Genomic DNA, 288,358 nt, shown 5'->3' with positions numbered 1-288,358 from the left:
TGTGTGTGTGTGTGTGTATATAAATAACAAATATGGGAAATGAAACTAGACAGGTGTGTAGTTTTACAAATTTATTAAAATGTTTAATTTAGGTTCCAATACAATATAAACTGAGAAAGTCTAGTTGACTGAATTTAGCATTTGAGGTATACATGAGCAAGAGATTCTGCCAGTCCTGGTCAGATTACCGAGACTCTTTGTCTTTATTTGGCTCTGGGAGCCCCTGGCTCAGTTTGAATTGTTATGCTGATTGGATTAGGATTGGTAACACTCTCAGGCTAAGAGCAGGTTCCTAAACCTGTATACTTCATTTACATGCTTTGTTTTAGAGTGTCTCCCCCTCGATGTAACTCCTCGCCATTAAGCCATTAATCAGGCTGATTGGATTACCATCTATACATGACACCGTTATGCTGATGAGATTGTAAGGCCGTCTAATTTGATCCAATGGCGGCATTCAAATTAGCCGTGAAGGTCTCACGCGTGTTCCGTCTCTTCCCATGAGTAAAGGGATTTTCAATTAAATGCAATACATTTTATCTTATGTATTAACTCGTTTCATCTGACTCCATAAAATGAAAAAGTTTTTCAATGATATCTGTGCATCATTAAATATACGTTAATGTTTGACTATTCCTTTTAACTCCAATGGAAATGAAGTCAAAGTCTGTTAGAATAATCAAATATAACAATTTATTATGTCAGGTAAAAGTATTATGCCAATTTCATAATCAGTTCAAAGATCATCAATACAAAACATCAAATGCTTTAGGATAAGAGAAATAGATGCAAACCAAATATTTAAGAACTACATGAGCTAACCTCACGGGCTATCTGAAATACAGAAAAAGCCACGACTCCTTGCTGCATTCCATTAAATAGCCAGAACTTCTTTTCAATGGTAATTTGCATTCAGGTTACACCTTATTTTGGGGGTAGGGGAGAAAGGCCATTTGCCTAGAGTCTACCTTTCTTTTGTGTGTCATCTCTAAACTTCTAAAAAACCTTATTAGCTTTTGTTTTACCAATTTGGAAATGAGACATCTGTACCACTCACCCTGCAGTTTAAATTATACTAAACAAAATACTCAATGATAATCATTCACATTAAACCATATTCTTATGTGAGTTTTTATGCGTCACTGAGAGAGAATGAAATGTAGATGAGGTGAGACTTTTGTCTCCGGGGAAGAGGGGGGAAGCCAAATGTTAATTTCCAGCTTCAACCAGTTTTCTTCAGTCTTACAAGATAAGGGCTGGGGAATTTATGAGATGAATCCTGTGCTTCATTTACATGCTTTGTTTTAGAGTGTCTCCACCTTTGAGTGTGTGTGTGTGTGTGTATAAATAACAAATATGGGAAATGAAACTAGACAGGTGTCTAAACTCGAAACCAAAAACAGAGTTTGGTTACCTAGTAACAAGAGGGCTTGTCTATGAAGAACCAATCAAATTAAGTAATGTTTCATGTCATTTTTTGCCACCTACTTATTCTATAAAACGGTTGTATTTGTGTTTTACTGGTGGGATTCTCAATGGAATGTGTCTGAGATCCACCGGCCATGCTTATTGCTTCTTTTTGGGAGATTTCCTGAGAACTGCTCGGAAAGATCTCCCGGCCGTAATTAAAGCATAGAGGACATTTGCTGATGTCTGTCTGTTATTACTGCTGCGCAGCAGGTCAGTTTAGGGAAACAAGTAAGTTAGTTAGCAAGTAAGTTAGAGTATGTAGCACCCAGCCGACGTCGATGAGTAGGGGGCGCTAGGGTATAAGATTGGTAGGTAGTTAGGTTTAAGGAAAAAATCTACGACACCATACAAGTGGGCATAATATTCTAACTTTAATTATTATTCTAACTAAATTCACGGACACACTATGGTTCTGGTATATGGATATTAAACAGCTCACAGGTACAGACATATTGTAAAACACCCACACTGTCAGAGATCTGGTAAAAGATGAGATGAGTTCAGGCAAGGGTAGCCACTAGCCACATCCATTGTTTCCCCGCAGAATTGGGCAACTTTTAACTTTTACTTCTGTTGCCGCAGGTTATGCAATACTCGTGGTGTCTTTCTGTTAACCAAGCAGTTTCACTTGTAACCATGTCGTGGCAAGAGTACAACCCTCACTCTCACCAGTAAGAGATACAGAGGAGCGTGAAGGAAGGCACTGCTTCGATATATGGACCAGCAATCAAATCGCTCAAGAGACTGTGCCAGCAACAAGAAGAGTACAGTGACAACACTGGTTGCGTTGGAAACAGGTAAGATATATTTAGAGGAATAACAAGTGAATAAAATAAAGTATGTAGAAGACAATGAAATCAAATTATCACCACATTACATATAAGAAAATAAACCAGAAATTAATAAAGTCTTGTTCCAAAAATCTAAGTGTAACCCCTTTTTTCCTTTTATCTATTATAAAATTTATGTTCCCTATTTAGTTTAAATCTAATTAAACCTGATTAACTTTTAATTTAATATGATTATGAGATACAATTTTCTTATTTATTCAAATTATTCCTAATTTACCTATTTCATATAAAGAATCCCTTTCTCCCTTAATTTGATTTAAATATAGTTCCTCCAACTTTAACCTTTTAAATTACTCCTTGTTTTCATTCTCGTTTTCCAGAAATAGAAAAGATAAAACACTTAAACAATAAATCAAAAAAAAATAATCAATAAAGAAAATAAATTCACAATCAAATTAGTTCAATGATAATCAATAAAGAAAATAAATTCACAATCAAATTAGTTCAATGCTCACAGTAGGCTAAGTTAATCTCAATGGCCCTCATTTATCAAAAGTGCGTACACCAAATTTCCAGCGTACACCTGGCGTACACCCAAAACCACGGTGACTTTGAGATTTATCAATATGGACGTTGGCGTACGGCACGCTCAAATCCTACGCCAGCTCAGGAGGTGGTGTACGCACGTTTTGAGTTAGTGCGGAAATGCGCAGAAAAACAATTCCTAACACCACAAAATGCACTGACAAACTAAAAGATATGATATATTACCACTGTAAAAAACAACAACAACATAGTAATTATAAACCTCAGTGTTTATTTTTGTGCAACATGGACTTCAATGTTTAATTTGTGTGACTTTACCAAAGCATTTGATTTGTAAGCATATGTATTCCTTCAGTTGCGAGCCTGTGCGCTTTACCCTGACGTTTCATGGTTTGGCCCGGCAGGTGCGCACGGACGGGGTTCGGTAACGAAAGGCTTTCAATGACCAAAAAATAATTCAGGCTGACAAAATAATAAAAAATACATTCTTCTTCTTTTAAATAATAATAATAATACAAATAATAATAATGACATTCTTCTTCTAAATAACAAGCGTCATTAATAATACAAATCATACTAATAATAATAAGAATATTACAAATTGTCATGCAATTATTAATGTGAATGAATGGTACTCCACATCACATCATCATCATCACTATTGTACACCCCAATACATGTAACGTGATTCGAAATTGAATGCTAATTCAAAAGACGTGCTGTAAAATATTGCAGTGATAGGTCATTTCGGCTCCACGTCAGAGAAGTTTCTCTTCTTTGCCGTCTTCCGTGTGTCCATGGCGTAAAATGAGGGCGTGGGGGAAGCGGAGACTTGGGCGTGTTTAATGACGATCGTTTTCAGCCGCGGGATTTATCAAGGGCAGGTATTGCGTACACCTGGATTTCAAAGGTACGCACAGCTTCATAAATCAGGCGGTGAGAGGAGTGTAAGTATAATCTTACACCAATATATACGCCCGTTTCTACGCAAGAATGATAAATGAGGGCCAATGTGATTTGAGATTTTAGTTCTCAGTTCCAGTTCACTGTTCTTTCGCGAGATCCTTCTTCCGCAAATTCCGCTCTGCTTAACAGTTCAGTAGAAAAAACAACAACAAAAAAAACAACAACATGCATGTGCTCAGTCCAACAGAGCCCGTTCTCATCCCAAAGCGTACATATCCTACGCACATGGCACCCTTTAGCGTAAATATGAGACGCAGATATATATGGGGCAGAAGGCGCCTCCTAGTGGTCTAACCCTAACCCTACCCCAGACCTAAACCTACCCATACTCAGTGCGTGTTATATTGACGCTAAAGGGTGCCATGTGCGTAGGATATGTACGCTTTGGCAAAAGCGTCGGGACGCCTTGGGATGAGAACGCGTTGTCCTACCACACACCACACTGTTCACGCTTTGATTCACAGTTCGATCCTTATATGGGCATGGCTCGCCAGTTCCTGCTTCCAACAGTTTCTGACTCATTCTTTCGATGTAATTTCACTTACCAAGAGAACTCAAATCTCGATTAGAAAAGTTTAAGGCAAACTCTCCCAGCGTTAGGCTTGTATTCCCTGCAGGTTCAGTCTCACATTCACTCAAATCATGATCTATCACAATATTCAAATCTATTTTTATATTTCAAAATCTCTTTCTATTGTTTCTATGATAAAAACTACTAGTTTGTTCACTCTAATTCAACTTTTCGCTCCTCTTCCATGATCGCACTCGCTGCTGCTGCTTCCTCTTCTTCTTCTCTAGGATTAATGGCGGGTCGCAACCAGCTTTGTTCAGGTGCATACCACCACCTACTGTACCGAAGTGTGTAATTTCAAGGTTTTAGTACTTGGTATTTAATAATAAAAAAAAAATAAATAAAAAAAAAAAACTATATGAAACTGCTGCTTCCTCTCCAAGGAACATTGCATCATCTCCCTATTCTGCTGACTCCACTGAGGCGGGCTAACTCTCATTCGTCTATTTAGACCAATCATTGTCTTATTAGATTAAACCACTCTTTTCTTTTTTTTTTTTACTAAATTCTAATTTATGTATTCTTCTTATTTTTTTTCTCTTCACAGATATTTAATAAAATAACCGGTCATATGTTCATGAGTGTTAGTCTCTTTCTTTTCTTTACTTCAGCAAGATCTCTTTAGTGTGACCTGGGTTACACACTACTATCTGCTTTTGTTTTTACTTCTGTCATTAGTCAGTCAGTATGAAGCTCTGTCAACTTCCTCTTCTGCTCTGTGAGTATTTTTTTTCTCTGTGTGTATTCTTTCTCGGTATGTCAGTGGATTTCACATTACATTATATTTATTATGACAGACACCTTTATCCAACATGAAACTTCACTAAGGCGCGGGATTACAAAATTTCTTCCAGAATAAATGGACTGATGTCGGTTACATGTATGTCCTGTGTTTCCCCCTGCTTAGTGTTTTTGGTTTAGTCCTGTCAGTTTTCCCGCTCCTCGTTAGTGTTCAGTTCATTCACCTGTGTTTAGTTAATTTGCCAGCTGTGCTTTGTTTCCCTAATCCGTTCTCTGTGTATTTAAACTGTGTTCTCCCTCACTCCTTGTCTGTTCTCATTTATGTAAAGTGTGGTTCCTGAGTTCTTTGTAATAAATTCCTCTTCTCCTCTTGCTCCCTGGTTACCACGTAGGCCTACCATTACAATGTCATTTAGACGCAATGCAGCACTTAAATTTTTTTTTTTCTCATGTTGAAATTTTTAGCATCTTTTCAATGTTCAATTTATTTACTTTCAATTTGGTCCTGTGGTTGACAGTAATTGCAGATGCATTTATCTCGGCAGTGATGTCAACATTCAGTTGCTTATACATTGGTTAAAATGGTGCATTTTTTTTTTGCACTTTTTGGTAACGCTTTAGATTACAGCCCGGAAAGTACTGTGTAATTAAAGCAATTTTACAGCGTAACCTTCGGTAATTATAGTGTACCTACATTGTACTTACAATATAAGTATAAGAGAACAATATTTTAAGTTTGGGGAATAAAGGGGTAACAACCAGGAGAATTAAAAAAATATTTATACTGTAAGTATTAAGGGTAACTTATTCTACTATTATGATATAACAATCTTACATTTGGGATCAATTTAGCAAGAACATCTACTGCGTACCTTTTTGAAATAATGGTGAACCAGTACATACTGTATGGGCTTTATAAATGCATAGATGTACCCTGTAATTTTTAAAATGTAATCTTTTTAACAAAAGTGCACTGAAAACGAAAACTATTGCAACTTTTGCTTAAATATTGTGGAAAGATACTCTTGTTTCATGTAGCTTGTTACCCCCTTGTTCGATGTAGTTACAGGGTAAGTGTGACATTGCGGGCTGTAAATTAAAGTGGTGCTTTTTACCCCCTTGTTCCATGTAGTTACAGGGTAACAATAAAAATGTATACACACAATCTTATATCACTGACTCGGAAACCTTTATTTATTATAGAAGCACCACTTACCCTGTAACCACATGAAACAAGATATATTTCCCAGTATTTAAAAAAATTGCAATAGTCTTAGCTTTTCTTGCCTTGAAACATGTTAGCCCAACTTAAACATCTGCACTTTTACTATCATAAAATAAATAAATAAAAGTATAAATGCATAGGTATGTACCCTGTAATTTAAAAAAAGCCTATACAGTATGTATTGGTATACAATTATTACAAAAAGGTAAGCAATGTGTATGTTCTCGCTAAATTGCTCCCAAATGTAAGATTGTTGTATCATAATAGTAGAATAAGTTACCCTTAGTTCTATAATACTTACAGTATAAATATTTTTTTAATTCTCCTGGTTGTTACCCCTTTATTCCCCAAACTTTACATATTGTTCCCTTATAAGTATAATGCAAGTACTTTATAGGTACACTATAATTACTGAAAGTTACTCTGTAAATTCCTCTTAATTACACAGTACTTTCCGGGCTGTAATCTAAAGCGTTACCCACTTTTTTGAGAAGTTCCTTAAAACGTTATTCCTTTAAAAGAAATTTCTTTGTAAGAAATGGTGAGCAAATAAATCTATGTTGGCCTAAAACTAAAATGATTAAGACTGAAATAGTTACACTAAATTAAAAAGCCCAGCCTTGTAGTAAAATGCATAAGCACATTTTATAAATATATATATATATATATATAAAAAAAATAAAATAAAATATATATATATATATAAAAAAATATATATATATATATATATATATATAAATCTTTTTTTCTTTTTTTCCTTATCTTTAATGCACAAAACAAGGTACAGTGATATCAATAGACCTACTGTATAGATGAAATAATGTGTATGAAGAAAAACAACATGTAAAACATAACCAAGTTATCAACAGTTTTGCAATTTAGGTTTAATTCATAAAGTGCTAGATAAAGTTATGTTGTTTTATTGCATTAAGTGTTTGCACTTGATGTGAATGGGACACGGAGTTGTGTAAATAGGCATTAAGAGTGTTTCATTCCTCTGTTTGTGATCAGAATGTTGGCATGAAGTTCCCTAAACAGTTTTCTCTGCAATGGCAAAATATGTAAAAAAAAAAAAAAAAAAAAATCAACATCTGCACTCATACAGATAACTTTAGCTCTACAAAGTAGACAAACCTCACCAGAAATAAGTACATTTGAGTGTGTTTCACAAGCATAGGCACATAGGCTACAGTTATAAAATGTCTGATGTATATATAAAAAAGATCAGCACACACTGTAATAAGTTTATTTCTTTGTGTTTTTAGTGCTGATTTCAAACATCCACTCTGGACACACTGAAGGTGATTATATTTGATTTATATATTTCATCAACACTAACTGTTTCAAGCCAGCTGAAAAATATTAGTGTTACATTTGTAGGACTAAATACACAATTGCCTATTTAACAACGTTGCCTTTTTAACATCGTCAGTCTGTTATTCACAAATATTGTGTTTATTGCTGAGTCTTGAGATCGAACAGATGATTCCCGTTTCTGTCTAATGTGATAACTGTTTTTCACAACCACTGTCGTTTTTCATGCCCGCCCACTAGCGTTTTACAGCCTAACAAAGTTGACGTGTCATGAAAAAATTGTAAGTCACGATGCATGCATCTCTGTAACACTTTTTTTACTATAAAAAAAAGAAAAGGGTTTAGTTCTCATTGGTTTGGTGACTACGGAGCCCCCCTACCACTTTGTCAAAAAAATTAATTATAACTATCTTGTGTCCTCAAGATAGTAACTCGTGGCCTCAAGATAGTAACTTATGGCCTCAAGTTATACTATCTTGAGGCCACGAGATAGTTATAATTGATTTTTTTGACAAAGTGGGACTAGGGGGTGTCTGTTCAGTAGGTGACAGAAACACCTACTGGTCAGAAACAATAGTATGCTAGTTTATCTAACATCAACATTTTTTTTAACAAAAACTGCTGCAGCAACACCTAGGTGGAGAACAACACTAAAGTCTAACCTGGTTTAGCAACTATATTTTGCAATCAAGAAACCATATTCATACATTAAAAAACAGTACATTGTTTTCATTGTGAATTGTTATCGTTTTACAGAAATACCAAAACCCAAAGTGACCATTAAACCTGATCATCCTGTATTCAGAGGAGAGACAGTCACTCTCAGATGTGACATTTATGATGGAGTCCCTAGCTGGCGGTACAACTGGTATAAAGGACATTCATCCATGGTTTTCAGTGAACTACAGGAACACACGTTCAGGTCTGTTAATGAGTCTGACGCAGGAAAATACTCCTGTAATGGGACAGAGACTGAAGGATCACGCAGATCACAACGCAGCGATGAAGTTACACTGACAGTATCAGGTGAGTTTGAGCATATCTTCATAAACACTGTAGTGTTGATAAATGTTATATCATAGTTGATAAATGCTATAGCCCTTTAAAGGGGGTGTTACATGGGAAGGTGGGTGTGGTCGGTGTGAACCAGAGTGCAGGGGTTGCAGGAGTGTAATGCAAGAAGGAGAGCAATAAAAAACAAGGAACACGTTCGGCTAAATCTAGTCTGCATTGTGTCCGTTATTGATAAATCTACATGGTGTCAGAAGCGGTCGAACATGGCACAATGTTTCAGCCGTTTTGATCCGCTAATCTTCGACGATCACATTGCTGACAACTGGAGCAAATTCGAAAAAGAATGGAGCATATACTGCAATGCTGTATATCGAAAAAGATGCAGGCGTACACTCTGCTGAATTTAGCGGGCCCCGACGCGGTGGAGAAATCCGAGGCTTTCACGTTTGCAGAGGGAGAGAACAGAGAAGATCCCGACGTATTACTGAAAAAGTTTGCAGAACTCTGCTTGCCCACAAAGAACATTATAATGGACAGACAAGTCTTCAACACGACTAATCAAAAACCTGGTGAGTCCATTCAGTCGTATGTTTCTACCTTAAAGTTACTCGCAAAAAAATGCGACTTTGGAACTTTAAATGACGAGCTAATCCGTGACCGCAGTTTGCGGGATTGAAAGTGATGGCGTGCGGAAACAGCTGCTCCGCGAAAAAAATCTGACGTTGGACTCTGCAGTTAATATATGCCTGTTATATGAGCAATCTGAAAAGAGCACAAAAGAACTGAAACACGAGACTGAAGTTTGTGCAATACACGATCGCTGCATCAATTGCGACAGATATCACGTCCCTGATAAACTCAAGTGCTCTGCTTTTAATAAACAGTGCAACAACTGTGGAAAATGGAACCATTTTGCAAAATGCTGTAGATCAACTCCATCATACAAAACGGCACCACAGTCACAAACTCGTGACTACCATCCTAAACGAACTACTGCACAATTCAGAAACCATAAGCCTAATCGGGTGAATGAATTAGGCACGAATCTGGATGCCCCTGAGGACACTTTCTATTGTGAGACAGTGGATGATGTTTCGCAGAAAGGTTAAATATTCACAACAGCGCAACTGACACACGGATTTGGCAAATTGAAACTGAAGGTGGACACAGGTGCCAAATGCAACGTTATATCTGCCCACCAGTTACACCTCATCGCACCCTCAGCTCACATAAACACCACTGAAAAAGTTAATCTCGTTGCATATGGTGGGCAAACCATCAATACTGAGGACACAACGATGCTAGATTGTGAACAAGGCCAACTAAAATTCCATGTTGTAAATCGCAATGTGAGACCACTACTAGGATTGCAAGACAGTATAGCTATGGGTCGGATACAGTTAGGACCACATGTGCATGCAGTACAAAACCAAGAACCAGAGGTACAAGAGTTCAGTGATCTATTTGACACCACAGTGCTTGGCAAACTGCCTGTTGTTTATCACATGCGATTAGACATGTCAATAGCGCCCTCTGTCTGTGCACCTAAGAAAGTGCCCATAGCAATGAAGGGGAAAGTCATGGCAGAGCTTGAGAGAATGACTACATTGGGTGTAATCACCCCTGAAATCGACGCCACTGAATGGGTGTCTGCCATGGTTGCTGCCAAAAAGAAAGATGGCTCTGTAAGAATCTGCATAGATCCAGTGCATCTCAACAAGGCACTCTTAAGGCCCCACCATCCACTGAAAACCATTGAGCAGGTCATCGCTGACATGCCGGGTGCCAAGGTTTTCAGTATCCTCGACGCAAAATGTGGATTTTGGCAAATCCCCTTAGACGAGGCATCTTCGAAGCTGACCACATTCATGACGCCTTTTGGCAGGTACAGATTCCTGCGCATGCCTAACGGAATTTCCACTGGCAGTGAAGTGTTCCAGCGATCCATGGAGCAGCTTTTTGATGCACAACCATGTCAAATTGTGGTAGATGACATACTAGTCTGGGGCTGCACACTACAGGAACATGATGAGCGACTGAAACAGGTACTCCACAAAATCCGCAGCTGTAACATGAAATTGAACCCCGATAAGTGCAAATTTCATGTCACCTCAGTTTCTTATATAGGCCATCTCCTGACTGCTCATGGCGTCAAACCCGACGCCGACAAGACCACAGCTATCCGCCAAATGCCAAAACCTGAGGACAAACAGGCCTTACAACGGTTTCTTGGTATGACCAACTACTTATCAAAATTCATTCCACACTATAGTGACATTACAGCCCCTCTACGTGAACTGTTGAAGCAGGATGTGGAATGGTCGTGGCATGAGCTGCAGGATGCCGCTTTCCAAAAGCTGAAGCACGCTGTATCCAGTCCCCCAGTTCTGCAATACTTTGTTGTCACCAAACTTGTCATCCTTTCAGCTGACGCATCCCAACATGGACTGGGCGCTGTGTGTCTTCAGCAGGGCGCTCCTGTTGCATTTGGTTCACGCACCCTAACACCAACTGAATCTCGGTATGCCCAAATCGAGAAAGAAATGTTAGCATTTGCAACTAAGAAGTTTCATGACTTCATTTATGGCCGACCCGTCACCGTGGAAACAGATCACCAGCCTCTCATCACAATCTTAAAAAGGCCGCTACACAACGCCTCAGCACGTCTTCAAAGTATGATGCTCAAGCTCCAACGTTACAGTCTAAACGGGATCTACAAACGGGGCAAGGAACTCTTTGTCGCTGATGCCCTATGACGTGCTCATCTCCCCTCCACTGACCCTCCCCTTTCGGATGACCTGCTAGAGGTAATGACACTCCAAGTTCTCTCATCACAGCGGACAGAGGAACTCCGAACTGTTGTAAAATCTGATCCCACATGCTAAAGACTTGTTAACATGATTATGCATGGCTGGCCAAACTCCTTCAAAGACCTCTCACATGATCTCCGCCCATTCTTTTCCATGAGAGAGGAATTTGTTGTTGAAGATGGACTGATTTTTCGAGGACAGAGACTCCTGATACCACCATCGCTACAAAGTTACTATGTGACTCAGCTACATCAGGGCCATCCAGGTCTGGCGACCACAAAACGCAGGGCAAAAGAAACAATGTACTGGCCTACGATGTATGATGATATCGAGAGAGCAATCTCTCATTGTGCTCCTTGTAACGCCCTTAGACCCCATCAATCACATGAACCGATGCAACCACACAATGTTCCTGATCTTCCCTGGATGTTCACTGCGGCAGACGTATTTGAATGGCATGGAAAAATGCATTTGGTTCTAGTGGACTCATTCTCTGGTTGGTTTGAGCTTGACCATCTACCTGACATGAGAAGTGTCACTGTAATTGCGAAACTTAAGAGACACTTCGCCGTCCATGGCATTCCTCAGACGCTCATGACAGACAATGCACGGCAGTTTGTATGTGGCGAATTATCTGGTTTTGCACATGCATGGGACTTTGAGCACATTCGGAGTAGCCCATATTACCCACAATCCAACGGGCTTGCAGAACGTGCAGTGCGGTCCGCCAAGCATCTGCTTGAGAAATGCCATAGAGAGCTCAGTGACATTCAGGCTGCTCTACTCCACCTGCGTAACCTTTCAGGCGCTGACCTGCCATCACCTGCCCAACTGCTCCTCTCTAGACGGACGAGAACTTTTCTTCCTGAGCTGAAAGACAGACTGATGCCCTCTGTATGCAGCAACGTCCAGGCAGCTCTTACCAGAAGGAGAAAGGAAAGCAAAGCATACTATGACCGCAATGCCCATACCCTTCCACCCCTACAACGGGGTCAGACAGTAAGGATGCAGACGGCTCGCGGTTTCGACAAACTGGCAGGTTGTACAGGGCCATGCTGCTCAACCTAACAGCTATGTGGTGACCTCTCAGGGCAGACAATACGTAAGAAATCGACGTCTGCTTCTCGGTGTTCAAGAGCCTGCGCCCACTGATTGTTCAGAAGATGATTACAGGCCACTTCCACCAGTGTCGCCTCTTACAAACCTCTCGTCATCTACAGTGCTACCATCTCAGAGCGAAGCACCTGCCACTGATGTTGTCGCTGAAACTGCCCAACCTGTAGTGACTCGTTCAGGGAGAGTTAAGCCTAGTTCACACTACAGGATTATAAGCCCGATTTAAGCCCGATTTGCAAATCGTTGAGCTCGCCGACAGGTCAGGGTGTTATCGCGTGCAAATCGCGGGGGATTAGCGGACGATGGACGCTCGCCAATCTGTTAGTATGAAAGAGCCAACAACGCATCAAAGACGCTCGCTGACGCCTCGCAGACGCGTCGCCGAGCCCAGAAAAATATCTAGCATGCTAGATATCCAGAGCTGTCGCCCGACTCAACCTCAGTGAGCTACAGCCAATCAGAGCAAGGCATGGGTTGCTCCAATCAGAGCAAGGCATGGGTTTTCGTCTTCTTCGCTGGGTATTAGCGCGCGTGATGTTTCGCGTCATTTCCGGTTCGTTTTATCGCGTGATTTTTTGTGACAAAACGTGGTTTGTAGACAAGATTGAATCGTTGGGTGACAGAGTTGTTGTCAACTCGTGTAGTGCGTTACCTCCTGTTGCGGATCAATCACGTTGTGTCGTGTGGTGTGAACAGCTCAACAACTTGAACACTCCTGATTTCACAGAGAGCAAGTCATGTAGTGTGAACCGCACAGTTCAGCCCGACGTTTTAAAATCATGTAGTGTGAACTAGGGATGGGACGAAATATCGTTTGACAAAATATCGCGATACAAAACGTGACGAAACGCATCGAGGTCGAAAAAAAATGGATCGCGAAATAAAGATAGATGGCACTGCTGCATGATTTGCGTAGTATATAAATAATTTAGTGTATTATATGTGTGTGTGTATGTATATGGGGCAGACATACAGTCTATGGTGGCAGGCTGGCAGCACCATCTGCTGATCAAGCAGGGTAAAACTAAATGAAAAAAAAATTATATCCGTGGAACGGTGCGGTACGTCATCACGTCAAGACAGCGCATGTTGCAACAACAACACTGCAGTCTACAGCGAGCTAACAAATATTAGCATCAGTACCAACTGCCTTGCCCCCAAACAGCCGACCATGGAGTCAAATGTATATATATATACCGTAAAACTTCAAATAATAGCCCGGGCTTTTATTTTCCCAAATCGTCGAACTGCACCGGCTTGTATTCGAGACAGGCGTCTATATGAGACCGGCCTTTATAATTTAGTGTTGAGATGTTGTTCTTTGAGTCTAAGTAAGCCTAGAGTCTCTAATCTCTTAAAATCTCCAAATGCTCCACGTGAAACTGCGGTCTTCCGACCTTTTACTATCGTGTCAATTGATTTTGATTAATATGCGCGAGGGAGAGAGAGCAAGACAGCGCTCGTTTTGTTTGAAGACGTGACCCCTCATTTACACTGCACACGTCTGCGGCGCATTACGGCTGCGACACGGCTACCGAGCTGATCGCGGCCATTCTAGTCAATGCTTGTGTTTACACCGGCCGCAAAGCGGCGCGTTTCAGAAGCTGCTCTCCGCGCCGCTTCGCTAAATATAGGCGCCTAGTTTATTTTTGACGGACGCCGCGTCCAAGCCGCACCGTAAATACAAAATAAAAGTAAAAAAACACTGTCAATTTCATAATAAACACCCTGTGCAGAATCCCAATTGTATTGCACACCAATATATCCTTGGTAAAATCCAGAGACTGTAGGTAGACACACAAAAATCAAGAAAAACCACGCCGGACAGGCAAATCACGTGGTCTCGCGCATCCAGTCGCTTCGCGTCTGAAATGCTCCTGGTGTGAGTTGGCACTGTGTGAAGGACGGAATAAAACCGTAATGCGCCGCAGACGTATGCAGTGTAAATGAGGGGTGAGAGTGCGCGCGCGCGGCCGGGGCGCTCTCTCTCTCTCTCTCTCTCTAGCCTTGTTTATACTCGACGCGTCCGCAAGAGCGCGAAGGTGCGCGCGGCAAAAATGACGTCATTGCGGTGTGGGCGGTCGTGCGCGTTGGGTGCGCAAGACCCCATTTCGCCTGGCGGTGTGCACGGCACTTTTTGTAACATCGCGCGCGGCGCCGCATCCGAAGATGAACGACTTCGAGCCGAATCTGGCCGAACTGGTGCGTCTGCATCAGCATGTTTATGATCCTTCTATATACAGAGACATTTGCATTGATGGGCGACCATAAAAGCCTCTCATTTTGTGAATAGGAACACATTTGCATTAAGCACCCAGTTTGCACTTGTCTAAAGTAACTGCTTACTTTTACAAAATAAGCCTACAATAGCAGAAGTAAGCCCTGCTGATGAAATTAAGGTTTAAACACTCTTCAATAAGGCTTCAGTTGTTTAGTTTACATGCAGTGAAAGTACAATAAACCTACTGCATTTAATACTCTTTTTATTGAATAAACGGCAAACTACTTCTTCACTGCTGATTCCTGGTGGTTTAGAAGAGAATTACTCCGAGTCGCCCCCTGTCGTTTCACAGAATAGCACAACGGCGAGCGCGTCAAGTATAAACGCCTCGTCCGTTTGGAGAGGTGCGCGCGCAGTCAGCGGAGACTCGCGCTCTTGCGGACGCGTCGAGTATAAACAAGGCTTCTCTCTCTCTGCTCGTTATGCGCCCTGTCATTGTCAAGCGCAGCAGTCAATTTATTCTACATCACTCGCCGATCAAAAAAGGCTTTGCAGGGACACACATTTGCTTTGGCGGCCAAAGCAAATGAATAAGTTGATGTTATACAGTAATAGTTTTTTCTTTTTTTTTCTTTTATGATATCGTATCGTGACGTATCGTATCGTGACCCTGGCATATGGAGGTGCATCGTATCGTGAGTTTAAGTGTATCGTCCCATCCCTAGTGTGAACTAGGCTTTAGCCATCCTAACCCACGTTATCAGGATGTAACTGGTTAAATATGCCCGTCACATTTGTTACAGTGTTACATGTTATACTGCTTATTCACATGTTCAGTTGGTGAGTGTTAGCTTAAGGGAAGGGATGTAGTGTTGATAAATGTTATATCATAGTTAATAAATGCTATAGCCCTTTAAGGGTGGTGTTACATGGGAAGGTGGGTGTGGTCGGTGTGAACCAGAGTGCAGGGGTTGCACGAGTGTAATGCAAGAAGGAGAGCAATAAAAAACAAGGAACACGTTTGGCTAAATCTAGTCTGCATTGTGTCAGTTATTGATAAATCTACAAACATACACCAGTTTAACATGTTATTAATGAGCGATGTCTCGATTTCAGTTCCCAGAGCAGTTTTAAGTGTTTCTCCTCAGAAGTGGTTGACTGAAGGAGATCCAGTGACTCTGATCTGTGAGGTTAACGGCTCCGCTACAGGCTGGACATTCAGCTGGTTCACTAAAACTGTCTCAGGTCAGTTTTAATGTGCTTCATCTGATAACATCTAAATTAACTGGGTTTATTCAAGTCAATCAACCTGACTAAGGATTGCATCAATGACATTCTACCCCAAACTCTTGCAATTGGCTAATAGTGCCAGTGTTTACACTTCCCTTGGAAATCAACCTACAAATGACTTATATGCTAGGAGACAGAACTGTAACATTTACAGAAGTCGTCTCAGGTTACAAATGTAACCTTTGTTCCCTGAGAACAGGGAACGAGACAATACGTCATCGACGTTATGGGGAACGCCTCAGGCGTGACAGGTGTCTGAAATCACTATCAAATCACGTCAATCACATTGACCGGCGACAGCCCGTGAATCATTAGCGTGAATGATTAACGTGCGACCTGGAAGTATATAAGGGCGCCTTGCAAACATGACAAATCACCTTATCGTCTGAAGGGACTGTACGGCAGGCAAGCCCCGAGGCATGGCAGGGAGACGTATTGTCTCGTTCCCTGTTCTCAGGGAACAAAGGTTACATTTGTAACCTGAGACGTTCCCTTTCGAAGGGAACTCAACAATACGTCATCGACGTTATGGGGAACGATATACCCACGCCGCCATGCTGAGGGGAGTGCATGCCCTCAGGCAGTGACAACTGTCCGAACCAGCAAATTCAAATGAAATGCTAGAACCACTCACCCTCAGGTCACACTGGGCTGTCAGTGACAGCATTCCCTACGGTCATAGCCCAAGCTATAAGCCTAACAGGAAAACCTCCATAAACATAGTTAAATGAAAGCCTACCTGGGCCTGCTCAAAGGCCTAGGACCACAACTTCAATTAGAAGGGGCCCCTTCTAGGGAATGTGGCTAGGGAATCCGAAGGAACCCCAGCCAGTCACTATTCAGGGGAACGTACTCACCCCGATATGCCACCAGGACGGCCTGACCTGGCGTCAGATACATAGACACTTAGTCTGGCCACTTCCTGTCTGTCCGAAGACAGAGCCTCTGGAAAAAAGCCTTAAGTAAGGCATCCAACCCGAGGGACTGCGACGCTGGCAGTGAACCACTCGGCCCGGATCTCAGAGACGGGATATCCCGGAGAGTATGACTCAGCATAGTGCTTTATGACCCTTGCTAGCGAGGGGAGTTTCTCTACTCGATCCATGGATCAACCCAGTGTTTGCAAACACTGAGGAGGCCTGTGAAGGCCTAATGGCTGATCTAACCGGGAGGCCTCACGAGAGGCCTACGACCGTCTGACCAGACTCAGGAAGCCGCATGCTCATAGAGACCCTCAGTGAGGGGAGCACAAGGTCTGCCTGGTAGGCAAACCAGGCTGTAGGCAGGAAAGGTTCCAGGAGGGAACAAATAGCAGAGAATAAACACTTTAGCGAGCCAGGGCGCAAGCTCGCCCTCAGCAGCTGCCTATTAAGGCTAGCTGAAACTGATAGCAAGAGGCCACTAGCTTCATAAACCCAGCACCATTAGAGAAACATTACAGGGAGGCCCGGAGAGGCCTACTACCTGATAACCACAGTATGTGGGGAGCTCACCTTCAGGGAGGCCTGGTGAGGCCTGCTACCTTACAACCACAGTATGTGGGGAGCTCACCTTCAGGGAGGCCTGGTGAGGCCTGCTACCTTACAACCACAGTATGTGGGGAGCTCACCTTCAGGGAGGCCTGGTGAGGCCTACTACCTGATTGCTACAGTCTGTGGGAACTCACCTTCAGGGAGGCCTGGTAAGGCCTACTACCTGATAGCAACAGTATGTGGTCACCTACAGGGAGGCCTAGAGAGGCCTACTACCTGATAGCGATAGTACGTGGGGAACTCACCCTCAGGGAGGCCTGGTGAGGCCTGCTACCTGATAATCACAGCATGTGGGAACTCGTTTTCAGGGAGGCCTAGTGAGGCCTACTACCTGACAGCCATAATATCTGGGAGCTTTTTACTGCTACCCGATAGTAAGCCAGGCTAGCTGTCCAGTTGCCCGTCCTTGGGCTTGTCTCTTCAGGGAGGCCTGGTGAGGCCTACTCCTGATAACCATCTTAAGTGGGAATTCACCTTCAGGGAGGCCTGAGGGGCCTACCACCTGATAGCAACTGGTAGCTGAGTCCGGGTGACAGTTCCAAGGTGGCCTGCTAAGGCCAGTCAGCTGGGGACTCGCCTATCAGGGAGGCCTGGTTGGGCCTACTAGCTGACAGCAAGTCAATTCTGCTACAAAGGAACACTGTTGGGAACCATACCACACCAAGGAACTATTGGGCCCACCCACAGGAGGCCTAGTACGGCTAGCTACCTGTAGCAGCTATAAAGTATGTCCCACAATGTTGGGACTCACCTCAGAGGAAGCCTGTTTAAGGCCTACTACCCACCGGTGAGTCAACTGCCCGAACCACCAAAGCCAACCATTTCTCTCGAGAAGTGGCCTACAGCGCCCTTTTTCTTTTTAGCGAAAGACGGCCTAACCCTGCTCAAAAGGACTTATATACCACGGAGGCCTAACTGAGGCCTACCATGTCCTTATAAACCATCCTCTGCACCACGCTGCATTACTGTAGTCACCCTAGAATGCAAAGAAGGGGGCGGGCCTTGGCCTAACGACTCCCATGGGAGGAGGCTGATTATACAGGGATGCCAAAACCTACATTCACAAAGTGAAGGGTCAGAGGAAGAAATGCTAATTTTAGCAGAACGCCTCTAATATCCCTGGCACAGCCTAGGCCAGCTACAGAGGCGGCCCTGGTGAGGGCCAACCTGTAAGCATAGATCTATCTGAGGGCTCAGAGGAGCCACAGCCTACTAAAGAATATAGTCTGTATTATTCCATACAAAGGGCTGCAGAACGCTCAACCTAATGAAAACTCAACAGAGCTCAAGGGGCGAAATACTCAGAAAAGTCAAAACGGTCCCATGGGCCGGACATAAGATCTATCTGAAGCTCTAGCGTCAGTCAACACTCTAAGTAAACATTCTATCAGAGAGAGACCAACTACTCTACCCAGAGGTGGCTAGTAGCCCGAAGGCTAACATAGTTATCATTCTGGCCACCTAACGGGGAACTTCAGGGCCCTAATAATCCAATAAAGTTACCTTACCTTTATTACCTTGACATGACCCCATAACTCTTTATACAGGGAACGAGGTCTGTAAAGAGAAATATGTTATTTTTTATCACAAAAAATATACTCCTTGAAAAGACCAGCAGCTCACCTGCGGCGTGCAAAGTGAAAACTCACCAGACAGTTCTTCATGAACATGGGGTCTACCACCTTTACATACCTGAAAGAGGCACTCTCACTAACCAAGCCGAGGCGGGCCATCAGAACATTGTTCTAACCATGAGCCCAGCCTCAGGCCTGATGTAAGAAGCGCCTGGGGAGTTGGGGAAGAGAGGAAAAGGCAAAGATATAATCACGCCCTCAGGAAAGATGATCCAAGACCAACGCAACGTGCGTTTGTGCCGGATCACCTCCCTCAGATCCCTCTTCCCATCCACGCATACCCACGCTCTCCTATCCTCTCAACATCAGCGAGCTAGCCCGCTGATGTTGGTGGATACAGGCAGAGTATGGGTTCTTCCATGTCCTCTCGATCTCAGTATGAGATCGGGAAGAAATGAAAGGCTCACCTGAGCTGGTGGTTCTATGACCGGGGAAAAACCGCTCTCATCGCGAGCGATTTCTCCCCCAACGAGCAGCCACGGCAGCTGCAGCCTGCCCGCGGCGCGTTCTATAATACCAACCAGCTCAGCATACACGGGCCAGGGTGGCTGAGAAGATACAGGAAAATATTTGATTATTTCCACCCTCATCAGCCATCTCCTGTTTGTCCGGGAGAGCGCTTGCTGCCGGACTAAGTTTTCCCTTTTTTTTTTAAACTTCATCCAATTGCAGCTTCTCATCAGCCGCCGCATCGTCTGAGAGGATTACACCCCTCTCAAGGCGGTCGGCGAGCTTCAGCTGTGACATCCAGACTCTGAACCCTCTTCTCTCGAGGGACAGGCGCGATCACAATTTGTACAGGCAGTTCCCTCGAGAACCGCCTGTGCGCGTCTTCCTTCCCAGACAAAAAATGCACAGTTCACGTGTGTCACCCGGCTACAAATATCTTGGGCACGGGTCTGCACACTTCTGAAAGCATTTCATAATTACCTGATTTTCAAAGCAGTTACAGACAAAACAGTCCCTGAAGACGAAAAGATGATTTGTCATGTTTGCAAGGCGCCCTTATATACTTCCAGGTCGCACGTTAATCATTCACGCTAATGATTCACGGGCTGTCGCCGGTCAATGTGATTGACGTGATTTGATAGTGATTTCAGACACCTGTCACGCCTGAGGCGTTCCCCATAACGTCGATGACGTATTGTTGAGTTCCCTTCGAAAGGGAACATATTAGCTTTTAAAGGTCAGATTAGCTAGAAATTCAAATACATCTTTAAGATGACATCCTAACATTCTCACTTTATACAGGGAGCAGGAATGATTATGAGCTCCTCTCAGACAGCAGCAGAGGAGCTGGAGGAAAATACACGGTCAGTTCTGCTGCTCTAAAACACACTGGAGTTTATGTGTGCAGAGCAGAGAGAGATAAACCACCCACATACACAACCTACAGCAACACACAACCACTGTGGGTCACTGGTGAGTATTTGTCATTTTTGAAAAAGAGAGTTTTGAAGCTCAAATTGAACACTGTAACCAAATTATAGCTGTAATTGTCTTGTCAGGTGTTTCTCCTCCAGTGTCTCTGATCATCAGTCCCAGCAGAACTCAACACTTCAGTTCTGTCTCTCTTTCTCTGAGCTGTGAGGACCAGAGTAACTCTGATGGATGGACAGTGAGAAGATACACAGACAGCGGGCGGCTGGAAGATTGCTCATCATCAGTGTGGGGATCACAAACGGGATCTAAATGTACAATCAGAACCACTGACCCACTAGACACTGGAGTTTACTGGTGTCAGTCTGAATCTGGAGAGAACTATCACCATGTTAATATCACTATACACAGTGAGTCTTTATTTATGTATTTATTAATTTCACTGGTATGTTACAAACAATGCAAAAGCAGATTGGTGCAGGAAGCATTAGATCAGGGATCTTCAACCTTTTGAAGTTTTGTCTAAAATAACTATATGTAAAAATAACTGTGTGTGTGTGTATTGACGTAATTTATTACAATTAAATCTATTATAATAATAAATGTTGTTATACAGTCAATATTAGAGCTGATACTTTTTAGGCACCGACCAAATTGCCTCGATACCATCGAGTATCAAAAAATTTCTTGTCATTCTGTACCAAATTTCAATGCCTAAGGGGTAAGTCAGTGAGTCCATAAGCATGCAGCATGATTGGCTGTGACCAGAGCTGTTGTGAGGCATCAAGGAAAAACACTTTTTTACGCCGGTTACGCTCAGAGACGTGGCTCACACATGTGGCTGTAGTGTGTAAGCGTCCCAACCCCCATCGATGTAAAAGATGTGGAAAAGATCAAAAGTGTGGCTACATTTCACCGGACTCGATGCCAACAGCGCGCGGTGAAATATTTGCGACAAGATAATTGCTGCCAAGACCAACAACATGACAAATGAAGCACTTGACAGTGAACAGAATAAACTGAGAGCACAAAGTTGCTCTGTCTTCGACTACAAGTAGAACTGGAGCATGTCACAAATTAACCGAAACTCGGCATAAAGGCTACTTGCCTCACAGACAGGAGACATAGTTATAAAGCTTGAAATGTCTACTTTTAAATGAACCAATTTGAACGAAAACAAATACTCTCTGATTATGTAATCCAAATGAAAGGTGAATTTCTCTCTATAGGCATGCACGTTCACTATACTGCAGAGATGACGAGTCAGCAACGTCAACCTCATCTTTGCAGCCAACACTCACTACTTTATTAATAAACATTATTATTATTAAACAATTAAATGTCTCCTTGTCCTTGCTATATTTTCCTGACACATTCATAATCATTAGGCTACTTTTGCCAGTTCTTTGCGGCAAGCTTTCTGCGTGCACTATATACTCCACCCCCCAGTGGCCTATATGAGTCTTTGAGTCTGAAAAACGGAAAAAATAAACCAGTTTTTTAGATTTCATAAAATTGGTATCGAAAAAATGATTGTTCAGTCAAATTCAATTTTAGTCTAAATCAAATTTAGAGATGTTTAAATGGGGCTGATATGATCATATTTCTAGGATCTAGTAAGGGAGCTCCTAAATCCTGTGTGACATCTATCCAACAAAGCATTATGATAATCCAGTATTGAGGTCATGAGCTAATTAATTCGTTTTTCACCATTAGACAGCATATGTCATAGTTTGGCGAAAAAAAGACTGTTAACACTGTCAATAGGATTATCAAAAGAAACGTTGCTATCAAACATAACACCAAAGTTTTTAACTTTAGAAGACAATGTAACCATTTGGTCCAATAAATATATGAGGAAATGTGTCACTCGTCAGCAAAACAGTGAAAGCTTCCCAACACAGTCAGCTATTCTGATATTTGCAAATATTGCATGTCTCCTGTGTTTCTATAGTTGGTGTGATTCTGGAGAGTCCGGTTCATCCTGTGACTGAAGGAGATAATCTGACTCTACACTGTGTTTATCCATATGCAAGCCCACCAAAACTCAGAGCTGATTTCTATAAAGATGGATCACTCATCCAGAAACAAACTACAGAGATGATCATCCCTACTGTCTCAAAGTCTCATGAGGGTTTCTACTACTGCAAACACCCAGAGAGTGGAGAGTCTCCCAAGAGCTGGATCTCAGTCAGAGGTGAATCAGTGCATTTACATGATGCATAATGCTATTATTGTCAGGACCCGGTCACGAACTCAGGTCTCCGGTGTGAGAAACAGTCACTTAGCAAAACTGAGCCACTAGTTGTCAGCAGAACCCAGAAGATGAGGCAGACACAGCAGTACTAGAGACGGTGTTTTAATAATGTAAAAAGTAAAGATCTTCAGACAAAAAAAATATAAATCCACAATGTCAAAAGGTATTCCAAGAAAAAAAAAGGTAATCCACCAAGTCAAAGGGTAAATCCACAAGGTAAGAAGGTACAGCAGAAAAAAGCCTAAAAAAATAATCTCAGAAAATAAATGAGTACCACAAGAGAATCCAACTGGAGCCAAAAACGTTCACAACTTCACTGAGGCTGGGTGCTAACATTCAAACACAGAGCAAAGAAGTAAGGAAAACTAAGGGTTTAAATACATACAAGGGAAACGAGGCACATGGTGCAAACAATAACTGGATCAGACAAAAGGCACCATGGGGGCCTCTAGTGGTCAAAACCGGAAAAACAGCCGAATGCTGACAATTACAGTAGCTATAATGAGATTTTGGCAATATTGTGAATAAACTTTACCTCATGGACGCAATACTTCGATAAAACTGATGTGATTAAGCTCATAATCGTAGTAACCATATTCACATTAAACTATGCGGCGTATGAATTTTAAATTTAATGTGCGTAGATTAAAACAATGGCCAGTAACATGCACACTGTATGTCTGCATATCTGAGTGTGGTATAATAACAATACTTATTAGTGAATAATGAATCAGAATCAGAATAATGAAAATTGCATGTAAACTGGAGTGAAGAATTCTGCTCATGTCATGTAAATATCTTACCGCGATTAAGACCTTACTCTGATTATTAGAAATAATCACATTATTGGTGCACATGTAAACGTAGTCACTGAAACTGTGAGCTGATTTATTTCTTCAAATGCCCTCATTCAGATATAGCGCATGATAAAGTGTGTGTGTGTGTCTCTTTTTCAGGGTCTAAGATCTCTGTCCTCCACATACTCAGTTCTGTACTGGCAGCTTGTCCATATCTGCTAGTGACAGTCGTGCTGATTTACAAATGCTGCAGAATGAGAGGTAAAACATATGACTGATTTATTAGAAATCATAATCAACATTATATTTAATTGGCCAATTGTGACTGCTGTATTTTGCTTGCTCACTGGAGGTACTGTCTGTGACAATCACTATACAAATCTGTCCTTGAGCATACCTTTGCTAAGAAATGAATACAGTGAAAGATGATGGACAATCCTAGACTAAGTAAAAATGTTTTGTGTTTATTTAACAGTTATATCTGTTGAAGAAGAAGAAACTTCTATCTGATATTAAACCAAGAAAACTTCCATGCTTCCTGGAATCACTCAATATCTCATTCACAAGCTTGGGCAGAGCGTGCTTACTGTAAAGAAAACGCATTTTTAACTGTTCATGTTTCTTATTTAAAAATAAAGAACTAATGCTGATTAAAAAAAATAAAAAAATCTGGAGCTGTTTGTTGTTAATTCTTGCAATGTGTTACTTGTACAGTCAGATCAAAATAACTATAACCAATGTCATCTACATCAATTATTACAGTTAGCAAATGCAGATAAAAGGAATACTCTCACATTTTAATCAATTCCTGACCATGCATTTATTTCTATTCAAAGCCAATGACTTCACATGTGAATGTTTTTTTTTTTTTTTTTTTTTGGTTCTGAGCAGAACCTAAGGTTGTTCATTATGAACGCTTAAAGTATTGGCCCATGTGAAAGTAACCAGCACTCACTTTCACAGGCACTGGTCAAGATGTAGATAAAAGGACAGACAGCTATACACCACTTTGTCAGGGTCTCCTATATGTTCCACAGCCCTTCTTAAGGCTGATTTATACTTCTGCGTCGGACCTATACGCCGGAGCCTCTACGCTGTAGACTACGCTGTCAGGAACCGCTGGAAATAACAGGACCCAAGCGCAGAGATGAGCAGTGAATGGTGATTTATTGACAATAGGATGTGACAATGTGTAACAGTTGCACAGTCCAGAGACAGCCCACAACAGAGGTCCAGACAGGAGACCCGGGCACAGGATTGAGCAGCCCAGTAACCAGCAGTCAGTGCAGTCTCAGGATGGGCAGGACAGGACTCAACTCGAACACACAGACACATAATACAGGAGAGACAAGAGCAAAACACTAAAACATTAGAGAAGTACAAGGCATGGCAAACACTGTAGTTAAGTAACTGAAAAACTAAACTCTTACATATAAGAGAGGAAAACTAACAAATCACTAAAGTAAATAACTAAAGTAAAACTAGTCTACAACAGGAGAAAGCTAGGTATTAAATAAGTGAAAACCCAGGCTAAAACATAAATCAAAGAGAAAAGCAAAGTAACAAACTAACTCTATAAATCTAAGACAGAACCAATCAAAAACTAGAATAGCTCAAGTACAAGAAAGGGAAGTTAGTCTAAGATAACCCAAAGCAAAAGCTGCAAGGATACAAGCTACAGAGAGAGCTTTGGACAATCACACCTGGTTATGCCATGAGAAGGGTCTAGAATATGAACACAAAACAACGATCCAGCAAAGACAAGCAACAAGGAAGCACAATATAAAGGGAGTGGAGCAAACAAGGACCAGGTGAAGACAATTAGTGAATGACAACTAGACAAGGACTAAACGAGGGGGCGTGGTAAGTTGAAACTAGGAGGCAAGACAAAAGGAGCACATGGCCAACATAAACAAAGAGAAAGCCATGTGCTCAAGCACAAAACAAACATGGAAACATTAAACAAAGATACAAGAGACAAAGCTGCCAGGGCAGAACCCTGACAGTACCCTCCCCCCAACGGACGCCTCCAGGCATCCAACCTAGATAAGAGAGTCCAGGGAGGCACCGACACAGCAGGGGACCAAGGGGGTACCAAATGGGAGGGTAGAGGAATTGTCAGATTTGAGGGTCCACAGTGGCCAGAAAACACAGGTGAAGAGATGGGGAGGGTGGGGATGGGTCTAGGGGCATATCCCGGCATGGCAGAGACAAATGTAGTAGGCGTGGTGGAAAAGCCATGAAAGCCCGATCGTGCTGAAGGTGGAGCTACGGGTATCTGAGTGGTGCAGTATCTACCAGTGCCAGCCAACGGGATAGATGAGGGACAAAACTTTGGTGGTGGCAGGGCACCACCTCTGACTTGAGGAATATGATGAGCATGGGTAACTTTAGAGCTGGGGGGAAGCTCAGGAACTAACTCTTGACGGGAGAGGAACTTAGGGATGAATTCAGGAGCGATGACTGCACTGACAGGGAAGGTGAATTTCTCAATAACTGACTCTGGAATGCCCTCGGGAACATCAAAGGCAGGCTTGGAAGGCCCCTTCTGGGCTACTGAAGTGGATTCTGGAAGGCCCTTGGGTGCTGCATAATTATATTCAGGAGCGTCCTGAGGGAGTGACTCGGGAATGCCCTTAGGGGTTGCTGGAAGAGACTCAGGAACATCTTTGTGTGCTGCAGAATCAAATTCAGAAACGCAAGACAAAAGGAGCACATGGCCAACATAAACAAAGACATACGCGTTGGTTTTAATTTATACTTCTGCGTCGTTATCCGCGTTGATGCACGCAGAGGGAACATGTGAAACCCGAGGGAGCGGTTCAGACCAATCACAGCGCTTGCGTCCGCGTAGTTACATTTTTGGAGAGGTGCACGTCAGGGTACGCCGAAGGTTACACGCGCTACACACAGCCTACGACGTAGCTTCGGCGGGAGGTCGACGCAGAAGTATAAATTGGGCTTTACACCAAGGTTGTTACTGTGTGAAACCATAATAGATTTTCATTTAACTTTGGCTGCCATTTAACATTAAATGTTTAATTTCATGTGAGGTATGTTAGAGCACATGTTAAGTATGATCGAGTGACTCTGCTTCAACTAGGAGAACTGAGTTATAGAGGTCATTTTGAAACAAATGTTCTCAACTCCTTCTCGGAGCTACATCTCCATGCTGGAGTGACGCCAGGCCAGGCCACAACGGGGACTTTCTGGCACCGGGAGGCTGACACGGAAGCGTGGTAGTCGAGGAGGAGGGGGACAAAGACTCCGCCGACTGGTTAGCAAAGGCCGGCGTTATACTAAGCACAGTGTATAGGCCGGCGTTATACTAAGCACAGTGTACATTCCTCCTGCGGCTAACGAGTATAATGCACTTAAAGAACTGCACGATATGATCAGGAGGCACGAAAACTCATATCCAGATGCTGCTATAGTGATCTTAGGAGATTTTAATCATTGTGACCTCCGAAAAACTATTCCCAGATTTAATCAGTTTGTTAACTTATAGCACTTTGGATAAATGCTACAGCAATATTAGAAGTGCTTATACTGCGGTCTCCAAGCCGCATTTTGGGAAATGTGATCACCTTGCTATTCTGCTTCAGCCCATTTACATTAGGAGGCTTAAAGCAGACCCAGACACAGTTAAAACTGTGAATATGTGGACTGATAACACTTTGGTGGAACTGCAGGGCTGTTTGGAGGCCACAGATATGAACATTTTTAGGGAAGCCACAGACAATATCCATGAATATACAGATACTGTTAGCAGTTATATTGACTGGTGCACTTCCATTTGCATCCCCTCCAGAACTATTAGAGTTCTCCCTAATCAGAAGCCCTGGTTTAATGCGGATGTACGTATCAAAATTAGAAACCGGAGTACAGCCTTCAAATCAGGAGACACCATGGAGTATAAGCATGCCAGATATGAGCTCCAAAAATCCATCAGGGCCGCCAAGAGGGCATATACCAAGAGACTCGAGAACTGTTACAGGGAAAATAACACCAGAAGGATGTGGCAAGGAATCCAGTCAGTCACCAACTACAGGAAAGATGCAAAGAGAACTGTGATTCAAGATTCCTCTCTATTGGACAACCTTAAAAAGTTCTATGCCCGATTCGACCAAAACAACAGAGACACACCCTTAAAAGTCCCCTATAACTCAGAGGAGACTGTACTGCAGGTGACGCACTCACAGGTCCTTAAAGCTCTGAGAAAGGTGAACCCCTGTAAGGCTGTGGGACCTGATGGTGTGGCCCAGAGAGTCCTTAAAGTTTGTGCTGAACAGCTGGCGGAGGTGTACACGGACATTTTTAACACCTCTCTCCTCTAAGAAACAGTCCCACGTATTGTTAAGTCCTCCATTATAGTGCCGGTTCCGAAAATAACAAACACAATGACAATGAACGATTTTAGACCGGTGGCGCTCACATCGGTTGCCATGAAGTGTATGGAGAGGCTGGTCCTTCAACATATCAATTCTGTGGTTCCAGACACAGTAGACCCTCTTCAGTTTGCCTACCGCTCGAACAGGTCTGTGGATGATGCGGTGGCACTGACACTTCACTATATTTTGCAGCACCTGGACACTCATAATACATATGTACGGCTATTGTTTCTGGATTACAGCTCCGCCTTTAATACGATCCGGACGATGAAGCTGACCGGTAAGCTGATAGAACTGGGAGTACCAACGACCACTTGTAATTGGATAACAGATTTCCTCACAGACAGGCCACAGGTGGTGAGGATGGGAAAGAAGGTCTCAGCTGAGCTTACAGTGAGCACAGGAGCCCCACAGGGCTCAGCTGCACTAAAAACACTAAAAGACTAAAAATCTCAGAAAACCTCAGCTGGACTAAAAACACTGTGGCAACAGTGAAAAGAGCTCAGCAGAGGCTGCATTTCATCAGAGTTTTGAAGAAGGCCAGACTTCAATGTCAACCTCTAACCCATGTCTACAGAGGCCTTGTTGAAAGTATCCTCAGTAGTGGTATCACAGTGTGTATGGTAACACCACCCTGGCTGAGAGGAAATCACTGCAACGGGTCATTAAAACTGCAGAGAGGGTTATCGGCTCTAACCTCCCCTCCATGGATATTATATACACCCAGCGCTGTAGAAGGAAAGCAAAGAGCATCCTTAAGGACAAACACCACCCAGCTTATGCTTTGTTTAAATGGGTGGACACAGGCTATAACTTGAGATACCGCAGGCCTGTGAGCATTAGTACCCACAAGGCCCGTCTGTTTAACAGCTTCTTTCCAGCCACTGTTAGGCTAGTGGCACAGGACATTAAGGTGGGCAAAAAGTACCCTATTCCATGTTTTTAAACATTGTAATGATTACTGCAAGAGTATTTCATTCTATTTAGAGTATTTCTTTTGTACGTGCAATATTATTATTATTTATTATAATGTGTATCTATTTAAAGCTGCAGTCCGGAACTTTTCCTCTTTGTCGCCATCTCTCTGTTCGAAATCTGTAACTGCAGTGATTCGCGGAATTATTATCTTTACGTGGGTTGTAAATCGGCATGAAACAGCGCGGATGAACACAGTGCTTTGAGGCGAGTGCTGCTGTCAGTCACCGCGCTGTGTGGATACTGGCATACAGAATCACAGATTCACTTTTTCAAAGTTTGACCAACATAAGAATTTTCATAAGAAAATGTCTTCTGAACAAGTAAGTAAAATCCATTTTTGTTCTGACCAACTAAGAGGGAAAAAGCATTCGACATGATAAGCTTCGTTAGATTTAATCAACATGATTTACAGCAACCGTGCAAATTATAGCCTACTTTGTTCTCAAATTGTTCATGTTAACAACATCAGCATTGCGTGACTAATGTTAAATTTAATGTGTTTTATGGTTACCTGCGTAGTTCAGAATTCATATTCTCCATAATAGCAAAACGAGAAAGGCACAACAAAGGAAACTCCATAACTGTGTGAATTAAGAAAACGTACTGTTACACGATTGAACTATTGAAATGTCTTACTTGTTCAGCAGAAAAAAGCCGTCTCTTATTCCATTTTGAACCCCTTCAAAACACGGAGTTCACGCACTTTTCAAAAGCCCCGCCGATGTTTAAATCCTTGTGTTCGCATGAGACGGTTTCTTTCTCTTTCTCTAGCCACCTTAAATCCGAAGTACGAAGTCTTTTGGGTTTTATAACTGCTGAATCTCCAGTTGACACTGATGATTGTTGTTTGGATCTTTCTGGATGCCATAAGTTTAATTATGTAAAGTGCTGCGAGAAAAGCCTATACATCTAAACATCTCGTCACGCGCAGTATAGCTAGCCGAAACTCCTTTATGTGTACGGGTGTGACGTCATGACGCAAAGACATGCTCGAATTTCCCGCGGAAACCCACCAGTACCGATGGAATTAAAATCATTATTACAAGCTAACCGTTTTGAATCTAGCTATGGCAAGCAGATAGTTTTGACCACTGGCAGAATAAGTTTTTTTAATATAATTATTTTGGATTATTTTTAACTTAAAAAAGTTACGGACTGGAGCTATTTAAGAAAGGTTATTTATATACAGTTTTTGCATTTTTAAAATGTTTTGTTGCTCTCTGCTCTACCTTTAGATGTATATGTGTGTGTGTATGTGTGTGTATATGTATATATATATTTTTTTTAAATCTAAAACCTGACTCTGAGAAACGCACAAGAATTCCAATGTACCTGTCAGGATATAGGCAAGGAGACAGAGGTAAGTGAATCCAAACACAGCTTTATTCAAGGTGACAAGAGTGCAAGGTGAGTATTCAGTGAGTTCAAGTGCAGATTCGGTGAAGATCACTCGGTGCAGGGTGGGCAGCAGGTAAGCACAATCAGTTCAGGAATGTAGATACCAAGCAGATAGTCCATGAATTATAGTCTTTTCTTTTACAGATGCAGTCGATAGCAAGGAAGCTCGGAGGACACACTGGAGGTTCAGAAGAATGCAGGATCTCAGGCAATAGGATATTCGAACAGGAGTCCTGGAGACAACAGAACAATAACACAGAGGTTAGAGTTTCGTAGGTGAGTATACGTTACGTCTTAGTAACCTGGAAGCATCAGAGGCTCAGAAGACAATGGATAATGGTCTGTTCCTGTTGGAGGCTTGACACTGAACTGGGGCCATGGTGAGTGTTTTATAGTGCTTGTTGATGAGGCTGCTAATGGTGAACAGGTGTGTGTGATTAGTAATCCGGAGAGAGGGATCGTTGTGTGGTGGATGGAATCAAGCTTGATTGATCTCTGACATTACCCCCCCCTCCAGAGTCCGCGCCAGCGGACCATGGACCCCGACGTCGTGGGGGTCTGCCTCGAGTTCGTGGTGCCGGTTTCCCAGGATGCCGATCATGAAACTCGGTGAGCAGATTGGGATCGAGGATATCATTACGAGGTACCTAGCATCTCTCTTCCGGTCAGTAACCCTCCCAATCCACCAGGTATTCGAGTCGACCACCCGACGTCGGGAGTCCAATATCTATTTTACCGTGTAGATGGGCTCAGTTTCAATGGACGGTATCGGGGGGTTGTCTTCAGGGACAGGATCTGCAGAGGGAACGGGTACAGGTAAATTATGGGGTTTTAGAAGGGAGACGTGAAATGTGGGGTGGATGCGGTACTGAGCAGGAAGGCGAAGTTGGTAGGTGACTGGGTTGACTTGTCTTTCGACGGGGAATGGACCAATGTATTTTGGGCTCAGCTTACGACAATGGTCGTTTTAGATGGATGTCTCGGGTGGAAAGCCATACCAGTTCCCCAGATTGGTAATTGGGAGCCTGGCGGCGACGGGTATCTGCAAAGTGCTGCTGGCGATTTATAGCTTGCTGAAGGTGATGGTGTGCCTGATTCCATACCCTTTCACTGTCTTGGAACCATGTGATGACTGCGGGTACCTCTGATAGCTCACCGGACCAGGGGAATAGTTGTGGCTGGTAACCCAGAACACACTGAAATGGCGTTAGGTTTGTGGACGCCTGCCGGAGGGAGTTTTGGGCATACTCTGCTCAAATTAAGTATCGTCTCCAGATGTTCTGGTTTGGAATGGCAGAATGTACGAAGAAAACGGCTGACATCCTGGATTTTTCGTTCGTTTTGGCCATTTGACTGCGGGTGGTAACCTGAAGTTAAGCTTACTGTTACGTTAATTAGAGCAAAGAACGCTCGCCACACTCTGGAGATGAACTGGGGTCCTCTGTCAGACACGATATCCTCTGGAATGCTGAAATTACGAAAGATATGCTCCATTAGTGGGGCTGTTAACATGCTGTAATTATTTATGAATCTTCGGTAAAAGTTTGAGAAACCAGGAATCTTTGCAGCTCTTTTACTGACTGCAGAGTGGGCCAGGAGGTGATGGCTTTGGTCTTGCGGTCATCCATCTCAACTCCTAGTTCGCTGAGGCGGTAACCCAGAAACTCGACAGTGGTCTGATGGAACATTCATTTTTCTGCTTTCAAGAACAGAGAGAATTCCCGGAGCCGTTGGAGTACTAGAGAGACATGACGTTGGTGTTCTACTGGGTCTTTCGAGAAGATTAGAATGTCGTCGATGTAGACTAGCACAAAGCGATTCAGGAAGTCTCGGAGCACCTCGTCTATGAAACTCTGAAAGACGGAAGGAGCGTTTACCAGACCATACGGCATCACGAGGTATTCGTAGTGCCCTGCGGGGGTAATGAATGCTGTCTTCCACTCTACCCCATCTCGTATTCTGATTAGATTGTATGCGCTTCTCAAGTCAAGTTTGGTAAACATTCTGGCTTCCCGAAGTTGTTCGAGGGCGGATGGGACAAGAGGGAGTGGGTAACTGAATTTTACAGTGATCTTTTTGAGTGCTTTGTAATCTATGCATGGCCTTAATCCTCCATCTTTCTTGGAGACGAAAAAGAAGCTGGCAGCAGCAGGCGAGGTGGATTGTCTGATATACCCCTGGTGTAGGGCCTCCTCAATGTATTTTTGCATGGCTGTTTGTTCAGGAATGGACAAGGAGTAAACCCGACCCTTGAGAATGGGTTCCCCTGGAACCCAGTCAATGGCACAGTCCCATCGTCGGTGTGGTGGTAACCTGGAAGCTGCAACTGGATTGAACACATCTGCAAATGAAGAATAACCTGGAGGAATAGTCACTGACAGATTTTCTGTGGGGCTTTCGATGGAAGTTGAACTCACTGAAACCAGTTCTGGGGGCTCGGTGGATGATGGGACTGGGAGTGCAACGTCAGTCGAAGAGCAGTTGCAACCCCAGTTCAGAATCTTGCCAGATTTCCAATTAATGGTAGGTTGATGGCGGATGAGCCATGGACGACCGAGGATGATGTCAGTTTGGCTATTCTCGAGAATGAATGGTTCAAACAATTCTTGGTGAGTGTTCTCAACATAATGTAATGGGTGTTATCTGAGATGTTACGTACCCCTTGTTGGTAACTTCGCCAGTTACTGCATGGATGGAGTATGGTTTGGATGTGTTGGATCTCTGGAGCTTGAGTTTCTTGCAGAGACTTCTGGATATGAAATCGCCTCCCGACCCGGAGTCAACGATGGCCGCGACTGAAATGTGGAAATTCTGAGATTTCAGGGTTACTGATATCGTTAACGGGGTTGATACTAAAGGGTGGTTAAGAACTGAACTTACAAGTAGACGAGGAGGGCGTGATGGGCATGTACGGAGGAAATGGCCCTCAGTCCCACAATATAAGCATAATCGTTATTCTCGGTGGCGATTGCGCTCAGCTTGAGACAGTCGATGGCTTTCTACTTGCATTTTTTCCAACATCGGTTCTGAGTAGAATTCAGGTGGAACCTGATGAGGTATGGGGGCTGGTTGCTGAATGTCTAGATAACAGTTCTGGGATCTTTGATGCACTCGGAGAGCCTGCTGCATACATTTTTCTAGTCCTAGAGTATCATCGTAAATGGCGAGCTGGAGACGAAGCGTGGGGTTCAACCCTCTTCGGAAAACAGCAAGGAGAGCCTTTTCGTCCCACCCACTTGCTGATGCTAGAGTTCGGAATTCCAGGGAGTAATCAGAAACGGATCTTTTACCCTAACGCAACCGTAACAGCTGCTCGCTGACAGATGAATCTCCTGCCGGACGCCCAAACACTTCTTTGAAATGAGTAATGAAATTCTGTAATGAGGATGTGACCGAAGTCCCTTGAAGCCACAACGTCTCAGCCCACCTGAGCGCTGACCCGGATAACTGCTGAATGATAAAGGAGATTTGTGATCTTTCTGTTGGATATAATTGAGGCTGTTGTTCAAGGACGAGCGAGCATTGCAGCAAGAACCCGTTGCAATCTTCCGCCCGGCCTGAGAATGGCGCTAGTCGGGCGCTGGAGTTGGCGATGTAAACCAGTGTGGAAGCGGGGTTTGCGGAAGCGCCGTCTTCGGGCTGTGTAGAATCCATAGCGGTGTACGGTCAAGCCTTCTGTCAGGATATAGGCAAGGAGACAGAGGTAAGTGAATCCAATCACAGCTTTATTCAAGGTGACAAGAGTGCAAGGTGAGTATTCAGTGAGTTCAAGTGCAGATTCGGTGAAGATCACTGGGTGCAGGGCGGGCAGCAGGTAAGCACAATCAGTTCAGGAATGTAGATACCAAGCAGACAGTCCATGAATATTAGTCTTTTCTTTTACAGATGCGGTCGATAGCAAGCAAGCTCGGAGGACACACTGGAGGTTCAGAAGAATGCAGGATCTCAGGCAAAAGGATATTCGAACAGGAGTCTTGGAGACAACAGAACAATAACACAGAGGTTAGAGTTTCGCAGGTGAGTATACGTTACGTCTTAGTAACCTGGAAGCATCAGAGGCTCAGAAGTAGTGATGTGACATTTGAACCGAGGCGTTGGAGCTTGTGTCGAGAAAAAATGGGCGTGCCAGATGAAGCCGCGATTTGAGGCTTGTGTTGTTAACGTGAAAATCACGTGACTAATGACAAACGAGGCCTCGGTTTGTGTGAAAACGCAATCGGTTCAGTCTGAGTGTCGCTTCCGGATAAAGGGGGTTCGAAACTCGCGCCACCTTCAGGGTGTTGCAGGAGTAGTAGAAGCAGGTGTAGTAGTGTCAGAGAGTCAGAGAGTTAGAGAACTCTCATTGGCATTGTCGTTATTGTGTCATATGTGTTAGGGCTGTATATTATTACATTATATCAGGTTAGAATACTTATAGTATATTGTTATTAATAATTATAGTAGCTATATTATAGTCTTACGGACATCATAAGTCTGCTCAGGTCATTGGTTCAGAATTGATTCATTTGTCTGTTACTTCTTTGTACAGTAGCTAGGTGTCACTAGTGAGCAATGCTGAATGAAGCTTCGAGTAATGAACCTTTAGGTGAAGCAATGGGCTGCGAGGTCTCAGTGGATCAGGAAGCCTCATTTTGCCATCACTACTCAGAAGACAATGGATAATGGTCTGTTCCTGTTGGAGGCTTGACACTTAACTGGGGCCATGGTGAGTGTTTTATAGTGCTTGTTGATGAGGCTGCTGATGGTGAACAGGTCTGTGTGATTAGTAATCCGGAGAGAGTGATCGTTGTGTGGTGGATGGAATCAAGCTTGATTGATCTCTGACAGTACCTGTACTGAAACGTACCTGTGCAAATGGCAATACACATTTGAACTTGAACTTAATTTGACCAATTAAACTTGTGAGGTAACGCAGCGCTGTTTCACAGTTGTATCTATTTTACACTATCACACTAAACCGCATTTGAGTGTGTAGAAAGTTACAATGTTATTCTATGTGTTAGTTTGTTGGCTGAATGAGACTAGCAGTAAGCTAGATCAACATTAGAATAACATACTATTCTAACATCATATTCTAACATTTCATCATGTTAAGCGATATAACATTTACAGGGTTCTCAAGTCTCACGCATTGGCCGTGAGACACACGCAATTCAACCAGTTCACACGCTCACACGCCACACCGTGTATTTCTCACGCTGAAAAGGCAATGCCAACCAAGTTGTCCTGCAAGCTTTATATATAACGCTGTATACGAGGCGCATGCACACAAAGATAAGTTTCCTGCCGCCAGCGCGTCCGCATCTCGGCCAGATTGCGTTCGTTACTAGGCAACTTATAGACGCGCGAAGTCCGCGAACACACACGGAAGTTCGGCCACCGGCCGCGACATCGCGCGAACACACGTCGTGATGGTGAAAGTAAGTTGGAAGAAAGCTCGCCTAACATTTTTAGACTAGAAGTTCTAGAACATTTAATATATAGCCCATCGTATAGACCAATTTCCAGCCGACGTCACAGTTACGTCACGGCGCTAGCTGGTGGCAGAACAAAGTGAAAACTGGAGGCGGCAAATACAAACCAGCACAGATTCGGCTACAAAATAAGGATCTTAAATTATTCTTCTTATTATTAAATGTCATCTTGTTGTGTTGTTGGGTGCAAGAATCAATGAAAAATGAATATGCTTTATCTGCAATTTTTTATTTCTAGAAAATATTCACCTCATTAAAATTGCACCGTAATGTCACTCTTTACATTGTCGTCTTCATCGCGCTGGCTCGGCAGACCTGCGGATCGTACCACACAAGTCTTGTACTTGACCATTCAGCACATAGTTATAGGCATCTAAAGATTTATATGCCCTCTGTTTCTCTATCAGGTAGGTGTAGATGTCAGGCCACTCAACCGGAGGTAGCGTTAACGTTAATCCTGTCAGATCCTCAATCAATGAGTGTAAGGGTCGGCCAATCTGGTTCCGTCCGTTAAAATTAACTTTTGCAAATAACAATCGCGGTCCTGGACAGTGAGCGACCTTGCACATTAAGATAAAATCGGATTTTCTCCAGTCATTGTTAAAAACAAGCTAACAAAACTTGCAGACTTTACGTTAGTGAAGCGGCCAGAGGGATCGTTCTGCCACCACCTAAGCTCCGCCCACAGAAAAACGTCACCATGTTTACCAACTGAAAATTGGTCTATACTGATGCAGTCAAAAACTCTACAACTGCTTTGCAACCAGGCCAAAAGCTTTGGCTCAGTTTGGCTAAGGAAATGTTATTGGGTAACGTTATGGGAAGGAATGAAGATGTATTTCTTCAGTTTATTTTAAATTCTATATTATACTGTATTAATAGTATTTCTAGTTAGGCTACATTAAGGCTAAAGCAGAGTGCTCTTGGTAATATTGTATATCCTGTCAAAACATACATTAGCCTAATCATTGCCATTGCATTTGTATTTTTCAAGGATGTCAGGGAAAAATGCAAAAAATATTTGTTTTTCCAAACATTTTGGAGCAATTTGTTATATATTTGTAGCCTAATTTTGAAATATAACATTAAAGAGTAGGCCTATATTTGATGTGATGAATTGCTCTGTCATTTATCAGATTTACCAATTGTTATAATTTCAATTTTTGCTGGTTAATTATGAACAATGGGTAAAATTGGGGGCGGGGCTCCATTTAGGCTCCTCCCCTAACCGCATGTGATCTCACTCCAAGCTTTTGATAAAACTTGAGAACCCTGCATTTATATACATTTGCTCACCTGTCTAATACTACATGCAAGAGCGGCGTCTCTGTCAAGTCTAAGTTTGCCGCAAAGCTTTCGGCATCTCGAAAATGCCACGCTGATATTGATAATTATCAATTACATGTGAATGGTAACTCAAACTCAGAATTTTTCCTCTGTATTTAACCCAACCAAGTTAGTGCACACAGATTAGGAGCAGTGAGTTCTGTACACACACACACACACACACACACACTGCAAACCCTGGACACACACCTGGAGCAGTGGGCAGCTACTATATTATTTTTGTAATAAGCACCCTTTTTAAAAGCTTACTCTAAAGTGTACTTCTAAATCATAGTGTTCACACCATGTCAGAATTATAATTATTCATAATTTGAGTGTCCCTGTCCTTTTCGAAAATGCCCCTCTCAAACAAATATCAATTATAGTATTGTGGTCAATAAAACAAAATGCATTTGATTATAATTAACATGACAATGTGTACAAAACTAAAGTAGCCTAAATTCACATTTATTTTTACGTGTCTGTCATAATGAGGTGCCGTTGCCATAACTCGTTGCCATGGGTTTGGTCACTTGTGCGTGTCTTGCTCGAGCGGCAACCTTCCATAGACAGTAAAAGAAATGGACACAGCGACCCCATAGACTTCAACAGAGAAAAGTGAAGTCAATTAGAAGCACTCACGTCCTGATGGCTGAGCGCACTGCGCAGGCTCACACTGAGCTTGACGACGTAGATGTGACGTGAGCAACCTGTCTGACAGTTGTAAGTCTTCTAGTAGCTGTGCCAAGAGGAATCTGAATCATTCCCTTCCGAATCTTGCAGAGACAGAGAGCGTGAGTAGGAGCTGTCGATGAGCTAGCAGCAGGAGCAACTTTATGACTCTCTATGGGCTTCTCCCTTGACTTTATGCTTCTCATCCTGTCTATACGGTAATTTCTCTACTGTGCGACAGAGAGTCGCGTGGTTATGATGCAATCGTTAGCCTATTTTTGCAAAAACGGCTTCTACGGGGCCATAACGTAAGATACAAGGTAATGGAAGGTAAAGGTGTTTCTTTAGAAATAAATAATGGACAAATGGAGTATTTAAACACCTCAGATGTAAAGTTATTCGCTGTCAAAGTGACGCCAAAATGATTGGGAGTCAATGGAATGGGAGTCAATGGAATGCTAACACCAGGTGATGGCAGTGGCGGATTTAGCAAATTGGGGGCCCAAAGCGAAGATACGTATGAGGGCCCCCCCCATCCCATCTTTATGAGAACGGAAAAAAAATTACTGACTGAATGGTAGGAAAAGCTAATCTACGGGGAAGTAAAGGTTGGAGAGGAGAAAAAAAACCCTTCCCAACAGAGAATAAGGTTTCGGATAACACCTGTCTTTGCCAAAATGCCAGGAAACCCAGCACTGTTTATTCTTTTTTTAAGGTCAAATCAATATCAATATAACCAGCAAGACAAGTAGTTAGGGTAAACCCCCACAAACAGCCATATACTTAGCAAATATTGCCAAGATGAATAATTGACTTTGTATGAGTGAGTGAAGTTGCAATTGGCATTGCACATGAGATTGACATTTAAAACATTCTACAAACAAACGTTTTTATAGGTTTGTATTAATTTATATATTTTATAATGTAATAATTTCACAGTCAATCTACAAATGAATGTTGAGACAACATAAAGACAGTATATTTTAAATACTTGTTTACTGGTATCTTTTTATGAACGAAGGTCATTATCACTGATACTAATACAGCTAATGATGTCTGGATAAAACTGATTTTTTCCCCTAATTTTAAACATTAATTATAGCCAGCCATCCAACATTACAGTGTAATTGAAAGCCAAAAAATTTACATTTTGTTAGGCTTCAAAAAATATTTAACAACTTTTCATTTACGTGAACTTAAAACAATCCTCAGATAAACCCATAATAAATGTCATATTTACTTTTGCCCTTTCAGTATAACAGTATAACTTACACGTTATCCTCAACTAGCGTCACTTCACAGCTGCTGCTGAAGCGGCATGTATCCCCAACAGTAGGCGTAAAAAAGTGTGTCATTTTTGGCAGTGTTGCCAAATACATATCGGCGTCTTTTGTCTTTTTTTCTTTTATTTGAGCCGCTTGGGTAACTTCTTTTCATTTTCGCGTTTAGACTCGTCTTGCTTCGTTGTGTACTTCCCAGTCCTCCTGTCATGTTTATCTTTCGCGGTTTCGCGCCGCGCGCCGTTCGGACTAGTCCATTTTATTGCGAAAGTAGGGGGTGTTATGTGTAGGGACAGATAACCATGAACTGGACATTTTAACTACTACTTCAACATTTCAACGTATTTCTTAAGAATATTAATAACATTTACAATGCGTTTGAAGCGTTCATGATGATAAGGGGCTTTTTCTTTTCTTTTATATATATTTTTTTGAGGTTGGTTGGGGGGCCCCCCTACTACGACCGCTGGTAGGGGGCCCCAAGCAGCCGCCTACCTATGCCTCTATGTTAAGACCGCCACTGGGTGATGGCTTGATAACCAAAGGCTGCCCCCATGGGAGGTACGCTTTCCGGGTGCTGGATTACCCCCTTGCAACCTTCCAGTCTCTCTCGTGAAGCCAACACGGAAGTGACTTAAACTGCAGTTCATCGACTGGCAGCTAGAGACAGGCTCCAAAAGGGAGTCAATTCCATATATCCCCCATGTTAAAATGCCCAACTTTACAGCAGAAAAAAATATGTTAACAGCCTGGTACAAACATTGGTTTTGATCTATATAGCTAATTTTGCCCTTCATGACAACTGTGAGGGGGGTGATTTTTTTTAATAACTAATCCTTTTAAATTATATTAAGCCTTAAAGTTCTGCACAATTAAGGGCTTGGCCACTTGAGTGACAGGTGAATTGCCGCTGCTGTCACTACTAGCCGTTTGTCTGCTGTTAGCCGTCACGTCACCTCAGCTAATTCCACCTGCTGAACTTGCCATCTCTGCCGTATTTGTTCTTTTTTCGAGATTATTACAATTTAATGCACGCATTATAGGCCCACCTTAGCCGTTGGATTCCGTCGTTGTTTTCCTCTGTGAACATGCACTACTGGATGTCTGACAAGTTTTCAGATTTAAAAACGTCTATAAAGGCTACACTCGTTCTGCCGTACTGTTGCTCTCACGAAACAGATAGATTAGATATGCTTATTTAACTTTTTAGTGTTAAAAAAAACCTTGTGCACATTGTGAAATCCTGCAGGTGTCAGTGCTTTCTCCTTGAATGAGCACGGACTTCTAGCGTGTTTACTTGAACTTCTGAGGTACAGTAATATTGTTTGACCCATTTGAGAGGCGGCCAAAATCAGAATTTAAAATGGACTGAATAAAGCTCCAGGGCTGCCAACTCTCACGCATTCACCATGAGACTCACGCAATTGAGCCAATTCTCACGCTCTCACGCCACACCCCCGATTTCTCACGCTGAAGTGTCAACCCGGTCGGTCAAATGCCTGAAAGATAAGTTTATCTATAGATCTACCAGTTGAGCCATTCGTGATCGACTAGTTTTACCGCAAATTAGTTAAAATATCCTGTAATCTATAGCGAGCGAGCGTGCATGCGAGACAGATGTGTTGAGCTCCTAACGGCGTGCTCCTAATCGCGCACGCGCACACGACGGCAGAGTGGTAAACGAGCTTGCGTGTCTTTCGCAACACAACCCAGTGGACAGTTACACTGTATTGAGACAGTTGAGAAATAATAAAATTTTTACAGTTTTCAACAATAATTGTCATTGTTGAACCCTTGCTCTTATTATATTTCTGATTTCTCAGTTTTGTCATTATTTTAGCAAATCATTTATTTTATATGTTTTGAGACAGTTTGTTTTAAGAAGTTTTAAAGAGTTAGTAAAAGAGTAAAGTAAAAGTTAAAACTTTTTTATTTAAGTAGGCATCTATTTTTTATTAAGTAGGCCTATTTATTTTGTATTAATACATAACCTTACTGTATTCATTCATAATGTATAATTATTGCGTGACATTTGTGTCAATAATCGTCAAGCACAGGGGACTTCGCGTAGTGGGAGGGGCCCCCCAAATCAAATTCTGCTTAGGGCCCCCAAAAGGCTCGGACCGGCTCTGGAGACCAGACAGACAGTGTGAGTTTTTTGTGACAATTGTGAGGGAAATACACAATTTATTCCCATAAACTGTGTAGTCAGCCGTTCTCCCTCCCATCTGCACCGTGTGAATTGTGAACGCAGGCAGGTCAGTGAGTTACAGGGCGCTCCTTGTCTCCATCCAGTTTAGGCTGGTAATAGGCCTGTTATATAGTTTATATAGAATTAAGTTAGCAATAGCAGAGTTGTTTGTTTTGCAGCACTGAGCAGTTATTTTACATAACTTTATCATAAAAACAGTACAAAAGCATTTCCAGATGACAAATATGGACATGCCTAGTAGTTAATGTTAATTATTGTTTTCTAAGAACAGAATGTCAATTAAAATGTTAAATGTAAAATTAAATGTAATGTAAATCTCCCAAGAAATTCTGTACAGATACCAAATACTTTGACAATCAATATATACTTAATACACTTCTGCTAATGCAAGGATTTTGTGTTTGTATTTTTCCCCACACCAAGCCACGCCCCTCAATAAGCCCCTCCCCCATAACCCAAGCCCCGCCCCCCAAAATATCACTCTAAGCTGAACTCAAAAGTTGGCAGCCCTGAAGCTCTCTACGAACTTGACGTGTGATGACCAAGCGGCAACTTCCCCGTCTCTCTCTTGAAACCAACACGGAAGTGAATTAAACTGCAATTCATCGACTGGCCTCTTGAGGCTGGCAGCAAAAGTGAGTAAAATCTGCATCTCCCCCATGTTAAAATGCCCAACTTCAAAAATAAATAACATAAAAATATTTACAGCCTGGTGGCAAAAAGTGGTTTTGGTCTATATAGCTTTTGCCCTTCATGACGACTGTGAGGGGGGTGAATTTTTTTACAACCGTTTAAATTATATTAAGCCTTAACCCTCTGGGGTCTGAGGTGTTTTTGGGGCCCTTGAGATGGGGAAAAAAATTTCACCGCAATAAGGCCATTTAACACATACTGAATAGTTGTCCACAAGACTTTTGAGTTACTATTCTTGTAGGCTAGAATTTTTACTTCAAAATGTGAAAATCATTCTGACCACTCTTTCACAAACAACAATATAATGATTTAAATTTCTTACGTCAGTTTTTGGTCAGCACTGCTGTATGCGTGGGAGTGTGAATGGCCATGAATATTAATGTGATTTACACCTGGGTGGGAAGACAAGACACTCCCCCAATGGCCAATGGCCCAAGGTGCTGTGAGGCAGCCTGGACTAAGAATGATTCACTGATGAATAAAAAGTTAAAAAGAACAGCATTTATTCAAAATAGAAATCTTTCCTAAGAACGTAAAGACTTAAAGTCATTACTATCACTTAACACATCCTTTCAAAAAAACAAAAACATAAAAAGACCAAACTTGTTTTTTTTATATATATAAAAAAGTGGACTGCCTGTTGCTTGCCTGCTTGTTTGCCTTGGCTCTCTTCGGAACTGGTGGACGGAGGTGTTCATTGTCACATCTGTTATAAAAAAGAAAAAAAGCATGAGCATGCTGATAACACAATCAAATAAACTGTATTGTTTTTATTATCAATCACTAATGGATTTTTGTTGTTGTTGCAATTTCACACAAGAATAGGTAGCCTACATTATGACGATGTAAACACAATTAGGCTAAATTTCATTTGTAAAATATTACCTCTGTGCACTTACTCACTATGATTCTCGATCGCTGAGAACTCAACGACACCTGTGTGTCCCTCTGCGAGGTGCTGGCGAAAGAGAGCATGATGCAGACACATTCCTAAAAAAAAAAAACTGTTAGCATACATTATCCAAAGTAAACTGATGGACAATTAATGGGTATGGATGCACAATGTATGTATATATCTGTTGATGGGCCTTGGGACGGATAAATATCTGTTGATGGCCCATATAGACCGCACGCATTTAGTGATAGGACTACACGCAATGAACGGATCGTTCGCGAACGACACATCACTACATTTCAAACATTTACACCTGTATTCAGTTATTTACGCATGATATAGTGTCATAACCAAAACTGAACATTTAATTAGCCTATATAAAAAATATATTGTATTTAGACCTCTTTTACCGCAGCCTGAAATATATTTCTCGTTATATAACCTAAGCAGTTATTCGCAAACAAAATAGGCTACATTACGCATAAGGCACTATTTTAGCATAAGTAGTGTCATAGGCTAACCAAAACTCAACATTTTTATTTAAAAAATATATTGTATTTAGACAGTATCACATATTTTACCGAAGGCTGAAATATATTTCACTAAATCAATAGGCTATAGGCTACCTAAACATGCAGTTATTCGCAAACAAAATACATAACGCATAAGGCAGTATTTTAGCATGATAATCAGTGTCATAAGCTAATCAAAACTATATATTTAATATACAAATATGTTTAGAGAGTAATATCACATTTAAAAAGTTTACACGAGCGAATGTTAGGGATATTGTGAGGCAATCTTTTCTGTAAGATGTCAAAAGCTAGGCAAAATATAGTCTGAAAATTCATTTGAGCTCTATACGATCAGAAAAGAAATTATAAAACACTAAACAACTTACTCCGAACTTGTAGGCCTATCCTCGGCGCGGGATCAATTCGTTCTTCAAAATGCAGCCGTTCCTCGTCCGAGTTATAGGCTAATCTTCCTCTGAGGAAAAGTGAATTCTTCCTCGCTGTCCAGAATCATCTGAAGGGCCTCTTTGTCGGAGTACCGTGCCATCCTCAAAACGCAATGAATCTATCAGTGAAGAAACTTCGTGTTTTTATGCCATTGATCGCTGGGCGTGTGCTATGCATAAGGTTAGATCACCTATTTACCATGTGAAAAGCGCTAGGGGCGTGGAAGCCTCGGCTCATTAAAAATAATAACCTCTCCTTGGTTTCAAACGGATTACATAAACTGAAAATATTTCTTTATTTAATAAATTACTTCATTTAAAAGAAGAGAATACAAGCTTTAAAAAGACACATCTCTCGTGTCTCTGTAGCAAGTATTGACTTAGTTACAGTTCATTTTTCGGACGCGTTTCAGAATGGACTTCACTGACAGAGAGAACGCAGAACGCGCATCATGTTTATTTTTCTTTATTAGGCGAAAAGCACAACACTTTGTTTTTATTGTGAGGTTCCACAAAAAAATACAAACTTAACAGGATCGAATGATGTATAACACTTATATGTAAGATCAAAATCAAAAGAGTAATTTGAGTCTCTTTTGCACTGATAAGGAAAAAAGTGAGCTGGTATCGCCGGCGATACCGCCGACCCCAGAGAGTTAAAGTTCTGCATAATTAAGGGCGTGGCCACTTGAGTGACAGGTGGATTGCGGCTGCTGTCACTGCTAGCCGTTTGTCTGCTATCTGTTAATCTCCCTCAGCTAATTCCAGTAGCTGCTGTACTTGCCATCTCTGCCGTGTTTGTGCTTTTTTTCGGGATTATTTCATACAATTTAATACACGCATTATACCTTCGCCCCATAGACTGTAAAAAAAATATGGACGTAGTACCCGTGACATCACCCGTAGGTTTCTGAAGAGCGTTTTTGAAGCCTAAAGTGGGCGTCGCCGACCGTCACCATCTTGGCAGCGCGTCACCTCTCGTCACTCCCGGATAAAACAAAATGGGCAAAGAGGCGGGACGTGGGTGGAGCTGAGGTGCTAATGCTATATGCTACTGGCCTCGTGCTAAAGTTACAGCTGTTTGAAGAAGTAAAGCCAATAGTTAAAGTTAATGTTTTTGCCCTTCGAAATACTACAATAGTTAAAAGATGTAACTAAAAGTGAGACTATTTACTTTATTTTTTATCAACTTTATTAATCCCACAAGGGGCAATTAGTTAAGAGCAGCATGTATACAACAGTAGCTACATAACACAGATCACACACATTTCTCACAACATACAAGCAGTCAACTATGTGTATCGTGATGCATTATTATTCTGCTTGTTAAGATGTATTAACAACCAGACAGTAACTTACAATATTGCTCTGAGTTTGTGTGTGTGACAGTGATTCGTGCGCATACATGTCAGTCAGCATGGCATCACACTTCAAGTTCGTAAAGAGCTTTATTCAGTCCATTTTAAAATCTGATTTTGACCGCCTCTCAATTTCTCAGCTGGGTTAAACCAAAGATATTACCTCAGAAGTTCAAGTAAATTAGAAATCCGCCCTCATTTAAGTGTGTGCACACTGCATGGACGGAGAGAAAGCACTGACACCTGCAGGATTTCATCTGACGGTACTTTTTATTTTAAACTAAAAAGTTAAACAAGCATATCTGTTCCGTGAGAGAGCAACAGTACCGCATAACGAGTGTGGTCTCTATATCTACAGACGTTTTTAAATCTAAACTCCAAAAAAGCAATGAAATTGTCAGACATCCATTAGTGCATGCGAGGGATAACACAGCGCCGGTTGTTCTCTCCATACTCGACAACGACGGAATCCAACGGCGTGCATGGGTGAAGGTATAATATGTGTGTTAAATTGTATGAAATAATCCAGAAAAAGCACAAACACAGCTGAGGGTGCTGCTAACAAACAGCAGACAAACGACTAGCAGCGGCAATCCACCTGTCACTCAAGTGGCCACGTCCGTAATTATGCAGAACTGTAAGGCTTAATATCATTTAAACCATGGGCGTAGGTTTGGTCTCAGCTTTGGTGGGGACATCCCCCCCCCCCCCCGGGAATTATTTTGTTGTAAGATAAGTAACAGTGCTTTAATGGCGATTTCCTTTGTCATTTCAGACTGCTGGCAATACAGAATATCACATAAGTGAATCTACTTCATCTCATTATATTGTATCCTGACCCCGATACACCATCCTGTATACTGTCAATAAAGAGCAAAAATACACTCTCAAACAATAAAAACCTGAGACTGTGTAATGCTGAACAACCAAACATTTTATTTAACATAAATTATTATGTACATTAGTATTTACACTAACAAAAAATACTGTCACAAGGAAGTACTTTCAGAACTTGTGGAGCAAAACAAATCTAAATAAATAAATATAATAACCTTTTTCTATTATAAACACTTTTTACCCTCCAGTACCTCTAACAAATACTCATACTCACACTCACGTTAATACCTGGGTGATACACACGTGTGATCAGGGCCGCGTTAAGAGCTCACTGGGCCCCGGGGCTATGAGTTACTGCAGGGCCCCCCCACCACCACTTTAGGTCACCAACTACATGAGCTAAATGTTATATCATTATACGAGTCATTTTATCTATCTATGATATAGCCTACTTCACAGTCAAGTTATATTAATTTTAATATGATTTTTATTATTTAAAATTTAATGCCACTAAAATTTCATAATTCTTGAGACCAATTTCAATATCACAATAAATAATAGTAGTTTAAGAAAAGAATCTCAAGCTTACTGATGACAAGAGTCCCAGATAACAATAGAACAAAGGCACATAAGAAATCGACCTACTTGAAAAACTTAAAGCACTGAATATTATATTGTAAAAAGTAATCAAATATACAATACATAGTTTTCACTATAAATTCAACACTCATTTTTATTTATTTTACAAAAGTGATTCAGTCAAGAGCAGTAAATTACTTTCTTTCTTATGTTTGATTAACATTATTGACACAAATGGCGACAGCAGCTTTATTAGCAGCTACTGTCACTTTAAGACCTCAGGGTCGGAACTCAAGTGCGCTGCGGCTGTGCAAAACCGTCTCAAGTTCACCATGGTCTCAAAACGAGCATTTACTAAATGAATTCTCTCCCGCTGCTTACTGTGCCTGATCAGTTTAAAATAGTTTGTATCTAAACCACAATTAAAAACGCGTTTAAATTATTAACTTACATCATGATGGCGCAGCAAAATTAACATATTTCTACCGGATATATTATCGCCACGCCAGCCCTTTAGCCGAATATAGAGTTTGATCAAACACAAAAAGCAATATCCATCAAGTTAATAATCAAACTTACCGAAAATTGGTGGGGTCGATGATGTCTTAAGAATAGTCTAGATTCTAGAATGAAGTGAAGAGTGGAGGCGATTGATAGGTTGATGCGTAGGCTATATTTTAATCAGGCTCAGGCAGCCATCATCTGATAGGCCTACGTACAGCAGCAGGTCGATTGTTCACGCGTTAAATATAGAATAAATATATTTGATTGGTAGATCAAATTAAAACGTGACGTTTCAATTTACCATGCCCTGCTGCCCACGGGGGTTTGATTGACAGGCGAACTGGCCAATCATAACGCCGAATACGCAATTTTGTCCGACAACAAAGCTGTCAGTGGATTAACGTCGGTGGACTTGAACGTGAAAAACGGTATTGTTTAAATTACTTAAATGACAATATTTGAAAGTTGAGACTTTGTTTCATATCAACAGTCTGAGCCCTCTCTTGTATGTAGTCACTCAGTGTAAAGTTAGTCTTTGCCCCGCGATGTATTTTTCACTGCGTGAGAACATGATGTGCTTGACTCTTGAGAGCCGCCTGGCTTGTCACACAGTAACTAAAAAAGGCGGGTCTTTGCGAACGGTCACTATAATATTAATGATAATGATTCCATGATAATGCATGGAATATACGGCAAAGCCCCACTAAATAACAGGACCAATTTGTGGGGGGCGTGGTAAGGCTTTGGAAATCAGATTGCTAGTAGTAGTCAATCTGCACCACAGCCAATCACGGGCCCCCTCCTTGCTCGGGCCCCGGGGCTTTAGCCCCGCCTAGCCCTATTGTTAATGCGGCCGTGCGTGTGATACACACATATCATAGTATGCATTCAACACATCATGTTTATATTTCAAAGCAATTTAAATATGAATGGGACATGGTTTTGTGGATTAACAAATCCATTATTATTATTATCCATTATTACAGTATTCTATTAATACTAAAATTGTATCTTCTATTCTATATCAAATTCTATTGATATATTCTATTCTTAAAAAAAAGTACATTAGATTAAACTGGGAAGGGTCATAAAACTTGCATATTGTTATCCTAGGTTTACTGCTTCTATTGTTCTCAATTGTAAGTCGCTTTGGATAAAAAGTGTCTGCTAAATTAATGTAAATCTGTTGTGGTTTGATGCTGTCTTCCCTGCATACAAAATGGTTAATTAATTTTGTAGTCTATCCTGGCTAGCAAGTTTAACCCTCCTACCAGATATTGTTATTTGGATATTATCAATCAAATAATGATTCATTATATTTGAATAACCAACAGTGTTAACTTTTGCCTTTTTAACATTGCCAACATGTTTTTCCAGCACATGTGTCTAGCAAGTAGGCTACACTCACAATACATTACATAAACAGAATGTAGAAACGAAAAATGTCTCAGATGATCCACTGTTTATGACTGCAAGATTCTAAGTTAAGGTAGGCTAAAACATTCAGTGACTTAACGTAGCATTCTATCATGATCAGCGACTTCTATGAGTCTATCCGTGCTGCACACCCCTAATTAATGCTCCTAACCTTGAAAGATTGCAAAGATTGTAACCAGGATCACCAGTTAATACTATTTTCCACAGTAGAATCTGCATTTGAAAGCCTGGTCAGTCACTATTTGTGTGGCAAGTTATTTGTGCCTACTTACACTCTGCTTTATGAAAAAGCTTCGTATGTCCCCTTTCTTCTTCTTGGGTGACATAGCTGGTCTACAAAGTACAAAAAGGGACAAAAAAACGGAATATTAAAATGTTTTACTCTGGCCTTTGTATATGGCAGGCAGAGAGCCCTGGTAACTTACCGTCGGCGTCGTCACGCGCACACACACACACGCACACACCACCCGCTCGCTGCCAGTGAGTGCAAGCATAAAAAGTAGTCCCGGCCCGCGCGTGTAGCCTGCCTGTCAGATACCCCGCCGCCAATCAAATTACGGCGTATCTTGTACTGTCGTCGTCCTGGACGTTGGAATCGATCCAAATAGCAGCGCAAATATCAAAATAGCAGTTCAAAGGAGCTTGCTAAATATTGGTGGGGACAAATTTGTCATCTCAAAATATTGATTGGGACTAGCGTCCCCCCCTAAACCTACGCCCTTGATTTAAACGGATGAGTTGTAAAAAAATTCACCCCCCTCACAGTCGTCATGAAGGGCAAAATTAGCTATAGGCTATAGACCAAAGCAACTATTTGCCACCAGGCTGTAAACATGTTTTTTTCTGCTGTGAAGTAGACTGACTGACATGTGCGCATCACTGTCACACACACACACGCTCAGAGCAATATTGTAAGTTAGTGCATAATACATTTTTAACTAGCAGAATAAGCATCACGACACACATAGTCTCACTTTTAACGACTATTAATGTCATTTAACTATTATAGTATTTCGAAGGGCAAAAACATGAACTTTATTGGCTCTATTGAACTCTATTAGCTTTACATTATCAAGTCAGCCATAACGGCGGATTTGCCAGGCGCACGCCAGGAGCGGTTCACAGCCGAGAAGACCGACGTTCTCATCAGAGCCGTAAAAGACAGAGAAGTGACATTGTATGGGCATGGGAGAAGCCCATCCAAATTAGCTTTGGTTAAACAGGCGTATAATTATTTGGGTAAATGTGTAAGCTATATTATGCCTATTTTTTCTCATCTTCATGGACACCACAATGATTTCCCTCGAGTGGAATATTTTTCCTTGTAATTATGTTTGGTTTGCACAAATGGCAACTGCTGAGTCTGTGTAGATGAGAGAAGCAAAGTGTATGTGCGTTGTGCACTGTCAGGGACCAAAACAGGGAGGCAAGAGGACACAGGAGACTGTTTAAAAAAAAGGGGTTTTATTACCCAAAATATTGGAAAGTTACATGAGGACCAAATTTAATAACTAGGCCTTAAAAGAGGTCAACAAAAAAAGGTAACTAAATATAAGCTTAAATACATAAACTCGTAACACAAGGTTAACTGAACAAAAAACTGACCCCCCCTCCACAGACACAGAAGGGAGCTTATAACAGCTTAACCAAACCAAATAACATTAAAGGGGAAAAGAAACTAACACTTGAGAACTCAAGAGCTAACTAAGGACAAAATCCCCCCTGGCACATGGTGAGACATGGTATGGCCTAATGAGCTGACTCCCGGATATAGAGGGAATGCATTAACGTCACTTCCCCGCCGGAACACGCCCCCCTCATTGGGACTGAGTGGCAGAAGAGCTGCTGCGTGACTGGAGTTAATAGGGGAAACTGCGTTAACGCGAGTAAAACAAACTATTATCAGTTTAAACTAAAAGTTGGACTCGATATAGTGTTCCTTACAACTTATCAAAGATCCAGTGATCCATGGATATTGACACACAGCCAGGAATCGTGTTTCCTGACATTTATATGTGCCTGATTTCGACACCAGGGAAATAAATGAAGACAATTTGCCTGTAAACGTTTTATATAAATACAATATAGATAGGTCTAAATCCGAGTGATCACTTACATTAATGTTATACTGTATATCATCATATTGTCCAGCCCTAAAACTTGTATAGTTTTTTGTCAGTGTTTATTTAAAAACATCCAATTATGCAGAATATAGTCTGTTCTGTAGCTTTTTGCAGTCTGTAAAAATATACAGTACCTCAGTATTTCTGGTCAAATCTAGTTGTACAGTCAATCGCAAAGCTCTTTCCCGTTTTAGATGTGTTTTGTGTGATTTTCACGGCATTCACGCTGAAAACAAATGCTGCCGCTCAGTCTTTTTGCCACTTGTGGGCGTGACCGCATTCACTCCGGCCGACGGTGACGTCATGCGCATACCCTCTATAGGTCTCCTCAGCCCTTAGCCACTCCTTTTGCCCAAACAGGAAGGGACCGCCCCCCAACAGGTTCAGGTAACTCAACATAAAGGCGGTGTCCGAAATCTCCCACTACTCACTATATAGTGGACTATATAGTGAGCTCGCCATTTTGTAGTGCTGTCCGAATGTATAGTGATGATTATTATACCCTATATAGTCCACTCAATGTATCCCAGAATGCATTTTGAAAAGTAGTGTACAACCGATGGTCACTAACCCAAGCCCTACATACCATCATGCATTGCGCTGATCTGTAGCTGTACTTTTACTCAAGTAATAAAGCTGTGTACTCTGTCCGTCTCTGATAAAGACCTAGCATCATCTTCATCTTTAACTTACAATTTGACGACGTCTCGCTAGCGTAGCAAGAACAGCACGTCGTTTTCTGTGTCTAGAAATCCTGTTTCTTTTGCTAATCCGCAAAATCTTCTGAATCACGAGAACAAACAAACAAAAAAGATAAATATTGAGTGGCATCTCCACAGAGTCTAAAAGCTGTTTTATTATGAGCAAGATATTTGATAACGTACAGTGGGTACTCAACCAGAATGCCTATTACCGCCGCGAGTCGTGCCGCGGCAAATCCACCGCGGCAAAAATAAACTAGTCGCATTTCAAAGTTGTTCGCGAAATGACCGCCAGGTGGCGCAAAGGGGCATTTAACAAAACAGCCGCAATTGCCGCATTTTGAAACGTAAGTGCGGGGCTAATAAGTTGAAACTGCATGTTAAAGTAATAATTGTATTATTAATTAAAGACAGACAATTTGGTTAATGTTATTTAAACATACGATCATACAATTTATAGTATACATAGTAGGCTAGTAGCCTATAGGCCAGACGTTTATTTGTACGAACTATTATATATCTCTGTTTGTAGGCTGTTTATTAAAAAACACAGCACAAGGTCTTGAAAAAAAAACAAGAATGAGACTGATTGAATATGTAAAAAATAAAATAAAAATAAACAAACGAAACAGAATAGAACAAACTTTTAGAACAAAAAAAAAAATAAAAAAAAATAATTGAGCCTATAAAAGATTCGGTTAAATTTAAGAAAGCAAAACGTAATTAAGTAAAAGTACATTCTAAACAGAATATAACAAACTTTTAGAGCAGAACATTTTAGGCTATTAATCAAAAGTTAAAATAGGCCTATCTCGCAGTCAGTGAAATTAATTAGGTGCAATGTCACTAAACTATTGAGGAATGAGAGGAGTGAAGAGCGCTTCTCTCGTGTGCGCGCACACTGACTGCTGAACAACCGAACTTCTTGGTAATTCTCAGTGAGAAAAGTCGTGGTCGAGTGGTAGAAATTAGGTTACAATCATTTAGATGACACGGGTTCAAATCCCGAATAAATACGGTATTTATAAAATACAGTTTCCGTTTTACACAAATGAACAAATAGGCTATCATCCAACAGATTGACTGAATTTATATCAATCTGTATAATAATTCCAATCGTAATTTCAAAAGAAGTTCTGTTAAAAAAAAATAGAAAAAAAAACTTCATGGGATTTTATAGGCTAGTGGCTACAGAAAGAGGTTGTGTAACCGTGCGATTTGCTGGTGGGGGATTTCCCCCCTCCACACAGTAATCAAAGCCTAATTCACCAATAGACCATTTCAAATATTTTTTAAATATGCAACACGCACGTTTAAACAACAAACAATACAATCTGAACCGGCGCTTCTGCTCCTGTATTGAGAGATAACATGCAGCGCGTTTCAGTTACGACCCTGGTCCTAGTGGCCTTGGCTTAATACATTCACATCTTTTCAAAATGTCACAAAGCGTTTTGAGATGGTTTTGAACGAAATATTGAAGTTTATAATTAAGTGTTTTGGCACAGAGAGTGGCGCTACGCCTTATTCTAAAATCGGGTTTTATTCTGGCGTGTTGGATTAGGCCTAGAGGTCGACAAACGCGGCGGCGCTTACACTTGAATTTATTTTTTCTCATAACAGCTAAAAGAACTTAAAAGGCTAGCCTACTCCGTAATTTTCGGTCATACAGATAAAATATCATCTTTTAAAACTGTAAAAGGTCTACAATAGGCTAACGATAAAACGTTTTCTCGCTAATGTGACCGAACACACTGGACAAACAAACGTTTGGGCATTGCAGTGAGTAAATTCATGGCCGAGTGGTAGAACTTACGGTTCGATCATTAAGATGACAAGGGTTCAAATCTCGAACAAACTTGGACTTTTGTAAATTTTATATTAGCCTATTAATGCATTTTATATCCTATTATTAATGCAGAGAAATGTGTCTAGTTCTAAAACTCTTATATTTATAAAATAAAATTCCATGCATTTCCATTTTACACTGGAACAAATAGTATCCACCAGAATGACTTTACATCTGTATAATAATACCAGTCGTCATTTCAAAAGCAGTTCTGTAAAAAAAAAAAAAAAAAAAAAAAATATATATATATATATATATATATATATATATATATATATATAGCCTACTATAGGCCCTATATATATTTTGGATTCCCTACATGGAGTTTTAAAACATGGTTTTAAGCAAGGTTTGCCAGGGGGGACGGGGATTTCCTTCTGGTCTAAACATGCTTCTGCTGCAGATGGCGTATGTATGACACGCCAATTCGTATTTTCATTTTTGGCGTGCTATCAACACGCATAATCGCTTTTCAGCGTGTTTATCAACGCCTTTGACTTAACGTTATATTACTGTATTATGTATATATAAATATATGACCTACCCCAACCCCGTCCCTAAACCTACCCGTCACTGGGGTTAATACCATTTATGAGTCTTCTCCTACCATCCTAGGAAAAGAAATATCGCTCCACAGATGTAGATATAGATTTTGCTTCGTTTCGCTCGGACATTTAACGGCGTACACATACACGCGGAATCACTCGGACATTTAATGGCGTAGACATACACGCAAAAGATTTCGGCGTTGACATACACGCGGATACCTCAAAATGCGTATAGATAACACGCCACTTGAATTGAAAGTGGCGTGTATGTTTACGCAAAGTCATGATGTCATGTTGTCTGCTGAATTATTTTAATCCCCACACCGCCTCCCTCCTCAGTAATCAATGCTATAGGCTACTTCACCAATAGACCATAACAAATATATCAAATAAAGATATGCAACAGGCACGTTTAAACGACAAACAATAAAATCAAAACCAGCGTTTCAGTTACAGTCCGTTCGTGGTTCCAGTGGCCTTATGCACCACGTCTTTTCAAAATGTCACAAAGCGTTTTGAGATTTGAGAGTTTATAATTAAGTGTTTTGGCACACCCACACCAAGTGTCGCTATAAATTGTTCTAAAATCGGGTTTCTGACGTGTTGAATTAGTGTTCGACAAACGCGTCGGCGCTTTCACTTGGATTTATTTTTCTCATAACAGCTAAAATAAGTTAATAGGCTACTCCGTATTTTTGCCTACTAAATCGTTCAAAACTGTAAAGTTGTATTCATATTAGGCTAACAACAAAAATTTAGTTGTCGTCTCGTCTCTGTCTCCGGGAATTGCGCGTCACAAAAATGAACCGAAAGCCACTTGCCTCAGCTCAGTCACGATAAGAAATCGGCTATACTGCAGCGGTTTTCAATAGGTGAGGCGCGCCTCCCCTGGGGGGCGCCAAAGAGCCACAGGGGAGGCGCGACATGCGAAGAAAGATTAACATACATTGCTGCTAGGTAACTTCACACTGTTAACGTTAGCTAAATATTTATTGTAGAACATCCTGTGTAGCTTACTAAAAACATTCTGTGTAGGCCTACCATGAAAACGAATCCACTTTAAACCGCAGCATTTTTCTGTCAGTAATGTATGACAAGTGTTTCTTTATGCGTCTTTTCTTCTTAATAAAGACAAACACTCAAGACTATCTTGATTCTTCTTTAATGAACTCGGGAGTCGCGGGTAACTACACACATTTCACATGTCATTACTTCCCAGGTGTGTCCTCTCTTTTGTTCCCCACTCCAACAACATGTTCAACAATAGTTCCTATTGTTACATCCTTTCTTTTTTTTTTTTTTTTTTTTTTTTTTTAGCAATAAGAACTAACGTTCCCAACAAAACTCCTAATCAATTTCTGGTACAGTCAAGAACAATATACCATAACCTTATAACATATTTCCCATTGCACATATCACAACAGTTTTTTACATTTCTCTGTATACTTTTTTTTATTTTTATTTTTTTATGCGACATAGTCCTGTAAGTGTTGCGGTTTCTTTACTAAACGTCCTGCTTTTGTGACAACAGGTTCTGGAATGTCTGGCTGTGTATCGTGCTTTGCATCTGATTCTCCATATTGGTGGTGAGTTGTGAGTGAGTGTTAGCAGGTTTTTCGTTTTTTGTATTGTCAGGGTCAACAGTGTCTGTTTGGTTGGACTCTGTCGAGGTCACCGTGTGATCCCTTCGGAGATGTCTCCTGTTTCTCCTTATAACACCTCCTGAATCCAGCTGAACACTGTATGATCTCAAGTCGATGGGCTTCACCACTGTGCCCTTCCTCCAGATCTTATGGGGCTCAAATGGTTGTATTCTCACTGATTCCCCCTGTTTCAGTTTGTCTAAGTCTTTGGCTGATCTGTTATAGTATGTTTGTTGTCGTTGTTGGTTTGCTGTCAATTCCCTAAAGGAATTTTGAATCTTTGGTTGCAGGAGGCTGGTTTTCGTGGGTAGTAGTGTCTTAGTGCGACGGCTAAGCAGCCTCTGTGCTGGGCTGGCAGATAATCCATGTGTTGGTGTATTTCTGTGGTCCAGTATTGCTAAATATGGATCCTGTCTGGATATTTGTGCTTTGAACATCAGTCTCTTGGCCGTTTTTACTGCTGATTCCGCCTTGCCATTGCTCTGAGGATAGCCTGGTGATGAAGTCTTGTGCAGAAATTCCCAGTGATGACTAAACTTCTGGAACTCCTGTGATGAGAACTGCGGGCCATTGTCTGAGATGACTATGTCCGGAATACCCTGACGGGCGAAGTGACCTTTTAGCTTTCTGATGACAGTCGCTGACTTGGTGTCAGGCAGATAATCTATTTCCCAAAAGTTGGAAAAGTAGTCCACTGTTATTAGATAGTCCTTGTTGTCAAAAGTAAACAGGTCCACGCCTACCTTGGCCCAAGGTCTGTTCGGCATGTCATGTGGTCGCAGTGTCTCCTTTTGCTGGTTCCAGTCCACTGAGCGGCAGGTGTCACATTGCTGTATGTACGCTTTGATCTGCTCGTTCATACCTTGCCAGTACACACACTCTCTGGCTCTCCTCAGGCATCCTTCCACTCCTAAATGAGAGGAGTGTATACGCTGAGTTATTTCTCTCCACAGTTTCCGAGGGATAACAGCTCGTTCGCCTCTAAAAACGATTCCATCCTGGTAACTCAGCTCCCCTTGAAACAGGTCATAATGTCTTATTTCTTGTGGTGTCTCTGCTTTGTTCTTTGGCCAACCCTGCTGTATGGTTTTGATCAGTGTTTGTAAAGTTTTGTCCTCTTTTGTTGCAGAACGGATTAGACTAACCCTGTCCTCTGAGATTGGTAAGTGTTGCGCCAAGTTGATTGTCTCTAGCTCTGCTTCCACAGAACCAGTGGGTGCACTTTCTGGTAGATATGCTCTGCTTAGAGTGTCTGCTAGCCACATCTCTGGCCCTGGAACATACACAACATCTACATCATATTTTTGTAGTCTCAGCATCATTCTCTGAAGTCTTTTAGGCGCACTCAGTAGTGGCTTACGCTGGATATTTTCAATGGGTTTGTGATCACTTTGCGCTGTTACTTTCCGTCCGTATGTATAATGGTGAAACTTTTCCATCCCGAAGAGTAGAGCTAATAATTCTTTCTCTATCTGGGCGTAGCCACGTTCTGTTCGTGTCAGTGCTCTGCTTGTGAATGCTACTGGCTTACCTCCTTGCATTAGTGCAGCACCGAGACCTCCGTCAGAGGCATCACATTGGACGGTAAGTTCTTCATCAGGGTTGTAATACTTCAACACTGGAGCACTTGCAATTGTTTCTTTTATTTTACAGAATGCCTCTTCATGTTGTATGGTCCATCTCCATTCGCAGTCTTTGTGCGTCAGCTGTCTCAGGGTCTCGCATTGGTCTGAAAGATGTGCACAAAACTTTGAGAGGTAATTTACCATCCCTAACAGCCGCTGAACTCCTTTTACATCTGTTGGTTTCGGCATGTGTGTTATTGCTCTAACTTTGTCTGGGTCGATTTTCAATCCATCAGACGTCAGGCAGTGTCCGATGTAAGAGACTTCTCTTTGTCTCAATTTCAACTTGTCAGCATTTAGCTTGATACCTTTCACTCTGCATCGTGCAAGAAACGCTTTCAGCTTTTCATCATGGTCTCTCTCAGCTGCTTCTTGAGTCTCTCCTTGTCCTGTAATAAGCACATCATCAGCGATAATGTATATTCCTGGCAGGCCCTCTAATGCAAGTGTGAGCTTCCTCTGAAAGATCTCAGGGGCCGGACTTATGCCCATAGGCATCCGCAGCCAACGATACCTTCCGAACGGGGAAGCGAATGTGGTGAGAAAGCTGGACTCTTCCTCAAGCTGGACATGCCAAAACCCGCTTTTCACGTCGCAGACTGTAAACACTTTGGCTTTGGATAAGTCAGGGAGAATGTCATCGATAGTGGGTAGTGGGAAATGACTGCGCTTTAAAGCTTTGTTTAAAGGTTTTGGATCTATACATACTCTGAGTCTGCCGCTGGGCTTCTGCACGACCACCATACTACTGATCCAATTCGTGCTCCTCTCTACTGGTGCAATGATTCCTCTTTTCTGAAGATCTTGCAGCTCTTCCTTCAAAGGTTTCATCATGGCTACTGGAACTCTTCTTTTTGGTAGTTGTACAGGTTTTACAGTGTCGTCAATCTCAATTCTGTATTCTCCCTCCAGGCAGCCATCACCCTCGAATACATCAGCATAATCTGTCTTTATTTGTTGTAGTGACCACCGGCTGTTTGTAGGGTTTTCTGTGGTGACTATGCTGTCTGTTGCAAGAATGTTCTCGTAATGCACTTTAATTAGTTTCATAGCTTCACTTGCTCTTTTACAAATTAAAGGGACAGTACATTTGTTATCCACCACCTTGAAACTCCAGCCTGTACAGTTTGTGGTTTCTTGGGTTTCTTACTTTCAGTTTGCACTTTCCTAGCGGTGTCACTGTGCTTTGGTTGTACATCACTAGCACAGTCTTTGTATCCTCCAGTTTTATATCTGGGCTCAGTAGATTAATGGGAATTACATTACAGCTTGCCCCACAGTCAATCTGAAATTTCACTAGATCCTTTCCCAGAAACATCCCTGCATATAACTGTGCTTTCTTTACGTTGTCATTTTCTATTTTGTTTACAGTCTCTGAGTTTGCTACACCAACAGTAAGAATATCCTCATACTCACCACTGTCCTGTTCAGTTACCTTGTGTACTGATCTCTGGTTTGTTTGTCTCATCTGGGCTCTACATTTAACTGCGAAGTGATTTGCCTTACCACACTTTTTGCATTTTTTTCCAAAAGCTGGGCATTTCTGTTTATTCATTTCATGCTCTTTCCCACAGAATTTGCACGTAATCATCCTGTCGCGTTGATGTCGATCTTGACGCGCTCCTTGTCCGACGGCATGCACCTCTTCTACCGCTGCTCCCGCAATGGCTCTGCTGTTCTGTCGTGACAGCTCTGCTGCTCTGCATATATGTATGCACGTCTGCAGTGTTAAATCTTTCTCGCGAAGCAGCCTCTCTCTCAGTCCTGCGTTGTTAATTCCGCATACTATCCTGTCACGTATGAGCGAGTCTTTGATTTCTCCGAAATTGCATGTTTTCGCAAGCATTCGTAACTCCGTGACATAATTATCGATCGACTGGTCTGCTCCCTGGCTTTTTGTGAAGAATCTGTAACGCTCTACCGTCTCGTTTATACTGGGATTACAGTGTTCATCAAACTTAGCAAAAATATTCGTTACCGTTCTTGCGTCCGCGGCTACATCGCTCATCAGAGTTTCCAGCCGTTCTCAGCCGCTCTCACCGATGAGGTAGTTAAACAATTTGACTTTCATCTTTTCCTCCGCGTCCGACATTGTTAGCTCCAAGTAGAGATGAAACTGGTCCCTCCAGGATTTCCAGGACTTGGAAAGATTGTCGGTGTCCATGCATAACGGGGATGGGGGTTTCAGTCCGTCCATCGTGCAGCTCTGTTCAGACGCTCAGATCAGACGTTCTGATTCTCGACTTCTAATCTAGTAGTCTAGAAGTGCCCACGCTGCCACCATGTTTCTTTATGCGTCTTTTCTTCTTAATAAAGACAAACACTCAAGACTATCTTGATTCTTCTTTAATGAACTCGGGAGTCGCGGGTAACTACACACATTTCACATGTCATTACTTCCCAGGTGTGTCCTCTCTTTTGTTCCCCACTCCAACAACATGTTCAACAATAGTTCCTATTGTTACAACAAGTAGTGCTGTCAACGTTGACGCATGCGATTAATTTTTGCCCAGCTTCAACGTGTTAAAGTATTTAACGCAGCATTCGTTCTTTCTGTCATCCTTTAGCTAGGGTTATATGATCACGCTCTTATTCGCGCAAATGCTCTTAAACCATTCATGCGCGACAAGACAAAAGAGAACGCGCTGTCAGTGAATGTCCTCCTCTCACACACACACACACACACACACAAACACGACTCACAGAAAGACGCGCGCCAGTATCGAGTTCTCTTTCGCGCTTGAACGAACAATAACACACACATTTATGCCAAAATGTTCTCTTTGTCGAGTATCCTCACAATACCAGTCTTAAATTAATTAAATAAAATCTTAAATGGAAGTAAAAGTGAGAATGAGACGCGTGAGATCCTGTCTGCAGATCTTAAAGTGATAGGAGCCACAATTCTCTCTGTCAGTAAAGTTAAACAAAGAGCAAAGGGAACAGAGAAAATTACTCCCTGTTCTTGACTAAAGAACACTTGTAGCTTTAATAAGGATTAATCTATATTTCATTTATAATTTATGCAGTGCAGACTGTTTTATAACCTTATTCAATTTCTGTATATTTCATACCTGTTAGACAGGAAAGGCACAGGTAAATATGACATTTATTATGGGTTTAAGTGAGGATTGTTTTAAGTTAACTTAAATAAAAAAATGTTATATTTTTTGAAGCCTAATAAATGTTTAAAATTTGGGGAAAAATCATTTTCATGGAGACATCAGTAGCTATATTAATATCAGTGATACTGGCCTTCATTCATAAAAAGATGGCATTAACATACAGCCATAATACTTGAAAATAAATGGTTCCACTGAAGATAAGTCCGTCTGTGCAGTTTCAGCCATCGGGTGTCGTCAGCGTTGGCGCCGATTACACATGTTAAGCATGTTTTGTTAACTTGTGGTTAGGACTACTGATGTTCAATGTTCAATTTTAAAAGTAGCCTCAATTAGGTCTGCATGAAGTTGGAAATGATTTGCTGTTGCAAAGAATCGTTTATGAATGCACTTTTAAAAAGGTCGTGGAAATAAAATGTCTTCAAATACAATATTTTAAAATATTTAAAAAAAAAATCAAAATGTATCAGTTTTTATTGAAACTCATCATTGCCTGGAACACACAAAAGATGGCATTTACTGCAGAGGCGTGTGTGGGGGGGGCTCGGCTGTCCTTACCTACTGTAAGGGGAGGCTCATGTTCACCCAATTTGAAAACCCCTGGGCTATAGGCTATGTCTAAAGCATTTAAATGTCTAAATATTTAATAAATGTTTTCTGATTATGTACTCCATCTGAAACTGAGAGGTACAGAGCATCTACTTAAACATGTTTAGCTATGATGTGAGCCCTTCCCAATGAGGAAAGGACAAGACGGGGAAAACCTCGCTCTAATTAAATGTAGGCTAAATTGCCCTGAATTAAAATGTAAAAACAGATCAAATAATTTCTTTGTCGAAATGTTGCGATATTGTTTCATGTAAGTTCATAATTATTCTATAAATGTTATTTAGTTTAACAGCAGGACCACGAAGCACTGTGGTTCGAGATTTATTTGAATAAAAAAGAAAAAGAAAAACTTATTGAAATTGAACGAATTATTGAAATGATATATTTAGTAATAAAGTTTCATGACAGAAATATCACTACATGTAGCTTACATTATTTAATTCCTTCATTATCAACACTTTATAGAGCGGTTTAAGTGTGAATTGCGACTTCTCTAAGTCAGTCTCAGAGCCTGTGGGGGGTTTGGAGGTGTGATGCAGAGTCAGAGACAGTCGGATCCATTTGCAGTGGTTTATTCAGGATAGTCAAACAGGCAGGAATCAGAAAACAGCATAGACAATGTAGCAGGCAGTCCAAGAGCATAAACGATACCAGGCAGAGATCAGGGCAGGCGGCAATATCCAAAATCCAAACGAGAACAGGCAAAGGTCAAGGCAGGCAGCTGACAAGGAGACGGGAGTCGATAAACAGTCACAGGTCAATACACGGGGAATCAAAAGACAGTAGATAAACGCTTGGTAATGTTAGCCGGGGCAGAACAAGACTTCGCAAAGTGTGTGAGTCAGAAAGCTGTTTATATAGAGGAGAGAAGTGGGAACACCTGTGCAGATAATTAGACCTAGGTACGGGGCCTCTGGGAAATGCAGTTCAATACTCTGGTGAAGGTGTTCTAGGATGAGCGGAGAGAGCCACAGAGGTGCGATCTATGACAGAGCCCCCCTCCTGCGAGCGGCTCCGGAAGCGAGGACCAGTGCGGCGCGGAGGTCTTCCACGGGGTCTGGGGGCAGGTCTTGTGGGGTGGTTTTGATGAAACTCGGTGGTAAGTGCGGGATCCAGTATATCCTGTGATTTAACCCAGGATCTTTCTTCTGGACCATACCCCTCCCAGTCGATCAGGTACTGTAGCTCCCTGCCTCGGCGTCTTGAGTCGAGAATCTCCTTTACACGGTAAGCCTCCTCGCCCTCGATGATGATAGGAGGGGAGCTTGCCTCCGCAGCCTCGTCCTGGTCCCTCTCTCCACTCGGAACTCCGGCAGGTTTGAGCAATGAAACATGAAAAGTGGGAGATATGCGGTAAGTGGATGGCAATGCTAGACGGTATGAGACTGGTGTAATTTGTCTAAGAATCTTAAATGGACCCACGTACCTAGGACTTAGCTTCTTGCTGGGAAGACGAAGACGGAGGTCCCTGGATGACAGCCATACCCATTGTCCCGGAAGGTAGTTAGGTCCCCCTCTCCGGTGACGATCAGCCTGTTCTCTGACTCTGCGAACTGCTCGTTGAAGGTGTACGTGAGCATTATTCCAGGTCTCCTCACTTCTCTGTAGCCAAGCGTTAATGGCCGGGAGATCCGTGGGTTCTCCAGACCAGGGAAACAGAGGGGGTTGATAACCTAGCACACATTGGAAGGGGGTGAGGCCAGTAGAAGGTTTGCGCAATGAATTCTGGGCATACTCGGCCCACATGAGGAAACGGCTCCAATCCTGCTGATTTTGATGACAGTATGTACGTAGGAAGCGGGTGAGCTCCTGATTTAACCTCTCTACTTGCCCGTTGGACTGTGGGTGATAGCCAGACGTCAAACTGACATTAATGTTCAGCTGACCACATAACGCACGCCAAACCCGAGAGGTGAACTGGGGACCCCTATCTGATACGATATCCTCAGGTAATCCGTACAGTCTGAAAACCTGTTGCACTAAAGCCTCTGCTGTTTCTAAAGCTGTGGGTAGTTTGGCCAACGGAATGAATCTGCAAGCCTTCGAGAATCGATCAACCACGGTCAGAATTGTCGTATAATTCTGTGAGGGAGGTAGATCAGTTATAAAGTCAATAGCAATGTGCGACCATGGACGTTGTGGTACAGGAAGTGGTTGAAGTAATCCGGCCGGTCTCTGATGGGATGATTTGGAAATGTTACAAGTGGTGCACTGATGCACGAAGGTTATCACGTCGGCCTGAAGTGTCGACCACCAGAAACGATTCATTACAAGATGAGTAGTAGCTGTGATCCCAGGATGCCCTGCACTGGGAGTATTGTGCACCCATTGTAATACTCGTGTGCGTAGACAGGTAGGCACGTAGGTACGATCTGGAGGGCATTCAGGCGGTGATTGTTCCTCACTCTGTGCGGATGAAATTTCGGTCATTATGTCCCACTGTACCGGAGCAAGAATAAGTGTCGTAGGAAGTATAGGATCAGATGAAAGAGGGCTAGAGGAGCTGTCAAACTGACGAGACAAAGAGTCGGCCTTGCCATTCTTGGAGCCTGGGCGATAGGTTACCTTGAAATCAAATCTGGTGAAGAAGAGGGACCACCTGGCCTGTCTGGGGTTCAGTCTTTTGGCAGCCTTAATGTATTCTAAGTTACGGTGGTCAGTTAGTACCGTGAAGGGCAGATGAGCTCCCTCCAACCAATGCCGCCATTCTTCCAATGCTGCCTTCATTGCCAGAAGTTCCCTGTCACCTACATCATAGTTGCGTTCAGCTGGAGTAAGTTTGCGAGAATAATAGGCGCAGGGGAAAAGTTTCGCTGGATTACCATGCCGTTGTGACAATATAGCCCCGATTCCTGTATTGGAAGCGTCTACTTCCACAATAAACTCTCGTTCAGGATCTGGGTGGTGCAGAATGGGGGCTGTAGTGAATTTCTCCTTGAGCTGTTGAAATGCTGCAATACTCTTGGATGACCACTTTAACCGATGTCCTCCACCTTGAAGTAGGGATGTGAGAGGTGCTGCGGTGATGCTGAAGTTTCTAATGAACCGACGATAGAAGTTTGCAAAGCCCAAGAAACGTTGTAATTCTTTCACATTGGTGGGCTGTGGCCAATTTACAACTGCTCGTACCTTGCCGCTGTCCATGGTTACCCCCTCAGCACTGATGATGTAACCCAAGAAGGTAATCTGTGTTTGGTGAAACTCACACTTTTGTAGTTTGGCGTACAGTTGGTTCTCAATGAGGCGTTGCAGCACTGCTCTTACATCTCTCACGTGATCTTCAAAAGTCTCAGAATAGATAAGTATATCATCAATGTAGACGATGAGGTTCTGATTGAGCATGTCTCGGAAGACCTCGTTGACAAAGGACTGGAATACGGAAGGACTGTTGGCCAGCCCGAACGGCATAACGTAATATTCATAGTGCCCAGTAGTGGTTGAAAAAGCTGTTTTCCACTCGTCTCCCTCTCTGATCCGAATGAGATTATAGGCGTTTCGCAGATCCAACTTTGTGAAGTACTTTGCGGTACGTAGCTGTTCGAGGGCAGCTGGAACTAAAGGCAAAGGATAGCGAAACTTAACGGTGATCTCATTGAGGCTGCGGTAATCAATACAAGGACGCAATCCTCCATCCTTCTTTTTCACGAAGAAGAATCCGGCTGAAGCAGGTGAGGTGGATGGTTTTATGAATCCTCTGGAAAGCTGTTCCTCTACGTAAGTTTTCATGGCTTCGGATTCGGGCTTTGAGAGAGGAAAAATTCTTCCTCGTGTGGGAGTGGCTCCTGGGATGAGATCAATAGCACAATCATGGGATCGATGAGGAGGAAGTTGAGTGGCTCGGCTCTCACTGAAGGCTAGAGAAAGATCGTGATACTGAACAGGAATCTTCGGCAGATCGGGACTCTCAGAGTGAATGGAATTTGGAGTGATTTTGGTAAGAGAGTGCAGACATTCTTCTTGACAGGCTTTAGACCATTGGGTTATCTGCTTCTCGGTCCATGAAATTACGGGATTGTGCTTCTCCAGCCAGGGTAAACCAAGAATGATGGGGTGTCGTGGGGATTCAATCGTGAATAGTTGAATGAGTTCAGCATGAAGAGTACTGGTGTGTAAGATGACTTCTTGAGAGATGTATTGGATCTCTCCTGTTCCCAACGGGCGCCCGTCTAACGCTGCCACAGCCACCCGAGATTTACATGGAAGAAGAGAAAGATGATGAGTTCTCGCGAAAGACAGATCAATGAAATTACCTGCAGCTCCAGAGTCTATTAAAGCGGTGGTATTAACCGTCTCATTATCAAAACACATAGTAACATCAAGTTCAAAGGATTTTGAAGAACTGAAATGAGAACTCACCGCAGCAGAATCTCGGGAGATGGGTCGCTTAGGACAGGTTGCCCTCATGTGCCCGGATTGTCCACAGTACAAGCATAAGTGATTGCGTAATCTTCTCTCTCTCTCTTCGGGCGTTAGGCGAGTGTAGCCGATCTGCATGGGTTCGGTTTCTTGACTAACGGCTGGATATTCAGTGACTCTGTGCATCTGCGGAGCTCGCCGAGCTCGCATCAAATTGTCAAGACGAATGGACAGATCCATGAGCTGATTGAGTGATTTCCCCTCATCCCGACATGCCAATTCCCCCTGTAGATCAACATTGAGACCCTTGCGATAGAGTAATTTAAGCGGACCATCCTCCCAGCCAGTTTGTGCGGCTAGTGTGCGGAACGAGAGAGTGTAATCTGCAGCCGAAGATCCGCCCTGATGTAGCGAAAGCAGAAGTTCGCCCGGTTCCTTTCCACCGGTGGGATGTTCGAACACCTCTCTGAACTGTTGAAGGAAACTGGTATATGATGGAAATGATAGATGACCACCCTCCCAAAGTGCCGTTGCCCACTCCAGAGCTCTTCCGGTCAGCAGTGAGCAAATGAATGATACGCGACTCTCGTCAGTGCGGTAAAACTGTGGTTGTTGATTGATAAAGATTGAGCATTGCAACAGAAATCCTTTACATCTGGAGGGACATCCATCATATTTGTCTGGAAGGGATAGCCGAGGATTGTTGGATGGATTACTCACACTTGGAATAGGTGGATCCGAAGCTGCCGCGACAGTAGCTGGTGCAGCGGTACGTGCGGTGAGTGTCTGCATGGAACTCACAAGCTGTTCGGTAAGCGCAGTCAACTTGACGAGTTGTTGCTGGTGTGAAGCTAGAACAGACGCTTGAGATGTAACCTCAGACGTAAGACGATACATAGCTGCTGGATCCTGTGTTGGCGAAGTCTTCTGTGATGCAGAGTCAGAGACAGTCGGATCCATTTGCAGTGGTTTATTCAGGATAGTCAAACAGGCAGGAATCAGAAAACAGCATAGACAATGTAGCAGGCAGTCCAAGAGCATAAACGATACCAGGCAGAGATCAGGGCAGGCGGCAATATCCAAAATCCAAACGAGAACAGGCAAAGGTCAAGGCAGGCAGCAGACAAGGAGACGGGAGTCGATAAACAGTCACAGGTCAATACACGGGGAATCAAAAGACAGTAGATAAACGCTTGGTAATGTTAGCCGGGGCAGAACAAGACTTCGCAAAGTGTGTGAGTCAGAAAGCTGTTTATATAGAGGAGAGAAGTGGGAACACCTGTGCAGATAATTAGACCTAGGTACGGGGCCTCTGGGAAATGCAGTTCAATACTCTGGTGAAGGTGTTCTAGGATGAGCGGAGAGAGCCACAGAGGTGCGATCTATGACAGGAGGGACAGTGGTCGCAGTTAAGGCCAATTTATACTTCTGCGTCGAGTGTACGCCGTAGTGTACGGCGTACGCTACGCACGTAGGCGACGCCGTCATGAGCATTTATGAGCCATTCCACTGAAAGGGTGACATTTGCCTGTTGTAACTTTTAAAAATGTAACTAATTTTTTATCTTTTTTCAACACTGAATCTAATAATACACAAATTGCACTATTCAAAATGTATATTGGTCAATCTCAGGTAACTTTATTTAATTTTTTACAAGGTTTCAAAGTGGGAGATGGATGCATTTTTTTCAGTCCTGTTACCAAAAATCATGTGTCTTTTAAAAAGCATGTTTAAAAAAAATTCAACTAATTTCTTTGTTTTCCTCTCACAAAATTGTTCATTTTAAATAAATGGTAGGTTGCATGTTTAAATTATTGACATTTTTCACACAAAAAATCACTATATATGCACACAAGGTGTATAAAAAAAAAAAATGCAAAGCCATTTTTTAATTTTAAAGGAGACCCAAACCTTACATTTATAAATGTTTTTATTATGTAATTAATTAAACTATTGGATAAATGATCAGCATAACACAATTGAGAAAATCAGTGGTTTAACTTCATTTTTTAGAGAAAAAAAATTTAATAACAGGAATGAAAATTCCGTAACAGGAATGAACGTAACAGGAATGAACGTAACAGGAATATATCCGGACTGAGTGAGTGAGAGATTTCTGAAGGAATGTGCTGGTTTGTCAGCAAAGATGATGAAAAGAGAACAAAGGAGTGAAAGACAGAGAGAAAGAGAACGGAGATAGAGAGTGTGGCGGGTGTATCTCCTTCCCCATCAGCATGCCATGGTGAGTGTTTCTGGCTCCTGGGTCCTCTCCATCTTCATGTACAAAACAAAACATGTTCAGTTGCAAAAACTACATCCAACAGTGTTTTAGCTAGAATTGCACTAAATTAAAGATCACAAACTTGCCTGGCCCTTTCTAAAAAGTATTTAGTTTGGCCCAGACTTCGCTCTCGATTTCCATGTGACGACCTGTGACTGGCCTTGGGGGTGGGATAATACACACAATGTCCTCAAACAAGTACCAAAGGATGTCTTCACGGGCTGGCCAGAAAAAACGGTTCACCCCAATCTTTTGCATACAACGGACCTCAACATGTGTTTCACTTGTATCAGTGATGACACCAGGGTAAAGATCACCATCGTACTTCAGCACACACCATTTGCCAACAACCTCAAGACTTTGCCACTGAACTTCTGTCTCTGTGGGGGCCATGGGAGCTGTCTGCTGATTGCTAAACTTGAAATGCTTTGCATTCAAGCACCCACAGTTCAGATTTTGTGTTGTCGTGCACAAGCAGCTGACGTCCCTGTATATCAATTCTCCATGGGCTAGGGACACTACCTGATGGATCCTCATAATGGACGGAACTGGTGGCACATCATTGGGCATCTCTGAAACTGCACTATCAACTGCTTCCTCGCTGACAAAAAACAACTGGATTTTTGTGTTGGTCTCTTTCAACACAGCAAACAGCTCTGCAGCATCTGGAATATCTCTTCCTTGGCTGACTAGATTGTCAGCCCTCCTCTTCAGGGCCCCTCCCACACCATCCGGGGCACCCTTCCCGTGGCTCGCCTCGAAAAAGTTCCACGTCCCGGCAGTGAATCCCCGCTTGAACAGCTCAGTACAAAACAAGAATAAATTACCTCGCTGTTTGTACTGAGTGCAGGGGCCATCGCTGTAAAAATGGACAGTGGAGACCTCTGGATGTGCACTCTGCACATAATCAAGCACTGGTGACAAGTGTTGCCAGATTGCTGGTGGGCCCTTTATTCTTGAGGGTGACACTGTGCAGAAGGACATCGGGCGAGGGGTTGCATGCACATAAAGCACACCTGTGTGCAGCGTTGCCTGCTGATGTGATGCTCCGAAGTGGACTGCCTGTATTTCTGTGCTGTACTTGCAGAGGTAATTTTCTGAAAAGTCAACATGAATTAAGCATTCATGAACTTTTAGTTGTCTCAATGCCCTGTAGTGTTTGAACTGATTGTTGATGTTAAATGTGTGTCTTTTAAACCTGTGCAGCAGCAGGTTTAGCCGTTCCAGCAGTTCTTCTTGAGTGGCCTGGAACTCTCTTTTGATTGTGATTTTTGATGTTTTACCATTGGGGTCATTCTTGTGCTCCTTATCCACAACTACCCATTGGATATAACACACATTATTTTCTGAGTTGTACTCTGTAGAGACTGGGCAAGAGAGGTCCTTTCTCCATACATGCACTTTATATTTTCTGTCTGACATGAGATCTCTTTCACAAGGTCATCCAGATTGAGGGTGCTGATTACTTTCAGGTAGTGCAGCTTCTGGACAAGAAAACCCAGATTCTCATGCATCTTGCACATGCATGTGTCCCGATCACTCAGAGTCGGATGAACAACCCAAAAAGGTCTGAGCTTGCAGAAGAGTGAGTACGAGATGGAGCTTTGTTCTTCAGCTAAAAACTTTGTGTGGACATTTTTTATGGTATCCAAAAGGAACCGTTTTTGCTTTTTGTTTTTCTTCTGAGTGAGGGTCTGCCTCTTTCCTGTTGTGATGCGACTCACATCATCCCTTGAGTAAAAAGCCCTCACTCTGCTTATCAGAACATCTGCAACTCGTTTGTTTTGCTTCCGTTTGTAGGTGTAGTTAACCTTCAAATTTTTCTCATTTTTGCATCTTTTAGTTGAAAAGCCCAGTGAGTTCAGAGCAAACCGTTGGATTCTGTACTTTTTCAGAACTTTTCCTGTTATCACTTTTGAAATGATTTGCTTTTCCCTCTCCCCCCGTGCATTTTTGTACTTGTTTCGAATGTCCTCCACCAGAGCTTCATGAAACAAAAGAGTCCTCCGAATGGCCACACTTGGAAGCTGTCTCAACTGTTTTTTTACCTTTGTACGTGGAGATGCATTTTTTTTTTTAAAGCGCTGGAGTCTTTTCTTGTACTTTTGGGTTTTTTTGGTTTCTTTTTTCAACAGAACCTTTAGCTCTTGAATTTGCTTATGAAGCTTTTTTCGTGTTTTTCTGATTCTTCTCTGTCCTTGATTATGTTGCCTAAAAAACACATGCACCACAATAAATTACACATTGCAATAGTCAGGAAAATGTACTGTAACATTGTTAAATTTATCTCTATGATCTGATGGCTACATTCATACCTCCGGTTTCACAGACAAGGCTAGTCCCAGAATAAAATGCATGTTTGAGCTGTTTTAATTGAAAGCATATCTTAAAATATGTCAGTGTCATTGTTTTGTCTCAAGATGCACACCAGTTTTTTTCAAAGGCACATTTATAAAAGCTACTTAAATGACCTAATTGAACCAAGGCCTAATCCTGACTTAATCTAAGCCCTGTCTGTGAAACTGGGGCATCGTGTAATGTAATCATGTCTATTTTCATTAACCCTAACCCCTCTAGCACATTGTCTTTGGCACATGAGTGTTTCATGAAGTAGACCTGGAAGTGCTTGGTTGTGGATGTACAGCTTGCTCTGGTGATAACTGGGGGCTGTGTGGAGGGGTGACAAGGTGTTGGAGGGCTTCTTTCCTGTCCTTGATGCTATGATAATCCTCCCTCCACTTTCTGCGACGTCTGCCCTTTTCTCTCTGACTGAGGTCATTGATTAGTTTCTTCCTGCCTGACTCAAGGTCCTTCCTGTATTTTTCACCTTCCTTCTCTAAATATTTCTGTCTCCTCTCTGGGTCTGCATCGCGTCGGGCGCGATAGAGTCGCTGCCTTTCTGCAGCACTTAGTGGTGGATTGGCTCCCTGTAAGCATGGTATTCAAATTGTAAAACTTATACGTATACAACTTAAGTAACGGTAACTGTAAAAAAAAAAAAAAAATCAATTAAACTGTATTACATAAACTAATACTTACAATAATAAATCAATACATCGGAGGATGCTACTCACTCCTGTTACGGTTACTCAGTCCTGTTATGGTTTATATGAGTAACAGGACTGAATGTAACAGGACTGAGTTTTTAGCATAAAATTAGCAAACACATGAAATATAGCCACATAGCATTGGTGCTGCTAATAGCAGGATACTTAGCAAATTCTAGTGATTTGCCAAAAACTTGTAGCTTAAAAATAAATTAATAACATCGTACAAATAATTTAGGTAACAGGACAGTATGTTGAGATTGACCTTCTCAGAAATATCTGCAATGTCATCAAAAATACAGAAAATAAAATGAGAGGACTTACTTTTTGTCTTCCCATTGCCTTCAGAAGATCTAGATGATGCAACTTCCTGTTGAAAATGTGTCTTGTGGAATGTTCCAAGTTTTTTAGAGGGGGGGAATGTGTTAGCGTAACAGGACTGAGTGAAAACCCGGGGACATGACTAAAATGTTTATTTTATTTAAAATATTAGATAAAATATTGTTTTCTCAGGATTTTATTTTTAATAAAAGCATAGATTGGATATAACGTCACACAACAATGCAAAAGAAATAAGATTTCTGAAGGATTTTAATCATTATATTTCATGGTAAAATATAGACATAGAGAGTGGGGACATGCAACAAATGCAATATTTGTAGTGTTCTAGGTAGGTTTTATTAATGTTTTTAATTAACATTTTAAATTTGCATTTAGCTTAATGTGCAGGACACAAATTTGCTTAATAATAAAATGGATTTTAGAGTTAATTTTCGTGCATTTTTATAGATATAATGTCCTGGGGACATAAATGTCACCCATTCGGTGGAATGGCTCTTATACTTCTGCGTTTAGGTCTGCGTTGCTCTGCAGTACAGCGCCGAAACGCTAGTTGGCGGCGGAGGGTTTTAATGTTCCACTATGTTTAGATTCCTCGCGGCAAGAAGAAGAAGATTCCTCGCGGCTGTTTTGAGTTTAGGTTACTACAAGCAATGTCGACTGAAAGAGACCAGATCATGTTGGAGTTGGAGCTTATCGAGGTGGAAATGGTAATTTTTTTTTTTTTTTTTTAACAGTTTCGCTGTACTCAGAATTTAAAAATGGCGGGCGGTGCAGAAGAACACGCCGGAAATACATAGGAGGAAACGCGATGCTCCCAAGCCGACCAATCACAGATCTTGCGGTCCGCGTCGTCGCGACGTGTAGTTACATTTTTGAGGAGGTGCGCGTCAGGTTACGGCGAAGGGTACGGCGTATGGTACGCGTCTGTGCGTATGCTACGCCGTACCTACTGCGCGCACCCGACGCAGAAGTATAAATTGGCCTTTATCGTGCGCGCAGGACAAAAGGTGTTAACGTTCCTCTTTCATATGGAGATGTCGGATAGTCTGATGAGCAGGCAAAGGCTAAACTCTTTTAAGGATAAATCTCTCGATGTGTCCAAGGCCCTATATCTTATTAAATTATAAATAGGCCTATTGTAGTTTATTTTTTTTGTATTTAAAGTTTTTTGACACAAAATTTATATTAAAGTGTTCAATCCAGTTGTTTCTTCTGGTTTTGTAGAGTTTTAGAATGTTTGAGCAGTGTGTAGGCTGGCTATGCATGATTGTCAACAATCTGGCATTATCTAAACATGAACTGTCGACGAAACGTGTTCATGCCACAGCAGATACAGAGCTCATAATTCGCGATCAACCTCGTTTTATTGTAAGGTGAATTCAACAAGGCATGCTGTGTCTTTGAAGTAACAAAGGCTAAATAATTTGTTACAGTTTTTTTTTTTTTTTTGGAGGGAGGGAGACAAAATTAACTTGCCAAAAAGAGATCCAGTGCGAGAGGCAAAGAAAAACGCATGTTCTTAATGTAGCCTATGTCGTTTAGGACTATTATCGTTTAGTACTGTTTTAATTGTTTAATTTAGCTGCAATTTCTTTGGCAATACAGATTTAAAATGTTGCAAGAATAAGATTCTGTGTTTCTTATTTTGGATCGCAAAGGAAATAAACTCTGAAATCAATGCAACCCTGTTTAAATGAATAAACTGTCCCGACACTTTATTTAAACCTTGAAATGTGCGATGGGGTTTCAAACTTAATTAATTTTAGTGTTTTACATTTTCATTTGTTTTTATATTGAAAGCAATAGGCTATTTAGTTAGTCTGTCATTTTGTGCCAATTACAAAATCAGTCTTTTCTGATTTGTTCAATGTATGGATCTGTTTTGAAAAATTTCTTCCGTTGCTATGGCCGGGTATCAGTGTCATCTCAATTTCATGAATGATTCACAAAACAATAATTTGGCAGATTAAAGACGAGCTTCATTATTTTCATTTTCTGACGCGATCAGCTAATCTTCCCTCATCAGCTTTGTCGTGCAGCGGCTCTACTGGAATGTAGCAAATTCATGTTGTAATGTGCCATTAATAATATTAAACAAAACGGTTGACTTTAAATAAATAAACAGTTAATGAACTCGCTAATAAACAATTACCTATTTAAGCATCAAGAACGGTAACACATAAACGAAGTCGGCCATCTAGGCTATAGTGAGATTCGATCTCGTATCGCTTGAAGCTCCGTGAGGTTTATGTTGTTGCGTTAACCACTGAGCTACCGTCTGAACGGTAATAAACTTCGTCTTATGCTAAACCCTCATTTGGTGTAGCCTAATATGTTTCTGTTTCAATGTTTTATGTTGAAATGTTTTCACTATTTATTCAATTTAATTTCAGTATTGTGATTATGAATTCGTTTCTACAATGTTTCACTTGAATTAATCTGTTGCCAGCTTTTAATCGCTCTGAATGAGCCGCGGCGCGGCGGTAGATAACGCAATAGAGAGAATAAACTGACACTTTTCAAAGTCTGTGAGTGTAGCGCCTCTTAGCGGTAAAAGGCAGCAAATACACACCCGAATTTTACCGCCGCGGGAGCGGCGGCGGTAAAAGTATTATTCTGGTTGAGTAACCACTGTAGATCTGTTTTTTTTTTCCTAATGTCGACAGGCAAGAGAAAACGGTGTGGCGTGAAAATTAAAATATATGAAATATGTGTATTAATTTTTATTTATGTTTATAAGTTATAATCATGTGTGGAGTAACGTGTATTCAAATGTAAATATTCTAATCCAATCAGCAGGACTATTCAACGACTGGGACAGTGGCTCTGTGAGCCATTAGAACAAAGGGTGAGAGTTTCAGTAATCTGACTCATTTAACTTACAATAGAGAGCTCTGGACAGACAGGAAAAGGCAGGTTTGTGACATTTACCTTAGTTACAAAATTCACACTAATAAACTTCCTCAGTTTCTAAATTAAACATTTTAATAAATTTGTAATCCTACAAAACTAAAGAGATAAAATAATAAAACGGTAATCAAATGTTTGGAACTGAGGTGATATTACCCTGTGTGGCCGTAGCCATCACATGCACACACTACATTATGGCCAAGCATGCGCCCTTAAAATAGCATCTGAATAACGCGCCACTGACTTTAGACTAGGTTTGTCCTGGTCAGCGGCGGAATTGTTTTTTGGAACTGCAAAATAGCACCAGGGAACGTTTGCGCCGGAACATGCCTCCTCTTTTCGCTGAACTGCCCCGGGAGCGCAAGTTCATTCCCTAATTTACCGACGTGCGTCTGGAGGGAAAAGTCCGCTGTGCGTCGGGTCAAAATAGGAATGATACATGCGTCGGTGCACAAAGTCAATTGCGCTGGGTGCAAGATAGGGCCCTTGGTACTGCCAGTAGCATATTAGCTCCTTAGCCTCAATAGCTTGAGCAAACTAGATCACGTCGAGCTAGGCGGGCATGGTTTCAGCATCCAGGCTCCTCAGCTCCACACACGTCCCACCTCTTGGCCCAATTTCTGTTATCCGGGAATGCCGCACGGTGACGCTCTGCCAAGATGGCGACAGCTGGCTCCGCCCACTTTAGGCTTCAAAAATGCTCTTCAAAAACCTACGGGTGACGTCACGGACATTACGTCCATATTTTTTTTCAGTCTAGGGTCTTGCTTCAGACTTGACTGAAAGGGGTCAGTCTCCGTTTTCGAGGGTCTAAAACTCCGGATTAGTGTGGACGACAGGCGTAACCGTAGCAAAAGTTATGCATTTTAAAACGAAAATTCACTAGTGTTAACGTAGATATTCCACAGTCTGCTCGGGAACCGATGCTCTACTATGGCCTACTATGATATTAGACTACATAGCCTATAATAAAATATAATGAATTTCAAACCTGAACCAAACATATTTTTATTCAAAGATCAACAGACTGTCATTAGTCTTAAGTCTGCCACAAAAAACAACAACATTACAATCATGAACTCAAATGTCAAACTCAAATGTCATTGTGAAAAAACAAAACAATGACTGTTGTAACAGTGCGTAAATCAGACCTTTCAGGCTATAGCCTAACGCTAATAAGCCTTATGCCAAAAGTATTATTACGTCTAAATTGTCTAAATTGTCATTAAATAAGAAAACTAAATAATTGTGTAATTTGCTTTGCGTAACCCGACATCAGACATTAGGCATAAGTATTTTTTTGCACACAGTTCCTCGACCAATCAATCACTCCTTTACGACTGGCTGCCTGCACACCCAACCTCCACGGACAGTTCCCTTTCAAGGGAACTTCGAGCTGCGTCAAACGCTGTGGGAATGCCCCTGCGTTGTGCGTCATGAAGCACGTATGGAATCAGCCCAATGGAGAGACGGAACGTTATAGGCGGGTGACGTCATCGACCAGGAAACTATAAAGCACTCCAAAAACACAAGCGCATCAGCTTCTGTGCCTTCAGTCGCGCTATATGTGAATCTGTCTGAGTGTAAACACTGTGTCTGTCTTTAGTATTTGCTAGGCAGGAGTTATCACATTTACACACCACAAACAATTTTGTATGAGAGACTATGGCGAGCGAACGGCATTTAAGAAGTTTGTTCCTCCCTGCTCGCGCTATCTAACGGGCGGGGATACACACGTTCTTTGTGTTGTTTGTTTGGGAGTGGAGCATGCCCAGTCAGCTCTCGAGGGGGCTGGCTGCGAGCATTGCGAGCGTCTGCCTTTATGGACGCTCCGCTCCCGCCGGGCGCTCTTTGAGGAGAGTGCTCGGTGCGCGCTCCCCGCGGTTCGAGTCCCGCTTCTGCCGAGGCTGAGTGGCGACGCTTATCGTGGGGATCGCAAATGGATCTTTCAGCGGGGTTAGAGACGGGCTCTGCCTTAACTCTGCCTTTACCTGTTAGATCCAGTGTCTCAGCCCGGTTTGGAAGCACGCTCTGCGGTTTCTTCCGCCCGGGCTGAGGCACCAGTACTGCAACTATCTAACGTTAGTTATAAAAACTAGGAGATAAAAATAGCAGTATTGACGAGGGAGATGTGGAGGACTCACCACCTAACACTTCCGAAAGCGAAGAGCTCATGGAGGTTCTCACTCGAGCTGTATCAAAACTAAGCATTGAGTGGCCAGTGGCTAGGCAGGAGTCTGTTATTAAATCTTAAGTTAGATGAAAGATTTCTCCCTTCCCGTGTGCAACCTCCATGCCGGTGCTTGCCGTTTTTTCATGATCTCCATACTGAGGTGTCGAGATTATGGAGGAAGCAGGCTTCTGATATAATTTTAGCCCCCAATCATTCACATATTCAGATTTAGCGGGGGCTAGGTTTTTGAAAAGAAAAGACGGCGCTTTGCCGCGGGTAGAAGAGACGCTTGCGAGCTATCTCTCTTCCGAGGCTGCATTGTCATTTAAAGCACCGGCATTACCTTCCAAGCCATTATGAAATATTTCGGCTTTGTAAAGTGTATTTGGCGGCAGGTCAGGCTGCGTCGTGTCTGCATACAATGTCTATATTGCAGGCATACCAGGCTGATTTGCTAAAGGACGTGAGCGTGAGTGAGGAGGCAGTACTGACGTGGTTCGAGAACTGCGTCAGGCTGCCGATTTGTGGTAAAATGATTTTTTCCAACATGAAACAGAAAGAGAAAGCTTTCTTTTAGATGATCCTCTCTCCCCTGCGGGGTTATTCAGTGACTTAGTAAATACTGTCATTGATAATTTCAGGAAGAAAAGAAGCAGGCAGCAGCTTTTAAAAGGTTTCTTCCATTAAAAGTTCACGTCCACAGGGCTGCTGGGCGGGAGCAGCCCCGGCCGTCCACGAGCTCATCGCATAGGCGCAGCAAAGCAGAGTATCGCGTCTCGCGCTCCCCCTGCTGGACAGTGGGACCAGACGCGGCACTCTCAGCCAAAGCTTTTTGAAAAATAAATATAATATATATATATATATATATATATATAAAAGCAATAGAACTGTTTTGAGGACAGTTATATTGGCTATGCTGAGGGCGGTTCCCACCGAGGGAGAAAGGTGTTCACCTCTTTTTACGGTGCCCATTCTTCCTCGGTGCCCTCAGGGGCCCGTTCTGCCTACCCCGCCTTCATGCCGGGGCGCAGACGGTCCCGGCGAGCGCTTTCCCGAGGGACGCTCGCCTCCTCTGACACTGAGGGTGGTCCCCATCGAGGGAGAAAGGTGTTCACCTCTTTTTACGGTGCCCATTCTTCCTCGGTGCCCTCAGGGGCCCGTTCTGCCAACCCCGCCTTCATGCCGGGGCGCAGACGGTCCCGGCGAGCGCTTTCCCGAGGGACGCTCGCCGCCTCTGACACTGAGGGTGGTCCCCATCGAGGGAGAAAGGTGTTCACCTCTTTTTACGGTGCCCATTCTTCCTCGGTGCCCTCAGGGGCCCGTTCTGCCAACCCCGCCTTCATGCCGGGGCGTAGACAGTCCCAGCGAGTGCTTTCCCGAGGGACGCTCGCTCCCTCTGAGGAGGGTCTCAGAGCGGTCAAACCAGTTGTTCCCTGCTGGTGCGCCGTTACAGGGCGCTGTGTTTGCTGCTCAAATTACACCAGAGACCAGTCTCGAGAGACTGGTACCCTTAGTAGAATTTGTTTGGCAGAGTGGAAAAGCCTTCCAAGAATATCTCAGTGGGTCCTGCAGACAGTAGTAAGAGGTTATGCGATCCAATTTAGGTGTCGTCCACCGAAACTCAGAGGGGTTCTGCCCATAGTGTGGGCCCCGAGCAGGCTCTGGTAATGGAACAAGAGGTGAAAATGCTCCTTCAAAAGGGGGCTATAGAACGTGTTCCTCCTCCCAGTTTGGAGCTAGGTTATTACAGCCGATATTTCATCGTTCCAAAGTAGGATGGGGGGTTGCGTCCAATTTTAGATTTGCGCCTATAAAATCACTCGGTAGGGAAGCTCAATTCAAGATGCTCACTATCAAGCAGGTCATGTCACAAATCTGGTCCGAGGGCTGGTTTGTCACGATAGATCTAAAGGATGCTTACTTCCACATTTCCATACTTCCACAACACAGGAAGTTCCTGAGGTTTGACTTCGGGGGCGAGGCATTCCAATATAGGGTTCTTCCGTTCGGTCTAGCTATCTCCCCGTACTTTACGGAGCAGATGGCGGTTCGACATCGAGATGTCGTCCTCGCGCATATCAGGAAGTTGGGGTTGAGGCTGAACGCGAAGAAAAGTGTTTATCTCCTTCCCTGGAGACCACTTTTCTGGGCGTTGTTTGGGATTAGGTCACCCGCATCGCTTCGATTCTTCAGCCTTGAAACAGTAAAGCTAGGCCAGCTACTCACTGTAAAGCAGTTTCAGAAACTGTTGGGTTTGATGGCAGCAGTGTCCAATGTTATACCTTAGCCTGTTGTACACGAGACCGCTGCGGTGGTGGCTCAGGACCAGGGGGTTCTCCCCGAGGGAAAATCCGCTCCGCACGATCAAAGTCACGTGGCGCTGCCTTCGTGCTCTGGTCTTGTGGAAAGAAACTTGGTTCCTATCCAAAGATCCTGTGCTGGGGGCTCTTTGTCGTCGCGTAAAGCTAACGACGGATGCTTCCCTCACAGGGTGGGGGGCGGTCATGAGTGGTCGTCCAGCCCAAGGTCTGTGGCAAGACCATCATCTATCATGGCATATAAATTGTCTAGAGATGTTGGCAGTGTTTCAGGCAGTGTTGGCAGTGTTTCAGGTGTTTCAGGCTCTGAAAACACTGCCAACATAGTGTTGGCAGTGAAACACTGCCAACTTCTGCTAGGAAGTGTTTCAGGCTGTGTTCCAGAGTGTTTCAGGCTCTGAAACACTTCCTAGCAGACCTGAGAGGTCATCATGTGCTAGTTCAGTCAGACAACACGTCGGTGGTCTCTTATATAAATCGTCAGGGGGGCCTGCGGTCTCGCCGGCTTTACAAGTTGGCCCGTCAGGTCCTCCTGTGGTTCCTAGGGAAGTTACTATCACTGAGAGCAATGTATCTTCCTGGGTATTTGAATGTGGCAGCGGACTCTCTGTCGAGGCAGGGGCCGAGGCCGGGGGAATGGAGACTCCACCCCCAAGGTGGTGGAGCTCCTTTGGTCGAGTTTCGGTCGCGCCGAGGCGGACCTATTCGCTTCCAAGAAGATATCGCACTGTCGTCTGTGGTTCTCCATCAGTCATCCAGCCCCTCTGGGGTTGGACGCTATGGTGCAGCCATGGCCGAGGTCACGTCTGTACGCTTTTCCCCCGATTGCTCTGCTACCAGGAGTTCTGGAGAGGGTTCGCCGGGACGGGGTCAGCCTACTATTAGTAGCCCCATTCTGGCCGGCCCGATTATGGTTTGCGGACCTGGTTTCTCTCCTGGACGGCTCTCCGTCACTATACGTCACTATACTGGGGCGTTAGGATCCACCTCCTGCTAGCCTCACTAGACAACAGTAGACAACAAGGGTGTTTGTTTATCAATCCCATAATTCATAGTTCATTAGATTGTTATATGGGATTGTCTTCATGAGAAATATATGCAATGCTGTGAGAGCATTGAGAGAATTGAAGTATCATAATGAGGTATCATCCCATTATATTTTTCCTTTTGAAACAGACTATGATGTTGTGTAGGTTTTGAAACCCTTTTTGAGTAATATTTTTTTGGAATTTTGAAATATAATGTAAAAAGAAAGTAATTTCTGTTCCACAATTCCTGTGAAGCTGCAATATCAATCACCACATCACAGCAACACCAACACTAAACAAAAGGGTCTGGGCCATTACTCGTTGACTTGTCCAATTTATTAATCTAGCCCAAAGGAATAGAGCTAAAAGACATTGTTTAACTTTGGACAATGTCAGTGCAAGTTGACTTTAAATCTGTCACACAAACATTCAGGCACCTCTGGTATGAATACAGGCTAAAGGTTATTTCAGATAAAGCATTTTTAGGGAGGAACGAGAATTGTTAGCCCAAAACAATACCAAAAACATTTATGCATTAGAAACTGCATGGGTGATGAGACATCAATACTAAAAGCAGAACGCTCTTGAAGAACGTCACTCTAACAGGAAGTAACATGTACATTATTAACCAGCATATAGTTTCAGGGTTAATTCAGGGTTAACTAAGGATTTATTTATAAATAGTTTATAATAAATGTTTCAAAAACATAAGCCACATTTTGTCACGGTTTTGTGGTGGTTGAAGAAGGACTCAAAGGCAAAAAGCTCCAATTTGAACACTCGAACACTCACAGGTGCAGGCAGGCAGGATAACAGGGAAGAACACACACACAAAACACATCTAACTACGACTAGATACAACTAACTACTGACAAAGAGTGACTGAACTGAAGGGACTAAATAAAGACATTGATTAGTGAAGACAGGTGACACAGATGATAATGACGAAGAACAGGTGGGTGATTGAGGGAGTGAGTTCAGGTGTGGAGACAAGAAGGATTCTGGGTAGAGTAGTGCAGACGAAGACAGACAGGTGCAGACGAGGACTGTGACACATTTATTGAGACCATTATTTATATATATATATATATAAGCATTAATGTACATACGTCAGAAGAAAATTTTCTATATATAAAATACTGCTGTCAAACGATTAAAATATTTAATCGCGATTAATCGCATTAATGTCATAGTTAACTCGCAATTAATCGCAATTAATCGCACATTTTGTATCTATTCTAAATGTCTCTTGATTTCTTTTTGTCCCATTATTTTTTTCTCATTTTAACACTAGAAGTGCCAGAATTCCAAAACTACTAGAACTGCCACCAGGGGTCATTTTGACCGCTAGATTCCAAACAGTGTTAATTTCATTGACGAATAATTTTCGTCATTATTTTCGTCGACCACATTTTTTTCAAAGACGAAAACGAGACGTTAACTAAATAAAAACTAGTTTTAAATGACAAAAACTATGACGAAAGTCTATTGACATTTTCGCCAACGAATAAAAACTAGATATAGTGACGATTTGGGAAGCGATCCAGTCAGCAACAAAAGAAAAAGAGAAAAGCATTCACTGCTCGTTAATAGCTTTAATAAGTATTCATTATATTTAATTCATACAAATAAATATCTCTGCTGCTTGAAAGAATAAAGAATGATGTATGCAAGGAAAGAACGCATATATAATTCATTGAAAAGAAGACCTTTGTTATACTTCAGGAAAACTGTTTTTATTTAATTTTAAAGTTTTTTTTTTAAGTCACAGTAGTTAAAATATTTATCTGTATTGCATGTTCAAACTTTAAAATCATTAATTTTAACAGGTTAATAGATGTTTTCTCCGGGAGAATATGGGTTTGGAAATTTTAGAGAAATTCTAAATGAATGCATTACAATTTAAATATACCCATATTTTGGTCGACTAAATCTATAGATTTAGTCGACTAAAATCTTATTGTATTTCGCCGACTAAAACTAGACTAAAACTAAAACAATTCAGATGATTAAAATATGACTAAAGCTAAATGGCATTTTAGTCTAAGACTATGACTAAAACTAAATCAAAATTTGCTGTCAAAATTAACACTGGTTCCAAACTCTATATCTTTAATGATAAAAACCCAATTGAGAGATTAATGCATTTATTGTATTAGGATATATTTTAAAAACAAAACAAAGAAAACAACACCAAACTGTACATTTAAACAAGTTTAATTATACATTTATCAATAATAATATCATTAGTGACCTACCGTAATTATCGCATATTCAAAACAGATAGGCTATATTTCCATTTACATTCAACATAACTCAGAACAAGATAACAACTAAAAGTATTTTATTTAATTATAAAACATTTTATTTTAATATAATAACATAAAATAAATAATAGAAAAAGCGGGAAACGAGCTGATCTAAAACAAAACAAAGAAGAACTAAGAAGGAAGCGTAGAATACAGAAACATAAAAACACTAGCCTATTTTACAAATTGTTTGTTAATTATTTACATCAATATAGTGCTTGGCTATTTAAGCTTCACAGTCAAGGCAAGTGACCTCTATTCTCCTCGAACAATTTCCACACACGGGTTTGCGGCATTTGCAGCAGGTGTCGTAGGTTTTGTTTTGACCGCAGCTTCTCCGAACCTGGCACTGCCTCCCCTTTGGTGTCTGCTGCGGTGGTTGCTTCTGCTGCTGACTGGAACCTTGTGCCAACTGCCCAACTCTTTTCTCCTCCATGAACTGTGCTCTCAGCTCCTCTCCAAGTTGCTGCATGAACTTCCTCCGAGGTAATTTGCTGCTGGTGCACTCCTTGAAGAGGATGTGGGCATTGATCCCAGCTAGGTCGAGGATGTTATAAAATACAGCGACTGGCCATCTACGTGTACCGCCTTTCACCGAGTATGCCCTTGCCATCTGGTCTAGGACGTCCACACCGTACTTGGTGTTATTATAGTACGTCACCGACTCGGGCTTTGCCTTCGGCCCATCGGTGATGCCCACGCTTGTGTGCACAGAGCTCAAAATACACACATTCTTCCGCGGCTTTCCCTGGTAGATGGTGAGCGTTGCGTCAGCACATTTCAGCACCTTTGTTCAGCACCTTGTTCTTTCGCAGAAGGGGGCAACTCACGTTTCGTTTTCCCCACGGTGCCAACCAGGCTGGTCTTTGCCTGTAAGGCTCTGGCCAGTTTGAGAGACGTGAAGAAGTTATCCGTGGTGATATTTCTTCCTTTCCCAAGGAATGGATCCGCCAGCCTCAGCACCACACTCTCTTCCACAAGCTGACCTCTGCTCCGCGTCTCGTCCTTCCCCAGATACGGAGCCCCGTTCAGCATATATTTGGTTTGGACATCTGCAGCAAGCCAAAATTTGATGCCGAATTTATCAGGCTTATTCCCCATATACTGAATAAATTTGCACCGGGCCTTGGTGGGGAACAGCTGCTCATCAATTGTGATGTCGGCACCGGCCTTGTAGCAGGCTATGCTGTTCTGAACGAACTTGTTCCAAGTGGCCGACACCAGGGCAAACTATTCATCCTGCAGGCGCACACGTCGGGTCTCCTTTTCATCGAACCGCAGGAATCTCTGAAGCGATTTCTGGCCATGGTTTCCTTGAAAAATGGAAAGCCCCATTTTTCTGACCACAGGCTGTTTAACTCCATGTTTTTTGCACCTTGTGCGCCACAGATATATAGCAGGGCTATGAAGGCTTTTAATTCAGCCACTGTGAGGTCCCATGAGCTGTCACCACGATGCCGATGTGCCTCAGCCACAGTGCAGTCCCTGATATGCTTCAGCATGCCATCATCAAACACACACAAGAAGGCCGTGAGCGCATCTTCGATGTTGCGCTTGGCGTGCGCTGTGGGGCCAGCAGCTTCAGTCAGGACATTTTTGCTCTGCCTTCTACCTGGACGTTCAGTTGACTGAAGGACCGTCCACACCGTCCCATCCTTCCCCTTTTCCACAGCCGTCTCTGGCTGAGATGGCTCTAAGGGCGGGCTGAGCACAGTTGGCTCAAGAGCAGGTAGGGCTACAGGTCGGGAGGGCCTATAACAATAATAATAGCATAATAAAATAGCATAATAATAATAATATAATAATAATAATAATAATAATAGGATTAGCAGAACTAGTGAACAGCCCATGCAGCAAAACAAACAGCGCAGGACAGCGCAGGACAGGGCAGCGGAGCTCACCAGGATCATCCGACATGAACGGAACATCTGGATCCGCTGTGTCTGATGATAGCAGCCGCCTCTTTTTCCTTGATGTGGACTCTGAATCACTCTCTGATGAGGAGGAAATGTTTACTTGCACTCAGGGAACGTCGCTGTCACTTCCCACCTCCGATTGTTCCCCTGCATCCGAATCATCACTCGTCAAGTTCTGAAGCATCTCCAGGGCCATGGTTCGAGTCATGTTCCTCTTCATTCGCTCATTCATTTTAGACATTTTAGCCTAGCAATATATATAGCCTATAGATAACGTAAGTAATCTCTATAATATTATAGTCCGGTATAATGTAATGTATAATGTAGTCCGGTTTCATTAGCCTATTTCTGATCCACAACTAATGTAGCCTACTTTTTGTTTGTAGAAATTAGCATATAGGCAAACACCGCTACTGAGGTGAACGGGACCGCTACTGACCTTTCTGTTGACAGTTAGAGAGACAACGATCAACCGCGGGATATTTAACCAAAAAATACCGCGAAATTCAGTGCGGTCAATATGACCGTCTATGGCCGAAATAGGTAAATATGTTCATTTTTTGTTGTTGTCTTATGTGCAATTTAGCATTTTAAATGAAAATACAGACACTTTTAGGAAAAGTCAGGTACCAGCAGGATTTTATTCTTTTTTTCAACAAAGTTATTGCAGATATAAAATTCAAAACGGTCAAAATGACCGTTGTGGCCGTTCTAGTGTTAATGCTCTTATCAACATGGAAACAAAAATATATGATGTTAAGTGTGCAATATATTTACATTTATAACGTAATGTAAAATATATGACAAAATGTCATAAAATCTTTAGCTTGCTAAAGAAGGGTCGAAAATGTATTTTGATCATAGTAAGTCCTCTACCTTTTCCCCTATACACAACAGTAGGCTACCATATTTCACTACTGTATCATGACACACAGCTATAATAAATACTGTACTTACATTTAAATGACTGCAATGTAAAATGACAGTTGCTTTCCTATGACTATTAGGCCATATTAGGTGGCACGTACCTAACACTACGTGCAATTATTAGATTTATTGTTGTTTTATTGACATCTTTCCTGAAGTCATTTAAATATTGAAAATATGCACAATATTTATGATGCAAGTATAACAGTGACACTTCAACAGTGAAGTACACTTAAACAATAGATAGAACTCAGTGTCTAACACTGCACACACACTATTAAATAACTGTATTCAATTCTGAAAATATTATTCAAATGAAACCATTTGCAAACGTTAAAACATATGAACATATATGTTGTTAGTAAATATATTGACATACAAATATATTCACATATTTAACTAAAATATATTTATTGGGCCAATTTCAAATATTTGCATACCAAAAATATATTCTGAAAATATATTTCTTTTGTGTATGGGTATTGGCATCCATTTCGGCGTCTCGCGCTCGTCATCCACTCAAAACTTAACGTCAACCTACTATTTGGCCCAAAGTGTGCGGCGTCGTGCCTGTTGTTTTGTTTCCGCTCTAGCTAGATCCGCTTGCACTTTGGTCGAGGAAGCAACAAAACGTCCTCGCGCGGCACAAGCCATTGAAATGAATGGGTTTCATAGCGCAGCGCCGCGCATGCCGCGTCCTGTTGCAAATGCATGTGAAAAAAACGACAAAGTTTGCTAGGGCAAAAAGACTGCTAATCGCGCGATAAAAAAATTGACGCCGTTAAAATGGGTTTGCGTTAACGCCACTAATAACGCGTTTAACTGACAGCCCTAATATAAAACCTTAAAGATTTCTATCAGGCGCTTCATGGGGTTCCCAGCATAGGATAATTTTATGGACCGTAAAACTTCAAATAATAGCTCAGGCTTTTATTTTCCCAAATCGTCGAACTGCACCGGCTTGTATTTGAGACAGGCGTCTATATGAGACAGGCCTTTATAATTTAGCGTTAAGATGTTGTTCATTGAGTGTAGGCCTAGAGTCTCTAATCTCAAAAAATCTCCAAATGTTCCACGTGAAACTGCGGTCTTCCGACCTTTTACTATCGTGTCAATTGATGCAAGAGCTCGTGTTGTTTGAACACTGTTGTTTGAACACTCTGGAAATCCAGACCATGGTTTCCGGAACTGGTTCAGTTGTCAGACACGATCCCCTGGCCTGTTCCGATGAGGAAGGATCTCCTCACACAGGCCAACGGAACGATATGGCATCTCCGACTCGATTTATGGGCCCTCTATGGCCCCTAAACGGGTACCCGGGGACCTTTCTGACAGGGTCTTAAGCACGTCTACTCGGTGCCTTTATGCTTTAAAGTGGTCGGGTTTTTCCAGCTGGTGCTCGAAAAATCGTGTTGACCCAGAGTCATGTGAGGTTTCTGTGGTGCTCTCCTTCCTGCAGGAGCTACTGGACGCGGGCCGCACCCCGTCCACGCTCAAAGTGTACGTGGCAGCCATCGCAGCGCATCATGCTTTGGTGGCTGGCCAATCACTAGGGACGAACGACCTGGTGGTAAAGTTTCTGAAAGGTGCTAGGAGGATTACCCCTCCAGGCCCCCTTCGGTGCCGCCTTGGGACCTCTCCACGGTCCTTAGGGCCCTGAAGGGACCACCTTTTGAGCCGCTCCAGTCGGTTTATCTAAAACCACTCTCGCTAAAGACTGCTCTCCTGTTGGCATTGGCATCGATCAAGCGAGTGGGAGATCTGCAGGCCCTCTCAGTGAGTCCTGCATGTTTGGAGTTTGGAACGGATGACTCCAGAGTCATTCTCAAACCCAGGCATGGTTACGTACCCAAGGTGCTCTCAACACCGTTTAGAGCACAAGTTATTACGCTGTTAGCCCTTCCCCCTTCTGCCAAGGATGGGGAGGTTAATCTTCTCTACCCTGTCAGGGCGCTGAGAATCTATCTGGAGCATTCTGCGTCTTTTAGACAGTCAGAAGAGCTGTTTGTCTGCTTTGGTGGCCGATCTAAGGGTGATTTCGGTATGATTGAGACCTGACGGTGTCTGGTCTTGTCTTGATATAATTTTATATGCAATTTTGCTTTTCCTGTTCATTATTTAGAGTCATGTTTATTTCTGTTTAATTTTATTTCTCAATTTTTATAAATCCACCCACAATTCATACAGTACAACACATGTAATTGAGGTAAATGACGGTTAAAAGTCATTGAAAACATTTAAAAATCAAGTAAACATTTTAGGTGATTTAAACATTTTAGGTAAACTGATCCAAAATATTAGGTAAACTGAGCAAAATCTAGCTATTTCATGATTATTTTTATGAAATCAGCAAAAGCTAATGTCATTTTCCACAGTTCACACATTTCAGGGTCAACTTCCTGTTCGATACCTGCCCCGCCCACCTACAGGATGTCACACCAATAAGGCCATCCAATTTTAATTATGTGGTCTAGGCTAGGGCTCAGCAAAAAAATAAATATTTTCACCCATTAGGTGAGAAAATAAACTCTTTATAGTTATACTGTCCCATTCGACCGTATGTCCCAATCACCCTTAATTCACGCTATGTGTTATAGAATACTAAATAAAACAAACACACCCAAATGAAAGACTATGTTAGAGAAAGTAAGAAGCATATTATAGAAAAACTGTTTGAACATATTTGTTCCCTTTCGTTGTCACTCCGAGTTCCGTCGGATGACGACGAATGGGGTTTCGCTTAGAAAGCCAATCGACTTCGAGTACTACAAAACGAGCCAATGGCAAAGAAATGCCATGGGTCTGCGGAATTTGCATAGCGTAGCACCGCCCCACCTCGTGGGTATTTAAGGAGCTCGCTGGCAGCAAACCGGCATGTTTTCGCTTCGGAGCCAAGGTGATCCTTCGCTCCACAAGCCATTCCTGTACTGTCAGTTCTGCAGACGAGCGAGATTCTCTGGTGTTGGTGTGACGGCGATCTCCGGCGAGGACGCGCTTCCTTCTTTTCTGTCCGTGATTCGACAGCGAGTGTGTTTCTCCCCGGGCGCTTCAACACAGTCAGAGTTTCTTTTTCTCACAAAAGAGCTTGCACGCGGCACGTCTTTTTAAAGATGCCTCGCCCGTGCACTTCTGGTTGCGGTAGACTCGTTGATGACTCTGATGGGCACGAGTGGTGCATAGTGTGTTTGGGCGTTAATCACGCTAGAGCAGCACTCGTGGATGACTCATGTTCTCTCTGTGGGAACATGACCATCGCAGCATTACGATCAAGACTCGGTGATCTCGCAAGAGTGAGGGTCCCCTCATCCACACCCCGATCTACTGACTCTAGAAATAGAGCTAGTACTTCGGCTGGTGGCCAGGGTGATCTGAGGATGACGGTTTGGAACAAAGCGCCGACTATCAGTCCGTGCCCAGCCGCATCCTCTCCAGTGCTGCAACCCGTGAGTGTTCGGGGGATTCCGGCGGGATCATCTTCGGGTGTCCCGCGGGTTTCCTTTGACGCTCCAGAGGATGACGCGATGTCTATCGCAGCATCACAAGGTGGGTCTGAGTCTTCTGGAAGTGAAGACTCATCACAGCTGCCACCTTCGGGTGTGAATACAGTTGTGCTAGAGTCTGATCCAGAGATGACGGCCATGCTGTCTCGAGCCGCCGCGAGCATCGGGTTAGAGTGGAACCCTCCGCCCTGCCCCGAGCGCTCGCGGCTGGATGACTGGTATTTGGGTCAGGCTGCGGACCCCCGTCCGCGTCAGGCCCCGATACCTTTCTTCCCGGACGTGCATGATGAGATCTCGAAGTCCTGGAAGACTCCCATGTCTTCCCGTGACCGCTCGCTGATTTCATCCGCCTTTCCTCCCCTCGATGAGGCCGCTGCCCGTGGGTACACTGGGCTCCCCCCGGTTGAACGCTCTGTTGCGATGCAACTGTGTCCTCAGAGCGCTTCTTCTCGTGGTGAGCCTAAGCACCCATCCAAAGCCTGTATGTACTCGTCTGCGTTAGTGGCGAAGTCCTACAGAGCGGCGGGACAGGCAGCCGCCTCTTTGCATGCCATGGCCATTCTGCAGGTCTACCAGGCCCAGATGCTCAGGGACATGCACGAGGGCAGGACAGACCCGGGGCTCTTCAATGAGCTGCGCGCCGCCACCGACCTTGCTCTCCGAGCGACGAAGGTGACCGCACGCTCCCTGGGTTTGGTGATGTCCACAGCCGTGGTCCAGGAGAGACACCTCTGGCTTAATCTTGCTGATGTGGAGGATGCCGAGCGGTCCCGGCTGCTCGACACCCCCATATCGCAAGATGGCCTTTTCGGCGGTGCAGTCGAGGATTTTGCCCAACAGTTCTCGACTGCCCAGAAACAGACTGAGGCTATTAAGCACATTCTGCCCCGACGGCCCGCTGCTGCCTCCACTCAGCCGACCGGGCAGAATACTCAGTCTGTTTCCCGCCGAGGGCGCCCTCCTACGGCTCCCACCCCTCCCGCCCGGCCCAAGCAGCAGCCTTCACCCGGGCCCGGTCGCGGAGGAGGCCGTAGGAAGGCGCCCCAGCCCTCTCCAGTCCCGCCCCCCGCTAAATGCCGGGTCAAGCGGCGCTCCTGAGACGGGCTGCTCAGGGATGATGTACACTTCTCAGGAGGTGGTAGCAGGACCACTCCTTCCCCCGGTGGAGGGCCGGGGGAGAATCTTGAGAGAAGTGACACATTCATCCCTGAGCATACAGAGTTCTTGGACGACACGGTGCGCCGCCCCCGGGCCGTGCACCCCTCGTCCTCCTCTGTCCCAGAGCCGGATGACAGTGCGCGCCGTCCCCGGACCGTGCCGCTCTCATCCCCCTCTGTCGCCAGACCCCTGGCAGAGCAGACCCCCGTGGAACGTTCGTCCTTCCCTGGTCTCCTCTGTCAGGGCGCGGTTCATGACTGCACCCCCACATCGGGCCGCTACGCCGTCCACGTCTGGGTCAGTCATACCGCCTCGCTGCCCCACCGACGGGAAGTCTGTGGTTCGCATGACCCCGCTGGTTCAGTCCTTGGGAGCTTGGCTAGAGCTTCCCAACCTGTCCCGCTGGGTCGCACGAACGATCAGGCTCGGCTACGCGATTCAGTTCGCGCGGTCTCCTCCCCGCTTCAGGGGAGTCCGCTCCACTATGGTCGGTGGCAATGCCCCTATCATGAGAGCGGAGGTTGCTACCCTGCTGGCGAAGGGTGCGATCGAGACTGTCCCTCCAGCCGAAATGAGGTCCGGGTTTTACAGCCCCTACTTCATTGTCCCGAAGAAAACCGGTGGGTTACGGCCAATCCTGGACCTGCGCGTATTGAACCGCTCCCTTCACAGGCTGCCGTTCAAGATGCTCACCGCCAAACGCGTTTTCGAATGTGTGCGGCACCAGGATTGGTTTGCAGCGATCGACCTGAAGGACGCCTACTTTCATGTCTCCATTCTCCCTCGACACAGACCGTTCCTACGGTTTGCTTTCGAGGGACAGGCATATCAGTACGCAGTTCTCCCATTCGGGCTAGCCCTGTCCCCTCGCGTCTTCACGAAGGTCGTCGAGGCAGCCCTTGTTCCCCTCCGGGAACACGGGGTTCGCATTCTGAACTATCTCGACGACTGGCTGATTCTAGCTCACTCTCGAGATCAGCTTTGCGAACACAGGGATTTGGTACTCCGCCATGTAGCCCGTTTGGGCCTTCGGGTCAACTGGGAGAAGAGCAAACTTTGCCCCGTGCAGAGGATCTCTTTTCTCGGTATGGAGATCGACTCGGTCGCCATGTCCGCGCAGCTTACGAGCGAGCGCGCGCAGTCACTGCTGACTTGCCTGAGACAGTTCGAGGGCAAGAGTGCGGTTCCACTGAAACTTTTTCAGAGGCTCCTGGGGCATATGGCATCTGCAGCCGCGGCAACGCCGCTCGGATTGCTTCATATGAGACCGCTTCAGCTTTGGCTTCGCGACCGAGTCCCGAGGTGGGCATGGCAACACGGCACCCTCCGAGTACCAGTTACTCCGACCTGCCGTCAGACCTTCACCCCGTGGGGGAACCTCAGCTTTCTACGGGCAGGAGTGCCTCTGGAACGAGCTTCCCGGCATGTTGTTGTAACGACAGATGCCTCCACCACGGGCTGGGGTGCCATGTGCAATGGACGTGCTGCCGCGGGCTCCTGGACAGGACCCCACCGCTTATGGCACATCAATTGCCTCGAGTTGCTGGCTGTACAGCTCGCCCTGCGCCGCTTCCGAGCCGTGCTCTCGGGCCAGCATGTACTAGTCCGATCAGACAATACCGCGACCGTAGCGTACATCAACCGTCAAGGTGGTCTGCGCTCCCGCCGTATGTCGCAACTCGCCCGCCACCTCCTCTTATGGAGTCAGAAGCATCTGAGGTCGCTTCGAGCCATTTACATCCCTGGAGCCCTGAACTGTGCAGCCGACGAGCTGTCACGGCTTCAGCCCCTCCCCGGAGATTGGCGACTCCATCCCCAGACGGTTCAGCTGATTTGGGACCAGTTCGGGGACGCACAGATAGATCTGTTTGCCTCTCACGACTCGACCCATTGCGCCCAGTTTTATTCCCTGACCGAGGGCACGCTCGGCACGGATGCTCTGGCGCACAGCTGGCCGCGGGGCCGCAAATATGCGTTTCCCCCAGTGAGCCTTCTTGCGCAACTCCTGCGCAAGGTCAGGGAGGACGAGGAGCAGGTCACTCTGGTCGCGCCGTACTGGCCCACCCGGACCTGGTTCTCCGAACTTGTACTCCTCGCGACAGCACCTCCTTGGCCCATACCTCTGAGGAAGGACCTACTTTCTCAGGGACGGGGCACCCTATGGCACCCTCGTCCCGATCTTTGGAACCTCCACGTGTGGCTCCTGGACGGGACGAGGCAGGTTTGAGTACCCTGCCACCAGCGGTGGCGGCTACCATCACTTCCGCTAGAGCGTCGTCCACGAGACACCTCTATGCGTTGAAGTGGAACCTCTTCGTCAACTGGTGCTCTTCTCACCGAGAAGACCCCCGGAGATGTTCGATCAACGTCGTGCTTTCCTTCCTTCAAGAGGGGTTGGAGCGAAGGCTGTCTCCCTCCACCCTCAAGGTCTATGTCGCCGCTATTGCCGCACAGCATGATCTTATAGAAGGTAAGTCGGTGGGGAAGCATGACCTGAACGTCAGGTTCCTGAGAGGAGCGAGGAGACTGAATCCTCCTCGCCCTCCTCTCGTTCCCTCTTGGGACCTCGCAGTGGTCTTAACCGCCCTGCGTAGTGCTCCCTTTGAGCCTTTACAGTCAGTCGAGCTTAACTTCCTGTCAATGAAGACGGCGCTTCTGACTGCATTGGCCTCCATCAAGAGGGTAGGGGACCTGCACGCATTCTCCGTTGACGAAGCGTGCCTGGAATTCGGGCCGGCTTACTCTCACGTGATCCTGAGACCCCGGCCTGGATATGTGCCCAAGGTTCCTACCACTCCCTTCCGGGACCAGGTGGTGAACCTGCAAGCGCTGCCCCCGGAGGAGGCAGACCCAGCCTTGGCACTGCTCTGTCCAGTACGTGCTCTTCGCATCTATGTAGACAGAACGCAGTGTTTCAGGACCTCAGACCAGCTCTTTGTCTGTTATGGTGGGAAGCTGAAGGGAAAGGCTCTCTCCAAGCAAAGGTTGTCTCACTGGATAGTGGACGCCATTGCTTTGGCATACCAGCAGCAAGGTCGACCGTGCCCCCTTGGTGTGACTGCCCACTCCACCCGGAGTGTGGCATCCTCTTGGGCTCTAGCGCATGGCGCCTCGCTAACAGACATCTGCAGAGCTGCAGGCTGGGCGACACCTAATACATTCGCCAGATTCTACAATCTCCGAGTGGAGCCAGTGTCCTCTCATGTACTCGCTTCAACCAGCTAGTACCGGACCCGCTCAGGTGTCTTCGCTTGCTCGCCATTCCACTCCACGGACTGGATGCGTGCGATATTCTCCTCAGGTGAGCTTCTCCGAAAGCCCTGAGTTCCTCCTGCACTCCTGACGTCGGCGCCAGTGTCTCTTGCCTGCGCGTCGGCTAGGTGCCTCCCGTGTGCATGGTACCTCCCGGAGCTACCCCCACATGTGTATTCCCACTGTAAGCCTCTCTGAGCATGTGTCTTTCCCTTGGCAAGCCACCTTGCCACCCCTGGGGTTGAAATATTCCACCTGCGGCTGGACACCCCAGTGATTCCCCATATGCATCCCTCGGGTCATATGTGTATCCTTAAGTCCCCCCCTCTGGGTTGGCAGTAATTGCATACTTCCCTAAGATCTGGGATATGCTCCCCAGTGTACCTTGGTATTCCTGTGTTAAATAGGAGTCCTTCGTCCGTGCTAGTCTCACGACAGGGATCTCAGATTTACGCAGGGCACTGGAAGACAGCTGAGAAATGGCGTGATTAGACTGGTATCCCCATTCGTCGTCATCCGACGGAACTCGGAGTGACAACGAAAGGGAACGTCTCGGTTACGGATGTAACCCTCGTTCCCTGAGTAGGGAACGGAGACGTTCCGTCTGTCTGCCACTTCCGCTGTACCGCGGGGATCGCCTGAGCTCAGTCTTGGCTCCTCAGCGAAGAAAACATGCCGGTTTGCTGCCAGCGAGCTCCTTAAATACCCACGAGGTGGGGCGGTGCTACGCTATGCAAATTCCGCAGACCCATGGCATTTCTTTGCCATTGGCTCGTTTTGTAGTACTCGAAGTCGATTGGCTTTCTAAGCGAAACCCCATTCGTCGTCATCCGACGGAACGTCTCCGTTCCCTACTCAGGGAACGAGGGTTACATCCGTAACCGAGACGTTTCTGATTATAGATCCTGTGGCTTCCTTCACATCTGCAATCACATTCTTTATTAGATATTCATGTTCTCTTATGCTGGAGTATTTCCCAAGTGTGGGGTTGATTTATAAATACTGTTCCACCAAACATCCTCCCATGGGAATAAAGCATTTCTCAGCACTCATTCTCTTGCTGTCAGAGAAATCGACACACTACTGCTTAATCTACTGTGGGTGTATTTCTTTTAAATTTAGTTAAGAAAACTAAACAACCGAGAGAAATGTATGTCTACTACCTCAGATTTAACGTTTGATCTGTACATCAGCATCGGGGAATAACATTATAATCTCATTCACGGTAGTGAAAGCTACATGTACAAAAGTAACAGTGAAGACTTAACTGTAAACACAGCTTTTGTATCTTCATCAGCTTTTCCATATCTATATACTGGCCCTGATAATCATCACAAATATACCGTTTGCTCCATTTCTGTAAATCCGTTTATATGAATGAATGACTCTCTCACCCGTTGCTCTACAGTTTTCTTCTTCGTCAACAGCCGCTTGCACCCGCTGCTGGTGAGGTCGACTAACAGCTATGGAGATTATCAATCGGCAATCTACTGATATTCCTGTAGTTCCCGGATGTCAAATGTTGAATTTTCTGTCGAATTTGAACCACTGAATTTGTGGAAGCGAATTTGTAAAGCGACATAAAATAGACCGAAAATTGCCTGTTGAATAGTATAGGTTGTATTTTTAAACATATGAATATTTTGGAAGTGAAATCTGAAAGGTGAATAATGGATTATGGATTTTTTAATAATGAAAACGTGTGTGAAATGTTTTGAATTTAAATATTCACAGGTTAAATATACAACCATGTTAAATTTCAGCCCATAAAAATGCAAGCCCTAAAAATACAATGCATTAAAATGCAAGCAGAGTTAAAGCAATGCATATTTTTTCAAGTAGTGCAATTCAACAAGCTTTTTTGTTTCAAAAACATTTGTCATTATTTTACTTCCATAGAGTAACATCCTGTAGGTTAATTTGTAAATTATTATGTTGTATATGTATTTATATTTAACATACTGCACACAACATGATCCATTTGACACTTCTATATGGGCGTAAAAAGTGTGTCTTCTGGGTAACTAACCACAAGCTGGAAACACATGATCAGCAGTGAAAAAGTGGCTTATCACTCTGTGTTGGGTTTGAGTTCTGTGGGCTGTATGAGAAAGTTCATTTATCAAAAAATTTTCAAAACAACGTGACTTGTTATCTATTCATCATCAGGATAGAGATATCTCTCCAAAATCAATTTTGAAATATGATGTAAAAATAAAACCATTTCTGTCCCACAATTCCTGTTAAGCTGCGATATCAAAGAATCAATCACCACATCACAGCAACACCAACACTACGTGACTTTAAATCTATGACTATGTGACTTTAAATAATAATAATAATACGCTTTATTTTATATAGCGCCTTTAAAAAGTATCTCAAAGCGCTTCACAAGAATAAAAACATAAAATTTACAATTAAACAAACAATGCATTACTGACAGAAAAAAACGTATTAAAATACAAAAAATAAAACATTATGAAATATAGGATTAATAATGATAATAATAATAATATAATAATAAGACAATTATAAACAATTAAGTAAAAGCTACCCTAAACAAATAAGTTTTAAGTGATGTTTTAAAAACACTAAGAGATTTGGCTTGCCTAATCTCAATAGGCAGGGAATTCCAAAGTTTTGGAGCATTCGACGAGAAGGCCCTATCACCCATGGATTTTAGTCGGGTATGCGGAACAATTAAAAGGCCAGCTTCCAAAGAGCAGAGATCATTTGCTGGTGTGTAGGGTGTTAAAAGTTCAGTTAGATAATAAGGTGTCAGTCCCTGCAAGGCCTTATAAGTAAGCATTAAGATTTTAAAATCAACACGGAATCTGACAGGGAGCCAGTGTAAAGATTCCAGTACCGGAGTAATATGGTCCCTTGTCCTGTTTCCAGATAGAATTTGAGCGGCAGAATTTTGTACCAACTGTAGTTTGTTAAGGGTAGCTTTTGAAACCCCAGCCAACAAAGCATTACAGTAATCAATACGAGAAAATACAAAAATGTTAATTAGCTTTTCAGCCACTGGGAGTGACAACATAGGACGCAATCTGGCTAGGCCTATATTTTTTAGATGAAAAAATGATGTCCTGACAGTGCCCTAAACATGAGGAACAAATGTCAAATTATTATCAAATATCACCCCCAGATTTTTTTATTTAGTCTGAAAATGAAGTGTAGAACCTTCTACACTAAAAGTGGGGGAGCCTTCCGTAGCTGGTGAGGTGAACTAATGAGCATTACTTCCGTCTTATCACTGTTTAGACATAAAACATTTCTAGACATCTAATCTTTTATCTCAGAAATACAAAAGGAAAGATGAGACACAGCTACATTTACATTGGGTTTTGAATGTATATAAACCTGGGTGTCATCTGCATAGAAGTGAAAACTGAGACCAAGTGATCTTAAAAGTTGACCAAGCGGATAAACGTATATGTTAAAAAGTATAGGCCCCAGGATAGAACCTTGAGGTTCACCAATGCACTACATCAATAGCAGACCTGAAACCACCCATAGCAACAAACTGCTTTCTATCAGAAAGATAGGACTTAAACCACAGACCACAGTGACAGAAACACCAAAAACAGATCAAGTCAACAGAACAGATCAACTAAGATCAAGAAGAATTAAAATAGAGAGGCTGCCGGAATCAGAAGCTATTAACAAGTCATTAGTAACCTTAACTAATGCTGTCTCAGTGCTGTGTAGTTTACGGAATCCTGATTGAAGAGGCTCATAGAGATTATTTGCAGCTAGATGGGAGTGCAATTGAGTAGCAACAATTCGCTCTAAAATTTTGGCAAGAAAGGGAAGATTGGAAATGGGACGGAAATTATTTAGATTGTCAAATCTAAATCTGTCACACAAACATTCCCATAGGCACCTCTGGTATGAATACAGGCTAAAGGTTATTTCGGTTAAAGCATTTTTAGGGAGGGACATAAAACGATTGTTACAAACAATACCAAAAACATTTATACATTAGAAACTGCATGGGAGATGAAACATCAACACTAAAAGGAGAACTTTCTTGAAGAACGTCACCTTCATAAAAACCCGAAAACAGGAAGTAACACGTACAAATGCACACATCAGTGTTAAACAGCATAAAGATTCAGGGATAATTCAGGGTTTTCTAAGTATTTATTTAAAAATAAATAATTAATAACACTTTAGTAAGTACATGTTAATTCATTTTACTTTGTACTTAAATGTATAATATCACAAATTTATAATAAATGTTTCAAATAAGCCACATTTTTTGAGCCCATTATTTTTTTGGACATCTATATACGTTAGAAGAACAATTTTTATATATAAAACCTTAAAGGTTTCTATTAGGCGCTTCATGTAGGGGTTCCCATCATGGGTTTATTTTATGTATTTAGTTTTAATGAATTAATTTTGTATTAATTCATTTTTTAAATTTGATTAAATTGTATGAATTAAAAACCTTGTAAACACTTTTTATCACAAAAAATAAAATAAAATAACCAATTAAACGTAAGTATTATGCCAATATTTAAGACAATTCTCCTAATTTAGAACCTCATTTGACTGTAGAGTGTTCCCTAAAATTCAGTCAAGATCCTCAGGGTTCTAGAATCCCATTCAACCTTTTTTTTTTTTTTTCAAAGAGTGTTGATTTGTATGACTTTACCTGTAATGCTGTACATGTAATATTAACAATATTATTTATTTATTTTATTTTTTGCATCTTACTGAAATAGTAAAGATTCTGAGAACAGATTAGCATCCAAGGAACTTTACTCAACACCAAACTGACACCATGAAGCCTATTTTCATTTTATTGTTACTTTAGGCAACCGTTCCCCCGCCTCCCTCCCTCCCTCTCAGTGTCAGCAAGAGCAGGGGGCTGGACTGCACTCACAAAACTCTTACTGACACTTCAGGCTTTTTCAACATTTAGAGTCAGCGAGAAAGACACAAGACCTACTTTGGGAAGCAAGATTGAGAAAAGGAGGCATTCAAATAAAAAAGCCACACAACTTATGTTTTTTTTTCTAGATAGTGAGAGGAAAGTGAAGAGTCTAGCCCTGCATGGAAACAGAAGATAGTTGGTGAGGAGCCTGAAGAAAGACGACCTTTGAAGAGTCTCAAGACTTTTCTTGCATGGGATTGATCAGGATCAAATCATTATCTGTTTTCATTTATTTTTTATTTTATCGGATTTTTCATTTCTCGTTCACTCTTTGACCATAAGGAACATGTATCTGCTGAGTCTGGGTGAGTCACACTTCAGATCTTTTTAGGATTGAAGTTTCCACAGATCAATGTAGTAGTGATGGGGACGAGACCGCCAATGCCGAGTCTTTGAAGGGTCGAGTCCGAGTCGAGACCGAGTCTTTGAAGGGTCGAGTCCGAGTTGAGACCGAATCTTTGAAGGGTCGAGTCCGAGTCGAGACCGAGTCTTTGAAGGGTCGAGTCCGAGTCGAGACCGAGTCTTTGAAGGGTCGAGTCCGAGTCGAGACCGAGTCTTTGAAGGGTCGAGTCCGAGTAGAGACCGAATCTTTGAACGGTCGAGTCCGAGTAGAGACCGAATCTTTGAAGGGTCGAGTCCGAGTCGAGACCGAGTCTTTGAAGGGTCGAGTCCGAGTCGAGACCGAGTCTTTGAAGGGTCGAGTCCGAGTCGAGACCGAGTCTTTGAAGGGTCGAGTCCGAGTAGAGACCGAATCTTTGAACGGTCGAGTCCGAGTAGAGACCGAATCTTTGAAGGGTCGAGTCCGAGTAGAGACCGAATCTTTGAACGGTCGAGTCCGAGTCGAGACCGAATCTTTGAAGGGTCGAGTCCGAGTCGAGACCGAGTCTTTGAAGGGTCGAGTCCGAGTCGAGACCGAATCTTTGAAGGGTCGAGTCCGAGTCGAGACCGAATCTTTGAAGGGTCGAGTCCGAGTCGAGACCGAGTCCGTTGGTTTTCAAATACAGTGGAGTCCGAGTCAAGACCGAGTCTTTGAGGAAGCAAGTCCGAGTCGAGATTTTGTCAGTTTTGATATTCATGATTTAATATCACCCCATTTAATAATCAACAGTTAGGCCTACAGACTAAGCTAGATTGGGAATTGTTTAGAGGAGCAGTCTTAACTAGTGATGGGGACGAGACTGCCTATGCCGAGTCCGAGTCAAGACCGAGTATTTGAAGGAACAAGTCCGAGACGAGTCCGAGAAGAGTCCGAGACCGGACTCGAGTACTACATCACTACAATGTAGAGACAGATGTTTGTATGGAGCCACTGTGTGGTTTTGCTAACTCAAACGTTGCCCTGCCAACAACTGCGTAATTGCTGCTGTTTTAAAAATAGAGAAACAGCAAATGGCCACGAGAGGAAACTGCCACAGATAGGAAAAACTGATGTCACAATGGGGTAGTTTTCGTGTGAATCAGGGTCCATGAGCTCTAGTTATCTGGAAAGCACCAGATGAATGTGAGTGATGAATAGAGAAGAAGCAGAGGGTTCTGCTCCGGTTCTCGTAGTCTTAAGACATTCAAGAGTTTGGAAAACAACCGTGAAGTAAAATAAAAGAAGGATCAGATGTAGGTCTGGTTATTAGCACATGATTTTGGGCAAGAGATTGAAACAAGGACTGCTGTATGCAAACATGAACCTTCAAAGACACTGACATAGTAAAATCACAATAGTGTGAGTTCAGTATGGGATGTTGTGGGACAATAAGTGAAACTGGGTGTTGTTTAGCTGCGTTAGTTCAGCCAAATATGACAATTCTGTCATTTTTTACGTACCTTCACTCTTATGGGTTCTTGAATAAATTTTAAAGAACCCTTTATGCTAAAAAGGTTCAATATAAGGAGAAATATTTGCATAATACTTTCATGTTTAACAGGTTATTTAATTTGTTCTATTAATGAAGTTTGTTTACGAGCTAATTAATTCATAAAATGCAATTAAAAAAAATATTTAAACAATTTATTAAAAACTAAAATTACCCCATGATGTAACCCCTAAAATGTTAAATGAAGTGTCTGACATAATCCTTTAAGGTTCTATATTAACATTTTCTTCTAGAGATGTCTATTGAACCTGTATGAACCTTTTTTTTCTCTGTTGAACACAAAATAATATATTTTGAAGAATGTTGGTAATCAAACTGTTTTCATGACCAATGACTTCCATTTGGACAAAAAAACAAAAAAAATTATAAACGTTTCTCAAAATATCTTCCTTGTGTTGCTCAGAAAAGAATAGTCATTTTTGGGTGAACTATCCCGCGTGGCTTTGATTTTGACAAAGGAAAAATATTGGCGGAAACCGAATCAGGACAGGAAATCCAAGGTGTTTTCATCTGAGAGGCCCAGGATAATGGGAAGGTGGCATCAAACCAATGCAAAACTATGAAGAGGGGGAAATGTTACATAAACCTTTCTGTTAGGCTGAAAAGAATAAAAACAAAATCATAAAACAATTGTTTGTCTGATGCTTGGACAATACTGAGCAAGACCACACCTTAGGTTATGGCGGAGTCACCGCTGTGGGTTGTAAAAAGTCCTACACTGTTTATTAAGAGTCTTCTGTGTGACCCTGCCTGTGGTCAGAGCATGTGACAGTGTGTCGGTCTGAGTGCTGGTTGTGTAAGTTAAATCTGTTAGCTCCAGTCCTGCACAGCACCTCATACTCCTGAATCGCCATCATCTCAATGCAACTGTCATGAACAATGAGTGGAAATAGCATTAGATGAATAGAATAATCTTTTTTATACTTCTTCCAACTTTGTCTTCTCAAACTGTTTTTCCTAGTGAATAACAATTTAGCCATTATGGGCGATAAATAAAGGCTGATTTTGGCAGCATGACTTACAGTATTTATAAGATTAGATAGGCAAAAACATGGCTTAGTTTGACATGCACGACTGTTAATGCTCAATGGCACCAATGTTTACAAACACAGTTCATTTACAGTATTCAAGGCCAATAATGAAAATGCTTCTATTTTCTATTAAATACAAACCTTTTAATTACATTACTTGAAGAGTAAAAATTGAATTGGAAATTAAAATGAAAATCAGAATGTCTCAGTATTTTGTTGTTTATTTGCAGGTGATAAATATATATATTTATATATATATATATATAAAAAAAAAAGTTTTGATGTGGTCTCAGACATTTGGACCTCTGTATGTGCATCAAGCTATTCACCAAAGACACTAAACATGCAGTAACAGACACTTTTTATTTGTGTTTATAGGTCTTCTATTGGCACTGACAGAGAACATCATGATGGTGACGACCTGCGATGTTGGACTTGAAAGGAAAAGTGGAGATTGCAAAGGTATGGATAAAAAGACTAACATATGATATACAACTCTTTTTCAAGAGCTTTAAGCAATATCAGGGCTCAACAGGATTTTACTTGGATTATACGTCTACATTTATACTGGCCCCACAAAAAAATTATAATAAAGTTTTGTTGATATAGTTTTATATTATATAAATAATTATGTTATAAAAAATAACTACAAATTATATTGAGGATAGGACACATTTATGAACTGAATCTGCATGCACTCATTAATAAACTGTAACCAAAAATAAAGAAAAAGTTCTGTGGTTATTCATACATTTTCTGTCATTATATAGATACAGATGAGTGTGAGACTCAGCCGCCCGTCTGTGGAGACAATGCAAATTGCTTCAATACACATGGAAGTTACTACTGTCATTGTAACGTAGGGTTCACACCAACTCACAATTTCACAGGAGCGGATGGAATCAAATGCCAAGGTAAAGAGAGCTTGATATGATGCATCTCATATGACCTCTGTGTAGCAGAAACAACATCTGAATCTCTGTTCATCTCATTTCAGACATCAATGAATGTGCGGCTGGAAGTGCTGTGTGTGGTCCTAATGCAGAATGTATCAATACTGAAGGAAGTTATTCATGCACATGTAAAACTGGCTACATTTCCAGCAATGGGAAAGAGATCTTTATTGCAGAACAAATTGTTCAGTGTATTGGTAAGAAAGTATTAGAGCTATAGACATTTTCTGGCCATCTATTGTGCAACATTGCTTTGGTCTAATGTGAGAGTTTTCATGTAACATGTTGTTGTTTATTGTCTGTCCCGGAATAACAGACGGAAATGAATGCGACGATCCCAGTGTTTGTGGAATATATGCAACATGTCATAACACCCCCGGTTCATATTACTGCATCTGTGCTGAGGGCTTCACACTGAAGTCAGGAGAAACTAATTTCACTGATTTTAATGAAAACTGCATGAGTAGGTCCTTTAAAACTGTAAAGTCCAAGTCTCGACACATTGAAATGTCAGATTATTTTTGAGAAATTTCAGATCCTTCTCTCTAACATGTTGTTTCCATGTTGTTAAAGGTGTGTGTGACATTGATACATCTATCTGTGGAGGAGGAACCTGCACAAACAGCAAAGACGGCCAAGAGTGTGCGTGTAAGTCATTCACCAACTATGGACACAAACAAATGAAATGCACAGGTTAGTGTTCTGTTAAGATCTGATCCTTTTGGTTTCCGAAATATTTCTAAATGTCATGCTTTCCAAACATTCATAGCACACAACGGCTGAGTTTGCACCATTAATGCAAAATATTATGTAAAAATGTTACTGTAAAAAGTAGTAACCTGCTGTAGCAACATCGAGATGTGCCTTAATTAGCTCAAATTATTTATAGGGAATTTTAATAATTAATCATGAAATATGATTAATATATTTGCATATTACAGTTATATTATCGAAATTGAAAACAGATCGATCGTATGTATGAATGGTACAGATCGATTATATGAGATAACTTTAAGGGAATTAATTTAGTTATCAAACAATCGGTTTGTCCAGCAAACAGCCGTAAGATTAACTTACCAACTTCTCAACAAAGTTATCCCTTTTTATAAACTCCAAGAAATCTCAATGTTCCGGCCGTGAACATTAATTTTCTCGTGTTTATAAAATTTACGTTACTGGAATAGTAACAACTTGTAAAGCTTTGTAGCTATGAGATCATCATTTCATTGACTTGTAAATGAGCACTTCAGGATCAATCAAGAATATGGTTTTAATAATTGAAACTACGGATACAGAATTCTACATTTGAACACAGGATACATGTATGTACAGTTAAACAGTAAAACTAATGAGACGGACGAATAACAAACAGGAGTGAGAGAGAGAGAGGTTGCGAGAGAGAAAGATTGGAAGAGAGAGAGAGAGAGAGAGAGAGAGAGAGAGAGAGAGAGAGAGAGAGAGAGAGAGAGAGAGAGAGAGAGAGAGAGTAAGAAGATGAGAGATCTTCTGGTTTGAAAGAGACCGAAAGAGACTTTAGTAAATTAGAATCTAGTTAATTTACTCCACATACCAGAGCTGGCTAGATTACCTATCTGATTATCACTACACTGCAATTGATACATTAAATAGCTATTTCTTCCTGATTTAACCCTAATTTAACTTTTTCTGGTATACATTGGGTTGATTCAGTGATATTAAATAATATTTTTGACTTCAATAAAGAGCTGTTGGTCTGAATATCAGTTGTGATCACAGCTGCACTGTTTCTTCTGCGATGCTGCTTAGTTATATCATTTTTTATTTCAGAGCTTAAGTGTAACACATTAATAAGTGAGAGGAAAACATCCCAAGTACAGCACAACTTGACTAGATTACTGATACAGAATATTTCCCAAAGGTGTTATTTGCGAGTAGTTCACAACGGTCACACTGCTACCATAACAGCTCAGCAACAGATGCTGATTGTAAAACGATTACTCATTTCTAATTGATTAGCCATTCTTGGGCATACTATTCTAACTTTAATTTCATTCAAACTAAATTCACGGACACACTATTGTTCTAGTATATGAATATTAAACAGCTCACAGGTACAGATATACTAAATCCCCCACACTGCCACGTCCATTGTTCCCCCGCAGAATTGAGCTACTTTTAAACTGTTACCGCAGGACTGAGATGCTTGGAATTACTGAAATTATACTGAAATATGTTATATTCTGCCTATGAAACTCTGCTCAATGTTAAGTTTAGTGATCAATGCAATATAGTGGTTTTCATTTTGCATGACAGTGACTGTAAAATATGTATTATAGGTTTAGGAATAGCATATTTTGAGTTTTTATATTAGGGGTCATTTGGCTACTTTTGGGCTATTTTTGTTACGCAGACCTGGCAACCCTAGAAAAGTTATGCAATACTTGTGGTGTCGTTTCTGTTAACCAAGCAGGTTTCACTACTTTTTGCTTTTATTTTTACTTCCATAAATTTGTAATTATTAAAGCCAGTACCATTATTACATGAAAGAAACAACATCTGAATCTCTGTTCATCTTATTTCAGACATCAATGAATGTGCGGATGGAAGTGCTGTGTGTGGTCCTAATGCAGAATGTGTCAATTCTGAAGGAAGTTATTCATGCACATGTGAACCTGGCTACATTTCCAGCAATGGGCAAGAGATCTTTATTGCAGAACAAGGAGTTCAGTGTATTGGTAAGAAAGTATTAGAGCTATAGACATTGTCTGGCCATGTGAGAGTTTTCAGATGTTTCGGTTGTTCGGATGACGTTTCAGATGAACGTAAGTTCTAGAAACTCATTTAGCGTTTCATATTGTAGATTAAGTCTTTATGTTCTAACAGTCTGTGTCTTCACCCATCAATCATTATTTGGTCAGTATCAGTGGTGTAGTCTAGTTTTTTGTAGTGAGTATACTGTGATATACCAGCCCAACCCCCCCCCCCCCCCCCTCCTCCCCCGCCCCGCTGCCGCCGCCGCCGCCACAACCCAATTTTCTACTGTTTAGTGTTAATCGCCATCTAACTCAGCCAGTAAAGAGCTACATTTAGCCTTAGATGTTAAATGAATATGGTTCCTGAAGCACAGGTTTTATCAGCTGACAATTAAAAGACTTAAACATTATAAGCACAAATAAAAATTTACTTTTTAAAAACGTGTGTGATATTCCTTTAAAATTATGTTTTAATAGATTTGATTATTATTATTTTAAAAAGTACATCTTACTACGCAATTTCTTTCATAATTCCCTCGAGTTACTTTATTTCTCTCTACAAACTTTTATTTTGGTGGGTTGTAAATTAAAGACATTTGAGCTTCTGTGTGTTTTAATAAACTATTATTATTATTATTATTATTAGGCCTACTTGAAGTATACTCTACTGTGCAATAGTAATATATTTCTGTTATATTTTCATCAAGTTATACAAAACTTTGATTTTGACAGGTTGTCATGAAGACTAGTTTGTGAGTGTGTGTATATGATACGAATGAATGACGATAGTTTTAATCAAATGAAATGGTAAAATTCTTGTGATGTGACTCTCATAAAAGCTCTGCGATAAAGTTCAAATGTGTGCATGTCCTCCTCATAGACGCTGAAAACACAACGCGTCAAGCCTTGTTTATACTCGACGCGTCCGCAAGAGCGCGAGTCTCCGCTGACTGCGCGCGGACCTCTCCAAACGGACGAGGCGTTTATACTTGACGCGCTCGCTGTTGTGCTATTCTGTGAAACAACAGGGGGCGACTCGGAGTAATTCTCCTCTAAACCCCCAGGAATCAGCAGTGAAGAAGTAGTTTATTAATAGCTGATTCATATTAAAACAGTAATAAATGCAGTAGGTGTATTGTACTTTCTTGTACAAACTCGTTAAACAACTGAAGCCTTATTGAAGAGTGTTTAAACCTTAATTTCATCAGCAGGGCTTACTTCTGCTATTGTAGGCTTATTTTATAAATGTAAGCAGTTACTTTAGACAAGTGCAAACTGGGTGCTTAATGCAAATGTGTTCCTATTCACAAAATGAGAGGCTTTTATGGTCGCCCATCAATGCAAATGTCTCTGTGTATAGAAGGATCATAAACATGCTGGTACAGACGTACCAGTTCGGCCTGATTCGGCTCGAAGTCGTTCATCTTCGGATGCGGCGCCGCGCGCGATGTTACAAAAAGTGCCGTGCACACCGCCAGGCGAAATGGGGTCTTGCGCACCCAACGAGATATATCCAGCTGCAGACCCGCAGCACCACCAGTTTCAGAACCCCAGCGCCAGAACCCCAGTGCCAGAACCGGAAGTGAGGGAGGGGCGGAATTATTGACAATGACACAAGCATGGTTATTTTTGCAAGTAGGCCTATTTAAAAATATTTAAAATTGTTGCATCTTTTAAATAATATTTAGGGTATGTTTATATTACACAGTGAGTCTATATGAATACCAGACTTACATTTCACTGCTCGTTGTATGAACTATAACTGGTATGTGACAAATAAAGTGCAAGACAGCGCTCGTGTTGTTTGAAGACGTGAGAGTGCGCGCGCGCGGCCAGGGCTCTCTCTCTCTCTCTCTCTCTCTCTCTCTCTCTCTCTGCTCGTTAAGCGCCCTGTCATGCGCAGCAGTCATTCTATTCTACATCACTCACCGATCAAAATAGGCTTTGGCGGGACACAAATTTGCTTTGGCGGCCGCCAAAAAGCGGACGATCTGACGGGTTTTAGAAGATTAAATACAACCTGAAACTAAAAAACAGACCCGACCTCTATTTGAGACCGGCCTTTATTGACCCAAACCTGCAGCCACACCAGGCGTGTAAAGAGACAATCGTCTATTTGGGACTCGGCTATTATTTGAAGTTTTACGGTACATTTTTATTGTTTCTTTTAAAACAATGCCGAATGTTCAAAGATTTTGGACATTATTTTACATAAAGAAAAATGCATGCTGCACATGTTCTTGTGAAATAAAGTATATTTTATATAAAATGCCCATTAGCATTATTTTTTTTACCATCATGACCAGGAAGTAACTCTCATAATACAATGAAACGGATAACTATATACAATTATATTACACAAAATCAATGTTTTAAAATGCTTATTGTACTATACCTTAATGTATCATTATAATACGTATAAAGTATGACGTTTCGTGTGTAATAATGCCGTTTCGTGTCTAAGCAAATTACGCTCCAAAACGTTAGGTGGCGTTACTCGGTTTAGAACGTAAGCTCCGCCCCTCACTTCCGGTCCTGGCGCTGGTGTTAGAACGTAAGCTCCGCCCCTACTTCCGGTTCTGGCGCTGGGGTTCTGAAACTGGTGGTGCTGCGGGTCTGCAGCTGGATAATATTGGCATGAAGGGCAATTTATTTTAGAAGCTTGCACACACACACACACACACACACACACACACACACACACACACACACACACACACACACACACACACACAAATCCATCATATCTAATGTATGTAATCAAGTGGTGGTAATAGATGTGGCTCAAAATTCCTGTCGGCGCCCCTGCCTCCTCGTAGTATAGTTTTTTTTTTTTTTTTTTTGGTAATTAAAACCAAAGGTGTTTATCAGTGATTGTATATCAACAGCAGGGACACGTTTGTGTGCATTTTGTTTAATGCACACAAACCAGCCAGTGCTGAAGCAGTCTCATATGAAGCAATTCAAGCAACGTGGTCGCGGCTGTGGATGCCATATGCTAGTCTGGCTCCGCTAGCTGGCTTACTGGTATATAAATCATTAAATGGCCTAGGACCTCAATACATTGCAGACATGCTCACTGAATATAAACACAATAGATCAATCAGATCATTAGGATCACATCAGCTAGAAATACCAGAGGTTCACTCTAAGCATGGAGAGTCTGCTTTTAGCTACTATGCCAGCCGCAGCTGGAACCAGCTTCCAGAGGAGACCAGATGTGCTCCTACAGTAGTCACATTCAAATCCAGACTCAAAACACATCTGTTTAGCTGTGCATTTAATGAATGAGCACTGTGCCACTGTTCGTCCGACTATTTGTACTGTATTTTATTTTTTATTCTAAACTGTTTTAATTATTCTTATCCCTTTTGATTATTTTAATTTCTTCTATGTAAAGCACTTTGAATTAACATTGTGTATGAAATGTGCTATATAAAAAAACTTGCCTTGCCGACACCTCGGTGTTGTTCAGGTACAGCAGTTTTTGTTAAAAATGTTGATGTTAGATAAACTAGCACTATTGTTTCTGACCATTAGGTGTTGCTGTCACCAAACCAATGAGGATTACAACCTTTTTTCTTCAACCCACCTTATTCCTACGCCCCATGACGCTTTGCGCGAATTATGGGTGTAACTTCTGTTAAGCTGTAAACAATCGGTGAAAGGCTCGCTCTATCAACGCAATACGTTAAAAAAGTGTCACAATGAGATGACATTAATCTACTCACCCTCCAACCATCGAACATTAAAAGGAAATTTACAAAAATGCTGTAAAAGCATTAACAAGGTACTTTCAACAGACCAAATGACCAATAAAATGGCTTACAACTTTATCTTACACTTTATGTATTAAACCTAAATTGCAAAACTGTTGATAACTTGGTTATGTTTTACCTGATGTTTTTCTTCTTGCACATTATTTCATGTATACGGGTCTATTGAAATCACTGTGCTTTGTGGTATACCAACCCGATCTCACGGCAATTCGTGCGGATTTTTACGAGGTGGCTAATTCTTTAGAATTCATACGACCTCACTCGTACAAATTTGTAATTTTTTTGCTAAATAGTACATATTTTACGAGTTGCCCAATTCGTATGAATTTGTACGAATGACCTACACCTGACCCCGCCCCTAAACCTACCCATCACGCGGGTTTAGACAAATCGTAAAAGTGAGGTCATACGAATTTGTACGAATTAGCAACCTTTTACTCACTCGTACGAATTGGTCGTGAGATAGCGTTGGTTATACATTAAAAAGCCCAGCAAAGTTCGGAATTCAGTTGAGCCTTGTAGTTGTAACAAGTTAAGAAAAGCAGGCGAAAGCAAGGATCTAAACATAGGGTTTTTAATAATGTAACACATTAAACAGATAACACAGAACTCAAGGAACAAATTAACAAAACCAAGAGGATCAGAGAAACAGAAGCAACCATGAAACACAAGGGCTATAAATACACAGGGGCAAACAAGCTTCACAAGATAATGAGGAAACAAGAAAAACTTCAAAGAACTACAAACCATGGCACAAGACAGGAAATAACAAAAGTCCTATAAAAAAAGGTGTCTATCATATGCATAAATAATGTAATGTGAAATCCACTGACATACAGAGAAAGAATACATACAGCTAGGGCTGGACTGGGTCAAAAAATCGGCCCGGGCATTTTGGCCCAGACTGGCCCACTACATATGATCATAAACACAACTTTGCACGCTCTTGAATATGTATACCAACTCCTATTAAAACCACTAACGCCATGTAATAAGTGAATAGAAGTGAGTAAGAGTTAACAGATGAAATAACTACTAAGTTAAACTATACTCCACAGTAATCCTTAAACAAGCTATAAGCTGCATTGGGTTCGCAATATCAATTTTTCCCATAGGATTTTGGGAAATCTGTGGTGAGTACACCTGTGTCCTTCTAGGGGGGTTCGGGGACATGCTCCCCCGTAAGAAAATTGTGTGCTTTTTAATGTTAAATTCATCAATCTGGTGCACTTTGAGAGTTCAAAATTAAGAGCTCCAACCCATATTCAGTTTGCAAATTGAACAAAGAAAAACTCAAAACTCTTTTAGTTGTGATATAGTTTCTGTCTACATTACACTACTACATAATACTAGTTATAATATTAATCCCATGGCAGTAATAGCCATATCCTCCTGAGACCCAGAAAAAAAAAGTTTTTTGAATTTAGTTTTTTTCCATGTCATCACACTGTTTAGAGCACAATAAACAAATGGTAAAAAAACATATATATAAAATAATATTTTATTCATACGTTATGCTATGTCCTCTATAGTGGACGCCAGGACTAAGTTGTTTAAAAAATAAAATGACATGAAATTATATGTATAGGCAAAACCAATGGGATTTTTTTTCAATCACCAATACATTTTGGGGTTTCAGGATTTTTTCAACCAAAATTTGTATAAAGATTATTCTCAACTATGTTATGAAAGAAATAATGGAATGAATTGATACACCATTTTACTTTTTACAATATGTGGGTAAAATGGCCATAAGTTAATATTCCCATTCAATGCAATGTATCTATACACTGTATCTAATATGCACATTAATGTGTTCTTGGAGCAACATTTAATGAAAAAATAAGGGTAATAATTGGAGTAATAATTGGCAACATTTTAATAATAATATCTAATATTTCATAGGAATATTGATGTATAATTTATTTCCATATTCACTTGTTGTGTCTCCCAGAATGCCTGATAAACATGATTTTAGTCCTGATGTCCTCTACAGTGGATACGTTTGAAATCAATGCCCTGTTTTGTAACAGAAAGTAATTTTTTTATTTGAAACCCCTTAACATTTTCCTGAGATGTTGTTTTATGAAATACAATTTGAAAAGTAGTCCAATTTAAATTATAATTACAATATATCATCATATTTCCATAAGAATGCTACATTTGATCACTAAATTAATGTCAGACATTTTTAAAGACCAAGGAGAAGTTGTTTTCATGGTGAAACCTCCAAACATTTGGTATCTCTGAAAAGTCCTGAATGTGCTCTTTACAGGACACCCAGGTTGTGTCATGTGACATGTATGATGTCAGAGAAATTCACTAAAATATAATGTCCACTACAGTGGACAAAAGTCTATTCTTGGGTCCCAGGAGGATATGTTGTAAAACAAATGCACTGAAAAATAAAAGCAACTTTCATAGTTTCGTACTAATTTCTCCTATACTTGAAAGAGATAAGCACATGATCTTTTATTTTGACGGAAACGGCATCGTTCTTTTATTTTTGCAAAAAACATGGTTTACAAACTTGTCTCATTACAGTCTATGATTACAATTCTAATAAAATGCGTAATCGTCAAATATGCAGATGTGTAAATAATGCGTAACTGGGTAGTGGGTTCCTACATAGTCTAAGTGTTGTGACAGTAGCCTAGTTCTGCTTACCACAGTTCTCTACACTCACTCATCTCTCTCCTTATCCTCCTCACTATCCTCATCAGACACTTGAAGGGCCTTTGAAGTTTTTTTTTTTACGCTATTTCTCTGCACATTCCTTGCGTTTCTTCTCTGACTATTTTGACAGATACACACTGACACTGCTCGCTCACTCAGAGCTCAAAGGGGGAGGTGTTTAAAGATGTGATTGGACCAGCCCAGTGTCAATCAAGAAAATAACCAATGGGCCGCTGATCTATACGTTTCATCTGCCGGTCTGTGAGAAAGAAAGAAAAACCTACGCTGTGTCCAATCCATTACACCGGCACAAAGATCCCAGCGCCGCCAATTAAGCAAAACTAAACGCAATGGGCCGCCGATGTGTGAGTTTTATAGGCCGTTCAGACAATTTTTTTTATATATTTAAAGTATGAGATGTATCGGCCCACAAAGCACGTTGGCCCACCGGGAAAATGCCCGGTAATGCCCGATGGCCAGTCCAGCCAGCGCACAAGAGGAAGTTGCCTGAGCTCCATACTGACTAGTGGTGTAGTCTACGTGATACGCAGGTATACGCCGTATACCCACTAGAAAATGTCAAGGATTTCCGTATGCCCACTAGGAAATGTCAAAGATCTCCGTATACCCTCTTTAAAAAGCGTGAGGATTCGTAACAACATCGTTTTGTGAAAGAACTTTCATTCATAAATTCACCCCGCCGCCCGCCCGCCGTGACGTCTGTGTTTGCGCAGCGACACGGATCGAATCGCGGAATCCAGCAACAAAATAATGTAACAGCTGTAAAGCGTAACGTCACGCAATTTGGCCATTTTTGAATGAACAAATCAAAAGTAATGATACAATGAATCAAATCTCGATATGTACTAAGTGTCTATGAATATTAAAGCATGTTCTGCGTGTTTCTGTGAATGGGCGCTCAATGTGTGCTCTACTACACACTGAAGCGCGCGTGACACGTGAAGCCTTGTTTATACTCGACGCGTCCGCAAGAGCGCGAAGGTGCGCACGGCAAAATGACGTAATTGCGGTGTGGGCGGTCGTGCGCGTTGGGTCCAATAGTATTCAGCTGCAGACCCGCAGCACCACCAGTTTCAGAACCCCAGCGCCAGAACCGGAAGTAGGGGCGGAGCTTACGTTCTAACAACAGCGCCAGGACCGGAAGTGAGGGGCGGAGCTTACGTTCTAAACCGAGTAACGCCACCTAACGTTTTGGAGCGTAATTTGCTTAGACACGAAACGGCATTATTACACACGAAACGTCATACTTTATACGTATTATAATGATACATTAAGGTATAGTACAATAAGCATTTTAAAACATTGATTTTGTGTAATATAATTGTATATAGTTATCCGTTTCATTGTATTATGAGAGTTACTTCCTGGTCATGATGGTAAAAAAAATAATGCTAATGGGCATTTTATATAAAATATACTTTATTTCACAAGAACATGTGCAGCATGCATTTTTCTTTATGTAAAATAATGTCCAAAATCTTTGAACATTCAGCATTGTTTTAAAAGAAACAATAAAAATGTACCGTAAAACTTTAAATAATAGCCGAGTCCCAAATAGACGATTGTCTCTTTACACGCCTGGTGTGGCTGCAGGTTTGGGTCAATAAAGGCCGGTCTCAAATAGAGGTCGGGTCTGTTTTTTAGTGTCAGGTTGTATTTAATCTTCTAAAACCCGTCAGATCGTCCGCTTTTTGGCGGCCGCCAAAGCAAATTTGTGTCCCGCCAAAGCCTATTTTGATCGGTGAGTGATGTAGAATAGAATGACTGCTGCGCATGACAGGGCGCTTAACGAGCAGAGAGAGAGAGAGAGAGAGAGAGCCCTGGCCGCGCGCGCGCACTCTCACGTCTTCAAACAACACGAGCGCTGTCTTGCACTTTATTTGTCACATACCAGTTATAGTTCATACAACGAGCAGTGAAATGTAAGTCTGGTATTCATATAGACTCACTGTGTAATATAAACATACCCTAAATATTATTTAAAAGATGCAACAATTTTAAATATTTTTAAATAGGCCTACTTGCAAAAATAACCATGCTTGTGTCATTGTCAATAATTCCGCCCCTCCCTCACTTCCGGTTCTGGCACTGGGGTTCTGGCGCTGGGGTTCTGAAACTGGTGGTGCTGCGGGTCTGCAGCTGGATATATCTCGATGAGTGCGCTAAGGTAGGACCAAACCATTTCATGCTGATACAGGGGGGTGGTCGGGCAATATGGATGTTTACTTTTTGGTCAATGGGGATATTTAAATTTTATTGCCACAATAAGTTAAATCAAAGACATCATTCATTTTATTATTATTTGAAATATGCTCAATGATGATGGTTTAAATAGTGTATAATATAATAAACAAATTTAATTAGTTTTTACCTATTTGTTGGGGCCCCTGTCAGTCAGGGGCCCTCGGCCATTGTCCTAACTTTAGCCACGCCCCTTTTCAGCACTGAGCTCGTTGTCTTTTGACTTCCGGTCTGTATTTTCACAGCGATCTTGCGTAGTTATGAATGAACGGCTCGTTTAAAAAATTTCCAAGGTCCATTTGTTAAGGGATAGTTCACCCAAAATTGAAAATTAAGTAATTAATTACTCACCCTCATGTTGTTCCAACCCCGTGAGACGAGAGTTCAAGAGATTTCCACGACGCATGCGCGAGAACTGAACAAGAAATAGTAGAAGAAGAACGTCCTCTTCTCAGTTCTCGCGCATGCGTCGTGGAAATCTCTTGAACTCTCGTCTCAGGCCCAAAAGGAAGAAAAGGAATAGTCAAATAAAGTTACTTGATAAACTTATAGTTGAGCCACTGTAGTCACTTGGACTATTTATACATTTTCTTCAATGACTTTCTGGGCCGTCAAGTTTCACTCCCTTAGGAAGCCTATGGAGGAGTGATCCAGCTCTCAAATTTAATCAAAAATATCTTCATTTGTGTTCCGAAGATGAACGAATGTCTTACGGGGTTGGAACAACATGAGGGTGAGTAATTAATGACTTAATTTTCATTTTTGGGTGAACTATCCCTTTAAGACATATGCTCATGATAACTTTCGTTAACTCTACAATAAGTAAATCAACTTCACCAGCTAAATACTCCTGGACAGCGATGCCATAGAAATATACAGAGCCACCGCAAAAACGGAAGTTCAAAGACAATATTCTAAAGATGGCGGTGCCCTCGTTTCTCTGGTGCATAAGGTCTATACCTGCCAGGAGGATTAGAACCCATAACCTCTGACAGGCATAACAAAATTTCTACCACTAGACTATTACAGCACACAAACAAACAAATCTATATATTTATTCACTGACACAAAGAATCTCAGGATTATCAATATTGTATTATAGTAGATGGAAGGATGAAAGTATCTTGTTAAACATGACTTCTGTGTCAAGTCAAGTCCCCTTCATTTATATAGCGCTTTTAACAATATAGATGGTTTCAAAGCAGCTTAAAGGGTTAGTTCACCCAAACATTTTAATTATGTTAGTAATTACTCACGCTCATGTTGTTCCAACCCCATAAGACTTTCGTTCATCTTTGGAACACAAATTAAGATATTTTTTATGAAATCTGAGAGCTGTCTAACTCTAACAGGCTGCTAGGTACAGTTGCATCTGCCGGCCCAGAAAAGGTAGTAAAGACATTGTTAAAATAGTCCAAGTGACTAGGACTAGTGACTAGGACTACCCAGTGGCTCAACCTTAAGTTTATAAAGCGACGAGAATACTTTTTGTGCGCAAAAAAACAAACAAAAATAACAACTTTATTCAACTATTAATTTTCTTCTGTGTAGGCCTCTGATGTGAGTTCACGAGAGCGCCACGACGCATGTGCGAGAACTGAGAAGATGGGTCTCGATGTAGTGTTTAAATGGTTCTAAAGTGTGCATTTCATGGATGTCCAAATAGTGAGAAACCGCAAAATGAATTACCTTTCACACTTACCTTTCATACTTTCCCATCAAATGATTGTGAGAGTCTTCCTCTCAGTTCCTGCGCATGCGTCATGGCACTCTCAAAACTGAGTGTAAGTTGTTATTACACAGGAAAAAAATAAACACTAAATTCAGAAAACATAGAATTGTGAGTGTCCCGCATTCACAATCTTGTTCGAGAAGCCGTTTACTGGATAAGTCGCAATAGGGAAGAAATGAATTTCGCAACTTCAGTTTCATGCCATACTTTGGGTGGGGGTTACTAAAAGTTTGCCATCACCATCATGTAGGCCTACTACTAGTTAATGTACTACTGAAGACGTTGTTCTTCTTATTTATGATGTCTAAACCACAGAATAAATGTGTGGAAGCTGCTAAATCAAATAGAGAAGGACTTAGTTAGCAGGAAAGGGCACGATATTTTGACAAACTAAAGTTAAAAGGTAGTAAAGATCCGCACGAGCTGGCTCCTTTGTTGTGAACTGACAACCCGACAATTCTTCCTTCTATTTCCCGACATGAAGCCAGCTGAAGACCTTAAATAAAGGTTTGGAGGCCTATAAACAGATGGTGTGTGGATGGGTGAGAGAGGCACAGCATTAGCTCATCAACGGCATGTGTATCGTGAGAATAACAAACTAGCCACTCATTAATTTATTTCTTTAATAAACGAACTGAAGAGGTAGCTGGTACAACAGGCTATAGAGCAATGTATCACCTACCTTGGCTTTCACATACACATGTGGTTGATGAGATGATGCTTTGCCTCTTGCAACTAAACCTTGCCTTCTTTCCTCAGTTTTTTTGCACTCTTCTCCTTGATTTGTTGTAACTTTCGGCAGTCTATAGTACTCCAAATATTTTTCCCGGTCTGACCGATTAGTAAAGCCCAAAACACGACATTAACTGACCATTTTCGGCAGCAATAATCAGCAAAATTTGCAAGTTTGACTTGTTAAAAACACCCTATTCATCCTATTCACAACAGTCACATGGCACAGGTTGCTCAAATCACATAAGTACTGTGAAACTAGGCCTTGCAAGTAAGCAGAATTTTAAAATGGATTTGTAACCGGACAGGAAGTAAATTTTGAGATGATAAAATGGGGCTGATGTGAAATTGAGGACTTTTCTAACTTCTAACTCTCTGAACACAACTCGCTGCTCAGTCTCTATATCTTCAGACGGCACGAAGAACTCAACGGCAGCACATGCAAACCCGGCATTGCTATGTTCATTACGGATAAATATCCATCACATCCATAAAATTTGTTTTGAATTTAATGTGAGTAGATTAAAACAATGGCTAGTAACCTGCACACTGTATCTCTGCATATCTGAGTGTGGTATAACAATACTTATTAGCGAATAATCAGAATAATGAAAATTGCATGTAAACTGGAGTGAAGAATTCTGCTCGTGTCCTGTAAACATCCTACTCCATTCTTACTCTGATTATTAGAAATAATCACATTATTAGTGCACATGTAAACGTAGTCACTGAAACTGTGAGCTGATTTATTTCTTCAAATGCCCTCATTCAGGTATAGCGCATGATAAAGTGTGTGTGTGTGTGTGTGTGTGTGTCTCTTTTTCAGGGCCTACGATCTCTGTCCTCCACATACTCAGTTCTGTACTGGCAGCTTGTCCATATCTGCTAGTGACAGTCGTGCTGATTTACAAATGCTGCAGAATGAGAGGTAAAAGATATGACTGATTTATTAGAAATCATAATCAACATTATATTAAATTGGCCAATTGTGACTGATGTCTTTTGCTTGCTCACTGGAGGTACTGTGACAATCACTTTACAAATTAATTCAATTGAATCTGTCCTTGAGCATACCTTTGCTAAGAAATGAATACATTGAAAGATGATGGACAATCCTAGACTAAGTAAAAATGTTTTGTGTTTATTTAACAGTTATATCTGTTGAAGAAGAAGACACTTCTATCTGATATTAAACCAAGAAAACTTCCATGCTTCCTGGAATCAATCAATATCTCATTCACAAGCTTGGGCAGAGCGTGCTTACTGTAAAGAAAACACACTAAAACAACAGCATTTTTAACTGTTCATGTTCTTCTTTTAAAATAAAGATACAATGCTGATTAGAAAAAAAAACTGGAGCTGTTTGTTGTTAATTCTTGCAGTGTCGCAGTGTGTTACTTGTACAGTCAAATCAAAATAACTATGACTTATGTAACTACACTGTTAGACCTTACCAGGCTTTGTTACAGTAAAATACTGGCAACACTGTTTTTTTACTGATAATTGTACAGTTATTTACTCTAATCTACAGTATGTTACTGTAAAAATACACTAAATTAAAATACACTAAATTAAAAATGCACTAAATTAAAACGTCTTGGTTACTAACGTAACCTCGGTTCCCTTTCGTAGTCACTCCGAGTTACGTCGGATGACGGAGAATGGGGGGTTTCGCCAGAAAGCCTATCATCTTCGAGTATTAAAAAACGAGCCTTTGGCAATGAAATGCCATGGGTCTGCGGAATTTGCATAATGTATCTCCGCCCCACCGCGTGGGTATTTAAGGAGAGACACCTGCAACAGCAGATCATGTTTTCGCTTCGGAGCCAAGAGCATCTCTTCACTCCACAAGCCAAATCCTGAGTTTTCTCAGTGACTACATCTCTTCGAGACGAGCGAACTCTCCGGTGTTGGTGTGACGGCGGTATCCAGCGAGTTTCACATTGCCTGCGAGCTGAGCAGTGGTCTGCCAGTCTGTGTGTTCTCCCTGGTCGCTTCAACATCCGCAGAGTTTTTCCTCTCACTAAAGAGCTGCACGCGGCACGTCTTTTTAAAGACGCGTCTTTCTAAAGACGATCTGCCCGTGTTTTTCTGAGTGTGGTATTCTGATAGATTCAGCTGATGGGCGCGAGCGCTGTTTTGAGTGTTTGGGCTTTGATCGCGCTCAGACAGCGCTCGTGGGTGTGTCACGTTCTCTCACTGGGAACGTGACCATCGCAATGTAACGGTCGAGACTCGGTGAGCTCAATGAGTGAGAGTCCCCTCATCCACACCCCGATCTATTTTTCTCCACGTGAGATAATACTTCGGCTGGTGGCCAGGGTGACCTAAGACGGCAGGTTTGGAACTAAACCGACGAAAAATTCCTCGGTCCACACCCCGTCTTTCACATTGCAACATTCGTGGTCCCAGGTGAGTTCGCCGGCCCGCCCGCGGGCCCGCGGTCTCATTCGTTCCCCTGGCTGATGAAATCATGTATCACCGCATCACAAGGTGAGCTGGAGTCCTCTAGAGATGATGGCTCGTCTGTGCTGCCGTGCTCGGATGTGCAAGCATAACGAGTTTGATCCAGAGTGCACAGCTATGCTTCCCGGGCTGCCGCGAGTATCGGGCTTGTGTGGAACCTTCTGCCATGTCCCGAGCACTTAAGGCTGTTGATTGGTTTTTGGGGGTGGCGAACCCAAATCCATTCTACCCGGACGTGCATGAAGAGATCATGAGATCGTGGAAGTCTCCTTGACTTTTCGCGACTGCTCAGTGGCCTCTTCCGCCTTCTCTGCCCTTGCAGAGGCCGCGGCCTAGGGTGCACTGGAGTTCCCCCTGTGGAGTGTTCTGTGGCAACACTTATGTGTCCCCACAGCGCCTCCACCTGGCGTGGCGACTCTTAAGCACCCCTCCAATGCCTGTAGGTTCTTGTCTACTCCGGTGGCGGGGACCTATAGAGCTGCGGGGCAGGCTGCCACCTCACTGCGTGTTATTGCCATCCTCCTGGGTGTTCAATGACATGCACGAGGGTAGGGCTGATTCAGGGCTCATCCTTGAGCTGCCTGCCGTCACCGACCTTGCTCTCCGAGCGACGTAGGTGACCGCACGCTCCCTGAGTCAGGTGATGTCCACATAGGTGGTCAGACACCTCTGGCTAACCTGGTTGATGTGCGCGAGGCTGAGTGATTTCGTTTCCTCAACTCCAGTGTACCTTGGTATTCCTGTGTTAAGTAGGACTCCTTCGTCCGTGCCTATATCACGACAGGGAGGTCAGACTTCGCAGGGCACTGGAAGACAGCTGTGAAGGTGGCGTGATTACACGGGGACCCCCATTCTCCGTCATCCGACGTAACTCGGAGTGACTACGAAAGGGAACGTCTCGGTTACGTCTCCCTGCCACTTCCGCTGTACCGCTGGGTAGACGCCTGAGTTCAGTCTCGGCTCCTCAGCGAAGACATGATCTGCTGTTGCAGGTGTCTCTCCTTAAATACCCACGCGGTGGGGCGGAGATACATTATGCAAATTCCGCAGACCCATGGCATTTCATTGCCATAGGCTCGTTTTTTAATACTCGAAGATGATAGGCTTTCTGGCGAAACCCCCCATTCTCCGTCATCCGACGTAACGTCTCCGTTCCCTACTCAGGGAACGAGGGTTACATCCGTAACCGAGAAGTTCTCTCTAGAAGAGGGAATGAGTGTTGCGTAAGCTAGCTTACGCTACGGGAAAACCTCTTTTCTCGAGAATACTGAAGTCAACAATTATCTTTATAATTTGTATTAATTTAAAAAGCAATTGCTGCAGCGAGCAGACCTAGGCGAGGCAGTTCACGCACCTATTGACTGCTCTGCGGCAACTGCTGCAACCTATCGAGGGACTCCTCGTGACGTAAGCACCAATGAGGGCGCTGGCGCCCTCAATCTTCACGTCCCGCGTGAATGAGCGTGGCTTATGAGCTCGATAGGATGCTCCTTGGTTTTCATCAACTGAAGTGAAACCAGATGGTAGCACAAGCACGGCAGGGTTACGCAACACTCGTTCCCTCTTCTAGAGAGAACCGAGGTTACGTTAGTAACCGAGACGTTCTCTTACGAGAGTACTCTCGTGTTGCGTAAGCTAGCTTTAAACCCAATTTAAAACTCCGTGCTTGCTAAATCTACCACAACACTGACCCAAGGGTGAGTGCCCTGAGCTCATATGATATGGGGACATAAATACTGAAGGATGGGCTTAATAAGAATGCTATAAGGCAAACGTGGTTACCTTAAGTGAACAAGGGTGCTTAACACTGTATAACAGCCAGGGGAGGCAAAAGCCTGCCTGAACTGAAACTTTGCAGTTTGCAGAAGCGAGTCCGGCAGTTCTGAGCAGATTAACTAGACTGATAACAATCTAGCTTGAAGAGCGGGAACTTCCAGGTTATAGAACCTTATAAATGTAGACGGAGAGGCCCAGCCTGCCGCCATACAGATATCTTGAAGAGAAATCCCACTGGACCAGGCCCACGAAGAGGCCACGCCTCTAGTGGAATGAGCTCTGACGCCCAGAGGGCTACGGAGGCCCTTAGATGCATAAGCCAGTGAGATAGCGTCCACTATCCACCTGGAAAGGCTATGTTTCGAGGCAGCTAGACCTTTAGATCGGCCACCAAAAGAAACAAAGAGCTGTTCTGACTGTCTGAATGCAGCCGAACTTTCCACGTAAATTCTCAGGGCCCTAACTGGGCAAAGGAGATTCACGTCGAACTTGCTGTCAGATCTGGAGAGGGCTGACAGGGAAATGACCTGCACTCTGAAAGGAGTGGCAAGTACTTTGGGGATATAACCATGTCTCGGTTTGAGGATGACATTGGAGTCATTAGGCCCAAACTCAAGGCACGACGCGTTAACAGAAAGTGCGTGTAAGTCACCCACCCGCAAATGATCTGAAAATCATCCTGCCTAATCATTCACATAAAACAATAGATTGTTTTAAATTGTAAAAAAAAAAAAAATTGTTTGGAAAGGCAATATGTGTGGAGGCGTGAACGGCCCAACCCCCTCATGTACAATTAGGTGGTTCTCACCTGAGAAGACAAAGACCCGCATAATAATGAGCCTTTCATTCAGGTGTGTCACACAAGAAAGAATGCGAGGACAATATATATACATATACACACACACACACACACACACACACACATATATATATATATATATATATATTAGAGGTGGGCATAGATTAATTTTTTTAATCTAGATTAAACTAGATTAATATTGAAATTAATCTAGATTAATCTAGATTAAAATGGCTCATTTGAATTCTCCCGAAGGCATTCAGAATATGTGTGCTACTCAAATAATGACTAAAAGTAAGTCTTTGAGAATAGTTTGCCTCGCGTAGGGATGTGCATTTCTGCCAAAAATGCCACTCGACAATCGAGGAGCAAAAGTCGAATATCGTTAAAAACCCCCCCAAAAAAACGCAATGACAGAAAGGGAGGCCAATTTCATCTTTAGCGATTTGTCATCAAACAAACTGTTTATTAATTGAACAAGTAACATGTTTTCGTCCTTTTTTTAACATAAGTAGGCTAATTGGAAGAAGAAAAAAAACAATACGCACGACAGTCCGTTTTTGCATCGCCAATGCTCGTTAGATCCAAGGGCGTAGGTTTAGGGGGGGACGCTAGGTACTAGTCCCAATCAATATTTTGAGATGACAAATTTGTCCCCACCAATATTTAGCAAGCTCCTTTGAACTGCTATTTTGATACTTGCGCTGCTATTTGGATCGATTCCAACGGCCAGGACGACGACAGTACAAGATACGCCGTAATTTGATTAGCGGCGGGGTATCTGACAGGCTACACGTGCGGGCCGGGACTACTTTCTGTGCTTGCACTCACTGGCAGCGAGCGGGTGGTGTGTGCGTGTGCGCGCGTGACGACGCCGACAAGTTACCAGGGCTGTCTCTCTGCCTCCCATATACAAATGCCAGAGTAAAACATTTTAATATTCCGTTTTTTTTTGCCCCTTTTTGTACTTTGTAGATCAGCTATGTCACCCAAGAAGAAGAAAGGGGACATACGAAGCTTTTTCATAAAGCAGAGTGTAAGTAGGCAAAATTACGGTGGCCGAGAGAGCTCAACGCGCTGCAACTGAAGAAAACACATGCAAATAGAAGAAAACACATGCAAATAGAAAACTACGCGTGCAAATAGAAAAAAAACACATGCAAATAAAATAAAACGCATGCAAATAGAAAAAAACGCGTGCAAATAAAAAAAAAACACCTGCAAATTAAGAAAACATCTTCATCAGTTTCACAACACACGTGTGCTCCAAATACTCACAACACCACCAAATACATAAACGCGCTGCAAATAACACAGAGCACAACGGAAATGTTTCCAGAGGAACCAAATAAGTGACGAACCCGGCTGGGACGTGCTGGCATATATCCATATCCATTGATATCCATAAATCTATGCGTGCTGGTGCTTACAGCTTAAAATTATACTTTATTTATTTGTTTATTTATTTATTTGTTTGTGCAAAACATACAGAGATTACATTTTTTATGACATACAACTTGTATACAATGTACAAAATGTATTAACAATATGTTCAATGTCATCAGAATACAAATGAGAAAAGAACAATGAGCTGGAAACTAAAATAAATAAATAAAAAAGATAAAGAAGAAAAACATGAAGGAAAGATATTTATCTATAGATCAGTTACACTGTACAAATTGTTTCATGTTATTACATTTTCATAAAGAAAAGTTTCGTAAGAAATGTTAGGTAATGTAGGGTCCAAAATTTTTAAGTTGAGACACAGATATATAACGCATATTTTAAAAGCTTTTTTTGTAAAATAAAAATAAAAATGTATTTGCATCCGTTATGTTAACAGCATCATATTACTGTCGTAAGACCAGCTGATGGACACCGTGCTGCGTTGTCATGGGAACATCCCACGATGTCTTTAGTTGCTCCCTTCATCAAGTGCGCTCCACACGGCTGCCTAACAGCCCACTAGAGCCTTGCTCACTCCAAAAGGGCTCTAATATCTGCCCTTCGAAGGGAGTATGGCATAGGGAAGCTCACGAGCAATAAGCACGTCTCAGCCGGGTTCGTCACTTATTTGGTTCCCCTGGAAACATTTCCGTTGTGGTCTGTGTTATTTGCAGCGCGTTTTCTGTATTTGGTTGTGTTGTGAACTTTTGCAGCGCATTTCCTTATTTGGAGCACACGTGTGTTGTGAAACTGATGAAGATGTTTTTTTAATTTGCAGGTGTTTTTTTCTATTTGCACAAGTTTTTTTCTATTTGCACGTGTGTTTTTCTATTTGCATGTGTTTTTTTCTATTTGCATGCGTTTTTTTCTATTTGCACGCGTTTTTCTCTATTTGCATGTGTTTGCTTCAGTTGCAGCGCGTTGAGCTGTCTCGGCCACCGTACAAAATAACTATAGCCACACAAATAACTAGCAGTAGTAGTGACTGACCAGGCTTTCAAATGCAGATTCTACTGTGGAAAATAGTATTAACTAGTGATCCTGGTTACCCAGGATATTGTTACAGTTAAACCTTGCTTCTGCAATCTTTCAAGGTTAGGAGCATTAATTAGGGGTGTGCAGCACGGAAACTAATGTACAAAATAATTTATGTTAAATAAAATGTTTGGTTGTTCAGCATTACACAGTCTAAGGTTTTTATTTTTTGAGAGTGCATTTTTGAGATTATACAGTTATACTAGCTCTTTATTGACAGTATACAGGATGGTGTATCGGGGTCAGGATACAATATAATGAGATGAAGTAGATTCACTGCTGTATTGTGATATACTGTATTGCCAGCAGTCTGAAATGACAAAGGAAATCGCCATTAAAGCACTGTAATCTTACAACAAAATAATTCGCGTGGGGGGGGTGGGGGGTGGATGTCCCCACCAAAGCTGAGACCAAACCTACGCCCATGGTTAGATCAAAAAATAATGTCATCATATGTCATAAGAATTTTATGTGAACCTGCCTTGTTACTGCAATAGCCTCATTTTTATACAAATTAGTTTCAATCAATGTAAACTATTCGTGTGATTATGCCACTGCGCAATACACGCGCAATACACACACAATGTATTACCTGAATGAAATGAAATCGAATGTATCGTCCTGTGGAATCATTCATTCACAGACAGCTTACGAAGATGTTCAACTAATAAAGATCTTCATCGCTGGCAAAAATATGATGCATTTGCAGATTTGCATTCACTAGACTAGACTGTAGATCGGCCACTTCATCCAACGCTCTTGATGCTCTTAAATGTTTCGACTCCGAGTGTGAATTGAAAGCGCTTCAGACGATTCAGTGCGCGAGGAACTGAACAGATCAACTGATTCGCGAACCGATTTAGACAGATCATCTGACAACTTGTTTGATGAAGTCTTTGAACAGAATCGACTCAAAAGAGTAATTCATTTGTAAATGAGCATCGCTCATGCCCATACAAAGGACACAGCGCGCTTGGAATAAACTCATTTAACAACGTATTGCATTAAAATAAAGTAACGAGAGGAACGTCGCCCAACGTAACAAAGTAAAAGTACACCTTGTGTCCCTGGCAGGAAAATACCCTACTGCGCGATCTGTGACAGTAGGCGCGGCGTCATACTACACATTAGAATTGCGCGAAAATATAACGATATTCGAAAAAGCTATTTATGATCGCAACCCAACTTTGATTAACGGCGATATTTTTTTTATCGCCCGATAAGAGTCTCACGTTAACGCAGCACGTTAACGCCGATAACGGCCCAGCACTAATATATATATATATATATATACACTCACCTAAAGGATTATTAGGAACACCTGTTTCAATTTCTCATTAATGCAATCTAATCAACCAATCACATGGCAGTTGCTTCAATGCATTTAGGGGTGTGGTCCTGGTCAAGACAATCTCCTGAACTCCAAACTGAATGTCAGAATGGGAAAAATGGCAATTTTGAGCGTGGCATGGTGGTTGGTGCCAGACGGGCCGGTCTGAGTATTTCACAATCTGCTCAGTTACTGGGATTTTCACGCACAACCATTTCTAGGGTTTACAAAGAATGGTGTGAAAAGGGAAAAACATCCAGTATGCGGCAGTCCTGTGGGCGAAAATGCCTTTTTGCTGCTAGAGGTCAGAGGAGAATGGGCTGACTGATTCAAGCTGATAGAAGAGCAACTTTGACTGAAATAACCACTCGTTACGAGGTATGCAGCAAAGCATTTGAGAAGCCACAACACGCACAACCTTGAGGCGGATGGGCTACAACAGCAGAAGACCCGACCGGGTACCACTCATCTCCACTACAAATAGGAAAAAGAGGCTACAATTTGCAAGAGCTCACCAAAATTGGACAGTTGAAGACTGGAAAAATCTTGTCTCGATTTCTGTTGAGACATTCAGATGGTGGAGTCAGAATTTGGCGTAAACAGAATCAGAAAATGGATCCATCATGCTTGTTACCACTGTGTAGGCTGGTGGTGGTGGTGTAATGGTGTGGGGGATGTTTTCTTGGCACACTTTAGGCCCCTTAGTGCCAATTGGGCATTGTTTAAAAACCACGGCCTACCTGAGCATTGTTTCTGACCATGTCCATCCCTTTATGGCCACCATGTACCCATCCTCTGATGGCTACTTCCAGCAGGATAATGCACCATGTGAAAAAGCTCGAATCATTTCAAATTGGTTTCTTGAACATAACAATGAGTTCACTGTACTAAAATGGCCCCCACAGTCACCAGATCTCAACCCAATAGAGCATCTTTGGGATGTGTTGGAATGGGAGCTTCGTGCCCTGGATGTGCATCCCACAAATCTCCATCAACTGCAAGATGCTATCCTATCAATATGGGCCAATATTTCTAAAGAATGCTTTCAGCACCTTGTTGAATCAATGCCACGTAGAATTAAGGCAGTTCTGAAGGCGAAAGGGGGTCAAACACAGTATTAGTATAGTGTTCCTAATAATCCATTAGGTGATTGTATATATAATCAAAATATAAATGAAAGTCAAAAGCACATTTTTAGTCATACCTGGAAACAAATCCTGTTCAAATAGGTTATATGGGCCATTCTACAGAATTTGTTCAAAGTTAGAGTTGGAAACATCTTGAAAAGAAAATTGTCTTTTTCCATAAATCTCTTGTAAAGTATTATTTTTTAAAGTAGGCCAATACATTTTATCATAAATATTTCAAAGTTAAGGATTCATTATTTTGATATAGCCTACGGAGGCAAATCCCTCATGTCCTGCAGCTTGGGGATAAATTCAACTGCTCACAAACCTTCGTCATTATGGGAGGAGCGGCACTAGAGCAAGACAGCCTTTTACAAGCTGTGGATACATGCTTTAAATTATTTCATGTTTTAGACTTTGAGTATCCAAAGCCTGCGGCAGCTGTTTCTACAACACACAATATATTCTGTGCCAGGAGGAGTTCTATCAACTCACTGTCGCTTACTTAGGCAGTTTATAATTGGATAAGCTGGGCTAGCTTTGGTTTCTTTTGTTTGTTTATTTGTGTTTTTGTATTCCATGTTTCTTAGAATTTAAAACATAATTGTAAATAATTTTATTTTAGCATTAATATTCTGTGCCTGGAGGTGTTCCCTCAACACACTGTCGCCTTATGAGGCCGTTTATAATTGCATTACTTTTATTTATTTATTTATTGAAAGAATTTCTTACCTTAAGGAAGTAAATTAAAGCAATTGCAACAATAACTTAATGAAAATGTTTACAACTTGTATGTCACGGTGTAGTGTGAATGAAAGCAGGCTGAGGCAAAAGGCTCCAATATAAACGGTTTACTTATGAACAAAACAGGAAACAGCTACAGGCAAGAAGACAGGCAGAACACTCACAACAACACGTAAGCATTTACAAGAACCGACAAAGACAGACTGAACACAGGCAAACTAAATACAAGTCCAAATGAACACTAACGAGGTGAAGACAGTTGACACAGATGATGATGACGAGGGACAGGTGGATAATGAGGGAGTGAGTACAGGTGTGAAGACAAGAAGGATTCTAGGAAGTGTAGTGAAGATGACTAAGACAGACAGGTGCAGACGAAGACTGTGACAGAACGCGCCCCTTCAACAAGACGCGACTTCGCGCCGTAGAACATCAATGGGGTGGGGGGGCGGGCGCCCTGAAGGCTGGCCAGGGCGTGGCCAAACTGGGACGGGAAGCCTCCAGGGCGGATCAGGAAGTGCAGGCGGCCAGGGCTGGGCAGGACGTGCAGGCGGCCAGGGCGGAGCAGGACGTGAAGGCGGCCAGGGCGGAGCAGGACGTGGCCAGGGCGGAGCAGGACGTGAAGGCGGCCAGGGCGGAGCAGAACGTGGCCAGGGCGGAGCAGGACGTGGGCGTGGCCAGGATGGAGCAGGACGTGGGCGTTGCCAGGGCGGAGCAGGACGTGGCCAAGGCGGAGCAGGACGTGGCCAGGGCGGAGCAGGACATGGGCGTGGCCAGGGCGGTGGAGACCCTTCGGGCGGCCATGGCGGTGCGGACCCTTCGGGCGGCCATGGCGGAGAAGCCCCTTCGGGTGGCCGTGGGTCCTTGGGCGCCCACGGCGAGGGCCTGTGGCCCCCCCCCCCCAAAAAAAATGAATGGGGAGAGTGACAGAGTCATTACAAGTCTCTGGGCTGGACGAAACCAGCGGTGAAGGGGTCTCTGGGCTGGACGGAACCAGCGGACTGGACGGGACGTGAACAGACTCTGGCTGGGCCGGCGTGTCGTGAAGCTCTGGCCCGGCAGGCGTGACGTGAAGCTCTGGCTGGACGGTCTCTGGCTGGACGGTCTCTGGCTGGACAAGCGGAGAGGGCTCTTTGCTGGACAGGACCAGTGGCGAAGGTTTTGAGCTGGGCGGAACCAGCGGTGAAGTGGGCTTTGAGCTGGGCGGAACCAGCGGTGAAGTGGGCTTTGAGCTGGGCGGAACCAGCGGTGAAGTGGGCTTTGAGCTGGGCGGAACCAGCGGTGAAGAGGGCTTTGAGCTGGGCGGGACCAGCGGTGAAGAGGGCTTTGAGCTGGGCGGGACCAGCGGTGAAGAGGGCTTTGAGCTGGGCGGGACCAGCGGGGAAGGAAGCTCAGGGCTGGACGGGACCAGCGGTGAAGGAAGCTCAGGGCTGGACGGGACCAGCGGCGCAGGATCAGCGGGCTCTGGCGCAGGATCAGCGGGCTCTGGCGCAGGATCAGCGGGCTCTGGCGCAGGATCAGCGGGCTCTGGCGCAGGATCAGCGGGCTCTGGCGCAGGATCAGCGGGCTCTGGCGCAGGATCAGCCGGCTCTGGCGCAGGATCAGCGGGCTCTGGCGCAGGATCAGCGGGCTCTGGCGCAGGATCAGCCGGCTCTGGCGCAGGATCAGCCGGCTCTGGCGCAGGATCAGCCGGCTCTGGCGCAGGATCAGCGGGCTCTGGCGCAGGATCAGCGGGCTCTGGCGCAGGATCAGCGGGCTCTGGCACAGGATCGTGCATGTGGATGGATGGCGTGGCGAAGATGGCTGGAGCCATCACTGGGGTGATGGCTCCAGCCATCACCCCAGAACCTCACCCAGAACCTCATCAGGACCTCACCCCAGAACCTCATCAGGATCTCTCCCTCAGGATCCTGATGAGGTATTCCGTCAGGTCACGGCCAGCCAAGTCCATATTGTGGTCGGTTCTTCTGTCACGGTGTAGTTTGAATGAAAGCAAGCTGAGGCAAAAGGCTCCAATATAAACGGTTTACTTTTGAACAAAACAGGAAACAGCTACAGGCAAGAAGACAGGCAGAACACTCACAACAACACCTAAGCATTTACAAGAACCGACAAAGACAGACTGAACACAGGCAAACTAAATACAAGTCCAAATGAACACTAACGAGGTGAAGACAGTTGACACAGATGATGATGACGAGGGACAGGTGGATAATGAGGGAGTGAGTACAGGTGTGGAGACAAGAAGGATATGGGAAGTGTAGTGAAGATGACTAAGACAGACAGGTGCAGACGAAGACTGTGACAGTAGCTGCGTTTACATGGACACTTATAATCGGATTGACGGCTCAATCGGACTAAAAAACCTTCATGTAAACACCTTAATCGATCCGATTGAGCTCGATCCGATTGAAATTTCGATCGGATTGAAAGGGGTGGTTTACTCCTTTTGTAATCCTATCGAGAGAACATGTAAACACTTGATCGGATTGAAAACCGAAACTAAAAGGACTGCGCATGTGCAATGACGTTGAAATAGCGTAATGACGTATGACGCACGGAACGAGCTGTTCTTCCTGGTGAATAAAGTGAATATAAATGAGTGTTCCGTTATTAAAAAATTCTCATTTCACTCAGCGTCTGTGAAGTGGAGCAGGACAGCGTCCCAGCAGTGCTTGTTTCAGACTCTCATCCATGGACGACTGGTTTTGGGCGCGGGGTTTTACTGCATGATCAATATAAGCAGCACGACAAAACGGTTCATGCTCATCGTCTCCAAATCATGACCAGAGGCGGATACATATATTAAGTCTGCTGTTTAAAACAAATAAAGCACCAAAATAGAGGAGAATAGTTATGCGCGAACAGCAGCATATTCGTGCAGTGCGCATGTCAAAAAATCAATTTCGATTTGAATCTTGTGACATATAAACGCGCACATCAACCCGATTACTTTATTTATCGTTCATGTAAACACCGTGTTCGAATTCATCAATCGGATTGATTTCATTCGGATTGAACCATGTAAACGCAGCTATTGTAATGTTTACAACTGTTTATTTGTGTTTTTTGTGCTCCATGTTTCTTAGAACTTAAAGCATAATTCTAAATTAATTAATTTTAACATTAATATTCTGTGCACTGTCGCCTTTTTATTTATTGAAACAATTTCTTACCTTTAGGAAATAAATTAAAACAATTGCAACAATAACTTTTGTGTAATAAGAATGTAATGTCTTATTGAATGTAAATAAAGCATTGTCAATATACTGAAGTTATTTATTTACATGGCAATAAAAGTAATAATATTAATACTAGGTTGGTTAATGCCCTGACTGGGCAAAGGAAGCTCACGTCCCTTTCCTCGCTACAAACCGGCAGTGGACAGGGAGATAACCAGGAACGGCGGCTGAAGGCAGCGAGATGGAGGCCAGCGACTTCAGTAGCAAGGGCTCTTCCCGCAGAAAGCTGTATCAACGGCACGGCTTCTCACTCTGGATCCAGTCGGTGCGAACGCTCCGCTGAAGAGATGAAAATCAGATTATATTAGCCCATCGAGCAGTATTTATAAGGCTAGGCCACGCCCGCTTCGGCGGGAGCGTGACGCAATGGGCGCGAAGCGCCCTCATTGGACTGTCACTGAATGGCCTCTCTCGATAGGCTGCTGCAATTGCCACAGGCCAGCCAATAGGCACGCTAAGCCGACCTTGCCTATGTCTGCTTGCTGTTGCAATGCGTTTTGCATTAATACAAAATTAAGGATAATTTTTTGGCTTCAATATCTCGAGGAAAAGAGGTTTTCCCCTAGCGTAAGATATTACGCAGTACGAGAGAACCTCTCGTAAGAGAACTACAAATTTGACTTTACGGCAAGCGTTACAATTGGACAACGTTCACTCTACGCCACAGTAGGCTGCGGTAGGCTAAATTATTTACGACAGCGGTAACGGACTATGCCGCCTCCAACCTGTAGGGGGACTGCAGAGGAAAAGTTATTTAGTGTTGCTTTAATGTTACTATTGTTAGCCAAGTGATTTCATATTGAAACGTGCCTTGTAAACAGCTAGCTAAAAAATTCTTAATTGGAGTATCTAATCTTATCATTTGTTCAAATAAAACATTGCATATCACTCCCAAAACAATTGATCTGCTTAATTATTTATATTTACTGTTAATTTGAATATTTACTTTTTACTTTCGGTACTTAAGTACGTTTTAAATCGGATACTTTTGTGCTTTTACTCAAGTGATGTTTGAATGGATGACTTTCTACTTTTACGGGGGTAATTCTTTATTTAGGTAAATATACTTTTACTCGAGTAACTTTTGAGTACTTTTACCACCCCTGCCAACTTTACAGTATTACACATGTTTGATATCATTGAAAATGTCTCAGTGCAACTGGTACAAAGGTCTCATTCCCAAAGGTAATAAAGTTATTAAGAGTTTTAGGGATAACCTGTACACAAAGGAGGGTGTGTCTTCCAGGCAAATGGTACTCTGTTCTCAAAGGTGTAAACTCAATATAAATTCCCATTGGTAGCAAATGTTTCCATGTAAATCAACTTCTGCCTTCAGTAAGTTTGGGATGGTGATTAAAGTAAATTCCCATATGTTTACATTTGAAAAGAGGTTTCTACCTTGGTGTGATTTTGTAACCCAGACCAGCCCGTGATGCGAAAGTGCAAGCAAAACACTTGGCTTTATGTATTTTATAATGTCAAGGTATTGTATCTTGACTCTTTATTCCAGAGCATTTGATGTTTTGTATCTATTATCTTTGAACTGATTATGAAATTTGCATGATATATTTACCTGCCATAATAAATTGTAAACCTTTGATTTTATTCAAATAGACTCTGACATTATTTTCAGTAAAGAGTTAAAAAGAATAATCAAACATTCACTCACATTTAATGATGCACAGATATCATTAAAACCTTTTCATTTATGGAGTCAGATAAAATAACGAGGTAATAACATGAAAAAATGTATTTCATTTAATCAAATTACTTTGCCACGAGAAAGACATTCCTTCACCCGCTGATCGGACACCGGCATTGGGCCGATTGAGCCGGGCTTACACTGACCCTTGACTTTTTTTTAACATCAGTTTTTATTTTGCTTGAACTGTTTTGCAAGCCACACTTGTACACACACACATGGTTTGTGAATGCATATTGTCATATTGATTATGATGACAAAATCATCATGTAGCCTGTTCATTCACTAAACTCATTCAGAGTTTAATTCTGTATCAAAAGTGTTACATTACCACCACTGTGAAACTACAGCAATGTTACAATGATGATTTTTTTTAACACCTCATGCACAACCAAAGAAACAGAGCTAAACTGTCTTGCAGAAACAATCAACTCAACTCTCAACAATGGTGGCAATATTTTTATTTTATTTTTTTATTCATACTGCAGTGCATGCTGGGAGTTTTATACTATCCTGGAACCCAGCATGCATTGTGACATGAAACTTTTGATTGTCACCATTGTTGAGATTCATATGCTGATTGTTGATGTCTTTGTCTAAGTTTCATAACAACAAGTCCTCCAACTCATACGTCTATTTAGGTTGTTTGTGACAACCTTCAAATACAACACATGAGAGCGTTCCCTAAATTGACGCCCCATACCGGCAGCTGGAGATATGGAGAAATGAAACATAAACTTTCGCCTCAATGCATTTTTTCTATTTTTTTTTAAGCTACCTGCTACCAGTTTACGTCAAACTCTCCCAGCTATTCGAAGTGGTATACTGCTATAAAAAGATATGGATTTTTGATGACTTCAACACACGTGCAGGTAGGGTTTCCCGTCTCGTATAGTCCCGTGTTTATGAATGAAATTATGTTGTGTTTCAAAACGGTATTTGTATTTCAAGCTGTGTGATGTTCAAATCATTTTAAATTTAGAAATTTAAAACATCCTTGCTGAATAAAAGTATTAATTGTCAGGGTTTTGTAAATTACCTCTCTAGTTGTGATGTTCTTTCCAGCCCACTAGGGGGACTCAATGAGTAGGGAAGGATAGTTACATAGACAAGAGAGTAACGAGGGTTCCTTATGTAAACAAGCTGAATACAGTTGTTCCATGCAGCTCTTCAATGAACAGAATTGATACGATTAATGCCTCCTTGCAAATGCATACAAGACATTAATTTCTTTCTAAAAAAAAGGAAAGAAAAATAGTCTGACCACAAACTTTTGAACAGTAGCCTAGTGTAGGCTATATTGTTACAAAAGATTTCTATTTTAATGAATCCTGAAAAAACGTATCACAGGTTATAAAAAATATTAAGCAGCACAAGTTCATTTTCCAACATTGATATTAACTCAGCATATCAGAATGATTATTGGATGTTGATGTATTGTGGATTGTTTTTGAACTTGTGAAACACGCATTTTATGCCTGTAGATGTATAATGATTATTATTACTGCTACTACTACTGTTGTAAGCTATATTTGTGTATTATAATATTATTATTTTCATTGTTGTTGTCGTCGTAGCCTACTTTTTTACTGTGAGTTTTATGCTAATTACCTTTTTTCTGTGTGTACCATCAAACGAAACAACAGACACGAAGTGGTTAATAATTTTCCTAAAAGGTGGAAAGGATTAACAGAAGTGTGGTATGTCAAGAATTTCTTTCTTATGAGATTAAAAGTTCATTCGCTACCACTGGAGGTCGCAACACTAAGAGACTGAATGTATTCCAATATGGCTCTCAGAATGGCATTATTAAGCTACTGACAAATCCTAGTAAAGTGTTGTGCGATACCAGTCACCTCTGTGGAACCACTGGTATAATTGTCTTTTATATATTTTTTGTTTTTGTTTATGTTTTGAGGTGTTGGGTGTCTGTAATGTTGTGTGGTTTTCTAATGGACCCTGAGTCTGACAATAAAGTTGAATTGAAATTGAATATTATTGGTAACATGTGTGTGGGAGAGAGAGGGCTAGTTTATGATATTTCATTTATTTTCTCTTATTTGTTATTTAGGTTACTAGGTTAGGTAATAAATTAAAGCTAAAAATAAAAGCTAAAAATAGCTTCCATTGAAAACCCCAAATCAGTCAGGTTCAGAACAGATGGAAACCTTTTGAAGTTCGTAAAACATTCAAATTAGTAAAGGGCGCAAAGATCGAAACAGTGATGATGACGTGCGTCAGAGAGAGGACGCGAGCGCGCGCATCGCTCTAGTGCGCAGGTGGATCTCAGCGCACAATAGCGCGCCTGTCTCGCGCCACAGGTAGTAGCTGCTGGATTCAGGTGTTGTAACACGACACTGAACCATGTGATCAGCGATGAGAATTTAGAAAGAAGACATACCCAGCTCGAGCATTCACTCAACACTCTAGTAAATACAAGACCACCATTGAAAGCAGGGCAGGATCCCGAAGGACAATGTTTTATTATGAGCAGGACGGCGGAGTGACGAGCTAGTTTCGGTTTAAATCCTTAATTTGACCGGTAAGGTGAGAGGCGGAAGAGACCTGCGGACATATAGTCCACATAACATACATTCACAAAAACTCGTCAGGAAACATCCTGGATTATGAAGGTGGAAACACAGGTATGAGTATGTTTCTGTTTATGTGTCGTATCGAATGTATGAATGTTTCCTTAGCAACACAGATAAGGTGGGAAGGAATGTTCATGTCGTGAACTGGATAAAGGTTACATGAACCGAAATGCAAAATAAGTACCCAGTGCCAGGAGTCAGCTGTTAAGTATTAAACACATACATCTGGACACTCTTAAATGTCCGCTAACACTTTACAATAAGGTCTCATTTGTTAATGTATTAGCCTAATTACCAACATAACCATGAGCAATACGTACTGTATTTGTTAATCTTTGTTAACGTTAGTACAAAAATACAGCTGGTCATTGTTTGTTCATGTTTCTTTGCAGTGGATTAGCTAATGTTAACAAATATAACATTTGATTTTAATAACGTATTAGTAAATGTATATTTGTTACCAGAACAGAATTTACACATGGTAACCTTGTTTAAAATCCAAGTTTGCACAAATAAGAAAAATAAGGCATACTGGAATGAATCAGTGCATTTGGATATGTTTTAATTTAGGAGATCATAGCCAACACGATTAGTGAGCTAAATTCTTCTAAGTCACAATTATAAAACAAATAGTTCCTTTCTACACTCTTACAAATTAAGGTTCTTTATTTGCATCAATGGTTCTATGAAGAAACTCACTGTTTTAAACAAGAGGAATGATCAAATCTGCAAACCAACTTCAGATCCTAACAGACGTTTCTACTCTTCTTTTGCAGCTCGCTAGATTTTTTATTCTTTGATCTCGGACATGATTTATTGATCACCTCCGCTCCACCCTAGCCGGAGCATCAGCCCCTTCTGGTCGGGGTAGGGGTGCAGATTGACTCCATCCCGGAGATGATACGGCAGGTTGGACTTTTGGCAGGGAGTTTTATGCTGCTGCTTCTCAGGAATGTTTCGGCCCAGGGTGAGTCACTCGCTCCACCTCTGCAGTCATGTCCGAAACTGAACTTTGAGAGTATCCGGATTATTAATCACTGTTAAAGCTCACTGCGTTTGAACAGCTCAATTGAGTTGCGTCAGATTAATCTGAACATGAGCCGAGTAACACTCCTCTAACTTGTACTAAGTTAGTACTAGATTGCCTGAAACAAGCTCAAGCATGTCAGTTTTCTGCAGAAACATCTAAGGTATTGTTGGGAGGTCAGGTCATAAAATTGTACTCGCCATTAAGATATATATAAAAAAAATGTATGAGAACTGTGTAACCATAAACTATGACTATCATAAAATCCGCCCAGATCACATTTTACCCCCAAAATCACAATAAATTATATATTCCATATAGAAAATTAAATATTTTTTTTTGGGTCATTACTATTTTCTGTATTGTGACATTATTTTCCATGATATGTAGGTACATATCCCCCAAAAACTGTACTTATTCACTGTAATACAACATATCTAGGTCTCATTACATTATTGTGAAAATTGTATATATTATTTAAATGCGTTATTGTAGTATTTGTTGTACATACTTTAATGGTGATTTAAGAATTTGGTACAGAATTGTGCATAATTGTCAAAAATGTCACAATGCTTCAAAATAGGCTACATGTAATTTATTTTTATTCTCATTTTGGGGATACAACTTTTTTTGGAGATTCATACAGTTGTTATCAAAAGTATTCAACCCCCTTTGCAAATCAGGTTCATTGGCAAAGTGTACAGACTTTTAGCTGTTTGCGATGAACAAATCAAACAAAAGTAATTGAAATAGCTCAACACAACAAATGTTTCGAGTGGTTTCCCCAAATTCAACTGAAAATGCAACTTTTAATGACTTCCGCAGTCTCAAAATTATTCAACCCCCTGAATAGACTCCCAAACAACAGCACAAATCTGCAAAACAAGTGTTGTCTCAAGCATAGCTGATGCAACTAATCAAGGGCTTTATTAGTTGCGTTGTCTCAAGCATAGCTGATGCAACTAATCAAGGGCTTTATTAGTTGCACCAGGTGTGCTTGAGCTAGGAATGGGGATGTACATTTTCTGCTCATCTCAGTTTCCTTGCTATTTTTTAAAATACCCTTTTAACCCTTTCTTGAACATGTACGAGTCATTACATCATTTCTCTATTGCAACATAAGCACATTCTTTCAAAACAAACACTGGAACAAACTCAACTAAGTAAAACAAAACTATTAATGAATTAACAAAAGTTTCCATCTTCCTAAAACACTTTCTTTGCCACTCTTTTAAAGAAAACATTTAATCAATAAATGTCCCACTACATACTTAAACTGCATTCACGTGCTTCATGATTAGTCCTGCAACAAGTTCCTTTCCTTCTTTAAAGTTATCTTTGTCCTTGAGGGATTATTTACTCTCGTAAATCATTAACATTTTAGCTTTTTCATATGTATTCTCCCACTCTCTCTCTTTCCCTTCTTCTCTCTTTCTTCTATGTGTTTTTGTGCCTTCATTTAAACATGATTTTTAGGGACCGCTTACACACCATTTTCAGCCAATAACTGAAAACTTTTTATACATTTTGGTTGTTCATTTACACGACAACAAAGTTTTGTGGGCTTGAAAATGGAAACTTTTGAAAACAGGTTTCAAAGTGCAAGTTTTTGAAAACGACACTGTTATCGTCCCAGTGTAAACTACACACACACGCAGATTTGTGAAAATGGTGATGTCATGCATGCATATTACTAGTGTTTCTTTACTAAGTGGCATCTCCATCTACAGGCCTGGCATGAATAATATGGTTTAAGTCGTTTTTGCGGATCTGTGTGAACAGGGATCGTTTTGACAACGTTGTCGTCTGTACGCGAGAAACATAAAGGAAGAACTTTTTCATTTTAAGTATTGTTGTTGTGTAAACGTGCCCTAAATCACCACTTTGCAAGTGTAACATTTATTTTCAATCAAGTCAAAAGTTTTTGTACCATTACTTGTTCTCTGACCTTCAAAAGCACACTATGGTTTGTCAAAGTGCAACAATCACAAATGTGAGATTTTACAAAGTTGCCAAACTTTGAAATTATTTGAGGTTTTTGTTATGTGAGGGATTTGTTATTGCTCAGAGAATTGAGGTTAATTATGGGGCACCAATGCACCATTTGATACTTTGCTGGTCCTTCTTTAATTTTAAACAAGGAGACAACTATGATAAAGTATAAGGTAATTTATACAAATTCTGAGGCTGTGATAGAGCTTACCCTTACGAAAGGAAAATATATTTACCAATATATTACTTGAAATAAATTGTAATATATTATTTTCCAATATATATTGGAAATACATGGAATAATATATTAATGATAAATATATTATACAATATATTATATATTCATGTAATATATTGCAAAATATACAAATGATTGCCGCTTTCCATATATTTCAATATATTGAGCATGAATATATAATATATGTGTTTATATATCGTAAAATATATGCAATTTTATATTTATAAATATCCAAATGTATTCCGATTTATATATGGCAAAATGTATTGATAATATATGTAAAGATATAGTGTCACATGTATGTTTAATATATGGTAGAATATAGTTTAAATATATGGAAATATATGTACATATATATTGTAAAATGTATGCACAATATTTGTACATATATGTGAATATGCACTTATAATGTATGTACATATATGGAGATATATACATGTAACATCTAAAATATATGAATACTTAATAAATATGCAACCTGCAATATATGTGCAAACCTTTAAACCACTTAATATCAAAGTAATTATAATTCAAATATAGTAATTATAGTCTACTCTTAATGGTCTTAAGCCAATCGTCAACATAAGCACAGGCTCTACTCTTCAGCACAATGGTGACCCCAAAAACTCAGACATACCAGAAAACATTTTAAATTCCAAAATAATAGAACATGAAACACTAACAGATCTCCCACTATATTAATATTGAGCAAAACACATTAAATAACACTTACTTTTAACATTTGCTCTCCTTTACCAGTCAGAAGCAAAGCATGCTGGAAACTAGAAATATGTTGTAACTCATTTCATGAATGTGAATATACATTAACATGTATATTGGAACATGTATGTGCAATAATGTACACAATAAAGGATAAAACTGTGAATACATGTAATACTATTTTTGTTTTCATTAATAAATATTTTATATGTATTAATACATAGCCATACATGATCAATGGATATATTGCAGTATATTAAAGCATATAAAGACAAACTATTATATGTAAAAAATATAGTGACTTTTTTGGTCTTGATTGCAATTTATTTGTTTTATATGTATCAATATACACTCACCGGCCACTTTATTAGGTACCCCATGCTAGTAACGGGTTGGACCCCCTTTTGCCTTCAGAACTGCCTCAATTCTTCGTGGCATAGATTCAACAAGGTGCTGGAAGCATTCCTCAGGGAGTTTGGTCCATATTGACATGATGGCATCACACAGTTGCCGCAGATTTGTCGGCTGCACATCCATGATGCGAATCTCCCGTTCCACCACATCCCAAAGATGCTCTATTGGGTTGAGATCTGGTGACTGTGGAGGCCATTTTAGTACAGTGAACTCATTGTCATGTTCAAGAAACCAATTTGAAATGATTAGAGCTTTGTGACATGGTGGAAGTAGCCATCAGAGGATGGGTACATGGTGGCCATAAAGGGATGGACATGGTCAGAAACAATGCTCAGGTAGGCCGTGGCATTTAAACGATGCCCAATTGGCACCAAGGGGCCTAAAGTGTGCCAGGAAAACATCCCCCACACCATTACACCACCACCACCAGCCTGCACAGTGGTAACAAGGCATGATGGTTCCATGTTCTCATTCTGTTTACGCCAAATTCTGACTCTAACATCTGAATGTCTCAACAGAAATCGAGACTCATCAGACCAGGCAACATTTTTCCAGTCTTCAACTGTTCAATTTTGGTGAGCTCTTGCAAATTGTAGCCTCTTTTTCATATTTGTAGTGGAGATGAGTGGTACCCGGTGGAGTCTTCTGCTGTTGTAGCCCATCCGCCTCAAGGTTGTGCGTGTTGTGGCTTCACAAATGCTTTGCTGCATACCTCGGTTGTAACGAGTGGTTATTTCAGTCACTGTTGCCCTTCTATCAGCTCGAACCAGTCTGGCCATTCTCCTCTGACCTCTGGCATCAACAAGGCATTTCCGCCCACAGAACTGCCGCTCACTGGATGTTTTTTCTTTTTCGGACCATTCTCTGTAAACCCTAGAGATGGTTGTGCGTGAAAATCCCAGTAGATTAGCAGTTTCTGAAATACTCAGACCAGCCCTTCTGGCACCAACAATCATGCCACGTTCAAAGTCACTCAAATCACCTTTCTTCCCCATACTGATGCTCGGTTTGAACTGCAGGAGATTGTCTTGACCATGTCTACATGCCTAAATGCACTGAGTTGAGGCCATGTGATTGGCTGCTTAGAAATTAAGTGTTAACGAGCAGTTGGACAGGTGTACCTAATAAAGTGGCCGGTGAGTGTATATACATATATGGTCTATGCATATATTGCAATAGATTGGAAAATATAAATATTAAATCCCATATATGGCAATATATTGCCTAATATATCAAATGATATTTTCCAACATACTGCAATATATTTTTGTTTCGTAAGGGTTACCAATAGCAAAAAAATGCATCTTATGTACAACAATATAACAATGCATAGTTATAATCAGCAATGTTTGGTGGCATATATTTTATACTAAAACGTTTACCAATGAAAAATTACATACAGACTTTTCTAAACATTACTGAGTTGATGATGGAAAAAGAATAACTGACTTTGAATTATAATTCACAGAATATTAATTTAACTTACTAACAGCAACTACCATTGTATGGATCACCACATTAGACAGTAGTTAGAAAAGCTAATGGCCAAATAACAGATATTCATGTTGAAAATTAAAAATGTTATGTCAACAGCAAAATTATCAATGCAAATACACTGAATATGACGTCATACAGTACCACACAAAATATTCAAAGACCATGTAATCACTTGACGCATGCCGTTTTCTTTCCTGTGTTGACGTATTGAAACAGGAAGGGGGACGTGTCGAAAGGCTCATCCCTATGTTTTAAAATAGCCAATATCCTTTAGTTTATAGTAACCATTCATGGCTTCTTGCTTATTCTGTGGCATTAGGGGGAGGGACATTTTCACTCTAGTCAAAATTGTGTATGTGCAAGATGAGTCATTTAAATATTTTTTGTCAGTTTTCCCAGAAGAAACTGTACGTTTTAAACCTGTAGCTATATGCTAAAAGTGTATTTTGTCAACTTTTAGGAGTGGACTAAGATGTAGAATGTTTTTTTGTTGTTGCACCATATCTTGTTTTTTGATTGCATTATTAAGTCTGGTGGTGAAATTTTTGCCCCAAGCCCTCGTTAATTTCTGACCCTGTTGTGTGTGTGCGCTGCATAATGGTGGGGGACGGGGCTCTTTTTCGAGCTCAAGCCGAGGCCCCTTTCTGTTGCGAGGCCTGTTTCAAGTGAAACATAGCAACGGCCGCTACTGCTCAGATGTGTATCAATATAGAATCACACAGTGAGCTCTAAATCAGCGCCTCTCAACTTTAGCTATATTTTTTATTTCAAATTTTGTGTTAAGGTCCAGATGTCCAGCTCTCTGAACATGTGCTGAATGTTGGGTGCTGGGTTTCATAATGTTGCTGTAAATCATTTAAATTGTGAGATTACACCACCACAGAGCGCACATATCACAGTTCACACCATTTGACATGGGAAAAAAACAACACTCTCAAGTGTTCCTCTTTTATTAATGTTTAGTTCCCATCCTCATATCTTTGCTTTTTTTCCCCTCATTGTTAACAAACTAGTGTTAGTGGCGAGCACTGTGACAGTGGTGCATGTCATAGTGATGTGACTTGAAATGATCCTGAAACACACCTCAGATCAAATATTAAAGAACCGCAAAGAAAACACATGCTACTTTGAGCTGCAACATTGTCACTGAGAAACCATTTTGTGATTTGTGAGCCACCCCTAGCTAGGATGAGAGCTAAAGTCACATTAGAGTCTGCAGACTGTTATCCATAATATGTACAATTAATTGTCATCTCATTGTAATGTTTTCTATTTGCAGAGGAAAACAGCACCATGCCCAGTACAACTCCCAGCCCAGTAAGTAGAGATTCCTTGAGGTGTAGTGGTGTGTTTCTTTCCTCTCTCTTTATTAGCCTGAAGGGCATCAACTGTCAAAATGTTTTCTCTTATAGTATCTGACTAACTTGGAGAATGTTCTCTTCATTTGCTCAATGATAATCAGAATAGCCCAAAATTCAGAATTGGCTCCGTTTGAATAGTACGGAGCCCCGCACATGACATGCAGGAAAAAAAAAAAAGTATATTGTGGCCACAAATTAACAAATTGTTCCCACGATTTATGAATACGTCAGCATATTTCGTTTCCTTGTTTTAAATAAATTGTGCGTACGATATTATAATATGTTCCCTTTTTAATTGTAGTTAAATCAAAACGAGGGAGAAAATAAGTACAACGTGGCCACGATTTACTAAATCAAGGGAACAAATTATATAGTGCGCACAATTTAGTAAAACGAAAAAAACAAATTCTTAATTTGTGACCAGAAAAATATTTCTGTCCGCATGTCATGTGCAGGACTCCGTAGTATTCATAAGTAATGAATATGAATTTATTTGGCCTCACACTACAGGACTAAATGAAAAATTATATCTGAAAAATTGGGGTAAAGTAGAGCATTCTGGGGGGAATTTTTTTTTCTGTAACCATGGCCAGTAGGTAAGGGTCAGTAAGATTTTTTTTTTAATTAATTTTGAAAAGTCTCTTATGTTCAGCAATGCTACATTTATTTGATCAAAAACATTAATAAATATTGTTTATAATAAAAAAAAACTGTTTTCTATGTTAATATGTTTTAAAATGTAATTTATTCCTGTGATCAAGGCTGAATTTTCAGCATCATTACTTCAGTCTTCAGTGTCACATGATCCTTCAGAAATCATTCTAATATGATGATTTGATGATCAAGAAACATTTAATATCATTATCGATGTTGAAAACAGTTGTGCTGTTACATCTTTACTATTACTTTTAAACATGATGAATTGAATTGAATGCATCCTTGTTGAATAAATTAAATTCAAATTAAAAAATACTAATATTAATAACGTTTATGTTTATGGGTAATTCATACTGAAAGAATACTGTAATTATTAACAACTGCACCAACAGCAGTTAAATGAATTTCATTCCATTTGACAAATCCTCAAATCCTGTTTGCTACCTCCATTTATGCTCAGCTTAAATTCAGGCATTGAATGTAAAAGGGATTCTCATTTCAATTCTGAATTTTACAGAAACTTTTTATTGAAATTTAAATTAGGCATATGTCATATTTTTTACTACTATTATGGTTACTACGATTATGAGCTTAACTCTTTTCCCGCCATTGATGGAGTTTTCCATCATTTATGACACAACACTTCCCCCCGCCATTGACTGAATTTCCTGGCAATCCATGTTTTCACTGTAAAATGGTAGGGAGCGCAATTACACATCTTCTGAAAGAGTACAGAATCTCCCGATCAAAACAAAGATGAAGAAGAAGCAGGAACAAGCGATAGAAACATTGCTTACGCATATGTAAAATAACGTGATTATCAAACATCGAATGGCATTTAAATCAAAACTGCTTGACGTTATCGAATGAAATGTCGACCCATGAAGAGATACACGACTGTGTAGCTTTGGGGGTGTTGATAGATGTGATCTACTCCATCTATGTTTTGATTAGCCTATAGTTCTGAATTCTGAACAGTTCTTTTTTCTTTTGATATATTGCATAGAATATTTCATATAACTAAATATTCTTTGGGCTACAAAAGCTTTTTGAAAATTAAAATCTGGTCGCCATATTGCATTATGAGGGTGCATGTAAATGTAGTTAATGCCACAATATCTCAATAAGTCAGTGCTTAATGTAGTCCTGTAGTAGCCTACTTCTTCCGTTTGGATGATTAACATTCCTACTTTTCTTTGTCCAGGGCCCTAATATTGTGGCCATTGTTGTACCAACTGTGGTCCTGGGACTGGTGGCTATTTTGACGGCGATTCTGGTGTTCCTGTTCTGCGTGGTAAAGAAGAAGAGACAGACGGAGGGGACGTATCGCCCCAGCACAGAGGAGCAAACAGGAACCCGTAGCGTAGAGACGCCAGACGCCCTCAAACTACCCAAGGAGGAGAGACTGATTTGACACACTGGTTTATAACTAACCAGCAGCACATGATGATGGTGAATCAATTCCAAAATGGTTAAATGGATAAACATTAACTAGGCACTGTTTCTGAGCACTGGCCATATGTTTTGGCTAAACAAAGCGAGTCTGACTACTTGGAAGAAACTTGAAGGAAAGCTACTCTCTCCAAAAGGAAACATATTTCACAGTATAGATCTGCATGTGTTGTTCTCTAGCATTGATATTCTTAGTTTAGACTGGTAGCTTTTCTCTGAAAATTTCATTTTGTGTTGTGTTTTAATTGTTCCTTTACACTTACAAATGCAGATTTTTGTATGTAATGTTAAGATATGTTTAAAGGTGAAGTTTGTAATTTTTCCACTCCTAGTGGCACAAAACAAAAGTGCAATCTGTTTGTTTTTGCATCCAGAAAAGAGCCAGACCAAAGTCCTTTTAAGGCAAGTCATTTCACTCGGCGGCCATCTTTGAAACGCCTCTTGGGCAACTATTTCATGCAATCTCATTTAATGGGGAAACATCAAATTCTCCAAAAGCTGTTCACCAAGCTTACGATTAATATTCATATTTTAAATTACCAATGAAATCTGATCTTATAAATTGTTTCTAAACACTCAAATCATGAAAAAAAACCCTGCGTTTTTCTGGCCGGACTAGCCAATGTGCATGTGCAGTCTTAAGCGCGCCTCTTGGTAAAGAAACACTGACTGTTTCTTTACCAATTGGCTCATTTATTTAGAAGGCGGGACTTATTCCACCATATTGTGTGTTTCACTCTCTCCTATTCATAGTAATATGAGTGGACCGTCTTTATATATCTAAAGTCTTTGGTTAACTTAACAGCATCAGCTCAACCAATGGTGTGAGTTTGGAGGCAGGACTATCTGTTTGTTTCCTGACACTAGATTTTGCACACTACACCTTTAAATATTTATTGAGATCCATTTGCTCACAAATTGGATGTTTTTACTTTCATATCTGGTTGGTTAAAACCCCTTTGATCATTTCAGAAATTATTTCATTTCTCTTGATTTACCTCAGTCACATTTCTATAACTATATATTTCAAACTAATATTAATTGTCCAGAAATTTGATCAGTGCAACAATGAATTCTACTTGGAATCGTTTTTGATTCTTTTTATGATGGCATGAATGTTTACACTCAAATATTTCATGCGTTCTTTTTAACTTGAATGCCTTTTCGAATTTCAGCTTTTTAGAATTTGCTAAGTTGTGCAGTTTATATTTAAGCAAAAAAGCATGAGGTTATATTGCAAATATAATCATGGCTGAAGGGTGTTGTTAGGCACAACGCTCAACAGAGTTACTAATTTACAATTCAGAATGTCCTTGGGTGGCTTTGCTGTTACTCCATATTAAAAATATTGAGGACACTGCACACATTTTCAATAAAACATGTTGATTGAGCTAATTAATTTAAGTGTTATTCTTCTGCTGAATATATAGTCCTGATTCTCTATGGGAGTTGTGCCGTGATATAATGTCGTGGCTGTGTCTGCGCCAGTATTGCCGCATCGGAAGCCAGAACCGGAATTATATGTTTTATCAACAGCCAATTTTAACTTGAATGTGCAAGGTTTCTGGTGTCAGTCTGTTTGAGCTGTACATAAACAGTCCATTACACTGCAAACTGGTGTTTGCGATCATCATAGTATTTTAATTTATGATTGTTATCGTAAACATATTGGTTGGTAGTAGTGCATCTAAAGATAACTAGTAAAGGTCTCTGAATTTGGAAAGGTGTAGCTACTTTGAGGTTTTATAACATTCCATAAATGTCATATGATTGCTGACACATGTACAATAATATCTGGGTGTGCATGGAGGAGTGTCTTTCTAGGAAATGTATTGCAATTAGACAGCATTGCTTAAGGCCGGGTCTCAGGTTTGCTTGCTAAGAACAAAGCAAGATTTATTATGTGGACTAGATCTAAGAAAGACCTGTTCAGTAGGTTGTTTTCAGGAACACTGCTCTCTAGTGGTTGCTAAGATTTTCAGTCTTTTGCTTTTGATTTCATTTGCTCTAGTAAAATGGCAAAAAAATATATATATTTGAATGATAATATCAGGAAACTCTGTTCATCAGTGGTCCTCAACCTTTTAACTTCAAGGCTGTACACTTTTAAAAATAAAGGTTACAAAAGGGGTTTATCACAGTTATGCCATAGAAGAACCTTTTTTGGTTCCCCAAATAACCCTTTAAAAGAACTGTTTTTTTTTCTTAGTGTGAAGAAAAAATCTTAGTGTGAAGGAACTTTAATAATCTAAAGAACCTGTTTCCACTATTATGAACTTTTTATTGAATGGAAAGATTCCATGAATGTTAAATGTTTTCCTTGAAACCATTGATGCCAATGAAAAAAAAAAAAGTTTTCTTCACAAAAATGGGGAGTGGCAATATATTTAAAAATATTTAAATAAATAATTAAATTCCATAGTTTCAATAACTACTAAAATGTTCTTCAGAGTTTACGCTTTTTTTTACTACCAATTAATTAACCAATTTAAGATTTTATTAAGTTCCATGACTTTTTCAGGTCTACAAATCACACTTTTAAAATTCCCTCATATCCAAGTTCTAGACAATGGGAACCATAAAAATGGCAGTTGTTGAGGGAACGAATTAAAACAAAAAACATGATTTGCTTGACATGATTTTAAAGCTTATTAGTTTTATTTTTAATCGTTTTAAGTCATCCAGGCCCCCTAGTTGAGGACCACTGATGTAAATTAGACCTACTGTAAACCTCTGTGACGTTAGAAACAACAACAACAACAACAAAAGCAGTTCAGATTCAGAATTTGCCTTTATTCAGATTGACATGGACAATAGTTTCATCATTATGATTTTTCATTTCATGAGTTTTCATTTTTCATTTCATTTTTTGATGATCACTTTTGCAAAAGTGCGACAAAAAAAGCCCATTCAATTTAAGAATGCGCTTCAGTGTGTCTTTCACTTATAACCTAACATAGGCTAACATGTCCCCTCCCGGTCACCGTAATACATATATAATTTTTTTTTTTTTTTTTAAAGGAGTATCTCCAATTTATGTTTGGAACGTTTGGAATCTTCAGGATTACGTCAATTTCAAGGGGTTCCAAAAATGAATCCGAGGAATAGCTGTGATGTTATTTTCTTTCAGCAATGTAGGTCTCGAATTCATATGTAACTATATTATATGAATATGTAATAGCCTATTTTTGCAAAATATTAAATACTAAAGTAGAATATTTTATTTGCCATAGCGGGGAGACCGGGGATGGTTGTAACAATTTTGACCTTTCTGTCTATATCTTGAAGTACTTTGAAATCAGTGTGTTCAAAATGAGATCCAAACTAGTTACAAGTGTCTGCTATTAAATTACATAGCTATTATCTTTGCAACACAAACAGAAAATGCATGGTTTAGTTTCAAACACGAGGAGTGAAATGTTACAATTCACCCCATAGTCTGGGTTAGTTGTAACATACCCTGGGGTGAGATGTAACATTATGATATCCACCGGGGTGATATGTAACATAATGAAATAAGGATTTTTACTAAAAATGTATTTTGAAAGGTTTTTATTCAACACTGAATTTTCAATCTAACTGATGTGTGTGTGTGTTTGTCACTCTCAGTCATGGTAATAGACCATTACAAATTGAACACAAACATTGGCAGTAACAAACATGCTTACAAATAAACAGTGTTAGTATTGGCCATAATACAATTGAACACTTGAAAATTGTGTGTGTGTTTTTTTTAGAAAGTATGTGTGTGTTTCTGAGTGTTCTGTTGCAGAAGAAGGTGTGGCCTGCACTCTACCCAGCAGAGATCCTGATTGGTCTGATCCTGATTGGTCTGATCCTGATTGGTTCCATTGAGAAGGACCACCCCAAACACTCTATGGAGGCCGATTGCTTGCCATTTGTTTTGCAATTACTTGATTACCTCTGTGGTTATGTACCTTTTGTGAAACTTGCTTTGTGTGTGTGACTCTGTTGTTACTCTGACATAGTAATTGACCATAATAAATTGAACTTGAACACTCTATTTGTGTAAGCACGGTTGTTACTGTCAGTCTATAGTATTGGCCATAATACATTTTTAGTTAAATATTAATTCCTTGTTGTTACAACTAACCCGGAGTCATGTAGCCATGAACTAGCTCACCTTACAGCTAACAGGCAAAACATTAGCACTAACAACTTGCATGGAAAATATCTACACAGACACACAATAAACACAATAAAAGTTTGATGAGTTTAACTACAAAGCAGAAATTCCCATAACAAAAACAAAAAAAGTAACTTTCTTACCTCAAAATTGTTTTATCCACTCTAACATGTGCTGTGTCTGCCACAGGGCTCTACTTTATAACATGTGGAATAACAAAACTGAGCTTGCGCGCAGTGAATCAGGTGATTTGTAACTAGTTCCTGATAGGAGAGATTGGAATTGTTACAACTGACCCGTGTTATAACAATTTTCAATCTCAATCTCATAAAAAATTAAATCTCATAAAAATAAATATATATATATATATATATATATATATATATATATATATATATATATATATATATATATATTCAATCTCATTGCCATCAATTACCCTGAAGGGTAAAGTCTAACTGTAATAATCGATTATCGCTATTATAAAAAGGGGAAACAACGAATGTTTGATTCCCCATCGTACAATGAATGAGTTGTTTCCACTCCCAGTCTTTTCGCAATGTGTTCAGATTGGGCAAATGGGTCTTTAAATCCTGCATGCAGCTGATGAAAGCGCCAGAATGATTCTGGATGAATCTTTAAAGGCGGATTAGTCGCCTCGGAGGGCATCGCGTGCATTTTCCCAATCTGAGCCGTCCGTTCTCAAACAATTTATTTGTGCATTTTACCTTGGCTCCGATCTGGTTGGCGCACTGGCCGGCTTGCAGGTGCACATCTCGCGCATGGTGCAGCAGGAGGGTCGAGACCGAACCGACGGCTGGCTGTCTTCTGCACACTCACGGATTGAGCTGCTTTTTTCTGCTCGTCTCTCTAATAACGCCCGCCTCTGAACTCGGTTACTGGGCTGAACGTGTGGCGCAAGATAACGTCATCGCTGTGGCAACCGAGGCTGGAGGAGAGAAGGAGGACCTTGAGCTCATGGAGACTCCGGGTAGGATGCTGAGAGGATAGGCGACTCTCTGTAAGGACCACTGACTATTAAAGACACGTCTGAAAAATATAGGAAAAGAGAAATAGTTCACTTAAATTACAGTGAACCTGTGAATTTACTTTAAAATACATCTTAAACTGCTCAGGAATGTTACCTACTTGAATATATTATAAGCGAAAACACACATTTGAGAAATCAGTACCTGAAGTTTCTGAAATAACAAAGCAGGTGAAGTAAATGCATTTGATCGGGTTGCAATCCCAACAAAATGTTTCTGAAGGATTTTTGGTTTGGTTTTGTTTTATGTGAAATGTTAAAAGTGCTCGCCCAAACTTTATATATTACAATATGAGATATGGATACATTAAACTATAGTTAAAGCTCCTGTAGGTAACTTTTGAACACATGTATTTGCTAAAACTGTCATTATGTCCTGACAGTAGAATATGAGACAGATAATCTGTGTAAAAATCAAGCTCCTCTGGCTCCTCCCAGTGGTCCTATTGCCATTTGCAAGAAATACACGCTCCCGGTCAGAAACAACCAATCAGAGCCGGTAGGAGTGTCTTAGCAGTGTCAGTCACGCTCGTGTAGGCGCTAATCACACCCCTCTCTTGCACAGCGCGAGCGCCGGAGCGCGAGCCGTCGTTCAAACTCAAGATTGCCGGCGTGCTGCAGCTGTGCTTATGACGGAGAAACAACCTAAACGTACTCGGTTACTAACGTAACCTCAGTTCTCTCTAGAGAGGGAACGAGTACTGCGTAATAGCTTTACGCTATAGGGGAAAAACTCTTTTCCACGAGATATTGAAGCCAAAAATTATCCTTAATTTTTTATTAATGTAAAACGCTTTGCAGCAGCAAGCAGACATAGGCGAAACAGCTCGCGCGCCTATTGGTTGCTCTTGCGGCAAATGCAGCAGCCTATCGAGAGAGACTCTGCGTGACGTAATGACCAATGGGGGCAATTCGCGCCCATATCGTCACGTCCCGCCAGAAAGGGCGTGGTCTCACCCTATAAATATGCTCGTTAGGCTGGTACAAGCTGGTTTTTATCGCTGAAGCGAACCAGAGCGTATTCCAAGCACGGCAAGATATGCAGTACTCGTTCCCTCTCTAGAGAGAACCGAGGTTACGTTAGTAACCGAGTACGTTCTCGTACGAGAGTATCTCTCGTACTGCGTAATAGCTTTACGCTAGGGGAACACAATGCAACACGCCGTGCGTACAGGGATCCAACACCAAAGTCCCAAGGGCCGAAGCCCAGGGCTCATGTAGTGCATAATCACCATAAACTCACATAGAGTGGAGGAAGAGAGGCTGGAAGCGTCATTCCCTACAAAAAAGCACCCAGCGGGGCTATCATATGACAATAAAACGCGCAGCCAGGGTGAAAGCTTTCAGCCTGAACTGGGTGGCCATACGTGTGTCAACACTCATGGGGCTGCAGTAAACTCAGCATCTGGGCCGCACAGCGGGGCAGATAGCACTGAATTTTAGACCGCCAAAAGCTTAGCTTGTAAGGCGGGTACCTCCAGGTTATAGTATTTTATAAATGTAGACGGCGAGGCCCAGCCCGCGGCCGTACAGATATCTTGGAGGGAAACCCCGCTCGACCAAGCCCACGAAGAGGCCACGCCTCTCGTGGAGTGCGCTCTGACACCCAAGGGGCACTGTAGGCCCTTTGCAGAGTAAGCGAGCGCAATGGCATCCACTATCCATCTGGATAGGCTCTGTTTTGAGGCGGCGAGTCCCTTGGAACGCCCGCCAAACAAAACGAAAAGCTGCTCCGTCTGTCTGAAAACAGACGAGCGTGACACATAAGCTCTCAATGCCCTGACGGGGCAAAGGAGACTCGCGTCCTCCTCCTCACTGAGAACTGGAAGGGCAGACAGGGAAATTACCTGGGCCCTAAACGGTGTATTGAGGGATTTCGGGACATACCTGTGCTTAGGTTTGAGAATGACCTTCGAGTCATTAGGTCCAAACTCCATACACGACGCGCTTACTGAAAACGCCTGCAAGTCCCCTATGCGCTTCACTGAAGCGAGAGCCATGAGAAACACTGTTTTGAACGACAGGTGTTTCATGTCCACCAGCTGGATTGGCTCGAACGGGGCGCCTTTCATGGCCTCCAGGACCGTGGAAAGGTCCCACGTCGGGACTGAAGGGGGCCTGGGAGGGTTCAGCCTCCGAGCTCCCCTAAGGAAACGCACGACTAAGTCGTTTTTCCCCAGCGACTGGCCAGACACCGGTTTTGCAAACGTTGCTATGGCCGCCACATATACTTTGAGCGTGGATGGGGTCCTGCCCTTATCCAGTAGCTCTTGAAGGAAGGAAGCACTTCCGAAACCCCGCATTCCACAGGTGAAAAGCTCTGGGCTTGACACCATGCAGAGAAAACAGACCATTTCGAGGAGTAGAGCCGCCTGGTAGACGGAGCTCTAGCCTGCGCGATCGTGTTTAACACTCCTTCTAGGAGGCTAGCGGGTACCCGTTGATGGCCCATGCGTGCAGGGACCACAACTCCGGGCGAGGGTGCCAAATCGAGCCCTCTGCCTGAGAGAGGAGGTCTCTCCTCAATGGTACAGGCCATGGGGCAGTGCTGGTCAGCTGCATCAGGGCAGGGAACCACGTCTGGTTTGTCCAGAGCGGAGCTACGAGCAGCACTGGGCAACCGTTCTCCCTGATTCGTTCCAACACCTGAGGCAGGAGCGAGACAGGAGGAAAAGCATATAGGGGGCAGCGGGGCCAAACATGAGCCAGCGCGTCCTTGCTTTTCGAGAAAAACTCCGGGCAATGAGCGTTTTCGTGGGACGCGAATAGGTCCACCTGTGCTTTGCCGAACGTTTTCCACAGCAGCTGGACCGTCTGCGGGTGCAGCGACCATTCCCCTGCTGGAACATTGTTCCTGGACAGTCTGTCTGGTCCCACATTCAGGTGACCAGGCACGTGCGCTGCTCTCAGTGAGAGCAGGCCGTGCTGAGCCCAGACCAGGAGGCGTTCCGTCAGCCTGTGAAGGTTTCGTGACCTGACGCCGCCCTGGCGATTTATGTATGCCACCACTGACATGTTGTCCGACCGGACCAAGACGTGGTGGCCTGTTATCTGGGGACAAAAACGCCGTAGCGCTTTGTCGACTGCTATCATCTCCAAGCAGTTTATGTGAAGGAGCTTTTCCCGTTCTGACCACAGGCCAGCTAGCGGTCTGCCCTCAAGCAGCGCTCCCCACCCCGAGGTGGAGGCGTTCGTAGACACCACCTTCACACTCGAAGCGGTCCCCAGACTCACACCTGACTGATACCAGTCGGTTATTTTCCAAGGTTCCAGAGCTGAAACACACTGTAGGTTGACCCTGAGGCGAAACAGACCCGCTGTCCATGCCCTGGGTGGAACCTGCGCTTTCAGCCACATCTGCAGTGGGCGCATGCGAAGCAAGCCCCACTGGAGTACAGAGGCCGCTGAGGCCATCAGCCCCAGCATTTTCTGAAACCTTTTGAGCGGAACTATCGAGCCGTGGCGGAAGGATTTCGCGACGCGCTGAATATTTAGTCCGCGCTCTGGTGACAGGCGTGCCGTCATGGATAGCGAGTCTAACACTGTTCCCAGAAAGGAAATTTTCTGACCGGGAGACAGTGAGCTCTTCGCCCAATTGACTGTGAGGCCCAGCTCCTCGAGGTGCTCGAGTAATGCGGCCCTGTGTTCTATGAGCTCCGATCGTGATCGAGCTAGAATCAGCCAATCGTCCAAGTAGTTCAGGACTCGCATGCCCTGAAGTCTCAGGGGTGCGAGCGCCGCGTCCATGCACTTCGTGAATTTACGAGGTGCTAGGGACAGGCCGAACGGCAGGACTGTGTATTGGTATGCCTGGCCCTCGAAAGCGAATCTCAAGAATCGCCTGTGATGGGACGCTATTTGTATTTGGAAATAGGCGTCTTTCAGATCTATTGACATAAACCAGTCCCCGTGGCGCACTTGCGCGAGGATTTTCCTGGTCGTAAGCATTCTGAACTGGCGCTTCACAAGCGCTCTGTTCAGCTGTCGCAGATCTAAAATGGGTCTGAGACCTCCATCTTTTTTCGGTACCAGAAAATATCTGCTGTGTAGGCCCCCTTTGCTCTGAGCTTGAGATAAAGGTTCTATAGCGCCTTTGCTCAGTAGTTTCGCTATCTCGGCTCGAAGTAGATGAGATACTTCGTTTTCCACCGTCGTCTCGACGCGCGCCATATAACGGCGGGGACGTCGAGCGAACTGTAGCGAATAGCCTCTTTTTATAGTGTTCAGCACCCATTCTGATACCCCAGGAAGCTGTGCCCACACTTTCGCGTGAATAGCTAGGGGTAGAATGAGATCTGGGCTCTGGCCGAGACATAGTGACGGCAAGAGAGCTCCGGCGTGCTGTAACGCAGACACTGTGTTTACAGTGTGTGAGGCGGGGGGCGCGCCGATCGCGGCGGGCAGCCTGGCCGCGCTCAAAACCCTTATAGCAGTTTGCTGAGGGAGAGAGAGCGGGGCGAGCCCCGTGGGGCTTAACATGTCTGTGAGTGAATGTGGGCGCAGGACAGCGGGCACATTTACTGCACTGAAAAACACCGTCGGCCTGAGCTGACTGAATGCGTGTTGGTTTCGTTTTCACAGAACCCGTGGGACATGTGGTGTGTAGTGTTTGTGGGCACTGAGACGTAGGCACATTCACTACATTTAGTGCACAATCGACATGAGGCGATTTTGTTTGTGCGAGCCCTGCATTTTTGCGGGCTGTGTTTGTGTGTAGAAATGAGCCCTGGGTTGTAGGCATTTTCAATACACTCATAACACCATCGGCTGTGGCCGGAATACCAGAAAATACACCATTTATGTGATTTATCTGGGTCGCCGTGGGAACAGCATTTGTGTGCAGGCAAGCGGGCATGGTACTGGCTTGCTTACTGCAAAATACACTGGAACAGTCACATTTTCTGGAACTGAACGAGCGAAAATTTCAGTGGAAGTCTGGCCACGGCGAGACTGAAACACCGTCGATTTCCTAGGAGGCTAGGAAGACTTGTGTTGGTTTCGTTTTACAGAAACCGTGGTAGTGTTTGTGGGCACTGGGTTGTGGGCACATTCACTACATTTAATGCACAATTGACATGCGTCGATTTCATTTGTGCGAGCCCTGTACCGTGGCGGGCTGTGTTTGTGTGTAGAAATAAACACTGGGCTGTGAGCATTTTATTACACTTATAACACCATCGGCTGTGGCCGGAAAACCAGAAATACAATGATTGCATGATTTTTCTGGGTCGCCGTGGAAACGGCCTTTATGTGCAGGCAAGCGGGCTGTGGTACCAGCTTGTTTACTGCAAAATACACTGGAACAGTCGCATTTTCTGGAACTGAACGAGCGAAAAGTTTCGGTGGAAGTCTGGCCGCGGCGAGACTAAACTTTTATCTGCTGCGAGAGCCGGGATCGAACACGGGTCTCTCGCGTGAAAGCTTCGGGTTCCGCCACTGGGCCACAGGGAGAACTACACTGGCGCAAGCAGATAAGAGAGCGTCATCACAGTTTTGTGTGTGTCGGCGTTTGTATGCAGGTGTGCGTGTTATACAACAGGCTCATTGCTGCAATAATTACATTTTCAGCCACTCAAACTAGGAGCTGAGAAATGTTTGAGAAATGGAGATTAGTCCGGCCTCGGCGGGGACTAAAACACACTCTTTTCTCATTTGCCGGTGACGCACGCCCATGGGGGGCGGGGTAGATTTCTTATAACGTAAAGAAAGCTAGCCGCGGTTTTAGGGCTCGCGGTCTTGATGCTGGCCCGTTTCCTTGACGACTCGCGGGCGCCTCCCAATCGAGGCCGATGCTTTCCACGGCCTGAGAGAGCAGACGCATCAGCTCAGTCTCAATGCCGGTTCTCTTACCAGTGGTCTGGCGGGAAACGCTAGCGGAGGGGAGGTCCACGGAGCTCGCCCAATCCTCGCTATCGGATGCCAGAAGAGAACACGCCTCGGTGGGTTCATCGAACTCGTGGACGGACGCGGCGGCAGGCGGCGGCCGTTGTCCGTCAGTGAGCGACTCGAGCGAAGCCGGCGAAGCTGGCGGGCGAACCGGCGAGCTTTGGCGGGCTGGAGAAAGCTCGGGAGCGCGCTGGGCGCGGCGCTTCTTGCGGCGCGGCACCACGCCGGGCTGTGGTGAAGGCTCGGAGAATGATGCCAGGCGAGTCCTCAGAGTCACCATAGGCAAAAGCTCGCAATGAGGGCATCCGCCGTCAGCGAGCGCGAGAGCTGCGTGATCCTCACCCAGGCAGGAAACACAGATGACGTGCCGGTCTCCGTCGCTGAGCGGGGCGCGGCACGAGCCACAGGATGGCATCTTTAAAAAGACGCAGCTCTTTTGTGAAGAGAAGTGTGAGTCACGTCAAGTAAGCGAGCAAACACTCTCAGCAGAGTAAAGATACACAGAGTATAAAAGGATATAGAACGCCGGAAAGCGCAGCAGGTACGGCAGTTGAAGGCGGCGAGGCCAGCGACTCCAGAGCTCGTCCCGCTGAAAGGCTTGCTTCGACGGCGCGGCTTCTCACTCCGGGTCCAGCGATGCGTGTGCGTCGCTGAAGAGATAAAAATCAGCTTGTACCAGCCTAACGAGCATATTTATAGGGTGAGACCACGCCCTTTCTGGCGGGACGTGACGATATGGGCGCGAATTGCCCCCATTGGTCATTACGTCACGCAGAGTCTCTCTCGATAGGCTGCTGCATTTGCCGCAAGAGCAACCAATAGGCGCGCGAGCTGTTTCGCCTATGTCTGCTTGCTGCTGCAAAGCGTTTTACATTAATAAAGAAAAAATTAAGGACAATTTTTGGCTTCAATATCTCGTGGAAAAGAGTTTTTCCCCTAGCGTAAAGCTATTACGCAGTACGAGAGATACTCTCGTAAGAGAACTGCCAATTCTCGAGTGACACCTGCTCATAAAACAAAGAGGTAAAAGGAAAAAGACTGGTAACAATAAACAAGCGAAAAAGAAAGAATTACACAGAGCCCATTGACTCGGTGTCAAAACTCTAGCCGCATAACATGTAGATAAAATGTCACGCACTCTGCTAAGCAACAATTGAAACCTGCTAATTCACTGGCTTGTCATGTACTAGCACACCTTATCTAGCATTATATATCGCTAGAATAATTACTTACATACTGTAACGTTAGTTACCGTTATATTAACGTTATCTTACTCGCTATTTATAACTTATAAAAAGAGTGCAACGTTATAAAGTTACATGTAGGCTATTGGAAAATACATAATGATTTGAGGACCAAGTTTGTAGTCAAAGTATGGGCAGGCCATAGTCAATGTAAAGCATATTATTGACGTTTAGTCCCTATTAGTGAATGTGCCATATAACTTTTTATCCGCTGTTATCAGTGGCCCTGTTTACTAGCCTGCGCGTTCACGACAGGCTCCGCTGTGGAGGACGAGCTGTGGAGGGAGGGCTGTAGCGCAGCAGAGAGCAAGGGGGTGGGACCTGTAGGTTGTGCTTGTTAAAATTTTCAGGCTAAGTCAACGTTTTCTCAAAACTCCCTACTGGAGCTTTAAGAGTAAGAAGACATTCTCGTAACAAGATGCTTTACCCTCCTTATTATACTGGTAGATTTTTTTTTTTTTTTTTCATGTAGTGAACTTGTGAACTCAAGCTCTCATCAACAAAAACTCCCAGGAATTTTATAGTTGACACTTGAGGCACCTCAATACACTCAATTGTAACTTTGGATAAATCCAGGATATAATTTTTTACCACCAAAACAAAAATATATATATTTTTTATATTTAAAGATAATTTCTTTAAATTAAACCAATTAACATATGTGATTAGGCCATAATTTACATTCTTAATCAATAAATTAAAATTTGAGTGAGAGAGTAGCCTACTAAGGTTATGTCTTCTGCAAACATTATTGGAGTAAGAATATTTGAAACATTTGACAAGTCATTTATATAGGCTACTGTATAAATATGAAATAGTAAGGGTCCAAGAATGGACCCCTGAGGAACCCCACAGATTAATCTTGCTTTGCTAGAATACCAACACCTAAACAAACAAACAAACAAACAAACAAACAAACAATCTGTCTTCTATTACTATTTAACTTAGTCTTAACTTATTTATAAAAATCTAATAATCTGTATTATTCACATACTATCCATTGCTTACTCAGAAAACCCAAGTTAAGATTAATTGATTTGTTTGAGTGCCATTTTTTCCAGATAAGAAAAGAAATTGTAAAACAAAGCAATTGCATAATTTGATGTAAAAATTATACAATTACATTTGAATAATTAGAATTGTAGTTTTGCATTACAGAGATTTATTTTGCATTAATGAGATTTGCATGTGTGTCACAATGCATAAATATAAACTATTCATATACACAATAATCATTTAAAAGTTCTTCATTGGCATCAATGGTTCCATGAAGAGCCTTTAACATCCTCGGTTGTATGTTATGTTATGTTATGTTAAAGTTGTATTGGATAGTGGAAGACTTACACTAATTGTTCTTTTCAATAAAAGTTTTTTTGGGGGTACCATTCTTCTATGGCATCGCTGTGAAAACCCCCTTTTGGAACCTTATTGTGTATATATTAATAATGGATTTATTGCGATGTATGGGCAGCAGAACTTAAATGGTGAAACCCCACCTACTATTTGAATTAGACTACAGGAACGGGCTGTAGGAAGAGGATCAACTACCACCATCTCTCTATCATTCAACAATCACTTCTAGTTTTACTAGTTCAGTGTGCTCAGACCCCTCCCTCTCTACTGTTGCATGTCAAGACAGACACATTATCAGCGCTGTGCTCCATGAAACCAGAACACCTGTAAAGCTTCTGCTGAGATGTCTAACGCAGACAACAAGCCCTCCTCTTAAAACCCAAAGAAAGTGGTACCTGCTAAAGGACATGTCTGCAAACCTTCCCGAAGAGGACCTCTCCTGTCCCGTGTGCTGCGACATCTTCAAGGATCCGGTGCTTTTGCCATGTAGCCACAGTTTCTGCAGGAGCTGTCTGGAGCACTTCTGGGAGAGCGCAGTCTTTCGCAACTGCCCCGTCTGCAGGAGAAAAGCCTCCAAGAAAAGCCCTCTTTCAAACCGGGCCCTCAAAAACCTGTGTGAAGCTTTTCAGCTGGGGAAAGGCCAGGGCAGTGCATCTGGATCAAACACCCTGTGCTGGAGACATGGGGAAAAGCTCAAACTCTTCTGTCTGGTGGATCAGGAGCCTATCTGCGTGGTGTGCCAAGCCTCAAAAATGCACAAAGGTCACGACTGCTCTCCCACGGAAGAGGCGGCTCTGGACTGCAAGGTAGAGTTTGACAGAGCCACATTGTTTCGACGCACTGTGTAACATTGTGTTGCCGTTCTCAAGATTTACAGTAGCAGGGCATAAGAATGCTGTTTATCAAGTTTGCTTTGACATTATCACAGTGTTCGGCCAAAAAGATCATGGCAGGCTTTCAAACAACACCTTCTTCATTCCCCTTGTTCGAGCTCCCATTGTGGCATATGCGTCCCATTGTATTCTGGGAAAATGTGATCAACTCCATCCAAAATGTGACATAAATCTTTCAAAGTGTACTTGCACCGTTGGATTAGGCTAGTGCTGGAAGGAGAAGTTTGTATTGAAAAAGTGCTTCAGTTGTTCGTATAGTTTTTCTGCACTGGTTGTTCTCATCTAGTGGGTTGTAGGTCTGTTCTGAAAAAATACACAATGCTAAATGCAAATGCAACAAACCATATAGGCCTAGTTTCACAGACAGGGCTTAGATTGAGTCAGAATTAGGTCTTAGTTAAATTATGACATTTAAGTAGCTTTTATAAACTTGCTTTAGACAAAAACATTACAGGTGTGCATCTTGAGACAAAACAATGGGACTGACTTATTAAAATGTTCCAGTGCAATTCACTTTCAGCTAACTGTTAACTTTCAGCTCCAACATGCATTTTAACCTGGGACTGGATTTAAAGGGTTAGTTCACCCAAAAATGAAAATTATCCCATTATTTACTCACTCTCAAGCCATTCTAGGTGTATATGACTTTTTTTCATTCAGCCAAACACAATCAGATTTATATTTTAAAAAAAAATATTTATAATGGGAGTTAATGGAGCCTGATATTTTGACCTAAAAAGTGCATCCATCCATCATAAAAGTAATATATACTGCTCCAGGGGGGTAATAAAGGCCTTCTGAAGCGAAGCGCTGCGTTTGTGTAACTATAAACACTGGCTTCTGGTAACGGCCGTATACGAGTCTAGTTCCGGACGAAGAGCGACCTCTGACCCGACGCATGTTAAAGGAGCTGTATGTAAGAAATTTATTTCAATGAATCATAAAATGGCCCTGAAATGTCACTAGACATTAAGAAATCATGTACATTTCAAATACTTATATCACTGACAACAGTAGTCTGGCCAGGATATTGTCATTTAAAAAGTGCAGTTGCAGCCCTCAACTGATGTTGATGTTGTCATGTTGTGTTTTGGTCTGATGCTCCACCCTCCACCTATCTACCAATCACGAAGTCAGTAGTGTTGCGGCATCCAGGTTGCCAGCTCTGCTCTAGTTACCACAGCTGCAGCTCGTCACGTTCCTGCTGGATCCTGCAGCCGATCTGGCAACCTCGAGTCAGGGAGGAGGGGGAGGGGATACACCACTCTACAGTAATTTGACAGTGATTGCAGTACTAGTTTTGGCCACAATCTTACATACAGCTCCTTTAATATAACTCTGAATGTGTTTGGCTGAAAGTGGGATAAATTATGGGATAATTTTCATTTTTGGGTGAACTAACCCTTTAAGCCTTGTCTGTGAAACTGGGCAATAATAAGGCATTGTTAGAACAGTGAAATAAATAAACATATTAACTTTTCATTTTGATGCCCAAAGTGAAATCTTGTTCCCGAAGCACTGTTTTGCGCACATTACATTGGGAAATATATCCTTAGTTTTACTTTAAAGAAAGATATTTCTTTTGCAGGATGAAATGTGTGCTGCCATGAAGATACTGCAACATAAGCTGGAATTATTCAACAAAGCAAGACAATCTTCAGCCTTTACTTTGGAGCACATTAAGGTAAATATTTTGTTTGATCAGATAAGTGACTTTTGTCAGAAGGTCAGTCGCTAGATTTCTTCAATGTCAGTTATTTGTCTTAGAATCAGGCTCAGCGGGTTGAGAGACAGATGAAGGATGAGTTTCTCAAGCTTCATCAGTTTCTGTATGAGGAGGAAGAGCGCAGGTTATCAGGACTGAAGGAGGAGGAAGAGCGGCGGGTCGCGGCAATGAAGAACAGAGACGACGATAATGGACGGAGGATATCATCTCTTACAGACATGATCAGGACAATGGAGCAAACCATGAACGCTGAAGATTTAACATTGCTGCAGGCGAGAATTTTTACATCTTTTCGAATAACATGTTCTTGTTCGTTCGTTCATTCATCCATTCACCTTTATCTTTTACAGAACTTCAAAGCTACAATAGAGGGGTAAGTATATCGCTGACTTTCTTTTTGTTACTTTTTTCCTTTGCTTTCTCCTTTTTTGTTTTTATTATTGCTTAATTCAGTGGTTCTGCGAAACTTGTGGGTCGCAGCCTAAAAATGTTTGCGGGGGGAACCATATGTACAGTACAACAATTTTTCTGTGTCATTCTTGCCAGTCTGTGACCTATTAGACATATAAAAAAAGTTGCTGTTTGGATTTAAATAGGCAATACATGCTTGAGAGTCTATGATTGGATCATTATTGCAGTGATTATTATGTTTCTAGCATGTTATATGTTTGGCATCAGTTCTTCTAACCCTAATTGATGGAGTGTGTAGCTTTTCATTTCTTAAACATCCATGTAAGAAGACACATCATGGCCTTATTCCAGGATGACAATGATTCATCAGGCTCAAATTGTGAAAGAATGGTTGTGAGGAGCATGAAGAATCATTTTCACACATTAATTGGCACATGAGTCCAGAACTTAAATTCACTGAAAGTCTTTGGCATGTGCTGGAGGAGACTTTACAGAGTGCCGGACTCTTGCATTGACAATACAAGATCTTGACCAAAAATCGATGAACTTCTTGAGGAAATTAATGTTGTGAGGCTACTTTCATCAAGAGGTGCATACATTTTTGGTCAAGATCTTGTATTGTCAATTAGCCTGGGAAAACCCAGACAACTTCCGGCAAATTTAGATTTGCTCTGAAAGTTAGTCTGGCAAAGAGCTCATTCAAACTCATTTCCAATCCGCCGAAATCGCGGCACCAATCAGAAACGTTGGGGCGGGCTTTACACGATGACGACAGCGCTGGGATTTTGAAGCAGATTTTGTAGCCTACATTACAAAGATGGATGCCGCCATCGAACATCACTCGTTCGAATCAGCTATCGCGTCTGTTTTAAGCGATTTGAACGTTTCCCTTTTGTTAAAAACCGAGCAAAGAACAACACTCGGAGATGTTTCTCCGCCGCTCTGCATACGTCATCTCCTTCATCGCTCTGATTGGGTTTAGGTCTATCGGCGACGTCCGTTGGTGACGCCCCTCTGGAAATGATTTGTCTATGACGCTTTACCAGACCATAACTCAGTTACAACTGAGATGGTCTGGTTTTAACCAGGCTAATTGTCAATGCAACTTACTCTTTAAAGTATATTCAGTATATGTATGATATTATTATTATTCTTTTTTTGCAGAACATGGAGCACATTGCAGGATCCAGAATGCATGTCTGGATATTTGTTGGATGAATCTAAGTATCTTGGGAATCTAAAGTACAAGGTCTGGGAGAGCATGCAGGCAGTTGCACCTTACAGTAAGTACCTCTTTAAAGTAAATGACATGTGTTGGTTTATTTTGAAGGGTTGATGTAGTCAATTTATTTTGCTGCATAGTTATAAGTATCTAAAGCTAGGTTGATCATATCATGGCTGATAGGACCACATACTGCATATTGGGATTTCACGAGTTCACACTTACATCAATTAAACAGAGTAAAGATTATGCGTATTTGGCGTGCTGTCCGGGGGGAGGGCTCCGAGCTCGGAATTTTGCCCGAACCCAGAGTACTCCCCCCGTTGTTGTAAGAGTATTAGGACTATAAGTGAGGAGATGGGGTGGTGGAGGGATGCTGTTAAACTGTCAATGAACGGAGGTAAGTTTGCTGTATATATACACAGCGCTTAACTCGTTGATTAAGCACCACTCGTGTCTAATTAGGTTTGATTATCTGAATGTGCTCCACGTGTGTTTAATTAGGTTTAATTATCTGAACGTGCTCCTCCCGAACTTTGTTAATAAAACATCATTTTGTGATGTCATATTAAACTTTAATCAAACCACAATACAATTATTCAAAGAAAGAATGGTTTGAATCATGATAAAACAATATAAAAAATAAATAAACTTGGACTCAAAACTTTCAATCAAAGTATTAAATTCCAAACTAGTAAAGGTGGATGGTGCAAAGGTGCAAAATGTATAGTGTCCTCTATAAGTTCTCCACTTTATTGAATTACTCTGTTTTAAAGCCAAAATATGTCATTTAGCCTACATGATTTGAACAGAACCAAATGCAGAGATTATGTGTGTTCCCGCATCGGTTAATAATTGAAAAGTATATAATGACACAAAAAAACAACAACCTGTAAATGACAAATAAAACGCCAAGTGTTGAGCATTTCATGTATTAGTAGGGTAAATTATTCTGGCGAATAAAGGCCAGTCAAGTTTCACAATGCCAATTTTAACAAATCCAAATCATGGTTTTGAAAATGCCAAAACAAAAAAGATGACTGGGTTTTCAAAAGGTACTATATATATGTCTTCCGGCTGCTCCGGTTTCTCCAACAGTCCAAAGACATGCAGGTCAGATGGTTTGGATATGCCAAACTGTCATAGAAGTGTGTGTTTGTGACACTGTGAGTGTGAACGTGTTTTTGTCTGGGTTGTGTCAAGAAGAACATCCGGCGTAAAACCTGTGCCAAATCAAATGTGTGTGTGTGTGTGTGTGTGTGTGTGTGCGAGTGAAGCGTACAGTGAAACTTCTGTTTATTTAACATCAATTATCACATAACAAATGGAATACTCCGAGTCAGATACATGAATGATTGTTTTTTTTAATGTCACTAATAACCTCATTTTTTAATAAAGTCTTGTAAACGCACTTTAGTTGCGTTGCCTGGACAATTGGTTAATTCAATCAAGCTAATTTTGGGAGTTATCAGCATATCAGTGTATATGTAAACATGCTCACTGTATGTTTTCAACATCTGTCTTCTTTCGTCAGCCCCAATAATTCTGGACCCAAACACAGCCCACCCTTGCTTGACGCTCTCCGATGACCTCACCAGTCTCCACTATAGCATCCCAAACCAAGGGCTCCCCAGTAACCCTGAGCGTTTCCACATCAGCGCAGAGGTGCTGGGTTGCACTGGCTTTAACTCAGCAAGCCACAGCTGGGAGGTCGAGGTTGGTGACAACGAGGACTGGATCCTGGGCTTGGCCAGCGAGCGTGTGAAGAGAGATCAGGAAGTACCTGCGAGACCAGAGAATGGCTTCTGGACCATCTGCCTTCGTGATGGGCAATACAGGGCTATGGCATCACCCCCAACATCTCTAAAAGTGGAGGACAAACTGCAGAGGGTCTTGGTTCAGCTGAACTGGGACAGAGGGGAGGTGATTTTTTTAAAGCCTTCATGTCAGGAAATTATATACACTTTCAAACAGGTCTTTACAGAAAGGTTATTGCCATACTTTTACACGCAAAGCAAGCATCCTTTGCGAATTCTATCCAAGCCTGTGTTGGTGTCTTTATGAAAGTATCATTTAAAATAGAGAAATTATAATTTTGAAAATATATACTGTGAAAATACACATTTGTACACATTTGATCTACCCTTGATCTTGCCATGCTCTACTGTTTGAGCTAAAGCTGACAGTAGGGTAACATAACCTCTTAGTAGTACACTACACTTATATTAAATAGATGCACACTGCATGGTATTGGTATTGTACAAAGTAGCCCAAAAGGTTCTCTAAGGGGCTGTTTACACGACACAGTTTTCAACTATGAAAAACTGTTTATGTGTTTTGGCCGTTCATTTACATAAACGGGGGCGGGGGACTTTTTGGGGGTTTCAAAGTGCATGTTTTTGAAAAGCGTGAAAGAAAAACTTCTCACATTGCTGTTGTGTAAACATGTCCTTAATGTGCCTGTGACCTTGACTTACAATTTTGATTTCTACACATTAATGTGCAAGCTTATCTTTATTGCTATTAAAAAACATTCAAACAAATGCACATTGTTTTCTGAATCTGTCAGTGATTATCCCAGTGATTGAGGAGGCACTTGTCCTCGCAGATTTTTGATCCAAATGGATTTTAAATGCAACTTCCAAAAGACAATTTTTTTTAAAAAAAATTATGTATGATAATTAAAGGGATAGTTCACCCAAAAACGAAACTTAGCCCATGATTTACTCACCCTAAAGCCATCCTAGGTGTATATGACATTCTTCTTTCAGATGAATACAATCTGAGTTATATTAAAATATATTATACATTATATTAAAGCTTGGAAAAGCCAGGACAATTTTTAATATAACTCCGATTGTATTCGCCTGAAAGAAGAATGTTATATACACCTAGCTTCGGTTTGAGTAAATCATGGGCTAATTTTCATTTTTGGGTGAACTATCCCTTTAAGTTCAACAGTTATTTTAGATGCAAAATTAAAGGATTAGTTCACCTCAAAATGAAAAATTCCGGATAATTTACTCACCCCAATGCCATTCCAACGTGATGACGTAATGCCTGGCGTCGCCGACCAGCACAAGATGAACAATTGTGGTTAAAAAGTATATAAATGTTTATTTTTTTATTTTTAAATGACCAGTCGTTTCGCTAGAGAAGACCCTATTCCTCAGCTGGGAACCTGCAGAGCTGTTTGAAGCACTTCATAGCCCTTTGAAACTGCATTGATTTGGACTTCAACATGTTGGTTGCGCTTGAAGTTCATAGTGTGGAGAAAAATCCTGAAATGTTTTCCTCTAAAAACTTAATTTCTTTTCCACTAAAGAAAGAAAGATATGAACATCTTGGATGGCATTGGGGTGAGTAAATTATCAGGAAATTTTCATTTTGAGGTGAACTAATCCTTTAATATTGTCCCAAAACTAAAAAAAATATGTTATTTAAGCTGCATGATTTGAGCAGAAAGAAAGGATTTTTTGTATACTGGTTGTTGGGCAAATCCATCCAAAATGTTATACAATATATAGAACATATTAATTTAAATGTCAACCCTTTTGTGAAACGTGCTAGGGAATCTACACTCACCTAAAGGATTAGGAACACCTGTTCAATTTCTCATTAATGCAATTATTTAATCAACCAATCACATGGCAGTTGCTTCAATGCATTTAGGGGTGTGGTCCTGGTCAAGACAATCTCCTGAACTCTAAACTGAATGTCAGAATAGGAAAGAAAGGTGATTTAAGCAATTTTGAGCGTGACATGGTTGTTGGTGCCAGACGGGCCGGTCTGAGTATTTCACAATCTGCTCAGTTACTGGGATTTTCACGCACAACCATTTCTAGGGTTTACAAAGAATGGTGTGAAAAGGGAAAATCATCCAGTATGTGGCAGTCCTGTGGGTGAAAATGCCTTGTTGATGCTTGAGGTTAGAGGAGAATGGGTCGACTGATTCAAGCTGATAGAAGAGTAACTTTGACTGAAATAACCACTCGTTACAACCGAGGTATGCAGCAAAGCATTTGTGAAGCCACAACATGCACAACCTTGAGGCGTTACCACTCATCTCCACTACAAATAGGAAAAAGAGGCTACAATTTGCAAGTGCTCACCAAAATTGGACAGTTGAAGACTGGAAAAATGTTGCCTGGTCTGATGAGTCTCGATTTCTGTTGAGACATTCAGATGGTAGAGTCAGATTTTGGCGTAAACAGAATGAGAACATGGATCCATCATGCCTTGTTACCACTGTGCAGGCTGGTGGTGGTGGTGTAATGGTATGGGGGATGTTTTCTTGGCACACTTTAGGCCCCTTAGTGCCAATTGGGCATCGTTTAAATGCCACGGCCTACCTGAGCATTGTTTCTCACCATGTCCATCCCTTTATGGCCACCATGTACCCATCCTCTGATGGCTACTTCCAGCAGGATAATGCACCATGTCACAAAGCTCGAATCATTTTTAAATTGGTTTCTTGAACATGACAATGAGTTCACTGTACTAAAATGGCCCCCACAGTCACCAGATCTCAACCCAGTAGAGCATCTTTGGGATGTGGTGGAACGGGAGCTTCGTGCCCTGGATGTGCATCCCACAAATCTCCATCAACTGCAAGATGCTATCCTATCAATATGGGCCAACATTTCTAAAGAATGCTTTCAGCACCTTGTTGAATCAATGCCACGTAGAATTAAGGCAGTTCTGAAGGCGAAACGGGGTCAAACACAGTATTAGTATGGTGTTCCTAATAATCCTTTAGGTGAGTGTATGTTAAGAGCTGAAGACAAATGTCTCTGATTCACAAAATACTTTTCTAAATGCAGAGGTTGTTTGTTCTCACTTCAGTTCATAATTTTAAATAGTAAATAGCCCTAATTTTTTTTTTTTATTGTTATTCTTTTTTTTATTTCTGGTAGGGGTTTTCCCCCCAAGAAACGCAAATGGTGTTATCAAAAAGTCAATTTCCGCTGTTACAGGACGATCGCTGGCAGTTGAGTTCAGTTGCAATTTTGCTTGGTTTATTATAATAATTTATACTATACCAGGATTTGAACACAGACCAATGCATGCATACTATAAAGTACACCACTTGACTATCATGACTCACAGCCTCAGGAAAATGAGTGTCCCCTTAACTGGTGTCCCCTCAAAAAAACCGAGATGCATGACATCCCTGCATGTAAGATCTTATCGCCCTGATTAGGTGCATGTGTTGCAGTTATGAATGTTATACAGATCTTAACTTACCTGTAACCTAGCTTTCAATGAGTAGGAGAGCCAGGATACCCTGGCGTGGGACTGGGCCCAATAAGCTTTGCTTGACTCCAGTGAAAACTCTTGAACCAACACAAAACATGAGAGTAAGAAAAGATAAAGCCACTGGATGCACAAATGAGTCAAAACAACAAAACCTCATGGGATCACATTTTAACGTACATTCATCAATTTAAGGAAATGGTCAAGGATGACAAATAACAAAATGTTTGAACAAATTTATTTCAGGGGTCCATTAAAAACAGACCAAAAAAACAACTTTCCTAATTATTGCTCTGTTACACATGGGGCGCCACAACTCTTTAATGAACCTTTGAATGTTTTATTTAGAATTCAAAAAATATAATATTAATGCTTGGAAAGTTACAAACAATGTATATTTGCATAATGAATGATTTGATATTCAGAATTCAGTGTTACAATTCAAAGACATAACAGAGATAGTCTAAAACCTCCAGAACAATAATTATTTTTGCTACACAGATCCAAGTTCAATTTATATTATATTATATGATTATATATGATATGCAATATATGAAGGAATATTGCAAACCGAAGAGCTATGAAAATGCAGTACTAGTAGGCTACAGTAGGATGTTAATTATTTCAAGCCATATTTCAGACATTATTTCAGGCAGAAGTTATTATTCCTTTAAGGGCTTGTCTTGTTCCTTGCAGCTTAACTTCTTTACACAAGAATCAGGCAAGAATGGTACTTTCTCCAGGCGGGACAAATAAGTTAAGGGCTGGATAGTGCTGCTGATGTTTAAGAAGGCATAACCCACTGGCTGCACATAGCAAGGGAAGATCTTGTGTGGATAATGGTCTTCAAAGGGGAACAGAGCAACTGGAGGGAGATAGTTGCTCATGATGATGATCAAGATAGACAGCACCATCTTAAACGCCTTTTTTTTCATCGGATGCATCTCATCTTTACCAGAGCCTCGTGAGCGTTTCAGGGCCCAGAGGATCGCCGCGTTACACACCACCATCCAGGTAAAAGCAAACAAGACCTCACCAGTGAAAACCTTTTCAAAGTTGGGCAGACCACCAACGGCTTTGGCCGAAGCATAGGCAAAAGTGAGCAGCAGAACCACGATGCTCAGGCCGATCCTGTATTTGATGTCCTTCAACTGTCCGAATGCGATGGGGAAGAGAACGGCTATAAATCGATCCAGACAGACACACGAGAGGAAGAGCGGCCCGCTGGTGTCCTTAACACCAAAGGAGAACTTCAGAGCCATCCAACCCATAGCACTCTTCCAGTGGTAGAGATTGAGGAACGCTATGATAGTCATAAATCCGAAGTAGGCGTCCATGAAAGCCAGGCAGCCCAGGAAGATGTCAGAAGTTGAAGGCTCATTCCGGGTGTTTATTAGGCTTGCTATGACCAGGATGTTGGCAGGTATTCCTATGATCACATTGAAGGACTGTATAGTTAGGTCAAAAAGGATACCACTCACCATTTGTTCGCACCCTTCAAACACATTGAAGGCGTGCGTTGCATTGGCTGAATCGGTCGTTAGGTTAGAAGAATTCAGGTTACTTTTGAGGATGTATCTTGTTCTTGTGTTGTGACATAGTTGACCCTCCATGACTTCTAAGGAACTGAAACCAATGAATGAAATTCTGGAGGAGGAGAAAATGACATTATAAAGATAATTGAACAAATTAACATGGCAATATAATTAGGTATTCCTGTTAACATCAATGATATATGTTTTAGAAATGGATATCAGATTTAGATTGTTTTATTCTAAATAGAGCCTTGAATGGTGAAGTGTTTATTTTAGGGCTGACCAAACCTGCTCCAGGAGGGCCACTGTCCTGCATATCAATAATGCATCCTTGAACCAGCTAATCCATGCCTTGACTAGAAACCACACAGGTGTGTAGGGGTAGGCTAAACTCTGTAGGACATTGGCTCTTCAGGAGCAGGATTGAACATCCCTGGCTTATGTCCTCTTAGTGAGGCAGGGGTAGCCAATCCTGCTCCTGGACAGGAAAATCCTGCAGGGTTTAGCTCCATTGCATGCATGGGCCTTTAAACATGCAGGAAGCTAGCTATCCAGTATTGGTAACCCTGACCTACACTGCTTAATAGGTAAGGCCAACATGGCATTTGTGCACGTGGAATTATACTGTAAGCTTCATAGACTTGTAAAGTCCATTAAGGTCTTCCCCAGGGGTAGCCAATTATGTTCCTGGAGTGCTACTGTCTTACAGAGTTTAGCTTCAACTCCAATCAAATAAACCTGAACCAGCTAATCAAGGTGTTCAGGTTACTTGAGAATGACATGATTACTTCATGTATTGGTGCAGGGTTGCAACTGAAGTGTGCAGGAAGGCTGTCCTTTAGGAGCAGAGTTGTACACTTTCCTGAGTGGTAATGAGTTCTATTTGGTACAGGGCATCTGAGAAGATTCAATCTTAAAGGGATACTCCACTTTTTTTGGAAATAGGCTCATTTTACAACTCCCCCAGAGTTAAACTGTTGAGTTTTACCGTTCAGCCGATCCATTCAGCCGATCTCCGGTTCTGGCGGTACCACTTTTAGCATAGCTTAGCATAAATCATTGAAGTGGACAAGACCATTAGCAGTTCTCAAACAAAAATCACCAAAGTGTTTTGATATTTTTCCTATTTAAAACTTGACTCTTCTGTAGTTACATCGTGCACTAAGACCGACGGAAAATGTAAAGTTGCGATTTTCTAGGCTGATATGGCTAGGAACTATACTCTCATTCCTGCGTAATAATCAAGAAACTTTACTGCCGTACCATGAGGAAAAATATCGAAACACTTTGGTGATTTTTGTTTGAGAACTGCTAATGGTCTTGTCCACTTCAATGATGTATGCTAAGCTATGCTAAAAGTGGTACCGCCAGAACCGGAGATCGGCTGAATGGATTCAAAAACGGTAAAACACAACAGTTTAACTATGGGGGAGTTGTAAAATGAGCCTATTTCCAAAAAAAGTGGAGTATCCCTTTAATGGCAATTCATGGATCATCTCAAATTTTGAGATCTGACAATACATCAGCTATGACAAACAGTGTCTCCCCCCAGGGATATTCTCCTGCTATCCCGCTACATATACCCATAGGAGGGGAGCCACAGCAGAACAACTGTCAAGAGTGAATTCAGGGTCCATAATAGACAGACATGAGACCAGCCCCATTGTGAATAGTACATTCTAAATAGTATTGATTTAACATGAAAAATTATTTGCCAGGAATGTCATGTGTTGCATGATTTAATTCACTGTTTTTCTCCAACCCTGGTTCTGGAGTGACCCCCAACACTGCACATTTGGTATGTCTCCCTAATCCAAGGGTGTCCAATCCTCCTCCTGGAGAGTGAATGTCCTGCAGAACTTGGCCCAACACACCAACCTGGAAGTTTCTAGTCATCTTGAAGATTTTCCTAAGCTGGTTTAGACGTATTTCAGTTGGCCTTCCAGGACCAGGATTGTACATCCCTGCTCCAATCAAACACCTCATTACTATAGAATTACTATAGATTTCAAGACCTGAAATAGATGCGTTACAGTTAAATAAGGAGACATGCAAAAGGTGCACTGCTGGGGGTCCTCCAGGACAAAAGTTGGGAAACATAAAACATGTCAAACCACAACTTCTGTGGTTCATCTGTCTCCTTTATAGTAGAGCGTTGGTGAAGCACCACCCTAAGTCAAGTCTGAAGGGACAGCAAGCTTCATGAGTTCTTGTCATGTCATTCTCTGTACCACTGCTCCACAAGGGTCTCAGAAGGACCCTTGTGGCCCTACTCTCTCTGCCTTCAGGCTAAACTCTCTCCAGTGGTACGTCTGCTAAAGGATAAGGAGGCTCCCGGGGATTGATCTTAATCAGTCGTGTTTTTCTCCTTCAGCCCTGGGGACTTCAACCAGCTAGAGGGGGACAATGGAAACTTGATTTTGACAAGTGGTAAAGTTATTTGAGAAGTCTGTTGTGAACTATTCACACACTCTCAATCAGTGGTTCTCAACAGTGGTTCCGATGTACGCCCAACACTACACAACTTTTTGTATGTCTCCATTATCAGGCCTGATTCAACTTGCTCGTTAAGTAGAGACTCCAACACCTGAAATGGGTGTGTTAGATAAGAAAGACATCCAAAATGTCTACTGTTGCGGTACTGAAGGACCAGGGTTCGGAAACACTGCTTTAAATCAGTATAATTCCAAATTTAAAGACAACATAATAACAGAATTGACCCTTTACTCCCTTAATGTATATTCATGGTCTTATGCATGCTTCAAAGAAGAAGAAAAAAAAAACCCACGTATGCTATATCTGAAACAACTTTCATTTACATAATCATTACACTATGGCAGGGAAATAGCCAAACAAGTTTCAACCACATCCCTCCCCCCTCTTCTCTGTGACAGGTGCAACACCAACTTAGCAAAAGTATAGATTGCAAGAAGGTGTGTTTTTGATTGATAATTTCATCAACTGGTGAAAGCAGTTTGAGGCAGTTTTAAGGGGTTGTATCCTTACATCATTGAAAATGAATGAATGAATTGACCTATTGGTAACTTTTTTGAGCTCCTTGTGCTACTTTCCTCCCCACCACCCCTTTCACTTCTGCTGAAGCCAAACATGTAGTGGGGTGAATCTTTGTTAATAGTGCTAGAGGTAAAGCTAATCAATTCTCATAATAAATTAAAACGAATAAATATGTTTTCCTGGGATTCGGCCACATAATCTCTTATTTTCCATGCAAGAGTTATAGCATACAGACTCTCTTTTGAAAATTGATTGTGTGCTCTTCTTCTGGATCTTTGAAATTCAACTTGTGACTGATCTTACACCAAGTGAGCCAGACACCCCCAATGAAGGCTTGACTGTTTATAATACTGATAATAATGTTGGTAATATTAATGTTATGATAAATACATAATATTCACTTGGTTCGAGTGTTGACTCCATCATGACTAAAATAGACCAGAAAAGGCATAAATTGCCAAGGCACAGCATTAATGCAAAGAGAAAATAAAATTGGCTCCTGGTTTTGTTCTTTTGAAGAGGACTCATGAGTAAAAACATCTTATTATTAGTGAGTGTCCTCACACCAAAATAATACCAGATGAATGTTAATCAGTTATATAAACAAACACTGTTTTCCCACATGCTAGTCAACATGATTCTGCTAAACTCTGCAACATTTCTAAATCACTTTGCTGGTATGACCAGTTACTGAATTCACATAGCTGATTTCTCTTCTCATTTTGCCAACAATGTACTGCATCAGTATTGTTAAGATGTTTTGGGACAAATATTAAAACTTTGAATAAGTAAATTATCAATTTCCCTTCTCCAAAATACCTTTTTTTCACCTTCCACCTACAAGTCTTGTACTTGTATTTGAATGGTAAAAAATTTAGCTAGTTTTAAATTTAGCTAAATCTAGCAAGTACAATTTTAAATCAACACATTTTATTAGTTACCGTTATAAAAATGATGAAAAAACAATCCTATTAAAAGAAAACTTCAAAGTTAAAAAAATGTACCAAAGATCTCCCATTACCATCAGTGTCATTTTACATTGCAATATTAAAAACTCTTTTTAGTTAGAATAGTTGAACATACTCTCAGCACAACCTAAACAACTGCAAAATAAACAACCATTCATTTAATGAAAAAAACCTATGGCACAAATAATGACATTATTAAGGCATGCATACAAGTATTTAGGGCTATCAATATGCATAACATGAAGATTGAAAAGATAGAAAAGACAAGAAAACGTGTGCTTCTTACCAGATAGACGTTTTTAGTCGTAAAGATGCGGGTCAGACTGTGGAGTCGCCTTTATAAACATCACGAGGCCAGGAGGAATTGCAATTGTTGATAGGAGGCAGGGTCTTTTTTGAGGTGCTTTCTTGACTCGGTCCCTGATGGTGAATTAGACTGTGTTTTCTAGATTCATCTGTCCTCACAGGATCAGAACTATTTTGGTGGATGTTTTCTTGGTAAAAGCTCATAGTGTGTTGTTTTAGAACTTACTCATTAGGATTACTTTGGATTATTTTGAATCATATGGATCCAATTTAGCAATGGGAAAGAGCAGCTTTTCTAAGAAAAAGCGAGAGATCTTTCCGTTTTTACATTTTCTGCCTACAATGTTCCCACATGTCCATTTTGGAATAATACAAAATCAATTTGTCTGAAAGTAATTTAGCCAATATGTTACTCATTCCAAATTGACAAAACATTTAATAAATTGAATCTGTACAAAAGCACAGTGTACCATTATTATAAAGATTACTATATGTATCAGGGCAGTGAAAAGACTGCATAAATTCAGTCAGATCAGAGAGAATAAATGGGTTCGGTGAGGCATGATCCAGCCCGTCACACAACACCTCTCCCCTGACTCTGACTTACATGCTCCAAAACTCGGTCTGGGGGCAGATTTGCATCTTGGGACAGGTCCTGGTTTTATACCACCGGCCCAGAGGCCCTTATGTCAGTCTGTCACCCTCTTTCATTGCAAACAGAGAGCACAGGTGCAGGACTCTGCTGCCAGTATGTGTGCACTAGCATGACTGTTGTGTGTTACTGTATGTGGCTGCTCTTGATGGAGGGTTTCACAAGTTGGAGAAATCGATTTTTATGATTGTGTATCAAGACTCTAGAAAGTCTTATGAAATAAGTGACAAGGGTTATCTTATATATCAGGTATTTGTAAAGGAAACTAGCAAGTGCCAATTACTCATACACTTACTGTATGTACTGTAGTTCCTACAGTATACACATGGGGATCAATCCGGCTCATAGAGATCTACACTCTTGCAGAGTTTAGTTCCATCCCCATACTCTAACACGACTGCATTTTATAACTGCAAAACCTTAATTACCTAGTTCAAGTGTGTTTGAATAATGTCAGATCTAAACTCTGCAGGAAGTTAGATCAGGATTGAGTTCCCCTGTTGTACAGCTTTCCCATGGGCTTAACCAGTATACCATAATGCCATTTTGTGTCCATGGGTCACTACTTTTTAAAGTTTAATGGATGTTACCTGGATGATGTGGTGATCTACAGTAGGTCCTGGAGAGAGATTCTCTACCATCTAAAATATGTTTTAAAGGCTTTAAATGGTATACTGACCATCAACCAGAAGAAATACTCACGGACACAAACTGTAGGTTACCTTATCCTTATTTATCCGTTAATCCACCTTCCATACCGCTTCATCCTCTGTAGGGTCACAGAGGAGTGCTGGATCCTATAGCATATCTCGGGCTGAAGGAGGTTATGTTATTGGTTATGGCAAAATTAGACCACACATGGAAATGCTGGAAGCCAAATGAATATCACAGAAAAAAAAAGGAAAGCATGAGCTTTTCTTGGACAAATCGGCAGGTACAGGATATTCGTTACAAGGGAATTACCTCTCTCACTTACTAAATGCTTAAAACAATTTTAATAACAAACCCTGTGGTTATTATTTTGACTCATGCGAGTCTTCATCAGAACTTGCATGCGTTGAAACGTAAACCACATGGTTTGTTATAAAAAATTTGTTTGGGAGTATTCAGTAAGTGTGCAAGTTCTTACCTTTGTTTGATTTGCATTTTTTGGAACTTTCTCTAATTCTCTTTGGAGCTCATTCTCTAGTGTGTGTTTGTTTTTTGACAGGAAACACATTCTCCATTTTGCTACATTGGCAGCCCACGAACTGGACAAGAAAAAACACGCCTCCTCTAAGACATATTTAACTGAATGCGAGGAAGCCTTTCACAAAAGAACTGTTGCCACACATAGGCCAGATTTATTGTCCATGTTGATGGCTCTGATGTGATAGGTCTCTAGGTGATGTGCCAGTTCAGGGAGAATCTGGGAAAGAGATCCATCCTCTTCCTGCACAGACAACTCTTTGATTGATAAAAGAGATATCAGAAGGAATATTGAGAAGCATGTGTCAAACAAAATATGCACATTCCGTTTTGACATCGATCACACATTTTGATGCTTGTCTGTATGTCTGTGACCTGCATAGTAGTAGTGGGCGCATGTATTGATACATGTATCTGTGACTTTGGCATTGATAGACAATTCAATTGACTACTGTGTATGGAAAATATGGAGAAAAAAGCCCAAACTTTTCTTGATTTGCAGTTCTGTTGTGAGAGAGTTGAACTGCAATAGTAAAAAAAAAAAAAATCAGCCATGGGTATGTGGATCATTTACATTTAGTCATTTAGCAGACGCTTTTATCCAACGCGACTTACAAATTAGGACTAAATTAAAGCGAGTCATCGTGAAGAAGCAAAACCGACGCAAGAAGTGCTCAAAATGCAAAGTGCAGAGTAAGATAAGCCAGACAAGGGAGTATTAAGGGAAATTATTATTTTTTGCTCACGAAAGAGATGAGTTTTCAGTTGTCTTTTGAATGTTGTCAGGAATTCTGCATTCCGGATGACGGTGGGGAGATCATTCCACCAGCATGGAACCGTGAATGAGAATGTTCTAGAGAGTGATTTTTTGGCTTTCTGTGATGGTACCACGAGCCGTCGCTCATTGACTGATCGTAGGCTTCTGGTAGGGACGTAGACTCGTAGGAGCTAGTGAAAGTAGGAGGGAGCTGAGCCTGTGATAGATCTGTAAGCAAGCGTCAATGCCTTGAACTTGATGCGAGCTGCGAGTGGTAGCCAGTGCAGAGAGATGAACAGAGGAGTGATGTGGGCTCTGTAACGACTGAGACCAATCAGACACAATTATTTGTTATGGTTAACAAAGAATATATAAAACTCATTCTGGGATCTGTGGTTCCCCCAACTAGGACCAGAAGGTCTTGGCACCAGGCCCCAGACCCCAGGGCAACAGGCCTTGACTCACAACTAGCCATGTATTAAGGAGAGAGAGGACTCTCTCTAAACCACAACAAAATCAAAGACAACCTCAGAAGTTTGCCACGACATCTTCATTCAACACAGAAGAAGTCCATCGCAACTCCTACCATTTGCTCTGCGTGGCTTCTCCGGCCCAGGGCCGGCAAACAGGCCTGGACGCACCAGCCATGCGCTCATGGAGAGAGAGAGAGAGAACTTTCAACCAACTTCCACATTTGACACTCACAGAACCATCAACGACTTCAATTTTCAACAACTTCAAGAATTGTCCCCACACTACAAAGCTATGCAAGGTATCAATTTAAATGAAGTGCTCTGAAAATAGATAAGCCGATGGTTCTTTTAACAGTTAAATGAATCTCCTCCATAGTTTCATTTCCGGCTTCCAGTTCCATTCTATCACTCACCCTTTTATCTAAACATGTATGTATGTATTTACTGTATGCATGTATGTTTGTTTAGTTTAGTTATGTTTGTGATTTAGTTAATACAACTCGTGCACAATATCTATTTGGTTCTGATTTAGCCACATCAAGTTAATCCAATTAACTGACTCAAATATTCATAATTAATCATAACAAGTTATTATTGATTATTAATATTTCATAGAGCTAATTTGTTACAGCTCTTTTGGGCTCGTTGAAGACAAGACGAGCTGCAGCGTTCTGAATCATTTGTAGAGGTTTAGTTGCACATGATGGAAGACCAGCCAGAAGAGCATTGCAGTAATGCAGCCTATATGACCAGGGCCTGGACGAGAAGTTGTGTTGCATGCTCAGTTAGGAAAGGCCTGATCTACCTGATGTTGTGCAGTGCAAACCGGCATGATCGAGTTGTCTTTGTAATGGTCTGTGAAGGTCAGCTGGTCATCAAATATTACTCCAAGATTTCTGACTGACCTTGATGGGGTGATTGATGATGAATCTAGCTGGATGGCGAAGTCGTGTTGTAGAGATGGATTGGCAGGGAGGACGAAAAGCTCAGTCTTTGCCAGGTTGAGCTGCAGGTGATGTTCCTTCATCCATGCCGAGATGCCCGCCAGACAGCTTGAGATACGTGCAGCTACTGTGGGATCATCTGGTTGAAATGAGAATCACTTTAATGAAATGAGGATCACTTTACAAAATACCTGTACATGGCAAATCTTGAAAATGCAAACTTGCAAATCCCAAATGACATGGAATCACAGATAAAACAACAGTATCTCACATTGTTTAGAAGTAAATAAATTAGTATGTCTGAAAGTCCAATACATGCCCCTTAATTTGCATATGTGTGTGACCTAACTTGTCACTGCATTTGATCACACATGCACAGACAGGCAAAATTAAACTTAAAATTTCTGTTTAATTTCCAGTGAACTTTTAGTTACCAAGCTAGATTCAAGACTCACCATGAAACCATTTAAGATATGATAATTATGCTAAACTTTTCATTGGGTTGATGCTGTTTAAATTTGTGTGTTAGGCAGTATTACGTGTAAATACTAAATACCCCTAGAAATGCTACTCAGCAATCTACTCTTGCCATGTGCCAGATTACCAGACAAGGTTTTGCTCTTTCTAATGTAAGTATTTCCTCCATACTACAACACTGAGCCTGACATAGTAAAACACACTGACAGCAGCACAAAAACATAATCCCAAACGTTCCACTTGTGACTATCCTAGAAGCGTAAAAGTGATTGTGTCTGAGGCCACTCTTAACGCTAAATAATAAAATTGTGGTGTGCGACCATGTCAATGTGAAAGGCTTGGGAATGGTCACTGTTCATGTCCCACATCACAGAATGCATGTTATGCAAAGAAAACATTTATTAATATGATTAATTTCCTAAAATTGTATGTTGCAGAAAACAGAAATAAAGCATGGACAAATATTCCTACTTACAAACAAAACTGCGTAACAGACGCAATGAGGGGTTCAAAACAAATTTTACGAGTTCACACTTACATATAATTAAATAGGGTAAAGGTTATGTGTATTTGGTGTGCTGTCCGTAGAGAGGGCTCCGAGCTCGGAATTTGGCCTGGACCCAGAGTACTACCCCCGGTTGAGATAGGATTAGAGCTAGAAGTGAGGAGATGGGGTGATGGAGGGATGCTGATAAACTGTCAATGAGGTAAGTCTGCTGTATATACCCTGTATATACCTGCTGTCCGGGAGGAGGGCTCCGAGCTTGGAATTTAGCCCGAACTCAGAGTGCTCCCCCCAAAAGCAAATGAGCAAAGGACAACCGCCAGACTAAAGACCCCCCCAAAATGAGCACCAAGATTTGGCGGGCAGGCGTTTCGAGAAGATGCCTGGTTGTTTGACCGGGAAGGCAGCAAAGCCTCTGATGCAGAGCCGCATAATTTGGGACGCCCGGTCGGGGAGCAGCTCACGGCGTCGGATTGGTGAGCCCTCCTGGCCGACGAACGAGGAGCAGCGTAATTTGGCACGGCATCGGACGGGTTAGCCTCACCCGCAGAAGGACGGAAAATGCAATATGCTCGGACAAGAGGCACTCGCAAGAGGCCGTTTTTTTTATGTGGAAATGGTTTGTCCTGATGTAGCTTTGTAAGGTCCATCTCGGACCATATTCCGAGAGCTTGGATCTGCTGCTGGGAGAGGCCTTTTTGGGCTGCTGAGGTTGCTGTCCCGATGCGGAAAGAGTGACTAGAGAAAATTATTTTTGCTGGGATTGTCGGAGAGGGGATTTGAGGTGTTTTTGGAACCAAAAGCATGTAACGGGTTTGTTGGAGTCATCTAAGAATGGAGGTTCAAAAGGGTATTCAGCCTGAGAGCTTCTCAATGAAGGTACGCAAGAACGGATTGCTATGGTTGGATTGGTGACGAGAGGTTGAAAATATAGTTGAAAATATAGCCTTGCTTTGTTTAATCAAATATGAGATTGTTTGAGCTTGGAGAAAACTTTTTTAACTGTGTGGATAAGTTCTGCCAGGAAGACTCAATTGTTACGTCACTTATTACCTTCACATCTAACTAATCGTGTTCTAATACTTGTAATATAAAAGATCGGTAATTACACGTCTGAGTTCGCAGATGCTGACGCCAACATTCACCTCCATCCTCCCCACCATCATCAGGATGGTCCCTGCCCAGACCTCCCAGGGGGTCGGCTGTGCCCCTGCCTTCGTCTTCAGGCAGGAAATGCAGATCCCGTTACCCTCGGATTGTGAGCTACGGACGGGGCCTACGCCAAATAAGTAACCACGCAGAGTGAAGTCTTGCTGTGGTGGAATATGGGGCGCGGCCCAGGATCGCCGAAGGCCTGCCGATGTGGCCCAACACTCTAAGCATGCCGAATCTTGTGTGGGAGGAAGATGGTGGCTTCAAGCGAGGCAAATTCTGGGCACTGTGGGCTTTGCTCTGCCTGTTGTCCATCTTGGGGACTGGAGTAGACTTAGGAGAGAGGTTGGCTGATTTTAAGGTAACGTAGAGATCGAACAGTTCTGCTTTGTTCATCCTCAATGAGAACAGCACGTCAGAATTATTCAGCACTTGCCTCAATCCTACTACTCGTTGGGATGGCCGAACGACACAAGGATGCCGGGGAGGAAGTTGGATGTCTTGCCGGTGGAGGCGAGGGTTGGCCTCGGCATTTTGGCGAGCGTGTAGCTGTTCGGGCAGGCCGGCAGCTGCACAAAGAAGCCTGGGGCGCGGGTTCGGTGTCAGGCAGAAAAGGAGTGGTCCTGGGGTCGGCAGATTGTGGCTGAGGATCCAGAGCAAAGTCGGTCTTGTTGTCGGACGGGAAGAGTCTGAGTTGTGACATAGTGGCAAAATGGGCCAACCAATATGCTGATAAACTGTCAATGAACAGAGGTGAGTCTGCTGTTATATATACCTCTTGTTAATTGAGTTGATTAACTGAATGCACTCCTCTCGTGTTAATTAGGTTATTTATCTGAACGTGCTCCGCACCTAAAACGCTGCACCCATTTTCAGCAGCTGGTTTACATGCTTCTACAACATGTTCTTTGACTTTATAAGAATAATTATCAAAGCTACATTTATAGAACAAACTGATTTCTGTATAAAACGTGTGTGAACGACCAGTTTGTCTGTGCATGTTTATTGCTTTAAATTCAGTGTGCATGTCTGCTAAAGTATAGGCTACCTAAAGAGATGAGTCTCATCCTCCCTTAAATTGCACGTCAGTGGTGGAAGAGTATTGGGAATGGGAAGATTGCATTTAAAAGATGGCTTTTCAGTTTTCACTCAACAAATTTCCTGCTTGTCCATTGTCACAGCCAAACGGCCTTTCAGTTCTTAAACAAACTAATTGTTCATTGTATTTCACGCAAAGATGCTGGAAGTGTGCGTTAATGAGGCCATACATTTCCTCTTTTAATAGGATACTGATTGCTAGTGATATGCTTTGACCAATTAAAATTATAAAAATGAATAAATTTTCCGGACAGGAGGAAAATACAACAGGAAAACAAAAATTTGCAGATGACAAAAATGTTTCTACCCAAACAGGTAGAAACTAAGCATGTCAAATATTTGCAAACGACAGTCAAGAGAATAACAGACTTTAAACCTCCCACACACCTTAAAATCTGAAAACGCTAAAGACTGCAGCCTCTAGTGTGCCTCTTAAGGCCAGGGGGAGAAGTTTACACGCACAGCTCTTACTGGCCTACGTCCGTTACACTCAATCCGCTAAACCTCAATCCCATCCAGGTCACGGCACCAAATATAGCCAGTCCTACTCGACCTGCTCTGAGCGGGATTCGAACCGGAGTCTCCGGCGTGGGAGGAGGACACTCTAACAAGGACGCTAAAGACCACAGCATCTAGCGTCAGACGCTAGCACGCCTCTTGAGGCCAGGGGAGTGAGGTTTACACGAACAGCTCTTACTGGCCTATGTCCATTACACTAGTACGTCTTTCTTGTACACATTGTAGAACATAACGTGGAACTTAGAAACCTCTTTCAGCAGCTGTTGGGGACGAGTAGAGAGAAGTCTGGATGGTTTAAAAGTTGCAGATGTCCTGATCAGTGTGCACATGACAATGTTCCCATATTTGATTTCAATTAAGTAATTCAACTGTGCTCTCAGAGGTAGTTATAGGCCTATTTATTAAGAGCCTTCGAGTCATCTCCCACCATAGGTGTAATCCACGTTTTGAGAGTTGGGTCACTATCCCACTCGTTACTGTAAATACTACTTACTGTATATTTATACCACTTTGGCAACCAATCAGAATCCACCCTACTTTAAAGAACTCGAGCATTTAAATTGGCAGACGACAAAACTGCAGCGTGTACTTAAACAGAATATTGCGCATTGGTGTGGACGCTAATATATTTATAATTATAGTTGTCTTTATAGTCATCGTTCTTGGTGTGAACAGGCCTTAAAGGGTTAGTTCATCCAAAAATAAAAATTATCCCATAATTTACTCTCCCTCAAGCCATCCTAGGTCTATATACCCGAGGTATGACGTAGGATGTAGGAGTAGCGTAAGCTTAGGTGAGAGTAAACGTCTCTTGCGGTTCAAACAAATAGGGCTTGGCAACAAACTCAAGCTCCGCCGACATTTCTCTTTAAAAATTCTTTTTTTAGGCTTCTAATTCATGACCAGTGTTTTGTTTTGCTCTATCTTTTGCGCTTCAACGTTCGTCAATACGTCATGTGCCGGGTCAGAGGTCACTCTTCCGCCGGAACTAGACTTGCGTACGGCCGTTAACAGAAGCCAGTGATTAGAGTTTATAAAGCTATAAATATGGATATTTTTCTTACAAAAATGCATTGCTTTGCTTCAGAAGGACTTTATTAACCCCATGGAGCCACCTATGGGCTTGAGGGTGAGTAAATTATTTGATCATTTTCAGTTTTGTGTGAACTAACTATAGCGGCAGCCAGTATCCGCTAAGAGGCTGAGTAGAGGGAATAAAAGATGACGCGTTTCAACCGCAAATCCATGTTTTTTTGTTGTTGTTTTTTTTGTAATATTGAAGAGAACAGCAGAATGTTGAATGATGACGGTAGAATAAGAAAAAATGGACAGAAAAAAAAAAACGGAAACGGTCAACAAAAAAGTGAGCATCATAGCTACTCACCTCCATGCTATCCATACATGCACCTATACATGGACGCGGGAAGTAGGGGTGCTGCAGATGTTGCAGCACCCCCTGTTGGCAAACTGTGATGACAATCAAATGATAGCTTATAAATATACACTCACCGGCCACTTTATTAGGTACCCCATGCTAGTAACGGGTTGGACCCCCTTTTGCCTTCAGAACTGCCTCAATTCTTCGTGGCATAGATTCAACAAGGTGCTGGAAGCATTCCTCAGGGAGTTTGGTCCATATTGACATGATGGCATCACACAGTTGCTGCAGATTTGTCGGCTGCACATCCATGATGCGAATCTCCCGTTCCACCACATCCCAAAGATGCTCTATTGGGTTGAGATCTGGTGACTGTGGAGGCCATTTTAGTACAGTGAACTCATTGTCATGTTCAAGAAACCAATTTGAAATGATTAGAGCTTTGTGACATGGTGGAAGTAGCCATCAGAGGATGGGTACATGGTGGCCATAAAGGGATGGACATGGTCAGAAACAATGCTCAGGTAGGCCGTGGCATTTAAACGATGCCCAATTGGCACTAAGGGGCCTAAAGTGTGCCAGGAAAACATCCCCCACACCATTACACCACCACCACCAGCCTGCACAGTGGTAACAAGGCATGATGGTTCCATGTTCTCATTCTGTTTACGCCAAATTCTGACTCTAACATCTGAATGTCTCAACAGAAATCGAGACTCATCAGACCAGGCAACATTTTTCCAGTCTTCAACTGTTCAATTTTGGTGAGCTCTTGCAAATTGTAGCCTCTTTTTCCTATTTGTAGTGGAGATGAGTGGTACCCGGTGGAGTCTTCTGCTGTTGTAGCCCATCCGCCTCAAGGTTGTGCGTGTTGTGGCTTCACAAATGCTTTGCTGCATACCTCGGTTGTAACGAGTGGTTATTTCAGTCACTGTTGCCCTTCTATCAGCTCGAACCAGTCTGGCCATTCTCCTCTGACCTCTGGCATCAACAAGGCATTTCCGCCCACAGAACTGCCGCTCACTGGATGTTTTTTCTTTTTCGGACCATTCTCTGTAAACCCTAGAGATGGTTGTGCGTGAAAATCCCAGTAGATTAGCAGTTTCTGAAATACTCAGACCAGCCCTTCTGGCACCAACAATCATGCCACGTTCAAAGTCACTCAAATCAACTTTCTTCCCCATACTGATGCTCGGTTTGAACTGCAGGAGATTGTCTTGACCATGTCTACATGCCTAAATGCACTGAGTTGCCGCCATGTGATTGGCTGCTTAGAAATTAAGTGTTAACGAGCAGTTGGACAGGTGTACCTAATAAAGTGGCCGGTGAGTGTATCTCTGGTTGTTGTTTCTGTTCCACAACATTTTGTATGCCATGTTTGGGGTGTGGGATGAAGAGAGGGATTTCTTAGTAATTATTTAATTAAAACTTATTTTATTTATCTTCAGTGTGTAGTATTAGCCAATCAGGGGTGCGTTTCCCGAAAGCATCGTTACCCAACTATGGTCGCAAATCCCATTGAACTCTATTGGTAACGACGGAACTTGCGACCATAGTTGGCTAACGATGCTTTCGGGAAACGCACCCCTGGTGTCTTGACGCGAATCACGCGATTACGATTCAGCCTAGGCAGCACAAAAAAAAACATCGTCTAAAAAAACTGCTAGTGATATAACGTTAGTCTATATCAATATCAGCGCTATAGCAATACAATTAGTTAGCTCATGTCAGAGTTTATCAGCCGAACTCCAGAACACAAATCTACCTTTCAGGGCTGCCAACTTTTGAGTTCAGCTTAGAGTGAGATTTTTGGGGGCGGGGCTTGGGTTATGGGGGAGGGGCTTATTGAGGGGCGTGGCTTGGTGTGGGAAAAAATACAAACACAAAATCCTTGCATTAGCAGAAGTGTATTAAGTATATATTGATGTCAAAGTATTTGGTATCTGTACAGAATTTCTTGGGAGATTTACATTACATTTAATTTTACATTTAACATTTTAATTGACATTCTGTTCTTAGAAAACAATAATTAACATTAGCTACTAGGCATGTCCAGATATTTGTCATCTGGAAATGCTTTTGTACTGTTTTTTATGATAAAGTTGAAAATAACTGCTCAGTGCTGCAAAACAAAAAACTCTGCTAATGCTAACTTAATTCTATATAAACTATATAACAGGCCTATTAGTTACTAGCCTAAACTGGATGGAGACAAGGAGCGCCCTGTAACTCACTGACCTGCTTGCGTTCACAATTCACACGGTGCAGATGGGAGGGAGAACGGCTGACTACACAGTTTATGTGAATAAATTGTGTAGGCTATTTCCCTCACAATTGTCACAAAAAACTCACACTGTCTGTCTGGTCTCCAGAGCCGGTCCGAGCCTTTTGGGGGCCCTAAGCAGAATTTGATTTGGGGGCCCCCTCCCACTACGCAAAGTCCCCTGTGCTTGACGATTATTGACACAAATGTCACGCAATAATGATACATTATGAATGAATACAGTAAGGTTGTGTATTAATACAAAATAAATAGGCCTACTTAATAAAAAATAGATGCCTACTTAAATAAAAAAGTTTTAACTTTTACTTTACTCTTTTACTAACTCTTTAAACTTCTTAAAACAAACTGTCTCAAAACATATAAAATAAATTATTTGCTAAAATAATGACAAAACTGAGAAATCAGAAATATAATAAGAGCAAGGGTTCAACAATGACAATTATTGTTGAAAACTGTAAAAATATTATTATTTCTCAACTGTCTCAATACAGTGTAACTGTCCACTGGGTTGTGTTGCGAAAGACACGCAAGCTCGCTTACCTCTCTGCCGTCGTGCGCGTGCGCGGTTAGGAGCGCGCCGTTAGGAGCTCAACACATCTGTCTCGCATGCACGCTCGCTCGCTATAGAGGATATTTTAACTAATTTGCGGTAAAAACTAGTCGATCACGAATGGCTCAACTGGTAGATCTATAGATAAACTTATCTTTCAGGCATTTGACCGACCGGGTTGACACTTCAGCGTGAGAAATCGGGGGTGTGGCGTGAGAGCGTGAGAATTGGCTCAATGGGCTATATGCACGCATAACTTCCGCGTTTGATGCAAGGATGCTCGTGCGTTTCCGGTTGGGGAGATTTAAAGCGGAGGAAAACCGAGGAAAACGGGATTATGGCAGAGTCTTCAAAATCTACTGTCCTCTCGTCTTTGAAACGAAACTTTAATACGTTTAGATGTAATTTTATATATAGTTATGTTTATTTAATATAATAAACAAAGAAGCATAAACAAAATGAGGGGTGTCTGTTTTGTCTGTTTTTGTGACTAACGTTTCTTTATTATAGCAATAGAGTATAAAAACCAATATAAATTCTCGGTACAGCATTGGACTCTACGATCGGCGGAAGTAATCCAGCATCCTTAGACCTTCACCGGAAATACCGCCGTGCATAGAGCCCATTGCGTGAGTCTCACGCTCAATGCGTGAGAGTTGGCAGCCCTGACCTTTGGTGTACCAAAATCATCGTAAGGTAGAGACATGGTGTCTTACATCTCTGCGTCTTTTTCCTGCCGCCGTGCAGGCCAGATGGTAGCCTATATGATTGTGATTAGCATGCCTATTATAAAGAAACGAACCTTTTACTATCATGTCCATTGATTTTGATTAATATGCGCGAGGGAGAGAGAAAGAGAGCAAGAGCAAGACAGCGCTTGTGTTGTGTGAAGACGTGAGAGTGCGCGCGCGCGGCCGGGGCTCTCTCTCTCTCTCTCTCTCTCTCTCTCTCTCTCTCTCTCTCTCTCTCTCTCTCTGCTCGTTTGCGCCCTGTCAAACTATGTGTCAAACGCATCAGTCATTCTACTCTACAACACTCACCGATCAAAAAAGGCTTTGGCAGCCGCCAAAAAGCGGACGATCCGACGGGTTTTAGAAGATTAAATACAACCCGAAGCTAAAAAACAGACCCGGCCTCTATTTGAAACCGGCCTTTATTTACCCAAACCTGTCGCCACACCAGGCGTGTAAAAGTGACAGGCGTCTATTTGGAACTCGGCTATTATTTGAAGTTTTACGGTGTAAAGATCGTTGCCGTGCTTGCATCACTCCCTTACTCCTCCTTATAGTCCCCATGGCCACTTGGCCTGCGTGAATGCAAATGGAAAAAAAAGGTTTTGAGGGAGAGTAGTAATAATTCGTTACATTTATAAAGCGCTTTTCTAGGTACTAGTAATTAATAGATCTGTTTAGAAGTGGACTTTTCCTATAACCACGTTCCTGTAATTGCTTGGTCGAACCCCCCCCCCCCCCCCCCCCCCCGCACGCACGCACGCACGCACCTCCCCACCCCAACCCAGCACCGCCTGTTGAAAATGACTTCCCGCGTCTCTGCACCTATACGAAGTGACCTAACAAACTGGAAGTGAAAATTTTCAAAACAAAGACATCAATCCATGCCTGGCACCTACACTAACCCTTTAAGTCATTCTGTAAAAGAAATTCAGGAAAGATTATCAAAAACCACGTATAGTAGATCACAAACCTGGTCAATGATAGCCATTAATCCTCGATTCATCCAGCAGCTTTCTGTTCCTCTGGTAGACGTGTGTAGACCAATTCGCTCTGGAAGACCAGTTTGCTTGTAAACAAGCATAAACACCTCGATCAGTGGGGTTGAAGCGATTTGACTGAACTCGGATCATGTCTAAAGATTAAGAGACATGACATAAAATTAAGCATGAATACATTTTATAAAATGATATTAAAATGGTATTGTTCATTATTCAAACACTTACTTGCAAAAAATGGCATTTATGATGCATCTCCATAAGGAAAAGAACAACTGAACTAAGCAAAAGCTCAGTGACATTTCTAAATTTAAAGAGCTGATCCAGTCAGCAATGCCATTCTCTCTTCCTTCTGACTGCTATTGTCTTCTTCCAGCTGGATAATGTGGGGAAAAAAAAAACTTGTCTGTTCACAACCTTTCATTCTTCCACTGTAAACTGACTTCCACCCATAGGCCTGATAGCTCTTCAACTGACACACAACCGAGACACAGAAAATATAGCTATTGGATGTCTCAAGTGTCACAGTTACCTCATGGGATCACAGTAGTTTAAATTAAGGGCAACAAATAAAGGTTTGATAATAGATTTAATAAATAGATTTATTTCAGAGAACTATTACAAACAACTTCTGGTTTTGCCTTATTTTCTTGTCTGTAACACACGGTGGCGCCACAACTCTTTAAATTAATCTTTGCATGTTTCATTTAGGTGTGTCTCAGGATTTACAACAGATACATTTATGCTTTAACACTTCAAACAAAGTATATATTACAACTAGAAAGAGTCTAGAAACATCTAGTAAAATAATTATTTGTAGTTACAAATTTCCAACAAGTTTACTAATTTACAAAGATATTTTGAAAACTAAAAAACTATGAAAATTAAGCCACAAATTTACATTTTATGACCAATGCCAGTATATCAGTAGTATAGTAAATTGATTTCAGACCCTGGCAGAAGTTATCATTCATTTAAGGGCTTGTCTTGTTCCTTGCAGCTTAACTTCTTTACACAAGTATCAGGCAAGAATGGTACTTTCTCCAGGCGGGACAAATAAGTTAAGGGCTGGATAGTGCTGCTGATGTTTAAGAAGGCATAACCCACTGGCTGCACATAGCAAGTGAATATCTTGTGTGGATAATGGTCTTCAAAGGGGAACAGAGCAACTGGAGGGAGATAGTTGCTCATGATGATGATCAAGATAGACATCACCATCTTAAACGCCTTTCTTTTCATCGGATGCATCTCATCTTTACCAGAGCCTCGTGAGCGTTTCAGGGCCCAGAGGATCGCCGCGTTACACACCACCATCCAGGTAAAAGCAAACAAGACCTCACCAGTGAAAACCTTTTCAAAGTTGGGCAGACCACCAACGGCTTTGGCCGAAGCATAAGCAAAAGTGAGCAGCAGAACCACGATGCTCAGGCCGATCCTGTATTTGATGTCCTTCAACTGTCCGAATGCGATGGGGAAGAGAACGGCTATAAATCGATCCAGACAGACACACGAGAGGAAGAGCGGCCCGCTGGTGTCCTTAACACCAAAGGAGAACTTCAGAGCCATCCAACCCATAGCACTCTTCCAGTGGTAGAGATTGAGGAACGATATGATAGTCATAAATCCGAAGTAGGCGTCCATGAAAGCCAGGCAGCCCAGGAAGATGTCAGAAGTTGAAGGCTCATTCCGGGTGTTTATTAGGTTTGCTATGACCAGGATGTTGGCAGGTATTCCTATGATCACATTGAAGGACTGTATAGTTAGGTCAAAAAGGATACCACTCATCATTTGTTCGCACCCTTCGAACACACTAAAGACGTGCGTCGCATTGGCTGAATCGGTCGTTAGGTTAGAAGAATTCAGGTTGCTTTTGAGGATGTATCTTGTTCTTGTGTTGTGACCTAGTTGACCCTCCATGACTTCTAAGGAACTGAAACCAATGAATGAAATTCTGGAGGAGGAGAAAATGACATTATAAAGATAATTGAACAAATTAACATGGCAATATAATTAGGTATTCCTGTTAACATTAATGATATATGTTTTAGAAATGGATATCAGATTTAGATTGTTTTATTCTAAATAGAGCCTTGAATGGTGAAGTGTTTATTTTAGGGCTGACCAAACCTGCTCCAGGAGGGCCACTGTCCTGCATATCAATAATGCATCCTTGAACCAGCTAATCCATGCCTTGACTAGAAACCACACAGGTGTGTAGGGGTAGGCTAAACTCTGTAGGACATTGGCTCTTCAGGAGCAGGATTGAACATCCCTGGCTTGTGTCCTCTTAGTGAGGCAGGGGTAGCCAATCCTGCTCCTGGACAGGAAAATCCTGCAGGGTTTAGCTCCATTGCATGCATGGGCCTTTAAACATGCAGGAAGCTAGCTATCCAGTATTGGTAACCCTGACGTACACCACTTAATAGGTAAGGCCAACATGGCATTTGTGCACGTGGAATTATACTGTAAGCTTCATAGACTTGTAAAGTCCATTAAGGTCTTCCCCAGGGGTAGCCAATTATGTTCCTGGAGTGCTACTGTCTTACAGAGTTTAGCTTCAACTCGAATCAAATAAACCTGAACCAGCTAATCAAGGTGTTCAGGTTACTTGAGAATGACATGATTACTTCATGTTTTGGTACAGGGTTGCAACTGAAGTGTGCAGGAAGGCTGTCCTTTAGGAGCAGAGTTGTACACTTTCCTGAGTGGTAATGAGTTCTATTTGGTACAGGGCATCTGACCAGATTCAATCTTAATGGATCATCTCAAATTTTGAGATCTGACAATACATCAGCTATGACAAACAGTGTCTCCCCCCAGGGATATTCTCCTGTTATCCCGCTACATTTACCCATAGGAGGGGAGCCACAGCACAAACACGAGTACACAGAGTACACAAAAACACATCTGTGCAGAACAACTGTCAAGAGGGAATTCAGGGTCCATAATAGACAGACATGAGACCAGCCCCATTGTGAAAAGTACATTCTGAATAGTATTGATTTAACATGAAAATTGATTTGCCAGGGATGTCATGTGTTGCATGATTTAATTCACTGTTTTTCTCCAACCCTGGTTCTGGAGTGACCCCCAACACTGCACATTTGGTATGTTTCCCTAATCCAAGGGTGTCCAATCCTCCTCCTGGAGAGTGAATGTCCTGCAGAACTTGGCCCAACACACCAACCTGGAAGTTTCTAGTCATCTTGAATATTTTCCTAAGCTGGTTTAGACGTATTTCATTAGGGTAGGAAATAAATCATGCAGGACGTTGGCCTTCCAGGACCAGGATTGGACATCCCTGCTCCAATCAAACACCTCATTACTATAGATTTCAAGATCTGAAATAGATGTGTTACAGTTAAGTAAGGAGACATGCAAAAGGTGCACTGCTGGGGGTCCTCCAGGACAAACGTTGGGAAACATAAAACATATCAAACCACAACTTCTGTGGTTCATCTGTCTCCTTTATAGTAGAGCGTTGGTGAAGCACCACCCTAAGTCAAGTCTGAAGGGACAGCAAGCTTCATGAGTTCTTGTCATGTCATTCTCTGTACCACTGCTCCACAAGGGTCTCAGAAGGACCCTTGTGGCCCTACTCTCTCTGCCTTCAGGCTAAACTTTCTCCAGTGGTACGTCTGCTAAAGGATAAGGAGGCTCCCGGGGATTGATCTTAATCAGTCGTGTTTTTCTCCTTCAGCCCTGGGGTTTTCAACCAGCTAGAGGGGGACAATGGAAACTTGATTTTGACAAGTGTTAAAGATATTTGAGAAGTCTGTTGTGAACTATTCACACACTCTCAATCAGTGGTTCTCATCAGTGGTTCCGATGTACGCCCAACACTACATAACTTTTTGTATGTCTCCATAATCAGGCCTGATTCAACTTGCTCGTTAAGTAGAGACTCCAACACCTGAAATGGGTGTGTTAGATAAGAAAGACATCCAAAATGTCTACTGTTGTGGTACTGAAGGACCAGGGTTGGGAAACACTGCTTTAAATCAGTATAATTCCAAATTTAAAGACAAAATAAAAACAGAATTGACCCTTTACTCCCTTAATGTATATTCATGGTCTTATGCATGCTTCAAAGAAGAAGAAAAAAATTAACCACGTATGCTATATCTGAAACAACTTTCATTTACATAATCATTACACTATGGCAGGGAAATAGCCAAACAAATTTCAACCACATCCCTCCCCCCTCTTCTCTGTGACAGGTGCAACACCAACTTAGCAAAAGTATAGATTGCAAGAAGGTGTGTTTTTGATTGATAATTTCATCAACTGGTGAAAGCAGTTTGAGGCAGTTTTAAGGGGTTGTATCCTTACATTATTGAAAATGAATGAATGAATTTACCTATTGGTAACTTTTTTGAGCTCCTTGTGCTACTTTCCTCCTCACCACCCCTTTCACTTCTGCTGAAGCCAAACATGTAGTGGGGTGAATCTTTGTTAATAGTGCTAGAGGTACAGTAAAGCTAATCAATTCTCATAATAAATAAAAAAGAATAAATATGTTTTCCTGGGATTCGGCCACATAATCTCTTATTTTCCATGCAAGAGTTATAGCATACAGACTCTCTTTTGAAAATTGATTGTGTGCTCTTCTTCTGGATCTTTGGAATTCAACCTGTGACGGATCTTACACCAAGTGAGCCAGACACCCCCAATGAAGGCTTGACTGTTTATAATACTGATAATAATGTTGGTAATATTAATGTTATGATAAATACATAATATTCACTTGGTTTGAGTGTTGACTCCATCATGACTAAAATAGACCAGAAAAGGCATAAATTGCCAAGGCACAGCATTAATGCAAAGAGAAAAATAAAATTGGCTCCTGGTTTTGTTCTTTTGTTCTTCTGTCCTCTCACCAAAATAATACCAGATGAATGTTAATCAGTTATGGAAACAAACACTGTTTTCCCACATGCTACTCAACATGATTCTGCTAAACTCTGCAAAATTTCTAAATCACTTTGCTGGTATGACCAGTTACTGAATTCACATAGCTGATTTCTCTTCTCATTTTGCCAATAATGTACTGCATCAGTATTGTTAAGATGGTTTGGGACAAATATTAAAACTTTGAATGAGTAAAAAATTATCAATTTCCCTTCTCCAAAAGACCTTTTTTTTCACCTTCCACCTACAAGTCTTGTACTTGTATTTGAATGGTAAAAAATGTAGCTAGTTTTAAATTTAGCTAAATCTAGCAAGTACAATTTTAAATCAACACATTTTATTAGTTACCGTTATAAAAATGCTGAAAAAACAATCCTATTAAAAGAAAACTTCAAAGTTTAAAAAATGTACCAAAGATCTCCCATTACCATCAGTGTCATTTTACATTGCAATATTAAAAACTCTTTTTAGTTAGAATAGTTGAACATACTCTCAGCACAACCTAAACAACTGCAAAATAAACAACCATTCATTTAATGAAAAAAACCTATGGCACAAATAATGACATTATTAAGGCATGCATACAAGTATTTAGGGCTATCAATAACATGAAGATTGAAAAGATAGAAAAGACAAGAAAACGTGTGCTTCTTACCAGATAGACGTTTTTAGTCGTAAAGATGCGGGTCAGACTGTGGAGTCGCCTTTATAAACATCACGAGGCCAGGAGGAATTGCAATTGTTGATAGGAGGCAGGGTCTTTTTTGAGGTGCTTTCTTGACTCGGTCCCTGATGGTGAATTAGACTGTGTTTTCTAGATTCATCTGTCCTCACAGGATCAGAACTATTTTGGTGGATGTTTTCTTGGTAAAAGCTCATAGTGTGTTGTTTTAGAACTTACTCATTAGGATTACTTTGGATTATTTTGAATCATATGGATCCAATTTAGCAATGGGAAAGAGCAGCTTTTCTAAGAAAAAGCGAGAGATCTTTCAGTTTTTACATTTTCTGCCTACAAGGTTCCCACATGTCCATTTTGGAATGATACAAAATCAATTTGTCTGAAAGTAATTTAGCCAATATGTTACTCATTCCAAATTGACAAAACATTTAATAAATTGAATCTGTACAAAAGCACATTGTACCATTATTATAAAGATTACTATATGTATCAGGGCAGTGAAAAGACTGCATAAATTCAGTCAGATCAGAGAGAATAAATGGGTTCGGTGAGGCATGATCCAGCCCGTCACACAACACCTCTCCCCTGACTCCGACTTACATGCTCCAAAACTCGGTCTGGGGGCAGATTTGCATCTTGGGACAGGTCCTGGTTTTATACCACCGGCCCAGAGGCCCTCATGTCAGTCTGTCACCCTCTTTCATTGCAAACAGAGAGCACAGGTGCAGGACTCTGCTGCCAGTATGTGTGCACTAGCATGACTGCTGTGTGTTACTGTATGTGGCTGCTCTTGATGGAGGGTTTCACAAGTTGGAGAAATCGATTTTTATGATTGTGTATCAAGACTCTAGAAAGTCTTATGAAATAAGTGACAAGGGTTATCTTATATATCAGGTATTTGTAAAGGAAACTAGCAAGTGCCAATTACTCATACACTTACTGTACGTACTGTAGTTCCTACAGTATACATATGGGGATCAATCCGGCTCATAGAGATCTACACTCTTGCAGAGTTTAGTTCCATCCCTATACTCTAACACAACTGCATTTTATAACTGCAAACCTTAATTACCTAGTTCAAGTGTGTTTGAAGAATGTCAGATCTAAACTCTGCAGGAAGTTAGATCAGGATTGAGTTCCCCTGTTGTACAGCTTTCCCATGGGCTTAACCAGTATACCATAATGCCATTTTGTGTCCATGGGCCACTACTTTTTAAAGTTTAATAGATGTTACCTGGATGATGTGGTGATCTACAGTAGGTCCTGAAAAAAGATTCTCTACCATCTAAAATATGTTTTAAAGGCTTTAAATGACATAACTGACCATCAACCAGAAGAATGGTTGAATCCTTATTTATCCGTTCATCCACCTTCCATACCGCTTCATCCTCTGTAGGGTCACAGAGGAGTGCTGGATCCTATAGCATATCTCGGGCTGAAGGAGGTTACGTTATTGGTTATGGCAAAATTAGACCACACATGGAAAAGCTGGAAGCCAAATGAATATCACAGAAAAAAAAGGAAAGCATGAGCTTTTCTTGGACAAATCGGCAGGAGATTGGTTATACAAGGGAATTACCTCTCTCACTTACTAAATGCTTAAAACAATTTTAATAACAAACCCTGTGGTTAATATTTTGACTCATGCGAGTCTTCATCAGAACTTGCATGCGTTGAAACGTAAACCACATGGTTTGTTATTAAAAATTTGTTTGGGAGTATTTAGTAAGTGTGCAAGTTCTTGCCTTTGTTTGATTAGCATTTTTTGGAAATTTCTCTAATTCTCTTTGGAGCTCATTCTCTAGTGTGTGTTTGTTTTTTGACAGGAAAAACATTCTCCATTTTGCTACATTGGCAGCCCACGAACTGGACAAGAAAAAACACGGCTCCTCTAAGACATATTTAACTGAATGCGAGGAAGCCTTTCACAAGCTAAAAGAACTGTTGCCACACACAGGTCAGATTTATTGTCCATGTTGATGGCTCTGATGTGATAGGTCTAGGTGATGTGCCAGTTCAGGGAGAATCTGGGAAAGAGATCCATCCTCTTCCTGCACAGACAACTCTTTGATTGATAAAAGAGGTATCAGAAGGAATATTGAGAAGCATGTGTCAAACAAAATATGCACATTCCGTTTTGACATCGATCACACATTTTGATGTGCTTGTATGTCTGTGACCTGCATAGTAGTAGTGGGTGCATGTATTGATACATGTATTGATACTGTGACTTTGGCATTGATAGACAATTAAATTATGACTACTGTGTATGGCAAATATGGAGAAAAAAGCCCAAACTTTGCTTGATTTGCAGTTCTGTTGTGAGAGAGTTGAACTGCAATAGTACAAAAAAAAAATCAGCCATGGGTATGTGGATCATTTACATTTAGTCATCTAGCAGACGCTTTTATCCAACGCGACTTACAAATTAGGACTAAATTAAAGCGAGTCATCGTGAAGAGGCAAAACCGACGCAAGAAGTGCTCAAAATACAAAGTGCAGAGTAGGATAAGCCAGACAAGGGAGTATTAAGGGAAAAGGAACTTTTTTTTTTTTTTGCTCACGAAAGAGATGAATTTTCAGTTGTCTTTTGAATGTTGTCAGGGATTCTGCATTCCGGATGACGGTGGGGAGATCATTCCACCAGCATGGAACCGTGAATGAGAATGTTCTAGAGAGTGATTTTTTGGCTTTCTGTGATGGTACCACGAGCCGTCGCTCATTGACTGATCGTAGGCTTCTGGTAGGGACGTAGACTCGTAGGAGCTAGTGAAAGTAGGAGGGAGCTGAGCCTGTGATAGATCTGTAAGCAAGCGTCAATGCCTTGAACTTGATGCGAGCTGCGAGTGGTAGCCAGTGCAGAGAGATGAACAGAGGAGTGATGTGGGCTCTGTAACTACTGAGACCAATCAGACACAATTATTTGTTATGGTTAACTAAGAATATTTAAAACTCATTCTGGGATCTGTGTTTCCCCCAACTAGGACCAGAAGGTCTTGGCACCAGGCCCCAGACCCCAGGGCAACAGGCCTTGACTTACAACTAGCCATGTGCTCATTCAGGAGAGAGAGGACTCTCTCTAAACCACAACAAAATCAAGGACAACCTCAGAAGTTTGCCACAACATCTTCATTCAACACAGAAGAAGTCCATCGCAACTCCTACCAATTGCACTGTGAGGCTTCTCTGGCCCAGGGCCGGCAAACAGGCCTGGACGCCCAACCAGCCATGCGCTCATGGAGAGAAGGAGAGAGAGAGAGAGAGAGAGAGAGAGAGAGAGAGAGAGAGAGAGAGAGAGAGAGAGAGAGAGAGAGAGAGAGAGAGAGAGAGAGAGAGAACTTTCAACCAACTTCCACATTTGACACTCACAGAACCATCAACGACTTCAATTTTCAACAACTTCAAGAATTGTTCCCACACTACAAAGCTATGCAAGGTATCAATTTAAATGAAGTGCTCTGAAAATAGATAAGCCGATGGTTCTGATTTAGCCACATCAAGTTAATCCAATTAACTGACCCAAATATTCATAATTAATCATAACAAGTTATTATTGATTATTAATAGTTCATAGAGCTAATTTGTTACAGCTCTTCTGGGCTCGTTGAAGACAAGACGAGCTGCAGAGTTCTGAATCATTTGTAGAGGTTTAGTTGCACATGATGGAAGACCAGCCAGAAGAGCATTGCAGTAATGCAGCCTATATGACCAGGGCCTGGACGAGAAGTTGTGTTGCATGCTCAGTTAGGAAAGGCCTGATCTACCTGATGTTGTGCAGTGCAAACTGGCATGATCGAGTTGTCTTTGTAATGGTCTGTGAAGGTCAGCTGGTCATCAAATATTACTCCAAGATTTCTGACTGACCTTGATGGGGTGATTGATGATGAATCTAGCTGGAACGAAGTCGTGTTGTAGAGATGGATTGGCAGGGAGGACGAAAAGCTCAGTCTTTGCCAGGTTGAGCTGCAGGTGATGTTCCTTCATCCATGCCGAGATGCCCGCCAGACAGCTTGAGATACGTGCAGCTACTGTGGGATCATCTGGTTGAAATGAGAATCACTTTAATGAAATGAGGATCACTTTACAATAACAATTTTTGTCAATAACAATTTAGTGAAAGCCTATTTTGGAGATTTGCAATTCAGTTTCTCAACTCCAAAATCCAGCACTGCATGGCAATGCCTAGAGGTTGGAATAATGGCAGGATGCACCATTTCTCCACTGGCTTTTACCATGGCAATGGAAGTAATCATTAGGGCAACAAGATGGGTAGTGGGAGGAGAGCGCTTGGCTTCTGGGATGCGACTACCACCAATCAGAGCATACATGGATGACATGACAACCATGACTACAACAGTATCCTGCACTAATCGGTTATTGGGGAAGTTAACAGATAATATTGAATGGGCACGAATGCAATTTAAGCCCTCTAAATCAAGGAGCATCTCGATAGTTAAAGGAAAGGTAGTAGATAAAAGATTCTTCATTAATGGTGAGGCAATACCAATAGTTTATGAGAAGCCAGTGAAGAGTCTTGGGAGATGGTACGATGGGGATCTAAAGGACACAGTTCGGGTGGGAGAAGTTAGACGACAAGCAGTGGAAGGGCTGAAGAGCATAAACAGCTGTGCTCTACCTGGCAAACTAAAACTCTGGTGCTTTCAGTTTGGTCTACTGCCGAGGTTGCTGTGGCCACTGACCGTGTACGACGTTTCTTTGACAACAGTGGATAAGCTGGAACCATTGATAAGTTCATACATCAGGAAATGGTTGGGAGTTCCACGCTGCCTCAGCAGAGTGGGACTTTATAGTAAAGGAATATTGCAGCTGCCAGTCTCTGCTTTAACCGAGGAGTTTAAGTGTGCCAAGGTCAGACTGGAAATGACCTTAGTAGAGTCACGCGACAAATGTGTAAGGGAGGCAGCACCTGTGTTAAAAACTGGAAGAAAGTGGTCAGCAAAGAAATCTGTTGTAGAGGCAAAGGCTGCCCTTCAAATTGGGGATATCGTGGGACAGGTACAGCATGGAAGAGGGGGTTTTGGGCTCAGTTTAGCTCCTCCTAAATGGCACAAGGCAGGCCCAGCTCAAAGGAGGAAGCTGGTAGTCAACGAGGTGCGAAAGCAGGAGGAGAGGATGAGGTGTTTAAAAGCCATTTCCCAGGCCAAGCAGGGAGAGTGGATGAGATGGGAGAGTGTGGAACAACGCAAGATGGGCTGGCAAGACCTTTGGTCAATGGAAGAGAGTAGGATCAGTTTCCTTATTAGGTCAACATATGATGTTCTCCCATCACCGCAGAACCTAAACCTCTGGGTAGGAGAGGATCCCTCTTGTCCTTTGTGTTCATCACCTGCCACATTAAGGCACATTTTGACAGGATGTAAGGTGGCTCTTAGCCAAGGTCGGTTTACTTGGCGCCATGACCAAGTACTGCGATGTTTGGCTTTAGCATTGGAAGGCAAGCGTAGTATGACCAATAAGTTGCCGCCTGTTCCAGCAAAACGTTACACGCAGAAGACAATATTCCTTCGCCCAGGCGAGCAACCACCAAGAAAAGGTGTTAACACCAATTCTCGCCCAGGACAACTGGAAGCTGCTAGGGACTGGAAGATGCTGGCTGATCTTGATCAACGGCTTATTTTTCCACCTGAGATTGCCACCACTAACCTACGACCAGATATTTTTTGTGGTCTGGATCAGCACGCATTGTTCAACTGATAGAGTTAACAGTGCCATGGGAGGATGCGGTAGATGAGGCATATGAGAGGAAGAAACTGCGGTATGCTCATCTGGCCACTGAAGCAGAACAGCGAGGATGGAGAGTCCAGGTTTATCCAGTGGAAGTGGGTTGTCGAGGGTTCGTGGCACACTCTACAACCCGGTTCCTCAGAGACGTCGGATTCAGCGGCCAAGAGTTGCGTCGCACAGTAAAGAACTTATCTGAAGCAGCAGAAAGGAGCAGCAACTGGCTGTGGTTGAGACGGAAAGATTCTAGCTGGCTGTGTACAGGCCGCCACGCTACGTTTTGGTAGAAAACTTGAAGAGGCTGTTGGTTTATTTGTATACGTTCCTGTGGATATTGCGCGAATGACGGGTGATTGGGCAGATATTGTATTTTGCGGTAGGTGGTAAGCCATACGGAACCGTTGCCACTGAAACTGCCTATTAACGCACCAGTGGGGCTCGACAGCCTTAGTCAAACGGGTTGGCGCGTATGGTTGGGTTGCGGAGAGATTGTGAGATTGTGGTTAGGTCTCAGCAGCAGGAGGGATGTAGAGGTCAGTAAGCTGGGCTGAGATGAGTGGGGGACGGAGGGGGGTGACTCTGGGACGCCAGAGTCACTGACGAGCCCTCTTGAGGTGTCGTGGGCTAGTCGACGAAACACTGAGGACGGAAGGTGCCCACTTGAAGACCCTAGAGATGTCCCCTACTCGGCTCAATCCAGACGGTTGTCGTGTTGGTCCTGTAGTTGCAGCCGTTGCGTGTGCTGACGCGCCAAGTACACTGCAGCCGTTAACGCCGGACAGAAGGGGAGTCACACCACCGTATGGAAAGAAGCGTAAATGGATGGAGAAGCATAGTTTACTGTAAAGCTACGTCTTAGTTCTTATCTTGGCGAAAGCCGAGTACAAATCAGCATGAAGTTTTAACATCTACTCTCGTGTAATGGAAATCATACAAAAGACCTGTACATGGCAAATCTTGAAAATGCAAACTTGCAAATCCCAAATGACATGGAATCACAGATAAAACAACAGTATCTCACATTGTTTAGAAGTAAATAAATTAGTATGTCTGAAAGTCCAATACATGCCCCTTAATTTGCATATGTGTGTGACCTAACTTGTCACTGCATTTGATCACACATTCACAGACAGGCAAAATTAAACTTAAAATTTCTGTTTAATTTCCAGTGAACTTTTAGTTACCAAGCTAGATTCAAGACTCATCATGAAACCATTTAAGATATGCTAATTATGCTAAACTTTTCATTGGGTTGATGCTGTTTAAATTTGTGTGTTAGGCAGTATTACGTGTAAATGCTAAATACCCCTAGAAATGCTACTCAGCAATCTACTCTTGCCATGTGCCAGATTACCAGACAAGGTCTTGCTCTTTCTAATGTAAGTCTTTCCTCCATACTACAACACTGAGCCTGACATAGTAAAACATACTGACAGCATCACAAAAACATAATCCCAAACTTTCCACTTGTGACTATCCTAGAAGCGTAAAAGTGATTGTGTCTGAGGCCACTCTTAACGTTCTCCTTAGTTTTTGTTTTGTTGTTTAGTTGTTGCTCTCTTTTAACGTACAGAATAAAATTGTGGTGTGCGACCATGTCAATGTGAAAGGCTTGGGAATGGTCACTGTTCATGTCCCACATCACAGAATGCATATTATGCAAAGAAAACATTTATTAATATGATTAATTTCCTAAAATTGTATGTTGCAGAAAACAGAAATAAAGCATGGACACATATTCCTACTTACAAACAAAACTGCGTAACAGACGCAATGAGGAGTTCAAAACAAATTTTACAAGTTCACACTTACATATAATTAAATAGGGTAAAGGTTATGCGTATTTGGTGTACTGTCCGTAGAGAGGGCTCCGAGCTCGGAATTTGTAATACCCCCGGTTGAGATAGGAAGAATTAGAACTAGAAGTGAGGAGATGGGGTGATGGAGGGATGCTGATAAACTGTCAATGAACAGAGGTAAGTCTGCTGTATATACACGCATCTAAAGGATTATTAGGAACACCATACTAATACTGTGTTTGACCCCCTTTCGCCTTCAGAACTGCCTTAATTCTACGTGGCATTGATTCAACAAGGTGCTGAAAGCATTCTTTAGAAATGTTGGTCCATATTGATAGGATAGCATCTTGCAGTTGATGGAGATTTGTGGGATGCACATCCAGGGCGAAGCTCCCGTTCCACCACATCCCAAAGATTCTCTATTGGGTTGAGATGTGGTGACTGTGGGGGCCATTTTATGAACTCATTGTCATGTTCAAGAAATCAATTTGAAATGATTCGAGCTTTGTGACATGGTGCATTATCCTGCTGGAAGTAGCCATCAGAGGATGGGTACATGGTGGCCATAAAGGGATGGACATGGTCAGAAACAATGCTCAGGTAGGCCGTGGCATTTAAACGATGCGCAATTTGCACTAAGGGGCCTAAAGTGTGCCAAGATAACATCCCCCACACCATTACACCACCACCACCACCAGCCTGCACAGTGGTAACAAGGCATGATGGATCCATGTTCTCATTCTGTTTACGCCAAATTCTGACTCTACAGAAATCGAGACTCATCAGACCAGGCAACATTTTTCCAGTCTTCAACTGTCCAATTTTGGTGAGCTCTTGCAAATTGTAGCCTCTTTTTCCTATTTGTAGTGGAGATGAGTGGTACCCGTTGGGGTCTTCTGCTGTAGTAGCCCATCCGCCTCAAGGTTGTGCGTGTTGTGGCTTCACAAATGCTTTGCTGCATACCTCGGTTGTAACGAGTGGTTATTTCAGTCAAAGTTGCTCTTCTATCAGCTTGAATCAGTCGGCCCATTTTCCTCTGACCTCTAGCAGCAACAAGGCATTTTCACCCACAGGACTGCAGCATACTGGATGTTTTTCCCTTTTCACACCATTCTTTGTAAACCCTAGAAATGGTTGTGCGTGAAAATCCCAGTAACTGAGCAGATTGTGAAATACTCAGACCGGCTCGTCTGGCACCAACAACCATGCCATGCTCAAAATAGCTTAAATCACCTTTCTTTCCCATTCTGACATTCAGTTTGGAGTTCAGGATATTGTCTTGACCAGGACCACATCCCTAAATGCATTGAAGCAACTGCCATGTGATTGGTAGATTAGATAATTGCATTAATGAGAAATTGAACAGGTGTTCCTAATAATCCTTTAGATGAGTGTATACCTTGTATATACCTGCTGTCCGGGTCGAGGGCTCCGAGCTTGGCCGAACTCAGAGTGCTCCCCCCAAAAGCAAATGAGCAAAGGACAGCCGCCAGACTAAAGACCCCCCCCCAAAATGAGCACCAAGATTTGGCGGGCTGGCGTTCCGAAAAGAAGCCTGGTTGTTTGACCGGGAAGGCCCGTGCAACTTCTGATGCAGAACCGCATAATTTAAGACGCCCGGTCGGGGAGCAGCTCACGGCGTCGGATTGGTGAGTGCTACTGGCCGACGAACGAGGAGCAGCATAATTTGGCACGGCATCGGACGGGTTAGCCTCACCTGCTAAGGACGGAAAATGCAATTATCCTTGGCCAAGAGGCTCTCGCAAGAGGTTTTTTTTTTTTTTACTGATGAGGGTTTGGTGTTTTTTTTAAATGTGGAAATGGTTTGTCCTGATGTAGCTTTGTAAGGTCCATCTCGGACCATATTCCGAGAGCTTGGTCTGCTGCTGGGAGAGGCCTTTTTGGGCTGCTGAGTTTGCTGTCCTGATGCGGAAAGAGTGATTAGAGAAATTTGTTTTTGCTGGGATTGTCGGAGAGGGGATTTGAGGTGTTTTTGGAACCAAAAGCGTGTAACGGGTTTGTTGGAGTCATCTAAGAATGGAGGTTCAAAAGGGTATTTAGCCTGAGACCTTCTAAATGAAGGTACGCAATAACGGATTGCTATTGTTGGATTGGTGACGAGAGGTTGAAAATATAGTTGAAAATATAGTCTTGCTTTGTTTAATCAAATACGAGATTGTTTGAGCTTGGAGAAAACTTTTTTAACTGTGAGGATAAGTTCTGCCAGGAAGACTCATTTGTTACGTCACTTATTACCTTCACATCTAACCAATCGTGTTCTAATACTTGTAATATAAAAGATCGGTGATTACACGTCTGAGTTCGCAGATGCTGACGCCAACATTCACCTCCATCCTCCCCACCATCATCAGGATGGTCCCTGCCCAGACCTCCCAGGGGGTCGGCTGTGCCCCTGCCTTCGTCTTCAGGCAGGAAATTCAGATCCCGTTAGCCTTGGATTGTGAGCTACGGACGGGGCCTACGCCAAATAAGTAACCACGCAGAGTGAAGTCTTGCTGGGATGGAATCTGGGGCGCGGCCCAGGATCGCCGAAGGCCTGCCGCTGTGGACCAACACTCTAAGCATGCTGACTCTTGTGTGGGAGGAAGATGGTGGCTTCAAGTGAGGCAAATTCTGGGCACTGTGGGCTTTGCTCTGCCTGTTGTCCATCGATACGAGGATGCCGGGGAGGAAGTTGGATGTCTCGCCGGTGGAGGCGAGGGTTGGCCTCGGCATCTTGGCGAGCGTGTAGCTGTTCGGGCAGGCCGGCAGCTGCACGAAGAAGCCTGGGGCTCGGGTTCGGTGTCAGGCAGAAAAGGAGTGGTCCTGGGGTCGGCAGATTGTGGCTGAGGATCCAGAGCAAAGTCGGTCTTGTCGTCGGACGGGAAGAGTTGGAGTTGTGACATAGTAGCAAAATGGGTTAACCAAGATGCTGATGCTGATAAACTGTCAATGAACAGAGGTAAGTCTGCTGTTATATATACCTCTTGTTAATTGAGTTGATTAACTGAATGCACTCCTCTCGTGTTAATTAGGTTAATTATCTGAACGTGCTCCGCACCTAAAACGCTGCACCCATTTTCAGCAGCTGGTTTACATGCTTCTACAACATGTCCGTTGACTTTATAAGAATAATTATCAAAGCTACATATATAGAACAAACTGATTTCTGTATAAAACGTGTGTGAACGACCAATTTGTCTGTGCATGTTTATTGCTTTAAATTCAGTGTGCATGTCTGATAAAGTATAGGCTACCTAAAGAGATCTCAATTTAAGGGAGGTCTCATCCTCCCTTAAATTGCACGTCAGTGGTGGAAGAGTATTGGGAATGGGAAGATTGCATTTAAAAGATGGCTTTTCAGTTTTCACTCAACAAATGTCCTGCTTATCCATTGTCACAGCCAAACGGCCTTTCAGTTCTTAAAAAAACGAATTGTTCATTGTATTTCACGCAAAGATGCTGGAAGTGTGCGTTAATGAGGCCATACATTTCCTCTTTTAATAGGATACTGATTGCTAGTGATGTGCTTTGACCAAATAAAATTATAAAAATGAATCAATTTTCCTGCCAGGAGAAAAATACAACAGGAAAACAAAAATTCGCAGATGACAAAAATGTTTCTACCCAAACAGGTAGAAACTAAGCATGTCAAATATTTGCAAACGACAGTCAAGAGAATAAGAGACTTTAAACCTCGCACACACATTCAAATCTGAAAATGTGTCATTCGTGTTAAGAAAATTAACAACATTGATAATAATGAGCTTACTTTTGTGTTACACTTTAACTTCAAACAGAACTAGTGTAACCAGTCCTACTCAACCAGCTCAGAGCATTTGAACCGGGGTATCCGGCGTGGGAGGTGGGTGCGCTAACATGGACGCTAAAGACTGCAGCCTCTAGTGTGCCTCTTAAGGCCAGGGGGTGAAGTTTACACGCACAGCTCTTACTGGCCTACGTCCGTTACACTCAATCCCCTAAACCTCACTCCCATCCAGGTCACGGCACCAAATATAGCCAGTCCTACTCGACCTGCTCTGAGCGGGATTCGAACCGGAGTCTCCGGCGTGGGAGGAGGGCACTCTAACAAGGACGCTAAAGACCACAGCATCTAGCGTCAGACGCATTCACGCCTCTTGAGGCCAGGGGAGTGAGGTTTACACGAACAGCTCTTACTGGCCTATGTCCATTACACCAGTACGTCTTTCTTGTACACATTGTAGAACATAACGTGGAACTTAGAAACCTCTTTCAGCAGCTGTTGGGGACGAGTAGAGAGCAGTCTGGATGGTTTAAAAGTTGCAGATGTCCTGATCAGTGTGCACATGACAATGGTCCCATATTTGATTTCAATTAAGTAATTCAACTGTGCTCTCAGAGGTAGTTATAGGCCTATTTATTAAGAGCCTTCGAGTCATCTCCCACCACAGGTGTAATCCACGTTTTGAGAGTTGGGTCACTATCCCACTCGTTACTGTAAATACTACTTACTGTATATTTATACCACTTTGGCAACCAATCAGAATCCACCCTACTTTAAAGAACTCGAGCATTTAAAGTGGCAGACGACAAAACTGCAGCGTGTACTTAAACAGAATATTGCGCATTGGCGTGGACGCTAAAATAGTTATAATTATAGTTTGTCTTTATAGTCATCGTTCTTGGTGTGAACAGGCCTTAAAGGGTTAGTTCATCCAAAAATAAAAATTATCCCATAATTTACTCTCTCTCAAGCCATCCTAGGTATATATACCCGAGGTATGACGTAGGATGTAGGAGTAGCGTAAGCTTAGGTGAGAGTAAACGCCTCTCGCGGTTCAAACAAATAGGGCTTGGCAACAAACTCAAGCTCCTCCGACATTTCTCTTTAAAAATTCTTGTTTTAGGCTTCTAATTCATGACCAGTGTTTTGTTTTGCTCTATCTTTTGCCCTTCCACGTTCTTCAATACGTCATGCGTCGGGTCAGAGGTCACTCTTCCGCCGGAACTAGACTTGCGTACGGCCGTTAACAGAAGCCAGTGATTAGAGATTATAAAGTTATAAATATGGATATTTTTCTTACAAAAATTGCATCGCTTTGCTTCAGAAGGACTTTATTAACCCCGTGGAGCCACCTATGGGCTTGAGGGTGAGTAAATTATTTGATCATTTTCAGTTTTGTGTGAACTAACTATAGCGGCAGCCAGTATCCGCTAAGAGGCTGAGTAGAGGGAATAAAAAAAAAAAAACACGTATAGTAGATCACAAACCTGGTCAATGATAGCATTAATCCTCGATTCATCCAGCAGCTTTCTTTTCCTCTGGTAGACGTGTGTAGACCAATTCTCTCTGGAAGACCAGTTTGCTTGTAAACCAGCATAAACACCTCGATCAGTGGGGTTGAAGCGATTTGACTGAACTCGGATCATGTCTAAAGATTAAGAGACATGACATAAAATTAAGCATGAATTAATTTGATAAAATGATATTAAAATGGCATTATTCATTAGTCAAACACTTACTTGCAAAAAATGGCATTTATGATGCATCTCCATAAGGAAAAGAACAACTGAACTAAGCAAAAGCTCAGTGGCATTTCTAAATTTAAAGAGCTGATTGTTTGTTTTTAAGCTTAATGATCCTCTAACTACATCATGCCTCCTGTAAGCAAAAGTGTAATCGCTAGATAGTCAGTTTAAAAAAAAAGGGGATTCAGTCAGCAATGCCATTCTCTCTTCCTTCTGACTACTATTGTCTTCTTCCAGCTGGATAATGTGTGAAAAAAACTTGTCTGTTCACAACCTTACATTCTTCCACTGTAAACTGACTTTCCACCCATAGGCCTAATAGCGCTTCAACTGACACACAACCGAGACACAGAAAATATAGCTATTGGATGTCTCAAGTGTCACAGTTACCACATGGGATCACAGTAGTTTAAATTAAGGACAACAAATAAATATTTGATAATAGAGTTAATAAATAGATTTATTTCAGAGAACTATTACAAACAACTTCTGGTTTTGCCTTATTTTCTTGTCTGTAACACACGGTGGCGCCACAACTCTTTAAATTAATCTTTGCATGTTTCATTTAGGTGTGTCTCAGGATTTACAACAGATACATTTATGCTTTAACACTTCGAATAAAGTATATATTACAACTAGAAAGAGTCTAGAAACATCTAGTAAAATAATTATTTGTAGTTACAAATTTCCAACAAGTTTACTAATTTACAAAGATATTTTGAAAACTAAAGAACTATGAAAATTACGCCACAAATTTACATTTTATGATCAATGCCAGTATATCAGTAGTATAGTACATTGATTTCAGACCCAGGCAGAAGTTATCATTCCTTTAAGGGCTTGTCTTGTTCCTTGCAGCTTAACTTCTTTACACAAGAATCAGGCAAGAATGGTACTTTCTCCAGGCGGGACAAATAAGTTAAGGGCTGGATAGTACTGCTGATGTTTAAGAAGGCATAACCCACTGGCTGCACATAGCAAGTGAATATCTTGTGTGGATAATGGTCTTCAAAGGGGAATAGAGCAAGTGTAGGGAGATAGTTGCTCACAATGATGATCAAGATAGACAGCACCATCTTAAACGCCTTTTTTTTCATTGGATGCATCTCATCTTTACCTGAGCCTCGTGAGCGTTTCAGGGCCCAGAGGATCGCAGCGTTACACACCACCATCCAGGTAAAAGCAAACAAGACCTCAAAAGTGAAAACCTTTTCAAAGTTGGGCAGACCACCAACGGCTTTGGCCGAAGCATAAGCAAAAGTGAGCAGCAGAACCACGATGGTCAGGCCGATCCTGTATTTGATGTCCTTCAACTGTCCGAATGCGATGGGGAAGAGAACGGCTATAAATCGATCCAGACAGACACACGAGAGGAAGAGCGGCCCGCTGGTGTCCTTAACGCCATAAGAGAACTTCAGAGCCCTCCAACCCATAGCACTCTCCCAGTGGAAGAGATTGAGGAACGCTATGATAGTCATACATCCGAAGTAGGCGTCCATGAAAGCCAGGCAGCCCAGGAAGATGTCAGAAGTTGAAGGCTCATTCCGGGTGTTTATTAGGTTTGCCAAGACCAGGATGTTGGCAGGTATTCCTACGATCACGTTGAAGGACTGTATAGCTAGGTCAAAAATGTAACCAGCCATCATGTCTTCACACCCATCAAACACATTGAAGACGTGCGTCGCATTGACTGAATGGGTCGTCCGGTTAGAGGAGGGCAGGTTGCTTCTGAGGATGTAGCTGAATCTTGTGTCATGACGCAGTCGACCCTCCATGACTTCTGATGATCTGAAATGAAATTCTAGAATGAGCAGTAAAACATAATGTGTTAATTGAACTCATTACAATGGCAATCTCACAAATTCAGTTCTGAATATAAAATCAGACTGGCTGAAACCAAGTTCACAGTGTGATTTTCTCTGTGTTTCTTGAGTGATTTTGTGCTATGAAACAGCATTCGGTGTGCTGCATAAATCCAAGCAATTCGTACTTAGTTTTATTTTACCTGAAAAAAAAAAAAAGAACTCAAAATTTCAACAGAATTACATCAGTAGAGAAGTTTTCTTTGCAATTGCAAAGGTAAATAATCAGTGAGCATGCCACACTACAGTCAGAGACTGCCGACTTTGCTGGATGGCAAAACAAATATTTTATGATTCCTCAATTTTGTTTAAAACAACACAATTGTACAGTACCCTTTAGACACTTCAGCATTATTAGGATCCTTCGGCTCCATGGGTTCAGTGCAAACTCCATAACTTGGGTAAAATCTTTTTCTTACAAGATTGGTCTGAATTGGTTTGTGACATATTTATTTATTTAGCAATAGCCCCCCCAACCCCCCAAAAAACCTCTCTAAATAATATAAATATGTATTCTTCCCTCGCCTTGTCATCTTGTAGGATATACTTGTATACTATATCTCAATTGTTTTTAAAGGCAATCAGTGGGCGGTCCTTAAAGTTGTTGATCTTACACGTGACCACTTAACCAAAGCATATAGACCCCCTAACTTATAACTTGTATCAATGTTATATATATTGTCATATCGTCCAGGCCTAAAACTTGTATAGTTTTTGTCAGTGTTTATTGAAAAACTCATTTAATTGATGATTTGTCAATACAATATAGAACAATACAATATACAGGGTGTGATTTTACCCCAAAATTCAACATATTGACTCAAAATGATAACTGTAAATCCATCTTTCACTGCCTGCAGTCCAGATGTTTCTGTGAAATTGTAATGATTCAGTTGCTTCTCTTTTCTGTAGCTTTCGGCAGTCTGTAAAAATATATCTTAGATTTCTTGACAAATCTATTTGTGCAGTCAATCTCAAAGCTCTTTCCTGTTGTAGATGTGTTTTATGTCTTTCGCTGCATTCACGCTAAAAACCAATGCTGCACCAATGATCCACTCAGTCTTATAGCCACTCAGTGGGCGTTACCGCAGTCACTCTGGCCGACGGTGACGTCACACGCATACCCTCTAGCAGGCACGTGCACACATAGACATCAAAGGGGGCTTGAGCACCTGCCCTTTTTATTCCTGGAGAGAAAGTGCCCTTTTTTCTGAGGTGTTTTTTTAATTTTTTAAAAATATTATTGTTGGTCGTCGCTAGGCCCAACTTCTGCCTAGCCCCCCTAAAAATTTGTGATTAATGTAGGCTACACAAATTCGTGTTCGCTTCAGTCTTGTATTATCAGATTCAGCGCGTTCTTCATCTTCATTCCGCAGCGGCGCAGAGCAGAGAGCACGTCAGAAACAGAGGACAGGGTGTGTGTGTTCATCTGAGCCTCATTGGTCTGTCACTGCTCTTCAATGTCAGAATATTTGAGATGACCAATCAAATCAAAGTAGGCGGGCTTTATGTTCACAGACGCTGCTGCGCGCGAATTTTAACCATTTTAACAGTGCAACTCGACGCGGACGGTCAAGTGCGAGATAAGTAAGTAGCTAAACGTCTCGGTTACGGATGTAACCCTCGTTCCCTGAGTAGGGAACGGAGACGTTCCGTCGGATGACGACGAATGGGGTTTCGCTTAGAAAGCCTATCGACTTCGAGTATACAAAACGAGCCAATGGCAAACAAATGCCATGGGTCTGCGGAATTTGCATGGCGCAACTCCGCCCCACCTCGTGGGGATAAAAGGAGAAAGCCGGCAATATGCAGATATGTTTCTTCGCTGAGGAGCCAAGACTGAACTCGGCTGTTCCAGCGGTACAGCGGAAGTGGCAGGCAGACGGAACGTCTCCGTTCCCTACTCAGGGAACGAGGGTTACATCCGTAACCGAGACGTTCCCTTTCGTTGTCACTCCGAGTTCCGTCGGATGACGACGAATGGGGATACCAGTCTAATCACGCCACCTTCCCAGCTGTCTTCCAGTGCCCTGCGTAAATCTGAGATCCCTGTCGTGAGACTAGCACGGACGAAGGACTCCTATTTAACACAGGAATACCAAGGTACACTGGGGAGCATATCCCAGTCTCAGGGAAGTATGCAATTACTGCCAACCCAGAGGGGGGGGGACTTAGAAATACACATATGACCCGAGGGATGCATATGGGGAATCACTGGGGTATCCAGCAGCAGGTGGAATATTTCAACCCCAGGGGTGGCAAGGTGGCTTGCCAAGGGAAAGACACATGCTCAGAGAGGCTTACAGTGGGAATACACATGTGGGGGTAGCTCCGGGAGGTACCATGCACACGGGAGGCACCTAGCCGACGCGCAGGCAAGAGACACTGGCGCCGACGTCAGGAGTGCTGGAGGAACTCAGGGCTTTCGGAGAAGCTCACCTGAGGAGAATATCGCACATATCCAGTCCGTAGAGTGGAATGGCGAGCAAGCGAAGACACCTGAGCGGGTCCGGTACTAGCTGGTTGAAGCGAGTACATGAGAGGACACTGGCTCCACTCGGAGATTGTAGAATCTGGCGAATGTGTTAGGTGTCGCCCAGCCTGCAGCTCTGCAGATGTCTGTTAGCGAGGCGCCATGCGCTAGAGCCCAAGAGGACGCCACACTCCGGGTGGAGTGGGCAGTCACACCAAGGGGGCACGGTCGACCTTGCTGCTGGTATGCCAAAGCAATGGTGTCCACTAACCAGTGAGACAACCTTTGCTTGGAGAGAGCCTTTCCCTTCAGCTTCCCACCATAACAGACAAAGAGCTGGTCTGAGGTCCTGAAACACTGGGTCCTGTCTACGTAGATGCGGAGCGCACGTACTGGACAGAGCAGTGCCAAGGCTGGGTCTGCCTCCTCCCGGGGCAGCGCTTGCAGGTTCACCACCTGGTCCCGGAAGGGAGTGGTAGGAACCTTGGGCACATATCCAGGCCGGGGTCTCAGGATCACGTGAGAGTACGCCGGCCCGAATTCCAGGCACGCTTCGTCAACGGAGAATGCGTGCAGGTCCCCTACCCTCTTGATGGAGGCCAATGCAGTCAGAAGCGCCGTCTTCATTGACAGGAAGTTAAGCTCGACTGACTGTAAAGGCTCAAAGGGAGCACTACGCAGGGCGGTTAAGACCACTGCGAGGTCCCAAGAGGGTACGAGAGGAGGGCGAGGAGGATTCAGTCTCCTCGCTCCTCTCAGGAACCTGACGATCAGGTCATGCTTCCCCACCGACTTACCTTCTATAAGATCATGCTGTGCGGCAATAGCGGCGACATAGACCTTGAGGGTGGAGGGAGACAGCCTTCGCTCCAACCCCTCTTGAAGGAAGGAAAGCACGACGTTGATCGAACATCTCCGGGGGTCTTCTCGGTGAGAAGAGCACCAGTTGACGAAGAGGTTCCACTTCAACGCGTAGACGTGTCTCGTGGACGACGCTCTAGCGGAAGTGATGGTAGCCACCACCGCTGGTGGTAGGGTACTCAAACCTGCCTCGTCCCGTCCAGGAGCCACACATGGAGGTTCCAAAGATCGGGACGAGGGTGCCATAGGGTGCCCCGTCCCTGAGAAAGTAGGTCCTTCCTCAGAGGTATGGGCCAAGGAGGTGCTGTCGCGAGGAGTACAAGTTCGGAGAACCAGGTCCGGGTGGGCCAGTACGGCGCTACCAAGGTGACCTGCTCCTCGTCCTCCCTGACCTTGCGCAGGGTCTGCGCAAGGAGGCTCACTGGGGGAAACGCATATTTGCGGCCCCGCGGCCAGCTGTGCGCCAGTGCATCCGTGCCGAGCTCGGTCAGGGAATAATACAGGGCGCAATGGGTCGAGTCGTGAGAGGCAAACAGATCTATCTGTGCGTCCCCGAACTGGTCCCAAATCAGCTGAACCGACTGGGGATGGAGTCGCCAATCTCCCGGGAGGGGCTGAAACCGTGAGAGCTCGTCGGCTGCACAGTTCAGAGCTCCTGGAATATAGATGGCACGAAGCGACCTCAGATGCTTCTGACTCCATAAGAGGAGGTGGCGGGCGAGTTGCGACATACGGCGGGAGCGCAGACCACCTTGACGGATGATGTACGCTACGGTCGCGGTATTGTCTGAACGGACTAGTACATGCTGGTCCCTGAGCACGGCTCGGAAGCGGCGCAGGGCGAGCGGTACAGCCAGCAACTCGAAGCAATTGACGTGCCATAGGCGGTGGGGTCCTGTCCAGGAACCCGCGGCAGCACGTCCATTGCACATGGCACCCCAGCCCGTGGTAGAGGCATCTGTCGTTACAACAATATGCCGGGAAGCTCGTTCCAGGGGCACTCCGGCCCGTAGAAAACTGAGGTTCGACCACGGGGTGAAGGTCTGACGGCAGGTCGGAGTAACTGGTACTCGGAGGGTGCCGTGTTGCCATGCCCACCTCGGGACTCGGTCGCGAAGCCAGAGCTGAAGCGGTCTCATATGAAGCAATCCGAGCGGCGTTGCCGCGGCTACAGATGCCATATGCCCCAGGAGCCTCTGAAAAAGTTTCAGTGGAACCGCACTCTTGCCCTCGAACTGTTTCAGGCAAGTCAGCAGTGACTGCGGGCGCTCACTCGTAAGCTGCGCGGACATGGCGACCGAGTCAATCTCCATACCGAGAAAAGAGATCCTCTGCAGGGGCAAAGTTTGCTCTTCTCCCAGTTGACCCGAAGGCCCAGACGGGCTACATGGCGGAGCACCAAGTCCCTGTGTTCGCAAAGCTGATCTCGAGAGTGAGCTAGAATTAGCCAGTCGTCGAGGTAATTCAGAATGCGAACCCCGTGTTCCCGGAGGGGAACAAGGGCTGCCTCGACGACCTTCGTGAAGACGCGAGGAGACAGGGCTAGCCCGAATGGGAGAACCGCGTACTGATATGCCTGCCCCTCGAAAGCAAACCGCAGGAACGGTCTGTGTCGAGGGAGGATGGAGACATGAAAGTAGGCGTCCTTCAGGTCGATCGCTGCAAACCAATCCTGGTGCCGCACACATTCGAAAACGCGTTTGGCGGTGAGCATCTTGAACGGCAGCCTGTGAAGGGAGCGGTTCAGAACGCGCAGGTCCAGGATTGGCCGTAACCCACCGGTTTTCTTCGGGACAATGAAGTACGGGCTGTAGAAGCCGGTCCTCATTTCGGCTGGAGGGACAGTCTCGATCGCACCCTTCGCCAGCAGGGTAGCAACCTCCGCTCTCATGATAGGGGCATTGCCACCGACCATAGTGGAGCGGACTCCCCTGAAGCGGGGAGGAGACCGCGCGAACTGAATCGGGTAGCCGAGCCTGATCGATCGTGCGACCCAGCGGGACAGGTTGGGAAGCTCTAGCCAGGCTCCCAAGGACTGTACCAGCGGGGTCACGCGAACCACAGACTTCCCGTCGGTGGAGCAGCGAGGCGGTATGGCTGACCCAGACGTGGACGGCATAGCGGCCTGGTGTGGGGGTACAGTCATAGACCGCGTCCTGACAGAGGAGACCAGGGAAGGACGAACGTTCCACGGGGGTCTACTCTGCCAGAGGAGGATGAGAGCGGCGCGGTCCGGGGACGGCGCGCACTGTCATCCGGCTCTGGGACAGAGGAGGACGAGGGGTGCACGGCCCGGGGGCGGCGCACCGTGTCGTCCGAGAACTCTGTGTGCTTAGAGATGGGAAGTCAGCTCTCGGAAAAAGAGGTTCTCCCCCGGCCCTCCACCGGGGAAAGGAGTGGCCCTGCAACCACCTCCTGGAGAACTGCAACCCATCTCTGAGCTGCCCGTAACGGGAGCGCCGCTTTGCCCGGCATTTGGCAGGCTGCGGGGCTGGTACGGGCTGGGGCGCTTTCCTGCGACCACCTCCACGGCGCGGCCCGGAGCTGCTGGGGCCGGGCGGGAGGGGGCGAAAGTCGCAGGAGGGCGCGTTCGGCGGCAAGCTGACTGAGGCGTCTGAGCCGGCGGCAGCAGCTGGCCCCGGGGTCAGAACGTGTTTGGTAGCCTCAGTCTGCTTCTGGGCGGCCGAGAACTGTTAGGCAGAGTCCTCGGCCGCGCCGCCGAAGGGCCAGCCTGGGATATGGGGGAGTTGAGGAAGCGGGTTCGCTCAGCCTCGCGCATATCAACCAGGTTAACCCAGAAATGTCTGACCACACAAGTGGACATCACCTGACCCAGGGAGCGTGCGGTCACCTTCGTCACTCGTAGAGCGAGGTCGGTGGCGGCAGGCAGTCTCTTAGATGAGCCCTGAATCAGCCCTACCCTCGTGCATGTCATTGAGCACCCCGAAGGATGGCAATAACATGCAGTGAGACGGCAGCCTGTCCGCTGCTCTATAGGTCTTTGCCACCGGAGTAGACAAAAAACCTACAGGCATTGGAGGGGGTCGCCACGCCAGGTGGAGGCGCTGTGGGGGCACAGACGTGCTGCCACAGAACAGTCCACGGGGGGAACCCCAGTGTACCCATGGCCGCGGCCTCTCGAGGGCAGAGAAGGTGGAAGAGGCTGCTGAGCAGTCGCGAAAGTCAAAGGAGACTCTCACGATCTCATAACCTCTTCATGCACATCCGGGTAGAAAGGATTTTGGGTTCGCCTCCCCAAAACCAATCATTAGCCTTGAGTGCTCGAGACATGGCAGAGTAATCCACACATGCCCGATACTCGCGGCGGCCCGGGAAGCATAGCTGTCAACTCTGGATCAGACTCGCTATGTTGCACACCCGAGAGTGGCAACATAGACGAGCCCTCACTTCCAAAGGACTCCAGCTCACCTTGTGACGCGGCGATAGACATGATTTCATCAGCCGGGGAACTGAATGAGATGCCGGCCCGCCGGCGTCCTCTGGACGCGGCTCTGACCAGCTAACTCATTCAGAACCGCGCGGGTTGCAATGTTAAAGAGAGGGGTGTGGACCACGGATATTAATCGGCGGTTAGTTCCACACCGGCCATCTCAGGTCACCCTGGCCACCAGCCAAAGTATTCTCTCACGTGGAGAAAATAGATCGGGGTGTGGATGAGGGGACTCTCACTCAGTTGAGCTCATTGAGTCTTGACCGTTACATTGCGATGGTCATGTTCCCTTTAGAGAACGTGACGCATCCGCGAGCGCTGTTCGAACGTGATCGAAGCCCAAACACGTCAAAACAGCGCTCGTGCCCATCAGCTGAATCTATCAGACTACCGCACTCAGAAATGCACGGGCAGATCGTCTTTAAAAAGACGCGCCGCGTGCACGCTCTTTTTGTGTGAGAAAAGCTTGCAGCAGTGCTGAAGCGCCCAGGGAGAAGCACACAGCTGTTCAGATCAGCAGGCAGGAATGTGAAACTCGCTGGAACACGCCATCACACCAACACCGACTGGAAGCTGCTCGTCTTGAAGATTCTCGAAGATAGTCAGAGAATAGCCTGCAGGAGTGAAGAGAACATCTTGGCTCCGAAGCAAAAACATATCTGCATATTGCCGGCTTTCTCCTTTTATCCCCACGAGGTGGGGCGGAGTTGCGCCATGCAAATTCCGCAGACCCATGGCATTTGTTTGCCATTGGCTCGTTTTGTATACTCGAAGTCGATAGGCTTTCTAAGCGAAACCCCATTCGTCGTCATCCGACGGAACTCGGAGTGACAACGAAAGGGAACTTATCATTTCATATTTGACATTTTTTTAGGTCGTAAATGTTAAACGAATGACTAAAAATAATCAGGCAAACTAATATAGTTTTGTCTAATTTCGCCATTTTGAACTGAAAATAGGCCTATGTAACGTGACTCATGTAATGTAATAATTAGTTTACTGTCATTGTGAGGGGACAAGACACATTAACAAAGCCGTTTTCATCATGTTCGGCACAAGATTAATAATGAATGTGTGCATATTGAGAATATAATACAAATTGTAGCCTTTGGTAAATTAAAAAAAAGCTCAGCTTTAGAGGGGAAGAGAAAGTGATGAAGAGACTGAGAAAAAAAGAAAGCGTGATGGAAATGAGAAGAGAGCAGGTATTGACAAATAATCTATTGCCCACTGACATGGTTTTAAAGCTATTTCTTATCCCTTTTTAGGGTCTTCAAACGTCTTGAAATGCACATATCAGACCTCTTTGATTATAAAGCCCTGTCTACGGCCCTGTATTAGCCATAAGATCAATAATGAATGTGTAGCCTACATATTGTGAATGCATTTAATTAACTTAATTACCTTTAGTAGCTTTCAGTAAATAAACGCGTCTGAGAAAATGATTCATAGGCAAAATCAACCTATCAGTTGACCTATGTTTACTTTCTTCAATTACAGACAAAAAATGAAAAGCCTATATCAGTCAAAGCTCAGCTTTAGTAGGGGAAGAGACAGGGCAAGATAAAAACAAAGAGAAAAAGAGTGTGATGATGCTGAGGAGAGAAATATAATCAGCTGCCCACTGACATGGTTTTAAAGCTGTTATCCAATTTTTTTGGCCTTCAAAACATCTTAAAATGCACATATGTAGATCAGAGAAATCAAAATTTTCTCGGGGAAACACCGAACCCTCTTCCGTACTTCACATTTGGGACCACAGTGATTATAAAACCCTGACTTTGCATGGTAATGAAACTGATTAATAGTGAGCATTAGATCCTAAACTAGTGTTACCTTTTTTTTATTTAAAAAAAAAAAAATATATATATATATATACCCTCAATGGGGGCTTACCCCCTAAAATGAAAGTCCTAGTGACACCCCTGCTACAGATGCAAACAGATGGAGGATAGTAGGTTTAAAACAAACTCCATCTAATTGTGAATTTTGAAGGTTTTATTTGATGATGATGATACAGTCATGCGTGAAACAATTGTGTGAGTTTGAGGAAGATAAAATTAATTAACTTTTTAAATTATTTTTTTTTAAAGTCAGAGTTGAGTTAATATATATACTTTTTTGTTTAAAAAAAGTTTTTTTTTTTAAAATACGTAGGCCTAATTATGAGAAGTGCCCTTTTTTTCACTTGAGCCCCTGCCCCTCAAAATGTCTGTGCACGTCCCTGCCCTCTAGTGTGCTGGGTTAGACCCTACTCTGAAGTAGAAGCTAATTTAGTCACCCCAAAAGACAATCCTATAACTAAAATCGTTCCCAGTTCCGTCCGTGCGAACACCCCAAAAAGTGTGTACTTCTACCAATGGTTATGACTGTGTCCAAAATTGCCCCCTATACCTTTAAATAGCGCATTATTTGAGGAGACAGCCATTTGTAGCGGTGTCCGAAATTATAGAGGACATTTTCGACTGCACTCATTTAATAACGAGTGTACAACCGATGTGCACTCAATGGCTAGAGGATACCCATAATGCACTGTGGCAGTCATGCCAAATGAATTCCTGCGTCTTGCCAGAAGATGTCGCCTACACATTCATCCATTTTCCAAACCGCTGGACCAATGTGGCTACAGCGCAATATCATACAGGTATAGATTCCATTTTTATTGATTATTAAATTGTTTAATTAAGGTTTAAACATGTTAGTTTCCATGAAATAGTTCAAGATCAGTCTGGAGCTGCAAGTTTACTAAGTTTCAAATAATTAAACATGCAATAAAAAGCACAAACTATGCAAAAGCGACAGTCCTTCAGGAGCACTCAGTATCCGAATTCACTCACATTTTCATCCACCCCTTCAAGACTATATTAGTGGAGTGATGTAGGGAACAGTGAATGAGGCTGTAGGAGGCGATTTCGAAGACAGCTCATGAAAACGTTCCTCTGGTGCGAAAGCCCCTGTATAGTTAGACTCTCAGTAGGAAAGTTTCCCCTCACTGGAAACTATTTAATCTAACCAGTAAACTGATGCCATCTGAATGCCCAATAGAATGTAGTTCACCTTACTTTTGAAGAACACATGATCTTCAAAGAACACAGGATCAGCAGATCTTAAAGAGATTTAAATTTGTAATCCCACAATACCAAAGTCTGTAATATAAAGTCAGGGATTCCAATAGACCTTTTCTAATTTTACCAACATTGTATGTCACCAATGTTCTCATCTGTGTCCATTTTTATTTATCCTAAGGAATATTAGAGACACATTTGAGACTAAGGCCCCATTTACACTGCATGGTTCAAGTGACCCAAATCCGATTTTTTCCTCTCATGTGGCACAGATCGTATATGACCCATGAACGTGTAAGCAGGAAAAAAACGCATGGATTCTGATTTTCTCAGATCGGATTCAGGCCTCACTAGTCACTATTCAGGCTCGGATACGTGCATTTGCGTGTGCCATGTAAGCAGACAAATCGGATATTCCCCAGTAAATGCGAGTCGTACGTCATTCAAAAACTGACGTCAACTCAGGTGGACACCACCAACTGAGATCACATGACTTATTATAGGCGCGATGGAGGACGAAGGATGCACACAGTGGAGCAATGCGGAGGTTTCATGTCTTTGAGTATTTGGGGCGAAGAGACAGTGCAGGCAAAAATGCAGGGTTGTTACAGAAATAAATCCGTGTTTGAAGACATTTCATGAGATATGGGGAGGCACGGTTTTAAGCGCTCGTGGCTACAGTGCCACCGTAAGATAAAAAGCTTAAAGGTTAACTAAACCCCTGGTCAGAGCCTGACTCCACCCACTGGCAATATTTGAAAAATGCTGGAAAAGTGGGCGGAGCCCAGCGGAGATAGAGGGGATGAACGGATACTCTATCCCGATCGTTTTCAATACTCGCAATTCCAACTCCTGACTCGCTACAGTGGTTTTGACGAAACAAGATGGTTTTTATACTGCCATGGACGTGGTAGCTCGTACCAAGGGCGTGGTGAGCTGAAACCTGCTTACGTCAGCTCTCACCGCTACCGTCACGAACTACCGCAAACATCCAATAGGAAAATTCAACTGCAGTAGCCCCCGTTCAACCTGAAGAGGGCAGCACTCAGACATTTTTACACCATATATTGTAGAATTAAAACACTTTATACCCAAATGTCAAAAAGTTACTCGAATCAATGAGCAGCACTAATAAAGCCCCAGTCTTACAGATCATTAATTTAAAAAAGTTGGTTTAGTGTTTAGTTACCCTTTAATGACTTTTAAAAATATTGTGGAAAGCAAAACACTGGATAATTTTATTCGCATCTGCATCCATTGCATTTCGTGCTGTTTTACTTCCTTTTCCGGGTCAGAACGTCTACATTTGATAGTTTCAGCAGTGTATAATGTAAATGCAAAAATCGGATACAGGTCACTTTTAAAAGATGATGTAAGCGGGTCGTCAAAAAAATCAGATATAGTCCGAAAATCGGATTTGGGCATGAAGACCTGCAGTGTAAATGCAGCCTAAGTGAAGACATAATTGAGACAAACCCAAGCAACATCTGAGCAATAACACTTTTGCTAGCCTCAAGCTTAAAGCCAGTTTGTGGATCATGTCACATTTTGTGATCTAACAATACATCAGCTAACCCCACAGGAGTGCAGTCACTGCACAAACACAAGTGCACAGGAACACATCTGTGCAGAAACACCTGTCGACAGGGACTTCCATCAGGGTCTGTACAAGACAAGAGTCCCGCCCTGTTTCCACAGCACAGATATATACAGACAGACTTCACTAAGTGCGAGCCGTTTGCAATTCTAGCAACACTAGTCACAATGTCCAACTTGAAAATTAATTTGCTAGCTTCTGTTGTATGAATTAAATTAACATATTTTTGCACAACAAATCACATTCAATTAACTTTTATGGTTGACAAACAACATAGCAACTTGGTGCATTAATAGGGGAGACCATAAGTGCGGTAACATCAGTCTAAACACAGAACAGTTACAGGAGGAAAATCACTATCATACATGTCTACCACCCTCCCGAATCAAAGGAAACTGAGTAAAAAACAAATCTGAAGTACAAAAGTAAACAATTTAAAAAAAAAATTCTATTAATGTTAATGTTACACTTACTCCTGTGGGTAGGTTGTGGCAACAGCACACTTTAGGCCATATTTACTAACTACTAACTAATTTACCCTCTTTTGGCGTTTAAAAAACAACTCTCAGGATTTACTAAAAACACACAGTGAAAAATTAGGTGTTGACATTGTTATTTTTGCGGCTGACCTTATTGCATATGCATTTGTAGGAGTTTCCCTTTCAGACGCAAAATTTATGGGAGGAGAGAATCATGCAAGGTGATTAACTAAGGTTTGCACTTGTCAATTTACTGCCTAAAAAAGCATGTCTTAAACCAGATGCTAATTTGCGCGGCTCTTGGTAGATTGCTTTGGTCATTATGGAAATGATCCGACTGTGTCTGTGTTCTTTCATTTGCACGTCATCAGTTGATCACGCGCAGAACTTTCCACTCCCTTCGGTGCTTTTTTTGGAATTGCGCTCTCATGCTAATCTGGTCGGCCCCCTGGCATTTCAAATTAATTTACACAGATTAGGTTAAGCTATAGATGTGTTCACTGTTTTGTAAAAGATAAGTACGGAAATCACATACGATCAAACCTACACAGTGGCTCGTCTAATCAGAATTTAGAGTCAGAACTATTCATCTATAAAACATTTTTTTTTATTGTTAGCTACTACAAAACATGTCTAACATCACATGCAAAGGATTAAGGGACTTCTGTGGTTCCTGTCTCCTTTATAGTAGAGCTTATGTGAAGCACCTCCCTGTTAAGTCTGAAGGGACTAAGCTTCATGTGTTCTTGTCATGCTTTTCTCTGTACCACTGCTCCACCGGGACCTCAGAAGGACCCTTGTGGCCCTGAGCATGTCCCTGACCTATTCTCTCTCTCTGCCTTCAGGCCAAACTCTCTCCAGTGGGAACACCTTTGCTGAGAAATATTAGGAGGATTCTTTGAATTGTTAATCAATTGTCTTTTTCTCCTTCAGCTCGGGGTAATAATATGCACTTGATTTTATGAAGTATGTCCATATTAAAGGTGGTTAGGTTTGTTTTTGCTTTATTGAGCACATATGAAAATTTATATCAGAAGTCATTTTTAATTAATCTGACTTACTCTCAAATGATGACATGTTGGTTATTCTGTGTAATTGCAAATACTTTTTTGGAAACACTTTAGTTTAGAGTCCAATTTTCACTATTAACTAGTATAGCATGCAAATTACTAGGATATTGGCTTAATATATTCAGTAATTAAAAAACACATATTGATGCCTTATTCTACATGAGTATATTCAACACCACTTAATCCTACCCAAATACCTAAACTTAACTATTAACTATGACTTTTGCCTCAATAAACTCCCAATTACTGCTTATAAGCAGTAATTGGGAGTTTATTGAGGCAAAAGTCATAAATAATAGTGAGAATTGGACCCTAATCTAAATTGTGACCTTTTGTTTAAAGACTAGCAAAATAGGTTTTAGTTTTTATGGTTCCTTTAACGTTTTAAATAGTAATAGTTATTTTTTTTCTTTTTTAAATCTGCACGTTGTGCTAATAATATTAATAATTGTTGTTGTTGTTAGTGAAAAAGTCTATCACATTAACACTTTAAATCTAAAAAAACCCCCCAAAAAACAGGTTACACACTTGATCTGGAAAGTTCCCAAAACAACAAATGTTTAATAATAATTTAAAGTTTGTCTATAATATATAAAGGCATTCCAAATCAGCTCCTATAGGGCCCCTATCTAGCAGAGTTCCGCACCGACCCCAATTAAACACCTTAACCAGCTGATCAAGGTCTTACTAGGCATACTAGAAACTTCCAGACAGGTGCGTTGAGGCAAGTTGGAGCTAAACTTTGCAGGACAGTGGCCCTCCATGAGCAGGTTTGGAAACTCCTGTTTTAAAGAAACCAATATGACGGCAAGACCATCCATTTACTTGTAAAAGGTTAGTGGAACCTACAGAATACCAACATTATAAAAAGCATGCAACAGTATTTAGGGCTTTGAATATTTATAACCAAAGACACAGAAAAGACAAGGAAAATAATTCTTCTTACCGTATAGATGATTTTAGTCGTAAAGATGCGGGTCCGATTGTGGAGTCCCCTTTATAAACATGACAAGGCCTTGAGGAATTGCAATTGGAGGGAGGATCTTTTTTGAGGTGCTTTCTGGACTCGGTCCCTGATGGTGAACTAGACTGTGTTTTCTAGATTCATCTGTCCTCACAGGATCAGAACTGTTTTGGTGGGTGTTTTTTTCTTGATAAATGCTAATAATGAGTATATGATTTTGTGCTTTTGATAGTTATTTTAAATGGCTTGAATGCAATTTTTAATAAGACGAGGCAATTTGAAAAGTAATTGAGTACGAAGTTAAAATGTGTTTCAATTTTAAAATTTCGCTTTTACTGTTTATTCTTGAATCATAACACCTGCCTGGAAGTGAATCCGCCATTATTTCGCTTCATTCTAAATTGACAAAATGTCTCGTTTGATATACACATACAATCTGAAGATATCTATAATGGTATCATCATTATATTTAGCCTACAATACTTTATCATTTACAATAATCTTACAATAATATAATTAATCATGATATATAGGTTATTATGCTTAGGTGCCTCTTTAAATCAGGACACTGAAAAGACTGCATAAAGTCAGTCAGATCAGTGAGAATAAATGGGTTCGGCGAGGCATGAGACCTGAATAGGCTGAGATCCAGCCCGTCGCACAACACCTCTCCCCTGACTCCGACTTACATGCTTTAAAACTCGGTCTGGGGGCTGATTGCATCTTGGGACAGGTCCTGGTTTTATACCACCGGCCCAGAGGCCCTCGCGTCAGTCTCTTTCCCTCTTTCATTGCAAACAGAGAGCACAGGTGCATGACTTTGCCAGTATGTGTGCACTTGAATGTCAGCTGTGTGTTCTGCATCTATTTTCTATGGATTAATGCAGCGATGCATTTCTCTTGATGGACTGTTTTTTCCGCTTATAAAATACAGATGAGTTGGAATCACCCTGGATTTATTTATTATTTATTAAGGCTTACTCAACAAATGCTGTATAACTGAACATGGTAAGGCAATATACAGTATTGTTTGTGGGTTATGTATGTTAATTTATGCAGTGGAACAGAGGCATTGTAGCATATATCCATACTCATTTCCAGTATGAAAATGGGGTTAAAGGCAAATGCAAGTATAAGCAATTGTATATGATTTCCCTGATATGTGTAAACACTGTAAACCACTGTGTTTGTTCTCCAGTTTGACACACACCAACACTGTCTCAATAATGGTGGGAGTTGGAGGTGGGACTGTTTGCCCAACCAATGGCAGATTGTTGTCTTCCATGACAGAGCAATATATATTTTTTGATGTTGCTTAACACAATCAAAGGAATTAAAGGAAAAGTTAAATAAATAAATAAATTATAAATAAAAAAATTAACCCGAAAACAAGTATTCAGACATTTGTTTTACTGTTAAAGAAGTGTTAAAAGAAGACTTGACTTCACTTGACTGGCAGTATCATGACACCTTTGTACCTAATCTATGTTACGTCTGTTTCTGGGTTTGAGTCTTGGTTTCCTTGGTCTGTGTTCATTTGTTACCATGGTTTTTGACTTGCTCTCATGTGTCTCACCTGTGTCTAGTTAATTATCTAGTTTTGTCCCTAGTGTTTATTTGTGTATTTATAGTTTTCATTTTCAGTCAATCTTTGTCTGATCTCGTCAATGTTGAAGTGGTTGTTTTGTTTCCTGTGTTTTTGTTTCTAGTTCTAGTCTACTTCCTGTAGAAGTGTGATCTTCAGTTTGATTTAATTTAAAAAGAATTTGCATGCGAGATAGATCCTGCTCTTTTATTTCTGTTTGTTTGCATGACAGAAGATCAGACCAGAATAAAATGGATCTATTAGCAGTACCTCCACCTCTCCCAAGGGGATCTATCCCTTGTTGCACAGGCAGAGGTTCCTATCTGGTACCCATCCGGAGATGGCCCTTAAGTGACACTCAACAATCTCATTGTGTGGGTATTACAGCAGTGCGGATCCCGCAACACCATCGGAGAGAGTGAGGAGAATCCAGCCCAGCGTGTGCCTGCAGCGGCATCAGCAGCCCCCAACGGAGCACCTCATGACAGAGCCTGCCACGAAAGAAGAGCCGAAGCCATGCGAGGAGGTGACGCCTGAGCCCACCGCAGACCCAGAGCCAAAGAAGCCCAGTCTGACCCGGTGTGTATGCTGGCCATCACTTTCATCAAGGAGCATAACCCAAGGCCAAGTTTGTCCCGTAACCCGAGCCAGTCTGACCAAGTGTGTGAGCCAGTCTCTGTGTCCTTACCTGTGGGAGTTCTTAAAGAGTACGAGGGCATGGAGTGGAGCCAGCACCAAAATACCAAGGCAGACATGAGTGTGCTGAGCATGAACCCCATTGTGATCATAGAGAAGAGTAAAAGGATTAACACCATGCCTGTTTTTTTCACCCAACATTATGTCTGTTTCGTTGTCCAGTGCCAAGTCAGTTTCGTCGCTCAGCACCATGTCAGTTTAGTTTATGATACTCCCACCCTTCCTCCTCTGCCAGTTCTTTGTAGGCCAAGGAGGCCATTTTTGAACTCTCTGCCTGCCCTGTCATGCCCAAGGAGGCTGTCTTGTAACCAGGGTTCTAAATTAACTTTTTTGATCACCAGCCAATGTGGCTGGTAACTTTCTAAATTTACCAGCCATTTAGAATTTCCACTAGCCAAATTTTTTCCGGTGAAAATAAGAGAAATTATGAGTGCCACTGAATGCATTTGATCATTTTATTAACATTGTTGGCATGAAAAACACATATAAAGTACAATACAAGACAGAAAGTGCATACATTTAATTTCAAGTTTGGGATCTATCTCTATTAGGGATGTGCACGAATATTCGAATTTTCGCTCTGTAATTATTATTAAAAAAATAAAATACTAATACTAATACTTTTTTTCTTCAATTTTTTTTCGCAGTTATAATTAAATGCACTGGGTGGAGCATTTAACAAGTGGATTGTGTTTTTGATCACATAATGTCGTTGTCTGCCTCGCGAAGTTTGGAATTACTTAGATGAAAATGATAGCCTATTACAAAATGGAATTACGTTTAATCAATTATTAATTATTATTATTATCATAATATCACCACCACAATGAGAAATCACATGAAATCCAAAGAAACAGCAGTCGACTGAGGAAGCAGCTGTCCATCACTGCATTAACGACTGCAGGTCAGCAGCTGTACCCCGATATCTCCTGGTAGCAAAATGATTTTGACATATGCAGCGCGTTTTCTCACTCGAGCATGTGGATATTATTGTTTTTCTCAACATGAACGTGAAACAATATAAACACGATAATCATATGCTGACTCGAGTATGTAGGCTACGTTCTGTACGATAACTGCGCAGTCTGCTTCTTTTTTTTTTTTTTTTTTTTTTTCGTTTGCGCTGCCTGAGCTTAAATGCTTTTGTTGTTTATATATTTTGTTTACACATATTGTTTAATGTTTTCAACTAAAAGAAAACCTTAAGATATATAGTAAGCTTGTTGTGTATAGGCTATTGCCTAATGTATAAGCTTGTAAGAAATAATGACAAAAACCTTAAACTTAAAAAAAAATAACGTAGGCTATCTCTCGTTAAACGACATTTAAATTTAAACCCAGAAGTCTGTCCCAACCACCGCCGCATTTAGTTTAATCTTAACTTTTTACTTTAGCTACTTTACTAGCTCCCTCCTCTTTCAGTCTGCTCCCTGCTCTGGCTCGTTCTTCATCTTCCTTGTGTTTTCTGGTGGACGGACGCGTACGCTCCGTTTGTTTCCATGATCATTTCTCGCGCTGGTTTCACTGCAAACTGCGCGCAGCCAATGGGCGTATGAAACGTCATCACGTAGGATTACGGCACAGTGTTTATGGGAAATGTAGGAAGTACTGCCAGGGGGATAAATGACCGAGAACAGAACCTTATGCATCACCGGCCAAACTGGCTAGTAAGTTTTTATTAACACCCGCCAAAATGAATTTTAACCCGCATTTGGCGGGTTGGCGGGTGTTAATTTAGAACCCTGCTTGTAACCCTCTGCCTAAGCTGTCCAGTTCCTCGGGCCTGTCTCCGCTGGCTCCCTTCAGCCATTCGACTCATCCTTGGGCATTGGGCTTACAGTTCGCCTGTGCCAACCCTCTGGCTCCACCTACAACCTCCGAGCCCATTACTCCACGTCGGCCTGTCGACCAGTTGGCTCCGCCTTGGCTCCTCTCTCCCTCGGCTCCACCTGGGACCGCCGTCCTTCCAGGTCCACCGGGCTTCCTCGTCCCTTCAGCTCCACCTTGGTCCATCCCTTTGACCCCTCCGCCTCAGTCTTCTGGCACCTTGGCTCCACCTCGGCCGCATGTCATCACGGTTTCGGCTTGGTCTCTAGGTCCTTTGGTGTCACCCAGTCTCTTCGGCTCTTCCTGAGTCTACACAACCGTCAGCTCCACCTCTGTCCATCATCCCCCTGGTTCCACATGGCCTCTCCACCAAGCATCCACCATGGCTCCTCCCTCCATAACTTCAAATTTGAGGTTAGTTGTAATAAAATGCACTAAAAACTGAAATAGGTTTAAAGCTTGCCTAAGAAGAGAAATAGTGTGAGAAGGTTCTTTGACAGATCTTCATTGGTTTTATATATGGTCTACACTGGTTTTATACTGCTGCTTCACATGATTTATTTTGGATCAGTGAGAAAAAGTTCTATGGAACCTGCGTGTAAAAAAAGTCATCCAGCAAAGCTTTGCCAGAGTGTTCTATCTCACTAATGTAATAGAGTTGGACAGGCATCATTGGAGTATTCTTGTCTTTAACGGCAAGAGAGGGCAGTAGTGATCTGTGCTGAGTGATCTTTCAGAGACTCCTTTACATGATCAAGTAACACAATTTAAATTTTACAAACAATATTCTTCAACAAACATGACATTATCGTAATAGCGTTCCATATTTTTCTGTGACAGCTTAAAAGGTCCAGCCATTTCATTTGAGAGCATACTTCATAAAACCATTCTTACATAAATTGTTGTGTTAAATTTAGTGCAAGGATGGTTTTGCAAAAGAATTGTTAGAACAACGCAGTCAACGAGAAAAAAGTCTCAGTCCTCTACTTCACATTGTCAACCTCTCAAATGAATGCTCCTTTTTACTTGCCTAAATAGGTAAGTGCTATGTGAAAGTGGATAAAGACATTGGCTTGCCATTTCAGCCAGTAATGGATTGACTCTGTCAGAAGATGATGCTTCAAATGTCTTATTAATCTCAATAGGTTTTAGCGTCTGAGCTCAGTAAGACAGAATCCATTAGGGCATGGAAAACAGGGCATCTATCCATGATTTAACAGTCATGGCCACCACACATTTTCTCGCAACACATCTGTATATGTCTAGTTAAGAAATTCTGCAACCACAGCTTGTTTGACAAAGTGGAAATTTAGTTGCATACAGTTATTATGCAGTTATGTACTGTGAAAATCGCCAACACTGCAAAAATCATTTTCTTAATCTCCATTTTATCTGCTTTCCGATAATAAAAAAAAAATCTAAACATCTCTGAAAACAATATTTTCTGCATTTGGGCGTCTCAAGTCGGCATGAAACAGAAGTTGCAATCATCTTTTTTTCCATGTTGTGATGTACATCCGAGTAAAACAGCTGCTTGAACAAGAAAAAAATGTAGGGCGGGGCTTGATTTTATCCATGGGGAATTGAATGAATGGTTGTAGTTTGCTATTGGTCGATCTCATGGGAGTGACAGGTTGCCCCGCCCTCATGCCAGAAAACGTCTCAGGTTACTACTGTAACCATAGTTCCCTGAGAAAGGGAACGAGACGATGCGTCACTTGACGCTTTGGGAACGCCCCCAGCGTGAATGCGTCTGAGCATCAATGTCAACTAGTCCAATGGAAAGAATGAGCGTCACGGGCAGGTGACGTCATGACCAGGAAGGGATAAAGGCTCACCCGGTGAAACGCGGCATTAGCTTCAAAAAGTCGAAGCAAGCCGATCACAGGGAAGCAGGAAGTATGGCAGGGTGACGCATCGTCTCGTTCCCTTTCTCAGGGAACTATGGTTACAGTAGTAACCTGAGACGTTCCCTTTCGAGGGAACTCGCGATGCGTCACTTGACGCTTTGGGAACGAGAATACCCAAAACGCCAGAATTCCAAGTACCTGAGTGTTAGTCTGTTGGAACTAAGCACTAAGCACCTGAGAACCTGGGGCAGCATTCAGGTCCAAACTGTAAAACCTGACGAACGTGAGCGGTGAGGACCAGCCTGCCGCATCACATACGTCTTGAAGAGAAACTCCAAATAATAAGGCTTTAGAGGCCGCCATACCCCTCGTAGAGTGAGCTCTGACCACCAAAGGACACGGCTGGTCAGAGTACTCGTATGCAAGTGAAATAGCCTCAACTATCCACTTACTAACCGTCTGTTTAGAAGCAGGAAGACCCTTCTTAGGTGATCCAAAGCAAATAAATAACTGGTCGGACTTCCTCATTGAAGATGTCCGATGAACATAAGTATCCAGTGCTCGCACTGGACACAAGAGGTTCAGCCTTTCCTGGTCCGCAGATGTAAAAGGAGGACAGAAACCTGCAGCACAATAGGCCTCGGAATAATGGTAGGCACCTTTGGAACATATCCATGTTTCGGGTAAGAATGCCTTGGCCATCCCCGGTGCACTCAAGGCAGGAGGGGACCGAAAGGGCCTGAAGGTCTGACTCTAATAGGGACGAAATAGCTAGCAGAAAATAGTCTTAAAAGAAAGGAACTTCTCTGAGACCAAATCTAAGGGCTCGAAGGGAGCCCCAGATAGGCCTTCTAGAACTATTGCAAGGTCCCAAGCCAGCACCCTAGTGCAAGTTGCAGGCCTCAGCCTCAAAGTGCCACGAAGGAAACGAGTGATCAGGGGGTCTCGACCCAAAAATGTACTACCCACCAGGGCGTGGAAAGCCGCAATGGCCGCCATGTATACCTTAAGCGTGGAAGGACACAGACCTGATACAAAGCGTTCTTGCAGAAACTCGAATACTGTGTTTACTGAACAGTTAACCGGATCCCACTGACGCTGGTAACACCAAGAAGTGAAAAACTCTCGAAATAGTGAATATAGTTTCCTCGTAGCGGGAGCTCTGGAGCTTAGAATGGTCTCAACAACCTCGGTTGAGAGACCACTCTCTATGAGTTGGGCCCCCTCAGAGGCCAAACCCACAGTTTCCAAATCCCCTGCCGGGGGTGCAATATTGCATCCCCTGCCTGAGACGGAAGGTCTCTCCTGATCGGGACCTCCAAGGGAGGTCCGTCGAGGAGAAAAATTAGGTCCGCAAACCAAATTCAGCTCGGCCAGGGTGGTGCTACTAAATAGGCTTATTCCATCCTGGCGGAATCACTCCAGAACTCCTGGGAGCAGAGCAACAGGGGGAAATGCGTACAGACGTAGCCTCAGCCACGTCTGCACCATAGCAACCAGCCCCGTGGGGACTGGTTGAGTGAGGGATAACCAGAGTGGACAGTGCGTCGTACTTTTGCTGAGACGAGAACAAATCCACTTCTGCCTGGCCATAAAACTCCCATATTTGCTCCACCGCCTCAGGGTGGAGTCCCCTGGCCTCAGCCCCTGCCTCGACAGGGTGTCTGCTCCAATATTCTGCCCCCCCTGGAATATACACTGCCCTCAGACAGCGTAATTTCCTGAGGGACCAAAATAATAGGCCACCAACGTGTTGTCTGTGGGTCAAGAACCAGAGTTTCCTCCATATAACCAAGGCGCGGGGATACTGCCGCGTGATCTTGATCGTACGGAGTGGGTTTCCCCTCAGGGAGAACCCTCTGGTCCTGAGCCACCACTGTAAAGGTCTCACGTACAGCAGGTCAAAGGGTATCACATTGAACGCTGCTGCCCTGAGGCCTAACAGTCACTGTTTCAGAACAACACATGATGGCCCCTCAGGTCTGGGAGGAGATGTCTCAACGCATTGAAGACGACCATCATCTCTAGGCAATTCATGTGCCAAGCGAGATGATGACTCCTCCCAAGCCCTGAGCTGAGCGGCCTTCCAATACCGCTCCCCAGCCGGTGAGGGAAGCATCTGTCGAGATAGCAACTCGATGGCAAAGAGCTCCCAACACCGAACCCTGGGTTAAGAACCAGTGTTTCCTCCATATAACCAAGGCACGAAGGCACGGCCGCGTGATCTTGATCATACGAAGTGGGTTTCCCCTCGGGGAGAACCCTCTGGTCCTGCGCCACCACTGCAAAGGTCTCATGTACAGCAGGCCAAAAGGTATCCCGTTGGACGCTACTGCCACAAGACCCAACAGTCTCTCGAACTGTTTTACAGTGCGTGACTGGCCTAGCTTTAGCTCTATGGTGGCTGTCAGGATAGCAGCTACACGAACGGGCGATAAAGTGGCCCGCATCGTCACTGAATCCCATACCACACCAAGGAAAGTGGTTCTCTGTACTGGAGAAAGAACACCCTTCTTGGCATTGAGCCTCAACCCCAACATCTGCATATGAGCGAGAACGACACCTCGGTGCCGAACCGCTAACTGTTCTGATTCCGCTAGAATCAGCCAGTCATCTATGCAATTCAGAATGCGTATACACTGCAGCCTGGCGGGGCCAGAGCTGCGTCTATACACTTCGTGAACGTGCGGGGTGATAGAGCTAGACCGAAAGGAAGTGCCTGATACTGGTGTTCTTTGCCCCAAAGAAAACCTCAGGAACCTCCTGTGCTGAGGGAGGATGGAGATATGGAAGTATACGTCTTTTAGATCTATCGTGACAAACCAGTCCTCGGATCTGATTTGAGTCACGATCTGTTTGAGTGTCAGCATCTTGGACTTGAGTTCCAGCACCAAACACTCCAACAGACGAAGATCTAGTATGTGACGCTGCTCTCCATCCTTTTTTGGAACAATGAGATAACGACTGTAAAGACCCGACGCAATGTCGGGTGAGTACACCTGCTCTATAGCTTTCTTTGCTAACAGGGCCTTTACCCCTTGCTCCATTACCAGAGAGATTACCATTACCCATAGAGATATATTTGGCAGTAGCTTCCGCGCTGCCAGAAAACCTACCAAGGTAACCAGCCCCTCGAGGCTAGCCTCGGGTGTAATAAAGACAGCCAGTTCGGGGACCTGAAACATACTGGCAGGAACCACCCGAACTGACTGTTTTCGAACCCCCCTCAGAGGGCGCGAGTCCGACGCAATGTCGAGTTGACGCTGCGCCAGAAGCTCGCTGGAGAACGCTGCGCCCCGAAGCACCAAGGGTGGCGGGGTTGGCAGAACGGTCCCCTGAGGGCACAGAGATGGAAAGGGCACCGTATAATGAGGTGTACACCATTCCACCCCGGTTGGGGCTGCCCTCACCGGTCTGACGCCGTGGCGCCAGACCTTTTCTTTTGAGCCGCAGCCTTCTCAGCATGAAGAACGGTCCTCGGATCCGGCTTCTGCTTTGAAGGCTTTGGCTGCTGTGTTGTGTATGAGAAACTAGCCGGCTGGAGCTGCTCACGCCCAGCAGCCCCAGTGGGTTGGACATAGCGAGGGAGAGATTATCTTGTATCTTTCTCCATGATTCCCATCAAATTGAGCCAGAGGTGTCTCTCAGGGACCACATTTCTTTGGCTGCCATCCCTGAGAGATAAATCTGAGGCCCGACGGAGTTCTCAAACCCCATCGGGCCAACTCCCTCACTTCTGTCCAAATACCACAGCAGGTCAGCCTGATATGCTTGCAGCACTGCTATAGTGTGCAAGCAGGCTCGTGCTAGACCCACTGTCATATATGCTTTTCCCACAGGATTAAAAAATAGTTTTCTTTAATGGTTCAGTGAGAGAAGCCGACGCCTTCAGGGACGATACTGAACCGGGAGACATAGCTCGCAAGTGTCTGTTCTACCCGGGGTATTGCCCCATAGTCATACTCTCTTAACCCCCAAATATCTGAATATACATGAATGTGGGGCTAAAAAATGAGTAAGGCTTTTTCCATGATCTAGACAGCTCGCTGTGCAGATCGGGAAAAATGGAAGGCCCCGTGATGGAGGTAGAAAAATAGAGGGAAGGAAACTCGTTCAATTTATTTTAAGGACGAGTGCCCCCTTATTTCTGCTGGCCATTAAATATTTAATTCATCTACAGCCTCAGTAAACACCTCCACCAGCTTATTATTATATATATATATTTTTTTATATACATTCTTTATATATATACACTTTATTTTATATATAATATATAAACTATCATATATATATATATATATATAGGCTATATATAATTCTCATACGCTGGGGAAGAGATGGCAAATCCACTTCCCCCATGATTGTGTACACTTTCAATGCCCAGCACATCTACCTCCTCGGAGGTAGAGCACTGAAGTATTGATTTCTCTCCCCGGGCGGAAGAGACCGCAGCGCGGGCTTCCGAGACCGGAGAGAGAGCACTGGATCCCTCGTGGAAAGGGAGGAGATAAGATCCGCGGACCCGTCTCCAACCCCGTAACGAGATCCTATTCGCGATCCACAGGAATGCATTCTCCGCGCTGCCTCGGCAGACGCGTGTCCTGCACCCCGAGGATCGCGAGCCTGGCCACTTTCCTCGAAAAGTGACAGGCGGGAGTGGAGCATGCGAAGCGAAAGCTTCTCACAATGTTGCAATCAGCCCCCTCGCAGGCTGATACCGCATGCTCCACTCCCAAACAAACTACACAAAGCTCGTGTGTGTCCCCACCCGTTAAATAACGCGGGCAGGGAGAAGCACAGAGTTTGTAAAGTTGTTTCGCCATAACTCTTCCCAATAATATCGAACAGACAACAATAAATAGACAGAGACAGAGTAACACAGATCGCTTGCTGAGACACAGAAGCTAATGCCGCGTTTCACCGGGTGAGCCTTTATCCCTTCCTGGTCATGACGTCACCCGCCCGTGACGCTCATTCTTTCCATTGGACTAGTTGACATTGATGCTCAGACGCATTCACGCTGGGGGCGTTCCCAAAGCGTCAAGTGACGCATCGCGAGTTCCCTCGAAAGGGAACACATCATCAAAGAGGAGAAGATAATATGACACTGCAAGAGGGAGGGAAAGTTATTATGATTAAATATTAGTTATGATTAAATATAATATCATATTAGGGCACATGTTTTTTTTTTTATAATGTGCACAGATAAATCATTAAAAATACTAAAAAAATCATTAAAAATATTCATTGCAATATTAACTATAACTACAATTAACAATAAGATCCTATTAGTTAACATGGTTAAGGCATTATCCCATCATGGGATAATTTTATGTATTTAGTTTTAATAAATTTTGCTTTAATACATTTAACATTTTAATTGAAATTTATGAATTAAACAGCTTGTAAACATTGTTTATCACTAGAAAAAAATTTAATAACACGTTAACCATGAAAGTAATACACAAATTCAGAACCTTTAATGGCTTAAAGCGAAGCCAAGGACCCTGAAACCACACTTTTTGATTTTAATAATGTATTAGTAAATGTTATACTTTAAAAATGTATGTATAAAATGTATTATTATTATAAATGACACAAAATAAACTATTTATAGGTCAAGAGCACTACACGCCTGTCACATTGTGGTAACAAATCTGATTCATAGCCATTAGCAGAGAGACTGTGGGAAGTTACATGATGAGAGGTACTGTACGCTGTGATGGCTGTGACAGCAGAGACAGCATGGGGCGCTGTAATGATAATCACTTCTCTTTAGTTTCCACAGCAGGCAGTCCTCAGAAACACCATTTTAAAGGACAAGATGAAACCGTAACCATGTCGATGATTCTGTTTTGTCCGATAATGTAAGAGTGATCAGGTCATTTGTAATGGTTTTCTGCAATTCTTAGGATGGACAAACCAAGAAGCCTAGTTTTCCCATTTCCACCAAAGCATTTTGAGAGCCGGTTCGAAGCCGGTGCCTACTCGCGAATCAGTTCTTTGTGTTTCGACAGCCAAAGAACCGGTTCTCGGCCAGGAAAATTGGTTCCAAAGCGGTACCAACTCTTTGCTGGACTAGAACCGTTCTTTTACCACGTCATGCTTACGTCGGGGGCTGGGGGCGGGGTTATTATGACCAACAACATGACGGGAATGGGAAAGCTAAGACGTATGGCGACGTACTGCCGGAGAACTGAGTTATCGATCACACAGATGTCACGATAAATGGGCCAATCATCAAATAATCACATTAGCAGACACATGGCGTGAGGTAATTAGGGGATTGGAAAAACACTGATTGCGCTTTTAGTATAATTTCAGACATTTAGTGAGATTTACTGAGTGTAATATACACAGTTTATACTTTTAACCTCTCTATTTGTTGTCTTTTATCTATAAGAAATAAATAGCTCAATACGGTACACCAGCTTTCGGATAACAATGTTGTTTAGGGCTTTTCTCGTGATAAAATGTGTTATCAGTGGTGGGGAAAACACACTGCAGTCATAATGGAGACGACAAATAGAGTCTTTATCAGTTGAGTTCATCTGACAGCTAATATTCATGGTGATGCTATCTATAAAAGGGTCAGTAAATGAAAACAATAGATTCTAGGGGAAAAAGTAAGGCTGCGTATAGTGAGTCACAGTATTTTGTTCGTGCAGTCTTTCCTACTGCTTTGTTAATGAAGATACAAAAGATTTTGCAACAAATACAAATGAAGCTCAGTCAGGAACACACAAATAAAATATAAATGCTTCAATAGTGTTCTGACAGAAAAATGTATTACTAATCATTATTAACAGTCTTATCAGATTTGTTCTATTCCACATTATATCAGCTAACGGAAATGCTCATGTTTTTCTTTCTTATGGCTTGCTTTCAGAATATTCTCTACAAAATGCCTTGTTGATGCTAGAGGTCAGAGGAGAATGGGCCGACTGATTCAAGCTGATAGAAGAGCAACTTTGACTGAAATAACCACTCGTTACAACCGAGGTATGCAGCAAAGCATTTGTGAAGCCACAACACGCACAACCTTGAGGCGGATGGGCTACAACAGCAGAAGACCCCACCGGGTACCACTCATCTCCACTACAAATAGGAAAAAGACGCTACAATTTGCAAGAGCTCATCAAAATTGGACAGTTGAAGACTGGAAAAATCTCCATCAACTGCAAGATGCTATCCTATCAATATGGGCCAACATTTCTAAAGAATGCTTTCAGCACCTTGTTGAATCAATGCCACGCAGAATTAAGGCAGTTCTGAAGGTGAAAGGGGGTCAAACACAGTATTAGTATGGTGTTCCTAATAATCCTTTATTTATTTATTTATTTATGAACATTTATTAGAGGATCAGCCCCATGAGATGAAACATCTCGTTTTCATGGGGGTCCTCAGGATCATGTCCAAACAATATAGAAAAGCAAAACAACAGAGTAGATACAAAATACAAGATACCGAGTGTTCTTTATGTATCTCACTCTAACAAATAGTCTGGTATAGCCTACATTATGTTGGTGAAGTTGGGGAGGGGATGGGATGCCAAAACAGTTCATTTCAATTGCTTGGTTAATTGAAAGATTAGATGGGTTCCCTCCCCTGGAAATTACGTTTAGGAACTTCACTTAAAAGCAACTTTCCCCAACATTGGTTAAGGGGATTTTTGGACACTCTGCTTCTTGTCATGTCTAATAATACTCCTCGCTCATAGTATAATTATGGTAAGTCAAGGCCTTGAGTGGCTTGTCATTTTTATTCGCAACAGCAATAGCATAAATTTATTGCTTTGTTAATTTTTCAGCTCATCTTCAGCTCAATCGTTGGTGCCATTGCCTTTTTGGTGTAATAATAAACAAATGTAATCCCAAACTAAATCAGAGAAAAGTTCTTAAAATTTTGTCTTAGCTTATTTTATTTTGTTCTCTTATTTTAACAAAATGTTTACATAATTATTTAAGTATAATAATTATGAATGTCAAAACTGTAGCAGACAATACTTTCGAAACATGTGGCATAAAGCCTAGCATTTTGAATGTTTTAGTTAATGATTTATTATGTGCATTGTTCTAATTTAATTGAATAAAATGTTTTAAACATTATGCATTGATAAACACATGGCCATGATTTAATATGAATTACTATTGCAATCTCTAATGAAACTTTAATGCTAAAATTCTTACTAAGAGCATAACTGTAACAGTGATTAGAAACCTGAAGCAGTCTCTCTCTCTCTCTCTCTCTCTCTCTCTCTCTCTCTCTCTCTCTCTCTCTCTCTCTCTCTCTCTCTCTCTCTCTCTCTCTCTCTCTCTCTCTCTCTCTCTCTCTCTCTCTCTGCTGGCTGTGTCTACTGTATAGGATCTAAACGGCACACAGGCTTTCAGAACAGTTGACTGCCACTGCTGCACACACACACACACACACACACACACACACACACACACACACACACACACACACACACACACACACACACACACACACACACGCACACACACACACACACACACACACACACACACACACACACACACACACAGAGACGCCACTGGCATCTGTCTAAACTCTCACTAAGGTTAATAAAAGAAAAGAAAAAAGGCTGATGTACCAACACTGTCATTCTTGATAATATTAACGAATGATGAGAACTGACGAAGATATTCTTGAAGATATATATCCTGAAGATATTTAGTATTTTTGTATACTAATATTACAAACATGAACAATTTTCATGATGATGATGATTATTATTATTTCTTTCTATTTTTTTTAAATTATTTTTTAAATCCTAAATGCCATGCAGGGGAAACACAATATACATCTTTAAATTATATATCTCCTTATATACAAAGACATGATAAAGTAGATCCATTTGACCAGAATCCATAAAGTAGATGCAGACATGTCTGTTAAAATTTCCTGTATAATTGCAAATAAAACTTTGGTTACAATTATTAAAGAAAATATATGGATTACAACGAATACCTTTTTGAATACCTTTATTATGCATTATACGTAAAGTGCTTTAAGTGTTACCGTTTTTTATTTATTTTTGGTATAGCTTTAATGGACATTATAATTGCATCATCTTCAAGGCTGAAATAACACTGTTGTAGTAAGTATACAATATGTCCTGCTTCTAGAACATACTCATTTCTGTCACCCACATGTTTATGATGTACAGAAACAATGTAAATAGCCTGTGGGGAAATGATAATGATGACAATTTTGGAGCAAAATGTATTGCACTGTCCAAAACAATATATAGTGTGTAGAGCAAGAGCACATCAGTCTGCATGCTTAGTCCCCCATTATAATATATTTTTATGGCTGAGCATATGTTATATAAGTCAATAAAAGACACATCATGTCTATTATGGAACAAAAGAGAGAGCAAGACTGAATGGATCATTGTAAAATATTTTGGTTTTCAGGCCTCTAGTGTAATTTAATCATTTTACATGGCAATGGTTAATTTTCTTGCGTTGTGGGTAAGACATATCATGCAAGACAAGAGAAGATTAATTGCATCTGAGCGGCGTTTTTGACTGCTCCCATGACTGACTCAACCCTCAGGAGATGGAAGAAAAACAGTGTGAATGTGTGCACGTCTTAGGTTTGGCATGTGGGCCAATCATCTCATCAAATGCGATGATGGTGCCTTGGCACGCACTGAATAAATCTACTATGCAAATTTCAAAGAAAATAAGATATTTCTGTAATAATGAATAATCCTGCCTCTGTTGTAAATGTTGTTGTAAATGAAAGAAAGGTTGGCATGAATCACTGGATTACTATGCAAAACAAATCTCAGTGAAACTGGGGTTCCAGCTCTTTCCACATGAGTTTCCAAGTTGGAATTATGCCTCTACATCATTTTCTTTGATAGGAAGTTCTGACTTTCCAAGATGAATGGAATGGAGGATCATCTCTTTTCCAGCAGCAGCTGCTTCTGTTACTTCATTTCCCCCAATTCTTTGCATAAATAAACTGAATTATACGGAGCCTCTAAGAGACAATGTGGCAATGCTTTTGCGTTCTCGCAAATATTTGCGTTCCCCCGAGAAACTGTGTGTACATAAAAGTTTGCGTTGACAAAAGAAGTTTTTGCGAGGGAACGTTTCTTCGTTTGCAAAAGTTTCTTATTATCCTCATATTCTTTCTTAGGGGCTCCATAGGATTATCATTCAGAAAAGCGTAATGTTTTTTTTTTTTTCAGAAGCTTAAGGTTGTTGTCTACGGAGCCCCAAAAGGGATATGATAATGGAAAAAATATGAATCATTGAAGAAATCAACTAGCTAGTCACGACTGTTTCCCGAAACCGTATTGTCGCAAAATGGTCGTTTAACCACGTTGGTTAATGACGTCACGCAGGTAGGGGAGTAATAACTACTTATGAATCTGTTTGAGATTTAATTAATGCTAGATGTTTTGCTATAAATTACGGACATGGCATCTGAGGACTATTTAAAATTTTCCTCAGTTATTTTGCTTTATTTCCAGATTCAATTACAGGCTCGTTCTTACGTTGTAGAGCACGTTCGCACATGTGCAGTCTTCAAAAACGGTGCTTTAAATCTCTTGACAAACTAAAAGACGTGACATTTGTATGTATTCTTAATAAAAGATATAGATCGTACTGAATGTCAGCTTGCTTATTTATCTCAAGATAAGGAATTATTGAGTCCACATGTCATGCAAACAATAAACTATGCTTTTAACCACAGCTCGAGAGCTGTCGTTCCAACCACACAACTTGAAATGCTGGTTGCGAATGTTCGTTGGAACTATGTTTTCGGGAAACACCGGCTCGTTGAACTATGCTGATAACGACAGAACTTGCGACTATAGTTGACGCACCCCTGGTCTGGTTGCCTGTGACACCAAATAAACTCTCAAAATGTGAAAGATGGCAACCGAATCAGAGGTAATGGTATAAACAACTACACTCTGATTTGAAGATTTTTAAAAAAGGATCTTTTGAATGTTTACAAAGTCTAGGGCTTTCACAGAGACGGATGTAATATCAGTGATAAACTGTATGCTGCTGTAGATTGTGTGCGTGGCATTCTAAAAACTCGCTTACAGCACATTTCATTTACTAAGGTGTTGAAGCTTCACAGACTTAAGGAAGTTATTTCCTTTGAACGTCTGTTGACCCTGCTATGAGCACAAGCCTCAGAGTGCATTTTGACACGTCTGACAAGTAAATTGTCTCCTGCTTTATTGTGTGCTATTGTTATATCCATTATTGCTCTCGGAATATGTCTCTGAATTTCAGGTTATTGTTCTTCATATAATCATGAGTTGACATTTTCAACAATTCTCTCTCGTTCTCAGTGATATTAAGTGACTAAAAGACATGAAAAAAATACCTTTTAAATAGAATGTGAATTTCCTGCCTTAATAATTCTTTTCCGGAGCAGTTGAAATTAATTTAAGATCCAAAAACATATTCACAGGACTGCATCTGAATAAACATCCGAGTCATTTTCCTCTTATTTTGTTGTGTTTAATCATCTGGTGTGAATTATATCTCTCTGTGTTCACATCCACTAATGTTGGTTTTGTCACCACACATTTGTAGGCTATTTCGGAGAGGCTAGCAAAAGTAAGCTAGCCTTGAACGTATTAGATCCCACCCTCCCGGTCTGAGCGTGATGGCCTATGGAGGACTGCTGACAGCTGCCATTGACGAATGGAAATAATGTTTGTGTTGTACTTTTTTGAAAGCTTTTTGAATTTTTTTGTAATCCGACAATTTCTCTCTCTCTCAAAAAAAAACCTGTCATCACCGGCGTGCAATAAATTCTGGGGTATCGTCGGTCACGAAGGATCCATCTGTTGTATGCTTTATTTCACGGAAAATGAAGGATCATTTGGAGGCTTCATTTGAAGGAGCCTTCGAATTGAGACAGCCTTCATTTCGCGACTGTGACGCAGGATGGAGCCTCTGAATTGACACAGCTATAGTCAGTAGAATGTTTGTTGAGGAGCATCAAAATAAAGTGTTAGCAGATATTAAGCAGACAGTCTATTAATACTCTAACGAGAGCTAGTTGACATGTGGTTGCAAAGGTACTTGTAGTCAGTAAAATTTCTAAAGTGGACCATCGAAATAAAGTGTTACCCCAGGGTGTAAGGAACATCATTTTGGTCTTCTAGTACACACAAACTTTGCTGGTCAGAGTCAAGAGTCAAGGGGTTACAATTGATCATTTACTATAAATATACCTTTGGAAAGTACAACTTCTGGTTAGTCAGTATTGTGATAAAAAGTGGATACAAAAAGATTTCCATTCTGCATCCCTTGAAGTAAAATCAATACTTATAAAATAAAAAAGAGGATCACCCAGCTGTGTCTTTATTTATTAGCATGATGTCCTTAAATGATTGTGCATGAGGAAGACTTTTGAGGTAGGACACCAAGAGACCAATGACATCAGTGGGTGAAACTGGAGATACTTTTACTGGGGTAATTCACAGCTTTATGGACAGTGCCAAAAATAGTCACTGTTAAAAAAGAACATGACATCTTTGGTTATACAGTTTGGAGAGGAGGAATGAGGGAGACTCTGAAGCCAGATGAAAGATTATATCATCTGATGAGACCAACATCGTTTGGTGGTGTAAGCCAATCACTGGACCTCATCAGAAACACACCATCCCTTGAGTTGGGACATTCATTGATCCTCTGCTACTGTTACGGCTTCCAGTCCCGCTGTCTCTAACAGTAACTGGCAACGAACGTCCTCGCCCAAATACTAATGTCTCAAGAACTACAAATCCTATTATACATCACCCACGCACTGAATGCCTTCCACCTGTGTCTAATGATTGCCTTCCACCTGTGTCTAATGATCACCTGTCTAGCCTATATCAGCGGTTCTCAAAGTGTGGGGCGCGCCCCACTGGTGGGGAATAGAGACGTGACAGGTGGGGCGCGCCAAACGGGAGGAAATTTTCCTTTTTATGCCTTTATATCTTTATCCAGACATCCCAAATGTCCCGGAAGTTCCGGGAGTCTCCCGCATATTGATAGCGGCTCCTTGACGCCCGCAAATGAGATCCAATCTCCCGGAATCTGGAGCAAGACCGCGCACTAGAGTAGAGAGTGACTGCGCGTGTGTGTGTGACTATTAATGCAGCGCGTGTGAGAGCAAACCGTCCTTATAGCTGTGTGTTGCCGCTTATTAGACCGATCACCCCCGGGGGCGACAACAAGTAACAGGAATTCCCCACCCCCAAAATAATGATTGACGTGACGTCGGCATATTAATTGTAGCGGAACAAACTTTTGCGCCCATAGATATGTAGCCTATGTTTCGCGGCGATGGGTAGCTGGAAGCTGTTTCATGCGTAAGTGGGGGCTGATGGCTGGGTTGGAAAATATGTGACGTCATTATGTTGTGGCTTACTACAAGACATGAAATTTCTCTGAACATTGAACATGATTTGAGGGTGGCAGTATCAAGCCTGCAACCCTGCTTTGAGAAATTGTGCAATGCAAAACAGGCTCATTGCAGTCACTAATGCAGGGATAAATAGACCTGTCTTGCCAAATGGATTTCTCTTCTTTTCTTTTTTTAACAGATTGCAAAGTGGCACTTTTATTTCTTTTCTATTTTTTGAGGCACTTTTATTTTTTATTTTTGAATTTCATGCAAGTTATGACACAGATGCACTTCATTTTCTTTATTTTTGAACTTGCTGTTATTTGATGTAGATTGTTAGTTTGTATTTAGATACAACTGGTTACTATACTGATACTACTTGTTACTTCAATAAATTGGAACATTTTAAGCTTGTTACGCATTTCATTAGCATTGTGTCGGGGCGATGGGGGCAGGTGGGGCTTGAAAATTCCCCCTTGTCCAAAGTGGGGAATGACCGAAAAAGTTTGAGAACCACTGGCCTATATCAACCATGCCCACGGCTCACTTGGTGCGAAGTATTGTTTCACAGTTGTGCTGCATGTCCAAGCCTTTTTCCTGGAAGCTTTCCTGACTCTACCCCTTGCTATTCTAGATCTCCGTGTTTGTCAGCCGCCTGCCTATTGACCCTCTGCCTGTCCCTGGATTCTGTTGGTTTGCTGCCCGCCCATCGATCCCCTGCCTGGCTTACTTCACGTTTCTGCACGCCCCACTACAGTTTAAGCTGTTTTGACTCCTGTTAAGCGACTTTAATAAACGTTGTTGCAAATGGACCTGACTCCGACTTCTGAATCACAACAGCTACGGTATTATACCCATTGACATTTTGTTTTATTTTAGAATGTGTTACTGTAGTTCACCGTGTATGTTTCAATTAAATTCTGAGGAGCCAGTACATTTACCAATTAAAGTACCAATTCGGATGAACACTGAAAGGCACATTAATGTTGGAATTGGGCCGTGTCTGTTTAATTTTCTGATTATTTCTATACAGACTCCAAGGAATTTAAGCACACATTGCTGTTTCATTCTAACCACAGGTTCCTTATCAAGTGAAACAACATCATAAACTGATGTGCACAGCTTATGAAAATAACATAAAGCCAGGAGGGTGAGTGATGAGGCATGTAGGTTTGAACACACGCTGAGTCCTGCACTGTACCAGCTGGTCAGTGCGAGTAATCTCTATAATTAGATCCGCCAGCAACACACCAACCACTGATAGATTAAGGTGGTACTGTGTGGAATTAACTGTATTAGCTCCTCAATGTTCCTTCACAGCTCTTTCAAAAAGTGAATTTTTCCTCAGCATGAACACAACCAATAGACATGAATTACTTTCAAAAACTCCAAACAAGTTTAATGTTGCACTTTCATTTAGATAATGGATAAATAATAATGCCCTGTTGCTAAATGCACAACCCAGAGGAAAATTTTACTGCTCAAAGCTTGCTTTTCTATAGCTCAGGAGACAAATTTGAGATTCTCATCTAAGCCTTATTTTAATCTCTATTTTGTCTAAAATGTTTCTCATATGTTTCTCCTAAAATTCACTAGGAGCAATAGGTGAGACAGAGGAAAATTTTACTGCTCAGAGCTTGCTTTTAGGAGACAAATTTGAGATTCTCATCTAAGCCTCATTTTAATCTCTATTTTGTCTAAAATGTTTCTCATTTGTTTCTCCTAAAATTCACTAGGTGAGACAGAATAATCAGAGGGAGTCATACCTGAGACTAAAAGGAGATGCCTTGCTAATCTCAATTCGGTGTTTTTAATGACTCCTTTATTTCTCCTTTGAAAAAGAAAATGAGCAATACTGGAGCTACTATGGAGCAATATCCGAGTCTCTCGCTCACTCTCCCTCTCATGCACACACACACGCACATGAATTACTAATTCAATCATATGACCTTTTCCTCCTACCAGACTAGATTCACCATTCTAAACAACACAGATCATTCACTAACATCTTGATGGACCAAAGAAACAACGGACGGGAATGCTACTCTCTCTTCACTGCAGGACAGACAGAAGATCATCCACAACCATCAGGCTTTAAAAATCTATAGCAAATGGCAGATTAGCTGATGTAATAAAGAAATAAAGAAATTTGAATCTGAATCTTTATTTAAATCAAAATAACATTAACAAATTTAAAGACATTTTAAAGACAGCAAAAACTGTTTAAACATGGTCATTACAAAACTAAAGTGCTTTTTTTTGTGTGTAAAATTCTGTTTTTAAAACAGTAACAATTTTAACAATGTTATGAGCAGTGGCAGGCCAGGTTTACAACAATTCACAACAATAAACTTGAGTCTCTGACGCCAACATACATAATTTGAAAACAAGGACTTTTTGTGAACATTGTCATTTCAACAAATGTCTCTGTGTGCCCCATCCGATATTTACAGTGTTGTGGCCCTGATGCGGCATTTGTTTATGAAGGCTTTTTTGACCTTACTTTTCTCAACCGGTGTCCAACCATCCAGTGTACTACAGCGCATGACGTAAGCTGCAAGAATAAAAGAAAAGAAAGCACAAATTACAGATTGCATTGAGTAACCGCAGTTACCACAACAGTATTAACAACTTTTTTCATCCTGATACGACAAAATTCACATTGTAATATCTCTATGGATCACACATAAGGAAATGCAGCAAAACTGTGAGGACAGTGAAACAATCATAACATTTAACATAGCTATGTGATATATGGGTATCCAACACCTCTTATTGGGTTCCCACACATTTTTTACCTATGAATTTTCACAACTTTTTCCACAAATTGTTAACAACCACATGAGCAACATACTTACTTAGAATTGCATTGACTTTGAACTTATCCAGGACTCTCTTCCCATCTGGCACCTTTCCGTGTTTCCCAAATGCCACAGCATTCTGGCACTCCTCTGCAGTAAAGAATTCATCAAAAAGAAGATGGAACAAGCGAAGGCAGTCCTTCTTTGCGGCTGCATGGATTGCAGCCAGGTGAGTCGAGGACAAGAAGAGGCCACTTCCTGGATATAGCTCCTGCTGCCGAGATCTGCCTTTTGGAGCCCAAACACCAGCCTGAGGTTGGATCTGTTCCACTTTGTCCAGAAAACTTCTGAATGCCTCGAGGTGCTCACCACCTGTGACACAAAAGATGTAAATTACCTTACAGGGACACAGCAGCATTCATAAAGTAAAAAATATATATAAAAAAGACAAGTTTTTAAAAAGTCCAAAAGATTTCATGATTGGATAAGAGTTTTACCAAATTGTTTAAAGCTTTTAAGATTTAGCTTAAGCATCAAATAACTCCCAATGTCCAAAGTAGTAAGACAATGTAGTAGAACTTTAAACATATACCAATATAAAAACATAATTACAATTTTGTTGCACAATTTAATACACTAGATTATTACCCACGTTTTTTTTTTTACACAACTCTTCTGAATAGATATTAGGTGTGTTAGAAAAACTGTGAGAGAAAAAAAAAGAAGTGTTAAAAGAACAAGTAATTGCAACAGAGAGACAAAACATACTTACTTATACCACACAGCACATCATGCAGTTTGGCCTTTTCCTCCACTAATTTTTCCACCTCTGTCTTGCATGCTTCGCATGGCTTCCATGATCTGTCTTCTGCTGACTCAGGCGAAATGAAACATGGTTCTCCATATTCTGGAATTGGATCACGCTCGATGATTAAAGTATCTGCAGATGAGCTTGAAGAAGTCTCATGTTCAGAGGTGCTTGTCTGGCTCTGGTCCCCAAGAACAGCAGGTTTTTTAAGTGTATTAGGACTGTGCAACATTTTGAGGAAGCTTTCTTTGGCTGTAGGAGCTGGTGGCTGTCTTTGCTGATCCAAATCTGCCAAAACAGGCTGCTGTTGTGTTTGGTCTGAAGGTGTGGGTAGTGCTGTGTGAGGCTGGTGATGCTTTGAATACTGCAAAAGGCTGGAATTGTGTGGAATTGAAGACAGAGTAGTTCCATACTGGTTGAGCGACTGGACTGGTGAATGCTGGTAATGTTGTGGCGTATTTGGTGATGACTGGGAAACTGGAAGTTGGTACTGTGGCCAGGCAGTTGCATGCTGGTGCTGTGGCTGGACAGGTAGAAATGACTCTGTAGGTGGAGGCTGGTACACTGGCCAGGTTGTTGGAGGCTGAATGACATTTTGGTCCACAGTATTTGGGTGATCCTGTGCAGAGGTGGACTGGCCTGCTTGAGGTAGGAATGGAAGGTTGTAGAATCTTTGTGCAGCTGCATCTCTTTTTTTCATGTCCTTCTTTGTCGCCTTCTTGGTATCCACCGTTTTGTCAGCTGTTCCAATGAAGTCTACTGTAGCATTGTAGAACTTATTGTCAGACCATCTTGCAAGTACTTTTTCTCCTGGTGTCAGATCTCTAAAGCAAGCGATGGGTTTATCATCTTTGTTTAGAATATCACAGAGATTAAAAATCTTTGCTGTGTATCCATCTTCAAAGGTCAAAAATACAAAAAGTCCTGAAAATGAACACAAAGTAAACAAAAAGGAGATTGTGAGTAAATCAGTGCAGGCTAAAAATCAATCTTACTTAAACATGCTACTATATCTTTATTGTCTTATTTCTAACCCTCTTAGCAAAGCAACAAAATTCCCTCTTCACTTTAGCCTTCAACTAGGATTAACTTTATTCGTTTAGCACTTTCAAATTTATTCGCTCCTGCAACTCTTTGATTTATGCACTCTCTATTCTATTTTTTCAATGTCTTCATTATTTAATTATCACACATTTTATTTATTTTACACATTGTCTATGAAGAGTATGGCGCAGGACTATTTTTTTGTAAAGAACATTGAGCTGCATTCCTATACAAATTATTTTATCCCTTAAATTTTTAGATGATTCGCAAAATTCAGTCACTAAAATGTACAAATAAGTTGCACTCCTTTTTCATGACATTCCATTAAAAATTCCTGTAGGCTATAATCAATATTGTGCAAATATACAGTATACAGTATTTATAAAATAAATGTATATATTGTGCCAATATACAGTATTTATAAAAATTCCAGGAGACCAAATACTGACGAATATTTTGGTTAGTAAAGTGTCCAAAGTACGTTAAAAAATAACCACTTAAACCAGTTTTAATACTTAACAAAATTAGCTAAGCCATAGTATAGTAAAATAACTGAATTACCATCTTGGTTATCTCTGGGGGAGCTGTCTGGTTCATACAAACTCATCTTTTTCGGAGGGTTTCGCGCTCTTCTGGGCAGTGTTGTATTAGCTGCACTCATTCTGTAAAATAAACAAAAGTACAACACATCTAATTATTGGGGTCTCACTGCACGAGATCAAATTTTTCCAATCATACACAATTTATGTAACTTCAAGAATGTATAGGCCTCGCTGAATGTAGAAATATATAAATATATTTTTTTACATAAAGATGTTTATTGCAGAAAGTTACCATGGCCTTCCTAGCAAGCCAACTATTTGCTACAAAATACGACCAGTTTCTTCAGAGCTGTATTGCACTCACTCATTGTATCCGAACCCGGATACACTCGCCATTTAAAATGTAACGTTACATAAATTCTGTTTAAAAAAAACATGTTGCTTACCTTCTTTTGAGTCCCGCAACTGTTTTTTCCTCCATTCCGTCTGCCTCCAACTCATACGTTAGTCGTTAACTAACGCGCGCCTTAACCTCGTTGATTCAGCAGCGCCCCTCCACTGTGAATTAACCAATGACGATGCAGCAGCGCCCCTCCAATGTGAATTAACCAATGACGATGCAGCATTTGTGACTGATGGCGCTCTCTTCTAATGCCGACGTAGGGGCTGCATCATCTACAAGGTTCAAGGTTCACAGTGTTTTTGCGCCAACTGAAGCTCAAAAAAGAAAACAAAGGTGGCGGTGCAGCATCTATAAGCGGTGAGTGGATACAGCGACTTTTTAATAATAGAATAAACTTTGTGTTTTCTTTGTAATTTAAGGTTTTTGACATTATCTTTTAGTACTTGATTTTTTATTTTTACATTAAAAAAATCAAGTTTTATTTTTATTTCAGTTAACTGAAATAGTTCTTACACGCCCATTATTTCAGTGTCATATAATTTTGTTTTCATTTACTGCAATAACCTTGTGAAACCCTAATAATGAAATGGTTAAAATAAGTGATTGTCACATGAGTTTTCACTTGTGCATTCTGTACCAGCTAATAAATGTTACAACTGCGATCATTTTCATTATTATCATAATTTAGTCAATGTTAATCAATTTCTATTTAATAGGAAAGGTTGCACGTGTGTATAATTGTTCATTTAATGTAACCCTTTTCAGTCTGAATAAATTTAATATATTTTGTGCCATTTTATGAACTAACTGTACCTTTTTTTTCTGTCAACCACAGGTTATTTTCCCTGCAGCCCCTGACACCAGTCAATATTGCTCTTCCATAGAGGTTACTGATACATTTGATAGAAGGGGGGGTAAGTGTAACACTATTTGTATTAGACTGCACTGTCTATACCACCATCATCAAAGAAGAGCATCTTCTTTATTTTTGTGTGTGTGTGTGTGTGTGTGTGTGTGTGTGTATTATACAGTTGGAGCTACATATATATATTTTTTAAAAATGGCGCAGAAGTACAACTCACGCTGGAGGAGAAAGGTGAAGAGCCAGCAAAATACTTGCAAAAGATACAGAAGAAAGGTTGGGAAATTTACATTTTATTGTTTTTATATTGTCATCTGCAGTGATTGAATATAAGCACATTCAAGCATATGCACAAGTAAGTTCTGTATTTACGTACCATTTGATGTGTTGGTACTTAACTTGCCACTTGATATTTCCACTCCACTACATTTTAGGGAAAAATAATATTTTAATGTTTACTACACTACATTTATCTGATAACTATAGTTTCCATTTGCTTTACAGATTACATGAAGCTTCAGAGTCAAAACAGCACATTTTTAGATTAATTTACATGAATGACTTAACTGATTCAGGTCAATAACAAATCTGATAATTGGCCAGGACATAATCAACCAACCCATACATGTAAATATTATGTAATTTACTTACACTTTTGAAACTGAAGAGCATTTACTGTGATATCATATACTTTAATACTTCTACTAAAGTCTTTTTCATCTGGGTAACTAGCTTTTACCAAAGTCATATTTTAACAACTTCCCTTTTACTGAAGTGTGACTTTCAGGTAGTTTATAAAAAGAAAAAAACATTTAGCTGCTATGTTCTTTACTCAGCTACATTTCATCAGCTCCATTGGTTCTGACAATGTTCCTCAATAATTTTATATAACAATAAATATTGGTTTGAAATGACAGTCTGTTAAGATCACCTTTATATGTGGGATTAGCAAAATATTAAGAACATGACCTAGTAGTGTTCAGCACTACAAAGTACAGTTTTCAAAATGGCCATCCAAGTAAATAATCACCTCTTTTAAACAGATCCAATAAAATGTTAATATTTTAATCCCCATGAGGGGAGAATTTATAGCAGGATTTCCTACAGTATATACTGCATTGTTGTAACCTACGTATGTCTTATAAATTTGCATGCGAGTGTTAAATATGCTTAATGTATTATCATTCTCGGTTTTCTGCAGGACACACAAGGACAGGAAAATAGAGGTAAAACATGTGCAAAAATGTAAAACAACTAACTCCATTTCCTTCAGTCTCCAAGATGGCATGTAGTTTATTTATTCTGTGGAAATCGCATGTTGCAAAGCTTTAAATTTTGATCGACTGGAGCGTTAATTCAAATAAAAGTTAATGTGTCCAATAAAACACTGTTACTGAAGTGAGACCTTCAAACCTCACTTGGGTTGTCAAGGGTTTACTGACAGCTCAGGTGATTATTATAACACTTTAATAGTCTAGTAATTAATTAGTAATGTGTTTAGCATAAGTATAATGAAAAATAAACATGTTGAGACTAGTAAGCCATAAATTCACCAATCAAGTAAAAGCAAATTAATCAATTGATTTTTTTTCTCCTAGAAGCAACAAACTGGAGGTCAGATGATTGCAGCACCGAGCAAGTGACCAGATCTGCTAATTTGGAAGACTCTTCAAACACAAATGTGTGTAACATCCATTACGCCAACCATTCATCCCAGTGCTATGGACACACAAGTGAGATGCATCACTCTGGTCTTAATGTTGAATCAGAGCCTGAACAGCCTATTTACATGGATACATTTCCTGAGCACCTACCTGAATTTGTTGAAGAAGGGACTTTAGATGACAATGGGTTATTTGATGAAGACTTTTCAATTGATGATGACTTATCATTTGAAGACAGTTTTGAGCTTAACCAAGAGGAGGGAACAGAACTCGAAAGCTCTACAAACACTGTAGATCCACTGTACAGAAATGCACCAATTTCTGTTGCAGAGAGTCTTCTCCTCATAATGACTTTTGCAAACAGACACAAAATAACAGGAAAAGCTCTCAGTGATTTGCTTACATTAATATCTCTGCACTGCCCCTCTGATACACAGACTGAGTGTCTTAAAAATTTACACAAATTTAAACAGTTTTTTGATGATCCCTCCTCTCTGCTTTTGCACAAATATTGTAGCTCATGCTTCATGATTGTTGAGAGTACAGACACCCAGTGTAAAACCTGTGAAGCCAATGTGTTGATGGAGGGGTCAACCTCCTATTTCATTGAGGTTCCCATTGAAGCACAACTGAAGAGATTGTTTGCTCAGGAAGGTTTTGAAGAAAAACTTAAGTTCAGGTTTAATAGACATAAAAAGTGTCATGACAGTATTGAAGAAATATATGACGGAAAAACCTATCAGAAATTGACTACTTGCAATGGGCCTCTCAGTGATTCCAGAAACATTTCGTTAATGTGGAACACAGACGGTATACCTATTTTTAAGTCTTCAAAGTTTTCTGTTTGGCCTTTTTATTGTGTCATAAACGAGTTAAATTTTGTTGAACGCACGAAACGAGAAAACATGATATTTGCAGGTGTTTGGTTTGGGGATTCAAAGCCGTCAATGTTGACATTCCTTGAACCACTGTGTGGCACTCTGAACAAAATTGAAAGAGAAGGAATTTCTCTTCAGTTTGCAGGAGCTCAAGAACCTTTCATTTGCAAAGCCTTTACCATTGCAGGAACCTGCGATTTGCCTGCAAAAGCTTTGGTACTTAATACTGTTCAATTCAATGGACATTTTGGGTGTCTAAAGTGTGAACAGCCAGGTCAAACAGTGAAGACTGGAGAGAGAGGTCATGTCCATGCCTTTCCTTTCCAGAAGACAGATCCAAAAGGCCCGCCTCGTACTCACAAGGGGTTTGTAGATTATGCTAAGATGGCCTATGATTCCAACAGCGTTGTTCGTGGGGTGAAGGGACCTACGTTTCTCAGCAGACTAACAAGCTATGATTTGGTCTTGGGCACAGGTATAGACTACATGCATTCTGTACTACTGGGAGTAATGCGTCTATTGATGTTTTTGTGGTTTTCCACAGAGTTCTCTCGATGTGCATTCAGTATGGTCAGATCAATCAAAGAAGTTGACAAACGTCTCAAAGAAATAAGGCCACCATTTATGATTCGATTCCCTCGTTCTGTGTCTTCTCACAGGATGTTCTTTAAAGCATCTGAGTATCGGTACATTTTGCTGTTTTTCGGGCCAGTTGTATTCCGGGGCATTCTTGCAGGACTGTACTACAACCATTTCCTGCTCCTTAGTGAAGCAATCTTTATTCTTCTGATGGAGTCAATAACCCCTGCTCAAATAGATCATGCTGAGAAACTACTCTGGAATTTCTGTTCTCAAATGAGTGGACTCTATGGTGAGCGATACATGACAGCCAATTTGCACTTACTTGTCCATTTAGCTGATAGTGTGAGAGGTCTTGGACCTCTGTGGACACACTCTTGCTTTCACTTTGAAGACAAAAATGGGTACTTGCTCCGTCTTATACATGGAACCCAGAATATACCTGCCCAAATGGTAAATGCTGTAAAGACTATACAATCTCTCCCTAGCATCACACAAAACATAAAGCTGAACATAGTAACTACTGAGTTTTTGGCCAGAATGAATAGCAGTTATCAACCAAGTAGTGTTGTCAATATTGTGGCCATGTTAGGGGCATCATTCAGTAGATGTCTTGAAACTGATGATATTTTTCTTCTGGAACAGTTTCTTGGTCAGGCTTTACATAGTAATGTCGTCAAGGCATATAACAGAGCTCAAATAGGGAAAATAATTTACACTTCCCAGCAGTATGTCAAAACCAAAAGACGAAACAATTACACAGTGTTATTTAGTGATGGTGCGCAGATCAAATATGGACAGATTAAATTATTGTGTTCCTACAAAGAACCCAATGAAGGTCAGAATGAGATAAAACTTGCATTTTTGAATGAATTTGCAGTTGCAAGCATAAATCTTCTACAAGATACTTTGACAGGTGGAACGTGTTTCCATATTGTTAGCCTCCTGGAAGTTCCTGTGAGAAAGACAGTGGTAGGACTTGAAAGTATTTTGGGCAAGTTGATGTTCATTGATTTGTCCTCAATGCCTGGTATTGTGTTTGCGGCACATTTCCCTAACAAACTTGAAAGGGACTAAAGATATTATAAAGTCAAAGATATGATCTTATTTTGAACAGAAGAGCCCATGATTTGTCTAACTAGTTGAAAATCCTTACTGAAAATGTAAAATATGTTGATTGATGGACAAATAGTTTATACTGTGATGCCACCTCAACTGTTTTATATGGGCAAATCTATTGTCATACAAAAAGGTCACTTTGGGGCTAACATGAGAAGATACATACATCTGAATATACAACATTACATTTATTAATGATATGAGTTTTTGGCAGTTAAACTTTGATACATCTGAAATGTTGAAATTGTAATTTCTTTGCTGTCAAGTTACCAATAAATTACTGTTTTTATTTTACAATGTGCTTTGTGTGGTTAATAAAACTATTTTACTGAATTACATGCAGTGAAACATTTCAAATCATTTATAGAAAATAATATAAAAAAAGAGGGTCTTTGCAGCCTAAAATAAAAGATTTACAATTAATTTATTCATACACTAATACATTATATAAAAAAATCATGTGGATTAATCATATGATATGAAACAACCAAGACAGTGATCCAAGTCTGAGAATTCAATGAGCACTTGTGGAAATCTCTTCCTTTGCTCTATCTGAGTTTAGCATGAGATGCATGAATTGAAGCTGGGATGAGAGTATATTGAGTTCATGGAGAGAACTCTCTGATTTCTCTGTCTGAGATCACAAAGAGACACAGAAGTTGAGAAACTCTGAGCATTATATTAGAGCTTGTTGAGATCTCTTCTGAAACTTAAAAGGAGACTAAATTGAGATTTAGTGCATCTTATTGCTCCAGAGAAAAGCCTGAGACACAGGAGAAATAAACCTTTGTCTCAGTTTGGTGTCATATGGATCTCAAAGTTGTCTAGGAGAAATAAATGAAACATTTTGGAGATCTCTTTTCAGATTTTCTTTTCCTCTGGGAAATCATTTAAGTCACATAAAAAAAAATATAATAGCTCTGGGATGTTTTTCTGCATAATTAAAGACACGTTGCAAGTAATGTTTCTGATGGATTTACATTAGTTAATTATTAATCATTCATTAGATGTTAAACAACATCAGAAAGCATTAGAAAGTGAAGAAAACATACACAATTAATTCAAGTTAATTTAAAATGCATTAGTAGTTTTGGTATCGTTAGGAATTTAACGCTTGGTTCTAATTCCAGTTACCTAACGATTCCAAGAAAGAATGGAAGATGTTTAAAATTTTAACTGAACAACAACTGTACATTTTTCCTGTACACATTTTCAGATATTCTTCATTCAGCAACTGTGCTGTGTTTATGTCTCATAAACATATACTTTGAATTTCAGTCTGTCTGTGAAGCATGCTATGAGTATAAGAAGTATCTTTCGACTGCAACTGCACAGAAGCAGCATATGTACTAAAAAATATATTTTAAGTCACATGACATTGTGACAACAAGTTCAAGGTGAATTTGAAGCATGCATCGGCAAAAGAATGTAGACATTCCAGAAATAAATGGTTTCTAACCCTAAGAATGACCCTAAATCTAAACTAATCGTCAAGCTGTAATCACATTTAACCCAATCCCTGAAATTGTAGGAAAAATTACTTCTTCAGCCATGTTACTTCCGTATTCTTTCTTGTAATATGTGATAATCAGTCAAAAATTCAATAGTAATGCTAGACCTCATCAGTGAACATGACTTCACCAATTATAACATGTTCCTGGACAACCAATCAGATGTGAGTGATGGGTTTACAGTTAATGTCAAGTTTAGGCATACAGAGAGGTTATACGGGCCTTTATAGGAGATAACTACTTGCCATCAGGCTTGCATTTGAGGAGTGGAGACACTGGTTGGAGGGTGCCAAGGAGAAGTTTACTGTACTCACCGATCACAAGAATCTCCAATATCTCTGAGACGCCAAACGACTTAACCCCAGACAGGCAAGATGGGCTTTATTCTTCACCCCTTTTAACGTCATCTCATATCGTCCAGGTACAAGGAATCTCAAAGCAGATGCTCTATCACGTCTTCATACTTCTGAAGAAAGATCTGAAGACCCTGAGCCCATCTTACCCCAAAAGATCATGATTTGCCCCATCCAATGGTCCATCCATCAACAACTCTCCTCCTCCAATGGCTCTGAACCATATGCGCCGGGGAGTCCACCAGGCCTTACCAATGTTCCCAGGACTCAACACACCAATCTCACGCACTCGGCACATTCATCCGTGGGCACTGGCCATCCAGCAGCCAACCTTACCCTCTCACTGCTACAAGATCGCTTCTGGTGGACTAACATGGCCAGGGACGTGAGAAGGTTTGTCCAGGGGTGCCCAGATTGCCCCATCTCCAAGAACCCACTCCATCTTCCATCCGGCAAGCTCCTTCCGTTGCCTGTGCCACGACGCCTATGGTCACACCTAGGAGTGGATTTCGCCACTGACCTACCTCCATCAGACGGTAATACCTGTATCCTAGTAATAGTTGACAGATTCTCGAAATCCTGCCGTTTGATTCCTCTGAAAGGTTTATCTACTGCCATGACCACTGCGGAGCTCCTCTTCAACCACGTATTCGAGTATTATGGAATTCTTGAGGACATAGTGTCTGATCGAGGCCCTCAGTTCATCTCCCAGGTATGGAATGCTTTCTTCAAACTCCTCGGTTCGACCGTCAGTCTATCGTCAGGATACCACCCTCAGTCGAACGGGCAAACTGAGAGGAAGATCCAGGAGATTTGGCGCTTTATGAGAACCTTCTGCCATGGCCACCAGAACTCTTGGAACCAATTTCTAGGCTGGGCCGAGTATGTGCAGAACTCCCTCCGTCAATCTGTCACTGGTCTCACTCCTTTCCAATGCGTGCTCGGCTACCTCCACTGTTCCCGTGGTCCGGTGAACCATCCGACTTCCCCCCCGTCGATCATTGGTTCCGAGAGTGTGAGAGGGTCTGGGACGACGCACATAATCACCTACAGAGGCCAGTGCGCAGACAAAAGACCCAAGCAGACACTCGGAGAGCCGAACCACCTGCCTTCCAGCCAGGACAGAAGGTCTGGCTTTCCACACGGGACATCAAGCTGCGCCTGCCCTGCAAGAAGCTGAGTCCCAGATACGTTCGCCCCTTCACCATCACTCAACAGATCAACCCAGTCACCTACCAGCTACAGTTACCCTCACACTACAGAATTCACAGTTTTACTTTTTGTCTGAAAAAAAAAAGAGTTTTTACTCGCTTGATCGATTAGGAGTGACATTAAACTCAAATATCTGCTAAAAACAAAAATACATATCTCTATCTCTCTTTTCTCTTTCTTTGGCATCCGGCATAAAAATCCTGTGCCGAATTCAACGTGTGTGTGTGTGTGTTACGCACCCTTAGACAAAAAGTCTTAAAAGGGGCAACATTGAGGTTGTGATCAGACGGTGGTGTAATTAAAATGGCAAGAGACGACACAACAAAATATAGTGAAGGAAAAAAAGTACAGTTTATTGTACAGGTGAAAATGGTGAACAATAATAATATTAATAATAGTAAACACAAAGAAAAATAAACCAAATAGATACAAAATTGAGAGTTCAAAGTATAACCAAAGAGAATAAGGACAAATTGTGAAGCCAAATGAAAGAAAAGAACAAAACAAACTCCCGTTAACTTAATCCCAACCTCTTAACTAACTAATCCCAACCTCTTAACTAACTAATAACAAAAAGAAAAGAAAAGACAAAATTCTTCAGCGCAAAGCGCCCTCTCTAACTGCTCTAACTAATAACAAAACATCCAAGGGTGGCGTTCACTTCCTTACCTGGTGTTTGTATACATTGAGTTTGCTAAGTGTTGCGTTGTGTACGTCACGTGACATATTACCTGTCCGAATTTCTCTTGGTAACCTCAAAACACGCCGTCATGGCAGAACACATTACTCTTGGCAATCTCAGAACACGCCGTCATGGCAGAACACATTACACTTGGTAATCTCAAAACACGCCGTTATGGCCGAAAGAAAAAACAACAGGACAATATCTGTAACAGAAAATAACAAACACAAACGCGACAAGCAGAGCAACAGAAAGAAACAAGCCGACATGCGCTCCTCTCAGCTTCCTTTTAAACTCGGGTGGTAAAACCCGATAGGCTGCTGGAGGAAAGATGACGTCACGACGTAGATGGTGATTGACATCTCTCTCAGCCAACAGCGGGCGAGTGGTGACGCAAGCCTAAGAATGTGATAGACAGTAGAGAAAGAGAAACAAAAGAAACACACATGCGCGAGACCACAGGGACGTAACACTCCCACCCTTAAGAACAAACCTGTTTGTGAAAAACAAGTTAAAACAGACAATATTTTACACTCTCGAAAGAGCGTCAGCCAAAACATTATCAACACCCTTTTTGTGCTTGATCTCCAAATTATAGTTCTGGAGTACTAGAGCCCAGCGCATCAAACGCTGGTTTTGATTGTACATCCTGGATAAAAACACTAGAGGGTTATGATCGGTGAATACTGTGATAGGAAGACTACTGGAACCAAGGTAAACTTCGAAGTGCTGGAGAGCAAGCAAGAGAGCAAGTGCTTCTTTTTCAATGGTAGAATAGTTAAGCTGATGTTTATTAAACTTACGGGAATAATAACTCACAGGATGATCTATACCATTAGTATCCTCCTGAAGAAGAACAGCTCCGGCTCCAACAGCGCTTGCATCGACCTCAAGCTTGAAAGTATGCGTGCAATCAGGCGCAACGAGAACAGGTGCATTACATAAAAGCAATTTGACACAATCAAACGCATTCTGACACTCCACAGACCATTTAAAAAGTTTAGACGGACTAAGCAACGAAGTGAGAGGAGTAACAACGGTTGAGAAGTTTTTACAGAAACTGCGGTAATAACCAGCCATACCTAGGAATCTTCGCAACTCTCGTCGAGTGGTAGGGACTGGAAATTCTGCAATAGCGGTAACCTTAGCCTCCACTGGTCGTACCTGGCCTTGTCCAACCTCTTTACCCAGATAAGTGACAGTCGCTCGACCAAACTCACACTTTGCCAAGTTGAGAGTTAAGTTAGCTGCACATAGACGTTCGAACACCATTCTCAACAAGCACACATGTTCCTTCCAATCCACAAAGTATAAAACCAAATCATCGAGATAAGCGTTGCAATTAGGTACATCAGCCAAGACAATATTTACAAGACGCTGGAACGTAGCGGGAGCATTTCTGAGACCGAAAGCCATCGCTGTATATTGTAAGAACTTGTCTGGAGTTACAAACGCTGAAATCTCGGATGCTTGCGGAGTAAGTGGAACTTGCCAGTATCCTTTCAACATATCCAGCTTAGTGACAAAACGAGCAGACCCAATATTATCAACACAGTCTTCCATTCGCGGTAACGGATAACTGTCTGGCACCGTTACAGCGTTCACTTTTCGAAAATCAGTGCAGAATCTAAACGTGCCATCCGGTTTAGGAACGAGAAGACACGGAGAACTCCAGGGACTACAACTAGGTCTGGCTAAATCATTCTCAAGCAGATAATTCACTTCTTGACGCATAATAGACTTCTTAACTGCATTTACACGGTAAGCATGTTGCTTAATAGGACGAGCATCATTCACAATAATATCATGCTGCAAAACATTCGTTTGTTTAGGAACATCACTAAACAGACAGTTAAAATCAGATATTACGTTAATAATGTCAGTTTCTTGGTTCTCAGTCAAATGATTAAGACAAGAGTGAAGATCTTTTAAAATCTCTGAGTTGGCTAACCTTGCGCACTGCTGAGGAGCATTGCGGAGCACGACACCATCCTCGTCAGCCCCCGAAATATCAACAGGTTTTAACAGATCCACGGCTAGTGCGACAGACGAGACAGCGGGCCCTGCAGTCTCCTCTGAAGTTTTCACCTCAGGCATCTCCCTGTCATGGTAAGCTTTTATCATGTTTATGTGACAAACTCGGGTTTGACGTTTTCTGTCAGGTGTGTAAAGCACATAATCAGTTTCACTCATTTTCTGTTTCACCACATAAGGACCAAAGAAACGGGCGGACAAAGATGATCCTGGAACAGGTAAAAGCACCAACACTTTATCACCGGCTGAAAACGAACGCGCAACTGCTCTCTGATCATACTTGCGCTTCATGCTTTTCTGAGCATTTCCTAGAGATTCTTTAGCTAGTGACCAAGCAGTATGCAAGCGATCTCGAAACTTACTTACGTAATCCAGTACATTAGTGTTAGGACTCGAAACAGTGGTCAAAATGTGTTCTTTAAAAACTTTCAAAGGACCTCTCATCTGATGTCCGAATACGAGTTCAGCTGGACTAAAACCAAGAGATTCTTGTACAGTCTCTCTTACCGCGAATAATACTAAGGGAACCCCCTCATCCCAGTCTCTAGCAGTGTCCATGCAGTACTTCTTAAGCATCGACTTAAGTGTCTGGTGAAAGCGTTCAAGTGCGCCCTGACTTTGTGGATGGTACGCACTTGAAACTCGGTGAGAAATTGACAAAGACTCCAAGACTTGTTTAAAAAGTCTTGATAAAAAATTCGTGCCCTGATCGCTTTGTACTATTTTCGGAAGACCGAAAGTGGAAAAGAACTTTACCAACGCTTTGATGATAACGGGCGCGGTGATTTTCCTCAGTGGAATTGCTTCCGGAAACCTAGTAGACATGCACATTATGGTTAATAAAAACTGGTTACCAGATTTTGTTTTAGGCAATGGTCCAACACAGTCTATTATCACATGCTCGAACGGCTCCCCAATAGCTGGTATAGGAAACAGTGGAGCAGGACGAATCACCTGGTTCGGCTTCCCAACAGTTTGACATGTGTGACAAGTACGGCAGTACTGAGCAACATCCTTCTTTAAGCCTGGCCAAAAGAAGTGCCGTAAAATCCTATCATACGTCTTCGTAATTCCTAAGTGACCGGCAAGCTGATGATCATGCGCTAAACATAACACATGTTGACGATAAGGAGAAGGAACGACCACCTGATACACAACATTCCAATCTGAATCGTGTGTGTTAGAACACCACTTTCTCATCAATAACTCATTCTCAAAAAAATAAGCAACCTTCGGATCTTTAGCTAAATCAATAGAGACAGCAGACTTAAAAGCAGCAATGAGAGACTTATCTTCTTTCTGTGCAGAAATAATTTTCTCTCGTGACACGGACATTTTTAATTCTGGTGCGTCAGACACATTTTCTCTCATGTTCTCTGATTGTGATTTATCTGGTTTGGATGACGTAACAGTACACAATGATTCGTCACCAGCAAGAAGAGGGATAAAAACAGAGTCAGACAAATCCACCATATCACCCACTTTACGCGACTGAGCGCGAGTGACAGCGCATGCGGGAAAAACTTCAGGGTAAGTATGTGACACATCATCTGATTGACACACATCTGGTTTTTCAACAACTTCTAACACAGGCAAGATTTTTCCTCCGGCTAGATCATTTCCAAGGATAAAATCAACGCCCTGAACAGGAAGAGAAGGACGTACCGCCACTCTTACAAATCCTGTACATAACTCACTCTGCAAATGTATACGATGTAATGGCACAGTTATACAACTCATGTCAATACCCTGAACTATCACACTTGAGCCACAGAAAGTGTCCTCAGTCAATGGCAATCTATCTGCCACAATAAAAGATTGCATTGCACCGGTGTCTCTGAGCATTCTTATTTCTTTCTGATCATCGCAATTTCCCTTTAAAGAAATTAACCCTTTCAAAATAAAAGGTTGGTAACTGTCATCGATTTTCTCCACATTTGGTGTATGAACAGACGGCTTAACAGCTTTCACAAACCCTACGCTTTTAGGCTGTTGTTTGCGTTTTAACGTCAAACAATCTGCGATCACATGTCCTTGTTTATGACAATAAAAACATTCTCGATCCTCTCTAGCACGAGGTGGACTGTTTTTAGAACGAAACGTTTGGTTTTGCACAGGAACAGGCTGTGACCTCTCTGAACATGCAAGTGAAAAAACATTTTTGTGGGTTAAAACAAACTCATCCGCTAACACGGCTGCGTGAGACAACGAAGTTACTTTCTGTTCATTTAGATAGACCACAACACGATCAGGCAAACACCCTTTAAACTCTTCGAGCAGTACAAGTTCTCTTAACTCATTAAAGTCACTCACTTTGCTAGCTGTGCACCACTTGTCGAACAAAATTCCTTTGTCTCTAGCAAATTCCACAAATGTCTGAGCCGAATTTTTTTTATGTCCCCGAAACTTCTGCCGATATGCCTCTGGAACTAATTCATAAGCACGAAGTATAGCAGACTTCATAGACTCATACTTTAAACTTTCTTCTAAAGATAAAGTAGAACAAACCTCTTGAGCTTTTCCAATCAATTTACACTGTAACAATAAAGACCAGACGTCTTTAGGCCATCGAAGAGAAGTAGCTATTCGTTCAAAAGCATTAAAATAAGAATCTACTTCTGATTCTCTGAACTGGGGAACTAAGACAATGTGCTTACTTATGTCAAATCTCACCTGGGATGAATCAGACCGCGGAGGAACATCAGAGACCGGACCTGGATTCGACTGCGCAGCCGAACTGGCAGTGATCTGCATCGCGTCCAGATCGAGCTGTCGCAGCTTTACCTGAGTCTCAGCCTCAATTTCAAGCCTGCGTACTTCCAAACGCAGATTTATCTCAGCTTGACGTGCCTCGGCTTTCTCCTGCGCCTCATATTGTAAACGGGCTAAGCGGACTTTCAGTCGCGCGCCGTCTCTCGAATCAACAGAACTGGGAGAGAATGGATCAAACGGTGGCAAGCCGGCCTTAGCCTCGGCTCTCACCTCCGCCTCAGCATCAGCTCTACCGCTCCGCTTATCCTCATCATCCACAAAACTGCGATGTGCCACTGCAACGTCACTCACACCAACACCTCCGCTAGCCTCCTCATCACCCACGGCATTTGACATAGGAAGAACATTGATCTCTTTTAAACGTTGTATCAACTTACTCTTTATCTCACTCTTAAGAGCTTGTCTACTCACCACAACCTGATAGTGATCCGCTATCAGCACTAAGTCTTGCTTCTTACATGAACTAATCTGTTCAAAAGACGGGTTGGCAATGAACTTTTGCAAGCTAAACATTTCCATGATGCACAACCAGCAAACAAGTACAAAAATACTACTCTGCATGAATATGCCGCCAAACTAACGTAAGGTCACTTACCACTAGCATACACACACACAACTGATCACAACTAAATTAACTTGAGATTAAATATCTCGGACGAGCCCCCATTAAATGTTACGCACCCTTAGACAAAAAGTCTTAAAAGGGGCAACATTGAGGTTGTGATCAGACGGTGGTGTAATTAAAATGGCAAGAGACGACACAACAAAATATAGTGAAGGAAAAAAAGTACAGTTTATTGTACAGGTGAAAATGGTGAACAATAATAATATTAATAATAGTAAACACAAAGAAAAATAAACCAAATAGATACAAAATTGAGAGTTCAAAGTATAACCAAAGAGAATAAGGACAAATTGTGAAGCCAAATGAAAGAAAAGAACAAAACAAACTCCCGTTAACTTAATCCCAACCTCTTAACTAACTAATAACAAAAAGAAAAGAAAAGACAAAATTCTTCAGCGCAAAGCGCCCTCTCTAACTGCTCTAACTAATAACAAAACATCCAAGGGTGGCGTTCACTTCCTTACCTGGTGTTTGTATACATTGAGTTTGCTAAGTGTTGCGTTGTGTACGTCACGTGACATATTACCTGTCCGAATTTCTCTTGGTAACCTCAAAACACGCCGTCATGGCAGAACACATTACTCTTGGCAATCTCAGAACACGCCGTCATGGCAGAACACATTACACTTGGTAATCTCAAAACACGCCGTTATGGCCGAAAGAAAAAACAACAGGACAATATCTGTAACAGAAAATAACAAACACAAACGCGACAAGCAGAGCAACAGAAAGAAACAAGCCGACATGCGCTCCTCTCAGCTTCCTTTTAAACTCGGGTGGTAAAACCCGATAGGCTGCTGGAGGAAAGATGACGTCACGACGTAGATGGTGATTGACATCTCTCTCAGCCAACAGCGGGCGAGTGGTGACGCAAGCCTAAGAATGTGATAGACAGTTGAGAAAGAGAAACAAAAGAAACACACATGCGCGAGACCACAGGGACGTAACAGTGTGTGTGTGGATAATGCCGATGAAAGTGGACCCTGCTTAATGAGTAAGACAAACACCAGGAAAATATATAATTATTAAACTAAAAGTTACAAAAATAAGAAGAATATAAACATTCAAACAGCACATGAGATCATTATGATGTAACAATATGACTTAAATTAAAAGTAAACAAAAAAAATATATATGTTTTTCTTTGCTGGGAAAGAATAGTGTGGCCACGAATTAAATCATAATAATTTCCCCTAAAATCAACAATTCTAGGGGTAGGAAAACTCCTCCTTCCCCTCAACCTAACCCCAGAACTTGACTGGTTGACAAACAAGGCTGAAAATGCATGTGAAGACAATTTCATTGCTTGGTAGGCTTGCAAAGTTTCATACCGAGTTTGTGTTTGTATGAGCGTGAATGTTTGCCTGTGTATGTGCATATATTTATATATTTCTCTGGAGCATAATGCCTTTTGAATGGGTGTAAAAAATGCCTATGAGATGGAGTCATGGAGCGTGAACATTATGCTTTGCTTGCCTGAGTCTTTTGATTCATTACCCCCTCATGAGGCTGTCACAGTCAGACTCTGGAATGTTATGAGCGCTCATGAACAAGTCACTCGCCGTCCAGCTGCTCAGATTTGCTGCTAAGTCAGAGACAGAGCAGTCACTCAAGGCAAGGCAAGGCAAGGCAAGTTTATTTATATAGCACATTTCATACACAATGGTAATTCAAGGTGCTTTACATAGAAAAATCAAAAGAAATAGGAATAATTAAAACAGTTAAGAATAAAGAGATTAAAATAATCAAAAGAAATAAGAATAATTAAAACAGAATAATTAAAATAATTAAAATTAACTCAGTGTGATATTCATTAACAAAACTCAAACAACATAGATCTTACAATTAAGACACTTAGTTTGGAAAATCTCTGTGATTGATATCTGTGATAGTGGTTCTCAAAATGGGTTTTAGGATTGCTCTTACTAAATAATGACTGGCAATAACCATATAATCATGCATAGTTAGGACAATCAAATAAATGGTGGGAGAAAATGAGGAGAAAATGTTTCCCATGTCTTTTGTTGCGATTGTCAATGACTTTATGGTTTACTGGTGCAAATTCATCAGTGCAAAAGTCTTATAAATAATTAATTTGAATGTTTGATTTTAGGAAATATTTTGTTACTTTTGCACAATAAACAAATTTGAAACTTTGTTTTGTAGTCAATTGATGTTCAGTGGAAAATATGGGCCCTGAAGTCTTGAGAATCTCTGTGATATTATACTAGTCTGGTCAATCTGATTCTAGTAAGTACAAATAAAGATAAGGCCATCTGTGACAGTTTTTCAACGGTATATACAATGTGTCCTTTAGTGTGTTGTTTTGTTACTGTTTTTGGTAACACTTTATTTCAATGGTCCCCTTAAGACATTCTACTGACTATAAGTAACTTTGCAACCACATGTCAACTTATGAACCATCAAAATAAAGTGTAACCCAGTTTTGCAAGTGTGTCCCACTTCCCATGTCATTTTTGATTGGTTGATTGGAATGCTGATGTTTGATGTTGATCCAGGAACATGTTGCACTTGGTGAAATCACGTTCACTGTCATCCTAAACCGAATACACATAAATACTTGGAGAACTTGGAGATAGGAGTATACTTTGAAAGGCTTGTGTGACGGGATTAGGTGATTGACAGCAATATTGGCCTATCAGCAAACGGTACTTTCCATTTAAAGTCTGATTGGTTGTCACCCGGGATGCGTCACGTCCGTTTTCCCCGTTTGTTCGCTTGTGTCCATGGTGGCTGTAGTGCAGCTTTATGTGTTGGTGCTGTTGCCCATTCGCGCTGTCTGGTGGATGTGCTTATTGATCGCCTTGCAGGCGTGATTCCCTGTATCCCATTGTGCTATCGATGGGGCATGACTGTGACCAATCCGTGGCTATAGAGTGTGCTATCCATAGACAGTAAAAGAAATGGACACAGCGACCCCATAGACTTCAACGGAGAAAAGTGAAGTCAATTAGAAGCACTCACTTCCTGATTGCCAAGCGAACTGCTCAGGCTCAAACTGAGTTTGACGACGTAGATGTGACGTGAGCAACTTGTACGTCTTCTAGTAGCGGCGCCAAGAGGAATCTGAATCATTCCCTTCCGAATCTTGCAGAGCCGGAGATCGTGAGTATTAGCTGTCCATGAGCTAGCAGCAGGAGCAGCTTTACAACTCTCTATGGGCTTCTCCCTTGACTTTATGCCTCCACATCCCCCCGATTGCGCGCGAGCTTCTACTTCTGTCTATACGGTAATTTCTGTACAGTGCGACAGAGAGTCGCGTGTTATGACGCAATCGTTAGCCTATTTTTACACAAACGGCTTCTACGGGGCCATAACGTAAGATACAAGGTAATGGAGCCTTTTATACATTGTCGTGTTTCTTTAGAAATAAACAATGGACAAATGGAGTCTTTAAACGCCTCAGATGTAAAGTTATTCGCTGTCAAAGTGACGCAAAAATGAATGGGAGTCAATGGGATGCTAACAGCAGGTGAAAGCTTGTTAGCCAATGGCGGCGCCCGGGGAGACTTCAGTTTCCAGCTGGTGGATTACCCCCTTGGTGCTATCTGACGTGATATCCTGATGGATTCTCCCTCTCGTTCTCTGCCGAGATTTGTAGTTGCTGCTCTCACGCTGTTAAAGCGCTGTGGTTGATACAGCCGCGCCGACGCGATCATCACTATAACAAAAGGGGACTGATTGTTCTCTGCCGAGATTTGTAGTTGCTGCTCTCACGCTGTTAAAGCATTGTGGTTGATGCAGCCGCGCCGACGCGATCATCACTATAAAGCCTGGAACACACCAAGCCGACGGTCGGCCGTCGGGCAGTTTTTGTGCGGCTGAAATTGGTCCTCGTCGGCTTTGTTTCGGCCGATTCGACATGTTGAATCGGCGTCGGGCCGTCGGTGAAAGAGGGAACTCTGATTGGCTGTTCAGCATAGTGAAAGAGTCATGCACGAGAATAATAGCAAAACAGCGAGCAAAGAAGTCAAAACTCTACAGATAGAAGGCTGTTCTTATGTTACGTCATCTTACCTGGGTGTTCCTTGGCGAATATTTCAATATTAACACGAGCGGAGTGGAATAAAGAAAGTGTTTAGCAGCATTGATATTTAAAACGGTAAGCACGCACTGCTTTGTTTATGGTTTGTGTATCTGCAGCCGACAGCGTCGGTTTCCCCTTTTTGAATGACGAATATAGAGAATATATCTGCAGAAATAGACAGTTGTCTCATTTACACGCAGGCGCAGAATGCGCATTCTAGCTGACAGTCGGCTGTAGTTCTCTCGGTGTGTTCAAGTGCAGCTTTTTACCCCGACGAGAGGCAACGAGAGTCGACAACACAGTCGGCTTTCATCGGTGCTAGTTCGTCGGCGTCGGCTTAGTGTGTTCCAGGCTTAACAAAGGGGACTGCTCGTTCTCTGCCGAGATTTGTAGTTGCTGCTCTCACGCTGTTAAAGCATTGTGGTTGATACAGCCGCGCCGACGCGATCATCACTATAAAAAAAGGGGACTGATCGATCGTTCTCTGCCGAGATTTGTAGTTGCTGCTCTCACGCTGTTAAAGCGCTGTGGTGGTTGATACAGCCGCGCCGACGCGATCATCACTAACAAGGGGACTGCTCGTTTGATTCTCTTACTGTGTCGTTTTAGTGCCCTGCTTCATATTTTCTTGTTTTGTTCCTTTGATTGAACTTCTTTTCCTTTCCTTTGCTTTAATTAAAACAACCAACGAAGTGGTTATCTGGATGCATGTGATTTTGAGACCATTAATGTCATCCCATTTGTGTGTGTGAACATCTACCGAGTTGAAATTGCTTTGTAATAATCTCCAGACCAGCTCTTTGATCTTTTTAGGTTATTGGTTTTCTTTTTCTTATTTTTTGCTTTATTGGTAATGTCTTTATTGCTATTTCTATGTTCATTTGTATAGTTTCTTTATGTTTTTATTTTCTACTGCAGGAGCTGGGGTCCCACGGCCGGAGTGCTCTTCTTTTTTGTGGTGGTGGTTCTTCTTTATCGTGTGCAGTGTACACTTGAGTGCGATAGTGCAATTAGACTGCACAGGTGTGTGTGCGCGTGAACGTGTGCCCCGTAACCGACAGTGATTCCTCTTCGTTGGGAGCCCCAGCCCTGCTGTTATAATTTAGGTATTTTGCTTTGCAGATATACATTGTTATATTGGTTTGTGTTTGTTTCTTTAATCTGAAGTGGGGTTGTTAGTGTTTGATGTGGGTCTTAGTGTCCAACATTTTTAATCATTCTTGTATTAATAAATATTTGTATTTTTGTATTGTACTCACGTCTCTTGTCTAACTTTATGAGGGAACCGAACCTGCGTGCTTTACTCAATGTTTAGTATTTTCCCTGGGGTTAACTCCTAGGGTGGCGTAGTCGGAGTTCTTTAGTAATAAATCAACTTGAGCTTGTGTCTCAACCGCACCCACTCGCCACACTTGCATCCTCAACTGTGCACGAGATGGAGCAGAACGCGGAAAAGGAAGTATACCCAGGCCTTAAGTTGAGTGACATATGGAATTGTTGCCTTTGTAGATTTTACCAGATTGGATAATGACATTTAAAGGGGACTTATTATACCCCTTTTTACAAGATGTAATACTTATGTGTCTTAAAAGTCTTAGGTGTCCCCAGAATGCTCAAATACACAGATCATTTATTATAACATGCCAAAATGACACTTTATGGGTGGAAGCAAAATTCCGTCACCAGTCGTGGGTGAGGCCTGCTACATTGTGATGTCACAATGTATAGAAAACGCAAGCTACTCATTTTGAGGTAAGGTTAGGACAGGTTTGGTGGTATGGGTAGGGTTAAGGGTGTATTAAGATGTAAGGAATGGGTCAACAGTGTGATTATAGATGTGATCACAGAAATTACATAATAACAGCCAGTGGCGCAAAAAGTGGGTATGCGCTATATGCGGCGCATAGGGGCGCAGCACCATGGGGGGCGCCAAAGCGATGGTAAAAAAAAAAAAAAAAAAAAAAAAAAATCATTAAAAAAAATATATATTTATATTTCTGCATTTCTTCAATGTTATATAAAATTTTAGAGGACTAACAGGCTAGAGTAGGCGCCCTCATGGAGAAGGGGGGCGGGGTAATATCGCGAGCGGACAGGGGCGTCGTGAGTGCTGAGCGAGCAGATACGAGTAGTGAGTTGTCGTCGAAAAAGATGGATAAAACAAAATGCTGTGGGGCTAAAAATAGAAAAAGAAAGAGGGAAAAGGAGATGGCCTGTCAATTGATGCGACAGCAGGTAAATAAGTGCATGCTGAAAGCCAACAGGTAGGATTTAAAGTGTGACATCCAGGCATAGGCTATCTATATCTCTGTGGCCATCGGGACTACCGGGATTCCCGGTGGGCCGACGTGCTTTTTCGGCCGATACATCTCATACTTTTTTTCTTAACGGCCCATAAAACTCGTACATCGGCGGCCCATTCATTTATTTTATTTTTTTGCTTAAAGTCCCACTCCGATCATATTTTGAGCTATTTGTAAACATTCCCAGTGGTCTTTAAATTATGATTATGCCATTTTTAGCCAAACTCACAAAACCTGTGCCGTTTTCTGGGACTTTGCTTCAGCAGAGCGGCAGTAGCTCATTAGCAATTCGCCTCTGCGTTGTGGGCGGAGCCGTTGGCACGGAGACGACCCTCCCCCTCCCCGTTGCTGAGAGCTCTGTCTCTCCCGCTAGCTTACACCCCCAACCTGTCATTACCGGTGCAACAAAAATTGAGAGCAATATTGGAGCTATCCAGCCGTACAGTGCGTTTTCGTTTTAAAACGCATAACTTTTGCAACGATTATGCGCTCCTGCCGTCCACATTACTGACCCTCGGCCTCGAAAACGGAGACTGACCCCTTCAGTCGAGTCCGATGCAAGTCAGCAAGTGACGCAACCCATAGCAACGAGTCATGGCAACGACAGCTCAAACCGACAGAAACATACAAGTAAACGTGAATTTTGTCACATTGTCATGTTAATTATAATCAAATGCATTTTGTTTTATTGAAAACAATATTATCATTGATATTTGTTTGAGAGGGGCACTTTCGATTAATTTTAACAAGCTTGTGGCCCCGCCCAGTGGAGTTACTACGTCACAACTCCAGTCTATTTTAAACGGCATTTTAGCGTCTGCTACTGATTCACAGCCATTTGAATGTAGAAATACTCAGAAATACAACTTTGAGCTCATTTTTCTCAAGATATGTCCTCTAACATAAGAAAAATGCCACAAGAACATGTTAACACCTAGAAAAACATTATTTTCATCGGAGTGGGTCTTTACAGTTTTTCTCGATTGCTTAAACACATTTCTTGAAACTATGCCTCGTATTCTCAAAACAGTAAACACAAATCCATAACGTCTCACCCAATTCCCCAAACATCCTATTTTCAGGTCAAAATGAAGCTCTACACTCAAAACCATTCACTCTTGCTGAAAAACCAAACGTTGCCCTCAGACAGGACACACAAGCCCTCAAAAATACACACACTACAACATAGTCTTACACACTGCTGCTATAAATTCAAAACAACATTTCCAAAACTGGTAAGTCATGTTGCTTGTGTCCATCCATCTTTTTTTTTTACTCGCTTCTACTCAAGATGTGTGTGAGCATCATATGACAGTAAAAGAGCACACACAAACCTTATTCAAATATGGTTCAAAGTATTGGAATGGGAAAGAGTGTTGGTACATGCCTCCACTCAAGGATACAATATGATGAACAAGTCTAAGAATGTTCCACATATGGTTGAAATACCATCATTGGCCTAGAAAGATGACATTCTGGGAGTCAAGACTATAAAGGAGAAAGGATGCCCTCCCTTCACTGTCACTCTGCAGCCGCTCTGTGTGACTGTACGACTGCTGGCCTTTTCTGGCAAGAACATAAACCTCATCAAAGACAATTGGAAATGTTTGTCTCTTATTCAGTGATAGAAATGTGTTTGCCACCACACCTTCCTGAAGGATCTGATGATGGAGGCGACGGTGAAGCGACTCAAATTTGTCTGTACTCGTTGCCCAGCCTCCCTTATATAGTCATACCATGGACAAGGACATGGCCAACTAAAGTGGCTTGAATTTCATCCGAGACTGCTTGTCTTCTTGCCCTTGCCCTTCCTCCTCCTCCTCCTCCTCCTCCTCTTCCTCCACCTCTTCCTCCTCCTATTCCTCTTCCTCCTCCTCATCCTCCTCCTCTTCCTCCACCTATTCCTCTTCCTCCTCCTCCTATTCCTCTTCCTCTTCCTCCTCCTCCTCCTCTTCCTCCTCCTATTCCTCTTCCTCTTCCTCCTCCTCCTATTCCTCTTCCTCCTCCTCCTCTTCCTCCACCTCTTCCTCATCCTCTTCCTCCTCCTATTCCTCTTCCTCCTCCTCCTCTTCCTCCCCCTCCTCGACCTATTGCTTAATTTCTCTGTGGATCCATTGTTCCAAAACTCAGTAAACTGATTTTTATCTTTTATAAAAGATTGTATAAGCGTTTATCTATCTATTGAAGGATCTGACTGATGTGTGTTCAATTTTGACTCTTAGTGTTTTCACCTGGGTAATTGTGTGCTAACTGAGCTGAAGCTGTGCTGACTTGAGTGAACAGTATTGAATGCTAGTGCTTTCTAAATGACCACGTGTTGTAGGCAATGAGAAATGAAGGGATTTGTGTGTAGAGTTTTGCAGTGACAGTTCAACAAATCTGACTAATGTGTCAAAACAGGGGAATAGTGTTCATAGTTCAGTGAAATGGGTGTGCTTTTTGATAAATGGCATTATGGTTTTGAAATTTTAGTTCAAAAGCCTGGTTATAGTGTTTAAGCAATCGAGAAAAACTGTAATCGGCGGCGCTGGGTTAGTGCCGGTGTAATGCATTGGTCAAAAAAAGTCAGCGTTATTTTTTTTGCTGACACACCGGCCCATGAAACATGTCATAATGTGCTTATATCTTTCAAGTATAGAAATTAGTAGCCTAAAAAACTAATTATGAAAGTTTCCTTTATTTTTCAGTGCATTTGTTTTACAATATATGGCTATTACTATCATGGGATTAATATTATAACTATTATTATGTAGTAGTGTAATGTAGACAGACACTTACTAAAAGAGGTTTGAATTTTTCTTTGTTTAATTTTGCACCCTGAATATGGGTTGGAGCTTTTAATTTTGAACTCTCAAAGTGCACCAGACTGATGAATTTAACATTAAAGAACACAACATTTTCTTACGGGGGGGCATGCCCCCGAACCCCCCTAGAGAAACAGAGGTCCACCTACCACAGTTTTACCTAAAATCCTGTGAGAAACACTGCTATTGCTGTTCCAATGGAGCTAATACTTTTTTTAGGGGGGTTCATCACGGTGGAGTAGTTTAATCGTATTAATAAATGACAATTTTGCACTTATTTTATCTGTGTTAGCTCTCACTCGTTCCTACTCACTTATTACATGGCACACTTTTTTTTTTTTTTGTGTGTGTGGGGGGGGGGGGGGGGGGGGGGCGCAAAAATTGTTGCTGCATACCCCTCTGACACTGGGTAGTTGCGCCCCTGATAACAGCTGTAATTACATGCAGGTATTTATCAAAGCATTAGTTAAAGTGGGATCTGTTTAATTTCAGCTGGGTTCCTAATTTTGAAGGTAACTGCTTGTGTTGCACTATGTTTTGCTGCTGTTGCTAATCCTTTATCAGTGTTTTAATTATTAAAACAGATTTCTGTGTTAAATCCCCCAGCGTGCCAGATTTTGTGAACAGACACATCATGAAGTTAATCACGGTGGTCAGGTAATGTATTTTGAATTGATTCAGCGGTCAAACATAATAGGCAGCTATTTTGGGGGATAAGGGCATGTAGTGTATCATGTTTTTAAGGATTATACAGCAATTCTGAGCTCACTGTACCATAAAGTTTGCGCGGTAACGCTTTAGATTACAGCCCGGAAAGTACTGGGTAATTAAGAGGAATTTACAGAGTACCTTTCGGTAATTATAGTGTACCTATAAAGTACTTACATGAAAGTATAAGGGAACAATATGTACAGTTTGGGGAATAAAGGGGTAACAACCAGGAGAATTAAAAAAATATATTTATACTGTAAGTATTATAGAACTATAAGGGGTTCTTATTCTACTATTATGATACAACAATCTTACATTTGGGAGCAATTTAGCGAGAACATACACTGCGTACCTTTTTGTAATAATTGTGTACCAAGGCAATACATACTGTATAGGCTTTTTAAAAATGACAGGGTACATATCTATGCATTTATACTTTTATTTTTTATTTTTTTTGATAGCAAAAGTGCAGATGTTTAAGTTTGGGCTAACATGTTTCAAGGCAAGAAAAGCTAAGACTATTGCAATTTTTTTAAATACTGGGAAATATATATTGTTTTATGTGGTTACAGGGTAAGTGGTGCTTGTATAATAAATAAAGGTTCCGAGTCAGTGATATAAGATTGTGTATGCATTTTTATTGTACTTACCCTGTAACTACATGGAACAAGAGGGTAACGAGAACCACTTTAATTTACAGCCCGCAATGTCACACTTACCCTGTAACTACATGGAACAAGAGCTGTAATTACATGGAACAAGAGGGTAACAGGCTACATGAAACAAGAGTATCTTTTCCCAATATTTAAGCAAAAGTTGCAATAGTTTTCGTTTTCAGTGCACTTTTGTTAAAAAGATTACATTTTAAAAATTACAGGGTACATATCTATTATATCTATTTATAAAGCCTATACAGTATGTACTGGTTCACCATTATTTCAAAAAGGTACGCAGTGTATGTTCTTGCTAAATTGATCACAAATGTAAGATTGTTATATCATAATAGTAGAATAAGTACCCCTTAGTTCTATAATACTCACAATATTAATAATTTTTTTATTCTCCTGGTTGTTACCCCTTTATTCCCCAAACTTAAAATATTGTTCCCTTATACTTATATTGTAAGTACGTTATAGGTACACTATACTTACCGAAAGTTACGCTGTAAAATTGCTTTAATTACCCAGTACTTTCCGGGCTGTAATCTAAAGCGTTACCGTTTGCGCTGTGTACGTGAGAAATGAGCGGAAGCGATAAGTGTTGTGGAACAGATGGATTGTGTTTATGCTGTTATATTTGTATCTATAGCAACTATTGATATGTAGTGGAGTGTCAGAGAGATGCCATTGGAGGGTGGGATGGGGTTTGAATGTCCTCCCCACCCTGAGGGCTGTGAAAGGGCAACAGGACCTGGGCTGAAACACACAAAACGTTTAGGAACACAGGAAGGAAGTGCTAAGAGCACAAATGAATGCCTGGGAATCCTCGCTGCATTCTAGCTTTGTTCATGAATCAATTTGTCATCTTTTTTTAATGTTTTGTGAGAGGTTCATTGTAAAGCCTGTTTTGAAACTGCAATCGTATGATGTGCCCATACGGAACAACCAAAATTGCAACCGCTCTTGGTTACACTTTGTTTCGATTGTCCACTTCGATTGTGTTAACAAGAATAAACACATATGAACAATTAAATTATTATTGTATTATTATTTATTTTTAACTATCTTGAAACTATCCAAGCAGCGTTTCGCGCTCAGATGTGACGGCGGAATTAATACATTACCAAAATGTGATTACAGAATATATTTAAATTATCCATCAAATTGTAATTTTCTCCTTACAGTCTTGTGAGTTAACAATAATGCCTGACCAGTAAATTACTTGGTGAACAAAGAAAACCACTAAACTAGCAGTTAGCCAAGAGGAAATCAGTCTTACCTTTTGTATTCAAATAAGACCAATCTACCTTTTTATATAACTGACTTTTAGAAAAAAAGTTATAACCAGTCTTGAAGGGGGGGACAAAAATAGATGACTAACTTGTAAAACTATAGTCTTAACAGTTTATGCAACTGGCCATAGGTCGCTTTTGTACATATATTTATAATAACTGACTAGCACTTCCAAGCTGGAAGGGGATGCAATAGCCCCAAAAATGTTTCATAAATGTGATCCAATACAACTTGTGCACTACACCTTTTGAAGCCACACCCAAGTCTGATTTCTGAATGAATCTGTCTAATGAATCAGTTGCTTGTGTTCACAAGACCAGTCTGAATGATTCATGATCGGACAGATTTGTTAAAATCACCTGCTCAATGATCACATCATAGCGGTTCCTGAATTACAGTTTTTTTCAGTCGCTAACAAGCGTTTGTCCAACCAGTTGTCACATTTTCAAAACTCTAAACACAATTAGCACAGCATCGGTCTTTTGTGGCCATACCATTCACACATTTCATGTCGGTTTCACACAATATGCAGTCAGTGAACACATTTCCACAATGCTTACATTTTCTTAACAGACAAGCTATACCTCCCAATAAAATTATGGATTGTTTTTGTAGTATTTACAAATGTTAACACACACCATCCCACAACAGCAAAAACAATATTCCAAACCTTAGATACAGTATAAAAACCTCTGCTTCTGCAATGATATCAGTTCAAAAACAATATACTGTATTTCAGCTGATAATAAACAAACAATTGAATAATTGACCCATAGCGTATTTATGTTGGGTAAATTGGGCCAACCACAGCTGATTCCAGTCTGGCTTAGACTCAGTGGCAGGGGTTATTTTTTTCTATTACATTGACACTTATACAGTAAAAGGAGGACTTTGAGGAGTGACATTTTTGGAAACAGAAACAGAAAAAGACAAACACTGTAATGTCTGGACGAGGAAGAGTTAGAGCAAGGTGCCCAGGGGGAAGGGCAGGCCCAGTTAGAGATGAAGTGAGAGATGCAGTGAGAGTTGCAGGAGCAGTGAGAGGTGCAGGTGCAGTGAGATATGCAGTGAGAGGTGCAGGTGCAGTGAGAGATGCAGTGAGAGGGGCAGTGAGAGATGCAGTGAGAGGTGCAGTGAGAGATGCAGTGAGAGATGCAGGAGCAGTGAGAGATGCAGTGAGAGATGCAGGTGCAGGAGCAGTGAGATATGCAGTGAGAGGTGCAGGAGCAGTGAGAGGTGCAGGATCAGTGAGAGATGCAGTGAGAGGTGCAGGAGCAGTGAGAGATGCAGTGAGAGGTGCAGTGAGAGATGGAGTGAGAGGTGCAGTGAGAGGTCCAGGAGCAGTGAGAGGTGCAGTGAGAGATGCAGTGAGAGGTGCAGGAGCAGTAGCAGTGAGAGATGCAGTGAGAGGTGCAGGAGCAGGAGCAGTGAGAGATGCAGTGAGAGATGCAGTGAGAGGTGCAGGAGCAGTGAGAGATGCAGTGAGAGGTGCAGGAGCAGGAGCAGCGAGAGATGCAGTGAGAGATGCAGTTAGAGGTGCAGGAGCAGGAGCAGTGAGAGATGCAGTGAGAGATTCAGTGAGAGATGCAGGTGCAGGAGCAGTGAGAGATCCAGTGAGAGCTGCAGGAGCAGTGAGAGATGCAGTGAGAGGTGCAGGAGCAGTGAGAGATGCAGTGAGAGGTGCAGGAGCAGTAGCAGTGAGAGATGCAGTGAGAGGTGCATGAGCAGGAGCAGTGAGAGATGCAGTGAGAGGTGCAGGAGCAGTAGCAGTGAGAGGTGCAGGAGCAGGAGCAGTGATGCAATGAGAGGTGCAGGAGCAGTGAGAGATGCAGTGAGAGGTGCAGGAGCAGGATCAGCGACAGATGCAGTGAGAGATGCAGTTAGATGTGCAGGAGCAGGAGCAGTGAGAGATGCAGTGAGAGATTCAGTGAGAGATGCAGGTGCAGGTGCAGTGAGAGATGCAGTGAGAGGTGCAGGAGCAGTGAGAGATGCAGTGAGAGGTGCAGGAGCAGTGAGGGATGCAGTGAGAGGTGCAGGAGCAGTGAGAGATGCAGTGAGAGATACAGGAGCAGTGAGAGATGCAGTGAGAGGTGCAGGAGCAGTGAGGGATGCAGTGAGAGGTGCAGGAGCAGTGAGAGATGCAGTGAGAGATGCAGGAGCAGTGAGAGATGCAGTGAGAGATGCAGGAGCAGTGAGAGATGCAGTGAGAGGAGCAGGAGCAGTGAGGGATGCAGTGAGAGGTGCAGTGAGAGGTGCAGGAGCAGTGAGAGATGCAGTGAGAGATGCAGTGAGAGGTGCAGGAGCAGTGAGAGATGCAGTGAGAGATGCAGGAGCAGTGAGAGATGCAGTGAGAGGTGCAGGAGCAGTGAGAGATGCAGTGAGAGATGCAGTAAGAGGTGCAGGAGCAGTGAGAGATGCAGTGAGAGGTGCAGGAGCAGCGAGAGATGCAGTGAGAGGTGCAGGAGCAGGAGCAGTGAGAGATGCAGTGAGAGATGCAGGAGCAGGAGCAGTGAGAGATGCAGGAGCAGGAGCAGTGAGAGATGCAGTGAGAGGTGCAGGAGCAGGAGCAGTGAGAGATGCAGTGAGAGATGCAGTGAGAGATGCAGTGAGAGGTGCAGGAGCAGGAGCAGTGAGAGATGCAGTGAGAGGTGCAGGAGCAGGAGCAGTGAGAGATGCAGTGAGAGATGCAGGAGCAGGAGCAGTGAGAGATGCAGTGAGAGGTGCAGGAGCAGGAGCAGTGAGAGATGCAGTGAGAGATGCAGTGAGAGATGCAGTGAGAAGTGCAGGAGCAGGAGCAGTGAGAGATGCAGTGAGAGATGCAGGAGGAGGAGCAGTGAGAAATGCAGTGAGAGATGCAGGTGCAGGAGCAGTGAGAGATGCAGTGAGAGGTGCAGGAACAGTGAGAGATGCAGTGAGAGGTGCAGGAGCAGTGAGAGATGCAGTGAGAGGTGCAGGAGCAGGAGCAGTGAGAGATGCAGTGAGAGATGCAGGAGCAGGAGCAGTGAGAGATGCAGTGAGAGGTGCAGGAGCAGGAGCAGTGAGAGATGCAGTGAGAGGTGCAGGAGCAGGAGCAGTGAGAGATGCAGTGAGAGATGCAGGTGCAGGAGCAGTGAGAGATGCAGTGAGAGGTGCAGGAACAGTGAGAGATGCAGTGAGAGATGCAGGAGCAGTGAGAGATGCAGTGAGAGGTGCAGGAGCAGTGAGAGATGCAGTGAGAGGTGCAGGAGCAGTGAGAGATGCAGTGAGAGGTGCAGGAGCAGTGAGAGATGCAGTGAGAGATGCAGTGAGAGGTGCAGGAGCAGGAGCAGTGAGAGATGCAGTGAGAGATGCAGTGAGAGGTGCAGTGAGAGGTGCAGGAACAGTGAGAGATGCAGTGATAGATGCAGTGAGAGGTGCAGGAGCAGGAGCAGTGAGAGATGCAGTGAGAGATGCAGGAGCAGGAGCAGTGAGAGATGCAGTGAGAGGTGCAGGAGCAGTGAGGGATGCAGTGAGAGGTGCAGTGAGAGGTGCAGGAGCAGTGAGAGATGCAGTGAGAGATGCAGTGAGAGATGCAGTGAGAGGTGCAGGAGCAGTGAGAGATGCAGTGAGAGGTGCAGGAGCAGTGAGAGATGCAGTAAGAGGTGCAGGAGCAGTGAGAGATGCAGTGAGAGGTGCAGGAGCAGTGAGAGATGCAGTGAGAGATGCAGTGAGAGGTGCAGGAGCAGGAGCAGTGAGAGATGCAGTGAGAGATGCAGTGAGAGGTGCAGGAGCAGGAGCAGTGAGAGATGCAGTGAGAGATGCAGGAGCAGTGAGAGATGCAGGAGCAGGAGCAGTGAGAGATGCAGTGAGAGGTGCAGGAGCAGGAGCAGTGAGAGATGCAGTGAGAGATGCAGGAGCAGGAGCAGTGAGAGATGCAGTGAGAGATGCAGGTGCAGGAGCAGTGAGAGATGCAGTAAGAGGTGCAGGAACAGTGAGAGATGCAGTGAGAGATGCAGGAGCAGTGAGAGATGCAGTGAGAGGTGCAGGAGCAGTGAGAGATGCAGTGAGAGGTGCAGGAGCAGGAGCAGTGAGAGATGCAGTGAGAGATGCAGTGAGAGGTGCAGGAGCAGGAGCAGTGAGAGATGCAGTGAGAGATGCAGGAGCAGGAGCAGTGAGAGATGCAGTGAGAGGTGCAGGAGCAGTGAGAGATGCAGTGAGAGGTGCAGGAGCAGTGAGAGATGCAGTGAGAGATGCAGGAGCAGGAGCAGTGAGAGATGCAGTGAGAGATGCAGTGAGAGGTGCAGGAGCAGTGAGGGATGCAGTGAGAGGTGCAGGAGCAGTGAGAGATGCAGTGAGAGATGCAGTGAGAGGTGCAGGAGCAGTGAGAGATGCAGTGAGAGGTGCAGGAGCAGTGAGAGATGCAGTGAGAGATGCAGGAGCAGTGAGAGATGCAGTGAGAGATGCAGTGAGAGGTGCAGTGAGAGATGCAGTGAGAGGTGCAGTGAGAGATGCAGTGAGAGGTGCAGGAGCAGGAGCAGTGAGAGATGCAGTGAGAGATGCAGGAGCAGGAGCAGTGAGAGATGCAGGAGCAGGAGCAGTGAGAGATGCAGTGAGAGATGCAGGTGCAGGAGCAGTGAGAGATGCAGTGAGAGGTGCAGGAGCAGTGAGAGACGCAGTGAGAGATGCAGTGGGAGATGCAGGTGCAGTGAGCGATGCAGTGAGAGATGCAGTGAGAGGTGCAGGAGCAGTGAGAGATGCAGTGAGAGGTGCAGGAGCAGTGAGAGACACAGTGAGAGATGCAGTGGGAGATGCAGGTGCAGTGAGAGATGCAATGAGAGATGCAGTGAGAGATGCAGTGAGAGGTGCAGGAGCAGGTGAGAGACGCAGTGAGAGGTGCAGGAGCAGTGATAGATGCAGGTGCAGTGAGAGATGCAGTGAGAGATGCAGGTGCAGTGAGAGATGCAGTGAGAGATGCAGTCAGAGATGCAGGAGCAGTGAGAGATGCAGTGAGAGGTGCAGGAGCAGTGAGAGATGCAGTGAGAGATGAAAAAACCTGATTTGCTTTTTAGTGGAATGCTTTTGAATGTGAATATTACTGTACATGTGGACATACAGTTCCCAACCAAGAAATTTAGTGTAAAAACGGTGGATTGTGCGTTTTGCATGCAAATACCTGTAAAACTGAAACATAAAAGTCTATGCAGTTTTTGTAATGTCAACAATAGCCAGTATTTTGAAACCTGGTGTACTTTGATTGACTGCATGTACCTTGTGAAGTGAAAACAAGTGTTATTCTTTGACAGAATCATTTCATTTTGAGTCAGATTTCCAGTGTTTTGGTAAAGTTAGTGTTTGCAGAGAAAGATGTGTTCTATTTTGAAATGAAGAGTTAGCATATATTTAACAAAATGTGTTTTTGAGATGAAAATTATCCATTTGGCCAATTGTGTTTTGTAGGTGTGAGTCTGTGTTAAGAGTTTAGAAAAAGTATCTGAAGTATTGGTAAGCGCTTGTCAGCGATTGAAAAAAACGTTAAAAACTCATGGAGGGCATAAGTTTATCAGTGACTTGAATTTTTGTCAGATTCTCACACAAAGTGCTTGCGTGACAAAGTTCTATCCAGTCACTCTTAGGTAAAATGAATACTGTAGAGACTTCTGAAGTTCTGACACATTAATGTTTCGTGCTAAAACCGAAAAGGACATAAGCAGTGCAATGCACTGAAAACCAGATAAGAAAGTGACAGAAATGTCTGAACTTTTGTTCACCCTGAGCTATGCCCTTCAGCCCCTTCAAGCCTCTTGATGTAGCCTACACTCTTTTGTGACGTAATGCAGCAGAGACGTGCAGTAGTCTGCAGTGGAGTCTGTACCAGTGCAGGTTCAGCCAAAGGGCACATGGACACCCTTCTAAATCATAAAATGACACATGGGATATCCAACAGTCTCATGGAATTCAGAAGCTTGTGAGCAAAGGCTATGAGACCAGATATCCATATTAAGTGTGTAATTTGAATATAGCGGGAAGCCATTGCCTTTTTTTTTGTTACAATTTAAAGGTGGACCAATTAATTTTTACAACTTAAAAAGGTAACGTAGTAGGCTACTTTTGACAAATTATTTTTTTATTTTTTTATTTTTTGTGGTCAATTTCTTGGACCAATTTCTGAATATTTTGGTCACTTTTTTAAAACTCTTCACACAGTGAGCACAACAACAATCTATGTGGGCTAAACTATGTATACTTTTCAATTGCTTTCCAGTGGAACAAAATACATCCAATTACTACATCTTTTAAATTCACATTAATTGTATTTTTTCCCTTTACAACCAACACCGAAACTGTTAAGTTCATAATAAAACACTGAATAAGCTCTGAATAAGAACATGTTTACAGGGATACCACATTCAAATATATTCCAAATCAAAAAAATAAAAAATACTATCAAAACAATTAGATGCTGTGGAACACCTACATAAGTGTTAGTCTTTCAATTTCATTACCGTTTATTCAAAATGAGAAGCTGTAGGAATCATTTTGTACTGTAAGGCAAACATGGATCATGTAACATATACTGCAGTGAATTTCTAAACAGCAGAGAGTCTTTCACAACGTTTTACAAAAGAAAACATTGTGTAATGCTACTTGTTGTTAGTGTTTTTAGGTCATTGTTTTATGAGTGACAGAGTGTGTTTGTTGGGTGAAAATCTTTGCTAGTGTTATGGAAGAATTACTTGATTTGTGACATGTATGAAGGGTTTTTGTAGTTTTAGAGTACTTTTACACAACAACAACGGTGTACGAAAAAATGGAAACATTTTTCCATTGCATTTTTAGCGTACAAACGACACCGTTGTCAAATGATCCCCGTTCACACGGATCTGTGAAAACGATTCAAAACGCTGTATTATTCATGCCAAGCCAGTAGTTGGTGATGTCACTTTGTAAAGACACACGATGCACCAATAGACTGAACACATAATACGCATACACATGATGTTACTGTTTTCAGAAATTTGCGTTTTTGTAGTTTACATGGAGACTATAACAGAATCGGTTTCAATAACTTACACTTTGAGACCCGTTTTCAAAAGTTTGCATTTTCAGGCCCCCAAAACGCTGCTGTCGTCTCATTGAACGGCAAAAAAGCATTACAAGTTTTACGTTTTTAGTTGAAAACGGTGTTGTGTAACAAACAGATGTTTAAGGAACATTCACACTGCTCTCTTCCACATAATAAAAGTAAATGGTGACCAAAATATGTCAAGCTCCAAAAAGAACATCTCGATTACATATGGTAACCCTCGTTCCCTGAAGAAGGGAACGGAGACGCCACGACGGGGACCACTCGAAGTAGATTGGCCTCTCTAGCGAGATTCTTATTCGTCTGTCGTGGCGTCGAGAGACCGACTGAAGAGGAACAAAAAGCATAAATGTGGTCCATATGACTATGAGGAATAATTGATGACGGACCGTTGAATTATTAAAAAACAATGCACACCCGAGGTGGTAATGCGGCCACGACTGTAAAGACCTTTGAAATAACTGAAATCATTTGGCGAAGTGATTTGGATCTGAAATACAACCAAGACCTGAATGGAACTCTTTTAGCCGTACGTTTCCCTGAAAACAATTGCATACATTAGAACGTTCGACAACCAATCAGAATCAAGCATTAAACAGCCACGTAGTATAATACAAGTTATACAATTGCTTTGTCAGAAGAAGAGACTGAAATTCATCTTGAATGGAGAATCTTGACATCCGAGGTCAACATTCATTTTCATTGTATGAAAAGGAGCAAAGTAGAGATTCTGTTACACATAACTCCTTTTGTTTCACAGACTAAATTAACTCATATATGATTTGGACAACATGAAGGAGAACAACTGATGAAATAGATTTCATTTTTGTCTGAACTAACCCTTTGTTAATGCTTGGTAGATGCAAGGCGCATGCTGTCCTGGCTCTGTCTTTTTTTCACTCTTGTGTTGTTTTGTGTAACTGTTTGTCTGTCACGCTCTCTTTCTCCAGCTGTTGAGTAACTCTTGAGCCTCTGTTTTTCTCCCCTCAGGCTCAACACACCCAGCTGAAGGATCCGCGTTGTCCAGATGACAAAATGCATCACAATGAAACTATGTAGACTTGTCTTCAGTGACAGATGGGACACAAACAGAGATAATGAATGCATTTTCAAGGCAAAGTTATTTCCATTTAACTATCCTTCTTTGAAGCTATAGCTCACAGATGCTGTTGTTTTCCAGCAGTGACCCGTGTTATCTTGCACATTGGTTGGACTTTTGTGAGCTGACATACTTCACCAATACTATACAATTTTAGGTAACTCTTTGATGTTGTATTTTTACATTATATGTAATTATTATTATTATTATTTTAAAACAAGTATAAATCTTACCAATCTCAGTAATGTATTCCAAAATAATCACTAAAGGCAGTAACAATTTAAACAGTATTTTATTTTTGAACTGATGTTCAGCTGTTCTTTTTTATAGTCAACTTCTTTTCAGATCATCAGTCATCAAGCTCAGTAAACACTGGTCACAGACACGAATTTACCTTTAATTTCACCAAGCTGATAGCTCACTAAAAACCCCACGGTCATCATGTTTTCAGGGCATCTCAAGTTTGATTTTGACGTGACATAAAGCGGTGATATCTAAGTGAGTGCTTACTTTTCAATTAGCCTTCCCATTAAAGGCATGATGTTTTGTTCATTCAGACCATAGACTGTAAAAAAAGATGGACGAAGCCCCTTCGCTCTTTCCATTGGAGAGAACTGAAGCCGCCAGAGTCCCGATATGGCGCTGACATATTGGAACTTGAGTCTGCGCAGTAGCGTTTTCGGGACCAGTCATGCGCAGTCGTGAGCAGGAAGTAAAGCCGCGAAATCAAGGCCCCGCCCTCGCGCTCGTTGAATCAATCGCAAGCACACGCCCTGCCCTTTTCTTAAGTGGCCTTGTCTGCTCCATTCCTCTACAATGATGTCTGCTGATTGCAGTACCTCGTTAAAATTGGGTAAATACAACTACTAACCACATAGTCAACATTATGAAAAAAAGTCCGTTGGTGCTTCAGTGACTACTTCACACAGAGAACCTGTCAATCACAGCTGTCAATCATGATGTCACAGCACCGTTTTTATAGAATCAAATAACTAACTAAAAACTAACTTTTTTTAAAAACAAACACTTGAAATTACATCAACGTGATAGAAACTACAGTAAATGACAGAAACTATCTTTAGAAAAAAGATATGTGAAGTGTAATTTAATTATTTAGTTGGTCTCACGTCCCGTTGAATAACATGGGGAGGCGGGGCTTATGAGCTATACTAGGACCGGTCACCGGGGGGCGATCGAGACGTTTTGGCTTCACTTTTGAGGGCTTGTGCGGCACGCTTGATTCAGACCAATTTGTGAACGCGCATGAAAACAAGAGGTGGGATTTATCACATAAACCAATTACATCCAATCATAACCAATCATATGCATCCAATCAAAGCACGATGGTGCCTCATCTCATGTGACCTTCCCCTATTCATTCACAATTACCACCCCATCAAACCCCCCTGCACGCTTTAGGGGGTCTGTTGAAACTCAATGGGTTCAGGGGAGGCAAGAGAGACGCTGCGTCCCGCTGTAACTTTACCTGCTGGTGTCGCTGTTGGACAGTGTTACTGTTGAAAAACAAGTGATTTATATACTATACATTTTGTAACAATTGCATTTTTTATATTTTTTATATGGATTATTTCTCTTCCAATTTTTTGAGGAGGCACTGCCTTCCTTGCCTCCTCAGAGAAAACGCCCCTGCTACATACTCTCATTAGTATTCAACGCATTCTCATCCTTTGGCGTCATATAGGTGACGCCATATGACATTTCGTCGAAATCTTATGCACATGGCATCCTTTAGCGTCAATATAACACGCACTGTTATGGGTAGGTTTAGGTCTGGGGTAGGGTACGGTTATGACGCCTTGGGATCTGCGTCTCATATTGATGCTAAAGGATGCCATGTGCGTAAGATTTCAACGAAATGTCCAAAGCGTCACATGTATGACGCCAAAGGATGAGAACGGGCTGTAGTATTACAGTAGTATGTCTGCTTAATATCTGCTTAATTTGACGCTTTATTTTGACGGTCCCCCAACAGACATTCTACTGATTGTAAGTAACTTTGCAACTACATCAACTTATTTGACAAACCCAAAGCCTAACATCTAGCCCTTATTTAAAGCCGCTTTTCTGAAATTGCCCTGAACAATTTGTCCCAGGAAAAATTTTCCCCCCAGACCTTTTCCACTGCGGTCTAAAGGACCGTAAAGATTAGGCAAATTAGTCAGGTGACGTAGGACTGCACACACCACAACATGGTGGTTGACCAATAAAAATGCGGCATGAACTCAACCAATCAGCATGTTCAGCCAAGTCCCACCCCATGAAAGTTCCTGAAATTTGAACAAGTACTACTTCGCAAGCAGGGACTTTCTGAGGGGGACATTTTTACCCGGAACTTCATTTAGACCCTGGTTCCTGGGGTCGAAACAAACTGAGTACCACCCCAAAGTATCTAGTTCCTGCGTAAAGTTCCTCTGGTGGAAACGTGGCTTAACAGTCTACTAATACTCTAATGACTGGTAGTTGACATGTAGTTGCAAAGCTACTTATCGTTCGGTCGAGACCATTGAAATAAAGCGTTACCCAATTTTAAACAAAATTCCATTTAAGGCCTGCTTTCTGCAGCTAATAATATCACAGCTTAAATTCACCTGGCAAGTAGCACTTTGTTTTGCAAAAGGCCCAATTTGCATTGAAAAGATATGTGTTTTAGCAGACACTAATGACAATGACTTAATTTATAAATTTATCGCTGAAACGCTGTTTTGGCACATTCGGCTTGAGGTTTTTTTTCTTGCACTAAAATGCCTCATGCCAATGTAGCGCAGATGTTTAGTGAGTGTGGCAAGAAACAAACATATCATTCGCATAGGGAAAGCATAAGCCCATTCATTCATATTGTCGAAGGAGACAACTTTGTCATTGTTCTCACAGCCGGTCTGAATAATGAAATAGAAGGGAAGAAGCTCACAACAAAGACTGAATGTGGTGTGTACAGTATGTTTTATAACAGATGGTACTGGAGAGGAAGTAATTAACATATCTGATTTGTTTAAGGGCAGACTTGTTAGTGTATGGAAATTTAAATTAGAAAAAAAAAAAAAACCAGTATGGATACTGGTTAGTTTGGGAACAGGTTTGGTGGTATGGTTATGGTTTAAGACTGGGTTAAAGTGTAAGATAAACAGTATAATTCTAGATGTAATTACAGAAATTAATTACAGATGTAATTACACGCAGGCCTTTTAAAAAAAAGTACATTGTAAAAAAAGTGCATTGTATCAAATTATTCATTTAAATGTTAGTACATAGAAAAGACACGTAATATAAAGTGGGTTCACAAATAAATGTTATAAAAGTTTGCCAGCCCATAATAAGAATCTTTCAACCTTTCTCCTCTCTGCAGCATGTTGCATGACTAGAGAACATTATTTTTATTTTCTTTCAGTTGTCTGGAAAATATCATACATGTGTAAGTTAATGAAATTATACATCAGAAAAGAGTTTGATAATATGGCAGGATAAAATAACAGGCCATCGCCAGGTCAGCAGCGTTTTCCGTTTTAAAAGGGTCAGTTTGAGCAGTAGCCTACCGGTATGTTATCACTTTTATTGTAAGTGTAAAAAAGGGCAGTAACTGTCAATCTTAAAACCTTTCTTTTTTGTCTCTTCCTTTTCTGGTACTCCACTCATAGTTAAGCAATCTATAACTGTTGATTTAACGTGACAGCTTTTCATAAGAAGCTTTGTCTGTGCTCTGCGTCAATGTTAAGCGGCAATATCTTTGTGCTTGTCATTCATGGAAACAAAAGGTGGCGTTGCATAATCCCCCTGAAATATTTCTGCATGTGTTGTGAAACCAATGAACCGTTTTACCATCCACCATCTCTTCCTGAATCTGTGGCTGTCAACCAATTAAAATTAACTGAATTAATTATTAACCGATTTATATTGTAATAACTGACAGTTATTTAGTAGAACATGGGACTGACCAGAGCTAACTTTTACTAAGCTAATTGCTAGCGCGAGATAAGAGCACTCGTGTACCATACACCACGCGACCATAAGTGTCTCTGCGTGTGGAGCATAGGTAAAGCAAACAGCATAAGGCAGAACTGTCATCATTCTCCTCTACCTAAACAGGTATGGCCCCATCACCAAGTCCCTCCCTTACACATCTCTCTCCATGATGGTGAGAGACACATTACATAACAAAGCAGAATAAACCCGAACTAACTTGAACATAAACACACATAACTTTACTAAGCAAGCAAGCAAGCAACTTTATTTATATAGCACATTTTTTTTAAACTTCAGATGTTGCCCCAAAGTGCTTTACAGAATAATAACATGAAAGTCATACAACAAAACAGACATACATTATTAAATAAATACGTTTTTAAATAAGACTTAAAAGTTGTAATCGATGGAGCTGACCTCACATGGAATGGGAGACTATTCCAAAGTTCGGGACCCCTACCACGGAAAAAGCACAATCTCCTTTTGATTTTAAATTACAACGAGGTACCTTTAAAAGTCGTTGATCGGAGGACCTGAGAACTCTAAAAGGAGAGTAAGGAACTATAAGATCACTGATGTACTAACACAAAAACCCAACCATATTGTTTTAATAACGCATAAATCAACTCCCAACAAACAATTACCCATAATGCCCCCAGCTGCTAGCGCTGGCTGGGTCATTACAATATTAAATACACCTAAAAGTGACATGTTGCATTTTCAGTATAGTGGCCATTAACTGTGTAATGTCAGTTTTCTTTAAGGTCCATCACTGTCTTGGAGAGTCCTGCTGACCAGGTTTAAGTTAGTTAAACATGTTTATAGCTAGCTATATAGGGTTAGGAATTATTGTTGAATAATTATTATTATTGAATAATAGCACATTCAGCTCAGATATTTGACATAACTTTATCGACCATTTGAGCACTGAGCACTTTAAATATGTGCAATGGGATGCATTGCTAGCCATACTGGACAAAAATATACACTGTACATCACTGGGTGTAAAATTGAAAGTGACTGAGTTCTTTGTTCCGGGGCAATTGTGCACAAAGGAGAACGGGCAGATGGAGAGAGTGTGAGATGGAGAGAGACAGAAAAAACAGAAAGAGAGGGAACAAGAGATGGGGTCCTGCCTTTTGGTCACACAGAGGTAACACCCCACAGCACAATGACATAACTACACATAAATCAATGCTCTCAGGTTGAGAGAACCAGCTCTAATGTAGAGAAGGTGTGCATGTGTGAAGGTAGGCCCACTGGATTTATGACAGAAAACACTGTTAGTACTGTAGCGAAGTGTCTGCAGTGCAGTTGAGATGTGAGTCTTTAAGTGTCCTTTGTTTCATGGTCTGTCACTAAAATGCACCCCAGACAGATGAGATTTCAGATAAAAATCACTATTCAGTGAGCCTCTAATGATATTTATAGGAATGTTGTCACCATTTACTCATCATTTTACCATCAGTATCGTTCCAAGTATTATTTTTGTTGAAACGCAAACGGTTAAGTATTAAAGTTCTCATTTGGCAAGGGATGTTGTACTTATAGATACAGCCCTTGTGAAAAAGAAGTACATTTTTTTATACGCTGGATCAAGTCGGACAAAATTTCTAACCGGCATGCACTGCTTCAAGTCAGCCGCCGATCGGACTGCACAGAGCTGCATGAAGTTGAACAAGCCTATTAGCTGCCTGCTCATGTCTCGTTTTGTGTGAGCACATGTCTGGTGATTTGTTTTACTGGTCATGTGCTTGTGTTCTAGGGTGCTTCTCATTTCTTATTTGTGCATCCTTGTTTCCTTTCCTCGCTTCCTTTCCTCGCGTCTCAGCTCCACCCCCTGTAGGACGCGAGGGAAGGCTGCAAGGAAAAAAAACGAGGACGGAGGAATTGAATGAAAGCTTTTTTATACATTGGAACACTTGATCACTCGAGCGTCACTCCACTGCGTCATCAGCAGTGCTCAAAGGATCTGCCCTTATGTTGTTAAAGTTTGTTTATTTTAAGAAATTCATTAGAAATAATAATAAAGCAAGATACCTTGTTGAAATATGTGAGTTGTGTGGTTTATGTAAACTACAAAAGTAAAGTATAAATTCAAATGATTGTGACAGATGTGAAGGGGGAGGAGAATTGATACGTGCGTCATGTTTAGTCGATAAAACTCTTCCGCAAAGGGTACACCTGTGTATCCTCGCTCATGACTCCTCTGGAAGCCTCCTCACTCCTCGATCCTCGCCTCCTCGCGGTGCAATTAGAGAATTGAGATGTCCTTCAAGATGGCTGAGCTCGATTGGTTTCCGGGTCATAGGATGGAGGACGGAGGAGCGAGGAGACGAGGAGGGATATTGAGAAGCACCCATAGTCCTGTTTGTTGTGAGCACATGGCTTGTCATGTGTTTCCTTGTGTCATGTGCTCTCCTGTCGAACCCTGCCCATCTTGTTACCTGATTATTGGTTCATTTGCCCCACCTGTCCTCCCTTGTTACCTGCTTTGTTTGCTGCTTTATTTATTCTCCCAGTGTTTTCAGTCCTGTGCTGGATCGTTGTTTGATGTTACCTCTTGTGTCAAGTCAAAGCCAAGTCTAGTCTCTTGTTTCCCCCTCGGGGTAGTTTTTGTTGCGTTTTTTTCTTGTTTTTTATTAAATTAAAGTTCATCAACTCTGCACCTGAGTCCTCGCTACTTTCACCACCCCCACACCTGACAGTTCTTTTCCACAAGGGACTAATATTGAAAAAGTTCCAATAAACTGAGTTTACTGTGAATGATTTTTTACAAATGTGAACTAACCTACAACATATGAATTAGTGCTAAAACAACACACACAGTGTGTGCGCACAAACAATGCTGTTGGTTGGCACAATTAATTGTTATCGATTTACATTTTTAGTGAATTGTCTAGAGTAAATCAGGACGTCTAGTCACTCTATTTGGATCAGTTAAGATTTCATTAGCTATCTTATTGCTCTCATGTTCACTTGATGAGTTACAATGAGAAATTTGTTAATCAGTCAACGTACAAACTATCACTGGAGTGGTAATGAACAATAATGCATTCAACACACTGCTTACGGTATTACCTCACAATGACAGCAATCACTGACATTTCTCCAGGGACCAGATATCAAGCAAATTTGCAATTAATGATCAACCAACACAACAGAACAAACTCAGCCCACTTTATCAACAAAGAGTCAAATTAGGCCAGTTTATCTCAGAGAAAGAGGTTTAAGAGCTTTATGTGTAAGAAGCGCCCCATAATCACATCATGAATGAGTCCATTAGGCTCTAATGGAACTGATAACAACCTGAGAGGAAGCAATGGTCCCATTATGAGCAATATTTATAGCCAAAATAAAATTGCCCCTCTATCATTGTCATTATGACTTTTGGCAATTATGTCTGTACGTCATGAGCATAAAGAAATAAAGGGATGGAAATTGCACTTCACGCCACCATTTCCAATATTGTTTGATGGATGGCACGGCTGCTCGTATTGATGCTATTTTTACCAGCAGCTACAGATGTAAACAACAGCTCTAAGTAAGCATTTAAAGCCTTGTTCATCAAGGCACAGATAACTGAGATTAATCAGCTCAAATTACTTAAGTGCATAATGTGTGAACACAACAGTTTCAGTTAAAGTTAATTCATCCACTTTTGTCCCTCAAGGGGTGAAATCTTGCATTACTTATTTATATAAGAATTACTTATTAAATGTATGTGAAGATAGGCTTCAAAGGAGCACCAAAAGTGAACTTATCGTTTTGGATTCTGGCTTATTCTTAAATCAAACTGAAATCAAAATTGCCTAATCAAAATCTGCAGATTTGCCTGGAATTGACTGCACTCATTGGTACATCCACTAAATAGCAAAACTCACATTTTGGACATTCATGGTTAAGTCATGTAGTATAATTTTTCATAACAAATAATTTGCACCTGTATTCATCATTTGTGTATAAAGGAATACAAATTGTATTACTGCCACTACTTTTAATTTTAGCTGGTAATTGCAGTGAATTTTATGTATAGGTACGTTTAAAGTTTTGCAAAAATGCAGGAAGAGGCACATTTTCCCAATGAGCTTGTTGTTTGTTGTTGTTCACTCCAAGTGAACCAAAAAGAAGAACATATTAAAATACTAAAAAAGCCATGACATGACCACTATAAATGCTGTATGTCACTGACATGGTGGTTTCCTCTTTTTTATGGTGGTGTGATTAGTCTGTTGTGTAATGACATTTATATGTAATGACATTTGAACACATTTGTGGCATGAGGTACCGAATCCTTCATCTAAGCATAGTTCAAGTGACTGCAATCCTGTTCCAAGTGCCATCTGCCCACAAGAGCATGAAGAATAGTGTGGAAATGATGTAGGGCCCAGTGGACAGGAGCGCTCGATAACGGACCACCTCATTTGGATTACAGCACTCTTGAGTACCAGTGCAGTTGCCAGGATAGAAGCAAACAAACAGTGTGGTTTGAAAACACAGAAAAGACTAACTAGACAGTTATGAAACAAGATCTTCCCAGCCACAACACATCAGACGACTGTGTGTTTCAAGCATTTCATTGGCCTCTAATAGCGAATCATATATCACAATGTGAGGCAAACCAGTGTGGTGATATGATAAATGATGATTCATGCTAGCATTTAAAGCAGTATGTGATAACAATGCCCTTATCAGGTCATATTCCACCATCAGTCTCACACAAGCACAACAGCAGTTCTCCAGAGCATCAACACCTCGACACGTCTGTTTTTCCATGCTGTGCCTCTTTCCCCAGCACAACCAAGCTATAGAGGTGGGAAGCCTATGGTGAAACGGACAGGTTTGTTTTGTAAAAGGCAGGACAGAAGCTTGGCCTACGGCCTTAAAGAGGTTTGAGATAAATAAACGGATTAGAAAATCAAGCACTGATGTACCGAATGGATTCATGTCCGCTTAACTCTCCAGCCCAGTCCAAACACAACACAGGATTTGTTTAGGCAGGTTTACAGCACTCGCTGTACTGAGAATATTAGAACATGGTGGGCTACATTTTCTAGGTGTTGATAAATATTTGATTGGTTGTGGGTTGGCTGTCTACACTATTCCTAACCCTACTTTCCAAGAACACACAACCAACATCCTAGGACCCCCTCATATAGCACTCAGAACAGCAAAGTAACTGCCTAGCAGTTCTGTAACAAGCAAGAATCCAGGACACCCTACCAACTGCCTTCCATCCAAACAATACTCC

At 42.0% G+C, this 288,358-nt stretch overlaps 8 protein-coding genes across 8 annotated transcripts; 4 read left to right on the top strand and 4 right to left on the bottom strand.

The window, feature by feature from the left end:
• The first annotated feature begins 5,015 nt into the window (after positions 1 to 5,015).
• LOC130086485 (Fc receptor-like protein 5) lies at positions 5,016 to 23,968 on the top strand. Its single transcript, XM_056252575.1, has 8 exons — positions 5,016 to 5,062; positions 7,576 to 7,611; positions 8,381 to 8,650; positions 15,902 to 16,030; positions 20,493 to 20,663; positions 20,750 to 21,031; positions 22,576 to 22,818; positions 23,811 to 23,968. The coding sequence occupies exons 1-8, from the start codon at positions 5,032 to 5,034 to the stop codon at positions 23,951 to 23,953; spliced, it is 1,305 nt and encodes a 434-aa protein (XP_056108550.1). The 5' UTR covers positions 5,016 to 5,031; the 3' UTR covers positions 23,954 to 23,968.
• Positions 23,969 to 100,946: 76,978 nt separating this feature from the next.
• On the top strand, positions 100,947 to 281,800 carry LOC130085010 (adhesion G protein-coupled receptor E1). Its single transcript, XM_056250560.1, has 9 exons — positions 100,947 to 100,965; positions 101,025 to 101,168; positions 101,252 to 101,404; positions 101,524 to 101,670; positions 101,781 to 101,900; positions 103,769 to 103,921; positions 115,947 to 116,048; positions 116,273 to 116,385; positions 281,788 to 281,800. The coding sequence occupies exons 1-8, from the start codon at positions 100,947 to 100,949 to the stop codon at positions 116,305 to 116,307; spliced, it is 873 nt and encodes a 290-aa protein (XP_056106535.1). The 3' UTR covers positions 116,308 to 116,385; positions 281,788 to 281,800.
• On the top strand, positions 132,927 to 143,586 carry crb3a (crumbs homolog 3a). Its single transcript, XM_056252573.1, has 4 exons — positions 132,927 to 133,432; positions 134,158 to 134,348; positions 140,549 to 140,586; positions 142,492 to 143,586. Exons 2-4 carry the CDS (start codon positions 134,279 to 134,281, stop codon positions 142,699 to 142,701), a joined length of 318 nt encoding a protein of 105 aa, XP_056108548.1. The 5' UTR covers positions 132,927 to 133,432; positions 134,158 to 134,278; the 3' UTR covers positions 142,702 to 143,586.
• On the top strand, positions 156,616 to 162,748 carry LOC130086178 (nuclear factor 7, brain). The gene is made up of 6 exons (XM_056252378.1): positions 156,616 to 157,223; positions 158,899 to 158,994; positions 159,078 to 159,308; positions 159,387 to 159,409; positions 160,612 to 160,730; positions 162,204 to 162,748. Exons 1-6 carry the CDS (start codon positions 156,825 to 156,827, stop codon positions 162,731 to 162,733), a joined length of 1,398 nt encoding a protein of 465 aa, XP_056108353.1. The 5' UTR covers positions 156,616 to 156,824; the 3' UTR covers positions 162,734 to 162,748.
• On the bottom strand, positions 166,213 to 171,985 carry LOC130086320 (G-protein coupled receptor 183-like). The gene is made up of 2 exons (XM_056252563.1): positions 171,730 to 171,985; positions 166,213 to 167,572 (listed from the first exon to the last, which is right to left on the bottom strand). The coding sequence occupies exon 2, from the start codon at positions 167,536 to 167,538 to the stop codon at positions 166,588 to 166,590; it is 951 nt and encodes a 316-aa protein (XP_056108538.1). The 5' UTR covers positions 167,539 to 167,572; positions 171,730 to 171,985; the 3' UTR covers positions 166,213 to 166,587.
• Positions 186,296 to 191,277, bottom strand: LOC130086336 (G-protein coupled receptor 183-like). The gene is made up of 2 exons (XM_056252564.1): positions 191,022 to 191,277; positions 186,296 to 187,406 (listed from the first exon to the last, which is right to left on the bottom strand). The coding sequence occupies exon 2, from the start codon at positions 187,370 to 187,372 to the stop codon at positions 186,422 to 186,424; it is 951 nt and encodes a 316-aa protein (XP_056108539.1). The 5' UTR covers positions 187,373 to 187,406; positions 191,022 to 191,277; the 3' UTR covers positions 186,296 to 186,421.
• On the bottom strand, positions 204,772 to 205,926 carry LOC130086352 (G-protein coupled receptor 4-like). Its single transcript, XM_056252565.1, has one exon. It carries the CDS (start codon positions 205,873 to 205,875, stop codon positions 204,925 to 204,927), a length of 951 nt encoding a protein of 316 aa, XP_056108540.1. The 5' UTR covers positions 205,876 to 205,926; the 3' UTR covers positions 204,772 to 204,924.
• Positions 241,576 to 243,833, bottom strand: LOC130086250 (uncharacterized). The gene is made up of 3 exons (XM_056252482.1): positions 242,855 to 243,833; positions 242,140 to 242,454; positions 241,576 to 241,835 (listed from the first exon to the last, which is right to left on the bottom strand). Exons 1-3 carry the CDS (start codon positions 243,588 to 243,590, stop codon positions 241,729 to 241,731), a joined length of 1,158 nt encoding a protein of 385 aa, XP_056108457.1. The 5' UTR covers positions 243,591 to 243,833; the 3' UTR covers positions 241,576 to 241,728.
• Positions 281,801 to 288,358: the final 6,558 nt, after the last annotated feature.

The sequence above is a fragment of the Rhinichthys klamathensis genome, unplaced genomic scaffold (assembly GCF_029890125.1).
Source record: "Rhinichthys klamathensis goyatoka isolate OS25496 unplaced genomic scaffold, OSU_Roscu_1.1 h1tg000004l_1, whole genome shotgun sequence".
NCBI classification, from domain to species: domain Eukaryota; kingdom Metazoa; phylum Chordata; class Actinopteri; order Cypriniformes; family Leuciscidae; genus Rhinichthys; species Rhinichthys klamathensis.
Note: the sequence above shows the minus strand (reverse complement) of the source record. Positions and strands in the feature narration are given on the sequence as shown.

Bases quoted from the DNA above. Each gene is read 5' to 3' on its own strand.
- crb3a (XM_056252573.1), top strand. From the start codon at position 134,279: ATGATACGGCAGGTTGGACTTTTGGCAGGGAGTTTTATGCTGCTGCTT. The intron at 134,349-140,548 runs GTGAGTCACTCG...TTCTATTTGCAG, and splicing joins CAGGAATGTTTCGGCCCAGG to AGGAAAACAGCACCATGCCC. The intron at 140,587-142,491 runs GTAAGTAGAGAT...TTCTTTGTCCAG, and splicing joins CCAGTACAACTCCCAGCCCA to GGCCCTAATATTGTGGCCAT.
- LOC130086485 (XM_056252575.1), top strand. From the start codon at position 5,032: ATGAAGCTCTGTCAACTTCCTCTTCTGCTCT. The intron at 16,031-20,492 runs GTCAGTTTTAAT...CACTTTATACAG, and splicing joins GTTCACTAAAACTGTCTCAG to GGAGCAGGAATGATTATGAG. The intron at 22,819-23,810 runs GTGAATCAGTGC...CGCATGATAAAG, and splicing joins GAGCTGGATCTCAGTCAGAG to TGTGTGTGTGTGTCTCTTTT.
- LOC130086336 (XM_056252564.1), bottom strand. From the start codon at position 187,372: ATGGAGGGTCAACTAGGTCACAACACAAGAACAAGATACATCCTCAAA.
- LOC130086250 (XM_056252482.1), bottom strand. From the start codon at position 243,590: ATGAAAAAAAGAGATGCAGCTGCACAAAGATTCTACAACCTTCCATTC. The intron at 242,455-242,854 runs GTAAGTATGTTT...TTTGTGTCACAG, and splicing joins TGATGTGCTGTGTGGTATAA to GTGGTGAGCACCTCGAGGCA. The intron at 241,836-242,139 runs GTAAGTATGTTG...TTATTCTTGCAG, and splicing joins CAAAGTCAATGCAATTCTAA to CTTACGTCATGCGCTGTAGT.
- LOC130086352 (XM_056252565.1), bottom strand. From the start codon at position 205,875: ATGGAGGGTCGACTGCGTCATGACACAAGATTCAGCTACATCCTCAGA.
- LOC130086320 (XM_056252563.1), bottom strand. From the start codon at position 167,538: ATGGAGGGTCAACTATGTCACAACACAAGAACAAGATACATCCTCAAA.
- LOC130085010 (XM_056250560.1), top strand. The intron at 101,169-101,251 runs GTAAAGAGAGCT...ATCTCATTTCAG, and splicing joins GGATGGAATCAAATGCCAAG to ACATCAATGAATGTGCGGCT. The intron at 116,049-116,272 runs GTAAAAGATATG...TTTATTTAACAG, and splicing joins CAAATGCTGCAGAATGAGAG to TTATATCTGTTGAAGAAGAA.
- LOC130086178 (XM_056252378.1), top strand. From the start codon at position 156,825: ATGTCTGCAAACCTTCCCGAAGAGGACCTCTCCTGTCCCGTGTGCTGC. The intron at 157,224-158,898 runs GTAGAGTTTGAC...TTTCTTTTGCAG, and splicing joins AGGCGGCTCTGGACTGCAAG to GATGAAATGTGTGCTGCCAT. The intron at 159,410-160,611 runs GTAAGTATATCG...CTTTTTTTGCAG, and splicing joins TTCAAAGCTACAATAGAGGG to AACATGGAGCACATTGCAGG.